Below are 288,358 nucleotides of genomic sequence, written 5' to 3'. Positions count from 1 at the left end.
AGATAAGTAAAACCATTCTAGCAGCTAAAAGAAGGGGGCAATGGACTCTCAATCTCTCAAATGGGACTGTTAAAATCTTGTGGTGCACTTTACTTTTTCACTCGAAGACCTTACCTTAAGGACCATGTGTGTGGCCATGGCCTTTATGTCAAAAACTAAGACTGTACTCCTTTGTGATATCAGCTAGGATGGAGTCCAGGGCCTGACTCCCTTGTTTCTTTAACATCTCCAGTAAGACACATTTTGCTTTAATAACCAAGCACTGAAATATCACAAAGGAGATGTAGCACCTACTTCATGAAGGTAATTCCTACCGATCTTTAGAAATGAGATCCATTTTATGATCCATTTTATGAGACAAATACACAGAAGTTACCACAAGTTGCTCTGTTTTTATATAAGCTCTAAAAGGAACGACATGAAATTAATTGCTGTGCTGGGATTTGGAAGCCGAGATCCCACCCAACCACAGGCCTATACTTAGTGCCAGCCTAGTATGTTGCCATCTGGCTCATGGAAGGTCGGTGTCTTTTCTTTCTCTTTTTTTTTTTTGTGATGGCCTCTAATTGCCTTGAGCAACATTTTGTGGCTTTACCTTCTTCTGCCAACGTACATTTTCATTAGGGATTTCTGTTTGATTTGAATCCAGTCTGCTGACAACAGCAACAAGTTTTCCACCCTTGATGTCTTCATTTTGTTGTGGTGCCAAATTCTATTTGTTTCTTTGTTCCGACTTTACGACGTTACTAATCGCCCCGTGATTATGTCTTCTTATGTGCGATCATCCCAGTTTGCAGCTGTGTGTACCTTAAACCTTGGAGGAGATGATGACAGTGCAGAATTCGCCACATCTCTCCGGCGCAAGGTGTTTGGTGCTTTGGTTTTATCATTTGGGAGATAAAAGGCAGTTTTTAAAGGACCAACCTAAAAAGGGTAATATAATATAATTTTCTGCTACTCTGCCATTGTTGTTCTTCTGAAAAAAACCCTAAGATTCCTTCAGAGGTTGCTATGGGTTTCTTGAGCTGTGGCTGATTGGTGTCTGCATTGTTCTGGGGTCAACACCCCTAGGGAGAACCAACAGTGTAACATGAATGATCTCTGTTTTTAAAAGGTGACATTCTTCCTCCTGACAACCAATGTAAGGGGCATTTCCCATTTCATTACCAATGAACTAAAGTTAATAAGGGTTCCCCATGATCTGAAAATTATTTTAGGGTTTCCTCTGGGATGAAAAGGTTAATAAAGGCTGAATTAGTTTTTTTTAAAAGGAACCTAAGTTCCCCTATTTCTTACTGAATTCTGTGGCCTCTTAACACGCTGGGACCCAGGTCATCTTTCTTCTGCACTACAGAGTAAGAGGGTCTTTCATTGAGCACCCACACCCATCCCTGATGATATGAATTCTTCCTATTGGCTGAAGGTTGACTCTATCAGTGAGGTCCTCATGTGATGACCCAATCATGTCAATTGATGATGAAACTCATAGGGTGGAGCTATGGGTAGAGCTATGGCATGTGACATCATCACGCTGGGTATCGCGGCCATCTTCTTGGTTTGAAACTTCAAAACCTTGTGACATGCTGGATTTGCTTTGATACATGTGTATAGAGTTAATAAATAATAATTGTGAGTGATCATTTTTACTACATCATGAGCCAGCTCTCTTTTTGATTTATATGTCTTCAGGAATTGATCCTTTGTCCTGGTGGAGTGATGTTCTAACCTGGAAATGTGCCGATAACATTCAAAAGCTTGGGACTAAGGTGATTGACTGTATGGATTTTTTGCATGAGCACTTTTGACCGCTTAATTATTTGGTGGTCAACATCTGGTGGTAAGTGGATGTGGGGCTCATTTACTATAGCGCTGCAGCGCTAATTAGTGCGAATTAGCGCTAATCGCGCTAATTAATGCTAAAACGGTATTCACTATAGCGCTGGTAAAAAAATACTCCCAAAATAAAATTTACTATAGTTCCCTGAAACCAAATAGCGCCCAAACCCTTACTCTGCTAAAACCTGGAGTAGTTCACATGGAAATAATATTTAGAGCATGATATAATTGCCTAAATGGTACTGAAATATGCGGTATATTATATGAAGATAATCTGTTTTTAAACTGTGTGAAAAAGTGATTTCTACACTGAAATATCGTTAAAAGTCTGAGAAGAGATAAATTCCCCGTTTTTGTACAACTAGGTGTCAACACAACTGAGCATGCTCAGACCTGCAAATAGCTCTCATTTTAGCTCCAGTGTCTTTTTTACAGGGTGCTATAGTAAATACCAGAATGAACGCTGTGTTAAAGAGCATTTTTTTGGGAGTGAAGATCTGCGCTATTATATTCCAATGCAAGTTTTAGCCATTGATTCTAATGATACAATTGTAACTTCCCCAAATAAATCCTTTTAATGTTGAGGTGAAATGTATCTTTCTCTGGAATAAATTTTCCTTTGCAGAATTGTTGCTTCTACTTAATCTATTTTGTTTTTAAGAATGCTACAATGTGGAATGTATCAAATATATTTTTCTCTGTCACTTTCACTTGTTACTCTCCATCGCAACAATCTTTACCCAAACTCACACAGGTGTCTTTAAAAACCACAAACAATACCATTGCTGATGTAAATTTAAAACGAGTTACAATTTTTTGTGCTTTTTATTATTTCCAAATAATCATAATTTGAGCCCAAATAATGTGATATGTGTACCAACATCAGAAATCAAAATGTAATTCCCAAACATGTGAGGGTAATATCACTATTCTACACTCACCCACAAAGAACCACCAAATATCACAGAATAAATCAAGAAGAATAACTCTTGAGTAATGTAATTCCATCACCTGTATATCAAAAGAAATGCAGTATTTATGTGTATTTATGTGTAGGAGGTTTTCACATGTGGCAGCTCTGTGGCTTAAAGATTAGAACTTCTGCTTAGCATCCCTGAGCATCTGGGTTCAAATCCCAAACATGCTGCTTCATGTAGAGAAGTTGTCTCATCTCCCAGGTCCTAAAACTATGTCTAAATGTAGTATTTATGTGTAGGAGGGTACCACCACCATTGTAAATCTTGCCAGATACACTATCTAGCCAAAAGTATTGGGACGCCTGCCTTTACACAAACATGAACTTTAATGGCAGCCCAGTCTTAGTTCGTAGGGTTGAAAATGTATTTGGCCCACCCTTTGCAGCTAGAACGGCTTCTGGGAAGGCTAAGAAGGCTGTCCACAATGTTTAGTGTGCCTATGGGAATGTTTGACCATTCTTTAAGAAGTGCATTTGTGAGGCCAGGCACTGATGTTGGATGACAAGGCCTGGCTTGCAGTCTCTGCTCTAATTCAGCCAATAGGTGTTCTATCGGGTTGAGGTCAGGACTTTGTGTAGGCCAGTCAAGTTCCTCCACCCCAAACTCACTCATCCGTGTCTTTATGGACCTTGCTTTGTGCACTGGTGTGCAGTCATGTTGGAACAGGAAGGGGCCATCCCCAAACTGTTCTCACAGTTGGGAGCATGAAATTGTCCAAAATATCTTGGTATGCTGATGCCTTAAGAGTTCCCTTCACTGGAACTAAGAGGCCAAGCCCAACCCCTGAAAAACAACCCCACAACATAATCCCCCCTCCAGCAAATGATTTGGACCAGTGCACAAAGCAAGGTCTATAAAGGTCTATAGAACACCTTTTGACTGAATTAGAGTCCTGACCTCAACACAACAGAACACCTTGGGGATGAATTAGAGTGGAGACTGTAAGCCAGGCCTTCTCGTCAAACATCAGTGTCTGACCTCACAAATGCACTTATGGAAGAATGGTCAAACATTCCCATAGACAGACTCCTAAACCTTGTGGACAGCATTCCTAGACAAGTTGAAGCTGTTATAGCTGCAAAGGGTGGGCCAAATGAATTTTGAACCCTACGGACTAAGACTGGGATGCCATTAAAGTTCATGTGCGTATAAGGGCAGGCGCTCCAATACTTCAGACAATATATTGTATATTGCTTGTGACACTGAGCATGGCTATGGACTTAGGACTGGTTCACACCGCAGAGATGCAGACAACATGTGTGAGGCCGCCTGCTGGCTAAATGGGTAGCACTTCTGTCTAGCAGCACTGGGTTTGCTGGTTCAATTCCCTAACTTCCTAATTCTTGTGTTGAAGTTTATATGTTCTCCCTGTGTGTGTTTCTCACCACAATCCAAAGACATGCTGGCATTTTATTTGTCCCCTGCGACAAAATTTGAAAAAAAAATGGCGTGGGGTCCCCTCCAAAATCCTTACCAGACTCTTATCCGAGCACACAACCTGGCAGGCCGCAGGAAAAGAGGGGGGCGAGAGAGCACCCCCCTCCTGAACCGTACCAGGCCACATGCCCTCAACATGGGGCTTTCCCATGAGACATGGCTCGGGGGAGAAGACCACTCAGAGCTACAGTATTTTACAATAAGGGAATTGTCAAAAACCGGTTAGTTTTTTGTCACATTTCACTGCTTTTTTTTTTTCGGTGAATGGGTAGGGGTACAATGTATCCGATACCCATTCACATAGGGGGCAGGATCTGGGGGCCCCCTTGTTAAAGGGGGCTTCCAAATTCCGATAAGCCCCCCACCCGCAGACCCCCTCAACCACCGGGCAAGGGTTGTGGGGATGAGGCCCTTGTCCCCATTAACACGAGGACAAGGTGTTTTGGGGAGCCCAAAAGCACCCTTCCCATGTTGAGGGCATGTGGCCTGGTTCGGTTCAGGAGGGGGGGCTCTCTCTCGCCCCCCCCCCCTTTTCCTGCGGCTTGCCAGGTTGCGTGCTTGGATAAGGGTCTGGTAAGGATTTGGGGGGGGCCTACGCCATATTTTTTTTTCAAATTTTGGTGCAGGGTTCCCCTTAATTTTTATACCAGACCTGAAGGGCCTGGTATGGATTTTGGGGGGACCCCAAGCAATTTTATTTTTCATGCGGGGTTCCCTTTAGTTTTCATACCAGACCCAAAGGGCCTGGTAATGGACTGAGGGGGGAGGCTCGTTTTTTTCAATGATTTTTATCTATATTGCCTGCATCCAACAATACATTTAAAAGACATTTTTTTCCTTTAGAAATGTCATTTTGCTGCGGTACTGTGCTAAACATGGGAAAGATGCGCTACTTTACAGGCATACTAAGGACACCCCCCAGGCACGATATTTAAAGGAATATTTAATTTTTTTTGTTTTACTTTAAGCATTATTAAAATCCCTGCTTGAAAAAACAGCCATTTTTAAATCTTTTTATTGCACTGATACATGTCCCTGGGGCAGGACCCAGGTCCCCATACAGTTTTTATAACAATAACTTGCATATAAGCCTTTAAAATTAGCACTTTTGATTTTTCATGTTCGTGTCCCATAGATTTAAACAGTGTTCACACACATTTTTTGACTGTTCGCAAGTTTCATATAAAAATCTATGGGGCGTGGCCACCGGATGACATCAGCAGGAGACCCCACCCCCTTGTGACATCACTGACCCATCATGCCCCGGGCGGTGAAGTCACAAGGGGAGGGGTCTCGGAGTGACGTCATGCGCCCCCATCGTAGCATCGGAGGAGGTTCGTTTTTTGAATGTTCAGCGGGAACGGTGGAGGAGAAAGACCGGAGGACGTAACGGGGAAAAAGAAGCCAGAGGAAGATAGAGAAGACCGGAGGAAGATGGAGGAAGAAGTGGAGGAAGAAGCAGCTGGACGAAGAAGGAGAAAACCGAAGGAAGACCGGGGAAGATGGAGGAAGAAGCGGGGAAAAGAAGAAGACATTCTTAATAAAGGATTTGTGAAAAACCGGCTATTGTCTTTTGTCACATTTCACTACTTTTTTTTTGGGGGGGGGGGTGGGATCTGGAGGTCCTCTTGTTAGGTCTCTTGGCTTTGTGCTGTGTGTGGTGAATAGATGAGCTTGGGCGTGTTATTTAGATATACCGTATTTATCGGCTTATAACACGCACCTTAACTTTCAAAAAGGAAGTTTCAGGAAAAAAATCTTAAATTTTAAATAAAGAACTATGAAGCAAAATAAGGGTCAGTGCCCATCAATGCAGCCTAATCAGTGCCCATCTGCAGCCTCACAAGTGCCATGAATGCAGCACCCACTGTATTGCCATGAATGCAGCACCTACCATATTGCCATGGATGCAGCACCTACTCCATTGCCATGAATTCAGCACCCACTCCATTGCCATGAATGCAGCACCCACTCCATTGCCATGAATGCAGCACCCACTCCATTGCCATGAATGCAGCACCCACTCCATTGCCATGAATGCAGCACCCACTCAATTGCTATGAATGCAGCACCCACTCCATTGCCATTAATGCAGCACCCACATTGACATGAATGCAGACTCACCATTGCCATCAGTGCAGCCTGATTCATGCCCATCTGCAGCCTTGGAGGAGACAGGGAGGGGGCGGGACGTGCACCAACAGACATACTGGAGAAACTCCTGTTTTTATCGGCTGCCTCTTCAGTTGAAAGTCCCGCCTCCTATGATGGACAAAACAGTTGTCCAATGGCAGTGCAGGAGACGGGACTTCCTTTTACACAGGATGCCGTGTAAACAGGAAATACTCCTCTCCTGTATGAATGGCACTCGTCCCGCCTCCTCCAAGGCAGCCAGCATATCTATCTTTTGTGGCCCCCAGGCGCTCAGGGATTCATTGTGGGCCACAAAAGATATATGTGTCAAAATTTCCAGGCGGGCCATTCAAAACCGGAACGTGGGCCGCGAATTGGCCCGCGGGCCGCGATTGGCCCGCGGGCCAGACTTTGGACATGCCTGTTCTAGGGCATAGAGAGGAGCAGAGACCATCATTTCCTTCGCTCATCTCTGTGCCCAGCCACCGACGGCGCCGGATCAATTTTTAGGCTTCCCGACTTGCCTTACTAGCCTGAAAACCACCGGGACTACCCGTCCCGCTGCTTCTAAAAGTGACCCAGCGGTGAATCCACCTCTCAGAGCACTTTTATGAGAAAGGCCGACGCCTGAAGGAAAAAATGATACAGGGTTATGGCATCTAGCTGCAGTCATAACCCCAGTATTTAATGTTAAAGTAATGATGTATTTTCCCAGTTAGGCGGTTGGTAAGTGATTATAAATCAAACTATAGACTTGACGCAGGTATTTCGCCTTAGCAAAATAAGTCAGCTCTTCTTCTGATGTAACTTTGTACTTACATCCCAAAATCGTCAAGATTCTTGCCCTCGGCTCACACTCCATTTAGCCTCTTACAGCTTACAGATATGATCATTAAAATTCAACCATGTAATTATAATTCTTAGACAGCATTAAAAGATGAGATACTGTGTTGTTTTCCATCTTCGCCTTTCAAAAATAACACGGCAAAAACATCTAAATTATCGGATGGAAGGACAACCTTTGTGGCTTTGGTAAGTCTGGTGGAACTTTCCTGACCTTATGAACAGGGCCGCTGGTGATCTCACCTTGTGTGGGCAGTGAATGTTTAGAAGAAAGGATTAAATGAGAGACTGACACTTAAGATGCGGTGAGACGTGAAGATACGGGGTGTAAAAGTGGTTTTAAGTGGCATCATTTTCTCAGAATGCCGGGTTTCTTACATTTCTGAGACTTTGAAATAAACAAAAAAACACAATCTGCAGTACACAAGACATTTATCAACTGTATTAAAGTACAGTATCTCACAAAAGTGAGTACACCCCTCATATTTTGTAAATATTTTCTTCTATCTTTTCATGTGACAACACTGAAGAAATGACACTTTGCTACAATGTAAAGTAGTGAGTGTACAGCTTGTATAACAGTGTAAATTTGCTGTCCCATTAAGATAACGCAACACACAGCCATTAATGTCTAAATCGCTGGCAACAAAAGTGAGTACACCCCTAAGTGAAAATGTACAAATTGGGCCCAAAGTGCCAATATTTTGTGTGACCACCATTATTTTCCAGCACTGCCTTAACCCTCTTGGGCATGGAGGTCACCAGAGCTTCACAGGTTGTCACTGGAGTCCTCTTCCACTCCTCCATGACAACATCACGGAGCTGGTGGATGTTAGAGACCTTGCGCTCCTCCACCTTCCTTTTGAGGATGTCCCACAGATGCTCAATAGGGTTTAGGTCTGGAGACATGCTTGGCCAGTCCATCACCTTTACCCTCAGCTTCTTTAGCAAGTCAGTGGTCATCTTGGAGGTGTGTTTGGGGTAATTATCATGTAGGAATACTGCCCTGCGGTCCAGTCTCTGAAGGGAGGGGATCATGCTCTGCTTCAGTATGTCACAGTACATGTTGGCATTCATGGTTCCCTCAATGAACTGTAGCTCCCCAGTGCCGGCAGCACTCATGCAGCCCCAGACCATGACACTCCCACCACCATGCTTGACTGTAGGCAAGACCCACTTGTCTTTGTACTCCTCACCTGGTTGCCCCCACACACGCTTGTCACCATCTGAACCAAATAAGTTTATCTTGGTCTCATCAGATCACAGGACATGGTTCCAGTAATCCATGTCCTTAGTCTGCTTGTCTTCAGCAAACTGTTTGCGGGCAAGTTGGACCCACGGGAGGGGTTGGTGGTGGACGGATTGCCGCCCCACCAAAAAAAATATACCACCAGCCGCCACTGGAACCTAAGGGGTTAATCCTCCTCATTGTTTAAAAAGGCTGTTTGATCCTGTCTCCTCTGTTCATCCGCTTCTTAAATTGTCCCCAATATATCTGCTGATAGAACAGAGGCTGGGGGTCAGGCTGCACATGCTCAGATTAGTATGTATTGCTAGAGAGTTTTTTTTTTTTTAGGGAGAGTGCATGTGATCAGCACAGGGCCAATCAGCACTGTCCAGACAAAGGGTCAGGGGCCCTGCAGCCTCATAGGGCAGTCAGAGCAGAATGAAAACTCCTCCTACAAGCTTTAACCAGACACTGATAGAAGTCACAAGACTGCTAAATACTGCTGATGAGAAAAGGTGTTTAGCAGTTTATATTTACTAAAATAATTGCATTTCCGTGTTCTGTGTGCCGTGGGAGATCAGATATAGAGAATGCAGGGTCCTGGGGAGACCAGATATAGTGAATGCAGAGTCCTGGGGAGATCAGATATAGTGAATGCAGAGTCCTGGGGAGACCAGATATAGTGAATGCAGAGTCCTGGGGAGACCAGATATAGTGAATGCAGAGTCCTGGGGAGACCAGATATAGTGAATACAGGCTCCTGGGGAGACAGATATAGTGAATGCAGGCTCCTGGGAGACAGATATAGTGAATGCAGGCTCCTGGGAGACAGATATAGTGAATGCAGGCTCCTGGGGAGACCAGATATAGTGAATGCAGGCTCCTGGGGAGACCAGATATAGTGACTGCAGGGTCCTGGGGAGACCAGATATAGTGAATGCAGGCTCCTGGGAGACAGATATAGTGACTGCAGGCTCCTGGGGAGACCAGATATAGTGAATGCAGGCTCCTAGGAGACAGATATAGTGAATGCAGGCTCCTGGGGAGACCAGATATAGTGAATGCAGGCTCCTGGGGAGACCAGATATAGTGAATGCAGGCTCCTGGGTAACACTTTAAAGTCAGGGAACATGTTCTTATTTGCTGTTATAAATGATCTTCTACAATTGTTGTGCACAAGCCTCTACGCATACTTCCCCTACTATCTTCTCTCTCTTGTTCTTTTTACAAAATGTTTTTCACAGTGTTGCCAACAGGGCCGCTATTAGAAATCATGGGGCCCCATACAGCCCTCCTGACGGGCCCCTCCAACCCCGCCTACATCCCACCTAGCGGGGTGCAGCGGAAAAGCAGCACTGACTTTACTCCCACTTCCTGTGCCCATCTGTTAACCTGATTGGGCCCAGAGAAATGTAATTTAAGCCCTGGTCAGCAAGTAGGAGTAGGGGTGTGGCCTAGTAAAATCCCCCCCCCGTTTAGCTGATGGGGCCTGGGCTCGGTACAACAGGACTGGTTGTACTGCCTTATAAGAGGCCCTGGTTGCCAACCCCCCGCTGCATTTTTTACTGATAAAACATGGAAAATATACTGGCGGAGCACATTTTTTACTGCCAACCTGAAAAATTACAGAAACTCTTAATAAAAACTAAGACAATCGATATTTTACCACTTGCCGACCAGCCGCCGTCCCGGCAGCCATTGTAGCTGTACGTCGGCTCCTTTAAGCGGCATAGCAGGGGCGTGCGCCACTGCACTGCAGAGGTGCCAATGCTCGTGGCCGACGGTCACGATGACCGCCGGCCACGAGCGATTGTGGGCACGACAGGCAGAACAGGGAAGTGTGTGTGTAAACACACAAATCCCTGTTCTGTTCAGTGAGGAGAGACAGATCGTGAGTTCCTAATAGCTAAGAACCACGATCCGTCATTTCCTCTAGGTCAGTCCCCTCCCCCTACAGTTAGAACACACACAGGGAACATAGTTTACCTCTTGATCGCCCGCTAGTGTTAACCCCTTCCCTGCCAGTGACATTTATACAGTAATCAGTGCATTTTTATAGTACTGATCGGTGTATAAATGACAATGGTCCCAAAATGTGTCAAAAGTGTCCAATATGTCCGCCATAATGTCGCAGTCCCGATAAAAATCGCAGATCGCCGCCATTACTAGTAAAAAAAATAAATAATAATAAAAATGCTATAAATCTATCCCCTATTTTGTAGACGCTATAACTTTTGCGCAAAGCAACCAATCAACGCTTATTGCGATTTTTTTTTACCAAAAATATGTAGAAGAATACATATCAACCTAAACTGAGAAAAAATTTGCTTTTTAAAAAAAAAAATGTGGATACTTATTATAGCAAAATGTACAAATGATTGTGTTTTTCTCAAAATTGTCTCTCTTATTTTTGTTTATAGTGCAAAAAATAAAAACCGCAGAGGTGATCAAATACCACCAAAAGAAAGCTCTATTTGTGGGAAAAAAAGGAAGTCAATTTTGTTTGGGTACAACGTCGCACGACTGCGCAATTGTCAGTTAAAGCGACGCAGTGCTGAATCACAAAAAATGGCCCGGTCATTCAGCAGCCAAATCTTCCGGGGCTGAAGTGGTTAAAGGAACAATTTTTTTAAAAGACTTTTTTTCTTTTGCATCTTAGTGTTAAATGTGAGATCCGAGGTCTTTTTGACCCCAGATCTCAAATTAAGGAGGTCCTGTCATGCTCTTTTCTATTACAAGGGATGTTTACATTCTTTGTAATAGGAATAAATGTGATCCAATTTTTTTTTTTTTTTTAACGGGACAGTGTAAAAATAAAAAATAAAAAGTAAAATAAATAATAATAAAGAACTTTAAAGCGCCTCATCCCTCCGTGCGAACGCATATGTAAGTCGTGCCTGCAGATTAAAACGGTGTTCAAACCACACATGTGAGGTATCGCCGCGATCTTTAGAGCGAGACCAATAATTCTAGCGCTAGACCTCCTCTGTAACTCAAAACTGGTAACCTGTAGAGATTTTTAAACGTCGCCTAAGGAGATTTTTAAGTGCCAAAGTTTGCTGCCATTCCACGAGCGGGCGCAATTTTGAAGCTTGACATGTTGGGTATCAATTTACTCGGCGTAACATTATCTTTCACAATATAGAAAAACAATTGGGCTAACTTTACTGTTTACTTATTTTTTTAATTGAAAAAAAGTGTATTTTTTCCAAAAAAATTGCGTTCGCAAGGCCGCTACGCAAATACGGTGTAAGATAAAGTATTGCAACGATCTCCATTTTATTCTCTAGGGCAGAATTTCTCAACCTTTTCAACATGGAGGAACCCTTGAAATAACCTTTCGGTCTCAGGGAACCCCTGTTAAAAATGGCTACATCTACAACTCAAGATAAATTTGTGGGATGGTCAATGGAAGAGTGCTCCTTACATCTGTGGTCTTGAGGAAGAATTCCCACCCCCACCCCTACAGATAGCTAAAAAGATCAATGGTGTCACTGGAAACTTATCTGAGAGTCAAAAATCGGTCATTGCTAAAGGAACCCCTAGCAACCAATGGAGGAACCCTGGTTGAGAAACCCTGCTCAAGGGTGTCTGAAAAAATATATATATAATGTTTGGAGGTTCTAAGTAAAAAAAAAAACTGGTTTTAATTCATAAATAACAAGTGTGAAAAATAGGCTCGGTCCTTAAGTGGTTAAACCTCAATCAAGTCTTTATAGAACTAAATGATTGGCCTATCAAGTGCATCAGTACCCTTGGTGGACAATCCATAGACCATTGTTGGACATCATCACCTCCATGATTGGTCCTTTGTAATCAGTTCTGAGCCTGTTTTTTTGCTTTTGCAGATCATTGGTGTCACTGGGAACTTATCTGAGAGTCAAAAATCGGTAATTGCTAAAGGAACCCCTAGCAACCAATGGAGGAACCCTGGTTGAGAAACCCTGCTCTAGGGTGTCTGAAAAAAATATATATAATGTTTGGGGGTTCTAAGTAATTTTCTAGCAAAAAAAAAAAAAATGTGAAAAACAGGCTCGGTCCTTAAGTGGTTAAACCTCAATCAAGTCTTTATAAAACTAAATGATTGGCCTATCAAGTGCATCAGTATCCTTGGTGGACAATCCATAGACCATTGTTGGATATCATCACCTCCATGATTGGTCCTTTGTAACCAATTCTGAGCCTGTTTTTTTTTGCTTTTGCAGATACATGCGATGCTCAATGCATGGACACCTTTGTCTTGCATGATCTGAACTGGAAAGAAAATCTGAAAGGTTTCCTTGTACAATCACAATTACTGGACAGGAACTCAAGGGTCTTATTCTTCCTTTGAGGGAAAAAAAAAAAAAGAGACGTCCTGCATTTTTTTTTTTTGTAGGGACTATCCTTTGCAAATGATGGCTCATAACCTTATGCAAAGAGGTCACCAACGCTTTAATTCAAATGATTAAAAAACAAAACAAGAGGAAAAACAACGGCTGCTTGTTCTTGTTCCCTAATTGAGTTGTTTTTATGAAGTTACTTATTGAGAGTTAGCAGTAAAATAACCTGCTATTTCATTGTGGGAGCCTACGTGATCTGCACACCCCACAACGCTAATGATAGGATTGTGAGCCATTACATCAGATCAGACAGTCTGTGATTAAACGCAGGTAATGGAGCAGGGCACACAGAGAGAGATCCTCTGTGTCTCGTATCCCACCGCACAGCATGGGGGCAGCTCATGCATTTTTTACTTCAATGAATAATTTCCTTTGACTTAAAGTCAACTTCGAAGAAAAACTAATCAGGCCGGCCAATCTTTTGAAATTCATATGAGCTGCGAGGGATTTGGCCAGGGAAATGAGACTTTGGCTACGTCTTCTGGAAATCTATTTTTTTTTTTTCTTTAACGATGGAAGATTCGTAATTGTATTTCTTCATTAATGGAAATGTTCAGTTCTCAAACAATGTAATATATACAGTTTATACTGTATATCTGTTTGATAAATAATGTTATCAATTTATTTCCAATATTTCTTAAAGTGGATGTAAACCCACAAACAAAACAAGCAAACAAACAAACAAAAAACCTGCAAGACAAAGGCATAATGAGCTAGTATGCATAAACATTCTAGCTCATGATGCATTACTTACCTACTTACTAACTTACTTACTTACCTAAATTACTTACCTTAGATTGAAGCCACCCGCAGCGGTCCTCGTTCACCGCTCCGGCCGGCCACTAGACATGTGCGATTCGGTTCCGTAACGGATAGATTTTCATACGAATTTGTTAGTATTCATACATTTGGATAATTTCGAACATCCGAATAGCTGAAAGAACCATAATACAAAAAAAATTACGAAATTACGAATAAGCAAAATGACAAACACGCGAAAACACGAACTTACGAATGGACAAACTTACGAAAATATGAAACTCGGAAACAGTAATGCCGCGTACACACGAGCGGACTTTTCGACTGGACTGGTCCGACGGTCTATCCGATGGACTTTCGGCGGACTTCCGACGGACTTTCCTAACGAACGGACTTGCCTACACACGATCACACCAAAGTCCGACGGATTCGTACGTGATGACGTACGACTGGACTAAAATAAGGAAGTTGATAGCCAGTAGCCAATAGCTGCCCTAGCGTCGGTTTTAGTCCGTCGGACTAGCGTACAGACCAGCGGATTTTTCGACCGGACTCGGTCAGTCAGAAAGATTTGAAACAAGTTTTATTTCTAGGTCCGTCTGACTTTTGGGGAAAAAAAAGTCCGCTGGAGCCCACACACGATCGAATTGGCGCGACGGAGTCCGGTCCGCCGGACCAAGTCTGCCGGAAAGTCCGCTCGTGTGTACGCGGCATAAAAGAAAGAAAATGACATCTATAACGAATGATTTACATTTCGTATTTTCAATCCTTTGTCTGTTCATAATTTCATATGTTCGTATTTTCATTCGTGTGTTCGTAATCTCGTTTCTTCGTCTGTTCGTAATTTTGTTTGTTCGTGTTCTCGCATCGTTCTTTTGAATGGACAGCGTAAGTGTATCTTAATACGTATGTTCGTAATTTCGTATGTTCGTAATTTCGTGTTCTCGAATCATTCTTTCGAATGGGCAGTGTATTAGTGAGTGATGTATCTTACTTAATATCTTTAGCCAATCAGTTTATCCCTTTTGTGTCGGAGTCACACTGCATTCCTGAATCTTTTTAGATTCAGTTGAGGAAGAGACGGAGTCAGGTCTGGTGACTGAGGGAGTGGACTGGAGTAAGTACAGGAGGACTTATTAGAAAAGCGAGAATAGGATTATTATTCTTTATTTCCTACGAAAGTACGAATCAACGAAAAAGGCAATCTCACAAAAGTAACAATTACTAAATTACGAGTAGTGTACCGAATAAACGAAAATTATCTAACAAAATTACGCATTTCGAATCAAAGAAAATTACGAATCATTTTGTATCAAAGAAAATATAACCGTTACGAAAATATGAACGAGTCCGAATATGAAACCTTGCGTCTTACGAAATTACGAATCGTTAGACTAACGCAATTATGAATCATTTCATATCAAAGAAAATATATCTGTTAAGAAAATACAAACGAGTCCGAAAAAGAAACCTTGCGCCTTACGAAATTACGAATCGTTACAAATCAACGAAAACGTAAAGAAATGAAATGAAACGAAAAAAAATTTTTGTTGTGCACATGTCTACTGACGACATCGCTCCCAGAGTTACTTCCGGGTATCGCGGGCTCCGACGCTGTGATTGGCAGGAGCCGCGATGATGTCACTCCCGCGCATGTGCATGGGAGCCGCCGGTAACGGCAAGTCTAACTGAACCAACGGCACTACGTGCCATTGCTTCAGTGCGCATGTGCCGATGACGTCGGCACATGCAGATACAGGGGATATCTCCTAAACCGTGCAGGTTTAGGAGATATCCAGGGTAGCTACAGGTAAGCCTTATTATAGGCTTACCTGTCACAAAAAGTGGTTGTAAAGGGTTTACAACCACTTTATAAAAGGTGTTCCTTTGTATAATGGGTAGGCATTATATACCCGGGTTTTGCTATGATTTGTGGTGCCTTTTAAGTAGGAGTAGTTGAGTAAAGGAGAGTTTTTAACCAGTGGTGGCCCATCCATACGTGGCGCATGGGCGACTGCCTCCCTAATCCATGCGCCTGGCCCCTAATCTACATGCAGGACGCTGGACGCATGTATTCCAATGGTTTTTTTTTTTTTTTCAAAGCACATGATTACAGCCGAAAGCTCTAATATTCGCTGTTGTCGTCCTGATTCTCCTCCCGGCCAATCAGGAAGCGGGTTCTGAGACCAGACTGGCCAAGCACGGGCTTCCATTCTCCTTCCTCCCACCTGGCTTGGTGCTGCACATCATTAAGGTGCGCCTAACACTACGGCTCAGAACCCCTGGTCTTCCGTCCCGCCTCCCAGTTGGCTTCCCTTCGTGATCGGCTTGGCTCGTTCTGGCAGGCACACCAGACCCTTCGCATGGGTGCTGCCCCCCCTAATTCATGCGCCTGGTCCCTAATCTTCATACAGGGCGCCAGACGCATGGATTCCAATGGGGATTTTTTTTTTCGAAGCATGTGGTTAGAGTCGGAGGCTCTAATATTTGCTATTGTCTTCCTGATTCTCTTTCCGGCCAATCAGGAAGCGGGTCCTGAGACCAGATTGGCTGAGAGGAGAAGCACAGGCTTCCATTCTCCTTCCTCCCACCTGGCTTGGTGCTGCACGTCATCAAGGCACGCCTAACATGGCTCGGCTCAGCTCCCCTGGTCTTCGGTCCCACCTCCCAGTGGGCTTCCCTTCATGATCGGCGTGGCTCATTCTGGCAGGCACACCGGACCCTTTGACTTGGTCCACATCTTCCTGCATTCCAGGGCATCACATCTCCCCGGATACAAGCGCGTCCCTTACTTCATGGGTAAGTGCAGGGCTGGTGAGCGGACAGACGAGCAACGGGGGGGGGGGTTGGTGGGGGGACTTTGGTGGGGAGGGGGTTAGCGGGTGGTTTGTTTGCCACCCCCTCCTCTAAATAGAGCACCAGCCACCACTGGTTATAACCCCTGTCAGATTGTTTTAGCCATCTGTGTCCCATCGGGGAGATTTCCCTTCACTTCCTATTCCATAGCCCAAACAGTAAATGAGAGCAAATTCTTCCAAATTGAGGGAATCCATGGTTGTCACCAGAACTAGTGTCTCCATTGGTAGATTTCCCCTCCAGAGAAAAAGAGAACTTCTAGATAAGGTGTCAAGCACGGGACCTGAAATCTGGACCTCTGCTGTGTCTGGCAGTAACTCATGTCGCTAAGCCACCTGAAATGCTGGACAGCAGCCTGAACAATTCCTTGAACAATCTTGCCTTGAACCCAACAAAGGGGCTGGCATGACATTGTTGACCTAATATGGCCACATGCCCATAGTTGGCTGATGACATTGTCCAAATATGGTGATGTGGCCATATTAGGTCACTGATGTCACCTGTATTCCTTCCCATAAGTTACATGCAGTTGCAGGATAGGGAATTCCATGGCCACAGCCGATTGGGATGACAGCCTGCAGTTATGTGACAGTTTTGGATTTAGGCCGAAACAAGTTCTGCTTCAACCTTAGCTCATTTCTACTGGTGGTCATTCAAAATTTCAGATTTCCTTTCACTTTTACTGATAACTGTCTTGTCATGTCCCAATGGTCATGTGACAGTTTCCCACAGGTTTGAGCCTGAACCATAGCTCCTCCGTAGTCACCAGGACAGAAATAAAAATCTTCAGGAACCTTAGCTCCTCCTTAGTCACCAAGACAGGAATAAAAATCTTCCGAATCTTAGCTACTCCTTAGTCACCAGGACAGGAGTAGAAATCTTTTGAACGTTAGCTCCTCCTTAGTCAACAGGGCAGGAATAAAAGTTTACCAAACGTTAGCTCATCCTTAGTAACCAGGACAGAAATTGAAATCTTCCAATGGGGACGCTGGTTGCCACAATCTGGAGTCAGGCTCTTTGACCAGTAGCTAGCAGTAGCGAGGCACCCACCAACCAGCTGGATAAGTTCAGAAACAGGTCACCCCTGGCAAATGACACAAGTTCTCCTGAGATCTAGAGTCTAAGTACTGACCAGCGTTCACCAGAGCTCCTGATGTTAGAGATGGGTTTTGCTGCATGTCAGCACCAGGTTGCAGTCCTCTGGATTGCCCCACCAGTAGCTAGCAGTAGCGAGGCACCCACCGACCAGCTGGATACGTTCAGAAACAGGTCACCCCTGGCAAATGACACAAGTTCTCCTGAGATCTAGAGTCTAAGTACTGACCAGCGTTCACCAGAGCTCCTGTTGGTAGAGATGGGTTTTGTTGCATGTCAGCACCAGGCTGCAGTTCTCTGGATTGCCCCACCAGGAATTGAGCAAGCCGTGGTCCTGCAGCAGATAAAGCAGGCAGGGATAAACAGAAGCATAGTCAGTAAACTAGTCGAAGGTAGCTAACGAAAGGTTGCAGGTTGGGATTAAGCAGAAGCGTGGCCAAGGAACAAGCAAGGGTCAGTAATGAATGGTAGCTAAGATACTGTCACGTACCTGGTAGGTTGTGAGCCTGAAGTGCAGGAAAAGACCTCCCTTACAGCTCCCACTCCCGTTCCCCTGGAATGGAGACAGAGGGCCAGGAGTGAAGAGTGGTATGGGTGCCTGGCAGGATCAACAGTTGCTGAAAGTCCAGTAGTGGTGGCACCCTCTGGAGTCAGTAGTCTGAGGTGTAGACTGAGGACAGAGACTGGAATGCAGGACTGGAACCAGGAACAACAGCAGGTAATAGCAGACTGGAAGCTGAACTGGAACCAGGAACAACAGCAGGTAATAGCAGACTGGAAGCTGAACTGGAACCAGGAACAACAGCAGGTAATAGCCTGGAACGCTGGACTGGAACAACAGCAGAAGATAGCCTGGAACGCTGGACTGGAACACAGCAGAAGATAGCCTGGAACACTGGGCTGGAACACAGCAGAAGGTAGCCTGGAACGCTGGACTGGAACCAGGAACAACAGCAGGTAATAGCAGACTGGAAGCTGGACTGGAACCAGGAACAACAGCAGGTAATAGCCTGGAACGCTGGACTGGAACCAGGAACAACAGCAGGTAATAGCAGACTGGAAGCTGGACTGAAACCAGGAACAACAGCAGGTAATAGCAGACTGGAAGCTGATGAACACAGCGGAGGGTCAACAAGCCGGTGGTCAGTAACGTTCGGACAGCAGAGGTACCAGGGGTAATGCAGAGGGATGGTCAGGCAAGCCAAGAGGGTCTGGTGCAGGCAGATAGCAGGATCGTCAAACAGGAAGCCGGGTCAGATAACAGGATACACAGATCAGATCAGGTAACACTCACAGAACGCTGTAGAGCAGACAGCGGGGATGGAGTGTGACAGGCAGGTTTAAATAGCCCGCCTGACACCAGCGGGAGTGCGCGCGCACGTGCCCGTGCGTGACCGCACCCCTGAACGCGCGCGCATGCGCAATGGGACCCGTGGCCGGGTTCCCGTGCACCTGGGATGCCGGTTACTGGCAGGATCTTCATGACATTGCCCCCCCCCCCAAGGGGCAGCCTCCGGATGCCCCTTTGAAAAAATCTCTCTGGATGAGCTGTTTTAAAGGCTTGTAACAGGTCTTCAGCATGAATATTATCCTCTGGTTCCCAAGAATTCTCCTCTGGGCCAAACCCCTTCCACTTTATTAAGAATTGATTTTGGTTACCTCTTTTCCTGTGGTCCATGATAGCCTCCACCTCGAATTCCTCTTCCCCATCTACCAGGATTGGATCAGGAGGATCCGTACTTCGACCTGGAAATGGGTTGGTAATAGATGGTTTAAGCAAGGACACGTGAAAAACTGGATGTACCTTTAGTGAATCCGGGAGTTCAAGTTCATATGCAACTTCATTAATTCTCCGTTTAACAGGGAATGGTCCAAGAAATTTGGGACCCAATTTCTTGGAAGGGCAGGCCAACCTGAGGTTTATGGTGGACAACCGTACCTGATCCCCAGGTGCAAGTAAGAGCTCACCTCGCCTCGGAGTTTGCTTGATAGCAGAATGAATAGAATTGTTATAAGCGAATTCGGCCAATGGTAAAACAGCAGTCCAATTATCTTGGGCAAAGGAAGAAAAACAGCGCAAATATTGTTCAAGGGTCTGGTTTGTTCTTTCTGTTTGCCCATTAGTCTGGGGGTGATAAGCCGATGAAAATGAGAGTTCAATGTCCAAGGTTTTACACAAAGCCCTCCAGAATCGAGAGGTAAATTGTACCCCTCGATCTGAAAAGATATTAATTGGTACCCCATGGAGCCTGACGATCTCTTTAATGAATGCTTGTGCTGTTTCTGTAGCTGAAGGGGTACCCTTCATTGGGACAAAGTGCGCCATCTTCGACAACCTGTCCACTATGACAAAGATTGAAGTGAAGCCCCCGGCCGGGGGTAGTTCTACAATAAAATCTATAGAGAGCATTTTCCAGGGTCTATCTGGGACAGGCAAGGGTTTTAGTAGACCCCATGCCTTTGTTTTGTGCCCTTTGTTCCTAAGGCAGGTGGTACAGGACTCTACAAACTCTTTACAATCTTTGCGCAGCTGAGGCCACCAGAAGGTGCGCTGAACCAAATCAGTGGTCTTAGCCACACCGAAATGCCCAGCCAGCACATGATCGTGACAAAGCTCTAGTACTGTAACTCGTAGTGTTTCAGGTATAAAGATCCTACTCTCATGCCACAATAACCCATCCTTAACCTGGAGCTCTGTCCTAATGGAAGATTCTATTCCTGCGGAGGACTGTTTAATCTGGGAAAGCAGGTTTCCCTGAAGTAGAAGAAAGTTCCCCGGAGACAAAATGGTGTCTGGAGGGGAAATCTCTTGAGGTTTGTGAAACATCCTAGACAGGGCGTCAGGTTTGGTATTCTTGGAGCCAGGACGGTAAGTGACATGGAAGGAGAACCTGGAGAAAAAGAGAGCCCACCTGGCCTGACGTGGTTTCAACCTCTTTGCAGACCTCAAATACTCCAGGTTCTTATGATCTGTAAAGATTAAAACTGGATGAGCGGCACCCTCCAACAGATAGCGCCACTCCTCCAATGCTGACTTGATTGCCAACAACTCTCTGTCACCTACATCATAATTTCTCTCTGCCGTGGATAATTTACGAGAAAAGAAGGCCACAGGATGCAGCAGGGCCTTGGTTCCCTGTCTTTGGGATAATACTGCTCCTACAGCAATTTCAGATGCATCCACTTCTAGAATAAATGGCAGAGAGGAATCTGGATGCTTTAGTACAGAGGCGGAGGTGAAAAGGCCCTTGAGAGTCTCAAAAGCCTCTTGAGCCTCGGCCGACCAATGGAAGCGTGTACCCTGTTTGGTAAGTTGTGTGATGGGTGCAATGATGGCTGAGAACCCCTTAATAAATTTGCGGTAAAAATTAGCGAATCCAACGAATCGCTGGTTTCCTTTCTTATCAGTCGGGACTGGCCAATCTAGAACAGCCGTGACCTTCTGGGGGTCCATTTTAATGCCCTTACTGGAAATGACTAACCCTAAAAATGGAATACTTTTCTGTTCGAATTCACATTTTTCAGCCTTTGCATATAGACCGTGTTGTCGAAGTCGGCCCAATACACTTCTGACGTGCCTGCGATGGGATTCAAGGGAACAAGAGAAAATCAATATGTCGTCTAAATAGACGATGACAAACAGGTCTAGAAAGTCACGTAACACATCATTAATAAAGTATTGAAATGTGGCAGGGGCATTACACAGGCCGAAAGGCATCACGAGGTACTCAAAATGTCCATAATGGGTACGAAAAGCGGTCTTCCATTCGTCTCCATCCCTAATACGAACTAAATTGTAGGCCCCACGGAGATCAAGTTTGGTGAATATGGTAGCCGTCCCCAGTCTCTGAAACAACTCTGGTACTAAGGGGAGAGGGTACCGATTCTTCACAGTAATTTTGTTTAGTTCGCGGTAATCCACACACGGCCTGAGGGTTTTATCTTTTTTCTGCACGAAGAAGATGCCAGCACCTGCGGGGGACATGGATGGACGAATGAAGCCTCTTTTGAGGTTTTCGTCAATGTATTCCTTCAATGCCCCTTGCTCCACCTCAGTCAGGGGAAATATTCTTCCAAAAGGAATTTCAGCACCAGGAAGTAACTCAATGGGACAGTCATAGGCCCGGTGAGGGGGTAACACCTCTGCCCTCTGTTTACTAAATAAGTCTAGGAAATCATGATAGGCGGAAGGAATGGATTGATGTAGACTAGGATCTGTATCTAGGCATAACAGAGTAGAGTTCTCCTGGATGTTCTGGGTTCTGCAAAACTGTTGGCAGTAAGGAGAGGGAAAGGTCACCTCACCCGTGATCCAATTTATGTCCGGATTATGGGCCTGTAACCATGGCATGCCGAGTATTATGGGGAACAGGGGTGAAGCGATAATGTCCAGGCGCAGCTGTTCCTGATGGACGTTGGAAACGAAAACGGGTATTGGCATAGTCTCTTGGGTGACAGGTCCAGACTTGATAGCGGTCCCATCAGCTAGATGGATAGAGAGTCCATGGGCTTTAGGTGACAAAGGTATTTGGTGTTGGATGGATTTTTAACCAGAGATGTCACATAGTCAGTAGTAGGGATAAACACTTACGGAGTTTAAGGGGACAGTTCCTGACATAGTGCCTGGGTTCCCCACAATACAGGCACAAGTTATTTGCTCGACGACGTTGTCGTTCCTCTGGGGTGAGTGAAGGCCGCAGGACTCCTAATTGCATTGGCTCAGGTAAGTTAAGCGTGGAGGTAGGTGGTGTTGATGATGGGTGATGGGGAACCTTAGGGGTAACCCAAGTTGGACGAGAAGACCCCATAGCTCTCTCAGACCTGCGCTCTCGTAGGCGTCGATCGATCTGGATAGCTAGATCGATTAAAGCATTTAAAGTCTGTGGTGTACCCACCCTGGCCAGTTCATCCTTCAGAGGATCAGAAAGTCCCAACCGAAATTGATAACGGAGAGCCCCATCGTTCCAGTTAGTATCCGCACTCCATTTCCTGAATTCAGCCACATAATCCTCTGCTGCTCTGCGACCTTGTTGAAGGGTGTGTAGAGCCGCCTCTGCAGTTACAGATAGCTGGGGGTCATCATATAACTGGCCTAGTGCGTCAAAGAAAGTGGAGAGGTTGGTCAGAGATATGTCCTTTTGCTCTAAGAGGCGATGGGCCCAGGTTTGGGGGTCACCAGAGAGTAGAGAGATTACGTAGCCCACCTTTGTAGCCTCCAGGGAAAAGGTACGTGGCTGAAGAGAAAAAAATAGTTCGCAGGAGTTGCGGAAGGCTCTGAACTTATGGCGATTTCCGAAGAAACGTTCAGGTGTGGGAACCTTAGGTTCCGGAGGGAGCATCACCACCGTTGAGGAAGGCCCAACCGAAGGAGCAGGAGCAGAGGAAGCTCCCTGGGCCCCAATGGGGTTAGACAGGGTTAACACTCGTTTCTCCAGTCTGGTGTATCCTTGCTGCAGATTTTTGACTGCTTCAGTCAATCCTGCCAGGTGTGCACAGAGTTCCTCCATGGGAGACGTTCCCTGCTCAGGCTCAGACATGGCTGTCTGCTACTGTCACGTACCTGGTAGGTTGTGAGCCTGAAGTGCAGGAAAAGACCTCCCTTACAGCTCCCACTCCCGTTCCCCTGGAATGGAGACAGAGGGCCAGGAGTGAAGAGTGGTATGGGTGCCTGGCAGGATCAACAGTTGCTGAAAGTCCAGTAGTGGTGGCACCCTCTGGAGTCAGTAGTCTGAGGTGTAGACTGAGGACAGAGACTGGAATGCAGGACTGGAACCAGGAACAACAGCAGGTAATAGCAGACTGGAAGCTGGACTGGAACCAGGAACAACAGCAGGTAATAGCAGACTGGAAGCTGGACTGGAACCAGGAACAACAGCAGGTAATAGCAGACTGGAAGCTGAACTGGAACCAGGAACAACAGCAGGTAATAGCCTGGAACGCTGGACTGGAACAACAGCAGAAGATAGCCTGGAACACTAGGCTGGAACACAGCAGAAGGTAGCCTGGAACGCTGGACTGGAACCAGGAACAACAGCAGGTAATAGCAGACTGGAAGCTGAACTGGAACCAGGAACAACAGCGGGTAATAGCCTGGAACGCTGGACTGGAACAACAGCAGAAGATAGCCTGGAACACTGGGCTGGAACACAGCAGAAGGTAGCCTGGAACGCTGGACTGGAACCAGGAACAACAGCAGGTAATAGCAGACTGGAAGCTGAACTGGAACCAGGAACAACAGCGGGTAATAGCCTGGAACGCTGGACTGGAACAACAGCAGAAGATAGCCTGGAACACTGGGCTGGAACACAGCAGAAGGTAGCCTGGAACGCTGGACTGGAACCAGGAACAACAGCAGGTAATAGCAGACTGGAAGCTGGACTGGAACCAGGAACAACAGCAGGTAATAGCAGACTGGAAGCTGATGAACACAGCGGAGGGTCAACAAGCCGGTGGTCAGTAACGTTCGGACAGCAGAGGTACCAGGGGTAATGCAGAGGGATGGTCAGGCAAGCCAAGAGGGTCTGGTGCAGGCAGATAGCAGGATCGTCAAACAGGAAGCTGGGTCAGATAACAGGATACACAGATCAGATCAGGTAACACTCACAGAACGCTGTAGAGCAGACAGCGGGGATGGAGTGTGACAGGCAGGTTTAAATAGCCCGCCTGACACCAGCGGGAGTGCGCGCGCGCGTGCCCGTGCGTGACCGCACCCGTAAACGCGCGCGCATGCGCAATGGGACCCGTGGCCGGGTTCCCGTGCGCCTGGGACGCCGGTTACTGGCAGGATCTTCATCACAGATACGAATGGCAGCAAGAGTGACAAGAGCGAGATAATGGCTGACGAGAGCACAATAATCTGGCAAACAGGAAGTGCAGAGACATGGCCTAAATCAGGAAGTTCATGGGAGGAGCAAAGAGTTCAAGGTTCCAGATCAACAAGGTTCAAGGCAGAATCATTCAAGGAATTGTCCAAGTGGCTCAGCATAGGTGTGCGCAGCCTATTGGATTAGGGTGTGCACCCTAAAGCTCAACACACCCGCGTGTCTACATACATATGGCACAAGCAGGGAGATCAGTCTCTCTGCTGGCACTTCTCTTATCACTTCTGTTATCAGTCTCCCTGCCTGCACTTCTCGTACGGCAGAGCCGGTAAGATGGAGATCTTTCCCATCTTCCTGCTGGCACAAAGAGCAATAATGCTAATGTGCATAGGGTGATTAGGGTGTGCCCAGGCACATCCGGCACACCATGTGCGCACGCCTATGTGGCTCAGCAAGAACAGCTACTGCCAGACACAGCAGAGGTCTCGGGTTCAAAATAAAAAAATTAAAAAATGTTGCGTTCAAGTTCTACTTTGAGTCTAAATAAAAATAGACGATGGGTACTTCCTAATTTGTTGTCTGGAACCCACAGAACTGAAACATATTCCCATTTAATTTACTAAAACTGGCCCAGAACTTTATTATATACATTTTTGTTCCTTTAAATCGAGGCAAATCCAAATTAAAAAAAAAAAAAAAAAAGAAGCAACATGGAATAAAAAAAAAAAATTGCCATTGTAAAACCTTGTCTGGAAGTTCTCCTGGTCTCCGGAGGAGACATTGTTATATTAATCTAGTTCTTCTTTTATTTATTTATTTATTTGTTTGATAATAGCGTAGTTTAGTGTGTAGGCCCGGGCTCTGGTGGTGATATTGTACTGCGATGAATGAAGCGGGAGACTGCAGGCTGGGACTGTGCGCTAGGCCCTGCCTGAATCTATTCAGGCCAAACCTAATCGGCTTCAGCACATCTCTGCGCCAAAGCTTCTCGCTGAGTTGTGGATTTCTCTCTGGGTTTTTGTTACTGTTCTTAAAAAGCTCAGCTGGCTCCTGGGTCTGAAAAGAATCAAATTATTAAAGATTTTGTGGAAAATCCAGTGAGAAAGGGGCCGTGTAATAATGATAGCATTGTCCCGCAGTGGAGCCTTCCCAGCGACCGGTGGGGTGAAATTGTCAACATGCTCTTTGTTTTCTTAACCCTTTCAATAGAAACAAAATAATATTTAGCTTACCACTAAATAGCTTTTTTATGTCCCCTAATCCGGTAGATTTTCTTCCACGTTCTGATTTTGGCTCGTCTCCAAAATAGGTTTATACCGCGCATATTGTGTCACATCATGGAGAGAGCTCCTCGGCTACTACAACGTTACTGATGGTGACGGCGGACATTTGCAACTGCGTTGGCTTTGCGTAAAGTTGTAGTCTTCGGGTAATAAACAAGTTTTATCGTTTTTTTTATTTTAATGGGCCTTTAATCGTTTAAGTCTGAAAGACCTTTAATTTCAATTTAAGTATGAAAAAAAAAAGACTCAAGTCCAATTTGTTCAAACAATACACATAATACATATCAAAATGTACAGTGGGGGAAAATAATTATCTGATCCCCTGCAGATTTTGTAAGATTGCCCACTTACAAAGAAATGAAGGGTCTATCATTTTTGTCATAGGTGTATTTCTAAATGATAGAGACAGAATATCAACCAAACATCCAGAAAAAACACATAAAACAAATGCTATAAATTAAGTTGCAAAACATGACTTAGTACTTGGTGGAGAAACCCTTGTTGGCAAGCACAGAGGTCAAACGTTTCTTGTAGTTGGTGACCAGGTTTGCACACATCTCAGGAGGGATTTTGGTCCACTCTTCTTCTCCAAATCCTTAAGGTTTCTTGGCTGATGCTTGGCAACCCAAAGTTTCAGCTCCCTCCATACATTTTTTTATAGGATTAAGGTGTGGAGGAGACTGGCTAGGCCACTCCATGACCTTAATGTGCTTTTTCTTGAGCCACTCCTTTGTTGCCGTGGCGGTATGTTTTGGGTCATTGTCATGCTAGAAGACCCATCCACCACGCATCTATAGTGTTCTGGCTGAGGGAAGAAGGTTCTCATCCAAGATTTCACAATACATGTCCGTTGGCCCCTCAGTGCTGCAAAGTCGGTCTGTACCTTAAGCAGAGAAACTGTCAGAACACTGAAGATGTGTCATGGATGGGACTTTCAGCATGACAATGACCCAAAACATACCACTGAGGCAACAAAGGAGTTCAAGAAGAAGCACATTAAGGTCATGGAGTGGCCTAGCCAGTCTCCTCCACACCTTAATCCTATAAACAAATGTATGGAGGGAGCTGAAACTTTGGGTTGCCAAGAGACCTTAAGGATTTAGAGAAGAAGAGAGGACCAAAATCCCTCCTGAGATGTGTGCAAACCTGGTCACCAACTACAAGAAACATCTTACCTCTGTGCTTGCCAATAGGAATGCAGGGGGAATGACAGGGTCACCAGGTATTTCACACAAAGGAAGCAAAACAAAGAGAACAGGTTACATTTTAACACAAGTAAAATGTACAACAGACACATATCAGGAATATGAAATGTTGGGATAACATATTCTTTAAACACAGCTAGAAACTGAAAAGGCACCAGGATTTACATGATTGTGACATCTCTGTGGAGGCATCTCAGTCCAGGAAGTAGATGGTGCCCCTGGATGATGAATGAACAAAGATGGCTCCATCCTTCTGAAGAGAAAAGTAAATTAAGACATTGTTGGGGGAGAGGGGGGAGCACTGCAATCTCTGTAATGCCCCGTACACAAGATCGGACATTGATCAGACATTCCGACAACAAAATCCATGGATGTTTTCCGACGGATGTTGGGTCAAACTTGTCTTGCATACACACGGTCGCACAAAGTTGTCGGAATTTCCGATCGCCAAGAACGCGGTGACGTACACCACGTAAGACGAGACTAGAAAAGGGCAGTTCTGAACCAAGCGCGGCACCCTATGGGCTCCTTTTGCTAATCTTGTGTTAGTAAAAGTTTGTTGAGAGACGATTCGCGCTTTTTCAGACTCGTGGTTTTCAGATCGTTTTCTGCTGTTCAGTTTGTGCTTGTGGGTTTGTATCTGCTCTTCAGTGCGTGCAGCGAGTTGGTATTGGATTATTCAGTGCATTCTTGTGTCCGCTCGTTGCTATTTTTCAGGTCGTTCTTCACAGGCCTTGCTGTTCTTCGGTGCATTCTGTTACTTCGTTCTGAGCAGCCGACCGTTTTCTAGCCATGTTGCGTATACGTACTCCTCGTAGAGTTCGTGCTGTGCGAGGGCTTGGTGTTGGGGTCCTGACCTTGGAGTTCATGGACCAAGAATTGGTTGCTCCAGCGTGACCAGTTCTGTCATATGCCTTTGCTCCGTGACATCCGTGAGAAAAATCCTGACGATTTCAGGAACTTTCTCAGGATGACGGACCCCGTATTTCACCGTTTGTTGGCTTTGCTGACACCCTATATCAGCAGGCAGGATACCTGCATGAGGCAAGTCATCACTCCGGAGCAGAGGCTCGTCACCACCCTGCGGTACTTGGCGACGGGGAGAAGTCTGCAGGACTTGAAGTTCTCGACAGGCATCTCCCCCCAGGCTCTGGGGATCATTATCCCAGAGACCTGTTCTGCCATCATCCAGGTCCTGCAGAAGGAGTATATTAAGGTAAGATTTATCCTTTAACATCACATTTTATTGTATATAATGTTTGTTAATATATTGTATTTCTTTTCTCATTCCCTAATTACCATGATTGTAATATGCTGTGAATGTCCCCTTTGTCCTCATGCATGCTGGATTTTTATGTAATTATTTTTTTTGTCCTTCATACATATTTGCCTTCACTTACCTTCCCAGCATGGTCTCCTGGCCCTATATTCACCTCATGTAGTCATTGTCAGCTCCATAGTAGTGCTTTACCCTAAATACCCCCTAAAATGTGTAAAAATGTGATTTGTGCTTTAAATTCTGGCAGAGTGCTAGAGGCTTTTTTTGGGTCCCCAAATCACTTGAAACCCTCCCTCCCGCCAACTGCTAAGTCAGCTGATATCAATTCTCTATCTATCCTCAATCATCTCTCCGCTGACTTTGCCAAACCCATACACACCATACCCATCTCTTTTGTGGTCAGATTTATGGATGAATTCCCCAAAGCATGTAGTGTAAGGGCCTGCCTGTATACTTTCAAATGGTACTGTTTAAAGTTTTTGTTTACTATTATTATCTTGATAGGTAATAGCAGAATGTCTAAATGTGTACAATGTGTATTTATATCTTTGTATTATGACACTTCTTACCTGTCCAGTGGGCTGTCAATAGTGTAATAAGGAGGGGCTGGCCAAAGTAATACACATTATTTAGGCATTCATCTCTCAATGAAGTGGAGAGGGTTACCTGTCCAAGAGCTCCCCCCCTAAAATGTTAGAAATGGCCCATGAGAGGGGGGGGATCTGATAGGTGGACCTTATACCTTGGTCTTTCAAAACTCACTAAAATAAATGTTATACTGATGTTGGGCAAGAATGTTTGTGTCTAATCTGCTTTCCCTGTTTAGGTGCAAAATGATTAATTTTTTTTTCTTGTTTGACTCCACAGTTTCCTTCCACGCCACAGGAATGGCAGACTGTGGCCTCCCACTTTGCCCAGCGGTGGGACTTTCCTAACTGCGGAGGGGCAATTGGAGGCAAACACGTCCACATCGTCCCACCACCCAACTCGGGGTCATACTATTACAACTACAAGGGGTTCAATAGTATTGTGATGTTGGTGTTGGCTACTTATGAGTTCCTGTTTGTGGACGTGGGGAAGAATGGCCGGATGTCCGATGGTGGAGTCATCGCCCAGACGGAGTTCTACAGGCGTCTCCAGAATGGCAGCTTGGACTTGCCACCTCCAGAAGACAATGTGGAAGGACTCCCATTCCTCTTCTTGCGGATGAAGCGTTTGCACTGGGGGACCATCTTATGCGGCCATTCCCTATGAGGACCCTCACCCCGGACCAGAGGGTTTTTAATTACAGGCTGGCCAGAGCCAGAAGAGTGGTGGAGAACACATTTGGAATCATGGCCAGCCGGTTCCGCCTATTTCTTACACCCATACACATGGCAGAGTACAAACTAAATCATATCATACTGGCGTGCTGTGTTCTACACAACTTTTTAAGGCAAAATTCTGCCAACTATGCTGCCTCAGTTGGGCCTGAGGCCAGACTTTATAATAAACCAACCCTGACGGCGCTTGAAAGTGGCCGTCCTGGCTTGCCCCCCCTGAGTGTCCGTGAGGTCCGTCTTAGATACCTTGATTACTTTACGGGTAGGAGGGCCATCAATATGCCAGACAATGTCTGAAACATTTTTAAAATAAAAAAAATCATTTTAACTTCTAAAATCTTTGGTGACATTTACTGCTTGTGTTTCTTTTAACTGACCCTGACAGAAATGTGGTGAGTCCTGAAAATGGCGTGATTGTGTAACATTACAAAGCACTGTTGGGTGTTATTTACTAAAGGCAAAGACACTCTGCATTACAAGTGCACTTGAAACTGTACTGAAACTGCACTTGTAGTGCAAAGTGGATTTTCCCTTAGGAAATAACCCCCATTGTCATAGAAAATACCAATTTGAGCACAACAAAAGTTTTGGAGCGTTGAAACAATAATCCACACATTCTTGATTATCAATCTTTTTAATACCAGCACAATCACATGTGCATTTATAAAAGGTTTTTAAAACAAACCAACATGTTTGTTGTATAACAATTTTTTGGGTCACATTACTAAAAGTAGAAATGTCCATTTAAGGTAAAACAGGCATGTTTAAAACCAACAAGAAAGACACAAATCTGGAACTTACAAAGTTCAACTTTTCAAGAAATTGAAGGCAATATCAGACATGAGTATTTCTAAACTGTGTTTGATATTGCGTTCAGATGGGGTGAAGTCACCCCTGATAAAGCCAAATTTTGAAGATGCACACAAATTGCCGAATGTCAACATGTGCTAGCTGCCATCACGGGGGATCAAGGGACGTGTTTTTGGGGTGCAACCCCTTCCTCCCAGCTACTTTATTATTGAGGAAGGGGTTGCACCCACAAAACGCATACATTGATCTCCCGAGATGGCAGATAGCACATGTTGACACACTGTGTGCATCTTCAAAATTTGGCTTTTCTTGAATATGTCAAAAAATGTTTGAAATTTTTAGATCCCAAAAAGCACAAAAAAGGGAAGGGATTTGGAGGAGTTTTAAACTCTCCCTAAAACATCAATGATGTTCTTCATTTTTTTTTAACATCATTAATGTTTTTCTGGATGTTTTCCAAGTCCCTATTACACCCCATGATCTCCGATCAGGATCTGTGCACTTTCAGAGGTGAAATTACCTGGATCCACAACATTACGATCACCTAAAAAGATAGAAACAAAAACACACCATGTATTATAAATATGCCGGCATCCATCTCTTACCTGAGTCTGTGGACGGAGACACTCACCTGTTGTGGTGACAATTTCCACCACATCTCCTTCCTCCTCCTCCTCATGTTGTCTTTGGTGGGTCTCCACTTCTTCCTGAGGTGGGGGGTTTGTGGTCTCCTCGGATGAGGGGTGTCCTCCGAGTCTTTTCTCCCCTATGTAAAAAAAAAAGTATACTGAATCTGAAACATTGCTTGGAAGTTGGGTACAATTGTCTTATTTGGCAGAGTTCCAAGATGAAGAAAATTTTTTGTCCTTTGTCAAGCTTGAATACTTACCTGTTTTGTACAAGCTTCACAGATGGAGACACCCCTATAGTATACACTGGAGCACCTGTGTGGGCCCCCTAATAAAAAGGGTGTTCTTGTGTCCCACACTAGTGCGCCAGCGTCCAGATGTGAAAACTGTTGCTGAGTGTCCTCTCCTTACACAGAATCTAGTTTGCATTTCATTCTAGTTACAAACCCATCTACACCACAAAATTATTTTAAGAGAAGTAGGCCATAAAAAATGTATTCAAATACATATGGCCAAAACAATGGTGTTTTCTAGGCCGAACGAACAATGTTTCATACGAACAAACAATGTGCCCATGCACATGAAAGTTGCCATTTTAAACTGTACAACAGTAAAGAAAAGTACATGGAGCAGCACGAATGTAATAAAAAGAAAGAATAGGAACACAGCACAACTACTTACTTTTTTTGCAGCACTCTCGGGATCTTTCTGTACTGCTTGTGCTCCCTGATTTTGAGGTCCGACCACCGCTTCCTGAGCTGATCCTTGGATCGTCGTACCTCGAAATTCCGGTGCAGACTCTTGACAACTTTCGCCATGATCTTGGCCTTTCTGACATTGGGGTTGGGGTAAGGTCCATACTTCCCGTCATAGGCGGCCTTCTTCAGGATGTCGACCATCTCCACCATCTCCACAAAGGGCATATTTGATGCCTTAAATTGACTCCTCTGGGATCGGGACGTTTCAGGCTTCGGGCTTTCCTCCTCCTCGTTGGTGTAACTATCAGACACCTGCTCTGTCTCCGCCATGTGCTCTTCCCCACTGCGACAAACAAGAAGGGGCGGGGAATAGATTAGAAAGAAAGTCAGGGGCGGGCAGAGTTTCACGCATGCGCAGTGTCTATAAAGCGTAACACGCGTGCGTAGTACGTACGATCTGTGAGTGGAGGAAGGAGTAACAGAGGCGCCAATCGTGATAATGAAGGTAAGATTTAAAATTGGGCCTATACTGCTTCTAGATTGAGGCCTGTATTTGGACAAGTTTAGAAGACTTTAGGCTGACATTAGGGTTTGTCTTGTGTTGTGTCTTGCAGTTAAAATGGATACCTTGAAGGATCATGACTTTATGCCAATCTTCATAGATATGTTCAAGGAACTTCCCTGTCTGTGGCAGATAAACCACCCTGATTATAAGAACCAAACAAAGAGGAAGGCAGCGCTGGATAATTTGCTGCAATTTGTAAAGTCGGTGATCCCCACGGCAGACATCACCTATTTGAAGATCCTAATTGGTGGCCTGAGGAGCACTTATCTAAGGGAGCACAAGAAGGTTCAGGATTCCCAGAGATCAGGGGCTGCAGATGACATTTATGTCCCCAGGCTGTGGTACTATGACAGACTGCATTTTCTGGCAGGTCAGACTGAACCCAGGCCAGCACTCTCCAATCTTCCTTCCATGCTTCCTTCCCCCCCAGCTGAGGCTTCAGACGCCCAACCTGGGCCTTCCAGGCAGCAACATGTGGAGGAGCCCAGCTTGAGCCAGGTATAGCATTCTTCTAAATATTTCTGGTTGTCCAATCAATGATGTTAAATAGATGTTAGTTTTGAGTACTAATTTATGATTGTGATTGATGAAGCAAAAACTAAAACCATGTCCCTTTTTCATACACAGGGAAGTCTCAGCCAGGAGGTGGCTGGGCCAAGCAGGCTGCCCAATACCCAGGTCCCTACCCTTCAAAGACAAAGTGGCAGGAAGAGGAGCAACCTGGAGGAGGCTGCCATAGGCCTATTTTGGAAGGCTACTCAGGCCCTCAGAACACCCCACAGTGTGGAGGAGGACTTTGCTGCCATAACTGCATGCAAAATTATGCAGATGGAGGAGGGCCAACGACTCCTATGTGAGTTTTTAATTTTGGAAGCTCTAAATAAGGGGTTGAGAGGCCAAATCACATGTGCAACCCACATTTGTCACCTCACCCATAGTCCTCCTCCTCCTCCTCCTCCAGGTCCTCCTCCTCCTCCAGGTCCTCCTCCTCCTCCTGCCACACCTCCAACACCAGAGCCACAGCCGAGAAGGAAGCGTGGAAGGAAGACCAGTGAGTGATGGCCCTGGGTTCAGTCTGGTCTGGCAAAATATGCAGCCTCTTGTAGTACTAAAGCCTGGGGACACAGATGTCATCTTCTGCTTTCATGATCTCTGGGACTTCTGGACCAGACTGCACTCCCTTACATATGGACTCCTCATGCCACCAATTTTGATGTAAAATAATTGATGTCTGCCCTGGGGGTCAAAGGCTTCGCCAATTTATGATGTTTCTCCAGCGTTGCCTCCCTCTTTGTTTGGTTCTGAGCCCTTAATAAAGGAATTTTTGTTTCAATTATACTCGCCTATGTGTGTTTTCCTTCAAAAAGGACAATTTGTTTGGGAGGATTCAGGTACATTTCAAAAATACAATGTGAAATTAACAAGGGACACCAACACCAAGCAATCTCCTTGAGATTAAATAATACAAGATAACAATGGTGTTGTGGTAACTTGACACACAAAACACACACCAAAATATTCTGGAGTAAAAAAAAAAAATAAAAACAAAAAAAGGTCAGCCTTGAAAAAAATACAAACCAAAAAAATAATAATATATATATTTTTTGTCAGATGTGACAAATCAAAATATATTGAGGGAATCACGATAAATAATAAAGAAAGAAGTTTGTGAGAAGTCTGTGTGAATATGAGCAGCAAAACTATTTCATTCTTCTAGCATTATAAAGAAGAAGAGAGTGCGCTGTATTAAACTATTTTAAACATTGCAGCCTGATGAAAGTGCTGTATCCATTCTGAATGCTAATTTTACCAGACCGAGCTGTTCCGTCTCGGGAATTTCTTCTGAGCATGCGTGGCACTTTGTGCGTCGGAATTGGCCACACACGGTCGGAATTGACGCAATCGGATTTTGTTGTCGGAAAATTTTATAGCCTGCTCTCAAACTTTGTGTCGGAAAATCCGATGGAAAAAGTCGATGGAGCCTACACACGGTCGGAATTTCCGACAACATGCTCCGATCGCACATTTTCTGTCGGAAAGTCCGACCGTGTGTACAGGGCATAAGAGGTAATAAATACCTGGAAGGGTTACACCAACACATTACTGACCATGCATGAACTTAAATATATCGATTTCCAGATTTTGAAGTTTATCAATATTCTAGAATCTAGATGGTGGTGCTAGTTACAGATTCCCATAGATGGGTAGAATTCTTGCTGGATTGGCTGAAATTCAAGCCGTGGATGGCCCTGTAATCACCACCCCACTCATCAATAGTCGATATTAAAATCGGGGGCCAGGTGGAAAATAATTGTCCTGCTCAGCCCTGGCTGCTTAATTACGATAGATGGCAGTGGAGATTCCTTCATCCATGCTTTTACATAGAAATTACATTACATGCTACATAGAAAGGTTGAAAAAAGAAACATGCCCATATCCACCGTTGGACAGTCAGTTCAGAGGAAGGCCAAAAAAAAAAAACCCGATAAAGCACGATGTAGTGGGTGAAAAAATTCTTGATCCTCCAAAGGCAATTGGATATTCCTTGGATCAATAGTCTCTGATAGCGTGGATGGTTGTTTGAAATGAAACTGTATATGGCCAAGTTAAGAGGGAAGACACTAATGCCGCGTACACACGACCGGACTTTACGGCATACTTGGTCCGGCGAACCTGAGTCTGTCAGACAATTCGATTGTGTGTGGGCTCCAGCTGACTTTTTTTTCTCAAAAGTTTGACGGACCTTGAAATAAAACATGTTTCAAATCTGTCCGACGGACTCGAGTCCGGTCGAAAAATCCCCTCGTCTGTATGCTAGTCCAATGGACAAAAACCGACGCTAGGGCAGCTATTGGCTACTGGCTATGAACTTCCTTGTTTTAGTCCAGGCGTACGTCATCATGTACGAATCTGTCGGACTTTGGTTGATCGTGTGTAGGCAAGTCCATTCATTTGGAAAGTCCGTCGTAAAATCCGTTGAAATGTCCGCAGGACAAAGTCTACCGTAAAGTCCGCTCGTGTGTACGCGGCATTAGATCTCCTCAATCTGAGACATAGAGGACAAAGTCCACTGGTGGACAATTTTTTTTCACCAAGGGCACTAACAAAAATAAAATTTGAAGTCAGGATTATAAATATAACAAAATCATAATGTGGATATTGTGGTCTTCTACTACTTGAGTTACAGGACAAAGTTATGCTTTATGCAGATGACACCCTTCTCCTCCTAGGTGACACTACTTCTTTCCTACAGGCCCCATCCACACATCAGGGATTTGTAGCTTGAAGCTCGAAAACGCTGGAGGAGAAAAAAAAAGTAAATTATTCTCAATGGAGTTGGTTCACATCTCCACTCCAAGTCATCTGAAGCCAAACACCTGAAGCTCAAATAAGTTCTGGAGCGTTTCTTGTAGCTTGAATCGGGCAGGTTGAGGCGTTTTTTAAACATTTTTTGTTCCATAGAAACTCTTGTTTTGAGCGTTGTACTCTGTTAAGTTGCGTGTTTTTGAGCGGTTTTCTGCTCAAGTGCAATAATTATATAATGATAATAATAATAATAATGAATAAATATAAAAAAATAAAATAAAATAAATAATAATAAATAAAGTAACTATAACCTCAACCCCTAACCATAATATTTTACCCTAGCCCTAATTCTAAATCCTAACCCCTAACCCTAATCCCAAATCCTAACCCCTAATCCGAATATTGACCCCTAACCTTATCCTAATCCTAAATCCTAACCCCTAACCCTAATCCCAAATCCTAACCCCTAATCCGAATATTGACCCTTAACCTTATCCTAACCCCTAATCCTAAATCTTAACCCCTAACCCTAATCCCAAATCCTAACCCCTAATCCGAATATTGACCCTCTAACCTTATCCTAACCCCTAATCCCTAATCCTAACCCCTAACCCTAATATTAACCCCTAACCTTATCCTAACCCCTAACCCTAATCTTAAATCCTAACCCCTAATCCCAGATCCTAACCCCTAATCCTAACCCCTAACCCTAATTTTAACCCATGACCTTATTCAAACCAGGGGTCTCCAAACTTTCTACACAAAGGGCCGGTTTACTGTCCTTCAGAATTGATGGGGGCCAGACTGTGGCCAGTGGGAGTAAACAATGCCCCATCATTGGTTTTAGTGGAAGGAATAGTACCCTATTAATATCATTGGGAGGGATAGAAACCCATCCTTGGTGTCAGTTGTGGATGGAATAGTGCCCCATGGGCCGGATAGAGGCAAGCAAAGGGCCACATCTGGCCACATCTGGCCCCAGTGCCGCAGTTTGGAGATCACTGTTCTAAACCCTAACCCTAAACCTAACCCTAACCCCTAACCTAACAAATAAGTAAATAAATAAATAAGTAATAAGTAAATAAATAAAAATAAATAATAATAAATAAATTAACCCCTAACCCTTTACCTCTTACAAAGTAAAAATAAATAAATAAATAAATAATAAGTAAGTGGATGAAAAAGCTGAAAAACAGCAACAAATGATGAAACAGGCAATATTTCTCTCTATTGGCTAATTCAAAAATGCCAAAGTGAAAAAACGCTTTTAAAAAAAGCTGTACAAAAACGTTCAAAAACACGCATACAAGCGCTCAAAAATACACCAGAAAAATAGTCAGAAACGCGACGCTCAGGTGTGAATGCAGCCTTACGGTATTTGGCCATCGGTATTTGGCCATCACCATAAGCCTCGTAATAAGCTGGTAAGAGTTGGCCTTGCTCCTCCTAGATGGTGACTTATCTCCATCTGTAACTAAAGCAAGATATACTTATATTATAATCAGCAGGAATCAGCCAAATTTTGATGTGTTTGTTCCCTTCTGTTCAACAGAAGCCAGTCTAACGACCAGCTTCTGTCGAAAACGTCATACTGGAAAACCAGCATTCGATCAGCTGCTGCAGCCAATGGCTGCAGAGCTGATCTGTGTATTCTGGCAGGGGGAGTCCCCGCTGTCACAATATAATTGTGCAGCACGGGAAAGCCCTGCATCCACCTCACTTGCATGGATGCAGGGATCTGTTTTTTTTTTTTTTTTGTTCAGCCCTCTGCTTGAAAAAAACTCTGCATATATACAGTTTGTTTTGCACTCCTGGGACCCGTTTCCAGCAGACAGCGGGCTTCAGATGTCACAGAGCCAGTCCAGGCTCGGGCAAGATCGCGACAATGAAGTTGGGAATCCACCCACATGCCTGGACCAGCACCTGGCTCAGCCTCTCAGCGAGCTGCTGAGACCCTGAGCCGGCCTCTCCTGCCCCCTCCACAGCCCAGCTCTCCAATGAGCGAGGAGGGGGCAGAGCAGAGAGCTGGTGATTGACAGTCAGCAGCTCTCTGCTCACGGAGCTCTGAGAACCGAGAGATCTGCTGTGTTTGATTGCTCAGTTCTGTGTGTTAGAGGCGACGGGGGACCAATGCAGCATCCACCTAGGTACAGTAAGTATGAATTTGCAAAAAAAAAAAAAAAAAAAGAGGTCCATACTTTTCCATAAAATTCATCAGTTATTATTCCATTAGGAAATTTTTAGAGCCCTCTACACGTTATTCAGGGAACTATTCTGGAAGTGGCAACAACCTTGGATAAACGGAGCAGTTACAACACCCAAAAGAAGCAGATGTCATTTCTTAGGGAGGCTTCACCTCTCTTTTTATTCTAAGACACAGGCTGGAGGGGCATGACACAGCCTGTGACTGGCAGAAATATGCCCACACCATGTTATTTCCACAAAATAATAAAGATTTGATTCCAAATATGTATTTGTGTGACAATCTACTATCAAACAGTTTATTGATATTTAGTATTTTTTTTACTCTGTATCCCAAAGGCTGTTTTGAGTTTTTCTTTTATGTTGAACATGTGACCAGCAGCAGAGGATTGGAAGCTCCTCCTGCTTATGTTTCCCTGCAGACAGGTTGGGAGAGAGCTGGGTCATGTGACAGCTGGATATTGATTAGGAAAAGGGTACTTAGATGTTTTTTTTCTATTTAAATAATTACAGGGGAACAAAATGAACTCACAGTGGCGTCACTAGGGTTGGTGTCACCTGGTGCGGTAAAACATGGTGTCACACACACACACACACACACCCCCCCCCCCGGGGGAACTGAGCACTGAGCGTGCTTCGGCGCGGCTCTCCCCCTTGAACCTGCCACAATGGATGGAGCTGGCATGGGATTGGGGGGATGGATGGAGCCGAAATGGGATCAGGGAAATGAATGGAGCCGGAATAGGATTAAAGTGGTAGATGGAGTTAGGATGGGATTGGGGTGATGGATGGGATTGGGGTGGTGGATGGAGATGGGATCGGGGGGATGGATGGAGCTGGGATGGGATTGGGGTGGTGGATGGAGCTGGGATGGGATCGGGGTGGTGGATGGAGCTGGGATGGGATTGGGGTGGTGGATGGAGCTGGGTTGGGATTGGGGGATGGATGGAGCCGGGATGGTGGATGGAGCTGGGGTGGGATCGGGGGGATGGATGGAGCCAGGATGGGATCGGGGTGGTGGATGGAGCCGAGATGGGTTTGGGGGATGGATAAAGTCAGGATGGGTTCGGGGTGGCGGATGGAGCTGGGGTGGGATCAGAGTGGTGGATGGAACTGGGATGGGATCGGGGTGGTGGATGGAGCTGGGATGGGATCAGAGTGGTGGATGGAGCTGGGATGGGATCGGGGTGGTGGATGGAGCTGGGATGGGATCGGGGTGGTGGATGGAGCTGGGATGGGATCGGGGTGGTGGATGGAGTTGGGATGGGATCGGGGTGGTGGATGGAGCTGGGATGGGATCAGAGTGGTGGATGGAGCTGGGATGGGATCAGAGTGGTGGATGGAGCCGGGGTGGGATCAGAGTGATGGGAGGAGCTGGGATGGGATCGGAGTGGTGGATGGAGCCAGGGTGGGATCGGATGGATGGATGAGCAATGAACAATGTGAACTCACAGTGGCGTCACTAGGGTTGGTGTCACCTGGTGCGGTAAAACATGGTGCCACACCCATGGCCCTAGGCCACAACACCTCTTGATTTTTTCTGTACATTGCCTCATGGACTAGGCCTTTTGGCAATTTTTGTTTACCAGGCAGCAAGGCCTAGCCATAGTACACACATTGGCAAATCATACTTACCTGCTCTGTGTAATGGTTTTTGCGCAGAGCAGCCCAAATCCTCCTCTTCTGGGGTCCCCCGCCGGTGCTCCTGGCCCCTCCTCTTCTGTGAGTGCCACCATAGCAAGCTAATACATTTTTCGTCTCTTTTTCAACATAGAAAAACCTGGACTGAGAGTTAGAGGCCTGACTCTTCCCAAGGCTCTTTGAAGTCTCTGAATTCCAGAACATATTCCAAGTCAAAAATCCCAGAGAAAACTGGAAGGCCAATTTTCTCTGCTTAAAACCAACATTCTGGAGCCCCTCAGTCTGCATCCATGGGAACCCAGTGTGATGTTTAACCTCATATATATGTGGCCCCACTGCACTGGGCTTTTTTCCATGGGGCTGCATATATGTGTATCTCTCTTTGTGCTGGGAGGGCGCTCCCAGCACAGAGACCGGGGTCTCACCGAGAAACCTGGGTCTCGTACTAATGATCTGGACCCAGAACTCCCAATTCCGGGTCACCTGATCGCTGTGGTAGCCTCTGTTTAGTCAATGTGAAGCCCACCTCTGTGTTGCTCCCTCTGTGAATAGAGAGGAAAGATACAATGTATCCTTTCATTGCAGAGAGAAAAAAAAGTGTGTGCAAAAAAAAAAAAAAAAAAACATAAAAATAATAAAAAATAAACTAAAAAAAAAAACGAAAAAAAATAGTTTAAAGGAGTTGTAAACCCTTGTGTTTTTTCCCCTTAATGCATTTTATGCATTAAGGGGAAAAAACTTCTGACACTGACTCCCAGCCCCCCGTTTAGCTCACCTGAGCCCATTTGTTCCCTCGGCAGAGACGCGCTGTACCTCTCTGCCCAGGGTACTCTGCTCTTGATTGGATAGATTGATGGCAGCGCAGCCATTGGCTCCTGGATTCAGGGTTAGTGGCTTCATCACTCCCAAGACTGTGGACACCTGACCACACAGCATGCTGGTCCCCAGTAAAACCTGGACCCAGGGTTTAGAGGCTTCATCTCTCCCAAGACTCTTTGAGGCCTCTGGACTCCAGAACCCAATCTGGTACTTGATTAAGGCCCTTGAATAAAAAGACTGTGGACATCTGCAGACACAGCATGCTGGTCCCCAGTAAAACCTGGACCCAGGGTTTAGAGGCTTCATCTCTCCCAAGACTCTTTGAAGTCTCTGGACTCCAGAACCCAATCTGGGAGTTACAAATCCCTTCGAAAAACTGAAAAGTGAATTTTCTTTGCTCAGAACCAACATTCTGGAGCCCCTCTGCATCCATGAGAACCCTGTGTGAGGTTTAAACCTACTAACACTTGCTCATCCATGTCTTTATGGACCTTGCTTTGTGCACTGGTCCAAATCATTTGGTGGAGTGGGGTTTATAGTGTGGGGTTGTTTTTCAGGGATTGGGCTTGGCCTCTTAGTTCCAGTGAAGGGAACTCTTAAGGCGTCGGCATACCAAGACATTTTTGGACAATGTCATGCTCCCAACTTTGTGGGAACAGTTTGGGGACGGCCCCTTCCTGTTCCAACATGACTGCACACCAGTGCCCAAAACAAAGTCCATAAAGACATGGTTGAGCGAGTTTGGAGTGGAGGAACTTGACTGGCCTGTACTGTGTCCTGACCTCAACCCAATAGAACACCTTTGGGATGAATTAGAGCAGAGACTGCAAGCCAGGCCTTCTCGTCCAACATCAATGCCTGACCTCACAAATGCTCTTCTGGAAGAATGGTCAAACATTCCCATAGACACACTCCTAAACCTTGTGGACGGCTTTCCCAGAAGAGTTGAAGCTGTTGTAGCTGCAAAGGGTGGGCCAGCGCAATATTGAACCCTACGGACTAAGACCGGGATGCCAATAAAGTTCATGTGTGTGTAAAGGCAGGCGTCCCATTGATATTGATAATATAGTGTAGATACTTCAACTTATGATTTTACTAGTTTCCAGCTGGTAGTTGTTCCAGCACCCGCATTCTTCTTGCCATTTCCATGAACGTGGGCAATGGAAATATCATACATGGTGCTTTGCGGCCTGTCACATGAGCTTCCTCTGAGACCAGGAGTGTCCGTTTTACCACTTATTACATAGAGATGATCCACTGTTGTCACCATAAGGACACCTACCCTGGAGTACATGTAGACAGTAATGGCTGTGAAGAGGCCACAGGAGATCAGCAGCACTAAGATGCAGCAAAGGATGAAAAAAAGCTATTTTTCTTATTAAAGTATTTCTTATCCTTATTTCTTATCCTTCCATGTACCGAGTACAGTCCAGATTTTATAAAGCTTGTCTGAGAGTTCAGAAAAAAGAGGCTGAATTTACACTCTGCAGCGCTCGGTGAACAGAGGTCTAAGAGCTGGTTGGAGGTAAGGGAACCCCCCCTCTTCAAACAGCACACAGGAACAGAGCTGAGGCTGTCAATCACAGGCTGTGTGCTGGAGCTCCCTCCCCTGTCATCTTTTTTCTCTCTTGGCGTCAGGATTTACCCATGCAGATAGCAGAGGAAGGTGGCAGCAGACAGAAATGAGACGTATTGCTCTGGACTGAGACAAGTACACACTACAGAGGGATATGCTTTCTTCATATTTCATGTGTGAGGTGTACCACTTTAACTTAATTTCATTTACAAAATTAATTTTGTTATTAAATAAAATAATACACTTTTCTCATTTTAATTTAATTTTGATATTCCTTATATTACCATTAAATTAAAATGAGAAAAATATTTAAGAACAAAATTATTTTTTTTTTCTGCTACATTACAGTTCGCTAAAGTAATCCAGTCATATTTTAATGGCAGTAAAAAAAAAAAAAGGAATAATCAACATCTCATGCCAAAATCAAACAATCTACATTCCCATTACATTGTCCTTATTTACCATGCATTGTGTATTTGATTGTAGAAAGAGTTATATTACTTTCGATTTTTTTTATATTATTTTTTTTTACTTTTTTAATTAAATTCAATTATATTAAATTTAGTTTAATTTTTTATTTTTTTATTTTTTTCAAATGAGACACAGAAGGCCCCTAGAGAACAACAATATCGTCTCCTTACAGCACATCCCAGCCTTGTCTTTCCCATACTCCTCCCCTTAATATGTGCAAAGTCCTTTTTAATGAATCGCCCCAATAGTGAAGATTTCAGACTTATCACCGCAGTCTACCTAACACGAGCACAATGGAGGGGACCTAGGTGCTGAATCGCTATTCACTCTGTTAATTTTAACAATAATAACAAACACAAAACAGGAAAACGTGTTGTTTTTCAAACCTCGCTGCAAGAAATCCTTCTACGGGTGTCTCATTTAATCCTTTCAGGAAGATTATCCCATGTGATGGATAGAAAGGGGTAATAAAGAAGTTTTTTTTTCTAAGCTGAAACTACTATAATGTCCATAGATTACTTTTCCATGTGACCACTTTATGCAGTTTTTTTTTTAATCAAATATTTTAAGAGATCTGTTTCTTTCATGACAATTTTCACACATTAAAAAAAAAAAAATTATATATATATATATATATATATATATATATATATATATATATATATATATATATATATTTAAAGAAATTGTAACAGAAAATAAATAAAATACAAAACAATAAAAATAAAAATACAAAAAAAATAAAATGAAATAAATAGGGAGCTCTGTTTAAATGCATTATAACCAGTCGCTCTGGGTGTTTTTTGTTCTGTTGAAAATATGTTTTAAATATTGAACTTACATTGCACCATGGTAACATTTCTTTAACAGTTTTGTAAATATCCAGAACCTGACAGGTGGTTAGGTTACATGAAACCGATTCAAACATCAGTACTTGTGTGGCAACTTATAATTTCTTTAAAATATAATATAATAATATAATACGGAGGCAAAAAGAAAAAAAAAGTGGTGGATAGAATTTGGGGTGTTGAAACATACAGAAAGTTATTTTATTAAAGTATTTTTTATCTTAATGGTCCTCCTGCGTGCTGCTGTACTAGTGAGCGGTGCTTGCCAGCACAGCTGCCCACTATGTTTCTTCCCCCACCTTCATATCAACCAGGGAGGAAACAGAATAGAAAAAGGAGCAGAGAAGAGGATTGTGGGACATATAGTCCCGAGAACTGGCAGCCCCACTGTAACACGGAAATTGCAGCCCACACAGCATGCTCAGCTGAATGGGAAAGAGAGAGAGAGAGCCAGGAGCCTGGGAAAGTTTTCAGGGAAGTACACCCAGGACTCCAGAGGGAGAGGACAGTGCTGAGAGAACACCATCAGAGAGAGAACCCTGCTGCCCTGCGCCACCAGAGGGAAAGCCACACAGCCTAGCGCCATCCCTGGCATTGAAAGGAATGAAGTCATTGCAGGAATACAGCGGAGTCACCATGGGCAATTCAGAGTGAGCTGACTCCTGATCAGAGGAACCGTTGCTGTATCGCTGGGTCAGGTGAGAGGGCCGATCGGCCAATATGTACTATGTCTGCAGTCTCTGACCATCTCCTGTATTATGTCTGCAATCTCTGAGCATCTCCTGTACTATGTCTGCAGTCTCTGACCATCTCTTGTACTATGTCTGCAGTCTCTGACCATCTCCTGTATTATGTCTGCAATCTCTGAGCATCTCCTGTACTATGTCTGCAGTCTCTGACCATCTCTTGTAATATGTCTGCAGTCTCTGATCATCTCCTGTACTATGTCTGCAGTCTCTGACCATCTCTTGTAATATGTCTGCAGTCTCTGATCATCTCCTGTATCATGTCTGCAGTCTCTGACCATCTCCTGTACTATGTCTGCAGTCTCTGATCATCTCCTGTAGTATTTCTGCAGTCTCTGATCATCTCCTGTACTATGTCTGCAGTCTCTGACCATCTCCTGTAGTATTTCTGCAGTCTCTGATCATCTCCTGTACTATGTCTGCAGTCTCTGACCATCTCCTGTACTATGTCTGCGGTCTCTGATCATCTCCTGTATTATGTCTGCAGTCTCTGACCGTCTCCTGTATCATGTCTGCAGTCTCTGACCATCTCCTGTACTATGTCTGCAGTCTCTGATCATCACCTGTACTATGTGTGCAGTCTCTGACCATCTCCTGTATTATGTCTGCAGTCTCTGATCATCACCTGTACTATGTCTGCAGTCTCTGACCATCTCCTGTACTATGTCTGCAGTCTCTGATCATCTCCTGTACTATGTCTGCAGTCTCTGATCATCACCTGTACTATGTCTGCAGTCTCTGACCATCTCCTGTACTATGTCTGCAGTCTCTGATCATCTCCTGTATTATGTCTGCAGTCTCTGATCATCTCCTGTATTATGTCTGCAGTCTCTGACCATCTCCTGTATCATGTCTGCAGTCTCTGATCATCTCCTGTATCATGTCTGCAGTCTCTGACCATCTCCTGTACTATGTCTGCAGTCTCTGATCATCACCTGTACTATGTCTGCAGTCTCTGACCATCTCCTGTACTATATCTGCAGTCTCTGATCATCACCTGTACTATGTCTGCAGTCTCTGATCATCTCCTGTATTATGTCTGCAGTCTCTGACCATCTCCTGTACTATGTCTGCAGTCTCTGATCATCTCCTGTACTATGTCTGCAGTCTCTGATCATCTCCTGTACTATGTCTGCAGTCTCTGATCATCTCCTGTACTATGTCTGCAGTCTCTGATCATCTCCTGTACCATGTCTGCAGTCTCTGATCATCTCCTGTACTATGTCTGCAGTCTCTGATCATCTCCTGTACTATGTCTGGGGGTTCTTTCTAACAGACTCTCTAACAGAAGCCCTCTTTGTGTGCATCAGAGAGACTCCCCTTCAGGTCTCATTAGTGTACGCTCTTCCTGTATTTTTTTTTATTGTTAAAAGATCACAGGAGGATCCTAGGGTAACAAAGACTTCTTAGGGGAGCATCTCTGTGTTTGAGTCATTACCATAGAAACATTTGTAAGGGGGAGGAGTTGGTAAGATGACCACGCCCATGTGGGGGCGCCAGAAATTTTTCTGCACCCAGGCGCCGGTGACCCTAGGATCAGCCCTGCCGCTGTATGGTCTTGGCCACCATGCTGCAGCTCAGTTTCAGGGTCTTGGCAATCTTCTTATAGCCTAGGCCAGTGATGGCGAACCTTGGCACCCCAGATGTTTTGGAACTACATTTCCCATGATGCTCAACTACACTGCAGAGTGCCAGAGCATCATGGGAAATGTAGTTCCAAAACATCTGGGGTGCCAAGGTTCACCATCACTGGCCTAGGCCATGTTTATGTAGAGCAACAATTCTTTTTTTCAGATCCTCAGAGAGTTCTTTGCCATGAGGTGCCATGTTGAATTTCAGTGACCAGTATGAGAGAGTGAGAGCGATAACACCACATTTAACACACCTGCTCCCCATTCACACCTGAGACCTTGTAAGACTAACGAGTCACATGACACCGGGGAGGGAAAATGGCTAATTGGGCCCAGTTTGGACATTTTCACTTAGGGGTGTACTGACTTTTGTTGCCAGCGGTTTAGACATTAATGGCTGTGTGTTGAGTTATTTTGAGGGGACAGCAAATTTACACTGTTATACAAGCTGTACACTCACTACTTTACATTGTAGCAAAGTGTCATTTCTTCAGTGTTGTCACATGAAACGATACAAGAAAATATTTTAAAAAATGTGAGGGGTGTACTCACTTTTGTGAGCTACTATATATATAACATTTGTTTTTATCTTTTTTGTTTTTTTGTTTTCTGCTTGCCTGGTACTGGGATTTTTTGCCTTCCCCTGGATCAACTGTAGGTATAAGATTGTGTATATGGGATTGTATGTTTTGTTTTGTTTTTTCCCTTGGTTGAACTAGGTAGACTTTTTTTTTTTCAACCTGACTATCTATGTAACTATGTTACCAATCAGTGGACCATTTGTTTATTTTTTATTTTTATTTATTATTTTTTATTTATTTATTTTTTTGTAGAGAATTTCTCCTTATTACCTTGTGTCTTTTAGGTTTAAAAATACCGAAATGAGACCCATGAAATGCTATATTGGTGACTTTTAATTTACTAAAAAGAAACACAAAAAAAAAAAAACAGTAAACCTGCAGGCTCGGTTCACACTGCCGCGACTTGGGATCCGACTTGTGGGACCCCCAAGTCGCATGACATGTAAAATCCCATGTAAGTCAATGAGAGCCGTCTTATCTAGTACTACTGAAGTCGCTCCAACTTCAGAAAAAGGTTCCTGTACTACTTGAAGGTGACTTATATCCGACTTCTATTCTATACTTCTATCAAAGAGGTACTCAATTCGCTAGGAAGTTCACTGGCAAAGTCGCACAATTTTCAGGTCGCGGCAGTGTGAACTGAGCCTAACAGGACGACTTTTTGTTTACCAAAGTATTTTATTGATTGAGTTTAGATATACTTTAAAAATATTGCATAAAATAAATAAATAATTTATAAATAAATAAAAATATATGAGATTTTAAATATTGAGTTTAGATCCACTTTAAAATATATCATAAAATTAATAAATAATATATAAATAGATAATTATATATACGATTTTATTGATTAGATATACTTTAAAAATATTGCATAAAATAAATAAATAATATATAAATAAATAAATAAATAAAGGTTAGATCTACTTAAAAAAATATTGCATAAAATAAATAAATAATATATAAATAAATAAATATGTAATGAGATTTTATTGATTGAGTTTAGATCTACTTTTAAAATATTAAATAAAATAAATAAATAATATATAAATAAATAAAAATATATGAGATTTTATTGATTGAGTTTAGATCTACTTTATTTATTTATTTATTTATTTATTTATTTATTTTATGGAATATTTTTAAAGTATATCTAAATTTAATCAATAAAATTTCACATATTTTTATTTATATATTATTTTTTATTTTACGCAATATTTTTAATGTAGATGTACTTTTAAAATATTGCATAAAATAAATAAATAATATATAAATAAATAAATAAATATTTATGAGATTTTATTGATTGCATTTAGATCTACTTTAAAATTGTACATACAATCAATAAATAATATATAAATAAATAAAAATTAGATTTTATTGATTGAGTTTAGATCTACTTTATTTATTTATTTATTATTTATTTTATGGAATATTTTTAAAGTATATCTAAACTTAATCAATAAAATCTCATATATTTTTATTTATATATTATTTTTTAATTTTACGCAATATTTTTAATGTAGATGTACTTTAAAAATATTGCATACAATAAATAATATATAAATAAATAAATATTTATGAGATTTTATTGATTGCATTTAGATCTACTTTAAAATTTTACATACAATCAATAAATAATATGTAAATAAATATATATGAGATTTTATTGATTGAGTTTAAATCTTCTTTAAAAATATTAAATAAAAATAAATAAATAATATTGAAATAAATAAATAAAAATATAAAAATATTTGTTAAAAGTTAAGAGAAAGATAAATTCATAAAAAAAAATTTTTTTCTATTTTTGTTTCTCTCCCCGTTGCTCTCGTTGCCTTTTTTGACAGATGTTCCCCAGTCGGCCTAGTCAAGCTGTCTAACATGGTGGCGTAAAGATCAGGTTGAGTAGGTGTATGGAATGGACATGAGTGAACTGCAAGGAATGCGCGAGAATCAGACTTCTGTCGTATACTGTGAGCTTCTCATTTTCTCCCACTGGGCCTCAATCTCCCACTTGAATGTGCTATCCAGCTGATGCATCTAAAAAGGTACTAATCCCTTCATGGAAACTATGAGGTCCATGCCACGCTGTACAAAACACACAAGCAGAATCGCACAGGAGGCAAACAATGGGAGCCTCGATTGCAAGCAGCAATAGTATTAATTAAGCTCCCACAATGTATATAGCGGATGGGCCAAAAGACAATGGCGGAGAAATCTCTGGGTTAATGTAAGACAGAGGTTCTTAGGAGATTTCAGCCCCGTATTGTGAAGAGTGAATGAAAAGAGCATCTCACTTCTGTTCAACAAATAATCCCTCGCCAAATTTCTGGTGAAATAATTAGCTGAGCCTCTTAATTCATCACAGATTTCCTCATTTGACACAGAGGGAACCTTACACGCTGAATAAGCTCTTTCTGTACGGAAGCCAGTTGGCAGAGAGGTGGCTCCATTTCCAACCATGGGCTCAGGCAGGAACCTTCTTTTTGTTCAGAGGGGAAAATAATCAGCAGTAATTCTTCTTGTTCAGCTGTGGGCTGTTGGCTGGAAATAAAGACAGAAATACTGTTTGTGTCACTCAAGTAAACTTGCTTTAGAAAGCCCGTGGGTATGGAGGAAATTTGCCCCATACTCCGGGATGACCCAGTTCTTCAGAAAAAAGGGGGGGGGGGGACTGACATTTGGGAACTGTTATTCATGTAAGCTCCATGTTTTGGAGAGGTCCATTTTAAGAGAGAAGAATTAACTTTGGGCCTCCAGGAAAAGATTGACAACCACGAGAAATAAGATGTCAAAACTCATAAAATAATAGCCCTACCCCTAACCTAAATTTAGATATATCCAAAGAATCAGGTACCACCAGTGCCACCCAAGGCATAAGACTTACTTATGGTCTTGATGGGACTGTTTTTATATTATGTTTCTATGGAACATAGCTGGAGTGCTCCCAAATTATTCAGGACAATTAGATTGCTTGTATAAAATAGTCATCGGCAGAGCAAAGTTATGGATTTTGCCAAAGCGGACACTTTCAATTTCACTCAACTTGTTTAAAAAATTAACCTTTTTTTTCCGAGGTTGGGGGTTTAGGTTTATTTGGGGTGTAGAACTAGATGACCCAGTTCTTTAGTAAAAGAAAAGGGGGGAAAAATGGACATTAGGGACCTGTTGTTGGTCTGATACCCATGGAAGCTCTGTGTTTTGGATAGGTCCATTTTAAGAGAGAAGAATTAACTTCGGGCCTCCAGGAAGACACTGACAACCAGGAGAAATAGGGTGGCAAAGCCCATAACATAATAGACCTACCCCTAACCTAAATTTAGATATATCCAACCAATCAGGTGCCACCAGTGCCACCCAAGACTTGCGACTTACTTCTGGTCTTGATGGGACTGTTTCTATATTATGTTTCTATGGAACATAGCTGGAGTGCTCCCAAATTATTCAGGACAATTAGATTGCTTGTATAAAATAGTCATCGGCAAAGAAAAATTGCGGATTTTGCCAAAGCGGACACTTTCAATTTCAACTGGTTTGAAAAATTAACCTTTTTTTTTTTTCAACTGTAGGTTTTTTTTTAGGGATGTAGAACTGGGTGAGCCAGTTCTTCAGTAAGAAAAGGGGGGAAAATGGACATTAGGGAACTGTTGTTGGTCTGTTACTCATGAAAGCTCCATGTTTTGGATGGGTCCATTTTAAAAGAGAAGAATAAACATCGGGCCTCCAGGAAGAGAGGTCAGAAATGGGATGGCAAAGCCCATAACATAATAGTGTTACCCCTAACCTAAATGTAGATAATAGATATATCCAACCGATCAGGTGCCACCAGTGCCACCCAATACATACGACTTACTTCTGGTCTTGATGGGACTGTTTCTATATTATTTTTCTATGGAACATAGCTGGAGTGCTCCCAAATTGTTTAGAATCAGGACATTTAAATTGCTTGTGAAAAATAGGCATCGGCAAAGAAAAATTACATATTTTGCCAAAGCGGACACTTTCAATTTCACTCAACTGGTTTGAAAAATGAACCTCTTTTTTTTTTTTCAAGGGTGGGGGTTTTTGTTTATTAGGGTTGTAGAACTGGATGACCCAGTACTTCAGTTAAAAAAGGGGGGAAAATGGACATTAGGGAACTGCTCTTGGTCTGATACTCATGGAAGCTCCACGTTTTGGATGGGTCCATTTTAAAAGAGAAGAATAAACTTCGGGTCTCCAGAAAGAGACTGACAACCAGGAGAAATTGGATGGCAAAGCCCATAACATAATTGTCTTACCCCTAACCTAAATGTAGATATATCCAACCGATCAGGTGCCACCAATGTCACCCAAGACATATGACTTAGTACTTCTGGTCTTGATGGGACTGTTTCTATAATATGTTTCTATGGAACATAGCTGAAGTGCTCCCAAATTATTCAGGACATTTAGATTGCTTATGAAAAATAGGCATCGGCAAAGCAAAATTACGGATTTTGCCAAAGTGGACACTTTCAATTTCACTCAACTGGTTTGAAAAATTGACCCTTTTTTTCGAGAGTGTGGGGCTTTTGGTGTACTTAGGGCAGTTTCTTTCATTTTAAGTTCTTTGTAGTTGTGTGTTTGTTTTTAATCGATTTTTGTGTGCTGCTGCTTTATTTTTTATTGTATATTTTTTCACTGCCTCTTTTTTTTACTTAATCGGTCACTAAGGGTATGGGTATGTTGAGGGTGTGTCAACATACCTACCCTCACACTTCTACTACCCCTATATCCACCTCTCCTCTCCACATACCCTTCATACTGCCCCTATACCCACCTCTCCTCATACCCCTCCTACTACCCACCTCTTCTCTCCACATACCCCTTCTACTACCCCTTTACCCACGTCTCCTCTCACAGGCACCCTTCACAATCTCCCATTGCACAGGTAGTCCCCTTATTTCTCCATTACTCTGTTCTTCTTTCCATATTTATCCACTTTAATTCCTCACACTCTATTTCCTCCCTCTCATTCATTGCTGCCAGTCCGATGCTTTCACCCCTTACATGTTATGGTCACCCGCCCTCTCATATCACATCTGGCGTTATGGTGTCTCCTCAGCTCCTCCATTCACATACGACACCCTAGGACTCTTCCTTCTGACACAACCCTCTGCTCTCCCTTCCCCTCTCGCATTCTTTCTCTCACTTTCTCTCCCGCCGCCTCCATCACTGCACAGTGCACAGCACTTTGGTCAGACCACTGTCCTCACTATCATCTCCCTCCCCACCAGATTGGACGGGGAGCCTTTAAGTGTTTGGGCTGACTACAACAATGCTTCCTGCATCCCTATTGGCTCTAAGGTGGCCGTGTAGGTTTCACGCCGCCCTTTTTGTAAACATTTGTGTTTCAAGAATCATGTTGGTCGGTAAATGATGCGGTCGGAGCAGTGGGCTGACACCAGAGGGGTGACACCATCTCAGTCAGATTTCACTTCCTACTTGATGGTGTCACCCGGGAGCAGGTTCGCACCCCCATAGCGTCGCCACTGCCATTACCCCATCTGTAGAGGTGTGTCTCTTAAGCCTGGAGGATCCCACGAAAACTATTCGCGCTTTGCCCATACTTCTGTTGTTTTATGCTAGGAAACTGATTATCCTTTCCTGGAAGCGAACTTCTGGACCAACCATGTCGGACTGGAAGACCCTGGCAAATAAGGTCCTACCATTCTATAAAACTGCCAATGCTCACAGGGGGGGCACCCTCTAAATTTGATAAGGTGTGGGGTGGGTGGGTAACTCCACATCCACTGTGCGCTGTTTCAGATTGATGGCCCCATAGGTGTGCGCACAGGGTGTGACGGATGTGCTTAATCACCCCATGCACATTAGCATTATTGCTCTGTGTTTCCTGGTGGGAAGATGGGAAAGATCTCCCTCCTACTGGCTCTGCCAGAAGAGAAGTGTTTACGCACTTCTCTTTCAATGTGCCAACAGGGGGATCAGTGTGCCAGAGTCATATATATGTATACATACATGTGTGTACTTGATCTTAAGGCTGCACACACTTATGGATGGCCCCATGGCACTTAGGTTTGAGTTTTGTCTCTATTACCTCCTGTAAGCTTCTCCTGTGATGTAATTATTTATTTTTGTATTGGTTCATTTTTTTATCGGTCTTGCTTATCGTTATTGGTCACCAGGTGTGCATTTGTTCTCACGTAGGTATTCCCGCCTCCTATTTATATGGTGTTCTATGTAACCTTTTTCATGTATGTTATTTACAGTTGTCAGGGTTGGGCTCAGCCCTTCATTCTCTGAGCTGGCCACTCAGCTGTCGGCTAATTGCCAGCTCCTATCTCTCCACAGTTGCTCAGCTGTTGATGATATCCTGCTCGTCAGTCCTGCCTACTTAAGCCGTCCAGTGCAGAGGATCTCTGCCTTCGCCTTGGTCAACATCACAGAGACGATCTCCTGCGATCCTGTTCAAGACTTGCTTTGCTGACATCCCCTCTGGCTCCAGATCCTGCTTGCTGTTCCACTTCATTGATCCCTGACTTCTGGTTTGGCTGACTATCCGTTCCGGTTACTGAACTTACTTTACTGAAATGTTATGACTACGTTTGTTCTTTTTACTTTTATTATTAAACAAATGTGATTTAACTGTACTTCTGTCTCGGCGTGATTTCATGGTTTCTGACAACAGTCTGATCTGCACTTGTTGCTTATGTGGCAAATCACTAGTGATGCTATTGTAGCCACTGGTGCTATTGTGTTTTTTGTTCTTTGGTTTACTGTTATATGTGTGTTGTGATACTTGTATTTACATCACAAATTGAAAGAGCAAAAAAAAAAAAAAAAGAATAAAAAAAAAATGTATAATGAGGCAAATGAAGGATCACTGTCGACCCCTAAATAAGTCATGGATGGATGAAAGGAAATTCTGTAACCCGTGGTAGTCATTTAACCTCCCCACGTACATTTACTGTGAGGGTGACGGCTCTTGTGCGCAGCATCACGTACTTGTACGCTATACTGCTTTCCTGGGTCTGGGGAGCTTGCACTCGCTGCCAGCGACCTGCTCCCACTGTGATCGGACACAGCGGGAGCCAATCAGCAGGTCCAGAGGACTCCATGTCCACCAGCACCTGGCGATCATTCGGGACACCTACAGAACGGCCACCTGCCTATGTAAACAAGGCAGATCACCGTTCTGTGACAAGGGAAGGCTGTGATCCTGTGTTCCTACAAAGCAGAAACAAGGATCTCTGCCTTCCCACAGTACAAGCACCTCACACAGTTAGCAAACACTCTCTAGGAGCACATTTAATCCTTTGATCACCCCTGATGTTAACCCCCTCCCTGCCAGTGTCATTAGCACAGTGACAGTGCATATTTTTAGCATTGATCACTGTAATAATGTCACTGGTCCCCAAAAAGTGTCAGTAATGCCCCGTACACATGATCAGAAATTCTTTCAGAAAAAACTTGGATTGTTTTTCCAACAGAATTCCGCTTAAGCTTGCCTTGCATACACACGGTCACACAAAAGTTCTCTGAACTTTCGACCGTCAAGAACGCGGTGACGTACAACACTACGACGAGCCGAGAAAATGAAGTTCAATGCTTCTGAGCATGCGTCGAATTGTTTCCGAGCATGCGTGTTTTTTTGCGCGTCGAAATTGCATACAGTTGATCGCATTTTCGGATAGGAACTTTTCCCGTCCGAAAATTAGAAAACATGACCTCAATCTTTTGCTGGCTGGAATTCTGGCAGCAAAAGACTGATGGAGCATACACAAGGTCGCATTTTCCGACCGAAAGCTCTCATCAGAGTTTTGCTGACGGCATTTCTGATCGTGTGTACGCGGCATTAGTGTCCGATTTGTCCGCCGCAATAAGTCGCTGATCACTGCCATTACTAGTAAAAAAGATTTTTTTAAAAATTCCTTTAAATCTATCCCATAGTTTGTAGACTCTATAATTTTTGCGCAAACCAATCAATATACGCTTATTGGGATTTTTTTTTACCAAAAATATGTAGCAGAATACATATTTGCCTAAATTGATGAAGAAATTCGATTTTTTAAATTTTTTTTATTGGATATGTTTTATAGCAGAAAGAAAAAAATATTGTTTTTTTTTTTTAATTGTCGTTTTTTTTTTTTTTTTTTTTTATTGCGCAACAAATAAAAAACACAGAGGTGATCAAATAACACCAAAAGAAAGCTCTATTTGTGGGGGAAAAAAAGGACATCAGTTTTATTTGGGTGCAGTGTCGCAGTACCGCGTAATTGTCAGTTAAAAAAACACAGTGCCGTATCGCAAAAAATGGCCTGGTCACGAAGGGGGGTAAATCTTTCGGGGGTGAAGTGGTCTATCCTTAGAAGACACCAACTGGAGGAGCCCAGTAGTGGTCCAGACGGTGATGAAGCAGAAACTAATATGGATTATGAGTAACGAAAAGATGGTTAGAATTTTGCGAGATACTTCTTTGTGGTTCAAGAGAGTTTGGAAACCTTGGATATGATATTTTCAATCTACTTAATTACGGACGAATGGCGGCTGGGGAGAACATTCGGATTGGGTTGTAGCTTCTTCTCTCCCTTCTTTTCCTTTCTCTCTTTCCTTCTTTTTCCTCTTTACTGATGATGTCTTCTTTGACCTTCCAATGGATAAAAGCCATCTTCTGTAAGGGCATCATCACAGAAGATGGCTTTGATCCATTGGAAGGTCAAAGAAGACATCAAAAATAAAGACAATGTAATGTTGATTGGTTGTGCCTTGGCAGATATATTACATTACACGTTTGGGACTTGTCCCTACCTGATTGAGAATGCCTGTACTTTACACCTATCCTAACCACTTGCTTACTGGGCACTTAAACCCCCCTCCTGCCCAGACCAATTTTCAGATTTCAGCGCTGACGCACTTTTTAATAACAATTGCGCGGTCATACAACACTGTACCCAAATGAAATTTTACTCATTTTTTTCACACAAATGGAGCTTTCTTTTGGTGGTATTTAATCACAGCTGGGATTTTTATTTTTTGCTAAACAAACAAAAAAGATGGAAAATTTTGAAAAAAAAAATCATGTTTCATGGTTTGTTAGAAAATTTTGCAAACAGGATATTTTTCTCCTTCATTGATATGCGCTGATGAGGCGGCACTGGTGGACACTGATAGGCTGCACTGATGGGCACTGATAGGCACAGATAAGGCGGCACTGATGGGGACAGATAAGGCGGTACTGGTGGGCACTGATGGGTGGCACTGATGGGCACTGATAGGTACCACTGATGGATGGCACTGATGGGCACTGATAGATGGCACTGATGGGCGGCACTGATGGGCACTGATAGGTGGCACTGATGTGCAGCACTGTTGATGAGGCACTGATTGTGGGAACTGATAGGTGGCACTGTGGAAACTGATAGGTGGCACTGTGGGCACTGATAGGTGGCACTGTGGGCACTGATGGGTGGCGCTGGTGGGCACTGGTAGGCAGCTGCTAGGTGGCACTGGCAGGTGGCACAGGTGGGCACTGAGGAGCTGGTGGCAGCTCTCCGTGATCGGGACTGATGTCCCTCTCACGGCCGCCGGTGATTGGCTTTTTTTTTTCTCCTCACGCTGTCAGCCAGCTCTGTTTACATCATGTGATCAGTTGTCATTGGCTGACAGCTGATTACGTGGTAAGGGGTCGGGATCGACCCCTTACTCCGATCTGTGATCAGCCGAGTCTCATAGACTCGCTGATCACAGACCGCTAACGGCACGGGAAGACATCAATAGACACCCTCCCGGCAAGGCAGGTCCACGCTGTAGCCGCCACTCGGTAATTATGGTAAGTATTTGATATAATCTTTTGGTTTCACATTGTTTTAGGGAAATTTACATTTTCAGTTTCGCTCATCCATGGTCAAAAATTAATCAAGTGGGATTTCTTGGAATGTATGCAGTCCAGTGGGATGATTTATAATTTATAGGAAAGTGCGAGTGTTTCTGAAATATGTAAAGTGTGGGGGTATCAGTAAACTATGGAAGGCCAAATATATATCTAAACCAGTGGTCGCCAACCTTTTGGACCTCATGGACCACTAAACTCACACTTTTGAAATACGCGGACTACTAACATGAATTTGACATGCCTTATACACCCAATGCCCCTCTCCCCCTGGATCACACTACTGCCTTATACACACAATGGCCTAGCTATCTGCCCTCCCCCCCCGATCACGCTGCTGCCTTATACACAATGTTGCTGCTCTTTGTCCTCCTCCCCATGGATAACACTGCTGCTTTATACACACAATGCTCCCGCTTCCCCCTCCCCCCCCGATCACACTTCTGTCTTTTACATGCAATGCTCTGGCTCTCAGCCCCCTTCCCCTGGATAACACTGCTGCTTTATACACACATTGTTCTGGCTCTCTGCCCCCTTCCCCTGGATCACACTGCTGCCTTATACACACAATGCTCCGGCTCTCTGCCCTCCACCTCCTGGATCACACTTCTGCCTTTTACATGCAATGCTCCCACTCCCCCCCCCCCCCCCCCCGATCACACTGCTGCCTTTTACATGCAATGCTCCCACTCCCCCCCCCCCGATCACACTGCTGCCTTTTACATGCAATGCTCTGGCTCTCTGCCCGCCTCCCCCTGGATCACACTGCTGCCTTATACACAGAATGCTCCAGCTCTCTGCCCCCCCCCCCCTCCCGGGAACACACTGCAGCCTTACACACACAATGCTCCGGCTCTCTGCCCCCCTCCCCCTGGATCACACTGCTGCCTTATACACACAATGCTCTGGCTCTCTGCCCCTTCCCCCTGAATCACACTGCTGATTTATACAATGATCTGGCTCTCTGCCCCCCCCCCAGATCACACTGAAGCCTTATACACACAATGCTCCGGCTCTCTGCCCCCCTTCCCCTGAATCACACTGCTGCCTTATACACACAATGCTTCAGTACTCTGTTCCTTCCTCCCCCTTGTAATCTGTATCACACTGCTGCCTTACACAGACTCATCATTGGATCCCACCTCCCTATCCAGCCATGTGCTCAAGCTCTGTGCGCCCTCCCACAGTCTGTGATCAGTGCTGCCATTGGAAGCCTACTCCTTTGTCACCTCCCACTCTCTGCACTACTCCCGATGCCTCCCTCTGAGTTCACAGGAGCCGGAATTTCAGAGGAGGCATTGAGTATCAATGCATGCTGACAGTATTGACTATGCATTGAGGATACAACTGGAAACAACATTGGGTGGTATAAATCCCCACAATGTTAATTTGCAGCAGAACCCCTGGGGATTGGGGACCACCAAAATTTTCTCATGGACCATTGCTTGGCGACCGCTGATCTAAACTATGTGGAAGGAGTATGCTTTTACATAGTTACATAGTCAGGTTGAAAAAAGACACAAGTCCAGCTAGTTCAACCAAAAAATAATAATAATAATAATACAATGCCATATACACAATCCTTTAACCACAGTTGATCCAGAGGAAGGCAAAAAAAAAAAAAAAAAAAACAGCAAAGCATGCTCCAATTTGCTACAGCAGGGGAAAATATTCCTTCCTGATCCCCCGAAAGGCAATCAGATATTCCCTGGATAAACTTTACCTATAAATGTTAGTACCCAGTTATATTATGTACATTTAGGAAAGAATCCAGGTCTTTTTTAAAGCAATCTACAGAGCTGGCCAAAACCACTTTTGGAGGGAGTCTGTTCCACATTTTCACAGATCTTACTGTGAAGAAACCTTTCCATATTTGGAGATTAAATCTTTTTTCCTCTAGATGTAAAGAGATGTAGATGTAAACAGTGCCCCCTTGTCCTCTGTGATGACCTTTAAGTGAATAAATCAACACCAAGATCACTATGTGGACCCCTTATATCTTTGAACATGTTGATCATATCCCCCCTTAATCTCCTCTTCTCAAGAGAGAATAAATTCAGTTCCTCTCATTTTTCCTCGTAGCTGATCTCCTCCATGCCTCTTATCAGTTTGGTTGCTTTTCTCTGCACTTTCTCCAGTTCCCCCGATATCCTTTTTTGAGAACTGGTGCCCAAAACTGAACTGCATATTCCAGATGAGGTCTTACTAATGATTTGTACAGGGGGGCAAAATGATATATCTCTCTCTGGAGTCCATTCCTCTCCTAATACAAGAAAGGACTTTGCTCGCTTTGGAAACCGCAGCTTGGCATTGCATGTTATTATTGAGCTTATAATCTACCAAAACCTCTCCCCCCAGATCCTTCTCCACTATGGATTCCCCCAGTTGTACTCCCCCCTAGTATGTATGATGCATATTCCTAGCAACCAAGTGCATAACTTTACATTTATCAAGATTAAACCTCATTTGCCACGTAGACACCCAATTAGACAGAGCACTGAGGTCGGCTTGTAAATTGGAGACATCCTGTAAGGACGTTATTCCACTGCATAGCTTGGTGTTATCTGCAAAGACAGAAATGTTACTTTTAATCCCAGACCCAATATCATTTTTAAAGATATTAAAAAGTAAGGGTCCCAGCACGGAACTTTGGGGTACACCACTGATAACCTCAGACCATTCAGAGTAAGAATCATTACCCACTACTCTCTTAATTCTGTCTTTTAGCCAGTTTTCTATCCATTTACAAACTGATCTTTCCAAACCTGTAGACTTTACCTTACACATGAGCCGCATGTGGGGAACTGTGTCAAACGCTTTTGCAAAATCCAAGTATACCACGTCCACAGCCACCCCTCTGTCCAAGTATACCACGTCCACATCCACCCCTCTGTCCAAGGTTTTACTTACCTCCTCATAAAAAGAAATCAGCTTTGGTTTTTTTTTGTTTTTTTTATTATTTCTTTATCAATATTTTCTGTATCAAAACATAGTACAAATATCGAAATGTCTTCTCGTCTCCACATTACATAATACCAACAATGAAAACCCTTCATAGTGATTTCCCAATACCCCCCCCCCATTCCCCTCCTCCTACCCCAACACCCTACCCATCTCAAATCTCATTCCTGATCCCTCTTACGCTTCCTCAGTCTGCTCTCTCCACCTGTCTAACTACCTAATTCCTGTTCTGTTTTAAACTTTATACTTATTACTTTATACATTATACTCCCATTACTTCAGCAAATCTCATTGAGTACTTGTATTCTGACCATTTCTTCCATTCCTCTTCAAACTCCGCTAGGCCCTCCTCATCACTGAACCTAAGATACTCTAAGTCTTGCATATCAGTTATTTTATTACACCATTCCTTCAGTGTTGGCCTTTCCAAATCTTGCCAATGTCTAGGTTTTAGGCATTTAGCAGCATCTAGGAGCTGTGGGAGCAATGTTCTCTTATATTGCTTAGATGGCATTCTAATCCCGTGGAATAAGCACCCCCATGGGTCATCCAGGACCTCAATGTCAGTAATCTCAGTTATTAATTGCCTGATCTAATCCCAATATATTTTAATTTTGGGGCATAACCACCATATGTGGGCCATAGTCCCAATTTCTTTACACCCCCGCCAACAAAGCTGTGATGTTTCCCTTTGGCATTTATGTGCCTTGTCGGGGGTGATATACCATCTGGACAGGCACTTGTAGTTTAGCTCTATCATGTTGCTGTTTACTGACGTAGAGTGAACCCACTTCAACAGTTCTCGAATCTCTACCCCTTTCACCTGTGTTCCCAGTTCTTTTCCCCATTTCTCAATATATGGCGGTATCTCCGGTCCTTTAGAATCATGCAATATTTTATAGATCCTAGAGATCACCCTCTTCTTGTTTTTATCTACACACATCTTCTCCAGCGGGTGTAGGTTCTCTACTGATCTTTTAGGTTGGGGTAGAGTCTCGAGAAAATGTTTCAGTTGGGTCAAACAAAGCTAAATCAGCTTTGTTTGACAATTTCTGTCTTTCATGAATCCATGCAGTCTGTTGCTTAAAATATTTTTTTTCCAGCAAAAACTCATCTATGTGGTCTTTTATTAAACTCTCCAGTATCTTCACGACTATAGAAGTTAAACTAACAGGTCTATAGTTATAGTGGGGCAAAAAAGTATTTAGTCAGCCACCAATTGTGCACGTTCTCCCACTTAAAAAGATGAGAGAGGCCTGTAATTGTCATCATAGGTATACCTCATCTATGAGAGACAAAATGTGAAAACAAATCCAGACAATCACATTGTCTGATTTTTGAAAGAATTTATTTGCAAATTATGGAGGAAAATAAGTATTTGGTAACCTACAAACAAGCAAGATTTCTGGCTCTCACAGACCTATATCTTCTTCTTTAAAAGGCTCCTCTGTCCTCCACTCATTACCTGTATTAATGGCACCTGTTTGAACTTGTTATCAGTATAAAAGACACCTGTCCACAACCTCAAAACAGTCACACTCCAAAACTCCACTATGGTGAAGACCAAAGAGCTGTCGAAGGACACCAGAAACAAAATTGTAGACCTGCACCAGGCTGGGAAGACTGAATCAGCAATAGGCAAGCAGCTTGGCGTGAAGAAATCAACTGTGGGAGCAATAATTAGAAAATGGAAGACATACAAGACCACTGATAATCTCCCTCGATCTGGGGCTCCATGCAAGATCTCACCCTGTGGGGTCAAAATGATCACAAGAACGGTGAGCAAAAATCCCAGAACCACACGGGGGGGGGGCCTAGTGAATGACCTGCAGAGAGCTGGGACCAACATAACAAAGGCTACCATCAGTAACACACTACGCTGCCAGGGACTCAGATCCTGCAGTGCCAGACGTGTCCCCCTGCTTAATCCAGTACATGTCCGGGTCCATCTGAGGTTTGCTAGAGAGCATTTGGATGATCCAGAAGAGGATTGGGAGAATGTCATATGGTCAGATGAAACCAAAGTAGAACTGTTTGGTAGAAACACAACTCGTCCTGTTTGGAGGAGAGAGAATGCTGAGTTGCAACCAAAGAACACCATACCTACTGTGAAGCATGGAGGTGGAAACATCATGCTTTGGGGCTGTTTCTCTGCAAAGGGAACAGGACGACTGATCCGTGTACATGAAAGAATGAATGAGGCCATGTATCGTGAGATTTTGAGTGCAAACCTCCTCCCATCAGCAAGGGAATTGAAAATGAAACGTGGCTGGGTCTTTCAGCATGACAATGATCCCAAACACACCGCCCAGGCAACGAAGGAGTGGCTTCGCAAGAAGCATTTTAAGGTCCTGGAGTGGCCTAGCCAGTCTCCAGATCTCAACCCCATAGAAAATCTTTGGAGGGTGTTGAAAGTCCATGTTGCCCAGCGACAGCCCCAAAACATTCCTGCTCTAGAGGAGATCTGCATGGAGGAATGGGCCAACATACCAGCAGCAGTGTGTGACAACCTTGTGAAGACTTACAGAAAACGTTTGACTTCTGTCATTGCCAACAAAGGATATATAACAAAGTATTGAGATGAACTTTTGATATTGACCAAATACTTATTTTCCACCATGATTTGCAAATAAATTCTTTCAAAAATCAGACAATGTGATTGTCTGGATTTGTTTCTACATTTTGGCTGACTAAATACTTTTTTGCCCCACTGTACTTGGTAAAGACTTTGATCCCTTTTTACATATAGGCTCCACATTGGCCCTACGCCAATCCAGTGGTATCATTCCAGTCATTAATGAGTCCCTAAATACTAGAAACAATGGCCTTGAAATGACAGAGCTCAATTCTTTTAGGATCCCTGGGTGGATGCCATCTGGCCAAGGTGCTTTATCCACCTTTATTCTGTCTAAATATTTCTGGACCATATCACTTTTGAGCCATTGTGGATCATTTGGGGCTGTGTCAATACCATGTCCATTATGGACATGAGCTCCCCCATGCTCTTTTGTATATACAGAGCTGAAGAATGTATTTAATCAATGTGCCTTCTCTTTGTCCCCAGTCACCCACACTAGATTATTTTGTAAAGGGCCTACATGCTCAGACCTGACCTTTTTACTATTGATATATTTGAAGAACTTTTTGGGGTTTGTCCTACTAACTTTTGCAATCTGTCATTCGTTTTGAATTTTTGCATCCTTGATCTCCTTTTTACATATTCTGTTATATTCTTTGTAACATTTAAACGATGATAGTGTTCCTTCATTTTTATATTTTTTAAAAGCTCTTTTTTTTATTATTTATAGCCATTTTAACTTTTGATTGTGGGATATGGGGCTCACTTGTAAAATATGCCCATAGTTCCTTAATATGAAGGGTAGAGTGGTAATTCTGCAGTTTGTACAATAACAGAATTACTGGAAGTATTTTAAAATATTCTGGGCAATAACAGTACATCTGAAGTAAGAAGATGCTCAAAGTATCCAAGAAGACAAAAAAAAGGACACTATGGTTTTTCATTGAACACAACAGCCCGCACTTTAAAATTAATACATATTTAATTATCATTATAGAGTTAACACATCTAGATCTTTACAGGTAACACAACAGTTATTAACAGAGCGCCATGTCTAATGTGCTGTCATTAAAAACCAGAGTAAGACTTTGAGGTCACGACAACAGTAGCAAAGCGATAACAACACTGTCCCAACAAGTTATCTCTGAAAATATATACTCTCACTAATATATACATTTATTCATAAAATAAATAGTCATTAAAAAAAAAAATCAGCGAACTTAAGAAATACAAAAAAAAAAAAAAAAAAGTGATGACTTAATTTTTTTACATAGCTTTGGATTCTTAATATTACACCTTACACGTGCGTTTTGTAAGAGGGAGGAAGTGAGGATCAGAGTGAAAGGTATCAAAGTGAAAGGTATCTGATCAACAGGTATCTCATTGACATTGATAACAAAACAGAATCGATGGTCAGGTCATGATGGCCTTGATGACTTTATTTATATCATCTTCCATGTTTTTGCCTTTTTATACTTATTTCTGTATATTGCATATAATATACTATATGGCCAAAGGTTTGTTGGACATTCCATTTCAAAACCATAAAGAGTTGCCCTCTCTTGTGGTTTTACCAGCCTGCGCTCTCCTGGGAAGGCTTAAAGTGGTTGTAAACCCTTACATATACCCACTTGTCTCTTAACTGAGACAAGTACACACTATAGAGGGATATGCTTTGTTCATATTTCATATCTGAGGTCTACAACCACTTTGACTTAAAAAAAAAAAAATCTGTAGGAATTTGTGAAATTTCGGCCACAAAAAGCATTTGTGAGGTCAAGTACTGATGTTGGATTAAGAGATCTGGCTCACAATTGATGTTCTGACGAATTCCAAAGGAGATCATTGGGGTTGAGGTCAGGACCCATTAGGGTTGAGGTCAGGACCCTGTACAGGCCACTCAAGTACTTTTACAATAACCCATGTCTTTATGGACCTTCAATGTTTTGGAGGGGTGTCCACAAACTCTTGACCATATAGTATGCATACACACAGTGACCAGAAAAATCAGAAACCTGCCTTTACAGCAGATTTGGGCCCATCCTATCACTGTATCATAACATGACGATATATGTAACAGCAATCATCTGTTATCACATTTACTACCTATATTTATGGGAAGGCTTCACATTTTTGGAGCCTATTATTTTTTCTGAATTTTGTAGTAATTCTCATTCTTTTTTTGTTTTGGTATACTTCTCATATTGGTATCAGAGCTTTAATATCTGGGTCTATTGGACTATTCTCAAGGTTCTCTAAAGCCTCTTCTGTTTTCTAATATTGGGCATATCAGTAATCTAGTCATGATGGCATTTGGGGATTTGGAGGTATGTTTTCAGAGGTTCTCTGAGGCCTCTTCTGTTTTTTAATATTGGACATATCAGGGATCTAGTAATGTTGGCATTTGGAGGTATGTTTTCTAAGGGTTCTCTGTTCTCGTCTGTTTTCTAATATTGGGCATATCAGGGATCTAGTAATGATGGCATTTGGAGATTTGGAGATATGTTTTCTAAAGGTTCTCTGAAGCCTCTTCTGTTTTCTAATATAGGGCATATCAGGGATCTAGGATGATGGCATTTGGAGATTTGGAGGTATGTTTTCTGAGGGTTCTCTGAGGGCTTTTATGTTTTCTAATATTGGGCATACCAGGGATCTAGTGATGATGGCATTTGGAGGTACGTTTTAAGATTTTTCACGGTTTTTACCACTTTGTTACAGAGAGTTTGTTTTGGTGGGGTGTGGTACTTTTTGTTCTCCGATCTGCACACTCAGTGGTGCTGGTTTGAATTTTTTGAGGAAGTCATTTCTATATTTAATTTGTGTGGGCCAAAAATGTGACTAAAATGTGGCAAATCATGAATGCAACTGCTATTAAGGATTGGAATCACCGAACGTTATCAAGATCAGAGATTTATTTTGTAGGGTGAAGGAGCCAAGGGAGCATACCCCTTGGTGGATAGTTGTGTGCGATATCTGGTGGCTTGCACCGTAATGATATATGGCCACTCCACAGTACAAAATTTAAGTCCATGATCAATACAAATGTCTTGTCTATATATAGTAGAACTGAAAAGGAACACACAGACCTTTCCCATCTATGGTAACCCATCAAAGCATATAAAGAGGACCAAAGAAATTAGCACTTGGAACGCAATGTTTGAAAGTTGCAACTACAGTACTATAATCAGTGGAGGAACTACCAGGGTCCCAAAGTCAGGCCCTAGAGTTCCCCCACCGCAGACCCCAAAATTTCAGGAGGGGAGCCCACTGCAGGACCATAATAAAGGGTGCCATTACAGGGGTAAAGGGCCCCAGGATCAGTGGGAAGGACCCTAGGCCCGGAGAGAAGGGTCCTGGCTGGGAGTCAAAGGTGCCCTTCATGGGTTCTTGCACCATGGCCCGAAGGTTCTAGTTACGCCTCTGACTATAATGTTACATAGCACCTTTGGGATGAACTTATGGCTCAAGTAGTAGGGTCCCTACCACTATGAAGACATGGTTCTCAACAAGAGTTTCTGTTTTTCTGGTCTCTGAGGGTACATATAACTTTATCTACTGTCTCTAATTTTTTTCCTGTTCTCAGTTATTCAAACATTATCCTCAAGACATGAAATGACCTTCCCAATCAAGTCGTCTCTGTCTCTGGGCACAACAATTCTATGTACAGGTATTTTTAAGACTTCCGTGGTTCTTGGTCCCTATGTGGCCCATCACCTCTCACTCCCTGTTTTGTAATAAGATTAAGACTGCAAAAATTATCAGAAGAATTATTAGTACAAAACTTCACATCTTTTTTCTTTAAAAAAAAAAAAACGAAAAAAAACTAGCATCTCAACAATTTCTTTCATAGAAAGAAAACATTTATAGTTGTATAGTTCTACTGGTGGATAGCAGCATTTTGAAGGAAGAAGAATTGATTTTTGATTAGTGCTTTCTGCATTCCAGCCAAATGTTCGACTAGGGATTTTTTAATTCCCTTGAGTTACGGCCAAGGCAACAAAGTATCTCTCCTTGAGCTGTTGAACTTTTTGTCTTTGCAAAAAGATAAAATTTGGGTAAAATTTTAAAGCAGGACGAACTGGCTTATTCAAATGATTCACAAGTAAGGAAAGATGAAACTGTTAACTATACCTATGCAGAAAGCAACAGTAAGTAGCCAGAGACTGTCAAGTAGAGCACAATAAGTAGTTGGGCACAAACACAAAAAAATACATAGCATACAGTATATATTAAGATGATTTTCAGTAGTCAAGACACATGTTTTTTAAATAATGGCTTATTCTGGTTTAAACCTTTGTTCCAGTTTTATGAAAGTTGGGCAAAAATGTTAAGTGCACTGTCCCCGTATAAGACTGCTATGTTGTCTTTCTCAGAAAACATTCCCATTGTTGGCTAGTCCCACTCATACCCCAACCTGTCGCACCATATTTAGCTATGACCGTTTATGTTAACCAGGCTACGTACACTATATTGTCAAAAGTATTGGGACACCTGCCTTTACACGCACATGAAGTTTAATGGCATCCCAGTCTTTGTAGGGTCCAATATTGAGTAGGCCCACGCTTTGCAGCTATAACAGCTTCAACTCTTCTGGGAAGGCCGTCCACAAGGTTTAGGAGTGTGTCTATGGGAATGTTTGACCATTCTTCTAGAAGCGCATTTGTGAGGTCAGGCACTGATGTTGGACATGAAGGCCTGGCTCGCAGTCTCCGCTGGAATTCATCCCAAAGTTGTTTTATCTGATAGAGGTCAAGGACTCTATGCAGGCCAGTCAAGTTCCTCCATTCCAAACTCGCTCATCCATGTCTTTATGGACCTTGCTTTGTGTCATGTTGGAACAGGAAGGGGCCATCCCCAAACTGTTCCCACAAAGTTGGGAGCATGAAACTGTCCAAAATGTCTTGGTATGCTGACCCCTTAAGAGTTCCCTTCACTGGAACTAAGGGGCCAAGAACAATCACCGAAAAACAACCCCACACCATAATCCCCCCTCCACCAAATGATTTGGACCAGCGCACAAAGCAAGGTCCATAAAGACATAGAGTGGTGGAGGAATTTGACTGGCCTGCACAGAGTCCTAACCCAAACCCAATAGAACACCTTTGGAATGAACTAGAGCGGAGACTGCGAGCCAGGCCTTCTCGTTCAACATCAGTGCCTGACCTCACAAATGCGATTCGGGAAGAATGGTCAAACATTCCCATAGACACACTCCTAAACCTTGTAGAAGGCTTCCCAGAAGAGTTAAAGCTGTTATAGCTCAATATTGGAAGGGTGGGCCAACTCAATATTGAACCCGATGGACTAAGACTGGGATGCTTTTAAAGTTCACGTGCGTGTAAAGGCAGGCGTCCCAATACTTTTGACAATATAGTGTACTTGAAGAATGAAACTTAGTATGGTGCTAAAAAAAAATATGAGGAACTGGTGGTCCGTTTGCGTAAAATTTTTGCCATATTAAGTCATGACATGACTATATTTTGTTACAGACGTGTTAAAATGACTGGCTAATTCTCTACCAACCATACAAGAAAGACATGGAAGTTTTTCGTCAATTCGAAAAAAAATTGACTTGGAATGTTGTATCAATTGGTTACTTTTGAGAGGTGACACAATATTAAACAATTTCAGACATCAGCAGTGGAACCTTAACAGCGAACATGAATAGTTGGTCTTTTTTTTTTTTTGCAGAATCACATTTGACTACAAAAATTGGCCATCAAACCAATAATACGGAAACAGCGGGGTGCTTCAAGAAATTTCCGACTAAGTAGTAGGCTACTTTCAAGGAGAATCTTGGGGGTTTCCAAGATGCTGTTAGACTTTTACTAGTCAAGCAGTCTCAAGTTTTTTTTTTTTTGTTTTTTTTTGTAATATCGAAAAGGACTCACTGAGCCAAGCCTGGAAAAACAGACTTAAGTTTGTGTTTTTTTGGAAGAAAGTCTTGCCACGAAAATGGCTGCTTATTTGCATGTATGGACATCATACACCCTTACGCACTCTTGGCAGCTGACGTAGCAGCACCAGTGGAAGATGCAGTGACATTTTTCTTTCCTTTTCTCAGTCCTCGTGTTGTGCCCTCGTCCACAGCACAACAGGTCACACCCGTCAATTCCGTGAGAGCTCACGTTGCATATCCTATCTCGAGTTCCAAACGATCCAGTCTCTGGGTTGGGTTCGCAAAAGTTGGGCGAACTCTCATAGTAGATGAGGTCCCTCTCTGTAGGCGGCTTGAAGAAAGTGTATTTTGGTCTCAGAGTTTCCACCCAACCGCGAGACTCTCTGTGCTTCTCCACCACCATTTCGGAAGCACTGTCGTACTTGTCCTTTAGATAGTCGCCGATCATTCTAAAGTCTGGCTGCGACCACCAGCACGTCTTCACCTCGCAACTTCCAGAGAGTCCGTGACACTTACATTTCAGGTGTCTGTGGTCCATGATAGACTATGGAAAACAGAAAAGAACAAACTGATGTATAACCTTGAGCTTTGCCAGTTAAAAAAGCATCAACAACATTTGGTTACAGTATATCGAAAGCCAAAACTTTTTAATGATCTTATTAATAGGAATGGGGGCCCATTGTTGGTATCACTGGAGGGAATAGTGCCCCATCATTGGTGTCAGTAGGAGGAATAGTATTCCATTATTGGTGTCAATGGAAGGAATAGTGCCCCATCGTTGGTGTCAATGGAAGGAATAATGCCCCATCATTGGTGTGAGTAGGATCTTCCATCATACTTGATTTGATTGTAGCCGTATTAGTGCAATTGTGACAGAGAAAATTGAGTACTGTCCGTGATACTTTTTTTATTTGCACTAACATACAATTTTTCAGGACAAGCTTTCGGGGTATGTCCCCTTCTTCAAGGTCCAAGCAGTACTGATTCACACATTTTTAAGCAGAATATTAAAGAAGAAGAAAAAAAAAAAAAAAAAAAAAAGAGAAAACCAAACACATACAAATCAATGGTAATAAAGATAGCAGCAGAGTTAGTGAGATAAGACAGAGGGAGAGCTAGGGGGGAATGCAGGGGGGGATACTAATCACAGAGCGGTCATAAAACTTTAGCATAATGTGTAAGGAAACCAATATCTAAATTCAGGCCATTATTCTTCATGTCAAAAAGAATTATCATTCTTAGTTTTTCTCTTTTTTTTTTTCTTCTTCTTTAACATTCTGCTTAAAAATTTGTGAATCAGTACTGCTTGGACCTTGAAGAGGGGGACATACCCCGAAAGCTTGTCCTGAAAAATTGTATGTTAGTGCAAATAAAAAAAGTATCACGGACAGTACTCAATTTTTTCTGTGTGAGTAGGAGAAATAGTACCCCATTATTGGTGTCAATGAAAGGAATAGTGCCTCATCATTGGTGTCAATGGAAGGAATAGTGCCCCATCATTGGTGTCAGTGAGAGGAATAGTACCCCATTATTGGTGTCAATGGAAGGAATAGTGCCCCATCATTGGCATCAATGGAAGGAATAGAGCCCCATCATTGGCATCAATGGAAGGAATAGTGCCCCATCATTGGCATCAATGGAAGGAATAGTGCCCCATCATTGGTGTCAGTGGGAAGAATAGTGCCCCATCATTGGTGTAAGTGGGGGGAATAATTCCCCATCATAGGTATTAGTGGGAGGAATAGTGCCCCATCATTGGTGTCAGTGGGAGGAATTATACCCCATAATTGGTGTCAGTGGGGGGGATAGTACCCCAACATTTTTGTCAGTGGGAGGAATAGTGCCCCATCATTGGTGTCAGTGGGAGGAATAGTGCCCCATCATTGGCATCAGTAGGAGGAATAGTGCCCCATCATTGGTGTCAGTGGGGGGGGGGGGAATAGTACCCCATCATTTGTGTCAGTGAGAGGAATAGTGCCCTATCATTGGTGTCAGTGGGAGGAATAGCACCCTATCATTGGTGTCAGTGGGGGGGAATAGTATCCCATCATTGGTGTCAGTGGGGTACTTTACTTTAAGTTTTGAATAGACTGGAGAGGGATTAGAATGTCTGTCAGGTTTTTATTGATGTCTATGCCCCCTATTTGTTCTATGTACCTTTATCATTGAACGTGAAAGTGAAAGAATAACCTGAATTTTGGATTGTCCCCAGAAAAGAAATAAAGGTGAAATCTTCCAATGGGGACGCTAGACCTAGTCATAACCAGGGATTCCCCACTTTGATGGGATTTCCTCTCACTTCCTGTTTTGGCTATGAGACAGGAAGTGAATGGAAATCTCCCCAATGAGACACAGATGGCAAACCCCCCTCCCCCTAAAACGGTTTATAACCCTCCCGCTTGTCCCCACCCAGTGTCACTGCTGCTGCCCAGGGCAGAGTGGCTGTGGCCGGGAGGCAGAGTGGGCCCAGTGAGAAAATCAACCGTTTATCACCCCCTCGCCATGCAGTGACCGAGGAAGAGTAATGCACCCAGTTTTCTCCTTTCTCACTCTTGGCTGTGCTGTGAGCTGGATATTAACTCACCCCTGCCCCCCCCCTTCCTTCTGGTGGCAGTGAAAAACCAATCAGGGAGCAGGAGAGCTTCTAACCAATCATAGGCGGGGAGAGGACTTGCTATGCAGGCATTGAGGAATCTGGGAAATGCAGTCCTTAACACAACACTGCCTAATACAAGTCATTGGGTATTGGACTTCTCTTCCCACAATCCCCTGTATATAGAGGAAGAGGGACCAGAACTTTTCCTAGGCAAAATCTGCAATGATTGGGGGACCAGCGCTGGGAAGGGAACAGGGGTCTGTGCACTGTGTGAGTCGAGAGACTGAGCCTGAGAGACTGAAATATAAGGGGTCATTGTGAATTTGGGCTAGAGCTGGGAGACCTGTTTTTCCTTTTGGGTTCACAGCCAGGGAGGACCTGATCTCCAGGAGCCGATCACAAGGACTGAGACTGCTGGGGCGATTGACCGCCAAGCATGTGGAACCAGACCTGTTGCATGCTCAGATCGGTGAGAGGAGCTACAGATTTTAACTCCCTTCCCACCCACAGTTACTGCTTACTGAGACTGCCCCTATTAACCAGCCCATCGGCCATTCCTTATGTAGGTCTTCAAGAGACAGTTACATGTGCACCACCAACAAAAGGGCCCCAACGAAAGCCAGCCAACACTGATATTTAGGCACCAGATACTTCACAGTCACCTCCGGGGTATACCCCTTTTGCCAGTAAAGCACACACCCACCCACTATTGGGGCTGTATGCATAGAGTGCACTCAAGGAAACTTTTTGGGAAGTTATTACTGAAAGTTAAGTTGCTTGTGGTCTATTTCTGGTGCGCTAGTATAGAGTGATAGAATATTAATGCTTCAGCTACACAGGTTTGAATAACCAGGTGTGTTGGTGGGGACCGAGTGGGTTAAAGAGTTGTAGCAACAAACAGGGGGTCCATCATACTAATCGGCTCTTGCGGTGGTAGGGCTACACCTTCATGATTGAAAGAACTGAAATCGAATAAATCCAATAAGTGAAAGGGACAGGCCAGGGACAGTCAGACTAACTTCTTTCCTGCACAGGTGCTTTTTTTTTCTCTAGTGCAGGGGTCTCTAAACTTTCTAAGCAAAGGGCCAGTTTACTGTCGCTCAGGCTTTAGGGGGGCCGAACTTTGCCCAGTGAGAGTAGAAAATTCCCCGGCATCAGTGCCCCATCATTGGTTTTAATTAGAAAAATAGTGACCCATTGTTGATATCAATGAGGAGAATACTACTCCATTGATGGTGTCAGTAGCAGTAGGGGGAATGGTGCCCCATCATTGGTGTCAGTTGGTCGAATATTGCCCCAAGGGCCATATAAAGTCAAGCAAAGGGCCACATCTGGCCCCTGGGCCGCAGTTTGGAGACCACTGTTCTAGTGTATTGAGATGAGGGCCCACCTAATATAGGTGGACCCGGCAATTTTAGTGCAGGGTCTACTTTAAGGACAACAACAATATATTAATTATATTATTATATTATGTGTTAATATAATTTATATTTTATATATGTGTTATATATAATTTATATATGTGTTATATACTTTATATTATTATTATTTCATTATTATAATTATATTATACATTATAATACAATATAACAAGGCCGAGGACTAAGTCATTTACCGTTCTTCCGGCCTCATTGTTGTGCCTGTTCATGGCGGATCTGGCGTCCGGTCTGTTCTCGCGGGCGTCGGCGAACTCCCGAGACACCATGCTGCCGAAATCCATGTCTTCGCTGCAGCCCCCCCACTTCCAGCCTTCCCCTGGGGGGCCCTTGTGATGGTTGTCGCAGCCGCAGATGGTGGCCGAGCCCTCCGCGCAGGCCCGGGTTACGGCGAACGCCACTCCGGCCGAGGCGATGGCGTGAACGAAGGCCGACTCCCTGGTGGCTGCGGAGATACAAAATGATATGGGTTAGATTCTTGGGCAACCATTTCTGTGAAAGTTACATGCTTATGGGTGCGCCCGGTCTGGAACTGTGAAACCTCCGCTAATGACTGTGTTCGGTATCATTATTAGATTACATAATCGTCGCTCTCATTACCATACCTTAAAACATCACAATCTAGACATTTGCATCATCTGTCCTGATGACTGATTGTATATCACTTAAAGTTCCACCCACTTTTACAACTCTTCAGCATCCCTCACTAAACTGTGCACTGTAAACGAATTGAATATTTTTTTTCTCAGCACTTACTGTATATCTGCTGTATTCATTTTTCACTTCCTCCTCCCTGGCCACGGCCCATTGCATCATTTCCTGTTTGCAATGCCTTCTGGGAAGGGGCGGCAACTTCCTCTGACACTGCCGTTGCTATGGAAACCTGACCTGAAACCTTTTACACTGCTTGTGCTGCACTGAGCATGTGCGAGATCTGCAAGGATGAGATCCAGGAAGAAATACAGTCTGGCTTCAGATGCCCACACTTAAGATGGCCACGGCCTGCTGTAAGTTTATAAAATAAGAAACTACTGCTATAAACTAACAAAACAGACCTTAGTTTACAGACTAACTTTACTAGAATACATTAAGCTTGTGTATTATAGGGGTATTTTTATTTAAAAAGTATAATTTCGGCCGGAACACCACATTAAAGTGTATTTAGTATCAGATATAGTTTTTACTTCTAGAGAATGCCTGACAATCTGCTTTTCTTTCCAGAAGAATGGAGCCATCTTTGATCAGGCATCATCCAAGGCCACCATCTACTTCCTGGACAGAAGTGAAACAGTCATATAAATCTTGGTGCCTGTGCAGTTCTTGGCTGTGTTCTCCTGACTTGTTACAAAGTTACAATCATAGGTGTGCGCAGCTTATTGCATTAGGGTGTCCACCCCCAAAGCTCAGACACATATGCGTGCATGTATGTATACAGTTGAAGGGTGGGGTTGCCATTGAGACCCCTGCAACCCCTGAAGCTGCACTATTGGTGCAAGCAGGGCTGTGTTTTGGCCTAGGCCAACAAGGCCTAGGCCTAGGGCGGCACTTTGCGGGGGGCGGCAAAATAGGCCGCCCCCCCCCCCGCATGAGAGAAAGCCCCCCCCACCCGTCTGACTGATTCCCGGCTCCCGCTGCCGCCTCCCGCACACTTGCAGCCCACGGCGGCCGGCTTTCTGTAGGGGCGCCGCTGTGTATGGGCGTGCTTGGCAGAGGGTGGGGGCGTGTATCTCACGCCCCCTACTCTCTGACAAGCACGCCCATACACAGCGGCGCCGCTACAGAAAGCCGGCCGCCGTGGGCTGCAAGTGTGCGGGAGGCGGCAGCGGGAGCCGGGAATCAGTCAGACGGGTGGGGGGGCTTTCTCTCATGCGGGGGGGGCGGCGTGTGTCACTCGCGCCCCCCATAAGCAACAGGTGACAGGTGGAGCCTTAGGCTCCAACCTACCCTCCCCTGCACTGCTTTCCTGCAGTGAATCGTCTCCTCGGCCCTGGGGCTGTGACGTCAGGAGGAGAGAGAGGAGCACAAGGGAAACCCCCAGGACAGCAGGTACAATGATTTAATAAAGTATATCAGTATTATGGGCACTGGCAGCATTTGATGGGCACTGACAGAATTTGATGGGCACAGTGGCTGCGTTTGATGGGCACAGTGGCCGCGTTTGATGGGCACAGTGGCTGCGTTTGATGGGCACAGTGGCTGCGTTTGAGGGCACAGTGGCTGCGTTTGATGGGCACAGTGGCTGCGTTTGATGGCACAGTGGCTGCGTTTGAGGGCACAGTGGCTGCGTTTGATGGGGCACAGTGGCTGCAATTGATGGGCACAGTGGCTGCGTTTGATGGGCACAGTGGCTGCAATTGATGGGCACAGTGGCAGCATTTGATGGGCACAGTGGCAACATTTGATGGGCACAGTGGCAGCGTTTGATGGGCACAGTGGCTGCGTTTGAGGGCACAGTGAGACACCCCCCCCCGTGATAGCATTAAAACTCAGCAGCTAAAAATACTGTAGTGTCTCCCGGAAGTGGGGAAGGGTACCTGTCAGAAACAGGTACCCATTCCCCCCTGAAAGGTGCCAAATGAGCCTAAAGAGGAAGGGGTGTTGTTTACAGATGATAGGGTGGGTCTTAAACAGGAAGGGGTGTGGCCTCGGCAGGATGGGGTGGGTCGTATTTAAATTAGGGGGGTGCATGCATTTAGTCAGGCCTAGGGCAGCACAAAACCTAAATACACCACTGGGTGCAAGGGGTAACCCTACCCTCCCAGGCACATCTGGCACACCTTGTGCGCACACCTATGGTTACAATGTTGCAGTCCAATCCAGGGATTTTTTTTCTTATTGAATAGGTGCAGGAACGCCTCCCTTCTGAGTCACCCCTTGACTCCGCCCACTACCCACCTCCGAGCACCATTCCTTGGTTCCACCCCTTACCCACCTTTCCAGTATTGCCCCTTTTTAGAGAATACAGAAGCAAGTATAATTTTGTGGTGCAAAGTATTTTGTATGGAATTTGTTAATGATAACAAAGAAAGTACAGTTGAGCAAAAAGTTCAAGCCGAGCAAAAGTTTGGCCCAAACATTGCCTGTTCACCCTTTTGGCAAACACTCGAGTTTGAGGGGAGCGCTCAGCAGGATATTCGCCTGCCAGTCACCCCGAAATGCACTGCCAGCTGCATAGTGCATAGATGGTTGTTAAGGACCGTGCCGGGAAGCCAGCCGCTGCATCCTTAACAACGGATGAGTCATCAGCCGTCAATGGGCTTCCCCGCTGTCAGCTGAATTTTAAAAAATGAAAAAAAAAACCAGCGTGGTGGTCCCCCCCCCATCCATTCCAGGCCCATGCATAAAAAGATAAAAAACACGTGTGGGCCCCCCCCCAAGTCCATAACAGCCCCCTATCTGATCATGCAGCCCGGCAGGTCAGGAAAGGGGGAGGACGAGCGAGGAGTCCCCCCCCTAAATCATACCAGGCCAAATGCCCTCAACATGGGGGGGTGCTTTGGGGCAGGGGGGTTCTGCCTGCTCAGCCGTTTGACAGTTCTTAAATAGGTAAGGGGTAGAGCCACCTGGTGACATCAACTGGTGGCACCGCCCCCTTGTAACATCACGCATGCACTTTGGATTTTTCCAGTTTGGGTCCCATAGACTCTTTAATAGGGTTTGCGGTTCGTGTCCAAAATTTTGCAATGTTTAAGAGTTCAGGCGCGAACCGAACCAAACCGAACCAGGGGGTGCTCGGCCCAACTCTGCAAGAAAGGTAAAAATAGATCTAGCAACAATGGACCCCCCCAACGACAATAGATCCCCCACCAGCAGCAATAGACCTCCCCAGCAACAATAGAAACCCCCTGCAAAAATAGATCCCCTCCCACAACAATGGACTCCCCACAGCCATTATCAATAGACCCTCCAGCAGCCAGCAACATTAGACCCCCTCCCCCAACAGTAGATCCCTCCCAGCAACGATTGACCCCCTGCAACATAAGACCCACCCCAGCAACAATAGATCCCCCACCAGCAGCAACAATAGACCTCCCCAGCAACAATAGACCCCCCCCATAAAAAAAAATAGATCCCCTCCAGCAACAATAGATTCCCCAGCAGCCAGCGTCACTAGACCCTTCAGCAATAAAGACCCCTCCCCTCAACAGTAAATCCCTCCCAGAAGCAACTGAAAAAAAACCCTTGTCTGATCACTGGGGGAGGGGAGACTGAGGAAATGCTTCCTTCTGCCTGCAGCAGACTGATCACATCATCTCAGCCTAGGCAAAGTCTCTGTAGCTCAAGGATGGGTTTTTTTTTTTAGATAAAATGTGGAGCTTTTGGGAAAACTTGCTGCATATTGTGACGTGTCAAGAATGTATTCAAGTCAACGAAAGGTCCACTTTAAGGCTCCATTCTCACCTAAATGTAGCCGAAACGCGTGTTTCCACTTGTGTTCTTTTTAGGCGTTTCTCACGGGTTAACGTGCGCCGCACCTGAGACAGCCTATTCACTTGTATGGTCTGCCCTATGCAAAGTAGCTCTAGAACCTTTTCAGTCGCAGAGCATTGGGTGGTTTTTGGTTTTGCGCTTGGGGAGCCATTAACAATTTATTCCATCGTAAGCGCAACCAGTGAATGCAGCACGTTTCCGAAAAAGCGCGGCAAAATTGTACAGGTGTGAAGGCAGCCTAAAGCTGAACTCCAGGATTTATATTTTTTTGTATCTGTAGATTGACCCAGCTTGACTTGATGCCACAAGTTTCCGGGGTCTGTGTGAGTGGCCTCAGCTCTAACCACGGGGGGGTCACCTGCTTGGCACAGAACACCTTAATATTTTCCAATAAATGTATGGCACTCTTTGATTGGATGAGGCAGAGTTTTTTTGTGACATCACTGCCCCTCCTCTTTACCCCCATCCAATCAGAGAACCACTTGCAGCCTCTTTCAGCCACTTTCCTGTCTGCATGCACTTGCTCCAACATCAGCGGCACATTTTTGTTCTGGAGCGGTTTCCTGATTCATGACAACGATGGACCATGTCAAATGTCAATGCGTGTTGACACAGCCGCTTGTTGTCTTAACCTCTTCAGCACTGGAAGATTTTACCCCCTTCCTGACCAGAGCACTTTTTGCGATTCGGCACTGCGTCAGTTTAACTGACAATTGCGCGGTCGTGGGACGTTGTACCTAAACAAAATTGGCGTCCTTTTTTTCCCCACAAATAGAGCTTTCTTTTGGTGGTATTTGATCACCTCTGCGGTTTTTATTTTTTGCCCTATAAACAAAAAAAGAGCGTCAATTTTGAAAAAAAGCATTATTTTTTACTTTTTGCTATAATAAATATCCCCAAAAATATATAAAAAAACAATTTTTCCTCAGTTTAGGCCGATATGTATTCTTCTACATATTTTTGGTAAAAAAAAAATCACAATAAGCGTATATTTATTGATTTTCGCAAAAGTTATAGCGTCTACAAAATAGGGGATAGATTTATGCCATTTTTATTATTATTTTTTTTTTATTAGTAATGGCGGCGATCTGCGATTTTTATCAGGACTGCGACATTATGGCGGACACATCGGACACTTTTGACACTATTTTTGGGCCATTGTCATTTATACAGCGATCAGTGATATAAAAATCCACTGATTACTGTGTAAATGACACTGGCAGGGAAGAGGTTAAACACTAGGGGGCGATCAAGGGGTTAAGTGTGTCCTAGGGAGTGATTCTAACTGTGGGGGGGGATGGGCTACCACTGACATGACAGTGATCACTGCTCCCGATGACAGGGAGGAGTGATCTCAGTCATGTCACAAGGCAGAATGGGGAAATGCCCTGTTTACATAGGCACTTCCCCGTTCTGCAGCTCCGTGAAACGATCGCTGGGACACCGGCGGACATCGAGTCCGCAGCTGCCACGGGCACGGTCACTTTGTAAGCGGCGCGCCGCGCACGTGCCCGCTAGCCCCGCCAATTAAAGGGGACGTACAGGTACGCCCATTTGCCCACCGCTGCCATTGTGCTGACGTATATCGGCGTGCAGCGGTCGGCAAGCGGTTAATTGGGGGGAGCATGTGACACGGTGACAACGCAGGGGCACAATTTTGAGGTTTTGTGCTAGAAGGGAATGGGGGGGTAAAGATTTGCGCTATAAAAGTAACACGGTAGAGGGGAAATATTTTTTTTCTTTTTTTGTGGGGGGGGGGTTGTGCTAGTAGGGATGATTGGGGGGGGAGATTTGTGTGTTTGTGTGTGTGTGTGGGGGGGGAATTATTGCTACGTCGGGGGATTGGGGGAGGGGGAATTCATGCTGGAAGAGGGGGAATTTGGAGTGGGGGGGATCCGTGATTGGAGGGAAAATTAAATTTGGAGGGGGGGGGGGGATTATTGCTAGGTTGGGGGAGGGGAATTTATGCTGGAAGGGGAGAATTTGGAGTGCGGGGGAGGATTTGTGCTTGGGGGGAAATTTAATTTGTGGGGGGGGGGTTATTGCTAGGTTGGGGGAAGGGGAATTGATGCTAGAAGAGGGAGATTTCGAGTGGGGGGGGGGGGGATTTGTGCTAGTAGGGATTCTTGGGTTGTATTTGTGTGGGGGGGATTATTGCGACGTTGGGGGATTGGGGGATTTATGCTGGAAGAGGTGGATTTGGAGTGGGGGGGGAGTTGTGCATGGAGGGGACATTTGAGGGGTAGAGTTTTTTACTAGAAGGGAATGGGGGGGGGGTAAAGATTTGTGCTGGGAGGGGTGACTTCAGCAGGGGGGAGCATCTTTGTACTGGGAGGAGGGGGTGATTTTTGCTTAGGGGGCAGGCATGCAGAATAGTGCTCCATTTTTTTTTTTTTAGGGGGGGGGTATTTTTGCCGACACATAATTTGCCTTGTCCGCCATGAGCTCTGGGCACTGGTGGTCAATCTTCTTCAGAGCTGCACTGCAGGATGGAGGGAGTTCTGGTTGGAGGAAGCCTTGTTGCCCCCCCGACTGACCCAATAGGGTCTTGGCCCAGTACAGAAGGGCTGCCTATACCCCCCGGATCATGTCAGTATTGATACTTTTACAATGTAATATCTGGGTTTGCAAATATTGGATTTATATCTTTTGTGGCTCTTGAGGTACAATGAAATCTTCCATCTCGCCCCGGAGTTCAAAGATAGCGCTTAGATAATTGTGCTAAATATATACAGCAAATCCACCGGGGCGGCTGCCGCTAATGAACTTATCAGACCGGAGTCCCTTGCCAGGAATCTCAAACCCCCTTTTCACAGCGGCGGAGAAAAGCTCTGACAGCCGGTATGAGGGTACGCCGAGGAGGAGGAGGACAGATCGGAACTTGCAGGCCATCAAAGGGAGAAGATGCTCACGTTTACCCCCCTCCTGCCCTGCGCCCAGGCCCTCCGGCACAGAAAGGGTGTGTGCCGCATTTCGGCTGCAGCCAAGTAGAACATAACTGTGTAATACACTTAATCCCGGGCACAGATCCACCGATAACAACTGCTGGAAAGAAGGAAAAAAAAAGAAAAGAAACGCCGACTCCCGAAGAGGCATGCGGCCAATGGGCTTAGGGAGAGCTTAGGGTGAAACGGGCTAAAGGGGCACTCCGGGGCGATCAACTGGGATTGGATCCGATGGGCAGAGTGGACAGAGCCTATCCTCTCGGGGGGGGGGGGGGGTTATCTTTTAATTATTTTTTTTATCAAACTCCATCTGTGTCAAATCCTCTGGTTGCATAACCCGGTGTTTTGGGAACACCTAATCCAGAGCTTCCAATTCCGTAACTCCACCCATGGAAGTCTCTAGGCGGCCTAATTCCCCCCCCCTCCTTGCTGCAGCCTAACCATGCACCCCCCCCCTAATCATTCCAACAAGTGGACCCTTCTATTTTACTGTAGGTCTTTAAAAGAGGAGCTGCAGTCTGCTCACATGATCTGTAATAAAAACATCTTTTGCCATTCTGGAGCTTCCCTCCAACCACTTTGCGTATTATTTTATATATACTGTGATTCTGTACTTGCCAAATATGCTGCAGAAATCTCCCTCCACTGAGTCTGGCTGCAGCCATTTTAACTGTGGGCAGCTGAAGCTGCTGCCTGTTCACTTCCTGGATTTACACAGAGGCACACCTCCAGCTCTGCAGCTCTCATTGGCCCTCTTATGACTCACACCCCCTTCACTTCCTGCAGGGGCGTTGCTAGGTCTACAAAAGATATGGGGCTAGAGCCCATAGCAGCGAAGTGAAGAAAGTCATACGCTTGGGTGGGCATACATATGTATATAATATACATGTGTATATATATATTATATATATACCGGTATATATATATATATATATATATATATATATATATATATATATATATATATATTTATTTATACATATATTATACATATTTATATGTATTATATATATATATATATATATATATATATATATATATATATATCATATATATACAGCACAAGGATTACTCCGCCTGAGCCTGAAAATCAAATAGTCCCGGCGGAGTAATCCTTGTGCTGCGGTTCCCGACAATTACATTGCCCGGCAGACCAGTATAGAAGTGGACCTCGGGACAATGATTAAATTGTCGAAACTGCTGAATATAGATAAGAACATGTGCCTGATAACATTAATTAGTCATGTTCCTCCCCCGGCCACCAGCTGAGCAGATGGAGCCCAGAGCCAACCCTAGGTAAGAGACTCGGGGCTATGGGCCCCAGTAGCCACCCCCTAGCGACACCACTGCCTTCCTGGCAAACTCTCAGGAGAGTGAGAGAGAGAGCTGTATATGATGTCATAAGCCTAGGATAATGATCAGACGGGAACCAGGAAGTAGGCTGTATAAGGGATTTACTGGCAGAAAAAAAATGTTTTACTATCCAAAGTTAAAACAACAACAAGGGCAGAAGATTTAATAGATAGAAAGATGAAAAAATGACTGAAGTTCCGCTTTAAAACTGAACTCCAGGCAAACAGCCAAATATACAAATAGAATACGTATAGAGGAAAATGTTTTATGTTTTTTCTGCCCATCCCGTTCCAAAACTACACAGCTCTGCCACACAGCACAGCCCTGTCTGGCAGGCCAGGAAACATGCTTTTTCCTCTGCTACATTTCACTAACACCTTCTGGTCCCCCCAGCCTGTGACTGGACAGTGAAAAAAAAAAAAAAAGAATCAGCTCATCTCACTGTCACTCTGCTCTCTCCTCCTATCTGTGTGAATAGTCTCAACATTGTAGCACAATAGATTGGCTCTTTTTCCTGGTTCTTTCTCTCCCAGTCTGAGCGCTGCTGCACAAGAGGCTCATACACTATGTTGTCAAAACTATTGGGACGCCTGCCTTTACACGCACATGAACTTTCCCCCCTCCCTCCTGATCTATGCACCCGGCCCCTAATCTACATGCAGGGCGCCGGATGCATGGATTCCAATTTTTTTAATTTTTTTTGAAGCACATGATTAAAGCCTGAGGCTCTAATTGGCTTCAGAAAAGGGTGGGCCCCGGGCACAGAGCACTTCACCCTGAGCCCACCCACTTGTGTGGCAGTGGTTGGAGCGGAGAGGAGGAGTAGAGGAGCGAAGGAGGAGGCGGGGGAAGCTGGTGGGAGCCAATGAGCGTGCAGTCTATGGCGGTGGCGTGCAGAGGCAGAGTTGCCATGCAGCCTGAGCTGGGAGAAGAAAGATGGCGATTTCTGTCCCCCCCCCTCCACGAGAATGCCGTAGTCTGGCTCTGTCCACCTGGCTGCTCTCCTACTGCTTTGTTCATCTGCTGTGCATGGACTTCACGATGGCCAAGAAGGAGGGGAAGCCACGATTGTGGGTGGGGTAACTGCGGCTTCCCCTCCTTCTCGGCCACCGTGAAGTCCATGCACAGCAGATGGACGAGCAGTAGGAGAGTAGTCAGGTGGACAGAGCCAGGCTGCGGCAGGCTCATGGGGGGGGGTTGTTTGCCGCTCCCCAAAAAATGGAGCACCAGCCACCACGTCCCACACCATAATTCCCCCCCCCCCCCCACCAAATGATTTGGACCAGTGCACAAAGCAAGGTCCATAAAGACTTGGAGGAGTGAGTTTGGGGTAGAGGAACTCCTGACCTCAACCCGACAGAACACCTTTGGGATGAATTCCCCAATTCCCAACAGAGGGCCTGAACAACTGTAGGGGTGAATGGATCACTACAGATCCATATTGGTTGGAAAACACCAACCCCATCAAGTATTATTTTAATTTAGGATTTTCCTACATGCCTTCCAATGGAAGAAGTTCACTTGAAACAGCCTTTCCCAAACTTTTCAAAGCAGAGGAACCCTTGAAATAACTTTCCAGTCTCAGGGAACCCTCTGCTAAAAAATACTATATCTACATCTTATGATCTCATGATACATTCATGTGATGGTCAGTGGGAAGAATGCTCCTTACACTTGTGGTCATTTGGAAGAATTTCCCTCTTACAGAAGATAGCTAAAAAGATGAAAGGTGTCAGTGGGAACTTATTTGAGCTTATTTGAGAGGCAGAAATTGCTCATTGCTCAAGGAACTCCTGGGAACCTCTGGAGGAACCCAATGGTTCCATGGAACCCTGGTTGAGAAACCCTGACTTGAAACCTATTTTGGAGGGTACAACTAACAAACCAAATTTCTTGGTTCGCTCCATTCAGAGATTAATTAGTTGTGAGCACTGGGCGTACTACGCACGTCCAAAGACACTTCAGTGGGTGTATGTAGTACGCTTCATCCTTTCGCCCCATTGACGCTCCTCCACACTTGCGGGCGACTCCTGGACGCCGGAAGCTATTTTATTTTAAGATTTTCCTACATGCCTTCCAATGGAAGAAGTTCACTTGAAACCTATATTTGGAGGGTACAACTAACAAACCAAAATTTCTTGGCTCGCCCCACTCAAAGATGAATCAGTTGTGAGCACTGGGCGTACTACGCACGTCCAAAGACACTTCAGCGGGTGTGTGTAGTACGCTCCATCCTTCCGCCCCATTGACTCTCCTCCACACTTGCAGGCGACTCCCGACTGTCAAAATGACAGCCGGGAGCTGCTATGTAAATACAGGAGCTGTAGAAACTGCTGCTGTCAAAAAAAAAGGAAACATCTGACACAGTGTTTATAAATACTGATCAGAACAAGATAGAGAGGTGAATGAAACAGAATAGATACAAATGTTTCATTTGTATCTATTCTGTTTCATTCACCTGCAGATCAAAAGGATGAACTTCCATCAGCATAGGACATCAGTTAAAGCAACCTGTTATGTAAAAAAAAAACTGTTTTTCTTTAAAAAAAATTGTTTCTGTTTAACCCCTTTATTAACCCTTACTTTACCCCAATTGGCCCTAATTAATGCGGAACTAAACTCTGCCAATCAACATTAACAATTTTTTAATCCTGATGCGGCTAGCTTTAGTAAATAAATAGGAAAGTATATTATATTTGCTTGTTTTAATCTTTAGGTTTTATATTTCTTCACTCGCTTCCTTGTTTCTGGCCTAGGTCAAAATGATTTTAAGTTTTGTTAGGTTTACAATCTATGGATTGCATAAAAAAAAAAAATCTTGCAATTTGCAATAAATATTACAAAACAATATTATCTATTAATGCAATTAACATAATTATTATTACTGTAACATAATTATTTTTTAACGCTGATCAAAGTAGGAAAAAAAAGTGCATTGTTTTGTAGTTTTATGTTTTTGGACTATGGATTGCATAAAAAAAAATTAAATTTTGCAGTTGCAATTAATATTGCAAAACAATATCACCAATTATTATTACAGTAACAAAATTCGTTTTTTAACGCTGATCAAAGTAGAAAAAAGTGATTTTTTTTTTGTTATGTTATGTTTTTGGAGTGCATAAAAAATAAAATCTTGCAATTTTCAATAAATACTGCAAAACAATATCATCAATTAACCTAATTAAAGTAATTATTATAACAGTAACATAATTATTTTTTAACTCTGATCAAAGTAGGAAAAGTGCATTTTTTTTAGTTTTGTTATGTTTTTGAATTGCATAAAAAATAAAGTCTTGCCATTTGCAATACATATTGAAAGACAATATTATTAATTAATTAAATTAAAGTATTTATTATTACAGTAAAATAATTCTTTTTTTAATGCTGATCAAAGTAGTAAAAGTGCATTTTTTTAGTTTTGTTATGTTTTTGAATTGCATAAAAAAATAAAATCTTGCAATTTGCAATAAATATTGCAAAACAATAACAAATGAATATACTGGTAATTAAGGTAATTATTAGTACAGTAACATATTTATTTTTTAACACTGATGAAAGTAAGAAAAGTGATTTTTTTTTGTGTTGTTATGTTTTTGAATTGTGTAAAAAATAAAATCTTGAAATTTTCAATAAATATTGCAAAACAATATAATCAATTAACCTAATTAAAGTAATTATTATTATAGTAACATAATTATTTTTTCAACGCTGATCAAAGTAGGAAAAGTGAATTTTTTTTAGTTTTATTATGTTTTTGATTTGCGCAAAAAATAAAATCTTAAAATTTTCAATAAATATTACAAATCAATATCATCAAATAACCTAATTAAAGTAATTAATAGGTTGTCCTGAAACATCCTAAATTAAAAATCCAGGTGCGAGAGCTGAACTGGTTGAACATACAAATTTTGTAACAATTTTAAAAATTACACGACACAAATTGAGTTGGGAATTCTTTTTTTTTTTTTTTTTTTTTTTTTAAATAGGTTGCATGGCATCCTGTCCTGAAACATCCTAAATTAAAATTCCAGGTGTGAGAGCTGAACTGGTTGAACATACAAATTTTGTAACAATTTAAAAAATTACACGACACAAATTGAGTTGGAAATTCTTTTTTTTTTTTTTAATATAAACGCAACTGTTAAAAAAAAAAAAAATCCAATAACTCAAGGAGAGGATTAGGGGGGGTACAAGGGGTCTGAAAAAAACCGAGGACAAGTGAAAATTGGGAGGAAAAAAAAATAAATTTGGTGACAATGGGGCCGGCCGAGCCCACCTGAGGATGGAATGCGCGGCTGTATTGGAGTGGTCTGATCGCAAGTGACAATCCTCGTCCCCGGTAAAGCAAAATGGTTCTTATTACCTGCTGGGTAATAGAATCTCCCTTTGTCTCGCCACTGTCACGCCGCATTAAACCCACAATAGGCCCAAATATTTTATATGAAATTCGCCCTCGCCGCTGATTAGCCAGGACCTACTAAGTCATAGCAACGTAGAACTATGCATTGGAGGGCCCTCGGAGACGGGCAAAAGGGAAATCCCTATTGAAATGGTTTAATAAAACAATCTAAAGAGCGTGTGAATCGTGCAGGGCATTTTCACTTTTCTCTGGGGCTTAATCTCATGGTCTGCCAGATATTGTGCTCGGAGCATACCCCAGCGGGGTGCGGGCTAAGGTCTCCCGTCATCTCCTTTTACAGAGCCTTTCGCGGCGAGTTAATGATATACTGGTGTGATTGCCTCCCGCGGAAAAAGGAGAAACACGCATTTTATCAAAAGGAGAGACCCCCTAACACATCCTAAACGGCAACAATTCCTCTTCCTCAGGTCGGGGGTCGTGACCTGGATTCGGGGGGCACCTCCCAGAATTTTCAGCCCCCCCCCACCGTCCCCGAGTTCACCGTGAACCTTTAAAAAAAAAAAAAAAAAGTCTCGCCAACGGGGGCAATTCAAGTCGATGCAAACTTGAGGAGAGGTTCGCCAACTCGGGAACGCGTGAAAATTGGCGCAGCACACAGAAACGCGCTGGCCTTTTGTTCATGGCATGAATCGAATGGCGTCTCCACGCATCTGCAAACACGTGCGTTTTTTTGCATGCGCCAAACCTGCATGGTGCTGCAGCACTTTGGAAAGATTTCAGGGACTTCTCCGCTTTTCTTCACGTGTAGGGTACTCCACTGAAATGAATGGGCTGCTCAACGCGCGGGAGCGCGCCACGCCCCAGTTGCGCCTCTGTGGCATGAACTGAGCCCTAATATGTTAATGATACTTTAAAAAAAGATGCAGCTTTCATCATTTCAGGAACTTCTTCTCTGCATTTCTCCTGGATAGGGCAGTCTTTTAGAAATAAATAGGCTGCGAGACGCATGACGCACGGGAGCGTGCCGCGCCCAGTTGCGCCTCTATGACGTGAACTGAGCCTTAATATATTAACAATACTTTAAAAAAAAAAAAAAAGATGCAGCTTTCATCATTTCAGGAACTTCTTCTCTGCATTTCTCCTGGATAGGGCAGTCTTTTAGAAATAAATAGGCTGCGAGACGCATGACGCACGGGAGCGTGCCGCGCCCAGTTGCACCTCTATGACGTGAACTGAGCCTTAATATATTAACAATACTTTAAAAAAAAAAAAAAAGATGCAGCTTTCATCATTTCAGGAACTTCTTCTCTGTATTTCTCATGGATAGGTCAGTTCTTTAGAAATAAATGGGCTGCCAGCCGCGTGACGCAAGGGAGCGCGCCACACCCAGTTGCGCCTCTGTGGTGTGAACTGAGCCTTAATATGTTAATGATACTTTAAAAAAAAGATGCAGCTTTCATATTCTCAGGAACTTCTTCTCCGCATTTCTCCTGCGTAAGGCAGTCCTTTTGAAATAAATGGGCTGCCAGACGCGTGACGCGCAGGAGCGTGCCGAGCTCAGTTGCGCCTCTATGGTGTGATAATATACTATAAATAATTTTTAAAAAAGATGCAGCTTTCATCATTTCAAGAACTTCTTCTCCGCAATTCTAATGCGTAGGGCAGACCTTTAGGAATAAATTGGCTGCGGGACACGTGATGCATGGGAGTGCGCCGTGCCCAGTTGCGCCTCTATGGCGTGAACTGAGCCTTAATATATTAACAATACTTTAAAAAAAAAAAAAAAAAGATGCAGCTTTCATCATTTCAGGAATTTCTCCGCATTTCTCACGCATAGGTCAGCGCTTAAGAAATAAATGGGCAGCAAGATGCGTGATGCGCTGGAGCACGCCGTGCTCAGTTTCGCCTCTATGGTGTGACCTGAGCCTTGATACATTAACGATACTTTTAAAAAAAGATGCAGCTTTCATCATTTCAGGGACTTCTTCTCTGCAATTCTCATGTATAAGACAGCCCTATTGAAATAAATGGGCTGCCAGATGCGTGACGTGTGCGGGAGCACGCCGCGCTCAGCTGCGCCTCAATGGTGTGAACTGAGCCATAATATATTATAAATAATTTTTAAAAAAAGATGCAGCTTTCATCATTTCAGGAACTTTTTCTCCGCATTTCTCATACGTAGGGCAGACCTTTAGGAATCAATGGGCTGCGGGACACGTGACGCGCGGGAGCGCGCTGCTCTCAGTTGCGCCTCTATGGCATGAACTGAGCCTTAACATATTAATAATACTTTAAAAAAAGATGCAGCTTTCATCATTTTAGGAACTTCTTCTCTGCATTTCTCATGCATAGGGCAGCCGTTTAGTAATAAATGGGCTGCGGGACGCGTGACGCACGGGAGCGCGCCACGCCCAGTTGCGCCTCTATGGCGTGAACTGAGCCTAAATATTTTAACAATACTTTAAAAAAAAAGATGCAGCTTTCATCATTTCAGGAACTTCTTCCCCTGCATTTCTCATGCGCAGGGCAGAACTTTAGAAATAAATGGGCTGCAGGACGTGTGACGCACGGGAGCACGCTGCACTCAGTTGCGCCTCTATGGTGTGAACTGAGCCTTAATATGTTAATGATACTTTTAAAAAAAAGATCCATCTTTCATTAAAGGAATCTCTGAAGATCCTATGTCCTTTTTCAGGCACTTCCTGTTATAGAGTGACAACGCTCTGTCCCCGTCCCCCAGTTCTGCTCCTGCGTTGTCACCCTGTCACACAGCACAAATGCCCATTTCAGCACACTGTGCTGCAGCACTTTGGAAGGTTTCAGGCACGTCTTTTCCACATTTCTAATGCATAGGGAAGCCCTTTGGGTCGCACCTATATGATGTGAACTCAGCTTTAATATGTTAACAATCCTTTAAAAAAGATGCAGCTTTCATTAAAGGAAACCCTGGAGATCCCGCGTCCTTCTTCAGGCTGTTCCTGTTATAAGGTGACAACACAACATGTCTCCCAATTCTGCTCCTGTGTTGTCACCCTGTCACATAGTACAAATGGCCATTTCAGTACATATTACGCAGGCATGGTCCAATATATATATATATATATATATATGTATATATATATATCACAGTGCCTTGAAAAAAATATTCTTACCCCTTGAAATTTTTCTACATTTTGTCATGTTACAACCAAAAACACATAATTGTGAAGTGGAAGGGAAATGATAAATGATCTTCAACATTTTTTACAAACAAATATGTGAAAAGTGTGACATGCATTTGTATTCAGCCCCCTTTACTCTGATACCCCTAACTAAAATCTAGAGGAACCAATTGCCTTCAGAAGTCACCTAATTAATAGAGTCCCACCCTGGTGTCATGTGACTCGTTAGTGTTACAAGGTCTCAGGTGTGAATGGGGAGCAGGTGTGTTAAATTTGGTGTTATCGCTCTCACTCTCTCATACGGGTCACTGGAAGGTCAACATGGCACCTCATGGCAAAGAACTCTCTGAGGATCTGAAAAAAAGAATTGTTGCTCTACATAAAGATGGCCTAGGCTATAAGAAACTGAGATGCAGCACGGTGGCCAAGACCATACAGCAGTATAACAGGACAGGTTCCACTCAGAACAGGCCTCGCCATGGTCCACCAAAGAAGTTGAGTGCACGCGTGCTCAGCATCATATCCAGAGGTTGTCTTTGGGAAATAGATGTATGAGTGCTGCCAGCATTGCTGCAGAGGTTGAAGGGGTGGGGGGGGGGGTGTCAGCCTGTCTGTCATCCCAGAAGGAAGCCTCTTCTAAAGATGATGCACAAGAAAGCCCGCAAACAGTTTGCAGAAGACAAGCAGACTAAGGACATGGATTACTGGAACCATGTCCTGTGGTCTGATGAGACCAAGATAAACTTATTTGGTTCAGATGGTGACAAGCGTGTGTGGGGGCAACCAGGTGAGGAGTACAAAGACAAGTGTGTCTTGTCTACAGTCAAGCATGGTGGTGGGAGTGTCATGGTCTGGGGCTGCATGAGTGCTGCCGGCACTGGGGAGCTACAGTTCATTGAGGGAACCATGAATGTCAACATGTACTGTGACATACTGAAGCAGAGCATGATCCCCTCCCTTCAGAGACTGGGCCACAGGGCAGTATTCCAACATGATAACGACCCCAAACACACCTCCAAGATGACCACTGCCTTGCTAAAGAAGCTGAGGGTAAAGGTGATGAACTGGCCAAGCATGTCTCCAGACCTAAACCCTATTGATCATCTGTGGGGCATCCTCAAACAGAAGCTGGAGGAGCGCAAGGTCTCTAACATCCACCAGCTCCGTGATGTCATCATGGATGAGGGGCAGAGGACTCCAGTGGCAACCTGTGAAGCTCTGGTGACCTCCATGCCCAAGAGGGTTAAGGCAGTGCTGGAAAATAATGGTGGCCAAACAAAATATTGACACTTTGAGTCCAATTTGGACATTTTCACTTAGGGGTGTACTCACTTTTGTTGCCAGCGGTTTAGACATGAATGGCTGTATGTTGAGTTATTTTGAGGGGGCGGCAAATTTACACTGTTATACAAGCTGTACACTCACTACTTTACATTGTAGCAAAGTGTAATTTCTTCAGTGTTGTCACATGAAAAGATAGAATAAAATATTTACAAGAATGTGAGGGGTGTACTCACTTTTGTGAGATACTGTATATATAGAATAGTGGGGTGGGGAGGAGCCAGGTGCACACACACATTGTCTGTCGCTTCCTCTTTCTGTCTTCATATCTTCTGCTCCTTTCTCAGGGTTCCGTTTTTATGGCGGACAAGTTCAGGCATCAGCTCGCCATTAAATTATAGGAGAAGGTGTTTCCGGCTCATGCCTGGAATGTTCCAGGAAGGGATGAGACGGTTCCTGTGCGATATTCAGGCGTATAAAGACGCACGCCGGTCACCCATACATTGTATACTGACCTACCTGTCTGCCTTAAAGGGGACCTGTACTCAGAGAAATATATTGGTTACCACTGCTGACCTCTCTGTAATAAATGCCATTCTAGTGGCTTTATTAGGCAAATAAGGAGTTCCGACAACACTTGTTACATGCTTACTCAGCGACTATGCGACTCAGAAAGTATTAAAGCCAAAGATAACCGGGGAGTGAACAATTCTATAAGAAGGTTTTCAATTTGTACCAGTGGTGGCCCGTCCATTGAACAGATTGAATAGAAGCTAAATGGCTACCAAGCATAGTTGCACCAGATTCTGAGTGCATCTGTTTTAGTAAATCTACCCCTTTATCTATCTCCCCCCGCATGAGCAATGTTTATAAACAATGTTCCTTTGTACCTCTTTATCTCTTGTATGAACAATGTTTATAAACAATGCTACTTTGTATCTTTCTATCTCCATCTAAAAAATATCTATAAAAATCGTTACTTTATATCTCACTATCACCAGTCTGAATAATGTTTCTTAACAATGATACTTTGTATTTTTCTATCTCCTGTATGAACAATGTTTATAATCAATGTTACTTTGTATCTCTCTAGCACTAAACCATATTTAAAAACAACGTGTCAGACAGTTTTTGTTAGCAGCCATTTCTACAACTGTTTTATTAATATGGCAACTCCCGGCTGTCATTTTGACAGCTGGAAAATTATAGCAAGTGTGAGAAGAGAAGTACAGGGCATACTACAATCATCCTGTGTAGTTTGATAAAGTTTTGTTGAGTGTGTGTAGCATGTCCAACCAAGGTCCACTACTTGTTAAAATATTTTACCAGCAATTACACTTTTCAATTTCACATTGATCATTTTCCCTTGCTTGCTGTATTGTCATATTTTCACAAATATGTTTCATGTAGTGATTTATGACCACTAGAGGGGACCCTTGTCTTTATGCCAGATACCCCGATGGGGTTCCCTGATGTCCAGCTATTTCATAACAAGCCAGATGGAGGGTGCACATTACTCCTGGCTAGGTTTCCGCTCAGTGACACAAATCCACCTCCAATGAAAGTCTACCACAATCACCGCCCCAAAGGCTTGCAGTGGGCGGAGTCAGATGCTCCTGTTTGTTATATTTCGTATATTTATTTGATTGTATTATTATACATGCAAAAAATATAGAAAGAAAAAAGCTACAATTTGTCATGCAGAGCTGCACGATGTTCACATGTAAACAAGCAGCCTGACCTCTGACACAGCCGCCTCAACCCAATCAGACCGGTTCTTCCTGTTATGTCTTCAATCAAAAAAATCATTAAATGAATTGTGCTGCTTGTATAATTACCCCAAATCTGTCTTCTTATTAACTTTCCATAATCCTCGGCACATCAAAATCAGAGCGAGCGAGAGAGGCAACCAACACTGAGCAAACAGTCTCCACTGATATGTTTCAGGCATTGGGGGTGTAGGAGAAGGGGTTCACACAACCTAATGCATGTTATCAGGGATGGTGCAAGGATTTTTGACACCCTTGGCGAAACCTAATTTTGCCGCCCCTCCCCCCTTGGCTCCACCCCTGACTCTGCCCCCTTTGCCTTGCCCATGTGACCTACCTGACCCCTACACAGGCCTACCTACACTTACCTACCTTACCCCTACACTGACCTACCTTACCCCTACACTAACCTAACTGATCCCCTACACTGACCTACTTTACCCCCTACACTGACCTACCTTACCCCTACACTGATCTACCTGACCCCTACACTCACCTACTCACCTACCTACACTCACCTACCTGACCCCTACACTAACTTAACTGACCATTACACTGACCTACCTTACCCCCTACACTGACCTACCTACACTGACCTACCTTACCCCTACACTGACCTACCTACACTGACCTACTTTACCCCCTACGCTGACCTACCTTACCCCCTACACTGACCTACCTACACTGAACTACTTTACCCCCTACACTGATCTACCTGATCCCTACACTGACCTACCTACACTCCCCTATCTACATGGACCTACCTGACTCCTACACTAACTTAACTGACCATTACACTGACCTACCTTACCCCCTACACTGACCTACCTGCACTGACATACCTTACCCCCTACACTGACCTACCTTACCCTCTACACTGACCTACCAACACTACCTGACCCCTACACTAACTTAACTGACCATTACACTGACCTACCTACACTGACCTACCTGACACGTACACTAACCTACCTGACCCCTACACTGACCCACCAGACACCTACACTGACCCCTACACTAACCTACCTACACTGACTTACCTTACCCCTACACTGACCTACCTGACCCCTACATTGACCTACCTACACTGACCTACCTGACCCCTATACTGACCTACCCGATGACTACACTGACCTACTTAACTCCTACACTGACCTACCTGACCCCTAAACTAACTTAACTGATCATTACACTGACCTACCTACACTGACCTACCTGACCCCTATACTGACCTACCTGACCCCTATAATGACCTACTTGACACCTACACTGACCTACCTGGCTACTAAACTGACCTACCTAACCCCTACACTGACCTACCTGACCATTACACTGACTTACTCGATTCCTAATACAGTGTCAGTGTTTTTCACTCCCCGGGGCTCTACATGCATCTGACGACCTTGCCAGTGCCAGGAACAAACCCTTCCTCGATGCCCCCAGGCTCCAGCTGTCACCAGCCATGGAGCACCCACTACTCCAATCTGATTAATCTATAGCACACGCTGCCGCTGTACAGGACAGGCCGGGAGGGTGAGCGGCCTCTACAAATGGCAGTGACACAGAAGGGGGGCGGGGTCAGGAGGTCACATGACTCGATATAGGAATCACGTATGGGCAGAGGCAGAGACTCAGAGAGTCAGACTCAGACAGGTCACTGATCATATGGGAAGTGTGCTTCGGTTCCTTCGGGACACGGTCCTCCGGTGCTGCACTTCAGCTCTGACACTACTTACTTACGGACGGGGTGGCTGGCGCCTGAGTTAGTTACATGCTGCAGACAGAGGCATCCCCTGCATACAGTCACCACCGCACCGAAAAACCTACACCGGCGGGAGACAGAGATTAGGGAAACCAGCTGCCGGTGGTAGCACTGGCCCTGCATGCTATGCTCCTCATAGCTTTAATGAAGCTCATACCTTTAGAGCTTATACCTAATAATACAGAATACAGAATAGAGCTCATACCCTGAATAGTGCTCACAACTCATAGACTGAATGGAGCTCATACCCTGATTCAGGGGCGGACTGACCATTCGGGCCCTCGGGCACTGCCCGAGGGCCCCATGCCACTAAGGGGCCCCATCAGGGTTGCCAGCCTCAATAAAACCAGGGACAGTATGTAAAAATATGTGTTTTTTAAAAATCCCAAGATTATAGCTGCCCCGCCTCTCCAGTGCCTTTCCAGTGTGTGTATGTGTATTCTGTGTGTGTATACTGTGTGTGTATACTGTGTGTGTATATTGTGTAGCCCCATAATCTATTGCCAGGGGGCCCCATAATCTCCTATTGCCTGGGGGCCCCATACTCTTCTATTGCCCGGGGGCCCATAATTTTCTCCTATTGCCTGGGTGCCCCATAATCTCCTATTGCCCGGGGGCCCCATGAGTTGTCAGTCTGCCCCTGCTCTGATTACAGCTTTTACCTCATTGTTTGAGCAGAGCTCATACTTCATATAAAGAATACATCTTATACCTCACAACCTTTATAAAGCTGACATTTCTAGAGCTCATATCTCATACCCTGAATACATATCTTACCTCATTGGCTGAACAGAGCTCATACTGTGAAAAGTGCTCATAGAAATCATGGGGCCCCCTTCAGCCCCACCCCTGGTCCCGCCCCCTGGTCCCTCCTTCAGCCCCACCCAGACCCCGCCTTAAAACAAAGTGCAGGTTTGTCTTCAAGTGATATTTATCTTTCCCAAGCCAGTGATAAGTTGGAGGAAGACTTTTTTTAATTTTTTTTTTATTAATTTTTTTTTTTTATTAATTTTTTTATTCTGCATTCTTTCATTCTCTGTCCAGATTGCCCGGGCCCCCCCCCTGCTGGCCGGGCTCGGTACAACAGGGCCAGTTGTACTGGATTAAAAGCGGCCCTGCTCATACTTCATATAATGAATACAGCATATACATCCATACCTCCCAACTTTTTGAGATGGGAGCGAGGGACACCTATTAGCAAATGTATGTAGGCATAGGACACACCCCCTGCCACACCCCCTTAAAGGAGCATTATACAAAAAAAAATTATTAGTTAAACCCCAAAGTGCTTTATTTTTACCACTACTATTCCTTTATATTGGCTTTTGAGGTTTACAAATGCAGCAATTTAGAATTTGGATGAAAGGTTTAGCTCTGGGAAACACTTTTTGAAAGATAAAAAGAGCATTTTATATACAACTCTATAGATCAGACCAAAATGAGGGACAAATGAGGAGGAAAGAGGGACAGAGGGACATTGCTCCAAATCAGGGACAGTTGGGAGCTATGTATACATCATATGCTTATTAGAGCTCATATCTCATATAATGAATAGAGCGTATACCCCCATAACCATTTTAAAACTCACATTTCTAGAGCCCATTCCTCATAGACTGAATAAAGCTCATACCCTGAACAGAGCCCATTCCTCATAGCTTGAATTCAGCTCAGATATCTAGACCTCATTGCCTGATTGCGGCTTATACACCATATCCTAATTACCTCCTCTAGAGCCCATAACTCACTATCGAAATACAGATCATATCCTGAAAAGTGTACAAACCTCATACCCCGAATAGAGCTCATACCTCATAGACTGAATAGAGCTCATACCTCATACCCCGAATAGGGCTCATACCTCATACCCCGAATAGAGCTCATACCTCATACCCCGAATAGAGCTCATACCTCATACCCCGAATAGAGCTCATACCCCAAATAGAGCTCATACCTCATACCCCGAATAGAGCTCATACCTCATACCCCGAATAAAGCTCAGACCTCATACCCCGAATAGAGCTCATACCTCATACCCCGAATAGGGCTCATACCTCATACCCCGAATAGAGCTCATACCTCATAGACTGAATAGAGCTCATACCTCATACCCCGAATAGAGCTCATACCTCATACCCCGAATAGAGCTCATACCTCATACTTAAAATAGAGCTCATACCTCATACCCCGAATAGAGCTCATACCTCATACCCCGAATAGGGCTCATACCTCATACCCTGAATAAGGCTCATACCCCAAATAGAGCTCATACCTCATACCCCGAATAGAGCTCATACCTCATACCCCAAATAGAGCTCATACCTCATACTTAAAATAGAGCTCATCCCTCATACCCCGAATAGAGCTCATACCCCAAATAGAGCTCATACCTCATACTTAAAATAGAGCTCATACCTCATACCCCAAATAGAGTTCATACCTCATACCCTGAATCATGGGCATCCGCAGAACTTTTTTCGGGGGGGGGGCATCATTTTAAGGTCACCCATGCAATATAAAAAGATGTACAATCTCTAGGCTATAATTATATGGGCATGGTATGCCTGGCCTGAGTAATTTGCAATACAATGTGACGCTGAATTATCTCTTATATAACACATAAGTGGAAAGATATATGTGTTATATAAGAGATAATTCAGCTTCAATTTGTATTGGAAGTTACTCAGGCCAGGCGTACCCCCAGTCCATGTCCATATACATATAGAATAGAGAATGTACATCTTTTTATATTGCAATACATCTGTTGTGGTCAAATTTTGATCTTGATGAAAACAGCCTATACAAAGTGAAGAAGATGAATTATCTCTTAACATACACAGACATATCTGTCCAACTTTCCAGCAATATATAAATCAAAATGCTCCTCCTAACTGCTGTCACCTGTGGTTCTTCTTTTGTTGCTTGCAACTGTATGTGCCGCTCACTTCAGGTTAGGATTTCCTGTGATGTGATGATGAGGAGGCACTGGCAGCGCATCACTCAGCGGCTCGGCCACTGACTACACTGAGTGGGCGGCGCCAATCACTGAAGAGGAGCGGCGGAACGGCCGAGCCATCTCATCCGATGATCAGGCCGGGGGTGAGGGAGGGAGATCAGATGTGTCAGGACAGAGAGCAGCCGGCTGACTCAGAAAAAGTCAGCGGCGGCAACGGTGGACACTGCAGCTGGCAACTTCAACATCTTCTTGACAATTCTGTGGGGGGGGGCAATAGCCCCCCCTTGCCCCTACCTGCAGGAGCCCATGCCTCGAATAGAGCTCATCCCTCATACCCCGAATAGAGCTCATACCCCAAATAGAGCTCATACCTCATAGCCTGAATAGAGCTCATACACAGAATAGAGCTCATACCTCTAGAACTCATATGCCAGAATAGAGTTCATGCTCTAAACAGAGCTCATACCTTACACCAGGAGTCTACAAACTTTCTAAAAAAAGGGACAGTTTACTGTCTTTCAGGCTTTAGTGGGGCCTGACCATTGCCAATTGGGAGTAGAAAATGCCCCAGGATTAGTGGGAGTAAGCAAGGCCCCGTTCTTGTTGTCAGTGTGAGGATAAGTGCCCCATCATTGGTGTCAGTGGGAGGAATAGTGCACCATCATTGGTGTCAGTGGGAGGAATAGTGGCCCATCACTGGCATTAGTTGGAGGAATAGAGGCCCATCATTGGTGACAGTTGAAGGAATAGTGCCCATCACTGGTATCATTGGGAGGAATAGTGCTCCATCTTTGGTGTTGGTGGGAGGAATTGTACCCCATCATTGGTATCAGTTGGAGGAATAGTGCCCTACCATTGGTGTCAGTGGGAGGAATAGTGCCCCATCACTGGTGTCAGTGGGATCATTAGTGGCCAATCATTGGTATCAGTTGGAGGAATAGTGCCCCATTCATGGTGTCAGTGGGAAGAATGGTGCCCCATCATTGGTGTCAGTGGGAGGAATAGTGCCCCATTCATGGTGTCAGTGGGAAGAATAGTGCCCCATCATTGGTGTCAGTGGGAGGAATAGTGCCCCATTCATGGTGTCAGTGGGAGGAATAGTGCCCCATCATTGGTGTCAGTGAGAAGAATAATGACCCATCATTGGTGTCAGTGGGGGAATAGTGCCCCATCATTGGTGTCAGTGGGAAGAATAGTGCCCCATCATTGGTGTCAGTGGGGGGAATAATGCCCCAAGGGCTGGAAAAAGTCCACATTCAGCCCTCGGGCCGCACTTTGGAGACTATTGCCTTACACTATGAATAGAGCTTATACCTCAAGCATTGTAAAACAATTTCTCTTTGTCAACTTTTCACTATGAGTCCCAAATGGACACCGACCTTTATCTAAGACGGGTCCAAAGATGGCCAGGTTGTCGTTCACCGTCGTACAATTCCACCTCCTGCCGCGGAACTGGTGCTGGCATTCCTGTATGCCAATCTTCACCCCCTCCGCCACGCTGGGCATTATCTCCATGTAATTCCGACAAAAGCGCATCTGCTTCGCTACCAGCCCCGGGATGGTGCCACACGGGATCGGCTGCGTCCCCAGAGAAGAGTATTGCGGGCCAACGGCTAACGACCTGGAAGAGAGGATTGGATAATTAATCACCTATAGCCTCAGTGGCGATCCAGTCAGGAAGAAGAACAATTTACTAGTCTCTATCTTTCCAACATTCTGGTTGGTTTACAGAGAATTACACAGCTCAGAAATTCACCAATCCTAATCTATGAACTGTTTGATTCTCAACAAGTAAGAAAATATACATGGCTCAACTGCAGGGTGTTACTGTCCCCCAACCGCTAGTGTGAACAAGACCTAATGCTTATATATAAAGGATGACAGCGCTACAAATCACAGCTAATTCCAGTAAGCATTTATTATCCACAACGAGGGGTCAAAAGGTATAGTCAATGCGTTTTGGGGACCCTGTTGAAGTGGGATTTGTGATCCCCGAAGTGTGTTGGAGATACCTTCTGACTTGTGGATAATAAGCTTCTATGTGTTAACGATCAGCACGTATTGGGCAGCCCATTCACCTGAATGTGCTGCTCCACTACTTTTTCTGGAGCGAAGTGTGGCATGTTCTCCTGGGTCTGTACACCTGCTGTGCGCAATACGAGGGGATCCCACCATCCCTGTGCTGAGTTCCCAGGTCTGTACACCCGCTGTGCCCATTATGAGGAGTTCCCACCATCCCTGTGCTGAGTTCCCAGGTCTGTACACCCGCTGTGCCCATTATGAGGAGTTCCCACCATCCCTGTGCTGAGTTCCCAGGTCTGTACACCCGCTGTGCCCATTATGAGGAGTTCCCACCATCCCTGTGCTGAGTTCCCAGGTCTGTACACCCGCTGTGCCCATTATGAGGGGTTCCCACCATCCCTGTGCTGAGTTCCCGGGTCTGTACACCTGCTGTGCTCATTATGAGGGGTTAATTTTGTTTATTGAAAAATCTTACAAACAGCAACTTATATACAATAAAACCATAATAAATAAATAAAACATATTTACAAAATAATTGAATATGATAATACAAAACAAGAACATTATAAATGGTACAAACCAAAATGCGCACAACACAATCCCTACGGGAGAGCCAGACTAAGGAACATCACCGTCACCATGCATGTAGCCTTTTATCAAAAATAGATTTGATCTTGAAAATCTGAGGGAGTGAATCAAGAATACAAAGAAAAGCCGCACACTCCGAGATCAACAGGCAGCAGCTACAGAGTCCTGATATTCCTCCACGCCCTTATCCAGGCCTCCTCCTGCCACCTACCTTTCTCAAGACCCCGAATCTTCCCAACCTCACCCAGAATGTCCTGCACCACCACTTCGACAGGGAGGATTTTACTCCGTAAGGATACCTGACACCGTGCACTGACACCGTGCACTCCACGTGAAATAACGGACTACTAGACTAACTAAAAAAAGTGTTTCCAAATCATAATCCCGACGAGTCTGGAATGCCCCATACACCCACTCTGCATAACTCATATGGGGGAGGAAGGGTATACTCAGAGACCTCCCAACCCTCTTGTACACCTCTATATTAAAAGGGCATTGAAGTAGAAAGTGATTCATGGACTCCACCACTCCTCCACACTACACTCTCGGGCAGCCCCGATCACTCATGGAAAGAAACTTCAAGTTGCCCTTCACATATAGTTTTCCATGAAAGGCAAGCCAAGCCTGATCCCTAAACTTCATTGGGATTCTCTCCAAATTAATCAATCGCAAACCCACCCCCAAAACCAGGCTTGGGCAATCCCTCAAGGCCAGTGGCTCGCAAAAAGCAGAGCTCATGATCCGCTTCTCAAGAAGTTTCCTTGGAAGAGATCTGACTTCTCCTGCTGTTACTTGCCACTGCCGAAGCATTTTCAAACACGGGGCAACATAAGTCGGGAGCTGTTCATGCTTGACCCTCAGGCTTTTCACTGGCCCACCATCCTCCCAGTCTCGCAGAAAGGTCCTAAACCAGGACTGGAAAATACCAACCCACCCAGGCGGTCTCTCTGCCAACATGTTACCAAGATTGTACTTCACAAACATCAGAGAGAAAAAGACTACAGGGTTGACCATCCCTAGACCACCCTCCCTCCTAGGAAGGTAAGTCACATTCTTTATGATGAGGTTGATTTTGTTCCCCCATAACAGCTGGAAGAAACAACTATAGACCCTGGTATAGAGAGAAACTGGCAAAATGCAAACAAAACTGACATACAGAAAAATCGGAATCAGGTAAGTCTCGGTCAGATCAACCTTTTCCCTCAAGGAACCTTTCCAGCTTGACACCTTGGCATCGGCATTCTCCAGCCTGTTCACCCAATTTGCATGACTATAGTCACCTGGGCCGAATTCAATGCCTAGAACTCGAATTTTTTGTTGGGGCTCCGGGAAGTCATCCGGGAGAACAAAGCTCTCACCTTCCACACCCATCCAGAAAGCTTCACACTTGTCCTGGTTGACCTTTGAACCTGATGCCTCTGCATACTGCCCTATCACTGAGACCACCTCCTGTGCCTCCCCAGTCCCAGAGATAAAAACAGAAACATCATCAGCATAGGCCACAACCTTCAAAGGAGGCTCACCAACGATGCCCAAAGGTACCCCACACAACGGTCCACTCTCTAGGCCTTCTAATGAAGGGGTCAATTGCAAACACATATAGCAGAGGACTCAATGGACACCCCTGACGCACACCCGAGCCGACGGCAAAGGGCTGCCCGACCCAACCATTAACCAGAGGAAAGCTTTCAGCCTCTTTGTACAAAATCTTGAGCCAATCAATGAAACCCCCCTCCAGGCCATATTTGTCAAGAAGGAGCCACAAATACTCATGATTAACCCGATCAAAGGCCTTAGCCTGATCCAATTTCAGCAAAAATTTACCCCAACCAGAAGCCCTACAACGCTCCAAGGCCTCCCGGACAGCTAACACCGCTGAGAAAGTGCTTCTACCTTGGACCAAACAGTGCTGGTGGCGGGATAACAAACTGCCTGCAACTGGTGATAATCGCCAGAAGAAAATCTTTGCCAGTATCTTTCTATCGACATTAAGAAGGCTAATGGGGTGCCAATTCCCAATCATCGAAGGATCTTTACCCTTTGACAGAAGGATCACTGCAGATTGCCTCATGGAGGGAGGGAGAGAACCCTCATTCAAACAGCCATTAAAAACCTCCGCAAGGTAGGGAGCCAGGATCATCTTAAAACATTTATAGAACTCGGCTGTCAGACCATCTGGCCCTGGCGTTTTCTTGATGGCTAGTTTATCAATAGCCTGGATTACCTCATCTGCAGTGATTTCATCTGTCAAATTCATCAAAGGAACATTACTTTCCAGTCCTGGTGTAGAGTAAAAAAAAAACAACATCCTTGTCCGATCAAGGTTCCTTCCTCCCAGGATATCAGCATAGTATGACCTGACAACCTCCAGGATCCCTGACCTAGACTTCGTCAGAGAGCCCGTACTGTCCCTCAGGCCATTGACCGTCTTAATTGCTACGCTCTGTTTACAGTTCTGGTAAGGGTCAGGCGAATGGTATTTCCCGTAATCCCTCTCCTGAACAAAAGAGGTCATATTGATGTCTCCTAAGGAGGAGCTTCACCTCAGAGATCACCCCAGAATCTCCTCCATTCGAAACAAGGCGGTCAAGTTTCCTCCGCAAACGTTGGTAGGTGATATACTTATCTTGCTGCTTCTTTCTTCCTATGGCCTTGAAAAGCCCAACAGTCCGCTGTTTAACAAGCTCCCACCATTCTGACTTGCTGTTGCAAAAGTCTAGGATCGTTACCTGTGCTTGAAAAAAATCCTCAAAGGATTGTCTTACTCTCTCATCTTCCAGGAGGGCCTAATTCAATCTTCAGATACCCCTCCCCCTAGGTGGCATGTCTGGGGCATTCAGAGTCACAGATAGAATACAGTGATCAGAAAGGGGTTCCCACCATCCCTGTGCTGAGTTCCCGGGTCTGTACACCCGCTGTGCCCATTATGAGGGGGTCCCACCATCCCTGTGCTGAGTTCCCGGGTCTGTACACCTGTTGTGCCCATTATGAGGGGTTCCCACCATCCCTGTGCTGAGTTCCTGGGTCTGTACACCCGCTGTGCCCATTATGAGGGGTTCCCACCATGCCTGTACTGAGTTCCTGGGTCTGTACACCTGCTGTGCCCATTATGAAGGGTTCCCACCATCCTTGTACTGAGTTCCTGGGTCTGTACACCTGCTGTGCCCATTATGAGGGGTTCCCACCATTCCTTTTGGAGCTTTACTTTATTTTTTATTATGAAGATTGTAAGAGAGGGATCTGAAACACATCATGGTGGTCACAGACACAAATATGAGGGCAAGAATAGACCAAGGTGGTCAAGGACACACATAGGAGGGCAGCCAAAACAGGTGTGCAGGAGCAGAGCCGGGAATTCCAGGAGAATGGCTGACATGACTGATGAGTCACATTTATGAACAAATCTCTGCGATTCTGCAGAGTGGAGTTTCAGTCATGAAGAGAACAAATTGATTTGATTGTACAGGCCGCAGCTTGCTGTATAATTGAAGACATTTCCATGCTTCTCCAGACTGCTCTGACCCGACCTGACTTGCTGCTTCCAGCTGTTCATAGCCCGGTCCTCCCATCCCCCGCTCTCAGCTCCTTGTTATGGCAGGAGAGCCAGCATGGACTCCATCCTGGCCAATGACATTTAGGTGTAGGGCACGTTCACTGTGACACCCCCATATATAATCCATAATACAATATACAGTATATATATATTCTCATCATTCATTATTCCAAGTTTAAAAAAAAACATTATGAGCAAACCCCTCATAATGGGCCCAGCAGGTGTACAGACCCGGGAACTCAGCACAGGGATGGTGGGAACCACTCATAATGGGCACAGCGGGTGTACAGACCCAGGAACTCAACACAGGGATGGTGGGAACCCCTCATAATGGGCTTATCAGGTGTACAGACCCGAGAACTCAGCACAGGGATGGTGGGAACCCCTCATAATGGGCACAGCAGGTGTACAGACCCGGGAAATCAACACAGGGATGGTGGGAACCCCTCATAATGGGCATAGCAGGTGTACAGACCTGGGAACTCAGCACAGGGATGGTGGGAACCCCTCATAATGGGCATAGCAGGTGTACAGACCCGGGAACTCATCACAGGGATGGTTGGAACCACTCATAATGGGCCCAGCAGGTGTACAGACCCGGGAACTCAACACAGGGATGGTGGGAACCCCTCATAATGGGCACAGCAGGTGTACAGACCCGGGAACTCAGCACAGGGATGGTGGGAACCCCTCATAATGGGCATAGCAGGTGTACAGACCCGGGAACTCAGCACAGGGATGGTGGGAACCCCTCATAACCACTCATTGGGGGTGGGTTTGCGATTGATTAATTTGGAGAGAATCCCAATGAAGTTTAGGGATCAGGCTTGGCTTGCCTTTCATGGAAAACTATATGTGAAGGGCAACTTGAAGTTTCTTTCCATGAGTGATCGGGGCTGCCTGAGAGTGGAGTGTGGAGGAGTGGTGGAGTCCATGGATCACTTTCTACTTCAGTGCCCTTTTAATATAGAGGTGTACAAGAGGGTGGGGAGGGCTCTGAGTATACCCTTCCTCCCCCATATGAGTTATGCAGAGTGGGTGTATGGGGCATTCCAGACTCATCGGGATTATGATTTGGAAACACTTTTTTTAGTTAGTCTAGTAGTCCGTTATTTCACGTGGAGTGCACGGTGTCAGGTATCCTTACAGTGTAAAATCCTCCCTGTCGAAGTGGTGGTGCAGGACACTCTGGGACATTCTGGGTGAGGTTGGGAAGATTCGGGGTCTTGAGAAAGGCAGGTGGCAGCAGGAGGCCTGGATAAGGGCGTGGAGGAATATCAGGACTCTGTAGCTGCTGCCTGTTGATCTCGGGGTGTGCGGCTTTTCTTTGTATTCTTGATTCACTCCCCTAGATTTTCAAGATCAAATATATTTTTGACAAAAGACTACATACATGGTGACGGTGATGTTCCTTAGTCTGGCTCTCCCATAGGGATTGTGTTGTGCGCAATTTGGTTTGTACCATTTATAATGTTCTTTCTTGTTTTGTATTATCATATTCAATTATTTTGTAAATATGTTTTATTTATTTATTTATTATGTTTTTATTGTATATAAGTTGTTGTTTGTAAGATTTTTCATTAAACAAAATTAACCCCTCATAATAGGCCCAGCAGATGTACAGACCCGGGAACTCAGCACAGGGATGGTGGGAACCCCTCATAATGGGCACAGCGCATGTGCAGATTCAGGAATTATGTAAACCCCAACCTCTTTTTTTTTTCAAAGTTCACTGCCATTTTTAAAGGACTTCGTCTTATTGTTCTGTAATGCCATGCAGCTTTAAGGCATTCCCTGAGGATGTTATCTAAATGGTTTGTGTTTTTAATGTTGCTCTTTTAGCCGTGTGAAAAGACCCTCCCCAATGCACGGTATTCTGCATTGGTACATGTACCCCATGGCAGTGCCCAGCTCCTCATGCTCTCTTTTCAACAATAGCTGGCTTATTAGCCTTGAAAATTGCCAACAAAAAAAAGATTTGGCCCATCTAGACAATAATCTAATGGGGTCCAGCGGTAAGTTGGAGGTTGGTTGGCTCAAACCGAACACGGTCCAGTTCTCTCCCTATCCCCAATGACAACCGTCTAAAAGGATTTCTCCATTCTTTGTAGAGATTCAGGACAGGAAGTGAAGGGAAATTTCCCAAACTGGACACAGGCAACAAATAACCCTTCCCTACTCCACCCGAACCAAAAAAGAAAAGTTTTGTCTTTAGAATGATGATCCTTGAAATCCATGTTTACTTCCTCCTCACCAAAATGAGATGACCCCTTTGTGTCAGGACCAACGCCAAAACCAACTAAACTCTGTGCCAAAAAAAAGCAGTCCCGGTGTTGGTCAGGGCCATAGGCATGTGCACGGGGTATGTGTGTGCTGTGCCTGGACACACCCTAATCAACCCATGCAGTGCAGATTGTGCCCCACCCCCCCTCCCCCTGCTGACTTCCCTTTTCCCCTGCCAGCTGCTGCGGGGGAAGTTTCAGGATGGGGAGCAAGGTAGGGGCCAGTAAATATGTAATTTACTGGTCCCTTCCTTTTCTGAATGAACATAGCTAAGGGTCAGTATCGAACACTCACTGTGTCCATTCATAACTGAAGAACAGTAAACTATGTTTCCTATGCTTCAGTTTGTGAATGAACAGGTAGCGGCTCAGCACAGAGCACTTCCCATTCATTCCCTGTCCAGTGCAGCTGAGACTGCAGAGAAAGGGACTGGGGAATCTGTATCCTCATTCCATTTCTCTGTCTCAAAAGTGAGACATCAAGGAGTCTGTTTAGATCCCTGATATTTCACCAAACCCCCCCTAAAAAAAATTTAGAAAGTAAAAAAAAAAATATATATATATATATATATATATATATATATATATATATATATATATATATATATATATATATATATAAAATGAAATTGTAAAAAAAATAAAATAAAATAAAAATAATAAATAAAAAAAAATACTGACACCGTCCACTGCCCTGATGACAGAGTCCACTACTCTACTGACACCATCCACTGCCCTACTGACACCGTCCACTGCCCACTGACACCGATCTCTGCCCTACTGACACCGATCTCTGCCCTACTGACACCATCCACTGCTCTACTGACACCATCCACTGCCCTACTGACACCATCCACTGCCCTACTGACACCGTCCATTGCCCTACTGACACCGTCCACTGCCCTACTGACACCGTCCACTGCCCTACTGACATCGTCCACTGCCCTACCGACACCGTCCACTGCCCTACCGACACCGTCCACTGCCCTACCGACACCGTCCACTGCTCTACTGACACCGTCCACTGCCCTACTGACACCGTCCACTGCCCTACTGACACCATCCACTGCCCTACTGACACTGTCCACTGCTCTACTGACGTTGTCCACTGCTCTACTGACACCATCCACTGCTCTACTGACACCATCCACTGCTCTACTGACACCAACCACTGCTCTACTGACACCATCCACTGCTCTACTGACACTGTCCACTGCTCTACTGACACCATCCACTGCCCTACTGACACCATCCACTGCTCTACTGACAAAGAAATATATTGTAAAAAAAAAATTGTGAAAAATAAAAAAATAATAAAAATAAAAAACTACTGACACCATCCACTATCATACTAACACCAACGTCTGCCCTTCTGTCTGTGTTTTAATACATTTTAAAAAAAATTTTACATTTTTTTTTATAAGAGTGTGAGTGTACACACAGTATATATAGGTGGTGAGGTGGATGTCGGTCAAAGTAACAAGTGCAAGCAATCAAGCCCTCCCAAAGGCTTATATTATAGGAAACAACAAAAAGGGATTGCTGCACAAAAATGTTTTAATGAAAAATGTAATCAAAACATCCAAAATATATAGGTCATCATGGTAACGACACCTATAATTATTGCCAAAAGCAGAAAATGCAAAATGCACCTGAAACATGCAAACTGCAACCTGCATAGGTGTGAATCAGGCCTTAAAGCCCAAATCCAGTCAAAAACATTTACTTTGAACCTAAACGTCCACTACCGAATGAATGAAATCTTCAGGGAATGAAAGGCTCATTACTGATCCAGTTGTTCTCTGGAAGTGACAAAGGGACTCGTCACCAGCAAACATAAACTCCAGAAAGGAGCACAAGCAGACCCAGCAGTCACAAGTGACCACAAATAACACCATGCATGGTCACAACCCCATACCTGCAGCTGGTCCAGGAGAAGACAAGGGCCCTTAGGCTGGATTCACATCTATGGCATTTTTAGTGCTTTTTGCATTTTGCAGATTTGCACTACAGTCCATTTAACATGGTTTCCCATGGAACACGTTCTGTAGTGCAAATCTGCAAAATGCAAAAAGCACTAAAAATGCCATAGGTGTGAATCCAGCCCTACATAGCCCCATCCAGGCCCACACATGGCAAACCAACAGCTTCACATAAAGCTGAGCTCTGGGCATGAAAACTTTCTTTGAAATATATTCCATAAAGGATTTGATTTGTGTGCACCACATGCCTTGGCAAACCCAGATATTACCTTGTAAAATTAGCAGTGACATCACTGCTGTGCATAGCCTGTGCAAAGTTGTGGGAGGGGCCCAGCAGGCTCTGCCCACAAGAGGGCAGCAACAAGACCAGTCACCCTGCACAAGAAGAGAGAGCAGCAGTGAGCGGTCTTTATTAGAGAAAGTCCCACACTGGTTTACTGCACAGAACTGGACCAAGAATCAGTCGCAATACACACACCGGCTTGGACTCAACTTTCATCTGTGGAAGTGAAATCTCCGGTACTTCCCGGAATGCGGGATCATGTGACTCCTCCCTCTTCTACCAAAAATGCAGTGCTGGGTGTTTGATTGGCCAATCACCACCAATAATTATATTATCCACTGGAATTGTGTATCAAACACCATATAATAATAATAATAATAATAATAATAATATGAATAATATTAATAAATATATAAAACAACACTTATGATTGTGCTAAGTGCTCCTTTCCACCCATATAAGTTACCAGCTCTAAAGTAAAAAATCAAATGTCACAAAACAGATAAGTGTTCACTTAATGACACAAAGTGCAAAAATCTTCAATGGTGACAAAATAATTGGTCATGTGACAATGATGAGGCACTATTCTTCCCACTGACACCAACAGTAGGGCATCATTTTTCCAACAGATACCAATGATGGGGCATTATTCCTGCCACTGATACAGATGATGGGGCACTATTCCTCCCACGGATACCAATGATGGGGCACTATTCCTCCCACTGATACCAATTATGGGGCACTATTCCTCCCACGGATACCAATGATGGGGCACTATTCCTCCCACTGATACCAATTATGGGGCACTATTCCTCCCACTGATACAGATTATGGGACACTATTTCTCCCACTGATACCAATGATGGGGCACTATTCCTCACACTGACACCAATGATAGGGCACCATTTTTTCCACTGATACTAACAATGGGGCATAATTTGTCCCACTGACACTAATGATCAGTCACTACTTATCCCACCGATACACATGATGGGGTACTATTCCTCCCACTGATACCAACTATGGGGCTCTATTCCTCCTACTGATACCATTGATGGGGCACTATTACCCCCACTGATACTAACAATGGGAACTATTCTTCCCACTGACACCAATGATGGGGAACAAATTCCTTCCACTGATACCAATGATGGGGCACTATTCCTTCCACTGATACCAAACACTATTCCTCCTGTTATTGGCAATAGGTCCTATGTAATTGTTTTACTCCCACTGGTTACACTCTGGCCCCTCTAAGGTCTTAAGGACAGTAAACTGGCCCTTTGTTTAGAAAGTTTGGAGATCCCTACCTTAGAAAATCACACTGCAGAACAGTGATACCACCAAATGTAATGCCAAATCTGGTAAGACTAGACATCAGAGGCAGCAGTGCCTTAGATGATCTCACACTGCAGGTATACAGCTATGAGGCTACAGGACAGGACTGCCTAGGCACCATTACAAATCAGGAATTCCAGACAGAAGGTGTAATTTTCAGAGAACTGCTTAGGCACAATTAGGGTTGCCACCTTTTCTTCAAGCCAAACCCGAACACTTTACTGGCCTGGGACACCTTTGGGAGCCCCCCCCCCCCCCCCCAGGGAGAGTAGTAATGCGGTGGTGTAATGGGTGTGGCCAAATTGCTTTTGCTGACATTATCGCCTTGCCCCCCCTCCCTCCAGTGATGCTGAACCTGCCCCCAGACAGCCGCCTACAGCACCCGGATGGAAACAGATTTGTGTGTGACTATCCTGGTTACTTGGGGAGCCACAGCCCGGCCTGAATAATGTGTCCGGGTTTCAGTCCACCTAAAACCCGGACACATGATTCAAAACCCGGACTTGTCCAGGGTGAATCCCGGACAGGTAGGCACGATCCGCGTTTCTAAATGCTCCCTATAGCAAAGCAAATCTTCATTTTCGGAGGTCCACTTTAAGCGTGGAATACCATAATGTATCTCAATGGAAGGGTACAGTGTGAAGGGGGGCCTCAAAGGCCGAAATAAAGGCAGAAATCCCCCTAATTCATCATCTAGCGTTGCAACATTGTTCTTTAAATTTGCACTCAGATAAACCTAACAGTACACCGTACCGTATCTATATATATATATATAATGATTAAACTATGAAGCGTCAGCTGATCCTTCACTAAGCTCCATGCAACAAAAGACGTAACAGGCACCGCCGGTAAACAGTATGAAGAAAAGTTGAAGTTTATGGTCGGTGTCATCTACAATCACTTTGTCTTACAAATCCCTTTTCAATCTCCAGGCAATGAACTTTTTTTTTTTTTGTAACAGATGTGAATAGTGTGAAGTGTAAGTGGAGAGTCATTGGGGCCTTTGTGGGGAGGATTAGCGAATAAGTCAACAGCAAGCCGACAGAGAGGCTCGTAAACTCACCAAAGTCACTTTATATACTCCAATATAATGGATGGCGGTGATTTATCTTCTATGAGTCGGTGTCATAATAGTTTGTGTGCAGTAATAAGACGTGTGTTGTGTGTATAGTGCATTGCAGGAATGTAGAGACCCAGTTATGTATCGAAACAATGAAACAATGTGATACAATGTAATAAAAATCGAGTACAATGTAGCGATGTTACCAGCATCAGGCTCAGGGACAGACTATTTTATTATTATTAATTTATTATAATGTTTTTTCGTTAGGGTAACGGGTTTGAGTTCAGTTTAGGTTAGAGATAGAATTAGGAGTTGGGGTTAGGGTTATTTATTATTATTTTATTTATTTTTAATTTTATTTTATTTATTATTATACAAATAACAATAAATGGAAAATAAATACACAAATAAATAAAAATCATAAATTAAAAAAAATTCAATAAATGAATACTAAGAAATGTAGAGACCCAGTTATGTATCGATTCAATGAAACAATGTGATACAATGTAATAAAAATCTAGTACAATGTAGCGACATTACCAGCATCAGGCACAGGGACAGACTAATGCCCCGTACACACGGTCGGACTTTGTTCGGATATTCCGACAACAAAATCCTAGGATTTTTTCCGACGGATGTTGGCTCAAACTTGTCTTGCATACACACGGTCACACAAAGTTGTCGGAAAATCTGATCGTTCTGAACGCGGTGACGTAAAACACGTACGTCGGGACTATAAACGGGGCAGTGGCCAATAGCTTTCATCTCTTTATTTATTCTGAGCATGAGTGGCACTTTGTCCGTCGGATTTGTGTACACATGATCGGAATTTCCCACAACGGATTTTGTTGTCGGAAAATTTTATATCCTGCTCTCAAACTTTGTGTGTCGGAAAATCCGATGGAAAATGTGTGATGGAGCTCACACACGGTCGGAATTTCCGACAACAAGGTCCTATCACACATTTTCCATTGGAAAATCTGACCGTGTGTACGGGGCATAAGACTGCATTCACACCTGAGCGTAGCGTCTTTGAACGCTTTTCCGGAGTGTTTTTTTTTCTGTGTGTTTTTATGTGCGATTTTGGCACGTTTTTTGCGCGAATTTGCTTGTTTGCATGCAGCGTTTTTGGGCTTTGGTGTTTTTTTTATAGCCAATAGAGAAAACTGTTATCTGTTGCATCATTTGTTGTTAGGTAGTTCTGCTTTTTTAGCTTTTCTATTAGCTTTTATTTCTTCCTTTTTTATTATTAATTTATTATAATGTTTTCTCGTTGGGGTAACGGGTTCGAGTTCAGTTTAGGTTAGGATTAGGAGTTGGGGTTAGGGTTATTTATTATTATTTTATTTGTTTTTAATTTAATTTTATTCATTATTATACAAATAATAATAAATGAATAAATAAATGGAAAATAAATACACAAATAAATAAATGAATAAATAAAAAAAAAAAATAATGAATTAATTAATACTAAGTAACAATAAATAAAAAAATAACCCTTAACTTTAACCCTTATCCCTTAAAAAAAAAGAAAATAATAATAAATAGCTAAACATCCTATCCTCCATTATTATTATTATTATTATTATATAATAGTTTGTGTGCAGTAATAAGACATGTGTTGTTAGTATAGTGCATTGCAGGAATGTAGAGACCCAGTTATGTATCGAAACAATGAAACAATGTGATACAATGTAATAAAAATCGAGTACAATGTAGCGATGTTACCAGCATCAGGCTCAGGGACAGGTATTCATTTAGAGGCTGGGTGACATGAGGTCAGAATTAGGTACCACATCCCATATACACAGAGAGAAAGAGGCGAGTGGGACTTTAACCACTTCAGCCCCGGAAGATTTTACCCCCTTCCCGACCAGAGCACTTTTTGCGATTCAGCACTGCATCACTTTAACTGACAATTGCGCGGTCGTGCGATGTTGCACCCAAACAAAATTGACGTCCTTTTTTTCCCCACAAATAGAGCTTTCTTTTGGAGTTATTTGATCACATCTGCGGTTTTTATTTTTTGAGCTATAAACAAAAAAGGGCAACAATTTTGAAAAAAAAAAAAAACGCATTTTTTTTTTACTTTTTGCTATAATAAATATCCCTCAAAAATATATGAAAAAAAATATTTTTTTCCTCAGTTTTAGGCCGATATGTATTCTTCTTCATATTTTTGGTAACAAAAAATTGCAATAAGCGTATATATTGATTGGTTTGCGCAAAAGTTATAGCGTCTACAAAATAGGGGATAGTTTTATGGCTTTTATATTATTATATTTTTTTTTTACTAGTAATGGTGGCGATCTGCGATTTTTATTGGGACTGCAACATTATGACGGACACGTCGGACAATTTTGACACATATTTTGGGACCATTGGCATTTTTACAGCAATCAGAGCTATAAAATGCATTGATTACTGTAAAAATGTCACTGGCAGTGAAGGGGTTAACACTAGGGGGCGATCAAGGGGTTAATGTGTTCCCTAGTGTGTGTTCTAACTGAAGGGGGGAGATGACAGATCGCTGTTTATACTCTGTATGAACAGACGATCTGTCTGTTCTCCCCTCAGAGAACCGGAAACTGTGTGTTTACACACACAGATCACGGTTTTCGTGTGCCCCGAGCAATTGCGGGAGCCCGGCGGTGATCGCGACCGCCAGGCACTCGCATCAGCTCCGTGGGCGAGCAGGGGGCGTGCACGCGCCCCCTAGTGGCCGAATATGTTACCGATGTAACATGACGGCAATTTGCGCAGCCAAGCCATGTTGCCGCAGTATAACTGTGCCGGCTGGTCAGCAATCGGTTAAAGGTACCAAAGATTTGAAAATAAACAATACATTTTAGAAAAATAGAAATTTTATTATAAACAACTCTTAAAATTACAATAAGCATTTACAAGGATCCCATATCAATTTTTACATGTACAACCACTTCCTTTTCTACATGTTTCGCTCAGGTGAGCTTCCTCAGGAGATTTTTTTTGAAGTGTCACATGAAGTAAAGTATACTATAAGAGAAACAATATTTATAAATGATTATGCTTGAAAAATTGTTGAAAGATAAAATCACAAGGAATGTCAAAAGGAGGCATGCTAATATCCATTGTTATAATGTAATAATCAAATATTGTATAAAATTATACTTTATATAACATGATGATAGACTGAAAAGGAATGCCTACCGGATGCTTGTATTTAGGGAAATATCAATTGTAATTCACCCAATGAAGCCAGGATTTTTTAAAAAAGACTCAGGGACAGACTAAGGCTGCATTCACACCTGAGTGCGTCTTTGAATGTTTTTCCAGCGTTTGTTTTTTTTTGCGTGTTTTTTATGTGCAATTTTGCTATGTTTTTGTGCGACTTTGCTCATTTGCATGCAGCTTTTTTGGGCTTTGGCATTTTTTTAATAGCCAATAGAGAAAACTGTTATCTGTTGCATCATTTGTTGTTAGGTATTTCAGCTTTTTTTAGCTTTTTCATTAGCTTTTATTTCTTCTTTTATTATTATTCATTTATTATAATGTTTTTTCATTAGGGTAAGGGGTTCCAGTTCAGTTTAGGTTAGGGTTAGGATTAAGAGTTGGGGTTATTTATTATTATTTTATTCATTTTTTATTTTATTTTATTTATTATTATATGAATAATAATAAATGAATGAATAAATAAATGGAAAATAAATACACAAATAAATACAAATCATAAATTAAAAAAAAATTCAAAAAATTAATACTAAGAAATGTAGAGACCCAGTTATGTATCGAAACAATGAAACAATGTGATACAATGTAATACAATGTAATAAAAATATAGTACAATGTAGCGATGTTACCAGTATCAGGCTCAGGGACAGACTAAGGCTGCATTCACACCTGAGCGTAGCATCTTTGAACGCTTTTCCGGCTTTTTTTTTTTGCACGTTTTTATGTGCGATTTTGGCACATTTTTGCACGACTTTGCTCGTTTGCAGTCAGCGTTTTTGGGCTTTGGTGGTTTTTTCATAGCCAATAAAGAAAACTGTTGCATTATTTGTTGTTAGCTATTTCAGCTCTTTTAGCTTTTCCATTAGCTTTTATTAAGATTAGGAGTTGGGGTTAGGGTTATTTATTATTATTTCATTTATTTTTAATTTAATTTTATTTATTATTATACAAATAAATAAATGGAAAATAAATACACAAATAAAAAAAAATCATAAATAAAAAAAAATCAATAAATTATTACTAAGTAACAATAAATAAAAAATGAACCTTTAACTTTAACCCTTATCCCTTAAAAAAAAAATAATAATAATAATAAATAAATAAACATCCTATCCTCCATTATTGTTATTATTATTATTATTGTTATTAATAATAATAATAATAATAATAATAATAATAATGTCTTTTTTTCTTCAAGTCTGGGTGTTTAATGTTATTTTATTATTATTATTATTATTATTATTATTATTAATAATAATAGTAATGTATTTATTATTTTTTAAGGTTAGAGGTTAATTATTATTTATTAATGTATTATTACATATTATTCATTTATTTTACTTATTTATGATGATTTTTAGTTATTTGTGTATCCATATTCATATTCATTGTACATTAATTTATTCCTATATTTTTACAATTTTATTTTTTCCTTTTTGTAATTTGAGAAAATTGTGCAAAAACGCGAGCAAAAACGTGCGACTGGCGCATTTCCATTCATTTATATTTGGGAATACAAACATGACAAAAATGCCCAAATCTACCCAATTCTAGCAACAAAAAAAGCTCCAGAATTTGTTTGAGCTTTAGGCGTTTGGCTTCAGGTGACTTGGAGTGGAGATGTGAACCGTCACCATAGAGAATCATTGATTTTTTTCTCCTCCAGCGTTTTTGAGCTTCAAGATATCCGCTCAGGTGTGAATGGGGCCTAAACACACCACAGCTCAACAAAAAAAGCTGCTTTAACAGGCATTTGAGCTTTTATTTCAGCTTGAAGCTTGTGCGTTTTTGTGCTCTTGTACACGTTTTTATTGAGCTTCTTCAAGCTCATTTGAGCTTTTAAACTTTTTTGAGCATAAGCGTTTTTTTTCTCACAAACCCTCCTAGATAGTATTTTCTTAACCACTGTATAAACAAAACAAAAAGCTGGAACAAATGTTTTTGCGCGTTTTTGAGCTTCTTTTAAGCTTTTGATCTTTTTTGAGCTCTTTGGGGCACTAGCTCCTCTCAAAAACGTGAGATTGGTGGGAGGTTTTTTCTGCCTGTAGGAGCATATGCCTGGAAAAGCCATAGGGCTCATGCACACTACAGCTTAAAGGAACTCAAAGAAGCGGCTCCTACAGGCTTTTGAGCTCCTTTTTTCTGCCTAGAAATCCCCCCCCCCCCCCCATGTTAGCCAATGTGTTCATGCACACTAGGGCTTTTTTAGGCTTTTTCAGGCATATGCCCCTTCATGAAAAAAAAAAAACACCCAACTCACATTTTTGAGAGGAGCTACTGCCCCAAAGAGCTCAAAAGAGCTCAAAAAGCTCAAAAACACATAAAAAAGTGCAAAAACGTTTGTTCCAGCTTATTGTTTTGTTTATACAGTGGTTAAGAAAATACTATCTCAGATGGTTTGTGAAAAAAAAAACACTTATGCTCAAAAAAGCTTGAGAGAGCTTGAAAGAGCTCAATAAAAAACACGAGAAAGAGCCCAAAAAAGAACACCCTTCTTCAAGCTTTTATAGGCAGAAATAAAAGCTCAGAAGCTTGTGCATGGACACATTGGGTAACATGGAGGGGAGTCTCCAGGCAGAAAAAAATAACAGTTCAAAAGCCTGTAGGAGCCGCTCCTTTGAGCTGCAGTGTGCATGAGCCCTAAGGCCCCCATCACACCTGAGCGTACTGGGATTGTGGGCAGGATCGAGCGATTCTGTCCACAATCATAAACGGGATTTTTAAGTGCCCAAAAAAATCAAATATCCTATAAAGCAATATACATAAAAAGTCAAACATTTTATTTATACAAAAGTTAAAAACATATATGATATCATAGATATATAGTACAACAATAATAACAAAATATGACCATTCTGTGGGCAACAATGAATGCTGAAAAGTTTGTGGATCATGGATCAACGCGTTTCGTTCAAGTAGGAGACTTCTTCAGGATCCAGTTAGCAAAATTGGTAAATGTAATAACTCATAAGATGATCATGAAGTAAATAAGCAACACGCCTGGAATGAGGGTATCCGGCACAGAATTATGTGTCCCAAGTCATATCAGTGTTCATTAAAAGAAAGTAGCGAGATAGAAAACGGGAGGTCATCCACATTTATACGCCATCAGCTTGATCCCACTTAGAAAGAGTGAAACTCAAATTAATAAAGGAAAAATGATAGGCTGAGGGATCTAGCTGATGGTGTATACATGTGTATGATCTCCCGTTTTCTATTTTGCTACTTTTCTTTTAATGATCACTGCTGGATACCCTCATGCCAGGTATGTTGATTATATACTTCATGACCATCTTATGAGTTATTAGACTTACCAATGTTGCTAGCTGGATCCTGAAGAAGCCTCCCTACTTGGGCGAAATGCGTTGATCCACAGAACGGTCATATTTTGTTAATATTGTTGTATAATGTATAAATACAAATTATGACTTTTTATGTATATTACTATATGTGATATTTGATTATTTATTTATTTATTTATTGGCACTTAAAAATACACCCCCTGCCCCCTCTTTCCCACATCTCCTCAGGAGAGATGTGGGGATTTTTTCTCAATATATTCTACTTGCTGCAGGAATGACCGGGTTATGCGATTAAAACCATTAAAGTAAATTAAACCCTTTACACTAGTGGCGGCGGGCTGACAGGGGCCACTGCTGATCGCACATAGCCGCACACAGAGTGATTATCTGCGATTCAGGGACAGATGTCTGAGCCTGGACGCAGCTGACAAATCAGCCATGTGAAAGTGGTCTAATATTATTACCAAGATTATTTTTCTACTTATTATTATTATTATATAATAGCGATTGGGTTTACCACTTGACTTACGGAAGATTTTACCCTCTTATTCAGCACTGCCCTACTTTAACTGGGATTTGCGCAGTCATGCAACATTGTACCCAAATTTACACAATTTTTACACAAATAGAGCTTTCTTTTGGTGGTATTTGATCAACACTGGGTTTTTTATTTTTTTTTATGTAAACAAAAAAAGACTGAAAATATTTCCTTCTTTCTGTTATAAAACATATCCAAAAAATAAATTCTTCATACATTTAGGCCAAAATGTATTCTGCTACATGTCTTTGGTAAAAAAAAAATCCCAATAGTTGTATATTAATTGGTTTGTGGGAATGCCACAAACTACGGTATATATACTGGAATGTACGCAGCTATAGACGCTATACTGTAATGGTGTTGATCAGCGATTTATAGTGGGACTGTGATAGGGTGACGGGCAATCTGGCGCTAACAGACCCTCGCTGGGAGGGTCACTAAATGACACTGACATCGCTAGTGACACTAATACAGTGATCAGTGATAAAACTGTACACTGACACTGTGCTAATAACACTGGCTGGAAAGAGTTAACATCTAGGGGCAATCAAGGGGTTAACTATGTGCCTAACGATGTGTAATGTGTGATGCTTTTACTTTACTAATCTGGCTGTTTCTTCTCCCTGCTTTGCAGGGAGAAGAAACAGCCAGATCGCTGTTCCCAGTACACAGAGTTCTTGTTTTTGTAAACACAGAACTATGTGTGTGATTGGACACAGCCGATCAGCTGATCTCATCTGAAATCATTGGCTGAAATCAGCTGCCCGAACTTATGCTGTGTCCAATCACAGCAGTGGCGACCCATCCATAAGGGGCGCAGGGGCGCCGCCCCCCTAATCCATGGTCCCGGTCCCATAATCTAAATGCAGTGCGCCGGACGCATGGATTCTTTTTTTTTTTTTTTTTTTTAGAAGCTAGTGATTAGAGCCTGAGGCTCTAATTGGCTTAAAAAAAGGGTGGGCTCAGGGCGCAGTGAGCCCACCCAGTTGTGTGACATTAGCAAATTAATATTCGCTAATGTCTTCCTGTTTCTCCTCCTGGCCAATCAGAAAGCAGGTTCTGAGACCTGATTGGCCAGGGAGTCTTGGGACCCATTTCCTGTTTGGCTGGGAGGAGAAGCAATGGCCTCAGCTCTTCCCTCGGCAAGCTGGAGCGAGGAGCAGCGGGCAGAGGGGCAGCAACAGCCCTCCCCTGGATCCAGCACCACCTCTTCATTGGAAGGTAAGGCCATGGATCGCAGCCTTCCAGTCCGACCCGGACGTTTTAGCACCCCAAAAAAAAATATTGAGCACCAGTCACCACTGAATTACAGCATTGGTCAGCTGGGGTTTGCGCGCATGCGCACCCCAAACCCAGAAGACAACCACGTACATGTATGTGATCGTGCATGTACCAGCCAACCACCTGCGTGCGTGTTCATGTGCATTTGTGCACGTTCAGGTGTCTGGTGTTAATACATTCTATTGGCCACAATTTTGGCTATTAGAATGCATTAATGTAGGAACACGGGAACACTCCTAAACGCGCCTAGTGTTAATGCGCATTTATACGCTAAATGCACAGGTTTCTAAACTCCAGAGAAACTACAGAGAAATCCTGCAGATAACGACACTACAAAGTGAATAAAATGAAAACTTCTTTATCGAATGTATCCAAATAATAATAACAGGAAACACGCACTATCCCAGGACAGCCAGTAAACGCGTTTCACACATAAGTACTTATTCATTACTGATGTGTGAAACGCGTTTACTGGCTGTCCTGGGGTAGTGCGTGTTTCCTGTTATTATTATTTGGATACATTCGATAAAGAAGTTTTCATTTTATTCACTTTGGAGTGCCGCCATCTTCAGGAATTCCCTATATTGACCACGGCTACATACTGGGCTGGCACCCTTGCGATTCCCGACTCATGTGGATATCGCCACGGGTTGTTTGGAGCAGTGCACACTTGGTAAGTTCCTCTAAACTCCATTGGGAACACCCGTTCCATTGGGAGCTGTCTAATCGCCATCATGATTGGAGAACCGTAGTTCTATGAATAAAAGGGGCGGGCCGGGAACAGTCAGGCTGGGAATGAAAGGGTTAAATTGTGCTGTACAGATACTAGACCAGGGGTCTCCAAACTGCGGCCGGGGGCCAGATGTGGCCCTTTGCTTTGCTTTTTTCTGTCCCTTGGGGAACTATTTCATCCACTGATACCAACAATGGGGCATAGTTTCCCCCCAATGACACTGATAGGGCACAATTCCTCTCAATTACACCAACGATAGGGCATAATTCCTCTCAATGACACCGATAGGGCAGAATTCCTCTCAATGACACCAACGATGGGGCGCAAATCCTCTCAATGACACCAACGATGGGGCACAATTCCTCTCAATGACACCGATAGGGCAGAATTCCTCTCAATGACACCAACGATGGGGCGCAAATCCTCTCAATGACACCAACGATGGGGCACAATTCCTCTCAATTACACAAACAATAGGGCACAAATCCTCCCACTGACTCCAACGATAGGGTGCAAATCCTCTCAATGACACCAACGATGGGGCACAATTCCTCTCAATTACACAAACAATAGGGCACAAATCCTCCCACTGACTCCAACGATAGGGTGCAAATCCTCTCAATGACACCAACGATGGGGCACAATTCCTCTCAATTACACCAACGATAGGGCACAATTCCTTTCAATGACACCAACCATAGGGCACAACTCCTCTCAATGACACCAGCGATGGGGCACAATTCCTCCCACTGACTCCAAAGATGAGGCTTTGTTTTTTCCCACTGACATCGGGACCTTTACTACTTCCAATGGCCATAGTCTGGCCCCCCCCAAATGTCTGGAGGACAATAAACTGACCCTTTGTTTAGAAAGTTTGGAGATCCCTGTACTAGACTGTGTTTTGTTATGTGTGTACCGCTGATTTTATTATTAATATCATACAGGATTAATATGGTGCCAACTGTTTACGCAGCGCTTTACAACTTGAGGGTAGACAGTACAAATACAATACACTTTAATACAGTAGGAAACAGAGGGCCCTGCTCGTTAGAGCTTACAATCTAAGAGTTAGGGTCAAGACATACAAGAGGTAATAACTGTGGGGGGTGTGCTGATGGAGAAAAAATAAATGTACAGTTGTTAGGTGGGGACCAGATAGGCTTCTCTGAAGAGATGAATTTTCAGGGATTGTCTGAAAGTAGACAAAGTAGGAGATAGTCAAACAGATTGAGGTAGAACATTATAGAGGATGGGAGAGGCTCTGGAGAAGTCCTAGAGGCAAGCATGGGAGGAGGTGACAAGGGAGTTAGAGAGCAGGAGGTCCTGGGAGGAGCGAAGAGGACGATTTGGTTAGTATTTTGAGACCAGGTTAGAGATGTAGCTGGGAGCCAGGTTGTGGCTGGCTTTGTAAGTTACTGTTAGTATCTTGAATTTAATTTGTTGGTTGAGTGGCAGCCATTGGAGGGATTGGCAGAGAGGGGTAGCAGACGCAGAGCGGTTTGTAAGGTGGATGAGCCTGGTAGCAGAGTTCATGATGGACTGAAGTGGGGGTAAGCCAATGAGGAAGGAGTTGCAGTAGTCGAGGAGAGAGATGACCAGGGAGTGGATTAGAACCTTTGTGGTGACATTGGTTAGGAAGGGACGTATCTTGGAGATGTTGCGGAGGTTGAGGCGGCAAGCTTTGGACAGCGATTGAATGTAGGGCCGAAAGGAAAGTTCAGAGTTCAGGATTACACGAGGACCTTGGCATGGGGGGACGGGATGATAGTTCAGCCGTTGATTTTGAAAGAGAAATCAGGGCAAGTGGCACGTGAGGAAGGACATATCATGAGCTCAGTTTTGGATAGGTTGAGTTTGAAAAAGTGGTGTGACATCCAGGCTGATATATCTGTTAGTAAGTTGGTGATGCGTGAGGAGACAGATGGAGTGAGTTGGGGGGGTGGAAAGGTAAATTTGGGTGTCGTCCACATATGATATTGAAAGCCATGGGAGGCAATCAAGTGACCCATGGAGGAGGTGTAGATTGAGCAAAGGAGAGGTCCAAGAACAGAACTTTGGGGGACCCCGACGGACAAAGGAGGAGGAGAGGAGGAAGTAGAGTTGTAAGTGACACTAAAGGAGTGGCGGATATGCACCTCTTAGTTATAGCTAAACAGATCATCGTTGTCATGCCCCCTACTTTGCCAAATGATGTTGGCCCTGGAACTATGCTCTATGCAGGAGGCCAATCAGCAACAGCTTGAGGAACCGCAAGCAACCTCTGGAGGAATGCTGGAGCTCTAAGGATCACTGGCTAAAAATGGCTGATATAAACTGTCCAACCACACATCATTCCTGCCGGTTATCATTGCTTCCTATGACTAGGAACCCTCGGCAATCATCCAAATGCTGATCAATTACCTTCTGGCGGCTCACTAATCGGCATATACCAGCTTTGACATGCCAAGCAGCACCATCCTGCATGTAGAAGTCTAAGCCAGGATCGCAGAGCCATGCCAAAGTACATAATGAGTTCAGTTAGGTAAGCAGGAGGAGACAATGCCAATAAATCCAGCTAAGTCACAAAGCTCCCATCCGTTCGCCATGGATTGAGCGCGCGTGCCTCGGGTTTGTTTTACTGCCGCGGAGCGTGTTTGTGGTGTGCCCAGCGTGTCACCTGAGGATCAAAAGTATGTTTTTTTTTCAGCAGCCAAAGACAGCAACACTAAATCTATATCATATTTTCCAAGCCAGCCACAGAGAGACTGGCAGATCCTCCACCATCCAAAGTAAATTTTATTTGCAAGCATACGAAAAATATTTTGTCATAAGGCCTCATGCGCACTGGGGCTCTTCTAAGCGCTCTTCTCCTTGCAGGACAAAAGCAGCTTCAAAAAACACGTTTTTGCCAATACAATTAGGCACATTAAGCACTTGGGTGTTTTTTTTACTTTCATTGGACAGAATATCAATTTATTTTGGCCATTGAAATGAATAAACGCTCAAGCGCTAAGTGCACCTAGTGCTTAGGCGTGTTTACATGGGTTTAGGTGCATTTTGGCGTTTTTCAGCCAAAATGTTCCTCTCTTGAATGCACAAGTTCTCTTTTCTGCCTCTAAACTCCTATAAATGCCTGGACATGGACACATACCCTCACCGGACACTTTATTAGGTACACCTTGCTAGTACCGGGTTGGACCACCTTTTGCCCTCAGAACTGCCTCTATTCCCATCCGTCTCCCATGGGGGAGGGGGGGGATCGCTGCCTTCCCGTCCGTCTCCTGTGGAGGGGGGGGGGCTGGGGGTGGCGTTGGTTTGCCACACCCCCAAAATATTGAACACCAGCCGCCACTGTTTAACATGTTAAAGGTTCTTTGGGATGTTAGTGATTGCACTAGTTTTAGGTGAAGTGACACTATAAGCAAATGGCTATGATCACAAAGTATCCGTCCTTCTTTTTTTTTTTTTAATTTTTTATTTATAACAGGCAAGGGGGCCCACATGGACCGACATAATATACAGTAAGACATCATCAAACATAGCGCATAACACAATCATATGATACAATAAGCATTGTTATTGAAAGGTAATTGTATGCATCTTAGTGGGCTCAATTGCAGTATTGGTCAACAAACATTCTTACTCATTGTGCGGCGCTACTAAGGTGTCACTGTGGGATGTGCCCGTTAATATCGGGCACCACTCCACTTTGGATAAGACTTTACGTATTTCCTATAGTATAGTGGGTTAGGCTAGTACGATCCCCTGGACTCCCTTCCTTCTTTTTCCTTTTTTCTCGAGAGTCCTAAGATTAGGAAGAGAGAAAGATTGAAAGTAGGAAGAGAAAGGTAGGGGGGGTGTGGGGGGGGGGGGAATGTTCCCCGCGATCATGGAGTAGTTGGAGGAGTCGCTTAGGTATAGCTATAATCTCATCTATCTTGTATCTAGAGTTCAGATTTCAGTAATTTAATTTACTTTGTGGTTGTTTAGTGAGCTATTGAAATTTCTCGCAGAGCCTGGCCTTCACTAGAGTATATGAACATATTCCATAACTGCCACGTATTGGAGAACTTTTCATGTCTGTTTTGAGCGGTATGGATAAGGTCTTCCATTTTTTTGATTTCTTCTACTTTTTTGATCCACAGGTCTATGGTTGGTGGCTTTGGGGATTTCCAATGAGTATCCGTCCTTCTAATTTCTCCTTAATGAACTCTCTCCTCCTCATTCAGGCAATGTGAACTCTTGTTTCTCTCTATGAGTTACATAATACAGTTTACATAATATCACATTTGGCTTGTGTCGAGTCTCATTATCTGGGTGGCAATTAAGGAAAAGGTAAAGCGATACTGTCAGGGTCAGAGCAGGGGGTGACCTGTGTCCAGGCAGGTGGTCAGAGGTAACATAGAGAGGTCAGGGCTTTGTTGCAGCAACTGAGGCCCCGGGTGGGAGGGGGGGCTGACGACCTGTTGTCACGGGCCATGATGAGTTGAATCGTCTGTCTACAAGGGACTTTCTTTTGGGAAGCAAAGGATTAAACACAGACACAGCAGACCATGTGACTTCTATGGGGCCCGGAAAACCCTACACATTGGTTTAAGGAGGTAGCAATGGAAATCTCATTTGGATGAACTGAACGTACAGTATTTATAGTTTAGGATTTTTTATATGATTGGTATGAAAGCAATGAGTATTCTGTAGAAAATGGAGATTAAACAGTAAAGGAGGCTCTTATTTATGGTGCCCAAACATATATAGTGACAGCCATCCAGTGAGGCAAAGAACAAAGCCAAAAAAAAACAGTTCAGCTAATCAATAGCTGATTCAATGATCTAACACAGCCTTACGCAACCTTTTTACCTTAGTGGAACCCTTGAAATAATTTTCAGGTCTCACGTAACCCTTGCTAAAAACCAATTCATTGGTCATCAGTGGGAACATTGTCCTTACATTGCTGGCCAATGGGAGGAGTGTCCTTTACATGGTGGTCAGTGAGAAGAATGTTCCTTACATTGGTGGTCAGTGGGAAGAATGTTCCTTACATTGGTGGTCAGTGGGAAGAATGTTCCTTACATTGGTGATCAGTTGGAAGAATGTTCCTTACATTGGTGATCAGTGGGAAGAATGTTCCTTACATTGGTGATCAGTGAGAAGAATGTTCCTTACATTGGTGGTCAGTGGGAAGAATGTTCCTTACATTGGTGACCAGTGGGAAGAATGTTCCTTACATTGGTGATCAGTGGGAAGAATGTCCCTTACATTGGGGGTCAGTGGGAAGAATGTTCCTTACATTGGTGGTCAGTGGGAAGAATGTTCCTTACATTGGTGATCAGTGAGAAGAATGTTCCTTACATTGGTGATCAGTGGGAAGAATGTTCCTTATATTGGTGGTCAGTGGGAAGAATGTTCCTTACATTGGTGATCAGTAAGAAGAATGTTCCTTACATTGGTGGTCAGTGGGAAGAATGTTCCTTACATTGGTGATCAGTGGGAAGAATGTTCCTTACATTGGTGATCAGTGAGAAGAATGTTCCTTACATTGGTGATCAGTGGGAAGAATGTTCCTTACATTGGTGATCAGTGGGAAGAATGTCCCTTACATTGGTGGCAAGTGGGAAGAATGTTCCTTACATTGCTGGTCAGTAGGAGGAGTGTCCTTTACACTGGTGGTCAGTTGTAAGAATGTTCCTTACATCGGTGGTCAGTGGGAAGAATGCTCCTTACATTGTTGATCAGTGGAAAGAATGCCCTTTACATTGGTGGTCAGTGGTAAGAATGTTCCTTACATTGGAGGCCAGTGGGAAGTATGCTCCTTACATTGGTGGTCAGTGGGAAGAATGCTCCTTACATTGGTGGTCAGTGGGAAAATGCTCCTTACATTGGTGGTCAGTGGTAAGAATGCTCCTTACATTGGTGGTCAGTGGTAAGAATGCTCCCTCCATTGGTGGCCAGTGGTAAGAATGCTCCTTACATTATTGGCCAATAGTAACATTGCCCCTTAAATTGGGGGCCAGTGGTAAAAATGCTCTCTACATCAGTGGCCAGTGATAAGAATGCTCCTTACATTGCTCGTCAGTGGGAGAAATGCCCTTTACATTGGTGGCCAGTGGTAAGAATGCACTTTACATTTGTGATCAGTGGGAAGAATGCCCCTTACATTGGTGGTCAGTGGTCAGAATGCCCAATTTACAGTAGTGGTCAGATTGTAACCCCTACAGATAGCTAAAAATATGACTGGCTTCATGCAGGTGGCTCTTCTTGGTGGCACTGACCCCAAAGCTTTGCAGGCACCATAAGATGGAAGTCAAACAGTCAAAGCTCAAGGAACCTCTAGGAACCTCTGAAGGAACCCTAGCTGAGAATAGCCAATCCAACAGAAAGAGCTGGGCAAAGGCATTCACCCGTCTTTTTTTGGAATGCTGATTGTGAGTTTGGTCTTCTCATCCAAATTCTGTACCTTACCTCAAGCCCACTGAGCACCGTAGAAAGAATTGTAATGTAGATTGTGAGCCAGGCACAGCTATTTCTCTGTATGACTTGCTACAGAGTTAAAATGCCTGCAGCAGACTAATGGCATCATCTCAGCCTAGGCAAAGTCACTGAACTGGAGCTCAAGACTGGCTTTTGAGGGATAAAATGTGGAGCTTTCCTGAAAAATAAATTGGTTGAATTTACCACATTATATACAGTATCCACCACGAGGATGCACCAAGCTACTTTGTGTTGGAAAATAAAAGACCAAGCACTTCGTTTGCTTAGACAGGATATATTTTCAACCAACATAATGGAAAACCAAACAACTCGGCAACTGTTATAACCTTTGCAGTTCACAGATGAACTTTGAGCATCCAACAAAAGACTAATGCCCATCTAACCATAAAGGTCCAGACAGGCCGGCAACTACCCAAAAAAGGACAACAATCGGGGACTGTGTGGCCTCTGGTACTAAAAAAGCAGTAAACATCAGGAAGGGTTCATTTGGACTTGTCAGGTGGATGAAGCAACTTTAGGCCAGCAGTCTACCCACCAGCACCTACTAAGCAGTTCCCATTACTCTTTCAGCAGAAACAGCCAATAGTTTATAACATATCTGTATATTTATCCATGGACTGAAGAAGTCTGGTCAGGTTACAAAGCATCTTCATTATTACAGAACACATCCAGTTTAATGTGACTAGTACTAGATATACTATGACCTGGATAAATGAGAACATTTACAGACATATCAATGTTCAAAGTTCAGGTTCCCTTTTCAAGAGGTCCTTCACTGTCAAAGTACATCTTGTAAATCGTCTTAAAAAGAATATTAACAAAAAAATGGGGGGAGGGCATGCTATATGGCCAAATGTTTGCAAAAATCTGATCATCATACCTATATGAGCTTGTTGGACATCCCATTCCAATATCAAGAACATAGCCAAGCAATCATTATAACAAATTGAATGCTTCCAGTCTTGTGGTAACAGTTTGGTGAAGACAATTTTCTGTCCTAGCTTGACTGTGCCCCTGTGTACGAAGCCAGCTCCATAAAGAACTTGGTTTGATAAGTTTGGTGTTGAGGAACTCAAGTGGTCTTTACAGAGCTTTGACCTCAACCCTACTGAACAAATTGTAATGTAGATTGTGAGCCAGTTCTTCTCATCCAGCACCAGTACTTGACCTCAACTGTACTGAACACCTTTGGAAGGAATTGGAATGCAGATTGTGAGCCAGGTCTTCTCACCCAACGTCAGTACCTATTCTCAACACTACTGACCATCTTAAAATGAATTGAAATGTATACTGTGAGCCAAGTCTTCTCATCCAACATCAATACCTGACCTCATGCCCACTGATCACCTTTGGAATTAATTGGAATGTAGATTGTGAGCCAGATCTTCTCATCCAACATCAATACCTGACCTCAACCCTACAGAACAAGTTTGGAGTGAATTGGAATGCTGATTGTGAGTCTGGTCTTTTCATCCAACATCAGTACCTGATCTCAACCCGACTGACCATCTTCTTGTCCAACATCAGTACATGACCTACTGGAGATCTTAGAATGAATTGGAATGTAGATTGAGAGTCAGGTCATCTCAAACAACATCAATACCTGACCTCAACACTACTGAACACCTTAGAATGAATTGGAATGCAAATTGTGAGTCTGGTCTTCTCATCCAACATTAGTACCTAACCTCAACCCTACTGAACACCTTTGGAATTAATTGGAATGCAGACTGTGAGCCAGGTTTTCTCATCCGTACAAATAATAGGCTGCGCTGCTAATAAATGAACGTGATCATGATGAATACAACCACCTTAGTGACAATTAAACGTAAGCAAAATATTTAGTGACAATTAAACATAAGCAAAATATTAAAAAATATTCAATAACTGAAAAATATAAATCACATGCATGATGGTGAATAAAAATTCAGTGATTAAAACAATTAAGTTGAGTCCATATAATCAAAAAATTAAAGTCCTTGTGGGTGCAGAAACTTAATGGATAGAGTGAGAAAGACACCCTTTCTTCAAGCGATGTATAGCGTGCAAGAAAAAAACTGTCTCCCTAGGGAGCGTGGTATTATAGGGAGTTCCTCCACCTCAAGTAAGTAAGCCCCTTACCAGATCCAAAGATCTCCTGTCAAAGAGATCATACACGCAAGTGGCTGTGTCCCCCAGCCACTGGGTCTCTGTCAGGATGTATGTCACAAGCCACCTCTCCGGGAAATCAGCCTAATGATGATGTTTCCACTCCCAATCCATGGATAAACATAAAGAAAAATGTTCCATAGCGTAATACAGTTAAAAGCTACTTTATTAGATAAAAGAAAGGCACTTACAAAGTGTGCAGTATAAATTCGCCTCTAAAATCACAAATGCGCCGGCCGGCTTCAGCTGCTGCCCGTTCCTTCCGGGTTCAGCGTGGTGTGGTGGTGACGTCATCACGCCGCTCCTCCCTCAACTTAATTGTTTTAATCACTGAATTTTTATTCACCATCATGCATGTGATTTATATTTTTCAGTTATTGAATATTTTTTAATATTTTGCTTACGTTTAATTGTCACTAAATATTTTACTTACGTTTAATTGTCACTAAGGTGGTTGTATTCATCATGATCACGTTCATTTATTAGCAGCGCAGCCTATTATTTGTACAGTTAGGAAGGTGGGGGTTGTCTCACATTTAAGCTTGCAGCAGCATTTTGTTGTTATTTTTGGTCTTTTTTTTGCTTTGTTCTTTCACTGAACACATGTGTGGAATATTTTCACTCAAGGGATAGCGCAGTATTTTTCTTGATGGTTTTACAGCTTTTCTCATCCAACAATAGTACCCGACCTCACAAATATTCTTTTGAATGAATGAACACAACTTCCTAGAGACACAATCCAAAATCTTGTGGAAAGCCTTCCCAGAAGAGTAAAGGTTGTTGTAACACCAACAAGGGACCAATTCCATATTTTTGCCCATGGCTTTAGAATGTCCAACAACCTCATAAATGTGATCTTCTGGTAGCCACAACCTTTGGACCATATGGTAGATATTATTTTGGGTGAATGGACACAAATCCCTACAGGCACTCCCAAATCTTGTGATAAGCCTTCCTAGAAAAGTGGAGGCTGTTATAACCTCAACAAGGGACTAGCTCCATATTGATGCCCATGGGTTTGGAACAGTGGTGGCTGGTGCTCCATCGGTCGGGGGAGGGGGCAAACAAACCTGAGACATCTACCCCCCCCGATTGCTCCAGCCCACCACCCCACACCAACCCCCCCACTTGACGACTCACTTGCCGTTTGATTGGCACTTACCCCATCCAGGTCACAGCTGTGGCTCCCCCCCTCCATCTCCTTTGTGTCCTGGCGGTCACTGCTTCTCCTCCCAGCCAATTGGATCTTAGGACTCCCGGCCAATCGGATCCCAGGACCCGCTTCCTGATTGGCTGGGAGGAGAAACAGGAAGACATTAGCGAATATTAATTCCCTGAGGTCACACAAGTGGGTGGGCTCAGGGCGCAGTGCTCTGCACCCCAAGGCCACCCTTTTTGAAGCCAATTAGAGCCTCAGGCTCTAATCATGTGCTTAAAAAAAAACACCCCCATTGAAATCCATGCGTTCGGCGCCCTGCATGTAGCATAGAAGCTGGGGGCATGGATTAGGGGGGCCGCTCCCCTACGGCCCTTATGGAGCAGCCGCCGCTGGTTTGGAATGAGATGCCCAACAACCTCATAAATGTGATCTTCAGGTAGCCACAATCTTTGGACCATATGGTAAATATTCTTTTGGTTGATTGGACACAAATCCCTACAGGCACACTCCAAAATCTTGTAGGACACAAATCCCTACAGGCACACTCCAAAATCTTGTGGTAAGCCTTCCTAGAAAAGTGGAGGCTGTTATAACCCCAACAAGGGACCAACTCCATATTGATACCCATGGGTTTGGAATGAGATGCCCAACAACCTCATATAGATGTGATGATCAGGTAGCCACAATCTTAGGACCATATGGTAAATATTCGTTTGGCTGATTGGACACAAATCCCTACAGACACACTCCAAAATCTTGCGGTAAGCCTTCCTAGAAAAGTGGAGGCTGTTATAACCCCAACAAGGGACCAACTCCATATTGATACCCATGGGTTTGGAATGAGATGCCCAACAACCTCATATAGATGTGATGATCAGGTAGGCACAATCTTTGGACCGTATGGTAAAACAACCCAGTGGAGTGTTCTAAGTATATAAAATCTCGTTATCGTGACGACAAACACCAATATATTGATTGTCACCCTTTATCAAGACCCATTTACCTGTTATAGTATAACATATGAGGCTGGCTGCTCAAGTGAGGTTGCTCTAAGGTTGGCCTATAATAAGTTCTGACTTCACGTAACAATTCCGGGGAAAAGAAAAAAGTATCAAATTTATACATTTTTCATTGACATGTTTACTGTATCTATAAATCAAGAAAAGTTCATAAGGAATTTGTTTCGAGCTAGGAAAAAACCTTACGTGGCCTTCCATAGGCTGCAGAACTGACAATCTTTCCCGGATTTGTGCGAGGAAGAAAAACAATAGTTTTGTGTTAGAAAGGGCTGTAAATTATGACAAATGTCTCTGCAGAAAAGATTCATTAGACCCCATAATTATCAATCAGAATTTGACTGTCTGGAGGGGATACATCTTCCCCCCCCGTCTCTGCATTCTTTTGGCACAGCTATATCATTATATAGCCACCTATCAAAAAACTTTCTTGTCTCCGGGCAAATTAGATGTAATGTTACTATAGCAGAGCTTTTTCCAACAGCCGTCGCCGGTGTTGTAACATGCCAAGCCTGCATATGCTGCTCAGATTATAAACTCCTATATGAACTATAAACATACAGGCTCAAAGAGAACCTGTCACCGGTGGGCTTATGCAAGTGGTTGAAATTTCAAGGCCAATACGTGATTCATTTTCTTTCTCCATCCTGACGTTTGAGGTGGATGGAGGAATCCCTCCTCTGGGACTATTGTATTCTGACAGCAGGGAAGACTCTTCCGTCATCAGAAAACACTCGTCAGCACCACCGGCTACAACCGGCGACACCGATCGGGCAAATATTTTCCAACAGGCTGGTTGGACAGAAGTCGATTGAGAGATTGACTTCTGTGCAACCAGTCTGCCCATAGATGGACCAAAATTTGGCAGGTCCCGGCTGATCCATCTGTAGCCGGGCCGGATCTAGACTGATCTAGGGGTGCAGTAACAAAAAGTCAGGGGGGGGGCATACTGTCAACACATGTTAGAGACCGCCCGATCACATCTGAGTCCCACATCACAACAGAGACATCTGCCCCCCTTCACAAATAGTCCTACCTTCAGATCTTCACCGTGGATACCTATGTAAACATTGCTCACTGATGAGATAGATACAAAGTAACGTTGATTATAAACATTGGTCATAGGTGAGCTAGAGAGATACAAAGTAACAATGTTTATAAACAGTGTTCATAGGTGAGAAAGAGTTGCAAAGTAGCATTGTTTATAAACATTGTTTATAGGTGAAATAGAGAGATACAAAGTAACAATATTTACAAACATTGCTTGTAGATGAAATAGAGAGTTCCAAAGTAGCAGGGTTTATAAGCAATGTTCAGAAGGGAGATAGAGAGATACAAAGCAATATTGTTTATAAACATTGTTCATAGGTGAGATAAGGAGATACAAAGTAACGCTGTTTATAAACATTGTTCATAGGTGAGATAGAAAGATACAAGGTAACATTATAGGTGACATAGAGAGATAGAAAGTAACATTGTTTGTAAACATTGTTCATAGGTGAGATAGAAAGATACAAGGTACTTTTGTATCTACTCTGTTCTATTCACCTACAGATCAAAGTGATGAGCTTCAATCTCCCCCCCTACACATTAAAGTCCCCTCATCACATCAGGATCCCCCCCCCCCTACACATCAGAGTGCCCCCTTTAAACCAGGGCCCCTCCCTTCTCATCAGAGTCATCTTTTCACATCAGGGTCACTCTTCACACCAGAGTCTCCCCCATCAAATAGAAACAAATGATGTGGTGCAGCAGATGGGGGCCGGGCACTGTGCAGCCATGCTGACTCTTCAATACCAAAACTGAGCAGTGCTCTCCAGCCCCTCACCAATGTCACTGGTCCTGGGGGGGGGGGAGGGGGCATGAATAAAAATTGGGGATGTGCTCAGTCCACCCCAGCACCCCCTTCGATCCGGCCCTGATCTTTAGCCAGCTTACAGTGTCTTGAAAAAGTATTCATACCCCTTGAAATGTATCACATTGTCAGGTTACAACCAAAAATGTAAATGTATTTTATTGGGATTTTATGTGATGGACCAACACAAAGGGGCACATAATTGTGAAGTGAAAGGAGAATGATAAATGGTTTTCAAAATTTTATACAAATAAATATGTGAAAAGTGTGGGGGGTACATTTGTATGGCGCCCCCCGGAGTCAATACTTTGTAGAACCCCCTTTCTCTGCAATTACAGCTGCAAGTCTTTTTGGGGATGTCTCTACCAGCTTTGCATATCTTTTTTGCAGAATATCTCAAGCTCTGTCAGATTGGATGGAGAGCGTCTGTGAACAGCAATTTTCAAGTCTTGCCACAGATTCTCAATGTGATTTAGGTCTGGACTGTGACTGGGCCATTCTAACACATGAATATGCTTTGATCTAAACCATTCCATTGTAGCTCTGGCTGTATGTTTAGGGTCGTTGTCCTGCTGGAAGGTGAATCTCCACCCCAGTCTCAAGTCTTTTGCAGACTCTAATGGGGCATACACACGGTCGGACTTTTCAGCTACAAAAGTCCGACAGCCTGTCCGACAGACTTTCGACGGACTTTCGACGGACTTGCGGCGGACTTTCTAACGAACAGACTTGCCTACACACGATCACACAAAAGTCCGTCGAATTCTTACGTGATGACGTACACCTTACTAAAATAAGGAAGTTGATAGCCAGTAGCCAATAGCTGCCCTAGCGTGGGTTTTTGTCCGTCAGACTAGCATACAGACGAGCGGATTTTTCGACCGGACTCGAGTCCGTCGGAAAGATTTGAAGCATGTTTCAAATCTAAAGTCCGTCGGATTTGAGGCTGAAAAAGTCCGTTGAAAGTCCGGAGAAGCCCACACACGATCGGATTACCAGCCAGCTTTAGTCCGTCAGCGTCCGTTGGACTTTTGTAGACGAAAAGTCCGACCGTGTGTACGCGGCATAACAGGTTTTCTTCTAAGATTTCCCTGTATTTGTCTCCACCCATCTTCCCATCAACTCTGACCAGCTTCCCTGTCCCTGCTGAAGAAAATCATCCCCACAACATGATGCTGCCACCACCATGTTTCACGGTGGGGATGGTGTGTTCAGGGTGATGTGCAGTGTTAGTTTTCCGCCACACAGTGTTTTGCTTTTAGGCCAAAAAGTTGAATTTTGGTCTCATCTGACCAGAGCACCTTCTTCCACATGTTTGCTGTGTCCTCCACAGGGCTTCTCGCAAACTGCAAACAGGACTTCTTATGACTTTCTTTCACCAATGTCTTTCTTCTTGTCACTCTTCCATAAAGGTCAGATTTGTGGAGAACACGACTAATAGTTGTCCTGTGGACAGATTCTCCCACCTGAGCTGTGGATCTCTGCAGCTCCTCCAGAGTTACCATGGACCTCTTGGCTCTTCTCTGATGAATGCTCTCCTTGCCCGGCCGGTCAGTTTAGGTGGACGGCCATGTCTTGGTAGGTTTGCAGTTGTGCCATACTCTTTCCATTTTCGGATGATGGATTGAACAGAGTTACGTGAGATGTTCAAAGCTTGGGATATTTTTTTTATAACCTAACCCTGCTTTACACTTCTCCACAACTTTATCCCTGACCTGTCTGGTGTGTTCCTTGGCCTTCATGATGCTGTTTGTTCACTAAGGTTCTCTAACAAACCTCTGAGGGCTTCACAGAACACCAAAATTAAATTACACACTACTGGTACTAATTAAGTGACTTCTGAAGGCAATTGATTCCACTAGATTTTAGTTAGGGGTATCAGAGTAAAGGGGGCTGAATACAAATGCCCCCCCACACACACACACTTTTCAGATATTTATTTGTAAACAATTTTAAAACCATTTATAATTTTTCTTCCACTTCACAATTATGTGCCACTTTGTGTTGGTCTATCACATAAAATCCTAATAAAATACATTTATTTTTTTTGGTTGTAACATGACAAAATGTGGAGAATTTCATAAGGGACATAATTTATAGTCAGCAGGATGTGTCCCTTGTGCTGCTTCCTCTTCTGTTTGTGAAAATCCTTCTCCATCCTGTCCCCCCACCCACACCCCCACCCCCACCCCCACCACCATAATCTTCCAGTGCGGCGGGGGTTAATACAACGAATGGGCTGTCACTGGAGAGTCTGACTATGCCCACCTATCTCCACCATTCATAGAAGCTGTACTACGACTTCTACGAATGAAAAACAATCTATGAATGGAGGTGGTGTCAAAGGCCTTGAGTGGCCTCCCAGCTACTTAAGTCAAGCCATAGATTGATCAAAATTCAGCTTGTTCAGCGGGAAATGGTTGAATTTCGATCCATTTATGGGTAGGCAGGTTGTACAGAAGTTTTTCTCGATCGATTCCTGTTTAACCAGCCTGTTAGAAATCTTTCCCTTCACCAGTCCTGCTGTCTATGGTTGGTGGTGCTGATGGGTGGATTCTGATGGCGGGGAAGTTTCTCTGCTGTCAGAATACATTATCTCCATGGGTGGGATGTCCATATCCACCTCGAATGTGTGGATGAGGGAATTGATTAGTTTTCTTTTATTCATAGGCGGGTGGATGGGGGCATCCCGCCCATGGAGCCGCCCGGGCATAGTCATGTATGGACTGTCTTAGTTTGCCAGACACAAAATCTTTACAAACTTTAACTATGAGGAGCTGCTATGCACACTCAGGAGCTCAGAAACAGCATGTATTATCAGCAAGGGGTCAGCTAACTGCAGCAGTAATGGTCAGACCACAAGGGGGGCCTCTCATCGCTGACTCCCAGCTCTGGAGTCACCTGCAGACACGAGGCGCATTGAATTCACTGAGCTATAATAAGGGTCATTGTTTATTGTAAATTGCCATTTTCAGCAATAACAATAACCGTTACATGGCTGATAATTACATGCCACACGGCTGAAAATAACAGTCACTTGGTCTAAAAATACCTGCTACATGGTTGAAAATAACTGCCACGTGGCTGAAAATAACAGTCATTCGGCTGACACTAACTGCCACATAGCTGAAAATAAAAGTCACTTGCCTGAAAATAACAATCGCATGGCTGAAAATAACTGTCACATGGCTAAAAAAAACAGTCACTTGGCTGAAAATAACAGTTGCATGGCTGAAAATAACAGTCACTTGGCTGAAAATAACAGCCACTTGGCTGAAAATAACTGTCCCATGGCTAAAGATAACAGTTACAAGGCTGAAAATAACAGCCACTTGGCTGAAAATAACTGTCCCATGGCTAAAAAAAAACAAAAAAAACAGTTGCATGGCTGAAGGGGTAAAGGGAAAAAGGAAAAGGAGAAAATTCTTGAACATCTCTGTGACGAAATAGTATGGCCTATAGATGCTTTTGAATTGATGTATAAACAAGGTAATTAGAAGGATGGCATAGATGTTGGCTATGTCAGCCTTTGCTTGTGTGTTTTTAATGAAATTTTCTCAATAAAAAAGGATTTGAACTAAAAAAGAAAATAACAGTCACATGGCGGAAAAAAAAACTGTCACTTGGCTGAAAGTAACAATCGCATGGCTGAAAATAACTGTCACTTGGAGGACAATAACTGCCACATGGCTGAAAATAAAAGTCACTTGGCTGAAAATAACAATCGCTTGGCTGAAATTAACAGACGCGTGGCTGAAAATTAAAGTCACTTGGCTGAAAATAACTGTCACTTGGCTAAAAAAAAACAGTTGCATGGCTGAAAATAACAGTCACTTGGCTGAAAATAACTGTCACATGGCTAAAAAAAACTGTTGCATAGCTAAAAATAACTGTCACTTGGCTGAAAATAACTGTCACTTGACTGATAATAACAGTTGCATGGTTGAAAATAACTGTCACTTGGCTGACAATAACTGCCACATGGCCGACAATACCAATCGCATGGCTGAAAATAAAGCCTAGTACACACTTATTTTTTTTTTGTTCAGCCCTATATGCTATATGAAAGTAATCAGTTTCCATGCTTTGTGAGGACCCGTGTATCACATCAACAGATACGATCGAATCTATGTAATAAAGGGAGATCTTGTTCCCTGAAGTGAGATTGCGTTCCGTGGAACAAAGGAGAGGAACGAGGAAGAGATCTCGGGAAGTTTTGTTTGTTAAGTTTTAAGACTAAAGCCAGGTACACACGCAAGAAAATCCGTATTTGGAACGATCGTTGGATTTTCTGCTCCTTAGTACATTGTTTTCCAGAGCTGATATGGACAGTTCCGAATTTTTTTTTTCCAAAGGAGCATGTTGGAAAAAAAACGTTGTTAGTTATCATAACATCCAATTTTTGTTCACTTGGTACAGAATTCATCCTAAAAAAAAAAAAATCGAATGAGCAAGTCTGCGCACGATTGGAAACAAAAGTAGACTAGACATAGACCGCGGGAAGTTCTCCTCTGTCGATCGAGAATTTTCGTACAATTTTAGGCATTCTCATTGGAGGAGGACATGGAAAACACCACGGCCTACCTGAGTATTGTTGCTGACCATGTCCATCCCTTTATGACTACAGTGTCCCCATCTTCTGATGGCTCCTTCCAGCAGGATAATGCACCATGTCACAAAGCTCCAATCATCTCATCACTGGACAATGAGGTCCCTGTCCTCCAATGGCCTCCTCACTCACCACTGGACAAGAACGTTCTTATCATATACAGTCCTTGTTATTACATACAGTGGGGGAAAATAATTATTTGAGACCCTGCAGATTGTGTAAGTTTGACCACTTACAAAGAAATGAAGGGTCTATCATTTTTATCATAGGTGTATTTTAAACGATAGAGATAGAATATCAACCAAAAATCCAGAAAAAACACATGATACAAATGTTATAAATAAGTTGCAGTTCTGTGAATAAAATAAGTATTTGATCCCCAAGCAAAACATGACTTAGTACTCGGTGGAGAAACCCTTGTTGGCGATCACAGAGGTCAGAAGTTTCTTGTAGTTGGTGACCAGGTTTGCACACATCTCAGGAGGGATTTTGGTCCACTCTTCTTTACAGATCTTCTCTAAATCCTTAAGGTTTTTTGGCTGTCTCTTGGCAACTCGAAGTTTCAGCTTCCTCCATAAATGTTCTATAGGATTAAGGTCTGGAGACTGGCTAGGCCACTACATGATCTTAATGTGCTTCTTTCATGAGCCACTCCTTTGTGGCCTTGGCGGTATGTTTTGGGTCATTGTCATGCTGGAAGACCCATCCATGACCCATCTTCAGTGTTCTTGCTGAGGGAAGAAGGTTCTCCTTCAAGATTTTACAATACATGGCCCCATCCATTGGCCCCTCAATGTGGCAAAGTCGGCCTGTACCTTTGGCAGAGAAACAGCCCCAAAGCATCATGTTTCCACCTCCGTGCTTGACTGTAGAAATGGTGTTCTTTAGGGTCATGGCATTCCTCAAGAAGGCGCTTGTACAGTCATGCCAATGAACATCTAAATGATTCAGAGAAGGATTGGGAGAAAATGCTGTGGTCAGATGAGACCAAAATTGAGCTCTTTGGCATTAACTTGGCTTGCGGTTTTTGGAGGAAGCAAAATGCTGACTATGACCCTAAGAACACCATCCCTACAGTCATGCACAGAGATGGAAACATTATGCTTTGGGACTGTTTCTCTGCTAAAGATACAGGCCAACTTTGCCGCATTGAGGGACCAATGGCCATGTATTGTAAAATCTTGGATAAGAACATTCTTCCCTCAGCCAGAACACTGAAGATGGGTCGTGGATGGGTCTTCCAGCATGAAAATGACCCAAAACATACCAACAAGGCAACAAAGAAGTGACTTAAGAAGAAGCACCTTAAGGTCATGGAGTGGCCTAGTCAGTCTCAAGACCTTAATCCTATAGAAAATTTATGGAGGGAGCTGAAACGTGCCAAGAGACAGCCAAGAAACCTTAAGGATTTAGAGAAGATCTGTAAAGAAGAGAGGACCAAAATCCCTCCTGAGATGTGTGCAAACCTGATCACCAACTACAAGAAACGTCTGACCTCTGTGCTTGCCAACAAGGGTTTCTCCACCAAGTACTAAGTCATGTTCTGCTTGGGGATCAAATACTAATTTTACTCACTGAACTTCAACTCAATTTATAGCGTCTGTTTTATGAGTTTTTTTCTGGATTTTCGGTTGATATTCTGTCTCTGGTTCTCCGCCTGTTCTGTTATCCGCCCAGCCTTTAGTACTCGGCAGAGAACCTCAGCACATCTACGCATGCGCAGTATGTGAACATGGCGTGATCAGAAAGCTACAGGACATTCTGTTCGTTCTGTGCGTACACCAAACAAGACCAAACAGAAACTCCCGTACCTTTTTAATCACGCCACGTTCACGTACCATGCATGCGCAGATCGGGCAAAGCACTTCGGTCATTACAGATGACACCACCAGTAAGGGGGGGGAGTGTCAGTAAAGGGGCTGAAGTTCCCCTTTAATTTTTTGAGTGAAGTCCTGCTTTAAGATTTAAATATTAAAAATATAGTGACTTTTGAAATTACATGAAAGCAGTATTAAACCCAAATGCAAAACAATTATTATATTGCAGCTTACCAATTCTTAGATGTGATGGCTGCATTCCTTTTCTGTTTTTAGGCTTTCTTTCCTTTACTCTTGTCCTGGAGGTCCTCCTATGTCCATCATGGACCATTCCCTAAAGCTGCCCATTGAAATGAATGGCCTACACGCAAATGTGCACCCATAGATGTGCAACAAGGGTTACTCTTTTCCTGCAGGTCCTCCTATGTTCATCATGGACCATTCCCTATAGCTGCCCATTGAAATAAAGGGCCTACACACAACCAGTATGCACACATGCGCATGCATAGATGTGCTACGAGGACTACTCTTGTCATGGAGGTCCTCCTATGTCCATCATGGACCATTCCCTAAAGCTACCCATTGAAATGAATGGCCTACACACAAATGCTCACCCAAAGGTGTGCAACAAGGGTTACTCTTTTCCTGCAGGTCCTCCTATGTTCATCATGGACCATTCCCTATAGCTGCTCATTGAAATAAAGGGCCTACACACAACCAGTACGAACACATGCGTATGCATAGATGTGCAACAAGGGTTACTCTTGTCCTGGAGGTCCTCCTATGTCCATCATGGACCATTCCCTATAGCTGCCTATTGAAATAAAGGGCCTACACACAACCAGTAGGAACACATACGTATGCATAGATGTGCAACAAGGGTTACTCTTGTCCTGGATGTTCTCCTATGCCCATCATGGATCATTCCTTATAGCTGCCTATTAAAATGAATGGCCTACACTCAACCAGCCACGCACAGATGTGCTACAAGGGTTACTCTTGTCCTGGAGGTCCTCCTATGTCCATCATGGACCATTCGCTGCACATTGAAATGATTGGCCTACACACAACCAGCACACGCACATGCGCACCCATAGGTGTGCTACAAGGGTTACTCTTGTCCTGGATGTCCTCCTATGCCCATCATGGATCATTCCTTATAGCTGCCTATTAAAATGAATGGCCTACACTCAACCAGCCATGTATAGATGTGCTACAAGGGTTACTCTTGTCCTGGAGGTCCTCCTATGTCCATCATGGACCATTCGCTGCCCATTGAAATGAATGGCCTACACACAACCAGCACACGCACATGCGCACCCATAAGTGTGCTACAAGGGTTACTCTTGTCCTGGATGTCCTCCTATGCCCATCATGGATCATTCCTTACAGCTGCCTATTAAAATGAATGGCCTACACACTACCAGCCACGCATAGATGTGTTATTTTTGTCCTGCAGGTCCTAATATGGCCATCATGGACCTATCTCTATAGTCCTATGCTATAATATATGGGGTACGTTGGCGCTTGTTATCATTACCCTGCGCCGGGTGCAGCGTCCACTTCTGCACTGACCTTTGGGTATCCTCGGTGGGATTTCACTTTATTACAGCTTGACTTTTTTTAAGCTGTTTTTCTCTTTCTGCTTTTCTTGTCCTTAACCTAATTTCGCCTCTCCAGGAGAAGCTGCTATTATGGATGCATATTTCAAACGTGTCTGAGCACGGAGTCCGAGACATTTCACTCGGAGCCCGGGGCCACACATTCGCCTCCAACAGAACCTCTTTTTTTTTTTTTTTTTGTGTATTCTAAAGAATGTATAGGAGTTTCCCTGCAGCAATGTGTACGGGAGAAGAGGGAAGGAGGGCCGGAGTCACGCTGGATGTCAGGGCGTCCTGTTTATCTATGGCGGGAGACCGCCGAATGCATGGCTCGGGTCAAAACGCGGGACGATCTGATTGGACGATCAGACTCCGATCCATAGTTTTTGGTGCAATGATCTGGTAATAAGCAGGATACGTTGTAACAGTTCCATTTTGTCCCAAGATAATCATGTCTGCCGAGATAACGATGAGGGTTAGGTTAGGGGTTAAGTTCAGGGTAAGGGGAAAGGTTAAAGATGAAGTCTAATCTGCTTCTATTTTGCCTTACTTGTCTCCTCCCCCATTAACTTTTTAAAGAAAAACTTTTCCATTTTTATGACATACAGTGGGGAAAACAATTATTTGATCCCCTACAGATTCTGTAAGTTTGCCCACTTACAAAGAAATGAAGGGTCTATAATTTTTATCATAGGTGTATCTTAAATGATAAAGACAGAATATCAACCAAAAATCCAGAAAACACATATGATACAAATGTTATAAATGGAGTTGCAGTTCAGTGAGTAAAATGAGTAAAAAGTATTTGATCCCCAGGCAGAACATGACTTATTACTTGGTGGAGAAACCCTTGTTGGCAAGCACAGAGGTCAGACGTTTCTTGTAGTTGGTGACCAGGTTTGCACACATCTCAGGAGGGATTTTGGTCCACTCTTCTCTACAGATCTTCTCTAAATCCTTAAGGTTTCTTGGCTGTCGCTTGACAACTCGAAGTCTCAGCTCCCTCCATACATTTTCTATAGGATTAAGGTCTGGAGACTGGCTAGGCCACTCCATGACCTTAATGTGCTTTTACTTGAGCCACTTCTTTGTTGCCTTGGCAGTATGTTTTGGGTCATTGTCATGCTGGAAGACTCATCCACGACCCATCTTCAGTGTTCTGGCTGAGGGAAGAAGGTTCTCATCCAAGATTTTACCACACATGGCCCCATCCATTGGCCCCTTAATGCAGAAGGTAGGTCTGTACCTTTAGTAGAAGTCTTTGAGGACGAAACGCGTCAGATTCACTATGTTTGCGCCCCACAATTCTCTTTTTTTTTTTTAAATACATTTTGTGATCACCAGTCCCTGTACTCATTGATTTGATGTACTGTTCCTCTTATAGTAAATGCCTTCCCATTTTTTTTTGGCGTACACCATATGGAGTCTTTCCATTTGCTTTTGCTTTTATCCCGGTCCGATTGAGTCCTTTTTGTGTGCAACAATAATCTCCAGACGGGCCCCCCCATGGGTGGAAGTTTTTTACCACGTTGGAGAACCATAAGGAACCAGGATTCTCTGGCCTGACCAACACAGATGAGGAGTAGAACTATCCCTCATAGAGTGACCGTCTTCTAACCAACTGTAACCCTGTGTCACTTGGTCCACATAAACCTGATTGACCCACTACCAAACGGTAGGTGGGTCCACCATATCTGGTAAGAGTACCCACCTAATTCTTCTTGCAGCGGATTTCTTCACAACTGCACAGTTATTTTTTGCACATTGTTTGCGTTTGTTTGTGTCCAATTAAAGATTTACTATCAAGCATGTGATGGACATATCTTTGAACTATTTTTTTAGTCCCCTTCAATGAACATTGGACTTTTTTGTCTATTTATCACTTTTCCACAGGACATCACAGTTCATGTGTCTTTGTTTATAGCACTACACTGTATATTTTTATATACCTTCAGTAGAGAAACAGCCCCAAAGCATCTTGTTTACACCTACGTGCTTGACTGTAGGGATGGTGTTCTTAGGGTCATAGTCAGCATTTTTCTTCCTTCCAACACGGCGAGTCGAGTTAATGCCAAAGAGCTGAATTTTGGTCTCATCTGACCTCAACACTTTCTCCCAATCCTTCTCTGAATCATTTAGATGTTTATTGGCAAACTTCAGATGGGCCTGTACATGTGCCTTCTTGAGGAGGGGGACCTTGCGGCATTGCAGCATTGTAATCCATGTCGGCGTATTGTGATACCAATGGTTTGTTTGGTGACTGTGGTCCCAACTGCCTTGGAATCATTCACAAGCTCCTCTGGTGTAGTTCTGGGCTGTTCCCTCACTTTTCTCATGATCATCCTCACCCCATGATGCGAAATCTTGCATGGAGCTCCAGACCGAGGGCGATTGATGGTTTTTTTGTATTTCTTCCTTTTGCAATTAATCACTCCAACAGTTGTCTCCTTCTTACCAAGCTTCTTGCTGATGGTCTTGTAGCCCATTCCAGCCTTGCGCAGGTCCACAGTCTTGTCCCTGACATCATTGGACAGCTCTTTGGTCTTGCCCATGATGGTGAGCTTTGAATGGAAGGAAGAGATTCTGTGGACGGGTGTCTTTTATACACATAACGAGTTGACGTTAGGAGCGCCTTCTTACATTGACAGGACTAATCTGTGTACCACATGAGCACCTACTGTAGCCAGTCTGTGGGAGCCAGAATTATTGTTGGTTGGTATGGGACCAGTTACTTATTTTACTCACTGAACGCTAGATGATGCTGGATGTCCTCCAGCCAGAAAATGAGGCAGGTTCTACCTGACTTGCTCAAAGGGAAGATCACAATGTGTGCTAAGAAGTACGGAAGGCAAGAGAGTGTGCCCTACCAGATAGTGGAGGAGGAAGCAGTGCTGGATCAGTAAGTCGTAAAAAGGGTGACAGTACAAGGAGCCAATCAGCTCTGTGTGCGGAGAGGAAGGGGGCGGAGCCTTGCGGCACGCCAAACGCCAAGGGGAGGAGACGAGGGTGGGTAAGAAACAGAAAGAGCATCTTAAAGCAGAAGTAAACTCCCCCTCCCTACCGGCAGAATGCTTGCTTGTGCCTTTTATTGTATAAGGGTCAAAAAGTCGACACGTTACAGAGGATGAACCTCCTTCCTCAGGGCTAATTAGGATCACAAATTAAATCATCAATAGTGCGATGGAAATAGTATAAGGACTGGTTCACCATGGGGGGGAGGGGGAGGGTTCTACCTCCCCAAAAGGGGTCATTTCGGGGATGTTTGTACTGTCAGGGCATTTTTATTTGATATGTTTAATGAAACTGTTTTTTTTTTTACTTTTTGTTTGTATATGTATTAAGGTTACTTTAGTTTGTTTAGTTGAGTGTTCTTTGTATTTGTGAATTTTCTCTTTTTTGTGCATTTAATTATTTGTGCGCGGCCACTTTAAATCTTAATGGCGTCTCCATGCCTCAAATTGCTACAAATGCACATAGGGCAACCCGTTCAAGTGAATGGGCTTCCCCATGTGAAATACGCATTTTCACGTACATCTCGCGCACACAAAATTGCAAGCGAGAACACTCGTTCACACTACGTGATATGTGCAACAGGGCCTTAGGGACGCTCTTTTAAGAGTTTCCCATGCATACAGTGCCTTAAAAAAGTATTCATACCCCTGGAAGTTTTCCACATGTTGTCATGTTACAACCAAAAACGTAAATGTATTTTATTGGGATTTTATGTGATAGACCAACATAAAGTGGCACATAATTGTGAAGTGGAAGGAAAATGATAAATGATTTTCACATTTTATACAAATAAATATGTGAAAAGTGTGGGGGGGGGGCATTTGTATGGCGCCCCCCGGAGTCAATACTTTGTAGAGTCGTCTTTCTCTGCAATTACAGCTGCAAGTCTTTTTGGGGATGTCTCTACCAGCTTTGCACATCTAGTGTAGCCTATCCAAATGAAAGGGCTGCCCTACACGGGGTGTGTGGACATGCATGTAAAAATGGGTGTGAATGGAGCCCAGCAGCTGACGCATTTTGCCAATATTACCTCGCCCAATTCACTACAGGAATGCTGCGGTGAGGCCTCCCTGTGTGCTTTGCAAGGTTTATTATCAACATTATTACTGTACTGGAGGTTCAACCTTCAGTTGAAGATCTCCTCCTCCTTTCTTACCAATGGTTGTAACTAATTAACGAGGAAACGATTAATATAAAAAAATATAAAAATATTTCATTTCCTTGAGTTTGTCTTAAAAGATAATTTTTTTTCTTTTTGTAAATTCCACCATTGTTCTGCCAACGATCGTCAGCTTTTTATTGCTTCAATATCATGTTAATTGCAGCTTTAAGTAAGTGCCTCTAATTACACGGTGCAACGCATAACCCTGGCGTGGGAACTCTTCTCACCCTGCGAAGAGGGACACCTGGATTAGGAGCACCTGAGGGCCCCCCCCCCCCCCCCCGCTGGCCCCCCAGCCTCTGTCATGAGCTGAGAGCATCTTTTTTTTCAGGATGCCATTCATTGGGGACAACCCGACTCATAGGGGCGGCCATCTTGTCGGAAATAAAAAAAAAAAAAAAAGAGCTGAATAATTCACAAAAAATTTGTGACACTAAAAAAAATTCTAAGAGGTTCTAAGAAAACAAATTAATTAAAAAAAAATACATTATAGGGCCATTGAGTAGTGAAAGTGTATGGATTATTTTTGGAGAATAAGAATATAGTTTAGTGTCACTTTAACTATTGTTGGTGCGGAGAGACTGCAGTCATTCCATACAGCCTCACTATGACTCAAACCTGAAGCCCAAGAAAATATATATTTTTTTTTATCCCGGAGGGGGGCTTTAATAGGAAGAATAAAAAATGAGATGGACTTAAAGGTTAAGTCTGCCTTTTGCAAAAAAAATTAAAAAATAAAATAATAGAAATAATGTGTAAATAAAATAATAATAATAATGATGATAAAATAATAATAATGATTATTATTATAAAATAATAATAATAATAAAAAATGACTAATAATAATAATAAATAATGATAATATCTGCACAAATATTTGCAGAGAAAAAAAATGGGCATTTATTATTTTTTGCATTTGAGCCCACAAAGCACTGAAACTGTGATCAGTGGATGGCGGGGGGGGGGCAGACCCTTCTTCTGGCTCTTTGTTCAAACCGTTATGGACTTTCAGTTTGAGAGCTGGAGGAAGTGTCAATGGACTAACAGAGTGGTGATCCATTGAGAACTACAAGTTCATATGCCGCAGTGGAAGATGGGACTTGTAGTCAATTATTTTTTTTTTTTAGGCTTTTTTCCCTCTATTTTCACCTGGTGATCTGGCCAGTAACACACCTCCTGTAATAGAGCGTCCCCATTCTGGATGAAGGAGCAAACCGGGTACAGCAGACAGCAGCATTGCCAGTCCGGGGGGGGAGGGGAGTGTTAGATGTACTAACAGTTTTGAAACAAATTGAAACCAATCTCCGGCTCTGCCACACAGTTATACAAACAGTTACAGCAACAGTTGTTTTTGTTTTGTGATAAAGGTTTTACATAAATATATAAAAGCTGATCATTTCATCAGAGTCCCCCCTTACATTGAGGTCCCCTATCAGAGTTCCCCTTTACATCAGAGCCCCCCCCCCCTTAAATTGGCATCCCCATCAGGGCCCCCCTTACATTGGTGTCCCCATTAGAGTCCCCTTGTACATAGGGTTCCCCTATCAGAGTACCCTCTTACATCAGAGCCCCCGCTTACATTGGCGTCCCCATCAGAGTTCCCCCTTACATCAGAGTCCCCATCAGAATCCCCCTTACATCTGGGTCCCTATCAGAATCCTCACAAACAAACAAAAGATTTCCCAGCACACTTACCAGCCAGCCTGCAAAACAACCAAACTGATCCTATCTGACAGTGTACATTAATAACAGAGGGTTTTTCTTTTGCTCACTAATGCAAATATATGCGTAAGCCGCAGTGCCCACACCAAGCCTCTTCTGTATACTGTGGTCCTAACTTTACAGTTTTCAGAGTCTCCAAGTTGGAGCACATACTGTATATAGCAGCGGATAGATTAAGGGCAGGTGTTTGCAGCAGACAGATGGGCAGATGGGATCGTCTTAACCCAGACAAAGTCACTGACTCGAGTTCAAGGATGGATTTATAGAAAATCGATACAATTGCAATCAATTATCTTTTTATAAAGTTACTCCTAGGTCTTTTTTTAAAAGAGGTTCCTATTTCTGCGCTGTTCTGGAGACTCGTAAACAATAAAACGCAGCCGTGTTTTTACCGCTGTCCATTTAGCGGACCGTCGGGGGCCGAATACTGGTGACGGACTTAAAAAGCGAGAAAGTCGACCCTTGTCAAATAAAAGATGGGAATTGTATCGCGGTGACAAACTTTGTAACCCAATCCTTCTCCTCCTCGGCTGGTGACTTTGCACGCTGTAGAAAAAAAAAAAGAAAACTCCCCGCGGCTTTGATCTACAGTAAGGCGCAATTCTCCCGGATAATTCTGTAATTGCCTCTCCTGCAGGAGGGTGAAATTGATTAATACACACCGGCAGCTCTCCGGCTTAAGTCACTCATCAGTCATTTTCCTAAAAAAGCTTCTGCAAAAATGCTACACGTATTAAATGCTTAACAAATCATATTCTCCTGATGGCTCCTGGACGGGTGAACGTGTCCTTACAACGATTGGCCGTTTGGAGGAAGCCAACCGACCCTCTTCATCCTTGGTTGTGACGAGCCAATCAGAAGATGGAAAATTGTGATTTTTAGAAGACGGCCAGAGGCAATGTAGCATTATAATATATACAGTCATGTCAAAAAGTAAGTGCACCCCATGGAAATTGTTGACTTTTTCATCATATTTGAACCAGAAAACATTGAATCTTAACCGCTTCCTGCCGCTGCCCCCTGACCCTTTAAGAGGTTCTAAATGCCAGGAGGCGAAGGTGGGCATTATGATCACGTGACTGCTGTGGTTGGCTGTCACAGCAGTCACATGATCAGAAAGCTCTCAATCGCAAGTGGGCATCAGGAGCTTTTCAGTACCCGCTGGTAACTGTGCTGGGCTTGAAGTACATAGTTACATAGTTAAATAGTTACATAGTCAGGATGAAAAAAAGACACAAGTCCATCTAGTTCATGTAGTTTAAAACAAGCTCATGGCTGCAGCTTGTTCGGTCTCCCCTGGCAAAGTACCATGTCCCCATGTTGATGAGGACAAGGGCCTCTTCCCCACTACCCTGGCCGGTATTTGTGGGCAAGGGGATTATGAGAATCTGGAAGCCCCCAGAACCATACCAGGCCACATGCCTTCAACGTGGAAGGGTTACCTAGCCAGGGAAGAATCCCTGGCAAAGCAGCTTGTTTCTATGTTAATAAAGGACAAGGGCCTCTTTCCCACAATGCTGGCCGGTGGTTGTGGGGGTCCATGGGCAGGGGGCTCATCAGAATCTGGAAGCCCTCAGAGCCATACCAGGCCACATGCCTTCAACATGGAAGGGTTACCTTACCAGGGAAGACCCACTGGCAAAGCACCTTGTCACCCTGATGATGACACAAGGGCATTTTTCCCACAACCCTGGCCAGTGGTTGTGAGGGTCCGTGTGCCAAGGGCTTATCAAAATCTGGAAGCCCCCAGAACCATACCAGGCCACATGGCTTCAACATGGAAGGGTTACCTTGCCAGGAAAGACCCCCTGGCAAAGCATCTTGCCTCTATGATGATGAGGACAAGGGCCTCTTTCCCACAACACTGACTGGTGGTTGTGGGGGTCCGTGGGCAAGGTGTTTATCAGAATCTGGAAGCCCCCCAGAACCATACCAGGCCACATGCCTTCAACATGGAAGGGTTACCTTGTCAGGGAAGACCCCCGGGCAAAGCACCTTATCTCTATGTTGAAGACAAGGACCTCATTTACACAACCCTGGGCCGGTGGTTGTTGGGGTCCATGAGCAGGGAGTTCATGAGAATTTGGAGACCCTCTTTAAAAATAAGGGGACACCAAGTGTGACATCATTGTCCGTATATGATCAATGACGTCACAGGGATACCCGTCCCTTGTATATAACAACTGTCATACGCCGGACTTGTCATTCAGCGGGTGACAAGCAAACGCACGGTGACAAGCAAACGCACGGACCTGAAGTTTGTTGGGTCCCCCCTTGCAAAGCATGTTTGTGGGTAAGAGGCCCTTGTCCTCATCAGCATGGGAACAGCAGAGGGAAGCATGAAGTGCTCTAGAATTTCCTGCTAGAGGGCTACACTGACTTTGGACTTGATAAAACACAGAGGACCAACACCAGCAGATGACACGGCTCCCCAAATCAACACTGACTGTGGAAACTTCACACTGGACCTCATGCAACTTGGATTCTGTGCCTCTCTACTCTTCCTCCAGACTCCGGGACCGCGATTTCCAAATGAAATGCAAAATTTTCCACAGTCAGTGATGTTTTGGGGAGCCGTGTCATCTGCTGGTGTTGGTCCGTTGTGTTTTATCAAGTCCAAAGTCAGCGCAGCCCTCTACCAGAAAATTCTAGAGCACTTCATGCTTCCCTCTGCTGACCAGCTTTATGAAGATGCCGATTTCATTTTCCAGCAGGACTTGGCACCTCCCACACTGCCAAAACTACCAATACCTGGTCACATGATCATGGTATCACTGTGCTTGATTGGCCAGCAAACTCGCCTGACCTAAACCCCATAGAGAATCTGTGGGGTATTGTGAAGAGGAAGATGAGAGACACCAGACCCAACAATGCAGATGACCTGAAGGCCGCTATCAGAGCAACCTGGGCTTCCATAACACCTCAGCAGTGCCACAGGCTGATCACCTCCATGCCACGCAGCATTGATGCCGTAATTCATGCAAAAGGAGCCCCGACCAAGTATTGAGTGCATACTACACTGTACATGGACAGACTTCTCACTAAGCCAACATTTCTGTATTAAAAATCCTCTTTTTTTATTATGTAATATTCTAATTTTTTGAGATACCTGAATTTTGGGGTGTCACTCGCTGTAAGCCATAATTACAAAAATTAAAAGAAAGAAATGCTTGAAATATATCACTCTGTGTGTAACGCATCTATATATAATATATGAGTTTCACTTTTTGAATTGAATTACTGAAATAAATAAACTTTTTGATAAAATTCTAATTTTATGAGATGCACCTGTATAACCAGAATAGGCTACACTGACACAATACATTGCATGCATGGACTTAATGATGACAGGTCCACTTTAAGCTGGAATGAGCAGTCATGTACAGACTGCGTGTTCACATGTGAATGATATCCTGTGCAGGTCTGTGTTGGAATCTATGGAAGGTCAAGTTCAAACATAATGATTTTTTTTTATAGCGTTCTAAGATGTCAGCACTCCAATCCTAGCACAGCCATGTGGGCCCCTGAGTGGCCCTGTGCCTGGGGCTCCAGCGTTGTTCTCAAACCCCAACGGGATCACAGGGGAAGGGATTCATAGCTGGGAGCGGAGTGCTGCCACACACGTCCCGGGTCTCACTGTCACCGGGAGATTCGGCAACATCAATCACTGGTCGATAATTTGTATCTGTGCAAGCCGGAACATGATGAGGAGATATGTGAAACCACTCACATGAACACTCCATACACTCCATACACTCCATGTCCTGAGAAAAAAGATTTAGCAAACAGTTGAAACGAAAAAAGACGTTTACTTCAACCCTGGAATGAGGAGGAGTGCAGACATTGCTATAGTGACAGACACTAGAGAGCGGTGACATCACTGAGAATGCAGCCTATCCATTCACTAGAGACCGGTGACATCACTGAGAATGCAGCCTATCCATTCACTAGAGACCGGTGACATCACTGAGAATGCAGCCTATCCATTCACTAGAGACTGGTGACATTACTGAGAATGCAGCCTATCCATTCACTAGAGACCGGTGACATCACTGAGAATGCAGCCTATCCATTCACTAGAGACCGGTGACATCACTGAGAATGTAGCCTATCCATTCACTAGAGACCGGTGACATCACTGAGAATGCAGCCTATCCATTCACTAGAGACTGGTGACATCACTGAGAACGCAGCCTATCCATACTCAAAAAAAACATAGGGATACTTTATTAGAGTACCAATAAGATAACTTGAAAACAGTCCAAAAGGTGCATAGAACCAAATTAAAAAGTCCTCTACGTAAGGCTAACCCATAGCCCCCTTAAAACATTAATAACACTATCTGCCCCCATACCATTAAATGTCTATATCACCAGCCTCTGATAAAGAAACCAAAAAAATTACTAATAATAATATGATAAGGTATAAGCCATGCCACTGCTGAATTGCAAAAGACACTGTATAGACCTGCTGCCCTCTAGTGCCTGTATTTGTAAATGTCTGTGCTGTGAGTTTTTTTTATGTATATCACTTCCTGTCTCTGTGGGGCTGGGTTAAAAAACCCAGAAAGAGGAAGTGGAGTGGAGAAAGAGAAATTCTGAGACCACATGTTCTGTTCACGGAAAAGCCGCTGCTAAATCCAGACCAGAAGGGAATAATAGGCAAGTGCTCCTATGTTTAATAGTTTACTATTGTTGCCCAAAGCTTCTGGGTGTATACAGTATATATAGACTGGTGACAGAAGTATATCTGTCCTTGTGTTATTATCTCACCTGCACAGTACCAGATAGCTAGGTTTGTGTGTGTGAGGAGCTCTGTTCCAGGCTGGTTGGACAACAACTAGCTGGTGCCTCCACATTGCATGAAGGAACACAGGGGCATCTTTGGGCAGCAGCATTGTTAAAGTAGTTCTAAAGGCTGGAGGTTTTTTGCCTTCATGCATTCTATGCATGAAGGTAAAAAACCTTCAGTATTCAGCTTCCCCCACTGCCCCCCTAATACTTACCTAAACCTGATCATGATCCATCAATGGTGCTTGGTGCTGCTCTCCCAGGTCTCTGCCTCCTGATTGGCTGAGAGACACCAGTGGGAGCCACTGGCTCCCGCTGCTGTCAATCACAGCTCACAGCCAGTGAGGAGGGGGCGGGGGAGGGCAGGGCTGAGTTCTGTTCTGTGTGTCATATGGGGGCATTTGGAGCAGGAGAAGGAGAGACCAGGGGGATGGGGGCCAAGAGCGCTGGCGTTGGACCGGGAAGAGGAGAATCGGCGCTGCTCTGTAGAAAACACTGGCACAAGGCAGGTAAGTATAACATATTTTAAAAATTCCTTTAATACCACTTTAACCTAAGGTGAAGCGGGTGTTAGATGTACTACCAGATTTAGATACACTAACACATTGAAGCTGAACAGCTCACACTGAAGTTACACAAGGAGTTACAGCAACAGTGTTTTTCCTTTTTGGAATAAAGGTTTTACATGAATAATAAAAGCTGATGATTTTAAGCACCCCTGCCAGTGGCAAATGGTTTGTCTCATCCCTGTAACTGATACATCTTGAAGGCAGCTTGTTCTGTTGACAAACAACAGACTTACTGGCCGGATCACCAGATGAAAAAAAAAAGGAAAGGAAACGAATGCAGCCATTACATCTAAGAATCGGAAACGTGCAATATAATAAATGTTTGCTTTTTGGGTTTAATCCCGCTTTAATTTCACCTTCGTCATCAACTCCAGAAAAGGTCGGAAGAATTTTCAGTGAAAATGTCAAAGAAACGACAACTCTGAGCCGCGCTCTTCCCTAAAGTTCTCCTCTCCAGGAATCGGAGCCGAGTCATCCTCCTGCATTATAAGATCACTTCTCCGGCATGTCCCCGCACGCTACGCATGGTAATACTCGGATATCGGGAAGAACCGAAAACAGATCAGCTCGGGTTCATTTAGGGCAAGACTCACTTCATACAGATCACTCCTAACCAATCAGAGAGCTCAGAGTCACAGAACGTAAAAGAAAGATAAATAGATAGATAGATAGATAGATAGATAGATAGATAGATAGATAGATAGATAGATAGATAGATAGAGATATAGATAGATAGATAGATAGATGATAGATAGATAGATAGATAGATAGATAGATAGATAGATAGATAGATAGATAGATAGATAGATAGATAGATAGATAGATAGAGATAGAGAGATAGATAGATAGAGAGAGAGAGAGAGAGAGAGAGAGAGAGAGAGAGAGAGATAATTGATAGATGCATAGATCAATATATTTTGGGGTGCCAAAATGCCAGTTATTGTCTTTTTTGATGCATAAATGAGAAATAGATAAATTGATAGATAGATAGATCTTAGCACAGGGATGGTGGGAACCCCTCATAATGGGCACAGCAGGTGCCAGAGAATCACTGTAGAAAGTGCTTTTGGAAAGCGTAGGATGATGGCAAGAAAGGAGATATCCGATAAACCTATCATTATGTTATGTGACTATAAAACACCTCCTAGGTAACCCATAAACATAACATCACTGTTATAAAATGTATAGTATAGACTCCGTGCTTCTTTCATCGTATCGCATTTTATGGAGTTTTTACCGCTGCGGTTGAGACAACACACTGACGTGACTTAACAAAATCAGACTCGGCTTTCATCATATAGAGTTTTTACCTTGTGACTGTGGATCGATCTTTTCCCCTGCCTGCTGGACTACAGAACTCAGTCCATCCCCCCCCCCCCCCCCCCAACTACATCACCGGGGGGCTCCGGACTGCCTGAACCTGGGAAGAGGCAGGCGGCTGACATGGTGATGCTGGACACAGGGCACAGACACCTGATCAGAGCATCACTGCAGAACAACGCTGGGTGTGCTGGGCAGGTGAGTGTGTTTTGTATTGAATCCAGCAGCATACCAGGTAAGTAGGGGTGGAGGCAGTGGCAGCCGCTCATGCAGGGCACACAGGCCCTAATCTACACACAGGCCCTAATCTACACACAGGCCCTAATCTACACACAGGCCCTAATCTACACGCAGGGCGCTAGACACATGGATTCCAATGGGGGTTATTTTTTTTCTTTTTCGAAGCACATGATTAGAGCCTGAGGCTCTAATTGGCTTCAAAAAGGGTGGGCTCCGGGTGCAGGGCACCCAGTTGTGCGACAGGTTAATATTTGTTTCTCCTTCCGGCCAATCAGGAAGTGGGTCCAATCAGGAAGCGGGTCCTGAGACCCAATTGGCCTCGATGTTCCACCCAGTTGTGTGACGAACTTATATTAATTTCTCCTTCCAGCCAATCAGGAAGTGGGTCCAATCAGGAAGCGTGTCCTGAGACCCGATTGGCCAGGGGTCCTAAGACCTAATTGGCCTCGATGTTCCACCCAGTTGTGTGACGAACTTATATTAATTTCTCCTTCCGGCCAATCAGGAAGTGGGTCCAATCAGGAAGCGTGTCCTAAGACCCGATTGGCCTCGATGTTCCACCCAGTTGTGTGACAAACTAATATTAGTTTATCCTTCCAGCCAATCAGGATGCAGGTCCTAAGACCTAATTGGACGGGGGGTCCTAAGACCCAATTGGCCCCGAGACCTAAGTCCTGATTGGCCGGGAGAAGAAGCGACCGCCGGTATTCGGGAGGAGATGCAGGGGGGGGGGGGAGCCGCCAAAGCTGCGACCTTGATTGGGTAAGTGCGGGGCTTGCGGGGGGGGCCTGGCCGGCAATGGGCAAGCGATGTGGCTATTGAGCGACGGGGGGGAGGAGTGGCGATCAGTCGAGGGGGGGTGGTGGGTGGTTGGTTGGCTGGCTGTGGGGGTCGCCCCCCCCCCCAAGAAAATTGAGCACCGGCTGCCACTGGGTGTAGGGGGGGGTGGTAAAGTTCCACTTTAAGGCTCCATTCACACTTGATGCAACTTTGACGCAACTTTGGATGGGTGTGACATTGGCTTTGACCATGGATAATGGACAACTGTTGCACAACTGTCGCATGTAGGGCAGCCGTTCATTCTAATAAGGAGCCCTACGCATGAGAAAGGCAGAAAAGAAGTCCCCGACTCTTTTCCGAAAATGCGTCGCACCGAACCGCACGGTGCTGTGTGCAGATGGGCGGGGGGGACGTCATTAACAATTGATGGCACTGTCGAGTGCATGATAAACAGCAGCGCGCTTTTCTGATTTTGCGTGTTTTCCCAAACATGCAGTAATGTGACCCACGCCTAGAAAGGATGGCATGACTGGCAAGAGCGAACGTTTCATTTTTTTCTTGTGATAACATTTCTTACGACACAATATTTTTAAATGATTTCATTGGGTGAATTTTGGGGGGGGGGGGGCACAGACCCCAATGTTTCCGCAATGACGTCATGTGCGACCGAGGAATCTTTGGCAAGACTAACGATCGCTCTCCGATGTTTAGATTGCTGAGTAGCGCCAGACAGATCGTGTGCGTACAGAGCAGACAGAACGTGCAGCCAGGGTGCCGCCGTCAGCGGAGACAGATTAAATAAAATCAGCCTCACACCTAAAACAAGGAAACGTTTAGCGAGTGTCAGTCTGTCGTTACCTTATAGAAGAGATAACAGCTGCCTGTTAATACCGTTACAAATTACCGGCGAGGTTTGTATGGGAGAAGCAATTGAAGTCAGTCAGTAACTGTCACACACTGACACCGGAATTCGAGTCTTAAAGGGGAACTCCATTAAACGGCGCCATTTCTGTGAAGCGTCGTGTCTCGGTAAATGCAGAACGCAATGCTCATCGCTGTTTCTTTTACAAGCTTTTGATGTTGGCCAAAAGAGAAAAGGGGAATGGAAGTTTTGATTCCTATAAGTGCCATGATATTGTAGGAACTGAATTGTGTCGTTGTATCAATATACTGTATATAACATGACACCAAAGATAGCTGATCCAGGGAATAACTCATTGTCTAATGACACCAATGATGGGGCACTATTTCTCCCACTGACACCAATGATGGAGCACTATTTCTCCCACTGACACCAATGATGGGGCACTATTTCTCCCACTGACACCAATGATGGGGCACTATTCCTTCCACTGACACCAATAATGGGGCACTATTCCTCCCACTAATACCAATGATGGGAAACTATTTCTCCCACTGACACCAATGATGGGGCACTATTCCTCCCACTAATACCAATGATGGGAAACTATTTCTCCCACTGACACCAATGATGGAGCACTATTTCTCCCACTGACACAAATGATGGGAAACTATTCCTCCCACTGATACCAATGATGGGGCACTATTCCTCCCACTGACACCAATGATGGAGCACTATTTCTCCCACTGACACCAATGATGGGGCACTATTTCTCCCACTGACACCAATGATGGGGCACTATTCCTCCAACTGACACCAATGATGGGACACTATTCCTTCCACTGACACCAATGATGGGGCACTATTCCTCCCACTGACACCAATGATGGGGCACTATTATTCCCACTGATACCAATGATAGGGCACTTTTCCTCCCACTCACACCAATAATGGGGCACTATTCCTCCCACTAATACCAATGATGGGGCAATATTCCTCCCACTGATACCAATGATAGGGCACAATCTCTCCCAATGACACCAACAATGAGGCACTAGTCATCTCCATGACACCAATTATGGGCCACAATTCCTCCAACTGACACCACTGGTGGGGCACTATTCCTCCCAATGACACCAACAATGGGGCACTAGTCCTACCAAAGATGGGCATTGTTTACACTCATTGATGGCAGAACTTCTTATGCCTCGTACACACTATCGGAAATTCCGACAACAAAATCCCATGGTTTTTTTTCCGACAGATGTTGGCTCAAACTTGTCTTGTATACACACGGTCGCACAAAATTGGTCGGAAATTGCAAACGCCAAGAACGCAGTGACGTACAACACGTACGACGAGCCGAGAAAAGTGAAGTTCAATAGCCAGCGCGGCTCCTCTGCTTGAGTCCGAGCATGCGTGGAACTTTGTAACTTTGTGCGTCGGAATTGTGTACACACGATCGCAATTTACGCGAACGGATTTTGTTGTCTGGAAAATTTGAGAACCAGATCTCAAATTTTGTGCGATGGAAATTCCGATGGAAAATGTCCGATGGAGCCTACACACGGTCGGAAATTTCCGACAACAAGCTCCGATCGCACATCTGCCATCGGAAAGTCCGAAGGTGTGAATCATTACAGTGATTCTGGGACATTTTCAACGCCCACTATCTGCCCCCCTAAAGTCTGAAGGGCAGTAGACTGGCCCTTTTGTTTAGAAAGTTTGGAGACCCCCGCTCTGGAGGGGTCCCAGAGATATGGTCCAAGCTGGAGAACACACAACAAAGATTCCCTTTAATGGATTCTTAGTGAGATTGCTGCAATAGATGTATAAATTGTCCCCCGCCGGGGGTCCTGATCCCCCACAGCCGATGTCATATCACCGCAGCAATTCAGACAATACAATGAAAGGAGTCCAGGAAGGTGTCATTGTCCCCCTAATGATCACCAGGAGTGACGGATTCACATCTCACCAACAAATGTAACAATTACCTCTCAACTTCACCAACACTGAGCCCGACACCTATCCAGTGACATCGCGCCAGACGCCCAATGGGGGGGACTCTGCTCCCTACTATGTAGAACATTACACCATCGTCCCTTTATTCTGAGAGATGTCAGAACACAACCACCAAAAAAACCAAAGAGGAACTCTGGGAAAAATAAATATCCTGCACACATTTATATATATATATTAATATCAGAGCTGCACGATTCTGGCCAAAATGAGAATCACATGTTTTTTGCTTAGAGTAAAAAGATCACGATTCTCGCGACGTAAAATCTTTCACATTATACAAAAAAATGGGCCAACTTTACTGGTTAATTTTTTTTTTTTTCTAATTCATTAAAGTAATGTTTTCACCAAAAAAAAACAACAAATGTCAGAAAAAGGTTTAGTGTTTAAGTGGTTAAACTTTTTTCACTTACACACAAAGTTTATTCCATTGACAAATTGTTACAATGTTTATACTTAAGTTCAACTGATAAAGAATGTTTCGATTCTTGGCAGACTGCCCAGTTTTTCTCCACCTTTCTTTTGATGACTGTCGGCTTCAGAAGAGCAGAGAGAATTCTTTGCATAGAAAGAACTGTGAAACACTTTAGTCAAGATCGCGATAACAATTCTTGACGATTAATTGTGCAGCTCTAAGATATATATATATATATATATATATATATATATATATATATATATATATATACCCCGTATTTATCGGCATATAACACGCACAGGCGTATAACACGCACATTCATTTTAAGAGGGAAGTTTCAGGAAAAAAACTTAAATTTTAAATAAGGAACTTTGAAGCAAAATAAGGGTCAGTGCCCATCTGCAGCCTCACCATTGCCATCAATGCAGCCTGATCAATGCCCATCTGCAGCCTCACAAGTGCCATCAATGCAGCCTCATTAGTCTACATCAATGCAGCCTCACCATTGCCATCAATGCAGCCTGATCAATGCCTGCCTGCAGCCTCACAAGTGGCATCAATAGAGCCTTATTAGTCCACGTCAATGCAGCCTCGCCATTGCCATCAATGCAGCAGCCTCGCCATTGCCATCAATGCAGCAGCCTCACCATTGCCATCTATTGACTTCCTATTACAGAGGCTGCCAAGTAAACAGGAGATTCTCACTGTATGTAATCTGACGACACTCGTCCCGCCCCCCCCTGTTGCCTCCGAGGCAGCCGAAATTGTAGTATTGGCGTATAACACGCACACGCTATTTGCACCCAATTTTCATGGTGAAAAAGTGAGTGTTATACGCCAATAAATACAGTATATATATTGCAGTTGGTCAGGAACGTTTTTTCCCAGTTCCCATAACATTTTTTTTACGTGTTAATCCTGCCAGCAGATCCTTTATATTTCCATTTCCTTTAACAGGGTGACAACGCTGATTGATCTGCAGTGAAATCGCCCACAGCGTTGTCACCCAGTGGACGGAGTAGCCTTAGATCGACGGAGAGTTTTAAAAAGACTATTGGTAAAAGACGAAGAAATAAAAGCCTAACTCCGGCTAGTGCTTTTTAAGCAGTTACAACAACAGTTTTTGTTTTTTTTTTTTGGGGGGGAATAGTTTACCGTATGAATAAAAGCTGGCCTTTGGAAGACCCCCCCCCCCCAACAGTATGATATCCTTTGGTCCAACTCCTGCAACCAGCTCTTTGGCTGGACAACTTGGCCTGTCACAGATGTACTGGCAGGAAGAACAGACAATAAAGCAATGATAGAGGGGCAGATCGTTTTCTGACAAAGAGGACCTGTGTGCCCCGAAAAAAAAGGTGCGTCAGTGATTGCAGTTTGTGGTAGAAGATCTCCATCTCACATGAAGTGCTGGTCTTCCTTCACATCTCTACTGACACCATTCCTGGGAGAGAAACTGTGGTACTTTGAAATGAGTGTTCTGTGTGAGCGAGATAGATCATTATTTTAATACTTGGAAGATGGAAGAAATAATATGAATTGTAATATAAGGGTTATGTCTGTGGGGATGGGGTACCAAAATGCCAGTTATTAGATACAAGATTTATGGATAGATAGTTGCAAGAAAGATCAATAAGGGACAGATAGATAGATAGATAGATAGATAGATAGATAGATAGATAGATAGATAGATAGATAGATAGATAGATAGATAGATAGATAGATATAGACAGATGTGAGATCAATACGAGACAGACAGATATAGATAGATTGATAGATAGATTGATAGATAATTGATAGATGCATAGATCAATATATATTTTGGGGTACCAAAATGCCAGTTATTGTCTTTTTTGATGCATAAATGAGAAATAGATAGATAGATAGATAGATAGATAGATAGATAGATAGATAGATAGATAGATAGATAGATAGATAGATAGATAGATAGATCAATAGATTTCGGGGGTACTAAAATGCAAGTTGAAAAATGAAAGATTATGAAAGATGATAGATAGAAGATTTATGGATAGATAGATGTTAGAAAGATCAATAAGGGACAGATATATAGATAGATTAGCTAGAGATAGATAGATAGATAGATAGATAGATAGATAGATAGATAGATAGATAGATAGATAGATAGATAGACAGATAGATAATTGATAGATGCATAGATCAATATATATTTTGGGGTACCAAAATGCCAGTTATTGTCTTTTTTGATGCATAAATGAGAAATAGATAGATAGATAGATAGATAGATAGATAGATAGATAGATAGATAGATAGATAGATAGATAGATAGATAGATAGATAGATAGATAGATCAATAGATTTCGGGGGTACTAAAATGCAAGTTGAAAAATGAAAGATTATGAAAGATGATAGATAGAAGATTTATGGATAGATAGATGTTAGAAAGATCAATAAGGGACAGATAGATAGATAGATTAGCTAGAGATAGATAGATAGATAGATAGATAGATAGATAGATAGATAGATAGATAGATAGATAGATAGATAGATAGATAATTGATAGATGCATAGATCAATATATTTTGGGGTACCAAAATGCCAGTTATTGTCTTTTTTGATGCATAAATGAGAAATGATAGATAGATAGATCAGATATTTTAATATTTGATACTATTTGATATTATTACCAGATTTAAAGGCATACAGTGAAAGAAAAAAAAAAACCCTTAAGTGCAGTAAAGTTAAATAAAAGATGCGCTGTCCCTTTAAATGCCAGGCGGTGTAATGAATAGTTTCCATAAACATATAGAAGTCTCCGCCAGGTCCCCCTATTAATAGGATTCCTTCCTCGCTCTGCTATCACTTAATTACCGTCCCGCTCATCACACTCTAATGATGGCGATGCAAATGGCAGTGAATGGCTTCCTCTGAGGATTGCGGTTCCTGTGGAAGTGGAATCCGTCGCTGTAGGAGGCGCCCTGCAGAACGCGCTGACCTAAATGCATAATGCGCCTTCTAAAAAGCTGCAGACAAATCCAGGGGTGCCGATTTAATGAGGCGCACTTACCCTCTGCCGCAAAGTCTACTCGCATTAGTTCAACTCCAATGTGGAATTCAGGCAAGGGAAGAAAAAGTGAGACGACTTTATTTTTTTTTTATTTCCTAAATGCACTTTAACAGACATTTTTTTTTTTTTTTTTAATGAAGTATAAAGTAGAACTCTTGGCGATGTGCACTTCCTTTCAGCTCAAATTTATACTTCCTAAAAGACCCGTTATACTGGTCTGTACATTTTTATTAAGGGCAAGTGTCTACAATTCCAATTCAGATTAAAGAACCATCATCATTTGCACACCAGCTGAAATTTAAAACTAGACTGGCTTTAAAGAGACCCTTTCACTTTGCCCATTTAGGGTGATGATGGTTGGCTTTTGGACCTCCAGTGTTGAGAGTTCTTTGGTACGTGAAAGTGCTAAGACACAACTTGGAGGTTATCAAGGACTTCCTCTCTTTGCTCTTGGCAGGAGGCAAAAGGAAAACAAGTATGTGAAGAGGGAAAGTAGCATGTAACAAAGGGGTGGGGATGCTTGTGACTTTATTGACCTAACATGACCACATGGCCAATGGAATCCCTGGCCTGCAGCTCATTTAGACAGCAGGGATTGGTCCAAAACCAGAAAGTAGCATGTAACAAAGGGACAGGTCACGGGAATGCTTGTGACCTCATTGACCTAATATGACCACATGGCCAATGGAATTCCCGACCTGCAGCTCATTGGGACAACAAGGGTGAGTTAGGTTTAGTTCAAACCCGAGAGAAAGCAGGTAACAAAGGGGTGGGGTTACTTGTGACATCATTGACCTAACATGACCACACGGCCAATGAAATCCCTGACCTGTAACTCGCTGTGACAAGGGTGAGTTGGGTTTAGTCCAAACCCGGTAAGAAGCATGTAACAAAGTGACGTAGATGCTCTTGACCTCATTGACCTAATATAACGACATGGCCAATGAAATCCCTGGCCTGCAGCTTTATTGGAACAGCAGGGATGAGTTTGGTTTGGTCCAAACCCGAAAGAAAGCAGGTAACAAAGGGGTGGGGTTGCTTGTGATATCATTGACCTAACATGACCACATGGCAAATTGAATCACCGACTTGTTGCTCATTGGGACAACAAGGATGAGTTGGGTTTGGTTCAAATCTGGAAAGTAGCACATAACAAAGGGACGGGGATGCTCATGACCTCATTGACCTAATATGACCACATGGCCAATGGAATCCGTGGCCTGCAGCTCATTGGAACGGCAGGGATGAGTTTGGTTTGTTCCAAACCCGGGAGATAGCAGGTAACAAAGGGTTGGAGATGCTTGTGACATTATAGAACTAATCTGACCACAGGGCCAATGGACTCCAAGGCCCACAGCTGATTGGACCAGTATGCAATCATGAAATATCTTCCCATGGGTTAGAACAAAATGGGTTTCGGATCTAAAGCCAACTTATCCCTACTGGACAGGGCAACAGTTACAAGTATGTACTAAGTTTTTAACTGTTGCCCTGTCCAGTAGGGATAAGTTGGGTTCGGTATAAACCTTGAAGGCAGCTGTATTGCTGGATCAATAAGCTGCAGGGAGAGATTCCATTGGCTATGTAGCCGTATTGATGTCACTAGCATCCCGGTGACAAACGTAACAAAGAGTTAGGGATGCTTGTGGCATCATTGACCTAATATGACCACTTGGCCAATGGAATCCCTGGCCTACTTGTTGATTGGGCCGGCAGGGATGTGATCATATGATAGCTTCCCACGGGTTTCAACAAACTTGGTTTAGGGGCGAATTCAGATCCAAACCCAGCTCACTGTTTCTGGACAGGGCAACAGTTAGAGGCGTGGACTAAGTCTTCAACTGTTGTCTTGTCCAGTGGGGATGAGTTGGGTTTGGTCAAAACCTGGAAATTAGCTTTATTACTGGGCCAATGAACTCTGGGGGGGAAATTCCACTGGCCATTTGGCCATATTAGGTCAGCAACGTCATGAGCATCCCCACCCAATTCAGGAAACAGCTCCAATGTGCTAAAGTCACAAAGTTCATTTTGGTCTACACCAGTTCAACTTCCAATAAAATGATGACAAAAGGTTTGGACACCCTCTTGTGGTCTGAACAGACTATAGTGGTGTGGACAGATCCTTGTGGAGTGGACAGACCCTTATACTTTGAACAGACCCTCAGTGGTGTGAACAGAGTCACGTGGTGTAAACAGACCCTTATCAGGTGAACATACCCTTGTGGTGTCAACAAACCCTCATGGTGTACACAAACCCTCACAGTATATATAAAAAAAAAAAACCTCTTCTGGTGTATATAGACCCTCTCTGGTAAGATTCCTAGCAGATCTCTTTCCTCAACAGACCTGGGACAATCATCCTCCTTCAATAAAACAGCCTCCGTTCTCAGCAAACAGAAGCGCCTGTTCGAGATACGTCCTTCATTTAAACATGTGTTTGTTCAAGTCACATCCTTTCAGAAGTGGGCTGCTCTGTGAAAACACGAAAAAGCCGCCCATAAAGAATTTTTAATCCAATTGTTATTCCAGTTAATGCCTTTATCTATGTTGCCTAAGACCTTTTTTATTTTTATTTTTGCAGCGCGAATGACAAGCTCCTCTGCCACCGCCGTGCCTCTCTGCTACTGTTACCAAGGAGCGCCATGTTTTGTGACGGTTGTATAAACATTCTTCAAGGTGTTTGTTTCATAAAAGCTGATTGATGTTGCTGCGCCTTTAAGGCAGATGTGTCTCTGGGATAATATTCCATGAGCGTGACCGACCTTCACCGCGCCGTGTCATCTTGGGGTTTCCCATGTTTTGCTTTACCCTGGGAAAGTTTTTAGTGCTCCGTCTTTTTTTTTTATCTGTTTGTTTCAATAAATTCTTTTTGAAATGGTTCTACACTCACCAGCCACTTTATTAGCTACACCTTGCTACTGCCGGGTTTGACCCCCTTTTGCCTTCAGAACTGCCTTCATTCTTTGTGGCGTAGATTCAACAAGGTGTTGGAAACCACATCCTAAAGGTGCTCTATTGGATGAGATGTGGTGAGTGTGGAGGCCATTGGAGGACAGGGACCTCATTGTCCAGTGGTGAGATGATTGGAGCTTTGTGACATGGTGCATTATCCTGCTGGAAGGAGCCATCAGAAGATGGGGACACTGTAGTCATAAAGGGATGGACATGGTCAGCAACAATACTCAGGTAGGCCGTGGTGTTTAAACGATGCTCAATTGGTACTAAGGGGCCCAAAGTCTGCCAAGAAAGCATCCCCCACACCATTTGACCCCCACCTCCAGCCTGAACCGGTGATACCCCATCCCCCACACCATTACACCACCAGCCTGAACCGTTGATACAAGGCAGGATGGATCCATGCTTTCATGTTGTTTACACCAAATTCGGACCCCACCATCTGAATGTCGCAGCTGAAATCGAGACTCATCAGGCCAGGCAACGTTTTTCCTCGGTGTGGTCTTCTGCTGCTACAGCAGCAGAAGACCACACCGGGTGGCACTCCTGTCAACTAAGAAGAGAAAACTGAGGATACAATTCGAACAGGCTCACCAAAATTGGACAATCTTCTTGTCCAATTTTGGTGAGCCTGTGCGAATTGTAGCCTCAGTTTTCTCTTCCTAGTTGACAGGAGTGGCACCCGGTGTGGTTCAAGGTTTGATGTGTTGTGTGTTCAGAGATGGTATTCTGCATACCTTGGGTGTAACGAGTGGTTATTTGAGTTACTGTTGCCTTTCTAGCATCTGGAACCAGTCTGCCCAATCTCCTCTGACCTCTGACATCAACAAGGCATTTTCCTCCACACAACTGCCGCTCACTGGATATTTTCTCTTTGTCTGACCTTTCTCTGTAAACCCTGAGAGATGGTTGTGCGTGAAAATCCCAGGAGATCAGCAGTTTTTGAAATACTCAGACCAGCCTGTCTGGCACCAACAACCATGCCACGTTCAAAGTCACCTAAATCCCCTTTCTTCCCCATTCTGATGCTCTGTTTGAACTTCAGCAAGTCGTCTTCACCACATCTAGATGTCTATATGCATTGAGTCGCTGCCATGTGATTGGCTGATTAGCAATTTGTGTTACCAAGCAATTGAACAGGTGTACCTAATAAAGTGGCGAGTGGTGAGTGTAAATCCCAGCTTCGCAACCTTCCCAATATATATAACAGCGGCAATTCCTTTTTGTTCTTCAGATTTTATTGTGCAACATAGTTGAAGGGAAATTTTGCAAAGAGAGCATGAAAACAGCAGGATACATAAATAAAGAAAACTATTTTCGTTACTTAACGCTGAAGTTTCTTTTGCTTATATGTTTGCACTTCCTGCAGGTCAGCCACCTTGGTGAACTACAGAACACCTCTCCCTATGCACAGAGTCCTGACCACAACTGATAGATAGAACACCTTTGAGATGAATTAGAGTGGAGACTGCAAGCCAAGTTCCTCCACCCCAAACTCACTCATCCACATTATATTGCCAAAAGTATTGGGCCACCCCTCCAAATCATTTGGTGGAGGGGGGATTATGGTGTGGGGGGTTGTTTTTCAGGGGTTGGGCTTGGCCCCTTAGTTCCAGTGAAGGGAACTCTTAAGGCATTTTGGACAATTTCATGCCCCCAACTTTGTGGGAACCGATGTTCATTTTGACTTCCAATTTCAATTTAGTTTTAGTCGTTTTCTTTAGACTAAAATGCCATTTTAATTTCAGTTGTATTTTTGTCATCAGAATTGTTTTAGTCGTATTTTAGTCGACTAAAATCTCCAGTCCATTTCAGTCGAATAAAATCGAATGGGTTTAGTCAAATTGTAATGCATTATCTAAGCATTTCTCTCGAATTTCCAAACTCATTTTACACACCTGGAGTAAAAAAAAATCTAAAAATATGTTATTATTTCTGGTATTAATGTTTGAAGATGCACTACAAACACAGGTTTAGGCCCCTTTCACACTTGTACGACTTTTCCTGCGACTTGGGACTGCAAAGTCGCATGTCAAGTTGTACCCCAGTTTTCAATGAGTACCGTTCATATCTGTGCGACTTCGAGTCGCAGCGTCTTCAAAGTAGCCCCTGCGCTACTTTGGTCTGACTTTGATGCGGCTTTAGGTATCCATAGACCTCGAGATTACACAGGCATTGCCTCAAGTCGCATCGAAGTCGCGTCAAAGTTGCACAGCAAAGTCGCGAAACTCTCAGGTTGTGTGAAAGGGGCCTTAGCCGTTGTGATATATAATGTCTTTATAAATAAAACCAAGTTTGATAACAGAGGTGCAACTTTAAAATATTAATATAAAAAAAAAAAAAAAACCTGTAAACTCTATTGGCTGTAATGCCATTGCACATATTACCTGAAAATATTACGAATATTAAATATTAAGAAAATACTTTTTTCAATTTTTTTTCTTTTAGCAGCTTAGTAGATGCCCCCTATTAATTCTTATGTGGTAGTGCAGTGTTAATTTTGATGTAAAATTTCGATTTAGTTTTAGTCCTTTGACTAAAATGGCATTTTAGTTTTAGTCATATTTTAGTCATCTGAATTGTTTTAGTTTTAGTCGTTTTTTTAATCGACTAAAATAGTGTTAATTTAGTCAACGAAAATATTTTAGCCCACCAAATTAACACTGGTGGGAACTCTTTTTCAATAAAAATTTGGACTAAACTTCTGAAGTGTCATGAACTTTTGCACTGGGCGCTCCTCGCCGCTCACCTCAAAGTTTGTTATCTACTGTACATCCTACTGTACAGAACACCTTTGGGATGAACAAGAGCTGAGAGTGTGAGCCAGGCCTTCTCGTCCAACATTAGTGCCTGACCTCAAACATTCCCATAGACACACTCCTAAACCTTGTGGACGGCCTTCCCAGAAGAGTTGAAGCTGTTATAACTGCAAAGGGCGGAGCCAATTCAATATTGAACCCTACGGACTAAGACTGGGATGTCATTAAAGTTCATGTGTGTGTAAAGGCAGGTGTCCCAATACTTTTGACAATATAGTGTATTTTATGGTTCTGAAAGCCAAATGAGGTCCTCAAAACCCAGTGAAAGCATTCAACCTGTAATCACAGAGGGCCTTGATGACCAGTTAACCTAGCAGGGATGCTATCATGGAGCCCCGTACAGCTTAGCTGGCAGGAACAGTGGACCAAGCCTAACAGATGGCTCCAGCTGCATGAACCTGGACTCATTCATGCAACCAGAATACCTCTGGGAATTAGTCCTTAATTACCCTTTTTATTGTTTTTTACAACTTTTTTTTTTGAACAGCCCTGTGGGGGTTGGTGAAATATCATGGGTCTAAACGCACACCCAACGTCTCACTTTTAGGACAGAAAAGGGGATTGAGGACATTGATTCTTCAATCCTTTCTCTGTACTGCCACCTGCAGACTAAATGAACAGGAAACACTCAATACAGAGGTTCCCTGTTCATTCATAAACTGAAGTATTTTTGTAAACACAAATTGAAGTCCACAGGGGGACTGGTTCCAGTAACTGTGCTCCCTCCTGCTGCTAAGGGCCCCCCTGTTGAACTTATGGGGCCTGGGCCCTGTACAGGAGGGCAAGTGCTACCCTGCTTATCAGCAGTCCTGTAATCTAGCAATATTTTTTAAGGTTCTGAAAGCCAATTGAGGTTCTCAAAACCCTGCAAACGTGTTCATTCTCCTAATGAAGGGGACCATGCTGGCCAGTTAACCTAGCAATAATGTTTAAAGGTTTTGAAAGCCAAAGGAGGTCCTCAAAACCCAGTGAAAGCGTACAGCCTCCATACATAGAGGGCCTTGCTGACCAGTTAACCTAGCAATATGTTTAAAGTTTCTGAAAGCCAAAGGAGGTCCTCGAAACCCGGTTAAAGCATACAGCCTCCAAATAAAGGGGACCTTGCTGGCCAATTAACCTAGCAATATGTTTTAAAGTTCTGAAAGCCAAACGAGGTCCTCAAAACCTGGTTAAAGTGTAGAGCCTCCATACAAAGAGGATTTTGATGGCCAGTTAACTTAGCAATATGTTTTAGGGTTCGAAAGCCAAATGAAATAATCAAAACCCAGTCAAAAGCGTACAACCTCCATACAAAGAGGGACTTGTTGGCCAATTAACCTAGCAATATGTTTTAAAGTTCTGAAAGCCAAATGGGGTCCTCAGAACCTGGTGATAGCTTACAGCCTACATATAAAGAGGGCCTTGCAGTTAAGCTAGCAATATGTTTAAAGGTTCTGAAAGCCAAAGGAGGTCCTCAGACCCCGATCAAAACGTACAGCCGCCATGCCAATCAATAAAATATTAAGAAGAAAGGTTACATACAATACACCCATAGAATAACAGGCGAGCATTAAAGATCTAACAAAAAACACCTGCATAAAGGAGCAAAAATACCACATATAAGCATTCAGCCAGGTAGGGGGGATATTTACATTACACCAACATTATAAAATCAAGTAGGGGAAAAAGAGGGATGAGAAGGATAAAAAAAGACAAAGGGAAAAGGGGTTGGGTGAAGAGAAAGCTTGGTCTCAGTCTTCGCATTTCACCGTAACATCATACAGTATATTTCCTGTATTACCAAAGTAGGAAATTAACAAAGGCAAGAATCATATCAATCAGCTTTAGACATAACCTCCGCATAAGTAGAGGTGTAGGCAAAAGTGAACCAACAGCCCCATATTTTGTGCGATTTGGTAGCCATATCGCGAGATTCTTAGGTAAAGTCTTTTATATGGTATATGTAGTCAGCTACACTAAGCCGTTGTTGCACCGTGGGGATGACAGATTGTTTTCAGTATAGTAGGATAAAGTGATTTTGCTGCATTTAAAAGGTGAGGTGTGATAAACCTTTTATATTGGCCTATTGGTTCACTCGTACAGTAAAAGAGTACAACCCATGGGTCATTAGGGACAGCGGACCCTTCAATGACTTCTATCCAATGTAGGATGTCAGCCCAGAAGGGGCGTATGTGTGGGCATTCCCACCATATGTGGGCATGCATGGCAGTGGCTCCACATCCCCTCCAACAAGTGTCAGACTCCTCAGGAAATATTGTGTGAAGGAGGCAGGCGTGCGGTGCCACTGTGAAAGAAGCTTGAAGCTGACTTCCGCTGCCTTCGATGAAATAGTATGGGTCAATTGCAGTATGGAGGAGCGATGGCCATCAGATAATGTACAAGGAAGGTCACGTTCCCAAGCTTCCAAGTAGTAGGGATATGTTGCAGACTCCTGAGAAAGAAGCAATTTGTAAAATTGTGAAACGGTTTTCTTGAGGGGTTTGCATAGCTGAAAATAAGTTCTCCACTGGCCTGAGATCAGAAGAGGTACGCAGAGGCTTGGGAAGAGCTTTGATGAACTATGACAGCTGGGTATATTGCCAATGATGCATAAAGGTAGGTGATGAAGATGCAAGAAAGGTAGATAATGGAACATCCCATGCTGATACACAACATGCTGAAGCAGTAGGGGATCATGTGGGAGCCAGGTGCAGAATTGGGGGTCTATATTTCCAGGTATAAAGTAGGAGTGACCTACTAAGGGCATTAGTGGGGAGTTATATGACCAGCCATATTTTCTATGAACAGAATCCCAGACCATGAGAGAGGAAATGGTAAGGGGTGAGGTGGACCCTGAGAGAAACCAGAACTGCTTAGAGAGAAGGTAAAGTAAATAAGGTGGAACCACCTAAGTCATGTTCCTACTGGACTACTGGATTCATAGTTTATAATGATAGGGATAATTCTATTCAATATCACAGCTAAGTACTTATTAAAATCAGGTAACTCTAGACCTTGATCCTTGATGGCCAATTAAGCTAGCAATATGTTTTAAGGTTCTGAAAGCCGAATGCGGTCCTCAAAACCCAGTGAAAGCATACAGCCTCCATATAAAGAGTGACTTGCTGGCCAGTTAACCTAGCAATATGTTTTAAGTTTCTGTAAGCCAAATGAGGGCCTCAAAACCCAGCGAAAGCTTACAGCTTCCACATAAAGAAGGCATCGCTGGCCAGTTAACTTAGCAATATGTTTTAAGGTTCTGAAAGCCAAACAAGGTAATCGAAACCCAGTAAAAGCATACAACATCCATATAAAGAGGGCCTTGCTGGCTTATTAACCTAACAATATGTTTTAAGGTTCTGAAAGCCAAAGGAGGTCTTCAAAACCCAGTGAAAGCATACAGTCTCTGTTCAAAGAGGAACTTGGCGGTCAGTTAACTTAGCAATGTTTTTTAAGATCCTGGAAGCCAAAGGAGATCCTCAAAAGTGAAAGTGTACTACCTCCAAATAAGAGGGGCCTTGCTGGCCAGGTAACTTAGCAACATGTTTTAAAGTTCTGAAATCCAAATGAGGTCCTCTAAATCCGGTTAAAGCATACAGCCTTCATACAAAGAGGACCTTGCTGGCCAGTTAACCTAGAAATATGTTTTAGGGTTATGAAAGGCAAATGAAGTTCTCAGAACCCGGTGAAAGCATACAACCTCTATTCAAAGAGGGCCTTGGTGGGAACTGAACTCATGACCTCCAAGCGTTACATAGACACCATGCTGTTGTGCAGAGTTACTGTCCTTCCTGTTCCGAAAACATTTTTATTGCCCTTTAAAATGGACATTTACCTAAGAAAAGGCTGTCAGAACGTCAATCCTTCCCGAAGCCTTCACAAGTTCAGGCCTCAGACGCTGGCTCAGTTTAGCCTCAGGCCGGGGCAAGCTGTGATTTGAAAGACTCTCAGATCAGGAGCTTGTGATGGTCCACGGGTGAAATCTCGAGACTCGCAGCTGTCACTGAACACAAGTGATGGGGATCATCACCGGGATTACGCTATTGTACGTGGACACATTACGTAAAGCTGCGAGCTAAGCCGAGATTTGGCTCCAGTTGTGCCAAAGCCGATGATGTTGAGCCCCTTCTATAGAAGGCTCTTAGAATATATATTCACTAAAAGAGAGCTCTCACAATTTTCTTTGATCTTCGGCAGTTTTCACTCCATTTTCAAGCCCCAGGTGAAGTCATTTAAAGGGTTTGTGATCCTGCAAATTGTGGTAATTGTTATACAAACTCTATGACATCACCATCCGGAAATTATTATGATCTTTGGTGAATTTTTTTTTCAGGCATTCAGAACCTTTGTATGGTATGTCACCCCCCGATTAATGACAATGCCGCCTTTAAATTCATTAAAGCAAACTTCTGCGGGAAGGGAATGTTCTAAACTTTAAGCATAAACTGTCATCTAAACACATTACCTTCCCTTTATTCATTGAGTGTCACCCAGAGCACCACTGAATGTGTGAAGAGACTTTTGGCCATTTACTGTATTTCAACAACAATCTTCTCGTAAGATTATGTGTGCATTTAACTTATTTTAAGCATGTTATTTATCTGTAAAAGCCTCCACAGTGTAGACATTCAAAGGGCCTAAGACTGCTGTTGGGTGCTGCCATCTTGGATGGAACCCTTAAAAAAATAGGTCTAGGGGAAATCCTACTAAAACCAATTCATATGGGGAAAAAATACCCCTTACATTGGTGATCAGTGGGAAGAATGTTCCTTACATTGGTGGTCAGTGGGAAGAATGTTCCTTACATTGGTGATCAGTGGGAAGAATGCTCCTTACATTGGTGATCAGTGAGAAGAATGTTCCTTACATTGGTGATCAGTGGGAAGAATGTTCCTTACATTGGTGATCAGTGAGAAGAATGCTCCTTACATTGGTGATCAGTGAGAAGAATGTTCCTTACATTGGTGATCAGTGGGAAGAATGTCCCTTACATTGGTGATCAGTGGGAAGAATGTTCCTTACATTGGTGATCAGTGAGAAGAATGTTCCTCACATTGGTGGTCAGTGGGAAGAATGTTCCTTACATTGGTGATCAGTGGGAAGAATGTTCCTTACATTGGTGGTCAGTGGGGAGAATGTTCCTCACATTGGTGGTCAGTGGGGAGAATGTTCCTTACATTGGTGGCCAACAAAAAGAATATCCCTTTCACTATTTATCAACGAAAAGAATGTCCTTTACATTGGTGGTCATTGTGGATAAAAAAAGCCCTAAAAAGAATTCAGGTCTAGGGGAAAAAACACCCCTTATATGGTGGTCACTGGGAAGAATGCCCCTTACATTGGTGGTCATATATCATATATCATGATAATATATATATATATATATATATATATATATATATATATATATATATATATATATATATATATTTATAGCTATAGATATAATATAGTATAATATAATAATATATAAATAGAGTAAATAATATTTGAAATAATATTGAAAAATAATATATATGGTATCTCACAAAAGTGAGTACACCCCTCACATTTTTGTAAATATTTTCTTCTATCTTTTCATGTGACAACACTGAAGAAATGACACTTTGCTACAATGTAAAGTAGTGAGTGTACAGCTTGTATAACAGTGTAAATTTGCTGTCCCCTCAAAATAACTCAACACACAGCCATTAATGTCTAAACTGCTGGCAACAAAAGTGAGTACACCCCTAAGTGAAAATGTCCAAATTGGGCCCAAAGTATCAATATTTTATGTGGCCACCATTATTTTCCAGCACTGCCTTAACCCTCTTGGGCATGGAGGTCAGCAGAGCTTCACAGGTTGCCACTGGAGTCCTCTTCTACTCCTCCATGAGGACATCACGGAGCTGGTGGATGTTAGAGACCTTGTGCTCCTCCACCTTCTGTTTGAGGATGCTGCAGCTCAGTTTCAGGGTCTTGGCAATCTTCTTATAGTCTAGACCAGGGATATGCAATTAGCGGACCTCCAGCTGTTGCAAAACTACAAGTCCCATCATGCCTCTGCCTCTGGGTGTCATGCTTGTGGCTGTCAGAGTCTTTCTATGCCTCATGGGAATTGTAGTTCTGCAACAGCTGGAGGTCCGCTAATTGCATATTCCTGGTCTAGACCATCTTTATGTAGAGCAGCAATTCTTTTTTTCAGATCCTCTGAGATTTCTTTGCCATGAGGTGCCATGTTGAACTTCCAGTGACCAGTATGAGAGAGTGAGAGCGATAACACCAAATGTAACACACCTGCTCCCCATTCACACCTGAGACCTTGTAACACTAACGAGTCACATGACATTGGTGAGGGAAAATGGCTAATTGGGCCCAATCTGGACATTTTCACTTAGGGGTGTACTCACTTTTGTTGCCAGTGGTTTAGACATTAATGGCTGTGTGTTGAGTTATTTTGAGGGGACAGCAAATTTACACTGTTATACAAGCTGTACACTCACTACTTTACATTGTAGCAAAGTGTCATTTCTTCAGTGTTGTCACATGAAAAGATAGAAGAAAATATTTACAAAAATGTGAGGGGTGTACTCACTTTTGTGAGATACTGTATATATAGAAATATCTATCTATCTATCTATCTATCTATCTATCTATCTATCTATCTATCTATCTATATATATATTTTTATAATAATGATATATAATATAGTATAATATAATAATATATAAAACGAATAAATAGTACATGAGATAATATTGAAAAATAATATATATATGTGATAATATAACATATGATTATAAAAAGAATAAATAATATAAGAGATAACCTTAGAGTGTGAGCTCCTTGAGGGTTAGGGACTGATGTGAATGTACAATGTAAATGTAAAGCGCTGCGTAAATTGACGGCGCTATATAATTACCTGAAATAATAATACAAATAATAATAGATATACAAATAATCTATAATCTAATATAGTCTAATGTATAAAAATATAATAATCTATAAAAATAGAATAATATATAATTGTATTTATATATATAATATTATATCATATAATAATAATATGATATATTATTTATATATATAAAGAACAAATAATGTATCTCGTTTACTCATTATAGGATTTTGCCTATGAAAAAATGTTGGTAAATTATTTCTGTAAATCCCTATAAAGTACAGATCTCCAAGTCGGTATTATTGTCCTCTAGAAGGACAAATCGGAGTATTCGGTTCCCCTACCGGAAAAGAATTTGCATATATGCATGGGCTGGTATTTGCATATAAGAAACAGAATTTCATTAAATACACTAATTATGCTTGAAGCGGGAGTGGCCTCCTGCTGAGAAGAGCTGCCAGCCAGTAACTACAAACCACCACATCAGGGAATGTGGGGTATCGGGGGACACCGGGGGAGGGGAAGGGGGCTGCCGCTCTCCCGCTTTCACAACTTGACTTTGACACGTACAAACACACAAACTTAAAAGCAGCAACTCTCTGGAAAGTCTTTATTAAACTATTATTAGGTTTGTTTAACCCCTTTTCTTTTATATTATTTTCACTTTTTGTGTGCAGCAAAAGAACGTCAAAGAATTCCTTATTTCTGGCCATGGATTCAGGAAACAACAGCCAGGCGGAAAGCATTTTTTTGGGGGAGCATAGGTCATTGGTTGCTGTCTCGGCTTTAAAGTTCACCAAAAAAATAATGAATGCACCGACAATAGAATAAAATAAAAATGTGCATCTCCTAAATAATTGCACTGAGCCCCTGAGAGCTCCCTCTAGTGGCTAATCTACAAGTCTCTATGTTTCATACAATATCACATGGTTGCGGCGCGTTTGTCGGCAAAAAATGGGTTAAAACGGGATTAAATTGAAGAAAGTGGGGGGGGGGATTGAGGGGGGGCTTCCATGTTAGGCTACATATACATTTCTGCGCTGCGGGAACCCCCAAGTTCCGCTGACCTGGATTGCGGCCATCTCCCATTCTGAGCCCTGATATAGCCACCTCAGGGACCCAAGGCTTAAAATCCCCGCAGCTGAATCTCCAAAATGTAACCCGTCAGGAGGGAGGTTTCGGAGCATTGCAATTGGTTGGCGGCGTCACATCAGAACCCACGTAGCCTGTCCTGTCAGCGGGGAAGAAGATGCGTGAATTTGTGAAATGCGTGAAGGGGATTTCCAAGCCCTGTACCCCTGAGGCGACTATACCGGGGCTCAGAACGGGGTGGGGGGGTGAGGAGGGGGTCCTGTATTAGTTCACCTTACAGATTTTTCTGTAAAGGTGAACTTACACTTTAAAAGTGAAGCAGTACCCTTTTTCACATCTCAATGCATGTACTGCACTGCAATAGTCATTAACAGGCATAACTGATTACCTAGGCAAGCTGACCAAGATCTCCCATAGACACCAATGTTAAGAACCTGGGAGCAGTGCCATGTCAAGCTGACCAAGATCTCCCATAGACACCAATGTTAAGAAGCGGGGAGCAGTGCCATGTCAAGCTGACCAAGATTTCCCATAGACGCCAATGTTTAAAAGAGGGGAGCAGTGCCATGTCAAGCTGACCAAGATTTCCCATAGACGCCAATGTTAAAAACCGGGGAGCAGTGCCATGTCAGGCTGACCAAGATTTCCCATTGACCCCAATGTTAAAAACCTGGGGAGCAGTGCCATGTCAAGCTGACCAGGATTTCCTATAGACGTCAATGTGAAAAACCAGGCAGTGCCATGTCAAGCTGACCAAGGCTTCCCATAGACGCCAATGTTAAAAACCGGGGAGCAGTGCCATGTCAAGCTGACCAAGATTTCCCATAGGGGCCAATGTTAAAAACTGGGGAGCAGTGCCATGTCAAGCTGACCAAGATTTCCCATAGACCCCAATGTTAAAAACCTGGGGAGCAGTGCCATGTCAAGCTGACCAAGGCTTCCCATAGACGCCAATGTTAAAAACCGGGGAGCAGTGCTATGTCAAGCTGACCAAGGCTTCCCATAGACGCCAATGTTAAAAACCGGGGAGCAGTGCCATGTCAAGCTGACCAAGATTTCCTATAGATGCCAATGTTAAAAACTGGGGAGCAGTGCCATGTCATGCTGGTCAAGATTTCCCATAGACACCAATGTTAAAAACTGGGGAGCAGTGCCATGTCAAGCTGACCAAGATTTCCCATAGACGCCAATGGTAAAAACTGGGAGCAGTGCCATGTAAAGCTGACCAAGATTTCCCATAGACGCCAATGTGTCCGCACGCAGGAGTGTACGTAAAGTTAGGGTAGGTATAGCGGGGTATGCCTGTATTGTGCATTATATTTAAAATGACCATATCCATGAAAAAAGTCTCGGCTTTTAGTACTACTTTAATATAAAAGGTTTATATTCCCCCTCCACCCTTCATATAGCTTCATGTCTGATTCCCGGTAAAACACCCGTATATCCTACTTCTGGGTGTATTTATTATGATATATATGAAATAAGTTATATATATTATTACTGTCTCACATAATAAATTAACCCCTTGTAGTAGTGATTAGGGATGAGCCCGATGTTCGAGTTGAACAGTCGATAAGCCCCCCACCCACAGACCCCCACAACCACCGGGCAAGGGATGTGGGGATGAGGCTCTTGTCCCCATCAACAAGGTGGGGACAAGGTGCTTTGGGCGTGACTCCAAAGCACCCCCCTCATGTTGAGGGCTTGTGGCTTGGTATGGTTTGGGGGGGCGCTCCCTTGTCCCCCCCTCTTTCCCTGCAGCCTGCCAGGTTGCGTGCTCGGATAAGGGTCCGGTATCTCACAGTCTTTACACTGAAATATCTCCCTTCCAGATTCACCAGCTCAGAGGTGGAGAATCTGGGAGAGAATCTGGTGTGATAAGAGGAAGAAGACTTCTTTCTTCATAATATCAGCACCAGTGGGTTAAAAGTGAATATATATATATATATATATACACACAAACACATGAATATATATATATTTCCTTAGTTACATGTCTGAAAACATGTAATTACACGCTCTTTCAAACTTTAGTTTCACTTTTTGAACTCGGCTGCACCGTAATCTCACAATATCTCACGAGATTACAGGCAGCCCACCCACTTTTACACTGATCTCAGCCGTCTTCAGAGAAAACACTTCTCCTCTGTTCTCCTCCGTTCTCCCCCGTTCTCCTCCGTTCTCCCCCGTTCTCCTCTGTTCTCCCACGTTCTCCCCCGTTCTCCCCCGTTCTCCCCCGTTCTCCCCCGTTCTCCTCCGTTCTCCTCCGTTCTCCCCCGTCCTCCCCCGTTCTCCCCCGTCCTCCCCCGTCCTCCCACGTTCTCCCACGTTCTCCCCCGTTCTCCCCCGTCCTCCCCCGTTCTCCCCCGTTCTCCCCCGTTCTCCTCCGTTCTCCCCCGTCCTCCCCCGTTCTCCCCCGTTCTCCCCCGTTCTCCCCCGTTCTCCTCCGTTCTCCTCCGTTCTCCCCCGTTCTCCTCCGTTCTCCCACGTTCTCCCACGTTCTCCTCCGTTCTCCCCCGTTCTCCCCCGTTCTCCTCCGTTCTCCCCCGTTCTCCCCCGTTTTCCCACGTTCTCCCCCGTTCTCCCCCGTTCTCCTCCGTTCTCCCCCGTTCTCCCCCGTTTTCCCACGTTCTCCCCCGTTCTCCCCCGTTCTCCTCCGTTCTCCCCCGTTCTCCTCCGTTCTCCCCCGTTCTCCTCCGTTCTCCTCCGTTCTCCCCCGTTCTCCTCCGTTCAGCCAACTAATCGATTATGAAAATAATTGTTAGTTGCAGCCTTAAACTATGTATCCATTATTCTGGGCTGAGGCCCCTGGAAGCTGAAAATCACTGCTACCACTCTGCTACTACACCACTACTACACCACTACTACACTGCTACTACACCACTACTACACCGCTACTACACTGCTACTACACCACTACTACACCGCTACTACACTGCTACTACACCACTACTACACCGCTACTACACTGCTACTACACCACTACTACACCGCTACTACACCACCACTACATGGCTACTACACCACTACTACACTGCTGCCACACTGCTACTACACCACTACTACACTGCTACTACACCGCTTCTACACCACTACCTCACTGCTACTGCACCCCTACTACACTGCTGCCACACCGCTACTATACCACTACTACACTGCTACCACACCACTACTACTCCACTGCTGCTACACCACTACTACGTCGCTACTACACTGCTACCACACCACTACTACTCCACTGCTACTACACTCCTGCTACACTGCTACTACACTACTACTACACTGCTGCCACACAGCTACTATACCACTACTACACTGCTGCTACACTGCGATTACATCACTACTACACTGCTGGTACTCCACTAGTACAATACTACTACACAGCTGCCACACCACTACTATACCACTACTACACTGGGACTACATCACTACTACACTGCTACCACCCCACTACATTTTTGCTACTACATTGCATAAATCACTTTTGACAAGTTTTCCCTGACACTAAGAGATAAATGGTGACAGAGGAGGGATCTCCAGCAGATTGACAGCCTCAGCTCTATTTCTGCGCAGTCATCCCGGCACAGAGAGACTGTGCCAGAATGTACACTGAGCTGCGCATGCACAGCTCTGTGTACATTCCACAGGGCATTGCAAAGGGCAGGTAAGTGTATTTTATTGCAGAAGAGACAGTGGGGGAGATTTACTAAAACTGAAGAGTGCAAAATCTGGTTGTTTTTTTTCAGCTTTCTCATGAAACCTTTCCGAGCGCCGCATGATCCACCGGGACGGTTTTCGAAGCCTCCCCTCCTGCAGCTCTCTGGTGTTTCCTGGGCTCACCGTTTCCACCAGTTCGCTCCAAGAATCGATCCGACGGTTCCGCCGGCTGCTCCCATAGGCGATCAAAGGGTAGACGCTCTTTGATCGCCTCTATGGCCTTGGAGGACCTGAGCGACACGATGACGTCACTTCCGGTCCAGACTGGAAGTAAGTCGATGATTTTTTTTTTTTTAAAGCTAAAGATCAAAAACATTTTTTAAAGAACAGATTTGGGGTCTTTTGGTCCCTCAGATCTCTCCATAAAGAGGACCTGTCATCCATTATTTCTATTACAAGGGAGGTTTACATTCTATGTAATAGCAATAAAATTGATGAAAAAAAAATAAAAAATTAAAGGGACAGTGTAAAGAAATAAAATAAAAAGTCAAATAAATAAGAAATAAAAAAAAGTAAAGCACCCCCGTCCCTCCATGCTCGTGCGCAGAAGTGAACGCACACGTAAGTCGCGCCCGCCTATGTAAACGGTATTCGCACCACACATGTGAGGTATCGTCGCGATCGTTAGAGCGAGAGTGATAATTCTAGCGCTAGACCTCCTCTGTTACTCTAAACTGGTAACCTGTAAAGTCATTTAAAGAGATTTTTGGGTACTGTAGTTTGTCGCCATTCCACGACGTGTGCATTTTTAAAGCGTGACATGTTAGGTATCTATTTACTCGGCGTAACATCATCTTTCACATTATACAAGAAAAAAGGTAAATATTGTGATTTTTTTTTTTTTCTTTAATTCATTAAAGTGTATTTTTTCCAAAAAAAATTGCGTTTTGCAAGCCCACTGCACAAATACTGTGTGACATAAAAAATTGCAACAGTCGCCATTTTATTCCCCAGGGTCTCTACTATAAAAAAAATGTATAATGTTTGGGGGTCCCAAGTCATTTTCTAGCAAAAAAAAAAATACTGATTTAACGCGCCAAAAAACAAAAAAGTGCCAGAAAAAGCGGGGTCTTCATATCACATTGTATATGGGAGGCTCGGTTCACATTTGCGGATGTGTGGGAGTGCCGTCACCAATGAATTACACCGCCGCTCCTCTGCTAAAGGGCAACGCGTTTCTGTGCGTGCCGGGAAAAAAAACGCACGATTTTGCACACATTCCCGGCAAGGACAGATGTGATCCCTCCCTCACTGAATGACATTTTATTTCTGTATATTATAAACAGTTGAATTTTTTAAAAACAAAAATACTTGTTTTCCTCCTTCCCTTGCATTTGCTGATCTCCTGCCGCCTATTTACAGCCACTTTCCGCCTCCATGCACTGCACTTCTAGACACGGCGGCATTGCTATTTCTCAGGACAGGTTTCCTGAGGGTGACAACAGTGGGACCAATTCCTGTGTACTGGGTGTCTAAAACTCTGCCTGTGAGACAACGTAAGAGTATAATCGAGAGACCGGGAAAAAAAATGTTGTCACACATAACAGGAAGTGACCCGAAAGAGGACCTTGAAGACCAGGCCTTTTTTTTTCTGGCACTTTTTGTTTACAAGTTTAAATTGGTATTTTTTGCTAGAAAATTACTTATAACCCCCAATCTTTGTATATTTATTTTAGAGACCTTAGGGAATAAAATGGGCGATCGTTGCAATTATTTATGTCGCACTGTATTTGTGCAGCGGTTTTGCAAACGCAATACACTTTAATGAATTTAAAAAAATGAAAAAACACAATATTTACCCCGATTTTTTTGTAAATAGATATATATATATATATATATATATATATATATATATATATATATATATATATATATATATATATATATATATATATATATATATATGTATATATATAGGTATATATATATATATTTTTTTTTTTTAGCAGAGTCCCTTGTGAATAAAATGGTGGTCGTTGCAACTTTTTATCTCACACGATATTTGCGCAGCAATTTTTTTAGACGCGTTTTTTTTTTTGGGGGGGGGGAACAGTTTCATGCATTATAAAAAAACAACACAGTAAGTAAGGTCAGCCCAATTTTTTTACAAAATGTGAAAGATGATGTTATGCTGAGTAAATAGATACCCAACATGTCACGCTATAAAATTGCGCATGCTCGTGAAATGGCGCCAAACTTTGGTACGTAAAAATCCCCATAGGCAACGCTTTAAAAATGTTTACAGGTTACATGTTTTGGGTTAGAGAGGAGGTCCAGGGCTAGAATTATTGCTCTCGCTCTACTGATCGTGACGATACCTCACATGTGCGGTGCGAACACCGTTTACATATGCGGGCGCTTACAAATGCGTTTGCTTTTTTTTTTTTTTACACAGGGATAGGGGGCGCTTTCTATTTATTTTTGTTTTAATTTTTTTATTGTTAATTTTACTTTTATTTTTCTAGTTTGATGCTTTCTTTTTACACTTTTTTTTATCACTTTTATTCCTATTACAAAGAATGTAAACCTCCCTTGTAATAGAGGTAAGGGGTGACAGGTTCTCTTTATGGAGAGATCTGATGTCAAAAAAGACCCAAAATCTCTTCTTTACCTTTAAAAGCAAAAGGGGGGGGGGGGAATGTTTGATCTTTTGCTTTAAAAAAAAAAAAAAAAAAAAAAAAAGATTTACATCAGGCCTGGACCGGAAGTGACGTCATGAGGTCCTGCAAGGCCACGGGGGGGGGGGGGGGGGGGGCTTTCCACTTATTATTGTTTTAATTTTTTTATTGTTCATTTTACTTTTATTTTTCTAGTTTGATGCTTTCTTTTTACATTTTTTTAAATTGCTTTTATTCCTATTACAAAGAATGTAAACCTCCCTTGTAATAGAAATAAGGGATGACAGGTCCTCTTTATGGAGAGATCTGGGGTCAAAAAAGACCCAACATCTCTTCTTTACCTTTAAAAGCAAAAGGGGAAAAAAAAATGTTTGATCTTTTGCTTTAAAAAAAAAAAAAAAAAAAAAAAGTTGCTCAGGTCCTCCAAGGCCACAGGGATGGGGGGCGCTTTCCATTTTTTTTTTTTTTGTTTTAATTTTTTTTATTGTTAAATTCACTTTTATTTTTGTAGTTTGCTTTCTTTTTACATTTTTTATATTTTTTTTAATCACTTTTATTCCTTTTATTTATGATCTTTTGCTTTAAAAAAAAAAAAAAATTTACTTCAAGCCAGGACCGGAAGTGACGTCATGACGTTGCTCAGGTCCTCCAAGGCCATAGAGACAATCAAAGAAAGTGTTTCCACCGCTCAGGCTGACACTGACCCAGGTGTAAGTGGAAGTTTCAGAGCAGAAGAGCTCCAGGTGCTGGCTGAATGCTAGACAAAGCAGGCTTGAATGGAGGAGAAGATTTGGATGCCGCACACCGGATGTAGTCAAAAAACTTCACTTTATTGAAAAAATGGGATCATCAAAATAACAAGACTGTCATGCAGAAAGTACAGGTAAGCTGACGCGTTTCGCACTCAGGAATTGAAATGAGTCCTGAGTGCGAAACGCGTCAGCTTACCTGTACTTTCTGCGTGACAGTCTTGTTATTTTGATGATCCCATTTTTTCAATAAAGTGAAGTTTTTTGACTACATCCGGTGTGCGGCATCCAAATCTTCTCCTCCATTCAAGCCATAGAGACAATCTAAGAGGATCTAGTCTTTGATCGCCTATGGGAGCAGCCGGCCGCATCGTTTCTTGTGTGAACCGCCAGAAATGGTATGCCCGAGAAACACTGGCGTGGGGGGGGGGGCGGTGTGCAGGGCGGCCCCTCCTGCTGCTTTGCTTCAGAAAGCGTTCCAGCAGCTCATGAGAAAGCCGGCTGCAGAAACAGTCCCCGGACTTTCAGCGGACTTTTGCAGCCTCAAATCTGACGGACTTTAGATTTGAAACATGCTTCAAATCTTTACGTCGTAACTACGCCGGACCCAGAAATCCGCTCGTCTGTGTGCTAGTCCGACGGACAAAAACCCACGCTAGGGCAGCTATTGGCTACTGGCTATCAACTTCCTTATTTTAGTCCGGTGTACGTCATCACGTACGAATCCGTCGGACTTTTGTGTGATCGTATGTAGGCAAGTCTGTTCGTAAGAAAGTCTGCCGCAAGTCCGCCAAAAGTCTGCCAAAAGTCCGTCGAAAGTCTGTCGGACAGGCCGTCGGACTTTTGTAGCCGAAAAGTCCGACCGTGTGTACGCGGCATTAGAGATTGTCATACAAATACTTCATCTATAAAGGCTGCCTTCACACTTTCACGTAGCGCCAACAAGCGTTCTCCCGCTAGCAATTTTGGTTGGGGCGATTTGCATGCGACTCTGCGTTTTGCTGAGCATTTTGAAGCTCACGTGAGATTTTATTGGATAGGTTTAGGAGATATTATAAAGTGGCCCCAAATTTTTTTTATTTTTTTATTTTTTTTGCATTTTTTTTACATGTCGTTTTGGCGTTCCTTAAGTGCTTTATAGCATGTGTCAAACGCTCAGTGAATCGGGACCATACAATTTTCCTGCAAATCTCCTAATGTAGCTTACACGAGGTAACTAAAGTGGCTCCAAAATTAATAATTTTTATTTTTTTATTTTTTTTGCAGGTTATTTTGGCATTCCTTAAGTTCTATACAGCATGCTTTAAGTGCTGAATGGATCGGGGCCATAAAATGTACTTGAAAATCTCCTCCCGCAGTTTATGGTGGATGAGGACACACCTTGTCAATAGGTTATAAATCGCCAATATTAATTTTATGATCCTGGCTGGTTATTGGTGGGAAGTGGTTCCCACGCCCCTCCCCCATACAGTATTGCCTCAATCCGTCTTTATTGCACCTTCCTGTACAGTGTGTGGTTAGCACCAAGCTTGTGAGACATCTGTTCATTGACAGCCAAAAATTCCCACATCAACCAGCTTCCTGAGACCCTGGGGGGGCGACGTGTTATTGTGGTTGTAGTGATTAGTGCTACAAATAATATCAACCTCACCAACGCAAACCGGCATATGTGATCCATTCCCGGCCCAGTGAGCGTTCGCCCACCGCCCAGAGAACATTTGCCCACCACCCAGAGAGAAGGTCCTCCCACTGCCCAGAGAAGGTCAGCCCACCACCCAGAGAACATTCACCCACCACCCAGAGAACGTTCACCCACCACCCAGAGAAGGTCAGCCCAGAGAACATTCATAACCCGCCCAGAGAAGGTCCGACCACCACCCAGACAACATTCACCCACCACCCAGAGAACGTAGACCCACCACCCAGAGAACGTTCACCCACCACCCAGAGAAGGTCAGCCCAGAGAACATTCATAACCCGCACAGAGAAGGTCAGCCCACCACCCAGAGAAGGTTTACTCACCGCCCACAGAAGGTCAGCCCACCACCCAGAGAACATTCACCCACTGCCCAGAGAACATTCACCCATCGCCCAGAGGACGTTCACTCCCCTTCCCAGAGAAGGTCAGCCCACCACCCAGAGAAGGTTCACTCACCGCCCAGAGAAGGTCCAACCACCACCCAGAGAGAAATTTCGCCCACTGCCCGGAGAAGGTCAGCCCATCGCCCAGAGAACATTCACCCACCGCCCAGAGAAGATCCGCCCTCCACCCAGAGAAGGCTCGCCCGCTGCCCAGAGAAGGTTCAATCACCGCCCAGAAAAGGTTCATTTGCTGCCCTGAGAAGTTTCACCCACCGCCCAGAGAAGGTTCACTCACCGCGCATAGAAGGTTCGCCCACCGCACAGAGAAGTTTCGCCCACCGCGCAGAGAAGGTTCGCCCACCGCCCAGAGAAGGTACACTCATCGCCTAGAGAAGGTTCGCCCACCACCCAGAGAAGGTTCACCCGCCGCCCAGAGAAGGTTCGCTCACCGCCCAGAGAAGGTTCACTTACCGCCCAGAGAAGGTTCATTCACCACCCAGAGAAGGTTCACTTACTGCCCAGAGAAGAATCGCCCACCGCCCAGAGAAGGTTCACTTACCGTCCAGAGAAGGTTCATTCACCGCCCAGAGAAGGTCCGCCCACCACCCAGAGAAGGTCCGCCCCCAACACCCAGAGAAGGTTCGCCCACCACCCAGAGAAGGTTCGCCCACTGCCCAGAGAAGGTCCACCCACCACCCAGAGAAGGTCCGCCCACCACCCAGAGAAGGTTCGCCCACCACCCAGAGAAGGTTCGCCCACTGCCCAGAGAAGGTCCACCCACCACCCAGAGAAGGTCCACCCACCACCCAGAGAAGGTTCACCCACTGCCCAGAGAAGGTCCACCCACCGCCCAGAGAAGGTCCACCCACCACCCAGAGAAGGTCCGCCCACCACCCAGAGAAGGTTCGCCCACCACCCAGAGAAGGTTCGCCCACTGCCCAGAGAAGGTCCACCCACCACCCAGAGAAGGTCCACCCACCACCCAGAGAAGGTTCACCCACTGCCCAGAGAAGGTCCACCCACCGCCCAGAGAAGGTCCGCCCACCACCCAGAGAAGGTCCGCCCACCACCCAGAGAAGGTTCGCCCACCACCCAGAGAAGGTTCGCCCACTGCCCAGAGAAGGTTCACTCACCGCCCAGAGAAGGTCCACCCACCACCCAGGGAAGGTCCACCCACCACCCAGAGAAGGTCCGCCCACTGCCCAAAGAACTTGTGCCCACAACCCAAAAATCTGTCCATAGCAAAGACCCCTCATGGGCTGACCCTCAGCTGGCTGGTCAGTGGCCTACAAACCTAACACTGTGACACTCCATCACTGAGAGCAAACACCTAGAAACACCGCCATTCCTTCCACAAGTAGATTGTTCTACACCGCCGATTCCATACTGTGACATCACCGGGGGGAAGGATGCAAATTGGGAGGTCGGCCTTCACTGGCTACATACTTGTTCCAGGTCACAGATTTAATATGTTATCCAAAGGAGCTGACAGCCAGGCAACAAGTATTCTCCGCTCACAGTATCTATTATGCCTATCTATCTATCTATCTATCTATCTATCTATCTATCTATCTATCTATCTATCTATCTATCTATCTATCTATCTCCCATTAGTCTGAGAAGTTTGCTCAGTATTCCTCTCTGTCCTGTACTGATTTGCAGGCTGTATTGGCGAGGTGATGCTCGGCGGGATTCCCTGTCACATAGACAATAGGTGGAGTAGAAGAATGCCATTGTCCTCTCAGAGACGTTCCACCCACAGAGGGTGTCAGGCCAGTGAATCCGCCTTTATTTCAGGGTGATAAATTGGGCTCCATCAGAAAGGCTGAACAAGCCCTGTGTGGGGTTATGTGGTGTGTGTGAGTGACACGGAGTGAGTAATGGAGTCACACATGGAGAGGGCGCAGGCCCTGTGACACTTGTAGAGGGGTCACCTGGAGAGGAACACAATGACCGCTCAACGGGATTCCCTTCTAGATATTTAGACATTGTATACCGACCACACAGCCACACTGCCAGTCCTCACACATCTACAATGAGAGCCAATAGGGGAGCAAACTTTCTTCACATCATGTTATGTAACTTAGTATTATTGCTTTCTTATAATAATTAAATGAATTTAAATTAATATTAAATAAAATCCCATTCACCTTTCAAACTTAAGCATAGGCAGGGGTCTCCAAACCGTGGCCCGGGGGTTGCTTGCTTTTATCTGGCCCTTGGGGCACTGTTTTGATCCACTGTTACCTAAAATGGAGCATAATTCCCACCACTGACACCAATGATGGGGCACAATTCCTCCCAATGATGGGGCACAATTCCTCCTAATGACACCAATGATGGGGCACTATTCCTCCTAATGACACCAATGATGGGGCACTATTCCTCCCAATGAGACCAAGGAAGGGGCACAATTCTTCCAACTGACACCAATGATGGGGCACAATTCCTCCCAATGATGGGGCACAATTCCTCCTAATGACAACAATTATGGGGCACTATTCCTCCTAATGACACCAATGATGGGGCACTATTCCTCCGAATGAGACCAAGGAAGGGGTACAATTCTTCCAAATGACACCAATGATGGGGCACAATTTCTCCCAATGACGCCAACGATGGGGCACTATTCTTCCCAATGACACCAATGAAGGGGGACAATTCCTCTCAATTAAACTAACAATGGGGCACAATTCCTCCCACTTACACCAATGATGAGGCACAATTACTCCCACTGAAAAAAAACAATAAGGGAATTTTTTTTCATCCACTGACATTGGGACCTTTTCTACCCCACTGGCCACAGTTCGCGCCCCCCCCAAGTCTGAAGGACAGTAAACTGGCCCCTTGTTTAGAAGGTTTGGAGACCCCTGACTTAGAGTGTTCCTTATTATAGCAAAGGCAGAACCTCCACTGAGCAACCATTTAGAAAGATTTCAGCAAGTGTATCCTAATGACTTGTATCAGGGCTGGATCTAGCCTGTCTGATCTGGGGCTGCAAACACTTTTATATTATCCTTGTGGCTATTTGCACCATGGTGGTTGGGCTTGGCTTCAGTACCGAATTATAGGGCCCATCCTGCCGATGCCACTGGTCCTGGGAAGGGGCAAGACCAAAATCTGGGGGGTACAGCCCACCCCAGCACCCCCCCTAGATCCGGTCCTGCCTTGAATCAGTACTGACAAAACAGAAGCAAGTAAGCACTTAAGTCACAGTCAACACAGCTTCACTTTACATGGCCAAAAGTATGTGAACCCTCCTCCAAATGATGGAGTTCAGGTGTCCCTAGTGAAGGGTACTTGTAATGCTACATCATACAAAGACATTGTGGACAATTGTGCTCTTCCAATCTTGTGGTGACAGTTTGTTGAAGACCCTTTTCTGTTCCAGCATGACCATGTGCACAAAGCCTGCACAGAGCCCTGACATCAAGTTTACTGCACACCTTTGAATTAGAACACCAACTGCAGGCCGGGTCTTCTCATCCAACATCAGCATCAAATCTTGTGGAACGTCTTCCCAGAAGAGTGGAAGTCAACTCAATTTTAATGACCATGGGGGGGCAACTTAATATTAAAGCCCATGGGGGGCCAACTCAATATTATTGATCGGGGGGGTCAACTCCATATTAATATCCATGGGGGAGGGGTAATTCCATATTAATGTCCGTGGAGGGGGGTAAACTCCATTTTAATGTCCACAGAGGTGGGTCACATCCATATTAATATCCATGAGGGCGCGGCAACTAAAGTAATGTCAATGGAAGGGGATCAACTCTCTAATAATGTCCATGAAAGGGGTCAACTTCATAGTAACCTCCATGGAGTGGTTCAATTCCATATTAATGTCTATGGAGGGGGTCAACTCCATATTAATGTCCATGGAGAGGGTCAACTCCATATTAATGTCCATGGAGGGTGGTCAACTCCATATTATTGTCCATGGAGACGGTAAATTCCATATTAATGTCCATGGAGGGGGTCAACTCCATATTAATGTCCATGGAGGGTGGTCAACTCCATGTTATTGTCCATGGAGGCGGTAAATTCCATATTAATGTCCATGGAGGGGGTCAACTCCATATTAATGTCCATGGAGGGGGTCAACTCCATATTAATGTCCATGGAGGGGGTCAATTCCATATTAATATCCATGGAGGGGGTCAACTCCATATTATTGTCCATGGAGGGGGTCAACTCCATATTAAAGTCCATGGAGGGGGTCATTTTTATATTAATGTCCATTGGGGAGTCAACTCCATAGTGTCAGGGGGGTAAACTCCATTTTAATGTCCACGGAGGTGGGTCACATCCATATTAATGTCCATGAGGGCACGGCAACTCCACATTAATGTCAATGGAGGGAGATCAATTCTCTAATAATGTCCATAGAGGGGGTCAACTCCACATTAATTTTAATGGGGCGGGGTCAACTTCATATTAATGTCCATGGAGGGGGTCAACTCCATATTAATGTCTATGGAGGGGGTCAACTCTATATTAATTTCCATGGAGGGGGTCAACTCCATATTAATGTCCATGGAGGGGGTTAATTCCATATTAATGTCCATGGAAGGGGGTCAAGTCCGTATTATTGTCCATAAGGGTGAGGCAACTCCACCTTAATGTCATTGGAGGGGGGTCAGCTCCATATTAACGTCCATGGAGGGGGATCAACTCCATATTATCATATGTTGAACTTCTGGACAAAAAGTTTGCAGGAATATGGAACAACTTATAATGCAATGCACCATAGCCTTTGCCCTTGGTCAGCTGAGTCCCAAAAGACAATTATTTGAAGACTGGATAACCCAGCCCCCTTTCTATAAAAGGGAGAAGGGAGGGCCCCCCTACATGGCGCATGCCCCCCCATGGCAATGCCCAGCCTCCCATGCCTTTTGTTTGACTATAGCTTGCTCACAAGCCAAACATATGAGCCAGAATTGAATGACAAGATTCACTTCTTTTCGAATATTCAGAATAGGACCCACCACGTTCCACATACCGCGATTCCATGCAATTTTCTGCTCTGGTGTTAAAAGCTGAAATGTAGACATAGCCACTGATTTTCCTCTGCTAGTTACTCAACAATGGAGGCACAAAAAAAATCTCTACGCTATTATGATCTGTTTTACTACCCGCCTGTGATCTAACCTTAAATGGCAAACGTCTGATATTGTTGCTTTCATGTTTGAGGTCGAGATCAGAATTTGACAAAAAAAAAAAAAAAAACACCAGTAGAAGTACATTTACATGCGTCAAAGTCTAAAAATCTCCTGACATCTGAGCAGAAGACAATGCCGCGGGCCGGAATGACATGAGTGTATTTAATGTCACTTAACAGGAATTGCACGAACCTCTCTGACAGTCATTAAATCAGCCTATTACACCACATGGGCCGTGTCTCCAAGCATTTCCTGCATGAAACTGTTGCCTAGGAATTATTTTATTCATTGATTTTTTTTTGTTTTACCCCTTTAATAAATTTAGTTTTGAATCCTTGTGGCGGAATTTGCATCCCCAGCTACCGAGAGCTGCACTTGCCATCAGTGACTAAAAAAGCGATTCAATTTGACTTCAAGGCACCAAATTAACAGGTTCTCTTTATTGTAGATGCAACACTTTTCTTGGGTTCCCCAGTTGCCCCCAACCAGCTGCAAGACTTTCCAAGTGGGGGGGGACGACACATGACCCATCTCTATCTTTTTTATTTCCCTAAAATGGGAGATTTGAGGGCTCATTTACTTATTTGCGCTACGTTAATGCATATGTCTTACCACATCTTTTGTCGCGTGTTAATGAGCGTTGTTTTAAGGCAGGGCGCAGAACATGAACATATCCTAAAGTGGTAAAAAAAATCATACATGAGCCCTTTTTGATGATACGCAATGCACAGCAGCACACTACCGCGCGCCGTGGTGCACTACAATGCAGGTGCATTGCCTTGGGCCTCGTTCACATGTGCAGCAAGGACTGATGATCTGAGCATGGGTCACTTTTACAGAGGTGTTTAAAAGCAATGAGGAGGAGATAAGTCGCCGCCTCCTCGCTGCCTGATTTAAACCTATAATTGCCGTAATACACATGCATTGCACACAGTTGCAGCGCGGCCCAATAGAACTAGTTGAGACATTAGAAAGCGACATGCTCTTTCAGCTTTGACGCAGCCGCAAAGCATAGCATTGTGCCCACTGCATGTGTACCGCCATGAGCGGGGCCATCTTAATAGCATCACGGGCCCCTGGGAAAAGTAATGCACTGGGGTCCCTACCAGCTGGACCCAATTTACGCACTTATTCTCAAAAATTAAAGTACAGTTAAACATATATTTTTTAGTGCTTTCAATAAAATCGATTTTAAACAATAGGAAAGCATTCTTAAATCAAAGGCTAAGCAACACAAAGGGCACAGTACAGGGGGGTTAGGAGAGCACAGTATAGGGGTGGAGGCAGAAGGGCACAGCACAGGGGTGGAGTAGAAGGGCACAGTACAGGGGTGGAGGCAGAAGGGCACAGTACAGGGGTGGAGGCAGAAAGGCACAGTACAGGGGTGGAGGCAAAAGGGCACAGTACAAGGGTGGAGCAGAAAGGCACAGTACAGGGGTGCAGGCAGAAGGGCACAGTACAAGGGTGGAGGCAGAAGGGCACAGTATAGGGGTGGAGGCAGAAAGGCACAGTACAGGGGTGGAGGCAGAAGGGCACAGTACAGGGGTGGAGGCAGAAGGACACAGTACTGGGGTGTAGGCAGAAGGGCACAGTACAGGGGTGGAGGCAGAAGGGCACAGTACAGGGGTGGAGGCAGAAGGGCACAGTATAGGGGTGGAGGCAGAAGGGCACAGTACAAGGGTAGAGCAGAAAGGCACAGTACAGGGGTGGAGGCAGAAGGGCACAGTACAGGGGTGGAGGCAGAAGGGCACAGTACAGGGGTGGAGGCAGAAGGGCACAGTACTGGGGTGTAGGCAGAAGGGCACAGTACAGGGGTGGAGGCAGAAGGGCACAGTACAGGGGTGGAGGCAGAAGGGCACAGTATAGGGGTGGAGGCAGAAGGGCACAGTACAGGAGTGGAGCAGAAGGGCACAGTACAGGGGTGGGGGCAGAAGGACACAGTACAGGGTGGAAGCAGAAGGACACAGTAAAGGGATGGAGCAGAAGGGCACAGTACTGGGCTGGAGCAGAAGGGCGCAGTACAGGGGTGGAAGCAGAAGGGCACAGTACAGGGGTGGAGGTAGAAGGGCACGGCACAGGGGTGTCAGGAGGGCACAATACTGGTATCAGGTGGGCACAGTACAGGGGTGGAGGAAGAAGGGCGCACTACAGGGGTGGAAGCAGAAGGGGGCAGTACAGGGGGGGAATCAGTAGGGCACAGTACAGGGGTGGAAGCAGAAGGGCACAGTACAAGGGGGAGCAGAGGGGCCCAGTACCAGGGTGGAGGCAGAAGGGCACAGTACAGGGGGGAGGCAGAAGGACACAGTACAGGGTGGAGGCAGAAGGGCACAGAACAGGGGGGAGGCAGAAGGGCACGGTACGGGGGGGAGGCAGAAGGGCACAGTACAGGGGGGAGGTAGAAGGGCACAGTACAGGGGCAGATGCAGAAGAGCACAGTATAGGGGTGAAGCAGGAGGGCACAATACCGGGGTCAGGTTCATTCATTTTGTTTTATTTTTTTAGCTTTTGTTTCCTCTATTTTTACCCGGTGAGCCTACCAGTAACAACATTCTTTTTTATTAGGTTCACAACGCTCACTTTCTGTACTATATCTATGGCAGAGCAGCTTTGTCACCCTAGGGCAGGACAACAGATCACCTATCTCTTCAATTTAATTCACTGTCAACAATGTAACTGATAAGAGTGCAGCCCAGGCCTAGAACACAGAAAGTTTCCAGCATACAAGATTTCTGTCAGGGCCAAAAGGTTTTTTTTTTTCCTGCATTACAACTCAGTCATCCTTCCCCTACGGCAGGGCTATTGTATTGGTAGAAGGAAGATGATTGTATGTGCCTTCATATACTGTAATCTGATTGGCCGCTGTGTTGGGTAGCAGGGACCTTTTGCAGGAGTTGGTCGGGAAAATATTTCAGCAGTGGCAGAAGAGAGGAATGTTCCCCCTTGTCAGGAATGCAGTCACGGCTTGTAATTATAAGCTGGATAATAACTGTGAATAAAACATTGCTTGTTATTGATTGCTGTCCAGGTGTTCTTCTGCCTGTCTTATCAAGAGCACATTTGCATTTTATTGCCTTCTAATTGAAATGAGCTTGTTCTCGCAGACATACCTGAGATGCCTCGTCACAACCTCACCCGGCACACACCAACACACTGCCACAGCTGTCCTGCACACCCTGCACCCAACACACCCAGGCCCTGCACCCAACACACCCAGGTCCTGCACCCAACACACCCAGGTCCTGCACCCAACACACCCAGGTCCTGCACCCAGAACACCTGGCTTGCTTCTACACTTAACACACTGGGGCCCTCCACACAACACACCCAGGCAGTGCACACAATACCTTCTCCCAGCACATCTGGACCCTGCATACAACACACATAACCTGCACCCAATGCACCTGAGACCTACACCTAACACACCTGGACCCTGCACAGTTGGATCCTGCATCCAACACACCGGAGCCCTGCAGCCAATACATGTGGATCCAACACACCTAGACCCTGCATACGGCACACAGAACCTGAACCCAACTCACCTGGGACCTACAATAAACACCAGTGGTGGCTGGTGGTATATTTTGGGGGGGGGGGGGGGCAAACAATCCCCCTCCCTGGTCAGTCGGTCACCAGCCCCGCACTTACCCCATCTAGGTCGCGAGCAGCGCTTCCCCTGGGCGACAGGCGGCTTCCCCTGTGTCTCCTTCTCCTTGGCATCACGGCAATGAAGGGGAAAGAAGTATATGAAGAAAAGGAAGGAAGGAATGGCAGCTGTAATTAATGGAAAGAAAGGAATAATTTAAGAAAGTAGGGAAGGATGGAAGAAAGGATTGGTATAAGGGTTGGAAGTTAAATATAATGTGAGGAAGGGAAGGAAGGAAGGAAGGAAGGAAGGAAAGAAAGAAAGAAAGAAAGAAAGAAAGAAAGAAAGAAAGAAAGAAAGAAAGAAAGAAAGAAAGAAAGAAAGAAAGAAAGAAAGAAAGAAAGAAAGAAAGAAAGAAAGAAAGAAAGAAAGAAAGAAAGTAAGAAAGAAAGAAAGAAAGAAAGTAGTATAAGAGTAGTATAAAAGTAGTATAAGAGTTTGAAGGTCAGTATAAAAAGAAGAGGGGCTAGAAGGAAATAAAAAGGCAAAGAGTAAAGAAATGAAGAGATAAAATGAAGGACAGGAGTAAGTGAAGGAGTAAGGAGTAAGAAAAGGAAGGAAAGAGGGTTGGAAGGAAATGAGTTAGCCCTCACACTGAGTGAGACTTCACTTGAATTGGCACAATTTCAAAGCCAAAGTCAGTACAATTTCAGGTGCGACTTGCCTGACATCTGTGTGACTTTGCACCTGAAATCGCAAAAAAAAAAAAAATAGTGCAGGAACCTTGTAGTATTTAGACTGAGCCAGCCATAGACAGAATGATACCCCCCCAGGAGGACAAGCCCTTCCTATGCCGCTAGGGGAAGCACTGTAGACTTTTTCCAGCAAGATGGAAAATCTTCATGAGTAAAAAGAGGGAACTTCCAATGGTGGGCCCCCCCTAGGCTAAATGTCTAAATGACACAATCATCATCCAACTTTCATATCTCCTTTCAGGTCAGCTTGGGGCTGTTTAGGGTCATCCTACAGCCCAGTCACTGTTCAGTACTGCCAAGGTGGAATAAAGTACATAGGATGGACCCTCCTATTACAAACTGTACATGGGGACAGGGCAATACTAAAGCTAGAGGCTCCTCATGCACAGTACTAGTGTAGTGGGGGGTTTTTTCGCAAAAAAAAAAATTGCAAAAAAAAAATAGTGCAGGAACCTTTTTATTAAATCGATGCAGCCTTGCAAAGTATGCGCTGCACCGATTGGAACAGTTCCACTGCAGACAGCACGTTGCCACTTGTCATGCAATTTGGCCCTGCACCAGTAATTAATGGAAAGAAAGGAATGAGGTAAGAAAGGAAGGAAGGGTGGAAGGTAGGAAGGAAGAGTGGAAGAAACGACTGGTATAAGGGTTGGAAGGTAAATGTAACGTGAGGAAGGAAGGAAGGCAGTAACTGATGGAAAGAAGGGTTGGGAAGGAAGGGGAAGGGAAAGGAAAGGAAAGGAAAGGAAAGGAAAGGAAAGGAAAGGAAAGGAAAGGAAAGGAAAGGAAAGGAAAGGAAAGGGAAATTAAAAGAAACAGAAAGGAAAGGAGAGGAGAGGAAAGGAAAGGAAAGGAGCAGAAAGGAAAGGAAAATAAAGGAAAGGAAAAGAAAAGAAAAAAAAAAGAAAAGAAGGGAAAGGAAAGGAAAAGAAAAGAAAAGAGAAGTAAAGAAAAGAAAAGAAAAGAAAAGAAAGGGAAATGAAAAGGAACAGAAAGGAAAGGAGAGGAGAGGAAAGGGAAGGGAAAGGAAAGGAACAGGAATGAAAGGAAAGGAAAGGAAAGGAAAGGAAAGGAAAGGAAAGGAAGAGAGGGGAAAGAAGGATGTTTGGAGATATGTAACAATTGAGCGGTGTGTGTATAAAGAGATAAAGGAGAATTTTCTTTTCTCAGTCAGTGAAAGTGATAGGAGTTGTATTTATATAACACTTCACTCCACATTAAACAAACATTGACACAAGCCTCCTTGTGCCTCTTCTCTGTGGACAGGGAGGGGGTAATTAGTGGAGTATTAGATTTGGCACCATGGCCTGTTAACTGCAACACTATCTTTATGTTGCTGATCTGTGGTCGCTGTGTGTTTTTCCCTCTGTATGAATTACAGCCTGTACAGACCCCCCCTCAGGTACTTGCCTTGTCAAGCTCCATTGAAGGTCTGATCTCTACGGTGAGTTTATAATTATTGAGATTTGGAGGTGAGCTTCACTGAATATCTTTTGTACAAACAAACTGCCAGAGCCGATCAAATAGCTGGGCTATCTCTCAGCACACAGCACATTGCTCCGCAGCTCCTCAGGCAAAGTGCTCAGTCAGGCAGAGACAGACTCTACACACCTGCTGCCTTACTGCCCACCGCCCCACATCTGCCTTCACTACATCATTCCAGGAGCCTGCCTATCCCATGGACTATCCCGCTTCTGACAGTGATCACCGTCCAGTCTTAAAGTAGAACTTGTTCCAAACTGGAAGACCTTTATTTTTTTATGAAGTATAAATAAGTGACAGTTGCCACCCCACAACAGGAACTGAATCAGAACATTTCCACATTTTATCATTAAAAGCTGCCCTTGAGCTCCAGGGAGAGACTTTGCCTAGGCTGTGATGATGCCATCTGTCTACTGCAGACAGGAGGAGACCTTTTCTCAGTCTCCTCTGATGGCAAAATTGTAATTTTATAGAAAGTCACAATGTGAGGAGTGTCAGCAGGGCCTGGTCTTTTCGTGAACACAGCCAAGGACTGCACAGGCCAATATGATTGTGTCATCTCTGAGCCGTCATCTCAGTCCAGGAAGTACATGGTGGCCCTGGATGATGGCTGAACAAAGATGGTGCCGTACTGTGATCTCTGTGAGGGGTAATAAATACCCGGAAGTGACACATTACTTTTTAATGCACTTAGCAGTAAAAAAAATAGACCCAATGCTAAGTATGCTACCTAATGCTTTGAACATATTAGTGCTATGTTTATTTTTTACTAGCACTCAAAAATAATAATCAATCAATAATAATCGGTAATCATTAGAATGTAGGCATGAACTAAACAGCAATATAAATATTTTTGACAACTAAGCAGTAGCCCACTTTAAACAGAGCTCTACAGAAGAGGATCGGCTATGGAAGTAAGAGGGTTTTAGGTTCCAAATGATGGACATTTGGGAGTTGTGTTATTGGATGGTGCATGAACAGGGATTAGTCTCTACCCTCTGACAACACAGAAATCACATTTTTGCATTTTATCGTAGTTCTTTTCCCACATACAGTATATGATGACTGTAACTAGTTATTCTTTATGGTCAACAGGATATGTATACCTGACCTACACACGTATATTGGACAGCCTGTTCCAAAACCATGGCCATTAATATGGAGTTGGGGTTCAGTACTGATGTTAAATGAGAAGATGGTCAGTAGGGTTGAGGTCAGGTACTGATGTTGGATGAGAAGATGGTCAGTAGGGTTGAGGTCAGGTAATGATGTTGGATGAGAAGATGGTCAGTAGGGTTGAGGTCAGGTACTGATGTTGGATGAGAAGATGGTCAGTAGGGTTGAGGTCAGGTAACATTGTTGGATGAGAAGATGGTCAGTGGGGTTGAGCTCAGGTACTGATGTTGGATGAGAAGATGGTCAGTAGGGTTGAGGTCAGGTACTGATGTTGAATGAGAAGATGGTCAGTGGGGTTGAAGTCAGGTAACAATGTTGGATGAGAAGACAGTCAGTGGGGTTGAGCTCAGGTACTGATGTTGGATGAGAGGACGGTCAGTGGGGTTGAGCTCAGGTACTGATGTTGGATGAGAAGATGGTCAGTAGGGTTGAGGTCAGGTACTGATGTTGGATGAGAAGATGGTCAGTAGGGTTGAGGTCAGGTACTGATGTTGGATGAGAAGATGGTCAGTAGGGTTGAGGTCAGGTACTGATGTTGGATGAGAAGATGGTCAGTGGGGTTGAAGTCAGGTAACAATGTTGGATTAAAAGACGGTCAGTGGGGTTGAGCTCAGGTACTGATGTTGGATGAGAAGACGGTCAGTGGGGTTGAGCTCAGGTACTGATGTTGGATGAGAAGATGGTCAGTAGGGTTGAGGTCAGGTACTGAGGTGGAATGAGAAGATGGTCAGTAGGGTTGAGGTCAGGTACTGATGTTGGATGAGAAGATGGTCAGTAAGGTTGAGGTCAGGTACTAATGTTGGATGAGAAGATGGTCAGTAGGGTTGAGGTCAGGTAACGATGTTGGATGAGAAGATGGTCAGTGGGGTTGAAGTCAGGTAACGATGTTGGATGAGAAGATGGTTAGTAGGGTTGAGGTCAAGTAATGATGTTCGATGAGAAGACCCGGCTCGCAATCAGTGTTCCAATTCATCCCAAATGGTTTTAGTAGAGTTCTGTGAAGGCCACTTGAGTTCCTCCAAACCAAACTGGACAAACCATGTCTTTATAGAGCTGGCTTTGTACCCAGGGGGCCAGTCATGCTGGAACAGAAAAGGACCTTCATCAAACTGTTACCACAAGATTGGACGTTTACAACTGTGTCTTTTTATGCTGGAGTATTATCAGTACCCTTCCCTGGAGACCCCTGAACTCCATCTTTTGGAAATGAGTCTTCATACCTTTGTCCGTAAAGGTAGGTGTGATGTGGTGTCCACAAATGTTTGGCCAAATAGGGGTTAGTTTACTAAAACTGGAGAATGCAAAATCTGTTGCAGCTGGTAGCCAATCAGCTTCTACCTTCAGCTTGTTCAATTAAACTTTGACAATTAATCCTGAAGGCTGATTTATACTATGCAGAATGGCCCCAGATTTTGCACTCCCTTGTTTTAGTAAATCAACCCAACAGTGTTTCCTGGCAATCACCGAACCTTTCCTTACAACAGAATCATGTAATGTATGTCCAGTGAGTGTCCTATTTTGAGTTTTTTTATTGCACTTTTAATGACGGTCACATTTTTAGATGCTTGCTGTTGTTATATCATCTTTATTTAGTTATTGCAGATTGGCCAATAGTCAAACACTGGGGGGGGGGGGGGGGGGGGTTACTAAGACTGGAGCACACATAATCTGGTGTGGTTGTGCATAGTTACCATTCAGCTTCTAAATTCCATCTTCAAACCCTGACTTCAGTGGGTCAGCTGACCCATTGACTTCCATTGTCGGAGCAGTAAAGCACAGCCATTGTATAGTACTGCAAGGCAGGGGGCATAGCCTGTCTGGCCCTATAGGCATAGATAGCTACAAGTTATACAAGGACGCATAGTTGTTTATAAAACATTAACGTGCATCCATAACATTTGAAGGGAAACCAGTGTGTATGCCCGTTACTCATTTGACCCTACTGATAGACCACATTTCACTCTGTATGCAGATTTGTAGATTCTCCTTATCTCTATCTTATGGAACATGATCAGCTACCCCTGCTCAGCAATGGCTGAGATAAAAACCAATTAGCCACAAAGAAAATTTGTTGTATTTAGACTGAGCCAGCCCATAGACAGAATGATACCCCCCCCCCCCCCCCCCCCCAAGGAGGACAAGCCCTTCCTATGCCGCTACGGGAAGCACTGTAGACTTTTTCCAGCAAGATGGAAAATCTTCATGAGTAAAAAGAGGGAACTTCCAATGGTGGGCCCCCCCCCTAGGCTAAATGTCTAAATGACACAATCATTATCCAACCTTCATATCTCCTTTCAGGTCAGCTTGGGGCTGTTTAGGGTCATCCTACACCCTAGTCACTGTTTAGTACTGCCAAGGTGGAATAAAGTACATAGGATGGACCCTCCTATTACAAACTGTACATGGGGACAGGGCAATACTAAAGCTAGAGGCTCCTCATGCACAGTACTAGTGTAGTGGGGGGGGGGGGTTCTTTTTTTAAAGACAATGTAGCTCAGACCACTGACCAGACATCCCCCTCCCGAACCACAAGCATAACGACACTGGATTACATTTAACAACAAATACCTTGGTCCAAATACCTCTTCAGGTCCTGCCATGCTAAAACACACTATAAAACCCACACATTGGGGTCGATTTACTAAAACAGGCGAGTGCAAAATCTGGTGCAGCTCTGCATAGAAACCAATCAGCTTCCAGGTTTTATTGTCAAAGCTTAATTAAACAAACCGAAGCTAGAAGCCGATTGGCTACCATGCACAGCTGCACCAGACTTTGCACTCTCCAGTTATAGTAAAAATCAACCCCAAAGCCTATATTTTTTTTCAACAGTACATATCAGTTCCCTGCATTTTGGGGCGCCACATCCTTTTAAAAACTTGCAGCGTTTTTTTTTCTTCTCTTCCTCGCGTTTCCCTATTCGCAGCTTCGACAGACTGGTGCATGTAAAACGCAGGCATTTTCACACACGTGGCTGCAAACCCAATGCAGGAAGTAGCATCCCCTCTGGAGACCGCAGAGGTAAAAAAAAAAAAAAAATGCACATGAAAGCATGTACAACGCAAAAAAAAAAAAAAAGAAAACCAAAAAAAATGTATGCTGTTTTTAAGGGCTAAAGTGTACACAGACCTTGTGGGGTTGATTTACTATAAAGGCAAAATAGACTGTGCATTTGTCAAAATGCAGTTGCACTCTGCAAGAGCAGTTGCTCCAGAGCTTAGTAAATAAGCAGAAGCTCTGCTGACTTTCATCATCCAATCATGTGCAAGCAAAAAATGCTGTTTTTTTTTTTTTTTTTTTTTAATTTTCCATGCACGTGATTGGGTATTCTTTGCAAAGTGAAGCTTGACCTCATTTACTGAGTCCTGGAGAAACTGCACTTTGCAAAGTGCACCGTCTATTTTCCTTTAGTAAATGAATCCCTCAGCCTCTGAAGATGTGTTGGCAAGAGTTGCACACTTATAGAAACTTTTTTAAGAATTATATATTATTATTATTATTATTAATAATATTATTATACAGAATTTATATAGCGCCAACAGTTTGCGCAGCGCTTTACAATTTAGATATCCTTTTGTTTTCAGATGAAGGACATATACAGGAAATATTTAAATTGAAAATCATTTTCTCGCCCTTAAATGTTTTTCAACAGTCAGATGCTACTTGTAGATCATTTCTTACACCATCAAAGTGAAAAAAAAAATAATCCCCCACCCCCCCCAAAAAAAAAAAAACTATGAATGTGATACGAGCTCTCACTTATACAGTCAATGATCAGAATTGTCCATATCTTGAAAAACAAAATTGTGCCATTGCATAGATACCCCAATAATCCAGACACACTAACATTCCTGATCACAGTGCGCATTATTCCACCGCAAACCAAAAAAAAAACAAAACAAACCAACACACAACATGTGGATCAATAACCAATAACACAGCAAGGAAATTGAACTTCTCTTAAAAAAAATGATGTTGTTTCTTTTTTTTTTTTTTCACAATCACAAGCGCAATCCATATCAAGAGATCAAATCAAACCAAAAGCACAGTATATAAAAAAAAAAAAACATGTTTGCATAACTACATTGTACATTTATTTATGTAAAACTGTAACAAAATGATTCCACAGTACATTTAAAATAATAATAATAATAATCAGTGTGATGTTTGAGATCCCTAAAAGTGGCAGATCCTTCCACCAGTAAATATTTGCAATTGTTTATTGTATGCTTCCAGTTTTGTTTAAATGACATATAAGAAAATTTAAATTAACCTAAAGCTCAGGAAAATGGTAACATTTTCAGATCTGGTTCTACAATAATGACAGATCATTTCAGATGAACAATGTCATTAGTAAAATACTGAGGGTCTCTATTTCAAGTCTATGTGTTGGAGGCTTTATATGCACAGAGATCAGATATAATCTAAAAATAAACAAACAAATCAACTCATCCATTTTGCAAATGTCCTGCAAAACTTTCTGCTGTGGCAACTGCAGACTATTCCATTGCTAAAATTTCTGGGCTGTCTACTGTCATCCTAAATTCCAGCTCAATATTAAAAACAATCTATACTTAAAACAAGCCTTTCTACATAATTATTTTGTTGTTTTTTTCTTTTATTTTTCTTTTATATTTTTTTTTTTACAATAAACGTTTATTGAAAAAGGTTGAATACATACATGGTATAAATTTGAATAATCAAAAGGACATAAAAGTAAAGTTGTTATTATTTGTCATTATTATTTTGTTATCAGAGCCCTCACCATACACAAAATCTATTCTTCAATTATGTTACAAAAAAAAAAGAATATCATCCTTTATACTAATACACTTGCTGGTTGTTGCCTGTTCTCATACTTTATGTTCAAAAACCCCAAAAAAATAAAAAAAAATCTTTGACAAGGGAAAAAAATAAATATGTTTCTATGAGATTTCCTTGTAAAAGAAAAAAAAAATAATTTTCAAATATCCATAACAAAAAGAACCCTTGCACCTACTGTGCAATGGGGGAGATAATTAGCAAAATATTTTGCCTTTCTGTTGAATGTCTAATCCCTATAGTCTAGTCCCAATAGTCTAGCTTTGTGTGTAATTATATATAGTAGCTACAAAACACAATATATATATGTATATATATATATATATAAATTAAATTATATATAAATTAAAATACAATTTCCATGTTCAGAAGGAATTTAAAAAAATAAATGAAAAAAAAAAAATAAGAAGAAAAATAATTTCTTGCAATGCACAAAATCTTTACTGTCATGTCTGATTATATTATAAGCAAAATGTTATTTTTGTATCGATGATGGGCAAGGATATATATTGCAGGTTTAGATACACAAAGGTAAAATGTATATAAAAATTCAACAGTCAAGGAACACAGGCAGACAAAAAAGTAGATATGGTATATCTGTACTGCAATATATATATATAAAGAGAGATATCTATCTATCTATCTATCTATCTATCTATCTATCTATCTATCTATATATATATATATATATCTATATAGATAGATATATATATATATATATATATATATATATATATATATATATATATATATCTATAGATAGATAGATAGATAGATATATATATATATATATAGATAGATATATCTATCTATATCTATAGATATAGATAGATATATCTATCTATGTAGATATATATAGATATATATATAAATATATCTATAGATATATAGATATATCTATAGATATAGATATATATCTATAGATATATCTATAGATATATATCTATAGATATCTATAGATATATATCTATATATCTATAGATATATTGTTTTGGGGTTTTTTTGTTTTTGTTTTTTTGCTTTTACAGAACACATATTGCCATACAGATACATATTTGCTTTAAAAAAAAAATGTGTGTGTGTATTAAAAAAATATGACCCTGAATTTTCCTAAAATCAGAAGCTTGTGGAATCTGTGAGCTGTAAGCAATCAGAACTTCCTTATCACATTGCAGGGCAATGCATGCCTCCCTGTACACAAATTTCATGCAGCTTCTGGTTACAATACTCAGTGCAAGTTGTCTAATCTTGTCTTACCTGCTTTCTTGTGTTTCCCTTAAAGCAAAAAAAAAAAAAAAGTACTTTTGTGAAGTCTTGTGTTCCCCACCTGACTGGCTGAAAAGAGCCTTGAAGTTTCCAAAAAAAGAAATCGTGTATCATTATCTGCTTAATACAATCAGCAGCAATTGTTGCAGCTTCGGATCAAAGAGCCCAAGAGCAACGTGATCCCCCAGTGCTGGTCCCCCCCCCCCCCCTCCTGCCACTGCCACCATCGCACCACCAAGTGCCATAACGTTGTACACACAGCAAAAAACAAAAGCCAACAAAAAAAAAAATACACATACAACAAAAGTATAAAACATGATAAAAACAAGATACACACAAAAAAGAAAGTAAAAAGACTCACCACCAAATTGGATATGTTGACATAACTTGGCTCAGCCCACAGAAAAAGAGCAAGTATCCAAAGCAGAACATTCTCCAAGGAAAACAACAAAAAAAATGGATCAGACAAGTTGTGAAAATTCCTCTTCTGCCAGGATGCGATGAAACAATGTATCAAAAATAAATTAGAAAACAAAACAAAACAAAAAAAAAAAAAAAAGGAGGAGGAGGCGGTGTATGGGAGCTATGTACAGGGATAGTGGCAGGTAGAAAAGCTTGGCTCTCCTTTTAAAGAATGAAGAGGGTGTTGACTGCTCGGAGCCCAGACACAGGAGAGGAGAGAGAGGAGCAAATATTACACACACAAAAAAAAAAAAAAAAAAGTTTGGAGCGGCTCCCTTTAAGGGCCCAATCAGCGGGGATCGCCAAGGGGGAATAATTGTGATGACACTGCTCCGCACTCCACAGCCACACACAGCTCATTGCCTTCCACTCATCTACACAGCATAGGGATCTACACATAGGGAGCTACACATAGGGATCTACACATAGGGAGCTACACATAGGGATCTACACATAGGGAGCTACATATAGGGATCTACACATAGGGAGCTACACATAGGGAGCTACACATAGGGATCTACACATAGGGAGCTACACATAAGGATCTACACATAGGGAGCTACACATAGGTATTTACACATAGGGATCTACACATAGGGAGCTACACATAGGGATTTACACATAGGGAGCTACACATAGGGAGCTACACATAGGGATCTACACATAGGGATCTACACATAGGGAGCTACACATAGGGAGCTACACATAGGGATCTACACATAGAGAGCTACACATAGGGATCTACACAGCACACAGCTCTACACATAGGGATCTGCACAGCACACAGCTCTAAACACATGGGGATCTACACAGCACACTACTGTACACACATAAGGATCTACACATAGGGATCTACACAGCACACTACTGTACACACATAGGGATCTACACATAGGGATCTACACAGCACACTACTGTACACACATAAGGATCTACACATAGGGATCTACACAGCACACTACTGTACACACATAGGGATCTACACAGCACACAGCTCTACACGCATAGGGATCTGCACAGCACACAGCTCTACACATAGGGATCTACACAGCACACAGCTCTACACACATAGGGATCTACACATAGCGATCTACACAGCACACTACTCTACACACATAGGGCGCTACACATAGGGATCTACACATAGGGATCTACACATAGGGAGCTACACAGCACACAGTTCTACACACATAGGGATCTATACAGCTTATTGCCCTACACTGATCTACACATAGGGAGCTACACATAGGGATCTACACATAGAGAGCTACACATAGGGATCTACACATAGAGAGCTACACATAGGGATCTACACAGCACACAGCTCTACACACATAGGGAGCTACACAAAGGGATCTACACAAAGGGATCTACACATAGAGAGCTACACATAGGGAGCTACATGTAGGGATCTACACATAGAGAGCTACACATAGGGATCTACACATAGGGAGCTACACATAGGGATCTACACATAGGGAGCTACACATAGGGATCTACACATAGGGAGCTACACATAGGGAGCTACAAATAGGGATCTACACATAGGGAGCTACACATAGGGATCTACACATAGGGAGCTACACATAGGTATTTACACATAGGGAGCTACACATAGGGAGCTACACATAGGGATCTACACATAGGGAGCTACACATAGGGATCTACACATAGGGAGCTACACATAGGGAGCTACACATAGGGATCTACACAGCACACAGCTCTAAACACATGGGGATCTACACATAGCGATCTACACAGCACACTACTGTACACACATAAGGATTTACACATAGGGATCTACACAGCACACTACTGTACACACATAGTGATCTACACATAGGGATCTACACAGCACACTACTGTACACACATATGGATCTACACAGCACACAGCTCTACACGCATAGGGATCTGCACAGCACACAGCTCTACACATAGGGATCTACACAGCACACAGCTCTACACACATAGGGATCTACACATAGCGATCTACACAGCACAATACTCTACACACATAGGGCGCTACACATAGGGATCTACACATAGGGATCTACACATAGGGAGCTACACAGCACACAGTTCTACACACATAGGGATCTATACAGCTTATTGCCCTACACTGATCTACACACAGGGAGCTACACATAGGGATCTACACATAGAGAGCTACACATAGGGATCTACACATAGAGAGCTACACATAGGAATCTACACAGCACACAGCTCTACACACATAGGAAGCTACATGTAGGGATCTACACATAGAGAGCTACACATAGGGAGCTACACATAGGGATCTACACATAGAGAGCTACACATAGGGATCTACACAGCACATAGCTCTACACACATATGGATCTACATAGGGATCGACATAGGGATCTACACAGCCTACTGCCACTACACTGATCTACACACATAGGGATTTACACAGGGCTATACATAGGGATCTACACATAGGGGTCTACACATAGGGAGCTACACATAGGGAACTACAAAGCACACAGCTCTACACACAGGGATCTACACAGCACACTACTGTACACACATAGGGATCTACACAGCACACAGCTCTACACATAGGGATCTACACATAGGGATCTACACAGCACACAGCTCTACACATAGGGATCTACACAGCACACAGCTCTACACATAGGGATCTACACATAGGGATCTACACAGCACACAGCTCTACACACAGGGATCTACACAGCACACTACTGTACACACACATAGGGATCTACACATAGGGATCTACACAGCACACTACTCTACACACATAGGGATCTACACATAGGGATCTACACAGCACACTACTCTACACACATAGGGATCTACACATAGGGATCTACACAGCACACAGCCCTACAAAGGGATCTACACAGCACACAGCTCTAAACGCATATGGATCTACACATAGGGATCTACACAGCACACAGCTCTACACATAGGGATCTACACAGCACACAGCTCTACACATAGGGATCTTCACAGCACACAGCTCTTCACACATAGGGATCTACACACAGGGATCCACACAGCTCACTGCCCTACATTGATCTATATAGGGATCTACATAGGGCTATACATAGGGCTCTACATATAGGGATCTACACATAGGGATCTACACAGCACACAGCTCTACACACATAGGGATCTACACATAGGGATCTACACAGCACACAGCTCTACAGAGGGCTATATATAGGGATCTACACATAGGGATCTACACAGCACACAGCTCTACAGAGGGCTATATATAGGGATCTACACATAGGGATCTACAATCTACACAGTACACTGCTCTACGCAGGGCTATACATAGGGCTGCACTTAGGGATCTACACACAGCTTTACATAGGACTACACAGGGCTATACATAGGGATCTACACAGCACACAGGCCTCTACACAGAGCTCTACACACAGCTTAACATAGGGCTAAACATAGGATTACACATAGCTTTACATAGGACTCTACCTAGAGCTATACATTGGGCTATACATACAGCTGTGCATAAGGCTTTACATAGGGCTATACATAGGACTCTACATAGAGCTTTATTAAGGGCACTACAGTGCCTTGAAAAAATATTAATACCCCTTGAAATTTCCACATTTTATCATGTTACAACCAAAAACGTAAATGTATTTTATTGGGATTTTATGTGATAGACCAACACAAAGTGGCTCATAATTGTGAAGTGGAAGGAAAATGATAAATGGTTTTCAAAATGTTTTACAAATAAATATGTGGAAAGTGTGGGGGGTACATTTGTATGGCGCCCCCCAGAGTCAATACAGTGGAACCTCGGATTACGAGCATAATCCATTCCAGGAGAATGCTTGTAATACAAAGCACTGGCATATCAAAGCGAGTTTCCCCATAGAAGTCAGTGGAAACGAAGATAATTCATTCCATATTGACTTCGATTGTATGCAGTACCGCATGTGGCCAGAGGTGGGGGGGGGGGGCGCTGGAGAGACTCAGAAATACTTGGAGACCGTTCGGAGGCGCTCAGGTGCAGGAGTGTTTCCGAGTATTTCCGAGTGCATCCGAGCTGCTCCGGACGGCTCAGAGTGTCACCGGCGCCCCGCACCTCTAGCCAAATGCGGTACTGCACACCGCAGAGGCTTGAATCCTGCTTGTGTTGCGAGACAACACTCGCAAACCGAGTCAGGGCTTTTTCTAAATAATAGCTCGTATTGCGAAATGCTCGTTAACCGCGTTACTCGCAATCCGAGGTATTACTGTACTTTGTAGAACCGCCTTTCGCTGCAAAAACAGCTGCAAGTATTTTTGGGGATGTCTCTACCAGCTTTGCACATCTAGAGAGGGACATTTTTGCCCATTCTTCTATTTACTAATTAGGTGAATTCTGAAGGCAATTGGTTCCACTAGATTTTAGTTAGGGGTATCAGAGTAAAGGGGGCTGAATACAAATGCACGCCACACTTTTCAGATATTTATTTGTAAAAAAATGTTGAAAACCATTTATCATTTTCCTTCCACTTCACAATTTTGTGCCACTTTGTGTTGGTCTATCACATAAAATCCCAATAAAATACATTTACGTTTTTGGTTGTAACATCACAAAATGTGGGACATTTCAAGGGGTATGAATACTTTTTCAAGGCACTGTATACAGGGCTTTACATAGGGCTAAAAATAGGGCTCTGAATGGGGTTTTACATAGGGCTACACATAGGGCTCGTCACAGAGCTTTACATATGGCACTAAATAGGGCTTTAAACAGGGCTATACGTAGGGTACTCCATAGGGTTATACATAAGGCTATACATAGGTGTTTACATAGGGCCAGGGCAGCCATCAGAAATTTTTGGGCCCCTTACACGGCTTTAGACCTGCCCCCCCCCCGCCCCCCCCAAGCCTGACTACCAACATTCCCCAGGGCTTGCCTATGGGCCATCCTACCGAATCCACACACTGGCCACCTCACCTGTACGCACTCAGCCCCCCCCCTCAATCCTGTATATATGTCAGCCCCCCTCCAAACCTGTATATTTGTCAGCCCCCCTCACACCTGTATATATGTCAGCCCCCCCTCACACCTGTATATATGTCAGCCACCCTCCAAACCTGTATATTTGTCAGCCCCCTCACACCTGTATATATGTCAGCCCCCCTCCAAACCAGTATATTTGTCAGCCCCCCCCCCAAGCCTGTATATTTGTCAGCCCCCCTCACACCTGTATATATGTCAGCCCCCCCTCACACCTGTATATACGTCAGCTCCCCCCCACACACCTGTATATATGTCAGCCCCCCCACACACCTGTATATATTTCAGCCCCCCCACACACACACACGCACTTGTGTATATAACAGCGCCCCCCCCACACACACACCTGTATATAGGTCTGCGCCCCCCCCCACACACACCTGTATATATGTCAGCCCCCCCCCACACACACCTGTATATATGTCAGCCACCCCCATACACACACAAACTTGTATATATGTCAGCCCCCCCACACACCTGTATATATTTCAGCCCCCCCCCCCACACACACACACACTTGTATATATATCAGCGCCCCCCTCCCCCCCACACACACACCTGTGTATATGTCAGCCCCCCACACACACCTGTATATATGTCAGTGCCCCCTCACACACACCTGTATATATGTCAGCCCCCCCCACACATACCTGTATATATGTCAGCCCCCCCCACACACCTGTATATATGTCAGCCCCCCACACACACACCTGTATATATGTCAGCCCCCCACACACACCTGTATATATGTCAGTGCCCCCTCACACACACCTGTATATATGTCAGCCCCCCCACACATACCTGTATATATGTCAGCCCCCCCCACACACTTGTATATATGTCAGCCCCCCCACACACACACCTGTATATATGTCAGCCCCCCACACACACCTGTATATATGTCAGCCCCCACACACACCTGTATATATGTCAGCCCCCCCCACACACACCTGTATATATGTCAGCCCCCCACACACTTGTATATATTTCAGCCCCCCCACACACACACACCTGTATATATGTCAGCCCCCCCCACACACCTGTATATATTTCAGCCCCCCCCACACACACACTTGTGGCCCCTCCCTGCACACAAACAGCCCCCTCCCTTTCCTTCACAGCCCCTACTTGTAACTTCCTACCTCCTCCCAGCTTGTTTTTACAAAGCTGACATGTTGCTGAGAAGCAAAGTACAGGCAGATCACTGTTACACGAGGGGTGCACATGCACATAGTATCCATAGGTGGCAGTAAAGAGCTCGATGTCTAAAATCAATGACAGCAGAACTGTGGAAACTGTGAGATCGTTTCTATACTACAGAGCATGGACCACTTCACCCGTCCTGCCTTCTTCTGGCCAAGGTGGGCCCCCCGGGCCCTAGGGCCCCTTACAGTTGTAACGGCTGTACCCCCCTGATGGCAGCCCTGCAATGGCTATACACAGAGCTCTACATAGAGCTATACATAGGTGTTTACGTAGGGGTCTACATAGAGCTATACATAGGTGTTTACGTAGGGGTCTACATAGAGCTATACATAGGTGTTTACGTAGGGGTCTACATAGAGCTATACATAGGTGTTTACTTAGGGGTCTACATAGAGCTATACATAGGTGTTTACGTAGGAGTCTACATAGAGCTATACATAGGTGTTTACGTAGGGGTCTACATAGAGCTATACATAGGTGTTTACATAGGTGTTTACTTAGGGGTCTACATAGAGCTATACATAGGTGTTTACATAGGTGTTTACGTAGGGGTCTACATAGAGCTATACATAGGTGTTTACATAGGGGTCTACATAGAGCTATACATAGGTGTTCACATAGGTGTTTACATAGGGGTCTACATAGGGCCCTATATAGAACTATACCTAGGCCTCTACACAGAGCTCTACATAGGGCTATACACAGGGCTATAAACAAGGCTCTACAGCAGGCTTTCTCAACCCTTTAACCTTAGAGGAACTCCAAAAATATTTTTCTTGTCTCGAGGAACCCTTACTAAAACCAAATCATCAGGGCTCAATAGTAACAATGCTCCTTAAATTGGTGGTCAATAGGAAGAATGTCCCCCATAAAGTGGTGCTCAGAATGCCCCCCTTAAAGACCAGCTAAAAAAAGATATTTGGTGTCATGCTGCTGGCTTTGATAAGTGGTGCTGAACCTTGAACTCTGTAGGCATCATCAAATAGGGGGTTCATCAGCCACAGCTCAAGGAACCCCTAGCAACCTCTGGAGGAACCCTGGCTGAGAATGGCTGCTCTACAGAGAGCATTACACAGGTTCATACATAGGACTCTACATAGGACTGTATATAGGACTCTACATAGCAATAACTGTGCACAGTCTATTTGCCTTTAGTCCTTTAGTAAATGAACCCCTATCTATCTATCTATCTATCTATCTATCTATCTATCTATCTATCTATCTATCTATCTATCTATCTATCTATCTATCTATCTATCTATCTCTAAAGTCATTTCAGAAGCTCTTGTGGGCTAAAAAGCCATAATGAGTATTAAAGAGTATTAGTGAGTATTAAAGTCATATGCAGAGCCCTATGTACTGTATAGCCCTGTATAGAGCCCTATGTAAGGCTCTATGTAGAGTTATTTGTAGAGCCCCTTGTAAAGCCCTGTGTAGAGCCCCTTGTAGAATCCTATGTAGAGCCCCTTGTAAAGCCCTGTGTAGAGCCCCTTGTAAAGTCCTGTGTAGAGCCCCTTGTAAAGCCCAGTGTAGAGCCCCTTGTAAAGTCCTGTGTAGAGCCCCTTGTAGAACCCTATGTAGAGCCCCTTGTAAAGTCCTGTGTAGAGCCCCTTGTAAAGCCCAGTGTAGAGCCCCTTGTAAAGTCCTGTGTAGAGCCCCTTGTAGAACCCTATGTAGAGCCCCTTGTAAAGTCCTGTGTAGAGCCCCTTGTAAAGCCCAGTGTAGAGCCCCTTGTAAAGTCCTGTGTAGAGCCCCTTGTAGAACCCTATGTAGAGCCCCTTGTAAAGCCCTGTGTAGAGCCCCTTGTAGAACCCTATGTAGAGCCCCTTGTAAATTTACAAGCCCCTTGTAATATATTTGATACTGGGGTGTAAGTTCTTATGCTGGAGGTGCAATTTGCCTTACAAGTAGTGAAGTGCTTCTCTTTGTATGAGGGGGGGTGGGGGGTGGGGGGGGTCAGTGATATGATCCAGTTAGACATGTGCATGACGACAAAAATTAGTTTTGTTTCGATTCGTTAATCTAGTTATTTAGCTTTGTTAAATTCGGTTGATTCGTTCAGTTCCTATTCAGGATTCCTATTCAAATTCGTATTTGGAATTTTTCGAATTTTCTTCGAATCTACCGGGTTTTTTTTTTTTTTTTTTTAATAAAAAATAAATAATAAATACATCATAAATCATGTTACTTTTATTTTGATTTTATTTTGATTTCATTTTTATTTTATTTTCATTTAATTTTGATTTTACACTATAGTATGGGACGTGATTAGTGCTAGCAGCTGTCAGTATATCACTAGAAGTTAGGGGAGATTTGATTAGGTAGCTCGCAGTCGCAAGATCTTTACATTTGCTTCGTTTTTTTAAACCTTAGATTTTTTTTTTTTCGATTCCAATGTAAACAAACAAAAGATAACTCTTCCTCAAATGATTACAATGACTCTTTAAATCACTTTGGGCTTCACTAAAACAGCATTATTTCCAAATGTTCCTCTAATAACACACAGCCTTTGATTTCAGCATTATGTGTACAGTTAGAATTCGACTGAAGTTCAAAGTAAAATTCGATCCGAATTTCTGAAATTCGGACGGATTTCGTTTCGTTATTTGGAGAATTCAGGAAAATTTTTGTTTGAGTAAGCACTCAGTTTCAAATGTGTGAAACGCGTCAGCTGATCCTGTACATCCTGCATGATTGTCTTGTACTTTTGATGGTCCTATCTCTACAATAAAGACAAGTTTTCTACTTTATCCAGTGTGCGGCATCCAGATCTTTCTATCCAATACCTTGCTCTATTGTAAATCGGGTGTTCGGATAAATCCAAGTCTCCGAATTCACCCGAATATTATTTCGGAAAGAAGCGATCCGCACATGTCTAGATCTAGTCGTGGTGAGGAGTGGAGGTGAGGGGGCCGGCAGTAATGGGGATTTGGGGGGATGATCTCCATTTATTGATCAGGAAAAAAAAGGGACCATTGCCTACTGATCCTAGTGCTGAGGATGATCAATAATAAATCCTCTTCAGTGTATTTTCACATTGTATCAGTTTTAAACAAATTTGGCGGCTCAAGTGAACCACACATGGGGGGGTGGGGGGGGAGGTTACTAAAGCTGGAAAGTGCAAAATTTGGTGCAGCTCTACAAACCAATCAGCTTCCAGGGTTTTTTTGTCAAAGCTTAATTGAACAAGCTGAAGTTAGCAGCTGATTGGCTACCATGCACAGCAGTGGGGGCTGGTGCTCAATTTTCTTGGGGGGGGAGGGCAGCCAGCCACTCCCCCCCCCCCCAGCCAGCCTACCAATCACATAATCCCCCCCCAGCCCCACACTTACCCCATCCAGGTGGTCGACTTTCCCCCCCCCCCATGCGTCTCCTCCCAAGTCCTGGCAGTCGATTCTCCTCCCAGCCAATCAGGAGTTGGGACTCGCGGCCAGACAGGTCTTAGGACTCCCGGCCACCCAGGTCTCAGGACCCGCTTCCTGATTGGCCGGAAGGAGAAACAGGAAGACTTTAGCAACTATTAATTCACTATTGTCACACAACTGGGTGGGCTCGGGGTGCGGTGCTCTGCGCCCTGATCCCACCCATTTTAAAGCTAATTAGAGCCTCAGGCTGTAATCATGTGCTTCCAAAAAAAAAAAAACCCCATTGGAATCCATGCGTCCGGCGCCCTGCATGTAGATTTGGGGGCAGGCGCATGGATTAGGGGGGCATTGCCTCTGCGCCCCTTGTGGACGGGTCGCCTCTGCTTACAATTGTGCTCCTGTGTTGTCACCTTGTCACATGGGCTCCCGATGGATACTACAAGTGGCTGTTTTAAAGATACACTACAGGCACAAATTAATGCAACTTTGCATTCCTTCATATGTCATTAAGTGTTTTTTTTTTATAAATGTGTAAGCACTAGCTGATGTCTGCTTTTTGCAGATTTTGTACAGCACAGCTCAGACTGGGAGCAGGAGAAGCAGTACAAGGAGCCAGTTAGTTCATGCTTCTGCTGACAAGAAGCATGTTGATAGGAGGAGAGAGCAGAGCTCATTACTGTGCTGCTTCTTGATTCACTATTCAGTTACAGGCTGGGGACAGGTTCAGGAGGACCACCTCATCAGTGGCCACCAGTACAGCCTACCAGTGTGCATCAGTGCCACTTTATCAGTGCCCATCAGTGCAGCTTATCAGTGCCCATCAGTGTCCATCAGTGCCACCTCATCAGTGCTCACCAGTGCAGCCTATCAGTGCCACCTCATCAGTGCCCACCAGTGCAGCCTATCAGTGCCACCTCATCAGTGTCCATCAGTGCCACCTCATAAGTGCCCACCAGTGCCATCTCATTGGTGCTCACCAGTGCAGCCTACCAGTGTCCCTCAGTGCCACCTCATCAGTGCAGCCTATCAGTGCCCATCAGTGACACCTCATCAGTGCCCACCAGCCCACCAGTGCAGCCTATTAGTGCCACCTCATCAGTGCCCACCAGTGCAGCCTGTCAGTGCTCATCAGTGCAGCCTATCAGTGCCCATCAGTGCCACCTCATCAGTGCCCACCAGTTCAACCTATCCGTGCCCATCAGTGCAACTTATCAGTGCCCATCAGTGCCACCTCATCAGTGCCCACCAGTGCAGCCTATCAGTGCCACCTCATCAGTGTCCATCAGTGCCGCCTCATAAGTGCCCACCAGTGCAATCTCATCGGCACTCACCAGTGCAGCCTACCAGTGCAGCCTACCAGTGTCCCTCAGTGTCACCTCATCATGCAGCCTATCAGTGCCACCTGATCAGTGCAGCTTAATAGTGCCCATCAGTGTCCATCAGTGCCACCTCATCAGTGCCCATCAGCCCACCAGTGCAGCCTATCAGTGCCACCTCATCAGTGCCCACCAGTGCAGCTTATCAGTGCCCACCAGTGCAGCTTATCAGTGCCCACCAGTGCAGCTTATCAGTGCCCATCATGGATTGAAGGTGGATATTATCAGGAAAAGCTGGTTTTGTATCTTTAAGGGGGAAATCATTTCTATCTTTGTATTTGTGATCCGGAGTTCTGCCGTGTGCAGGTATGGCCCACAAAAATGCATCGAAAACGCACCGGACCCAGTACAGGGAAAAATAAACAGGGAAAAAAAAGAAGAAAAAAAAAGCATCTGCAAACGCAACAAAAAACGCTTTAAAAATGCGTTAATGCGCATGGAGAACTGCATCCGGAACAGATCTGGAGGACAGTTTTGTGGTGTGAACTTTAATATGAAGTCTAAGCATATAAAAATGACACAAATGATGCCGCTTTGTATTCATTAATACATTAATATATTTATTTTTTAGTAATACAAGCAGTGTAAGTACCTGAATGTGATCCGGTATCGGTCCCTTCCAATCCCTATACAGCAGAGCTCAGGGTGAGAGAGGGTAAATCAGCACAAGCAGCCAATTGGTTCGTGTGCTGACAGGATAAGAAATCACGAGATGAGCTCATCGGTGTGCTGCTTCTCCTCCACTGTCCACGACAGCCTAAGTTTAACCACTTCAGCCCCGAAAAGTTTACCCCCCCCCCCACCTTGATGACCAGGCCCTTTTTTGCGATACAGCGCTGCGTTATTTTAACTGACACTTGCGCGGTCGTGCGACGTTGTACCCAAATAAAATTGATGTCCTTTTTTTCCCACAAATAGAGCTTTCTTTTGATGGTATTTGATCATCTCTGCGTTTTTTATTTTTTGCGCTATAAACAAAAAAAAAGAGCGACAATTTTGAAAAAAAACCCAAAACATAATTTTTTACTTTTCTGCTATAAAACATCCAATAAAAAACTGTAAAAATCTAATTCTTCATCAGTTTAGGCCAATCTGTATTCTGCTACATATTTGTGGTAAAAAAAATCCCAATAAGTGTATATTGATTGGTTTGCGCAAAAGGTTATCGCGTCCACAAACTATGCAATAGATTTATGGAATTTTTTTTTTTTTTTTACTAGTAATGGCGGCAATCAGCAATTTTTACCATGACTGTGACCTTGTAGTGGACAAATCGGACACTAAGTGACACTTTTTGGGGACCGGTAACACTAATACATTGACCAATGCTAAAAATATGCACTGTCACCTAAGTAGATCCAACGTCAATCACGCCCCTGGACCCGAAAAAATAAAACCTCCGGTCTCGTGGTAGGATCCCGCCGTCTGCCTGCTCCACCATCTGATTTTTCTTAAATAACCGAGGGGCGGAGTCACCCAATGACATAATCGGGTGACCCCCACCCCCTTGTGACGTCAGCATTCCCCGGACGATGACGTCACGAGGGGGCGAGGCCACCGGGTGACGCCGCCCCTTAGCTATTGAAGAAATGTCAGACGGCAGAGCAGGCATATGGCGGGAACCTTTCCGAATTCAAATCGTTCCGAAAATGTGGAATTCGTTACGAAGCGAAATTAAACGAATTTTATCTACATTTGTTACTGTTTCGTTCGGAGATTCGGATACATCCAAATCTCTCAATAACCCAAAAATCGCACATGTCCACATGCCGCCCTCCTCCTTGAAGCGGTATTAAACCCAAAAAGCGAACATTTATTACATCGCAGCTTACCAGTTCTTAGATGTGATGGCTGCATTTGTTTTCTTTTTTAGGCTTTCTTTTTTTTCTTTTTATCTGGTGATCCAGCCAATAAATCTGTTGTGTGTTTTTTTTTAAAAAAGCACAAGCTCTCTAGCAGAATGCATCACTATCATCAGGATGAAACAAACCATTTAACACTGACAGAGGTGCTTAGAATGATCAGCTTTCATTTTTTTTAAATGTAAAACCCCAAAAGAAAAACGAACTGTTTGCTGTTATGCTGTAATGCCGCGGCGAACCGAGCCAGAAGTTTGCCCCCCCCCCTCTTTTTTCCCCGCAGCCTTCTGGGACACATCACAGGTCCCAGAAGACTGCAGCCCATTCACGCATGCGCAGTAGGAAACCGGCTGGGAAGCCGCAAGGTTTACCTTAGTCAAGATGGCGGCACCAGCACCCGATTAAAAGTATTTGCAGCTGCTGACTTTTAATTGTTTTTTTGGGGGGTGGGGGTCGAGAGCGCTGCTTTAAAGTGGTGTTCTGGCCGAATCTATACTTTTTAAATAAAAATACCCCTATAATACACAAGCTTAATGTATTCTAGTAAAGTTAGTCTGTAAACTAAGGTCTGTTTTGTTAGTTTATAGCAGTAGTTTGTTATTTTATAAACTTACAGCAGGCCGTGGCCATCTTAAGTGTGGGCATCTGAAGCCAGACTGTATTTCTTCCTGGATCTCATCCTTGCAGATCTCGCACATGCTCAGTGCAGCACAAGCAGTGTAATAGGTTTCAGGTCAGGTTTCCATAGCAACGGCAGTGTCAGAGGAAGTTGCCGCCCCTTCCCAGAAGGCATTGCAAACAGGAAATGATGCGATGGGCCGCGGCCAGGGAGGAGGAAGTGAAAAATGAATACAGCAGATATACAGTAAGTGCTGAGAAAAAAAATTAAAAAAATATCCAATTCGTTTACAGTGCACAGTTTAGTGAGGGATGCTGAAGAGTTGTAAAAGTGGGTGGAACTCCACTTTCAGCTGGCCTTGCACTTGCAGGAAAGAAAAACTCTCGATTCCTCCATCAAAACAGTAAGTGTTGAAGGGGGGGGATCCCTCCCGAGAACACAGTGATTACTGCCAGCGGCTGTCACAATCGCATGTAAAATTCAACAGGCTGGTTGAACCCAAGTACATGGTTCGAATCTCGGCCGCTTCCTGCTGAACTGGCTGAGATTCAAACCTCCTACGGCCGGTTTTAGGCTCCATTCCCATCTGCGTGTTGCGTAAATGTGCGCAAAAGCAAGCGTTTTTGCGTATGTTCGTGGAACGTGTGAAAAATGAGCAACGCGCTCCGCGGCGCCGTTAATTGTTAATGATGCCGCAGCCAGCAGACGCGGGTTTTTCGTGCATGACCAAATGTGCATCTGCTGGCCGCGTTCATTAACCACCTGCTGATCGTATAACTTACGTATACGGCATCACGTAACCGGTACGCTGGTGGGGTTTTTTGGGGGGAGGGGCGGCAAACAACCATCCCCCCGCCCGGATCGGTCGGTCCCCCTCACTACCCATCTCCCCCCTACGGGCGGTGTCGGTCGGTCATCCAGCCCCTCACTTACCCCATCTAGGTTGCGGACAGGGCCTTCTTCCTCCTCTTCCTAGGCGTTCAATCCGATCGCCTGTCCTTTCAGCCAATCGGGTGATGGGTCTCAGGACCCACTTCCCCATTGGCCTGGGGAGGAGGATCAGCCTATTAGAGCCTAATCAGGTGCTTAAAAAAAAAAACACCCCTGCCATTGGAATCCATGCATCCGGCGTCCATAGGGGCCGGATGCATAGATAGGGGGAGGGCGACGGTCGTGCGTTCTTAATGGGCGGGCTGCCCCTGCCAGTACGTGATCTGACACTTGCGGGTAGGGGGCGCGCACGCGCACTGCCGGCCTCCCGCTCCCGCTGTGATTATACACAGTAAAAGCTGATCTGCGGGTAAGGTGGACTCGATGCCCGCCGGCATCCTCCAATCATTCGGTACAGAGGCAGAACGATGGTCTGAGTGTCTATGTAAACAAGGCAGATTGCTGTTCTGTCAGTAGGGAAGGCATGGATCCTGTGTCTCTGCAAAGCAGGAACATGTATCTTTGTCTTCCCCTAAGTAAAATCACCTCCCACTGTACTAAGACACAGGCTAGGTATACAGTTAACCCTTTGATCGCCCCTTATGTTAAACCCTTCCCAGTCAGTGTCATTAGTACAGTGACAGTGCATATTTTTTTTAGCACTGATCACTGTATGAGTGTCACTGGTCCCTAAAAAGCGTCAAAAGTGTCACTTAGTATCCGAACGTCCGCCGCAATTTTTTTTTTTTTTTTACTAAAAATATGTAGCAGTATACATATTGGCCTAAATTTATGAAGAAATTTGATTCTTTTCATTTTTTTTTTTTATTGGATATGTTTTATAGTAGAAAGTAAAAAATATTTTTTTTATTTTTGTTTTTTTATTTTTTTTTATTAAATTGTCGGTCTTTTTTTGTTTATAGTGCAAAAAATAAAAACCGCATCAAATACCACCAAAAGAAAACTGTTTATAGGGGAAAAAAAAAAGACATCAATTTTTTGGGGTACAGCACCGCTAAAAATACATGGTTATAGAATCGTATACTGCACATTTAAAGATATTTTACATTAATGTATTTTGGAAATGTATTCGAAATAACTAATTAATCCGATAGACACGTATCTATAAGATCAACATTGTATTATTTGTTCTTATACATATAAAGGTTATAATTTAATTGCGGATTTGACACACAATTATTTTTTCCTGAATTAACAATATATTTGTAAAACTTTACTGCATGTAATATCCTTGCTGTACTGTTTACCGGAATTCACTATTTGTACATTCTTTCTTAAGAAAAATCTTAAATAAAAATGATTGAAAAGGAAAATATCCCATTGCTTTTGCTCAAACCAATCAATATACGCTAATTGGGATTTTTTTTTTTTTTTTTTTTTACTAAAAATATGTAGTAGAATACATATTGGCCTAAATTTATGAAGAAATTTTATTTTTTCATAATAATCAGGAAAATCTTAAACAAAAATGAATGAAAAAGGAAAATATCCCATAGTTTTTGCGCAAACCAATCAATATATACGCTAATCGGGATATTTTGGGGGTTTATTTACTAAAAATATGTAGCAGAATACATATTGGCCTAAATTTATGAAGAAATTATATTTTTTTCTATTTTTTTTTATTGGATGTGTTTTATAGTAGAAACTAAAAAAAATTTGTTTTGTTTTTTGTCTTTTTTTAATTGTCGGTCTTTTTTGTTTATAATGCAAAAAATAAAAACCGCATCAAATACCACCAAAAGAAAGCTCTATTTGTAGGGGAAAAAAAAGGACATCAAATTTTTTTTTGGGGGGTACAGCGCCGCACGGCCGCACAATTGTCAGTTAAAATAACGCAGTGCCGTATCGCAAAAAATGGCCTGGTCATGAAGGGGGGGGGGGGGTAATTAGATTTTTTTTTCAGTTTTTTTTTTATATTGGATGTGTTTTATAGTAGAAAGTAAAAAAAAAATTTGTTTTGTTTTTTGTCTTTTTTTTAAGTGTCAGTCTTTTTTTGTTTATAACGCAAAAAATAAAAACCGCATCAAATACCACCAAAAGAAAGCTCTATTTGTAGGTGGGAAAAAAGATCAAAGATCATCAAATTTTTTTTTTTTGGGGTACTGCGCCGCACGGCCGCGCAATTGTCAGTTAAAATAACGCAGTGCCGTATCGCAAAAAATGGCCTGGTCATGAAGGGGGGGGGGTAAATGAAGGGGGGTCAACAATTAATGGTGCCACAAGCGTGTTGCTTGTTTTTTTCGCATGTTTCATGAACTGCGCAAAAAAAAAAGCACATTTTACGGGACTCCCAGATGTGAACGGAGCCTGGCTGTCTTTGGGCAGTTCCCTTGTTGCTGGTAGTCGGCGTTGAACGGCGTTGAACGGCGTGCTCCTTCTCGGTGTCAGGGGGCCCTCCCAGTCCCCATTGACCTGAATGAGCTTTTGGTGGAAGAAGACGGATTGATGGCCCCTCTGAATAGAAGCCTAAAGGAGATGTTTGAAGTGGCCTCTTGTGTGTGGAGTGGAGCCGGCCTCATTGTCGCCTCCCCCCCCCCTTTTTTTTTCATTATCAAGTAGCTGTTGATTGTACGGCCGTCCATTGAAGAGGGGGTGAAGGGCTCGGAGGGGGTGTCGAGGAAGGGTGGGATTGGTATTCATGGGGTCGTGTCAATGGCGGCTCTTGTAATTCCAGTGTAACGTGGAGGAAAAGAGTCTGTGTCCGCTGACAGCCAGGTTAAATGGCGATAAAAGAGGGGGGGGCGTGTCCTAATCCCTCGCCTGCCGCAGTCACACGTAACAAGCGCTTACAATGGGGCGACGATTTCGTGACGCCCCACAAAAGGCTGACACCAAAGAGAACAATCCCATGTTTGCTCTGAGGCTGGTCCGGGGCCTCGGGAGGTTAATGATCAGCTAAAACTCCCATCCTTTCATTTGTCACTTTATATACCAACAAAGGTTTGTTTGGAAAACCCCCCAAAGTTTGGGGGTGCAATTAAAGTTGAACCTTATTTTTTGCATCGCTGTTCCTCCCCCCAAACCCCCCCCCATCAACATTCTAAACCTTTCCATTTACATTACATACCTTATTTTATTATTATTATTATACAGGATTTATATGGTGCAGACAGTTTACGCAGAACTTACAGTGCCTTGATATGCTTTGATCTAAACCATTCCATTGTAGCTCTGGCTGTATGTTTAGGGTCGTTGTCCTACTGGAAGGTGAACCTCTGCCACAGTCTCAAGTCTTTTGCAGACTCTAACAGGTTTTCTTCTAAGATTGTCCTGTATTTGGCTCCATCCATCTTCCCATCAACTCTGACCAGCTTCCCTGTCCCTGCTAAAGAAAAGCATCCCCACCACATGATGCCACCACCATGTTTCACGGTTGGGATGGTGTGTTCAGGGTGATGTGCAGTGTTAGTTTTTCACCACACATAGGTGAGAAATCAGGAGTCTAATAGAGCAGGTGAGACATTGGGGGTCTAATAGAGCAGGTGAGACATCGGGGGTATAATAGAGCAGGTGAGATATCAGGGGTATAATAGAGCAGGTGAGATATCAGGGGTCTAATAGAGCAGGTGAGATATCAGGGGTCTAATAGAGCAGGTGAGATATCAGGGGTCTAATAGAGCAGGTGAGATATCAGGGGTATAATAGAGCAGGTGAGATATCAGGGGTATAATAGAGCAGGTGACATATCAGGGGTCTAATAGAGCAGGTGAGACATCAGGGGTCTAATAGAGTGATCAGGTAAGACATCAGGGGTCTCATAGAGCAGGTGGGACATCGGGTATAATAGAGCAGGTGAGATATCAGGGGTCTAATGGAGCAGGTGAGATATCAGGGGTCTAATAGAGCAGGTGAGATACCAGGGGTCTAATAGAGCAGGAAAGACTTCAGGGGTCTAATAGAGCAGGTGAGACATCAGGGGTCTAATAGAGCAGGTGAGGAATCAGGGGTCTAATAGAGCAGGTGAGATATCAGGGGTCTAATAGAGCAGATAGGACATTGGGTATAATAGAGCAGGTGGGATATCAGGGGTCTAAAAGAGCACGTAATACATCAGGGGTCTAATAGAGCAGGTGAGACATCAGGGGTATAATAGAGCAGGTGAGATATCAGGGGTCTAATAGAGCAGGTGAGATATCAGGGTCTAATAGAGCAGATGAGACATCAGGGGTCTAATAGTGCAGGTGAGACATCAGGGGTCTAATAGAGCAGATGAGATATCAGGAGTCTAATAGAGCAGGTGGGACATCGGGGTATAATAGAGCAGGTGAGATATCAGGGGTCTAGTAGAGCAGGTGAGGCATTGGGTCTAATAAAGCAGGTGAGATATCAGGGGTCTAATAGAGCAGATGAGATATCAGGAGTCTAATAGAGCAGGTGGGACATCGGTGTATAATAGAGCAGGTGAGATATCAGGGGTCAAATAGAGCAGGTGAGACATCAGGGGTCTAATAGAGCAAGTGAGACACCAGGGTCTAATAGAGCAGATGAGACATCAGGGGTCCAATAGAGCAGGTGAGACATCAGGGGTCTAATAGAGCAGGTGAGACATCGGGGGTATAATAGAGCAGGTGAGATATCAGCAGTCTAATAGAGCAGATGGGACATTGGGTATAATAGAGCAGGTGAGATATCAGGGGTCTAAAAGAGCACGTAATACATCAGGGGTCTAATAGAGCAGGTGAGACATCAGGGGTATAATAGAGCAGGTGAGATATCAGGGGTCTAATAGAGCAGGTGAGATATCAGGGTCTAATAGAGCAGATGAGACATCAGGGGTCTAATAGTGCAGGTGAGACATCAGGGGTATAATAGAGCAGGTGAGATATCAGCAGTCTAATAGAGCAGGTGGGACATCGGGTATAATAAAGCAGGTGAGATATCAGGGGTCTAAAAGAGCAGGTAATACATCAGGGGTCTAATAGAGCAGGTGAGACATCAGGGGTATAATAGAGCAGGTGAGATATCAGCAGTCTAATAGAGCAGGTGGGACATCGGGTATAATAGAGCAGGTGAGATATCAGGGGTCTAAAAGAGCAGGTAATGCATCAGGGGTCTAATAGAGCAGGTGAGACATCAGGGGTCTAATAGAGCAGGTGAGAAATCAGGTTTCTAATACAGCAGGTGAGATATCAGGGGTCTAAAGGAGCACGTTGGACATCAGGGTATAATAGAGCAGGTGAGATATCAGGGGTCTAAAAGAGCAGGTAATACATCAGGGGTCTAATAGAGCAGGTGAGACATCAGGGGTCTAATAAAGTGATCAGGTAAGACATCAGGGGTCTCATAGAGCAGGTGGGACATCGAGTATAATAGAGCAGGTGAGATATCAGGGGTCTAATAGAGCAGGTGAGATACCAAGGGTCTAATAGAGCAGGAAAGACTTCAGGGGTCTAATAGAGCAGGTGAGACATCAGGGGTCTAATAGAGCAGGTGAGGAATCAGGGGTCTAATAGAGCAGGTGAGATATCAGGGGTCTAATAGAGCAGGTGAGATATCAGGGGTCTAGTAGAGCAGGTGAGGCATTGGGTCTAATAAAGCAGGTGAGATATCAGGGGTCTAATAGAGCAGGTAAGATATCAGGAGTCTAATAGAGCAGGTGGGACATCGGGGGAAAATAGAGCAGGTGAGATATCAGGGGTCAAATAGAGCAGGTGAGACATCAGGGGTCTAATAGGGCAAGTGAGACATCAGGGTCTAATAGAGCAGATGAGACATCAGGGGTCTAATAGAGCAGGTGAGACATCAGGGGTCTAATAGAGCAGGTGAGACATCGGGGGTATAATAGAGCAGGTGATATATCAGCAGTCTAATAGAGCAGGTGGGACATTGGGTATAATAGAGCAGGTGAGATATCAGGGGTCTAAAAGAGCAGGTGAGACATCAGGGGTCTAATAGAGCAGGTGAGGAATCAGGGGTCTAATAGAGCAGGTGAGATATCAGGGGTCTAATAGAGCAGGTGAGATATCAGGGGTCTAGTACAGCAGGTGAGGCATTGGGTCTAATAAAGCAGGTGAGATATCAGGGGTCTAATAGAGCAGGTGAGATATCAGGAGTCTAATAGAGCAGGTGGGACATCGGGGTATAATAAAGCAGGTGAGATATCAGGGGTCAAATAGAGCAGGTGAGACATCAGGGGTCTAATAGAGCAAGTGAGACATCAGGGTCTAATAGAGCAGATGAGACATCAGGGGTCTAAAAGAGCAGGTGAGACATCAGGGGTCTAATAGAGCAGGTGAGACATCGGGAGTATAATAGAGCAGGTGAGATATCAGCAGTCTAATAGAGCAGGTGGGACATTGGGTATAATAGAGCAGGTGAGACATCAGGGGTATAATAGAGCAGGTGAGATATTAGGGGTCTAATAGAGCAGATGAGACATCAGAGGTCCAATAGAGCAGGTGAGACATCGGAGGTCTAATAGAGCAGGTGAGACATCAGGGGTATAATAGAGCAGGTGAGATATCAGCAGTCTAATAGAGCAGGTGGGACATCGGGTATAATAGAGCAGGTAAGATATCAGCAGTCTAATAGAGCAGGTGGGATATCGGGTATAATAGAGCAGGTGAGATATCAGGGGTCTAAAAGAGCAGGTAATACATCAGGGGTCTAATAGAGCAGGTGAGACATCAGGGGTCTAATAGAGCAGGTGAGAAATCAGGTTTCTAATAGAGCAGGTGAGATATCAGGGGTCTAAAGGAGCAGGTGGGACATCAGGGTATAATAGAGCAGGTGAGATATCAGGGGTCTAAAAGAGCAGGTAATACATCAGGGGTCCAATAAGAGCAGGTGAGACATCATGGGTCTAATAGAGCAGGTGAGAAATCAGGGTTCTAATAGAGCAGGTGAGGTATCAGGGGTCAAACAGAGCAGGTGAGACATTGGGGGTCTAATAGAGCAGGTGAGGTATCAGGGGTCTAATAGAGCAGATGAGACACCAGGTGTCTAATAGAGCAGGTGAGATATCAGGGGTCTAATAGAGCAGGTGAGATATCAGGGGTCAAATAGAGCAGGTGAGACATCAGGGGTCTAATAGAGCAGGTGAAGACATCAGGGGTGAAATAGAGCAGGTGAGACACCAGGGGTCTAATAGAGCAGGTTAGACATTAGAGGTCTAATAGAGCAGATGAGACACGAGGTGTCTAATAGAGCAGGTGAGACATCAGGGGTCTAATAGAGCAGGTGAGACATCAGGGGTCTAATAGAGCAGGTGAGAAATCAGGTTTCTAATAGAGCAGGTGAGATATCAGGGGTCTAAAGGAGCAGGTGGGACATCAGGGTCCAATAAGAGCAGGTGAGACATCATGGGTCTAATAGAGCAGGTGAGAAATCAGGGTTCTAATAGAGCAGGTGAGGTATCAGGGGTCAAATAGAGCAGGTGAGACATTGGGGGTCTAATAGAGCAGGTGAGGTATCAGGGGTCTAATAGAGCAGGTGAGACATCAGGGGTGAAATAGAGCAGGTGAGACACCAGGGGTCTAATAGAGCAGGTTAGACATTAGAGGTCTAATAGAGCAGATGAGACACCAGGTGTCTAATAGAGCAGGTGAGATATCAGGGGTCTAATAGAGCAGGTGAGATATCAGGGGTCTAATATAGTAGAGTAGGAAGCTGCCACATTAAACAAGCTATCACATAGGGAGCTATTAGTGCCCCTACATGATAGCAAGTGTAAAAAAAAGTGCAGAAAATTAAAGATCTAACCAAACATTTTATTCTCCTGGGCCCCTGCCTTCAGAAATTATTGTTAAATTGTAAATGTTTCCATCTTAAGGCCTAAAATGTGCATTTTAAAGCAGAACTTCACCCCTAAAGGGAAGTTTAACATTTTCTGCCCCCCACCCTCCTCTTTTTTTGGGGGGGGGGAGCGGGTACTTGGTTTGGACAAGTACCCTCTCCCACTACCGCCCGGATTGCCTGGGAAGTCAGTCGAAGTTTGGCCACCCCTTGCCCCCTAGGGGCACCCGAGGGAGGGACAGGTAATAACCATCCTTCACCAACATCTAATGCAGGGGTCCCCAAACTTTATTAACAAAGGGCCAGATTACTGTTCTTTAGACTTTAGGGAGGTCGGATTGTGGTCAGCGGCATGGTACCTGCCATGTGTACCTTCGTTGGTGTCAGTGGGAGAAATAGCACCCCATCATTGGTGTTAGTGTGAGGAATAGGGCCCCATTGTTGGTGTCAGTGGGAGGATTAGCGCCCCATCATTGGTGTCAGTGTGAGGAATAGTGCCCCATTGTTGGTGTCAGTTGGAGGAATAGTGCCCCATTGTTGGTGTCAGTTGGAGGAATAGTGCCCCATCATTGGTATCAGTGGAAGGCATAGTGCCCCATTGTTGGTGTCAGTGGGAGGAATAGTGCCCCATTGTTGATGTCAGTGCGAGAAATAGTACCCCATCATTGTTGTCAGTGGGAGGAATAGTGCCCCCTCATTGGTGTCAGTGGGAGGAATAGTGTCCCATTGTTGGTGTCAGTGGGAGGAATAGTGCCCCATCATTGGTATCAGTGGGTAGAATAGTGTCCCATCATTGGTATCAGCGGGAGGAATAGTGCCCCATCATTGGTATCAGTGGGAGGAATAGTGCCCTATTATTGGTGTCAGTTGGAAGAATCGTGCCCCATTATTGGTCTCAGTTGTAGGAATCGTGCCCCATCATTGATATTATTGGGATGAATAGTGCCCCATCATTGGTATCAGTGGGAGGAATAGTGCCCTATTATTGGTGTCAGTTGGAAGAATCGTGCCCCATTATTGGTCTCAGTTGTAGGAATCGTGCCCCATCGTTGGTATTATTGGGATGAATAGTGCCCCATCATTGGTATCAGTGGGAGGAATAGTGCCCTATTATTGATGTCAGTTGGAGGAATGGTACCCCAACATTGGTATCAGTGGGAGGAATAGTGCCCCATTCTTGGTATCAGTGGGAGGAATAGTGCCCCATCATTATTGTCAGTGGGAGGTATAGTGCCCCATCATTATTTTTTTGGGATGAATAGTGCCTCATTATTGGTGTCAGTGGGAGAAATAGTGTCCCATCACTGGCGTCTGTGGGAACGAATCATGCCTCATCATTGGTATCAGTGGGAGGAATAGTGCCCCATTGTTAGTGTCAGTGGGAGAAATGGTGCCCCATTGTTGGTGTCAGCGGGAGGAATAGTGCCCCATCACTGGTGTCTGTGGGAAGGAATGGTTCCTCATCATTGGTGTCAGTAGAAGGGGGCAAAATAAAGACAAGCAAAGGGTCACATCTGGCCCACAGGCCACAGTTTGGGCACCACTGATCACTGATCTAGTACAACACATAGGAAGGATTAATATGATCGCTTTGTGTCCCGTGATGTACCATAAAGAAATGGCCTTGGCTCTTCCGTCTTTCCTACTTTACTTTCTCTATGTAAAAGTTTAGCTAAATCAACAGTGTGAAGGTGAAAATGACAAAGGCAAGCATTACAACCAGCAAACAAGCCAAAGGAGTGGATAAAAAGTATGCACACTGGAGAAGTATGTAAAGTGACTAAAGTGGTCAGTTTAGCTAAAGAGGTGTGATTTCCGGAAGTCCTAAAATATTCAGTACTAACTAAGAGTCTAATAGATCAAGGAAAAGTGTTCCAGAGTAAGAGCCCATTCACACAGGGACGACTTGTCAGGTGACCTAGTCGCCTGACAAGTCGCCTCCCGTTCTGTGCTATGGAACCGTTCTAAGGGGAGCGACGCAAGTCGCTCCGACTTAGAAAAAGGTTCCTGTACGACTTCGGGGGCGACTTGGGGCGACTTGCATAGACTTCTATACAGAAGTCGTTTTGCAAGTCGCCCGGGCAGTCGTGTGCAGGTCGCCTCGCTGAGGCAACCTGCAAGTCGTGTTGCCCCTGTGTGAATGGGGTCTAAGGATGCAGCTCAGCAGATGTCTTGGGGGGAGAGATTGCTAAATAATGATGGCTAAGGGAGCAGATCATATTCTTGTGTCTTCCCCTTTGGCCTACAAAGAAGATAGGCATCTCCAAGGTATGACTTTACACCTCGTTGGTTGCTTATCACTTAATTTGTTACCACTGTGCATTGGATGATGATGATCAGTCTACTAAGTTGTTTCCCAGCTATCTGGTAATTATCCGATTGAAGTTCCCGTTGTTATTGGTTCTTTTACTGGATTTAACTTGTTTCCTGTTTTTCTGTTGTAAGAGGGATTGGGTCTCCAGGATCCCTTTACCAGGAAAATGATGAGGGCATTAAGACAGGTGGATTTATGGTATTCAAGGGTTCTAGAAGATCAGATCACTCTGGTCGGGAAAGTAAATTGTTAAAAGGTCACAGTCATACTGCCTCCAAATATGAGCAATGTCATCATTTAGACCAGGGGTAAACAATGGGCCAGTTTACTGTCCTTCAGACTTTGGGGGGGCCGAACTGTGGCCACTGTGTGAAGAAAAGGTCCCAATGTTAGCAGGGAAAAAATAATGTCCCATCATTTGTTTAGTGTCATTGGGCACCATTGTTGGTGTCATTACAAATTGTGTCCCGTCGTTAGTGTCTTTGGGAGGAATTGTGCCCCATAATTGGTGCCATTGGGAGGAATTGTGCCCCATAATCGGTGCCATTGGGAGGAATTGTGCCACATCATTAGTGTCACTGGGAGGAATTAGGCACCTTCGCTGGTGTCATTGGCAGGAATTGTTCCCCTTCATTGGTGTCATTGAGAGGAATAGTGCCCCATTATTGGAGTCATTGGGAGGAATTGTGCCACATCGTTAGTGTCACTGGGAAGAATTGTGCACCTTCATTGGTGTCACTGGGAGAAATTGTGCACCTTCGCTGGTATCATTGGTAGGAATTGTGCCCCTTCATTGGTGTCATTGAGAGGAATAGTGCTCCATTATTGGAGTCATTGGGAGGAATTGTGCCACATCGTTTGTGCCATTGGGAGGAATTGTACCCCTTCATTGTATCATTGGGAGGAATAGTGCCCCTTCATTGGTGTCATTGGGAGGAATTGTGCCCCTTCATTGGTGTCACTGGGAGGAATTGTGCCCCTTCATTGGTGTCACTGGGAGGAATTGTGCAACATTGTTTGTGTCATTGGGAGGAATTGTGCCCCTCCATTGGTGTCATAAGGAGGAATAGTGCCCCATCGTTGGAGTCATTGGGAGGAATTTTCCCCTTTCATTGGTGTCATTGGGAGGAATTGTGCCCCTTCATTAGTGTCAGTGGGGGGAATTATGCCCATTTTAGGTATCAGTGGATTAAATAGTGCACCAAGGGCAAGATAAAAGTAAGCAAACGCCGCAGTGGGATTCCAAGCCACAGTTTAGAGACCACTGATTTAGAATGAAGTGTACCTATAAGGGAGTGCGCCAAATCGTATGAATTAAAACAAAATGCCAACTTTGAGACACTCAAAGCAGAAAACCTACCAACAGGTTAGCCATTTGTTCATTTTTTTGTTAGTTCACAGAAATTTGGCTGTAAACAGGTCTGGGAAGATTCTAATTTATCCAGGTCATGACATGTCTTGTAGTAGTTGGTCACATTCAGCTGGACTTGTTTGTAATGTTGAATACACTCTGTAGCTTCTCCAAGTCACTTCTTTAGTTCTAATTAGAAATGGCTCAGACACTATGGACTTGTTCTGTAATGTTGAAGATATTTCAAAGCTTCTCCGAGCCACTTCTTCAGTTCTAATTGGAAGTGGCCTGGAGTCCAAGTTATTCCCAATTAGAACAGAAGAAAAAAATCTACGAAACGTCAACATTACGGAACAGGTCCAGTTGAATGTGTTCAAGCCTTGGACACATTCCACTGGACTTGCTCTTTAATGTTGAGGACATTTCATATATTCGCTGGGCCACTTCTAATAGAACTGAAGAAGTGGTTTGGAGAAGCTACAAAGAGCTTTCAACATTACGGAAGAAGGCCAGTTGAATGTGTCCAAGGCTTGGACACATTCAACTGGCCTTCTGAAATGTTGAAGACATTTCATATCTTCTCTGGGTCACTTCTAAATAGAACAGAAAAAGTGGTTGAGAGAAGCTACAAAGAGTCTTCAACATTACAGAACAAGTCAGGTTGAATGTGATTAACTACTACTATATATCAACTGTTAATGGTTTGCTCACCACTCCAAACCTGCCACCTAGTTATTAAATAACACTTAGTGACTTGTTTCCAACCTCATTAGCACTGCCCCCTCAATGCCATGAATAGCTAGAACCTTTTTTTCCTCTATAGGCCAACAAACATCGGCTGAGACCATCTGTTCCGGGACACTAAAACTCAACAAGATTTGAAAGAAATGAAAACCAGCTGATTTGTTACAGTCTGCCCTACAACATGAGGGCAGACAGTACAGATACAATACAATTCAATACAGGAGGAATCAGAGGGCCCTGCTCGTTTGTGTCCAAGCCTTGGACACATTCGACTGGCCTTGTTCTGTAATGTTGAAGACGTTTCATATCTTCTCTGGGCCACTTCTAAATAGAACTGAAGAAGTGGTTTGGAGAAGCTACGAGGAGCCTTCAACATTACAGAACCAGTCCAGTTGGATGTGTCCAAGCCTTGGACACATTCGACTTGCCTTGTTCTGGAATGTTGAAGACGTTTCATATCTTCTCTGGGCTACTTCTAAATAAAACTGAAGAAGTGGTTTGGAGAAGCTAAAAAGAGTCTTCAACATTACAGAACAAGTCAGGTTGAATGTGATTAACTACTACTAGATATCAACTGTTAATGGTTTGCTCACCACTCCAAACCTGCCACCTAGTTATTAAATAACATTTAGTGACTTGTTTCCAACCTCATTAGCACTGCCCCCTCAATGCCATGAATAGCTAGAACCTTTCTTTCCTCTATAGGCCAACAAACATCGGCTGAGACCATCTGTTCCGGGACACTAAAACTCAACAAGATTTGAAAGAAATGAAAACCAGCTGATTTGGTATTTACAAGAGCCAGATAAAGAGAGTTGAGTCAATACACAAACATTCAGGCCAGGACAAAAGAGCGACAAAGACCCAGGCAGGAAAATGAATGACAATGCCTTCTGTTTTGTTTTTCTTCCCTCCATTATAAAATGAAAAGAGTTAGTTTTTTAACACGGCAGTAGTCTGCTTTCTCTTTTTGTGGCAGGTCATGTCCCCAGGCTCTGCAAAGACTTCACAGTGCTGGGGCTGGATCTGCTCTTTCACACAGCTTGCAAATTAGCTGAAGTTATGATGTCTTAATGGCGAGGCAAAGCAGTCACTTGTCGTGTATCTTGGGGAGTTAAGTGACACTAACGGTTAGATGTAAGGAAAGGTTCTGACTTTCAAACAAGCCTTCTTCCACCCAGTCACATGCACGGGTAATGAGGTATTAGCAATATGGATTCCTGGCTTAAACTTTTAAAATCGGGTTGGCTTTATGGCATGTTTCTAGCATCTAGACAGGTTTGGGAACTGTAATTATAAAGATCATCCTTCCTTAGTAGTCCTCTGTAGGTTCACTTGAGGTTTAGACAAGGAAAGAAAACACACAAGGCAACCTAAGCAGGAGCTCAGGGTTCAATAGACGTCCAGGAGGCCCAGCTACATCTTTCATGCATCTGCAGTAAACCAGGTGGATGGTGCAATTGGTCAAAGCTGTGCACCTACCTGCCTGTCACTTGACAAGGCGAGTTGCCAGTACAGACAATTCAAATGTGGTGACTTCTTTTTGCCTACTGCAATTCTTATCCATTTCAAATAAACTGATGGATGGGGAGGCAAAGCTACTGCCTTGCCTTGAACCCCCCTTTTTGCCCTAATGCATCTCTAGGTTGAGGCCTAAGGTTTGACCAACCAGCTGGCCATACATGGATCGAAATTTGGCTGGTTTAGCAAGGACCAGACAAATTTTGATCCAAGTGTGGGCAAACTGGTTGTACAGAAGTTGATCTACTGGCTGCAAACAGTTTGTCAGGTTTTTCTTCATCGATCAGTGCTGCCAGCCACAGCCAGCACGACTGATCATTGTATTCTGACAGCCTCCTTGCCGCCAGAATACAATAACTCAGTGGGAAAAATTAAACGTGCAGATGGGGGAATCAAATCTTTTTTTTTCTTTTGTTGTTGTTCAACTGACTGCTTGAACGAAAAAAAAAAAATAATGAATGTATGGATGCCTTATGCCCCGTACACACAGTTGGATTTTCCGATGGAAAATGTTCGATGGGAGCTTGTTGTCGGACTTTCCGACCATGTGTAGGCTCCATCGGACATTTTCTATTGAAGTTTCCGTCACCTGGATCTCAAATTTTTCAACAACAAAATCCGTAAATTCCGATCGTGCGCACACAATTCCGACGCACAAAGTTCCACGCATGCTCGAAACCAAGCAGAAGAGCCGCACTGGCTATTGAACTGCATTTTTCTCGGCTCGTCGTACGTGTTGTACTTCACCGCGTTCTTGAGGTTCGGAAATTTCCGATAAGATTTGTGTGACCGCGTGTATGCAAGACAAGTTTGAGCCGACATCTGTCGGAGAAAAAAAAACATAGATTTTGTTGTCGGAGTGTCCGATCGTGTGTACGGGGCATAAGAGTGGTACTACAGAATGTGGAGTAGACCTTGTTGTGACTGGTGAGTAAATAATCTCTGACCAAGCTGATCACCCAGTTTGATTGCCCCAGGACCATCAGGAAATCATCTGTAACATGCCAGATGTTATTCGTGGTCAAAAGAATATATTGTCTGCGTTTTATGGAGTACATTTTGGACACAATAAAGTCGTATGGAGCAACAGCAAGTGTGCCATTGAAGTCACTCGTGCTCCTAACTTCATGCACAGTTTGATAGAGTTTGCGGCTCGTCTGACCCCAATCACTGGAGCTTATCCCTCTCGGAGTTCCAGTTCTTGGATATCTAGTTGTAGTTCTTGAAGTTAGAGGGGAACTTGGGAAGGGTACTGTAATAATTAGCCATTTGTGCCAAAATGTTGTAACAGGCCCATGCAATTGAAGAAAAGCTTGCAAAGACAAAACTTCATGGACACATTTTGGATACAGTGAAGGGTTCACCTATCATGTTTTGTTTGTTTGTTGTTGTTTATTTGTTTTTTATGCAGTCTGTGTCCCATTGGTGAGCATTTCCTCTCTTGTTGTCATCAAAACAAGTGTCCCCTTTTGAACATGTCCTCTTCTTTTTTTTGTAATAATGTTGGATTTCCCATCACTTTATGTTCCAGTGATAATGGTCACCAGGACAAACAGGGAGGAGGAATCATCCCCAGAGGGGACAAAGACATCAATAAAAACCTTGGTGGGGGGATCAAACCTTCCCTCACTCTATCCAAAATTAGAAGAAGTGGCCTCATATATATATATATATATATATACACACACACATATATACACACACACACATATATATATATATATATATATACACACATATATATATATATATATATATATATATATATATATATATATACACACATATATATATATATATATATATATATTATATATATATATATATATATATATATATATATACATATATACATATATACATATATATATATATATATATATATATATATATATATATATATATATACTTGAACTGAGCAATAATGAATGCTGTTAGACGTTGGTAAAGTACACACGCCAGCCACTTTATTAGGTACACCTGTTCAATTGCTTGTTAACACAAATTGCTAATCAGCCAATCACGTGGCAGCAACTCAATGCATTTAGGCATCTAGACGTGCACGAATATAGATGGTCCTATAGGTCCTGGAAGGGATGGGGTATTCCGTAGATGGGTCCCTCAAAGAGACATTCCATGGATCAGGTGATGATGTTGTTTAAGTGGAAAAGAAAGGAAGGGCCACATAGTGTAAATCCGAAAATGAAACTTTTTATTTAAAATAAAAGGATATACACTCACGTATAAATCCAAGGTTTAAAACAGCGCTGTGACAAAGTGGCAACAGTGGGGTCCTACCCGACGCGTTTCGTCCTCAAAAGACGTAATCTGGGGGGTCTTTTGACGTCTTTTGAGGACGAAACGCGTCGGGTAGGACCCCACTGTTGCCACTTTGTCACAGCGCTGTTTTAAACCTTGGATTTATACGTGAGTGTATATCCTTTTATTTTAAATAAAAAGTTCCATTTTCGGATTTACACTATGTGCCCCTTCCTTTCTTTTTCACTTAAACAACATCATCACCTGATCCATGGAATGTCTCTTTGAGGGACCCATCTATGGAATACCCCATCCCTTCCAGGACCTATAGGACCATCTATATTCGTGTGACTTCCCACACCTTTCTGGACCCGGGTGCCACCTGGAGGAATACAGCAATCCGTAGGATCACAGCCATCCACAGCCACTCACCACCCAAGCCTTATCTGACCCAATCCGGCGTATGCCCCTCTGGGTCCATCTTATCTGGTAAGCCTTTTCATATCTCGGTGGGAGTGGGCTGATCTGCATTTTGGGATGCCTGAATTATTTGTCCAAATATGTTAACATAAGGACTAACCACTTTCATTGTTTAGTCACAAAGTCCATATCAGGACTACCTATCTATGAAGTTTTATTTATAGGTGATCCCCTCCACTGTATATCGATTAATCCACTGTCGTTTACGATATTGTTTAGCGCTACATTTTTTTCATTTCTACCTGAGTATTGTTGCTGACCATGTCCATCCCTTTATGACTACAGTGTACCCATCTTCTGATGGTTCCTTCCAGCAGGATAATGCACCATGTCACAAAGCTCCAATCATCTCACCACTGGACAATGAGGTCCCTGTACTCCAATGGCCTCCACACTCACCACATCTCATCCAAAAGAGCACCTTTGGGGGTGTGGTGGAATGGGAGAGATTGGCATCATGGATGCACAGCTGACAAATCTGCAGCCACTGAGTGATGCCATCATGTCACTATGGACCAAAATCTCTGAGGAACACTTCCAACACCTTGTTGTATCTATGCCACCAAGAATGAAGGCGAAAGGGGGTCCAACCTGGGACTAGCAAGGTGTACCCAATAAAGTGGCTGGAGAGTGTATATAAAAAGCACTTTCCATGTTTAGCTTCATAGTAGCCACCTCTATATGCACTCCAGAAATTGATACATGACAATTCTCTATTTCCAGTTGTTGAGTGAAACATGTTTAGCCTCGTACACACGATCGGATTTTCCGACAGGAAATTGAGTGATGACAGGCTGTTCGCAGAAAATCTGACCGTTTGTTCGGATCCACCGGACAATTGTCGGATTTTCCGCATGCAAATGTTGGATGGCAGGCTTTAAAATCTTTCACAGAGAAATGTGTGTTGTTTTTCCCGAGCGTGTGTACACAAGTCCATTGGACAAATGTCCAAAGTACAAACACGCATGCTCCGAAGCAAGGACGAACCGGAAGCGGTCGGTCTTGTAAACTAGCGTTCGTAATGGAGAATTAACATTCGTGACGCGGCAAATTATGAAATCTGGAAATGCAGCGCACAATTCTCTTCTTCTTTAATAATGAAGCTGCTTTGCTGGTGATACTGATGGAGTTTATTGCAAACAAATTTTCAAAGGCTTTTTTTTCTAGTTATATCAAGAATAATATTATTATGCTTTTTTTTGTTTTTTTGGGGGGAAAGTTACCACAACACCATTATCCCGTAGTTTTTAAAATCAAAGATACAACTATGTTGGTGTCCCTTGTTAATTTTACATTGTATTTTTTTAAATGTAACTGCCGACTCCCAAACTGTCATTTGAAGTAAAACACACAGCCAAGTATTATTCTCCACAATTTATTTATTGTGCATTAAAAAAAGAAAACAAATAAAATTAGACATGATATCTACCAATAGAACTTAACCAAAAAAGTGCATTCTATCCATCCAAAAATATAGAAAATATAACAAATCATATCATTATTATTCAACCAAAAAATAAAATAAAAGCCTCATACATGTGTCCTGCTTCTTAATATAGGGGGGTCACCAATGCCAAGAGTTTGTGAAAGCAGGGGTCCGTCTTCAGGAGATAATTCCGAAAATCATCCGCATTATTCTCCTGGAGCTTCCGCAGCAAAGGCATATGACATAATTGGTCACGATTAATAAAGCAACCAATTTTTGGTCCAAGAAATCCTTCTCCTCCTGTTCCTGGACTTGGGTCAAAGCAATAACTCCAAGGCCAATAATAAATAACACGTTATCTCCTCCGATTCCGCAGCGTGGCTGGTTGACGAACGGCCGTACAGAAACGAACTGAAAAGCGCGAAATGAAAAGCGCAGAATGAAAAGCGCGAACTGAAAATCGCTAAATTAAAAGCGCAGAATGAAAAGCACGAATCAACACTCACCAAACTTCTACTAACACGAAATTAGCAGAAGGAGCCCAAAGGGTGGCGCTAAAGAGCTGAAAAACACGTAGTACGTCACTACATTCGTGTTTGTTGGCCGACGATTCCTTGCAGTTTGCATACAAGACAAAATCCAGGCACATGCCTTTGGACAAAAGTCCGAGGTTTTGTCTGCAGAAAATCCGATCGCGTGTACGAGGCTTTAGAATGTGAGGTTCGAGGTGGGATCAATGCGATGTCAAGAGCAAAAAGCTTGAATGTACGTGTTGGATCTCTTGGTTGTGCTGCCGTTTTGTTTCCCAGAGAGTGGGCAGCCTCTCCAACCGCTCTGATAGCACCAAAGGACAACTCCTAATTCGCTTTGAACAGTGCCAATGCTTTGTATCATTCCAAAGATGGTTGCCACCTGCTTAATATGTGTTAAGAAAGTCACTTGTAGTCTTCAGCTTCATATGACAGGGTGACAACACAGGAGCACAATTGGCAAACAAGGATGGAGCGTTGTCATTAGTTAACAGATAGTTCCTGCACATGGACCTTTAAGATCAATAGGTGTTATTTATTGAAAGCTGAAGACTTTAAAATATTTCAAATCAATTTTAAAATACATTACCGTGTCAATATTTATATGAGATTTTAATGCTCTGCTTGGGTTTGCTTCCACTTCAGGCTACAGCTCTCTTCCCAGTTAAGGGTCCTGTCAATATTCCCCTTTGTAGTTATTCACGTTGCTTTTTTCTTGTTACAAAGCAGCTTTTCTCTCTAATGACACAGAGAACAAAGTTAATTGGTTAATTGCTATGTTAATTAAAAGAATCCTAAAAAAAAAAAAAACATGGCCTGAAGCAGCTTGTTTGAATTCTGATGCCCCCACTGTCCCATATAGTTACATTGGTGGCATTTTATTGCATGAGGGAGGGGGGTCTTAGCACCTAAAGCTACATATGTACATTCGGGGGCATTCTGAAATTAGGAAACTATCACAACATTTTCTCCTAGAACTGTTGTACGCTTATACCTTATGACTTATACCCTTTATGGTCAAACATTTGTGGACACCTGACCATCACAGCTTCCTATATGGCCAAAGCTGTATAGACCTCCCTCCAAATAATAATTTAGCTAAGGTGTTTCTAGTAAAAAAGTGCTGTTAATACTTCCGTATATAAAGACATTGTAGACAATTGTGCTCTTCCAAGCTTGTGCTAACATTTTAGGGGAGATCTTTTCTATTCCGGCATGACTTTTTCTCTGTATACAAAACAAGCTCCATAAAGACATGGTGTGACCAGTCTGGTGTGGAGAAAATAGGATATATTTAATATAACATGTTGTAATGCATTCATGCAACATTTCTGTTTTTAATTGGAATGTATCTCATTTCAGACAGTGAGACTTGCTCTCTGTTTCCCTTTTGTTACGCCTTTGAACCTTGATCGTGTCCTGAAGAAGCCTCACGGCGAAACGCGTAGGTGCACAAGGGCTCACTGTACTGACTGTATTAGTTTTCATGTTTTTTTATCTCTTTGAACATTGTGTTTGTGTAATGTTTCTTTTCAAATAAATTATATATTTTTCTCCATTGTTTCCATGCCTAAAAAGTCCGATTTTTGGCTACTTGAGTAGTATCCTCCTCTTTGTCCAGTTTGTTGTGGAGGAACTCAAGTGTCCTGCACAGAGCCCTGACCTCAACCCTACTGAACAACTTTAGGATAGTTTGGAAGGCTAATTGCTTGCCAGGTCTTCTCATCCAACATCAGAACCTGACCTTACAATTGGGCAAAAATTCTTTCTGTTCCATAATATCCCTGTGTACAAAGCCAGCTCCATAAAAACATGGTTTGACCGGTTTTGTGTGGAGGAACTCGAGTGTCCTGCACATAGCCCTCAACCTACTGAACACCTTTGGGATGTCCGTCTTCTCAACCAACTACTGACCTGCAAGTCAGGTCTGCTCAACCAACTACTCGATGGTCTGATCAGTCTGGTGTGGAGGATCTTGAGTGTCTTGCACAGATCCCCGACCTCAACCCTACTGAATACCTTTGGAATGAGTTGGAATGCCGATCAACAGCCAGGTCTTCTCATCCAACATTAGTATCTAAACTCACAAATTCCTACAGATATCCTCTAATACTAAGGATGTAGTATTTTTATAAATTCTCTTTGCATTTATGTGATCTGGAAGTGAGCTTTAGTCAGCTTAGCTGTGAGCTGGCTAGCATTCTCTAAACATGGAGTGTATTATCTCCATGGTCTTCCCATTAGGGCTTTTGCATCTGTAACATTTGTCTTGTCCTAGACCTTAGGGCCTGATGATGTGGGAAGCTGCTAGGATCTTCCCTCCTGTAAGTAAAACTTGATGATACTGGCCACCATGGAGTGCTGTTTTAGACCTAGAGGTGGCAGATTGTGATTGTCCCACACATGAAGGTGGGAATGATCAACTGATTATGAAGGAACATGGGAAGCTTTCCATGCTGTCCTGACTTGAACTTAGACTCTGGGGTACCACTAGAACAGCCTTTCTCAACCTTTTCAATACAGTGGAGCCCTTCAAATAACTTTCTGGTCTCTGGGTGTCAAGAACCATGAAACGGACGGAGACAGAAAATGCAGTAAAAATCACACCTTTTAATAACATGGTAAAAAATGGTACAATTGGTAAACGTAGTCAAAACATAGCCAGGGTTCGGTAGCCATATTGGGTAGTCCGAACAAGCCGGGAAATCAGGAAGCCAGAGATCAGCGTAGTCAGAGGCAGCAGACAGGATCAGGAACCAGAAGGAACGTCAGCCAGGGAAGTCTTCAAAAGGGACACAGCAGAGAGTCTCTAGATATGTTGACCAAGGCGAAGCCATTGAAGATATGAACCAGGCAGTTTAAATAGCCAGAAGGGGCTGGCTGTGGGCTTGACTGATGAGCAGGAGATGATCAACAGGTGAACCAATGTGGAACGATGAGTAGATGAGTACTGGCAGTTAACCGACAGCTGAGCAACCTGAGCACAGAGTAGGAAGGGCTGAGACACAGAGAACCCCTGCTAAAAATGACTTGATCTACAACTCATGATATATTGGTGTGATGGTCAGTGGGAAGAATGCTCCTTACACTTGTGGTCATTGGGAAAAATTACCCCCTTACAGATGGTTAAAAGATCAATGGTATCAGTGGGAACTTATCTAAAAGGCTGAAATTGCTCATTACTCAGGGAACCCCTAGCAACCTCTGGCGGGACCCTTGGGCTCCATGGAACCCTGGCTAAGAAACTCTGCTCTAGAACCTCAGATGTCTAGGAGCCACTTTAAAGTTTAAGGGTCCAGCCAGTATATCGCTGTGAGAGCGGGACTCAGAAGCTTAAAAAGATATGCAGAAGACCAATGACTGAGTTTTAAGAAAAATCTACAGGTATCCTGTACTTCCTCCAGCCGCCCTTCTATTTCTGCAAGCACTAGAAGAACTTTTTCCAACCTTTTTACGCATGGGGAACTCCAGAACTATTCATCAGGTCTTGGAGAACACCTGGTAAAACCAATTGATGGAGATCAATGGAAAAAAAATGCCCCTTACATTTGTGGCCAGTAGGAAGAATGCCCCTTACATTGGTGGCCAGTAGGAATAATGCTCCTGACATTGGTGACCAGTAGGAAAAATGCCCCTTACATTGGTGGCCAGGAGGAAGAATGCTCCTTACATTGGTGGCCAGTAGGAAGAATGTTCCTGACATTGGTGGCCAGTAGCCAGTAGGAATAATGCCTGTATAGTGGTGATCAGAATTCCATTTTTACAACCAAAAAATCATTGGTGTCATGCAGCTGTCTCTAAGTGGAACTGGCTCTGGATCTTTACAAGCACTGAATTGGAGGTCAATCAGCCACAGCTGAAGAGACCACTAGCAAATTTGGAGGAACCCTGGTTGAGAATGTCTGCACTAGAGCAATAAAATCTCTAAAAACCTAAAGCAAAGTGACTTGCACCCATCATGTTGAACATCCAGAGACCAAACTGCACCATGAGATGAATTTGCCTGGGACAGGTTTTTTCTATGAAGGTGAGTCTGGGACATTCGTAATGTAGCTATTGGGTGGCTGAATAGCCATTCGTCTTGAAACTTTTGCTAAGGTGGATATAAATAGTGCTACACTATGCCGGAAAGTTGACTGCACTAAAACCTGCATAGGGAACACTAGGAATTCACTAAATTCCAAAAGGTCATGAAGAGTACAAGGTCATTAAAATTCTGACTCAACCAAAAAGGCAATCCAACAAGTCAAACGAGGAATGTAGATTATCAAAATTAGGAGTGGTTTGATCCTGACATGACCAAATTAGGGCACATTTGTGCAGCCTGGGTCAGGGCATAATATGTCCCAGTTTTTAATTTATTAGATACGTAGATATGTCTGTGCTTCATTCTTTATTTTATCTACAATGACCATCTTGAGATGCGGTGCCGGTGAGCAACCAGGATGCCCCGTAATCTGCTTATACATACAACAATCGGCTCATCCAGCTATTTTTAGCTGAATCAGGTGTATGTTTCAAGTCTAAAGGTCTCCAAATTGATGCTGGTCATCGGGGGGGGGGGGGAGTTGGTTGAACAGTTTAGAAAAATTGTACCAGTTGCATCTGCCATCAACGATTATCTTCATCCACCACCTGACCTGCATTAAAGTAGAACTCTAAATGAATGACATTTAATTTGCTAAAGCACTGTGTATCATAAACAGTGCTCTTTTTAATGAATAATGCTTTCATAATTTTGTGCTGCTGATGTCCTTCAGACTCTTTCGGCAACTTCCTATCTACATGCACTGGCTCCAGCACCAGCTTCACATCATTGCTCTAGGCCAAGGGTCTCCAAACTTACTAAACAAAGGGCCAGTTTACTGTCCTTCAGACCATAAGATGGCCAAAGCATGGCCAGTGTGAGTAAACAATGCCTCATCCTTGGTTTCATGGGAGGAATGGTGCCCCATCAATGGTATCAGTGGGAGGAATAGTATCCCAAAATAGGTATCAGTGGGAGGAATAGTGGGAGAAATAGTGCCCCATCGTTGGTGTCATTAGGAGGAATAATGCCCCATCACTGGTGTCAGTGGGAGGAATAGTGTCCCATCATTGATATTAGTGGGAGAAATAGAACCCTATCATTGGTGTCAATGGGGGGGAATAGTGCCCCATCATTGGTGTCAGTGGAAGAAATAGTGCCCCATCATTGGTGTCAATGGGAGAAATAGTGCCCCATTGTTGGTGTCATTGAGAGGAATAGTACCCCATCATTGGTATTAGTGGAAGGAATAGTATCCCATTATTGGTATCAGTGGGAGGAATATTGCCCCATCATTGGTATCAATGCGAGGAATAGTGCCCCATTGTTGGTGTAAACGAGAGGAATAGCGCCCCATCATTGGTATCAGTGGGAGGAATTGTGCTCAATCACTGATGTCAGTGGAAGGAATAATGTCCCTTCATTGGTATCAGTGGGAGGAATTGTTGCCCATTATTGGTGTCAATGGGAGGAATAGTGCCCCATTATGGGTATTAGTGGGAGGAATAGTGCCCCATCATTGGTGTCAATAGAGGAAATAGTGCCCCATTGTTGGTGTCATTGGGACGGATAGTGTCCCATCATTGGTATTAGTTGGAGGAATAGTGTTCCCTTATTGGTGTCAGTGGGAGGAATAGTGCCCCATCGTTGGTATCAGTCAGAGGAATAGTGTCCAGTCATTGGTATCAGTGGAAGGAATAGGGCCCCATTATTGGTATTAGTGGGAGAAATAGTGCCCCATCATTGGTGTCAATGGGAGAAATAGTGCCCCATTGTTGGTGTCATTAGGAGGAATACTGCCCCATCACTGGTGTAAGTGGGAGGAATAGTGTCCCATCATTGATATTAGTGGGAGGAATAGAACCCTATCATTGGTGTCAATGGGAGAAATAGTACCCCATTGTTGGTGTCATTGAGAGGGATAGTGTCCCATCATTGGTATCAGTGGGAGGAATAGTGTCCCATCATTGGTATCAGTAGGAAGAATAATGCCCCATCATTGGTGTCAGTGGGAGAAATAGTGTCCCATTGTTGGAGTCATTGAGAGGGATAGTGCCCCATTATCGGTATTAGTGGGAGGAATAGTGCTCCATCATTGGTGTCAATGGGAGAAATAGTGCCCCATTGTGGGTGTCATTGGGAGGGATAGTGCCCCATCATTGATGTTAGTGGGAGAAATAAAACCCTATCATTGGTGTCAATGGGAGAAATAGTACCCCATCTTTGGTGTCAGTGGGAAGAATCATGCCCTGTTGTTGGAGTCAGTGGATGGGGTGGTTCCCCAATGGCTGGATAAAGGCAATCAAAGGGCCACATCTGGCCCCTGGGTCACAGTTTGTAGACCACTACTCTAGGCCATGCTTTCCCAATGCATGCTAACATAGCTGTTTGTAGTCTCCACCAGAGGACCATGTGAAAGGTGACAATACAGGAGTGCGGTGGTGACTCTATAACAGGAAGTGCCTGAGAAAAGTCCTTCTTGATGGCATCACAAGGTATCAGTGTAATAAATTCAGAATTAAAACAAAAAACAAAAAAAAACTGAACACCACTTCAAAAAGTAAATGTAAAACAATCACTAAAATCTTTACCATGTTATTGTAATTTCAAAAGTTATTTTTCATTTTTTTTTTAAACTGTAGCTTTCATTAAAAAAAATCAGTGGTGATCCTGCCATAGAGGTCCTTGTTTGGGCTCTTCTTTCAATGGAGAGGGGTCCATGTCTCCCAATTGTGCTCCTGAGATGTAACCCTGTCACGGTGGCCCACCTGGTATCAGGGTGCAGCATGGTGTGTCGGTGAGCAGAGAACACATGGAGGAGATGAATGAGAACAATGTATTAGAAAAGTCCCAACAATGCACAATCAGGCCCAGTGGGTAGGCACAGCCGCCCGGAGCCACTTACGAAACTGTAAGTGTATCTTAAACTGATGCTTCTGCAATGAGGAGTGGGAATGCGGCCTGGCCGATCACACCCAGCTGAAGGGTTACCTAGAACCGAGGAAGGGAGATGTTGGGGGGGGGCATTGGGGGGGCCAATGTCTTAAATAGACACTGCCCTGACCCAAGATGGCCACTGAGGTCACGGATGCACCAGACTCCAATCAGACAGCTGTTCCCCTGTTGACCACAGGAAGTCATAGAGGAACTGAGTTCCCCACGGCTTCCTTCCCCTTCTGATTTCGTTGAGCTTCATCTGCAGTGGGGGGAGCACAACATGCGCCTGCAACCATCATTGGAGTGCATGTAGATAGGAAGGGGCTACAAAGAGACAGCATTGAGAACCAAAGGGTCAGAAAAAAAAAAAGGTTGAAACTTTCAGTTATGGTTTACATCTGCTTATATGAGATTTTAGTGATTGGGTGTAAATATACTTTAGGCTGGGTTCACACCATCGCCGCATCCGTCGCACAGCAGGGGTCCGATGCGTGCTGGTTCACCGTTTCAGGTCCGGTTTCAGCCCGCATTTTGGGCTGATTTCGGATCCTGAAACGGACCAAAAAAGGCACCCGTTTTCTCTGGAGATATGTGAACCGGCTCCATAGAGAGCCAGTCACATTCTCCTGCTATCCGAATTGGATATGGCATAGGTGTGAACCCAGCCTTAAAGATGAACTATACTCACCTGCTCTTACTTCCACCAACATCTTCACCTGGTCTTCTTCTGGGTTTGAAATGATCTTGGTTGGCCAGGCCAGGATGATGTAACTCCCGCGTATGGGTATATACATTGATTTACCCTGGCACCGAGGATTGCCGAGAAGTTCTAAAAAGATTGGGTAAGAGGATGGCGGGTACGAAGGTTTTATTTGCGGAAGAGACATAATAGAATATAGTATGTGTTCCGCTTTATGTTCCACTAAGTATAGTTCCGCTTTAAACAAGAACATCATTTACGCAAACAGACTGGAGTGCCTAAGGTCACTTGGATCATGACTGCAGGTCCCCCTGAAATCTAGGAGGACTTCCAATGCATATCAGCTGATGGGACATCCAAAAGTTGAAAGGCTTCTGGTGAATGGGGGGAAGATGGGACTTGCAGGAGATCAGAGCCGGTTTAGGTGGCCTCTCTGTTGCGCTCGCCTTTCAGAATGGGATTCTCAGGAGAAAAGGATTAAAGCAGCTAAACCTAATCAGCTCTATTGGAGGCAAATACCCTTCTCTGTTCCTCCAACCTCATCCAAAGAGATCACCCCCCCCTCCCGGATCACAGCAGGGGTTAAGGATCACCTAAGCAAATTAACTTCATCCAATTAGAGGAATCCAAAAAAATCCCGATCTTCAGTTGGGGATGACTGAATGCAAAAAAAACAAAGAAAAAAAAAAAACACACAGAACGTTGTTCACTTTTATTTGCTTTAAATCAACAGCCCCCCCAACCCCCAACATATACATTACATTGTTTAGGAACTATGGTACAATTTTGCAGAGGAACCAATCACATGAAATTCTCAATATAGCCAACCAGTTGTGGACACCTGACCATCACACCTACGAAGATGTATAGCCGGCAACTTATCATCCAGAAAGCAAATTACATTCATTTGCTTTATGGATAACGAGTTGCCAGATATTCATCTTTGACTTCATGTTGTACCTGGGTGATAGGAAAGACATCATCAGCTAGATCAGGGGTCTCCAAACTTTTTAAAACAAAGGGCCAGTTTACTGCCCCTTACATTTTAGGGGGTCCGGACAGTGACCAGTGCGAGTAGAAAATACTGTCAGTCCCTCATCTTTGGTGTCAGTGGAAAGAATAGTGCCTGTTTGTTGGTATCAGCTGGAGGAATTGTCCCTCATCACTGGTATCAGTGGGCGGAAAAGTGTCCCATCATTGGTATCAGTGGAAGGAATAGTGTCCCATCATTGGTATCAGTGGGAGGAATAGTGTCCCATCATTGGTATTAGTGGGAGGAATAGTGTCCCATCATTGGTATCAGTGGGAGGAATAGTGCCCCATCATTGGTATTAGTGGGAGGAATAGTGTCCCATCATTGGTATCAGTGGGAGGAATAGTGTCCCATCATTGGTATCAGTGGGAGGAATAGTGTCCCCATCATTGGTGTCAGTGGGAGGAATAGTTTCCCATCATTGGTATCAGTGGGAGGAATAGTGCCCCATCATTGGTATTAGTGGGAGGAATAGTGTCCCCATCATTGGTATCAGTGGGAGGAATAGTGCCCCATCATTGGTATTAGTGGGAGGAATAGTGTCCCCATCATTGGTGTCAGTGGGAGGAATAGTGCCCCATCATTGGTATCAGTGGAAGGAATAGTGTCCCATCATTGGTATCAGTGGGAGGAATAGTGTCCCATCATTGGTATCAGTGGAAGGAATAGTGTCCCATCATTGGTATCAGTGGGAGGAATAGTGTCCCATCATTGGTATCAGTGGGAGGAATAGTGCCCCATCATTGGTATTAGTGGGAGGAATAGTGTCCCCATCATTGGTGTCAGTGGGAGGAATAGTGCCCCATCATTGGTATCAGTGGAAGGAATAGTGTCCCATCATTGGTATCAGTGGGAGGAATAGTGTCCCATCATTGGTATCAGTGGAAGGAATAGTGTCCCATCATTGGTATCAGTGGGAGGAATAGTGTCCCATCATTGGTATCAGTGGGAGGAATAGTGCCCCATCATTGGTATCAGTGGAAGGAATAGTGTCCCATCATTGGTATCAGTGGGAGGAATAGTGTCCCATCATTGGTATCAGTGGGAGGAATAGTGTCCCATCATTGGTATTAGTGGGAGGAATAGTGTCCCATCATTGGTATCAGTGGGAGGAATAGTGCCCCATCATTGGTATTAGTGGGAGGAATAGTGTCCCATCATTGGTATCAGTGGGAGGAATAGTGTCCCATCATTGGTATCAGTGGGAGGAATAGTGTCCCCATCATTGGTGTCAGTGGGAGGAATAGTTTCCCATCATTGGTATCAGTGGGAGGAATAGTGTCCCATCATTGGTATCAGTGGGAGGAATAGTGTCCCATCATTGGTGTCAGTGGGAGGAATAGTGCCCCATTATTGGTGTCAGTGGAAGGAATAGTGCCCTATCATTGGTGTCAGTGGGAGGAATAGTGTCCCATCATTGGTGTCAGTGGGAGGAATAGTGCCCCATTATTGGTGTCAGTGGGAGGAATAGTGCCCCATTATTGGTGTCAGTGGGAGGAATAGTGCCCTATCATTGGTGTCAGTGGGAGGAATAGTGCCCCATTATTGGTATCAGTGGGAGGAATAGTGTCCCATCATTGGTGTCAGTGGGAGAAATAGTGTCCCATCATTGGTGTCAGTGAGAGTATTCTTCTCAATGACCACAAGTGTAAGGAGTATTCTTCTCAATGACCATCACACCAATGTATCATGAATTGTAGAATTATTATCAGGGGTTCCCTGAGAACAGAAAGTTTTTTCAAGGGTTCCTCTTTGTTGCAATGGTTTAGAAAGGCTGCCTTATGGACAATGCTTCAAACATTTTTTTGGTTATTTTGTCATTGACAATGGTGCACAGTCACCTGGAAGATGACGATCAGGCTTTTGGCATTGGACAGGCGTACGTTCAGACCCGCACTCTGCGGCTATCACCATCTTTTTCATGTCCCATTAGGGGGATCAAACGCGGGAGCAGCTGGGAACATGGCCGTCACCTGCACCTTCTGCTACTGTGTTTTGTTGATAACAATCAGAAGACTACAAATGAGCACATCAAACAGATGAAGTGACGGGACAGACGATGCGAGCTTCAGATAAAATGAAGTCACATGGATTTCCCGGGATTGCCTACTGTAAGGATCTCCATTGCTGACATTACGCCGGGTGCAAAGATACCTGACCGTGACCACCAATGCTGTTTGTCGTCATGAGTAAAACCTTAACTGGATAACATTTAGCTTATGTGTATCATAAACAACTGATTTTTTTTTTTTTAAAATACTTGTTTTCACCTTTTTCTATCCTTTGTTACATCTCAGGGCTTCCGCTCTCCCACAAGCTCTTTGCCTCCATTTCCCATCTACAAACACTTCAGCGATGGCTGCATGGCATTTCTCAGGGTGAGTCTCCTCGTGGTGACAACAGTAGACCTGCATAATGTGTGCCACCTGTAGTCTCCTTTGGAAGTCCATGTGACAGGGTGACAACGTTTGGAAGCACAACTAGGGGACGTGAACAAAGCGTTGTCACCCTATATCAGGAAGTGTTTTCATGGCAGGATCAGTAGAAAGGATTATTAATGGAAGCTGCAGATTTAAAAAAAAAGATTACAAATGACTTTTGAAATGACATTTCCTTGTAAAATGCAGTACATTAAACACACACACACCCCCATTCTGTCAGGAGAGGAGAGACAGATCGTCTGTTCCTACTATTTACTATCCTACTTTCAAAATCATCGCTCTTTTTTTGTTTATAGCGCAAACAATAAAACATGCAGAGTTGATCAAATACCTCCAAAAGAAAGCTCTATTTGTGGGGAAAAAATGATAAAAATTTAATTTGGGTAAAGTCAGATAACCCCCCTAGGAGAATCGCTCTCCCGAGGTGGTTAGCTCGTGGGCGCGCTCCCGAATCCAGCATGCGTTCATATCTGCCGAATGTATGACTCGGCCCCGCCCCCCCCCCCCCCGGAGCCCGCGTCATTGGATTTGTTTGACAGCAGCGGGAGCCAATGGCTGCGCTGCTATCAATCTATCCAATCAAGAGCCAGAGAGCCAGCGCGTCCCCGCCAGGTCAAGTTCCAGGGCTCAGGTGAATTACGGGGGGGGGAGGCTGGGGGGCAGTCACAGGTGTTTTTTCACCTTAATGCATAGGATGCATTAAGGTGAAAAGAACACGAAGGTTTACAACCCCTTTAAGAGCACGGATTGCTGGAGACCCCCACATTGCCACATTGTATGCTGAATCTGAAATATGTGAAAAAAATGTCCAAATCCATTCATCGTGTGTATTCTTCTTCAATCTTGGTGAGCTTTGTGTAATTCTTGCAGATCTGTGCAGTAATCCAATGTGAGACTTCCTGTAATAAAGACCGCTCAGCGCTGCTCTCTCTGATTGTGCAGAGTGACTGGTCTTGACTGTACCCAAATTAAATTTTTATCATTTTTTCTCCACAAATAGAGCTTTATTTTGGTGGTATTTGATCAACTCTGCATGTTTTATTGTTTGCGCTATAAACAAAAAAAGAGCGATGATTTTGAAAGTAGGATAGTAAATAGTAGGAACAGACAATCTGTCTCTCCTCTCCTGACAGAATGGGGGTGTGTGTGTGTTTAATGTACTGCGTTTTACAAGGAAATGTCATTTCAAAAGTCATTTGTAATCTTTTTTTTTAAATCTGCAGCTTCCATTAATAATCCTTTCTGCTGATCCTGCCATGAAAACACTTCCTGATATAGGGTGACAACGCTTTGTTCATGTCCCCTAGTTGTGCTTCCAAACGTTGTCACCCTGTCACATGGACTTCCAAAGGAGACTACAGGCGGCACACATTATGCAGGTCTACTGTTGTCACCACGAGGAGACTCACCCTGAGAAATGCCATGCAGCCATCGCTGAAGTGTTTCTAGATGGGAAATGGCGGCAAAGGATAGAAAAAGGTGAAAACAAGTATTTTGCAAAAAAAAAAAAAAATCAGTTGTTTATGATACACATAAGCTAAATGTTATCCAGCTAAGCTTTTACTCATGACGACAGACAGTATTGGTGGTCACGGTCAGGTATCTTTGCACCCGGCGTAAAAGGCGAACTCTGCGGATTCAGATGTAAAGGAGGGACTCTTGTGATTAACTTCATATGATTAGAAATGTTATTTAATAGCAAAATCTATGTATAGTTAATACTATAGAAAAAATTGCTGTGCGCCGCTAAAGTGTTGGGGTTTTCTTGTTAAAAAAAATGAATAACAAAGTGTTCGGGTTTGACTTGAAGAAAAGGTGGCAACCCTACTCAGCACTGTTGATCTCCTGCATGCTGGTTGCAGCCACTTCCTACATGCACTCCAGCAACGGCAGCGGGCCAATTCCCAGGATGGATTTCCAGATAGTGACAACAGTAGACCACGCCTGGTTAATGTATAAGGAAAAAGGCCATTTGTAGTCTCCACCAGAATCCCATGTGACAGGGGTGACAACGCAGGAGCACAATTGGGAGACAGGGACAGAGCGTTGTCACCCCTGTAACAGGAAGATGGATCACCAGGCTTTATTTGAATGAAAACTGCAGATTTAAAAATGATTTTAAAAATGACTTTTCAAATGGCACTTAAGTCACTCTGCACAATCAGAGAGAGCAGCGCTGAGCGGTCTTTATTACAGGAAGTCTCACATTGGATTACTGCACAGATCTGCAAGAAATACACAAGGAACACCGAGATTGAAGAAGAATACACACGATGAATGGATTTGGACATTTTTTCACATATTTCAGATTCAGCATACAATGTGGCAATGTGGGGGTCTCCAGCAATCCGTGCTCTTAAAGGGGTTGTAAACCTTCGTGTTCTTTTCACCTTAATGCATCGTATGCCTGGCGAGGACGCGCTGGCTCTCTGGCTCTTGATTGGATAGATTGATAGCAGCGCAGCCATTGGCTCCCGCTGCTGTCAAACAAATCCAATGACGTGGGCTCCGGGGGGGGGGGGGGGGCGGGGCCGAGTCATACATTCGGCGGCTATGAACGCCGAATGCTGGACTCGGGAGTGCGCCCGCAAGCTAACCCCCTTGGGAGAGCGCTTCTCCTAGGGGGGTTATCTGATGTGGGGAGGAGCCGCGAGAGCCGCCGGGGGACCCCAGAAATGGACGATCGGGGGCCACTCTGTGCAAAACGAGCTGCACAGTGGAGGTGAGTATGATATGTTTGTTATCTAAAAAAAAAAAAAAAAAAAAACGAACCCTTATGCCCCGTACACACGACCGGAAATTCGACCGATGAGAGCTTTTGGTTGGAAAATGCGACCGTGTGTACGCTCCATCGGACTTTTGCTGGAGGAATTCCGGCCAGCAAAAGATTGAGAGCATGCTCTCAATTTTTCGGACGGAAAAAGTTCCCGATCGGAAATTCCGACCATCTGCAGCAATTCCGACGCGCAAAATTCCTACGCATGCTCGGAAACAATTCGACGCATGCTCGGAAGCATTGGACTTCATTTTCTCGGCTTGTCGTAGTCTTTGTACGTCACACCGCGTTCTTGACGGTTGGAAGTTCAGCGAACTTTCGCGTGACCGTGTGTATGGCAAGGCAAGCTTGAGCGGAATTCCATCGGAAAAAACGTCCACGTTTTTTCTGACGGAAGCTCCGCTCGTGTGTACGGGGCATTACAATCACTTCAAGCAGGGGCGGACTGACAACTCATGGGGCCCCAGGACAATAGGAGATTATAGGGCCCCCGGGCAATAGGAGATTATAGGGCCCCCGGGCAATAGGAGATTATGGGGCCCCCAGGCAATAGATTATGGGGCCACACAGTATACACACACCACACATACAGTATACACACCACACATACAGTATACACACACATATACAGTATATACACACAGACACACAATATACACACACAGTATACACACACAGAATACACACACTGAAAAGGTACTGGAGAGGCGGGGCAGCTATAATCTTGGGATTTTTTAAAAAAACACAGATTTTTACATACTGTCCCTGGTTTTATTGAGGCTGGCAACCCTGATGGGGCCCCTTAGTGGCATGGGGCCCTCGGGCAGCGCCCGAGTGCCCGAATGGTCAGTCCGCCCCTGACTTTAAGGCATTCTCTGAATGGGGCCCGTGTTGAGCAAACAACCCCCTGTGTTCACTATGCAGCAGGGAATACTACAGTGATTCTCCACTTCCACAGCGGCCCCACAGGGATGGTGTATATATATACAGTATATAGACTTACTTGGAATTAAGCCAGACCAATGTAACTATGCAATAAAATCCATACCTGGAATTCAGGTTTAAAGCCCATTGCACCAACAAAAAGAAAAAACACCTTTTTTTGAACCTTCCCTCGTTGACTCCAATGGATGTCGCCGACTTGGCGATTTTTGCTGAAATTTCCAGGGAAAAGAAAACTCTTAAATTTTGGTCATCCTTTAAAAATGACCTCTTTTGTAAAAGGATTTTGCTCCGTGTTTCTCTTAAATGGGATAACCGGCCACTACCGAGAACAATGGCCAGTCCTCCATCCACTGACTGAAGATTGAGTTTATTGCGCCATCTAGTGTTCAACAATTCCCATCATTCCAACCGGGCCAGCTAAATCTCATTTCAAAATCTCATTTCTTCACCATGGCTGCCGAACTTCTATGAACTGTATATACCTTTATTATTCTTATATTATCCTATTATATTATTATAATAGTCCAATAATTATAATATTTAACCACTTAAGGACTAGCCTCGTTTTGGATTTTAGGTGTGTAGAGGTTTAAAACAGGTTTTTTTGCTAGAAAATTACTTAGAACCCCCAAACATTATATATTGTTTAGGGAGAGAGTAGAGAATAAAATGGTGGTCAATACAATACTTTTTTTTGCACCATATTTGCGCCGCGGCCTTGTAAGCGCACTTTTTTTGGAAAAAATTCACTTTTTTTAATAAAAAAATAAGACAGCAGTAAAGTTAGCCCAATTTTTTTTTATATTGTGAAATATAATGTTACGCCAAGTAAATTGATACCCAACATGTCACGTTTTAAAATTGCGCCCGCTCGTGGAATGGCGTCAAACTTTTACCCTTAAAAATTTCCATAGGCAACGTTTAAAAAATTTGATGAAAATGTATTGTTTAAATGTTTTTTTAATACACATGAAGATACACATGTTTTGAGTTACAGAGGAGGGCTAGGGCTAGAATTATTGCTCTCGCTCTACCGGTCGCGGCGATACCTCACATGTGTGGTTTGACCACCGTTTTCATATGTGGGCTCTACTTACGTATGCGTTTGCTTCTGCGCGCGAGCTCGTCGGGACGGGGCGCTTTAAACAAAAAAAATGTTTTTGTTTTCTTATTTATTTTACTTTATTTTATTTATTTTTTCACAGTTTAAAAAAAAAAAATGGATTACTTTGGATGTAAACATCCCTTGTAATAGAAAAAAGCATGACAGGTCCTCTTAAATATGAGATCTGGGGTCAAAAAATCCTCACATCTCATATTTGGACTTTGAAAAAAATGACAACAAAAAAATATGTCTTTAAGACGTATGGGCGGAGCTGACGTTATGACGTCGCTTCCGCCCTCCTATGGTATGGAGACGGGTGGGGGGGCCATCTTCCCCTCACTCGTCTACATACCACGGACGTGAAAGGTCCCGATCGCCTCCACCGCTACCGACAGCTTCCGGTAAGCGGCGGAGGGTGCGGGAGAGCGGCGGGAGGGGGGGTGGCACCTCTCCCGCACGCCGATAACGGTGATCTCGCGGCGAATCCGCCGCAGAGACCACCATTATCGTACACAGAACCGCCGGCCCTAAAGATGGATACCTCGGTTGTGGCTGCCGTTACCGAGATATCCACCTTCAAAGAAATGACGTATATATACAGTGGCCGGTCGGTAAGTGGTTAAAGGATTTCCTTATGTATGTTTTTTTTTATTATATATAGAAATGACATCAGTGATACTGTCTGACCCAGACCTGCCTTACTTGGGGGGGCCACAGTCCAATCTGAATAATGTGTCCTGCTGCTGCGTCTATTGACAGCCCCGCATCATTGGATTTGATTGACAGCAGCGGGAGCCAATGGCTGCGCTGCTATCAATCTATCCAATCAGGTCCCGAGACACCAGCTGGAGCTGCTGTGCTGGTCCCCGTCACTAGAAAGATCGGGTTCAGGTAAGTAAAAGGGGGGCTCGGGCTGCATTACAGGAGGTTTGCATGAAGGTGCAAACCTCATGCAACCCCTTTAAGTGCCATTTGAAAAGTCATTTTTAAAATCATTTTTAAATCTGCAGTTTTCATTAAAATAAAGCCTGGTGATCCATCTTCCTGTGACAGGAGTGACAACGCTCTGTCCCTGTCTCCCAATTGTGCTCCTGCGTTGTCACCCCTGTCACATGGGATTCTGGTGGAGACTACAAATGGCCTTTTTCCTTATACATTAACCAGGCGTGGTCTACTGTTGTCACCATCTGGAAATCCATCCTGGGAAAGGGCCCGTTGCCGTTGCTGGAGTGCATGTAGGAAGTGGCTGCAACCAGCATGCAGGAGATCAACAGTGCTGAGTAGGGTTGTCACCTTTTCTTCAAGTCAAACCCCAACACTTTTTTATTAATTTTTTTTTAACAAGAAAACCCCAATACTTTAGCGGCGCACAGCAATTTTTTCTATAGTATTAACTATACATAGATTTTGCTATTAAATAACATTTCTAATCATATGGAGTTAATCACAAGAGTCCCTCCTTAAATCAGTGGCCACAGATTTCCCCTTTTATACCTGAATCCACAGAGTCCCCCTTTTACATCTGAATCTGCATCGTTCCCCCCTTATATCTGAATCCGCTGTGTTCCCCTTTTACATCTGAATCCGCAGAGTTCCCCTTTTACATCTGAATCCGCAGAGTTCCCCTTTTACATCTGAATCCGCAGAGTTCCCCTTTTACATCTGAATCCGCAGAGTTCCCCTTTTACATCTGAATCCGCTGCGTTCCCCTTTTACATCTGAATCCACAGAGTTCCCCTTTTACATCTGAATCCACAGAGTTCCCCCTTACATCTGAATCCGTGGAGTTCCCCTTATACATCTGAATCCGCAGAGTTCCCCTTTTACATCTGAATCCACAGAGTTCCCCTTTTGCATCGTAATCCTCAGAGTTCCCCTTTTACACCTGAATCCGCAGAGTTCCCCTTTTACATCTGAATCCGCAGAGTTCCCCTTTTACATCTGAATCCACAGAGCTCCCCTTTTACGTCTGAATCCCCAGAGTTCCCCTTTTACATCTGAATCCCCAGAGTTCCCCTTTTACATCTGAATCCACAGTGTTCCCCTTTTACATCTGAATCCCCAGAGTCCCCCCTTTTACATCTGAATCCCCAGAGTTCCCCCTTTTACATCTGAATCCCCAGAGTTCCCCCTTACATCTGAATCCGCAGAGTTCCCCTTTTACATCTGAATCCGCAGAGTTCCCCCTTTACATCTGAATCCCCAGAGTTCCCCCTTACATCTGAATCCGCAGAGTTCCCCCTTACATCTGAATCCGCAGAGTTCCCCTTTTACATCTGAATCCACAGAGTTCCCCCTTTACATCTGAATCCCCAGAGTTCCCCCCTTACATCTGAATCCCCAGAGTTCCCCCTTACATCTGAATCCGCAGAGTTCCTCCTTACATCTGAATCCGCAGAGATCCCCTTTTACATCTGAATCCGCAGAGTTCCCCTTTTACATTGGAATCCTCAGAGTTCCCCTTTTACATCTGAATCCACAGAGTTCCCCCTTTACATCTGAATCCCCAGAGTTTCCCCCTTACATCTGAATCCCCAGAGTTCCCCCTTACATCTGAATCCCCAGAGTTCCCCCTTACATCTGAATCCGCAGAGTTCCCCCTTACATCTGAATCCGCAGAGTTCCCCCTTACATCTGAATCCGCAGAGTTCCCCCTTACATCTGAATCCGCAGAGTTCCCCCTTACATCTGAATCCTCAGAGTTCCCCTTTTACACCTGAATCCGCAGAGTTCCCCTTTTACATCTGAATCCGCAGAGTTCTCCTTTTACATCTGAATCCGCAGAGTTCCCCTTTTACATCTGAATCCGCAGAGTTCCCCTTTTACATCTGAATCCACAGAGTTCTCCTTTTACATCTGAATCCGCAGAGTTCCCCTTTTACATCTGAATCCCCAGAGTTCCCCCTTTACATCTGAATCCACAGAGTTCCCTTACACTGTAAGGGGGGACTCTGCAGACTCTGATGTAAGGGGGAACTCTGGGGACTCTGGGCAGCCCACTGAAATTATTGGACTGCCAAAAACGCATGGCACAGGGAACGTGCAAAAAAAAAAACGTGCACGCCGTGTCAGCGAGCCCTTGGTGTGAACGGGGTGCAAACCTTTGCCTATAAGAAACCGTTTTTGGAATTCGCTTTGCCAACATCCGCTGCCAACTTTCATCTACTGACAGGCCGAGGAAAGCCCCTGGTGAGTGAGCGCGCTCCGCCGTTACCCGAATTTCCTTCACCTCGGGACACACGGAAAAGTTAACCATTGTTCCGGAGGATTACCTTAATGCTTCCACAGCACCGAATCCGCCGAGAGCACTTGGCCGTAACCACAATAAACACGAGCGAGGGATGCGGAGATGGAACACTCGGATTAAACGTGCTGAAATCTTAAGACTTCGTCTCATTGATATGTTACTTATTTACACTCGTTTTTTTTTTTTTTTATACAGACTTTTTTTTCAACGTTCAGTTGGAGGATTCGGAACAGCGGGATGAGGTCACTTGTTTGATTTGGCTTCCGAGCCTTGGAAGTGCTAAGTGCAGCCTCTCTGTAACCACATCAAGGGGCAAAACAAAACCACATGCAGCTAATTCCCCATAAATCTCGTATTGTTTTACAGCCTCAGACACGCCGCAGCCCTGGACGGCACACAAAAACCTGCGCGCGGCTCTTGTAGGCAAACTCGGCTTCAAATTGTCCGTGAGAATACTTGTGGTGTGCAAAAAAAAAACGCACACGATGGGCCGGGGAGGTGAAGGGTGGGCTGTAGGAACGACAGCAGGGCTATAGGTGACACAATCGCATCCGATTCTTTTTTTTTGCGTTAACAAAATTTGTAATTATGGCGAAATTGATTTAACCACAACATTGTTCACATCGTGAAAAATTTCCATTTGACTACCTGAGCTGCCAAGGCAAAAGAAAAAACTTTTTTTTTACTTTTTCTGGGGTGTATTTAAAGTGGAACGTCAATGTGAAAAAAAAAAAAACTGTAAACAGGCATGAGCTTTGAGAAGAGTTCTGCTTTAAGGTAGTTCAGTTTATTCATTTACTGTTCTTTGTATTTGTGTTTTTCCCCTTTTTTGTGTGTATGTAAAATATTCAATTTAACAAGGGTCATTTTTTTATGGCACAACTACAGGTCCAGAGTTCAAAGAAGCCATTAAAAGTCATTTTTCTCTCCACTTCTCTCTTTTTCTCCTTCTTTATTTCTGCCTCCTTCTCTTTAATACTTTCTCTATCATTTCCCTTCTCTTTATCTCCTTCCTTTCTCTTTATCGCCCCTCGCTATCTCTGTCCTTCTCTTTATTTCCTTATATATCTCTCTTCCCTTCTCTTTATCTACTGCTCAATCTCTGTCCCCTTCTCTTTATCTCCTTCTCTATCTCTTTTCCTTTTCTTTATCTCCTTCTCTTTCTCTCTCCCCTTCCCTTTTTATCTCACTTTCTATCTCTATCCCTTCTCTTTATGGTCTTCTCTATCTCTCTCGTCTATATCGTTTTCTCTCTCTCGTCTTCTCTTTATATCCTTTTCTCTCTCTGTCCCTTCTTTTTATCTCATTCTCTATCTCTGTCCTCTTCTCTTTATCTCCTTCTCTATCTCTGTCCTCTTCTCTTTATCTCCTTCTCCCTCTTCTCTTTATCTCCTTCTCTATCTCTGTCCTCTTCTCTTTATCTCCTTCTCCCTCTTCTCTTTATCTCCTTCTCTATCTCTGTCCTCTTCTCTTTATCTTCTTCTCTATCTCTGTCCTCTTCTTTTTATCTCCTTCTCCCTCTTCTCTTTATCTCCTTCTCTATCTCTGTCCTCTTCTCTTTATCTCCTTCTCTATCTCTGTCCTCTTCTCTTTATCTCCTTCTCTATCTCTGTCCTCTTCTCTTTATCTCCTTCTCCCTCTTCTCTTTATCTCCTTCTCTATCTCTGTCCCTTCTCTTTATCTCATTCTCTATCTCTGTCCCTTCTCTTTATCTCATTCTCTATCTCTGTCCCTTCTCTTTATCTCATTCTCTATCTCTGTCCCTTCTCTAGTATCTCCTTCTCTATCTCTGTCCTCTTCTCTTTTATCTCCTTCTTTATCTCTGTCCTCTTCTCTTTTATCTCCTTCTTTATCTCTGTCCTCTTCTCTTTATCTCGTTCTCTATCTCTGTCCTCTTCTCTTTATCTCCTTCTCTCTCTTCTCTTTATCTCCTTCTCTATCTCTGTCCCTTCTCTTTATCTCCTTCTCTATCTCTGTCCTCTTCTCTTTATTTATTTCCTTCTCTTTCTTTTTCTTTTTTTCAAAGTGATCCCTGTTAAACATAACACTGGTAATCATCGAATGAGTGTTTTTAAAATGATAGGGCCCCCAGTGTAATATTCAAATTAAAGTTTATTCCAATAATAGGTAGTTTGTAAAACTAACGCGTTTCGGGGGGCTGTAACTCCACCCCCTGCATGAACCAAATACAGGAAAAGAACAGAACAAAAGTCTGGATGGCCGTACTCCAATGAAATATAAATCCTTTATTGATACCAATCCATACAGCAAGGATAAAAACCACTAACGCGTTTCACACCGTCAAGGCAGGTGCTTATTCATAGCTTTACCTGCATGAACCAAATGGATGCTGTGCTGATTCATATCACTCAAACAACATTCTACTACCTTGTAATCATTGAGTCCCTATACATTACATCATTATTTCATCCTCATAAGCCCTTGTGAAGGGGGAGGAGTTATGCCCCCTCGAAAACTCATTGGCTTTTGCAATAATCTCATTGACTTCTGTTGAAGAGACATGTTGGAAAATTTTTTATCAATCAGCGAATCAGGAATCAGGAGCTATAACTTCACCCTGACTTTTTTAACCACTTCCCATCCTATAGCAGATGACGGCTGGGCGGTGGTTCAGTTATCCTGACTGGGCGTCATATGTCGTCCTTCAGGATAACAGTCGCCGCGCGCCCGTGGGGGCGAGCATCGCGGCGATCGGTGGAGCGGTGTGTCAGTGGAGCAGTGTGTCAGTCTGACAACACCGCTCCACCGATCTTGGTTAAGAGCCTCCGGCGGAGGCTCTCTACCACATGATCAGCCGTGTCCAATCACGGCTGATCACGATGTCAATAGGAAAAGCCGCTGATCGGCTTTTCCTCACTCGCGTCTGACAGACGCGAGTAGAGGAGAGCCAATCGGCGGCTCTCCTGACAGGGGGGTCTGCGCTGATTGTTTATGTACCCCATGGCCATCCACATGTGCCCAATGTGCCCAGTCTGTGCCCAATCTGTGCCAATCAGTGCCCACAAATGGGCACTGACTGGCACCATTATAAATCAGTGATGCCCAGCAATGCCACCCAACAATGTCATCAGTGCCACCAATCAGTGTCAACAGTTTCACCCATCAGTGTCCATCTGTGCCACCTATCAGTGCCCATCCATGCCCATCTGTGCCCACCTATCACTGCCCATCAGTGCCCATTCGTGCCATCTATCAGTGCCACCCATAAGTACCCATCAGTGCCACCCATGGGTGCCCATCAATGCCGCCTATGAGTGCCCATCAGTGCCCATCAGTGCCGTATACCAGTGCCACCTATCAGTGTCCATCAGTGCCGCCTATCAGTGCCCATCATCAGTGCCTGTCAGTGCCACCTCATTAGTGCAGCCATATCAGTGCCCGTCATTGAAGAAGAAAACATACTTATTCACAAAAAATTTTAACAGAAACAAAAAAAAAACGCTTTTTTCAAAATTTTCGGTCTTTTTTTATTTGTTGTGCAAAAAATAAAAACCGCAGAAGTGATCAAATACCACCAAAAGAAAGCTCTATTTGTGGGGAACAAAATGATAAAAAATTTAGTTTGGGTACAGTGTTGTATGACCGCGCAATTGTAATTCAAATTGCGACAGCGCTGAAAGCTGAAAATTGGCCTGGGCAGGAAGGTGCCTAAGTGTTCCCCGGTATTGAAGGGGTTAATCTGCTTCTTTTGTATATACTGTACAGTAAATGTAAAAAGCACTGAAGCCAGAGGATGAATATGACAGCCAGGGAGGTAGGTGAGCCTCTTCTCTCAGTACAGATTTCCTTTTAGTTCTAATGATTCCGACCTTCCCGCGGCGGAGATGTGAGCGGACAGTCATTCTGCTATATGTAGTGTCTTGTTACAAGCGAAGACTGAAGACATGGCCGCCCCCGGGGGGCAAAAGGAGAGAGGTATGTGCAAATGATGGCGTAAAGATCCTGCGAGGGGGGGGGGGGAGGGGGATGATGGAACTGAACTGAAAGTCAGATTCATTTATAAGAAGTCTGAGAATGTATAAGGAGCTGACGACGGATCTATACCATGAATCACGTTAACCCTTTCCGGGTCCGACCCCTCCCCCCCCCCCCCCCCCCCCCCCCCACGCTCAGCTATTAGAAAGTGCATTCTTAAAAGATCAACTTTATTAAAAACAATTTTCTTTACTTTAAAAAAAAATAAAAACGTCACTGAAAAACACACACAAAAAAAAAAAAAAAACGTATTGCATCCCCTGGTGCCCCTGATGCGTGCGCACATGTTTGTATGTACGTATACACTATATTACCAAAAGTATTGGGACGCCTGACTTTACACACACATGGACTTTAATGGCATCCCAGTCTTAGTCCGTAGGGTTCAATATTGAGTTGGCTCCACCCTTTGCAGCTATAACAGCTTCATCTCTTCTGGGAAGGATGTCCACAAGGCTTAGGAGTGTGTCTATGGGAATGTTTGACCATTCTTCCAGAAGCGCATTTGTGAGGTCAGGCACTGATGTTGAACAAGAAGGCCTGGCTCGCAGTCTCCGCTCTAATTCATCCCAAAGGTGTTCTATTGGGTTGAGGTCAGGACTCTGTGCAGGCCAGTCAAGTTCCTCCACCTCAAACTCGCTCATCCATGTCTTTATGGACCTTGCTTTGTGCACTGATTTGGTGGAGGGGGGATTATGGTGTGGGGGGTTGTTTTTCAGGGGTTGGGTTTGGCCCCTTAGTTCCCAGTGAAGGGAACTCTTATGCCCCGCACACACGATCGGACTTTCCGACAACAAAACCGTGGAATTTTGTTCAAAGGTTGTTGGCTCAAACTTGTCTTGCATACACACGGTCACACAAATGTTGGCCAACAATTACAAACGTGGGAACATGGTGACATACAAGACGTACGGCGAATGGAAGTTCAATAGTCGTGTGATATCTCCATTACGAACGCTAGTTCTACAAGACCGAGTGCGTCTGGCTCGTACTTGATTCCAAGCATGCGTGGACTTTTGTGCGACGGACTTTTGTACACACGATCGGAAAGTCCAACAACAAAAATTTGTTGGCGGAAAATTTGCGAACCTGCTAGCCAACATTTGTTGGAGGAAAGTCCGCCAACAAATATCCAATGGAGTGTACACACGGTCGGACTTTCCGCCAACAAGCTCACATCCAACATTTGTTGTTGGAAAATCCGATCGTGTGTACGGGGCATTAAGGCGTCAGCATAACAAGACATTTTGGACAATTTCATGCTCCCAACTTTGTGGGAACAGTTGGGGGACGGCCCCTTCCTGTTCCAACATGACTGCGCACGAGAGCACAAAGCAAGGTCCATAAAGACATGGATGAGCGAGTTTGGGGTGGAGGAACTTGGCTGGCCTGCACAGAGTCCTGACCTCAACCCGACAGAACACCTTTGGGATGAATTTGAGTGGAGACTGCAAGCCAGGCCTTCTCATCCAACATCAGTGCCTGACCTCACAAATGTACTTCTGGAAGAATGGTCAAACATTCCCATAGACACACTCCTAAACCTTGTGGACGGCCTTCCCAGAAGAGTTGAAGCTGTTATAGCTGCAAAGGGCGGAGCCAACTCAATATTGAACCCTACGGACTAAGACTGGGATGCCAATAAAGGTCGTGTGTGTAAAGACAGTATAGTGTATGTGGTGGTGGTGGTGGTGGTGGCGGTGGTGGTGGGGGGGGGTTTTAAAAGAGGAGTATTGTTTTTTTTGTTTTTTTTTTAGCCCATTTATCGGTCCAATGCTGTGTCTTTCCCCCGGCGCCTCCGCACTGAGAACCGAGCGTTCGCCCATGGCTCGGTTCTCACGGCTCCCCGAGCGGAGAGCTGCTGACTGTCAATCATCTGCTCTCCTCTCTGCTCCTCCACGCTCACTGGAGCGCTGTGCTGTGGAGGGGGGTGGGGGGAGCGGCTCGCTGAGAGGCTGAGACGGGTGTCAGTCCAGGCACCTGGCGGATCCAGACTTCATTGTCGGGATGACGCGGTGCCTGGACTGATTCCTGCGACGTCAGCGGAGAGCGCACTTCAGCTAAAAACAGGTCACAGGACCGCAAAACAAAATTGCACTCCTGGGACCTATAGAAGAAGTCCAGCCAAACGAGCTCAGGCCAGACTTCTCCTTTAAAGTGTGTGAGTGTAATTATAATTTTTATAACCTTTTTTTTATTTCACTTGTCTTTATTGCCATCACATCGAGCATTGACAAGCCCCTATGTGATAGCATTTTGTCGTGACAGGTTCTCTTCACTGAGATTTCAGGGATCTGTTCTCACCTGTCCTCCACTAAAGCTAATGGAGTGCAGATTGTGGTCCATTTGCTTCTTCTCTGGCCACAGCAGCCATGAACGTCACACCTGAAATCCTTGTGACTTCTGGGCTCCTACTAGTTAGGGGAGATCAAGGAACGGACGTTCTTCGGTCTTCCTCCCCTCGTCCCAGTGTCAGTATTGGGTCCACAGGTGAGACAGTATAGTCCAAGAAACGTAGGGGAGAGGGGCTCTCGCTGAAGGGGGGAGGACGTCCGGAACAGGGGTCCAGGGATCCTTTTCATCTGAAAGCCAACAGTTGACTTGTGAGTTCTACACATGTCCATGTGTATGAACCCCCCCACCCCACCACCGCCGCTTCCAACACAAGCCTTACCTTGGTGGCAGTGAAAGGTTTGAATTAATTGTTTTCGGCGCAATAAGTCCACATAATTGGGGGCGTGGCAGGGGTGTGTCCTTTGCCTACATACTGTGTGCTAAAAAATGTCATCTCAGAAAGTTGGAAGATATGGGACTCCTAGGCAGAAATTGTTTCCTACCACCAATTCAATCCCCCCCTAAAAACATAAATTGCCATAAATGCCCTTTAAAGAGTGTAAAGTGTATCTAAACCCAAGAACAAATATGTAATATGTCGCAGTTTCCCACTGATACCAATGATGGGGCATTATTCCTCCCAGTGATACTAATGATAGGGCACTATCCCTTCCACTAATACCAATGATGGGGCACTATTCCTCTCACTGATACCAACAATGGGGCACTATTCCTCTCACTGATACCAACAATGGGGCACTATTCCTCCCACTGACACCAATGATGGGGCACTCTTCCTCCCAGTGATACCAATGATGGGGCACTATCCCTCCCATTGATACCAGTGATGAGGCACTGTTCCTCCCATCAATACCAATGATGGGGCACTATTCCTCCAATTGATACCAATGATGGGACACTATTCCTCCCACTGACACCAGTGATGGTGCACTATTCCTCGCACTGATGCCAACAATGGGGCACTATTCCTTCCACTGATACGAATGATGGGGTAGTATTCCTCCCACTGACACCAATGATTCCTCCAACAAATACAAATGATGCGGCACTATGCCTCCTCCTATTGACCATAGTGATTGTTTTCTCCCACTGACTACCAATCCTGAGGCATTGTTTACTTCCCCTGATACAGAGACATTTTCTGCTCCCACTGGCCACAATCCAGCATCCCCCCCCCAAAGTCGTATATGAACAATATACTTTTGAGCTACAACAATATACTTTTGATGTCACATCAAATAGCTCCCCATTTACTCTATTATCACCGCTGTTCGCTCATGTTTCCAAGTGTTAAGGTTGTCATATAGACATACAATGAATATTATTCTATTTTATCATGTAGTGGGAAAGAACCAGGCTCTCAACGCGTTTCGGCAATTAATGGTTCTTTAGGAATATGGGAAAGTGTCAAAAATACTACAAAAATGTTTGACTTTTTTGCAGTATTTTGAATATATGGAGGATGAGAGCACAACAAATAGAGAAGAAGTCAGGAGGTACACCATCGCATTTTGGGGTAGCATCATATCTACTGTATATACCCAAGATATGATGTAGAAGAAATTATTCGGATTTTCTTTCTACGGTTAGAGGTAACGGGGGTATCGAAAGCAAGTGGCTGTTTTGGTGAAAATTCACTTTTCAAAAAATATCTAATCAGGTGCCTGGAAAAAAAGAGCTTCACCTTATTCACACCAAAAAATCAGTTGTACATATGTATCAAGCGTCACGAATAATCGGAATGTATTTTGCCTAATACATTTATTTCCTATAATAGTCAGGTCCATCTAATGGCTATAATGTGCTATTTTCTTAATTGAAGTATTTCAGGAAAATACCACATTATGGCCACTAGATGGCACTCTCCCCCCTGTTTCCCCTAGCCCCATCCAGAAAATTCATCCCCTACAGATCCACCAAATCTGCTGCAGAGTTTCTTACAGAACCCCGTTCTCCCACTGTGACCTCCAGCCCCATCCAGATCCCTCCAGAAACCTCATCCCTACAGATCCATAAAGTCTGCTGCAGAGTCCCCTCCAGAACCCGTTCTCCCACTGTGACTTCCAGCCCCATCCAGATCCCTCCAGAAACCTCATCCCCTACAGCAGTGGTTTTCAAATCCTGTCCTCAGGACCCACTAACAGGCCAGGTTTGCAAGATAACTGAAATACATCACATGTGATATCATTTGCTGCTCAGTGATTGCAGTATTCTAGTCTGCATCTCCCCAAGGTAATACTTAAATTCGGCCTGTTAGTGGGTCCTGAGGACAGGAGTTGAGAACCACTACCCTACAGATCCATAAAGTCTGCTGCAGAGTCCCCTCCAGAACACTGTTCCACTGTGACCTCCAGCCCCATCCAGATCCCTCCAGAAACCTCATGCCCAAACAGATTCTTAAAGTCTGCCGCAGAGTCTCCTCCAGAATCCCGTTCTCCCACTGTGACCTCCAGCCCCATCCAGATCCCTCCAGAAACCTCATCCCCTACAGATCCATAACGTCTGCTGCAGAGTCCTCTCCAGAACCCTGTTCCACTGTGACCTCCAGCCCCATCTAGATCCCTCCAGAAACCACATCCCCAACAGATTCCTAAACGCTGCCGCAAAGTCCCCTCCAGAATCCCGTTCTCCCACTGTGACCTCCAGCCCCATCCAGATCCCTCCAGAAACCTCATCCCCTACAGATACAGTCTGCTGCAGAGTCCCCTCCAAAATCCCGTTCTTTCACTGTGACCTCCAGCCCCACCCAGATCCCTCCAGAAACCTCATCCCCTACAGTTCCATAAAGTCTGCTGCAGAGTCCCCTCCAGAAACCTGTTCTCCCACTGTGACCTCCAGCCCCATCCACATCCCTCCAGAATCCTGTTCTTCCACTGTGACCTCCAGCCCCATCCACATCCCTCCAGAAACCTCATCCTTTACAGATCCATAAAGTCTGCTGCTGCAGAGTCCCCTCCAGAACCCTGTTCTTCCACTGTGACCTTCAGCCCCATCCAGAGCCCTCTAGAAACCTCATCCTCTACAGATCCATAAAGTCTGCTGCAGAATCCCATCCAGAACCCCGTTATTCCACTGTGTCCCCCAGCCCCATCCAGATCCCCCCAGAATCCTGTTCTTCCTCTGTGACCTCCAGCTCCATCCAGATCCCTCCAGAAACCTCATCCCCTACAGTTCCATAAAGTCTGCTGCAGAGTCCCCTCCAGAACCCTGTTCTCCCACGCTGACCTCCAGCCCCATCCACATCCCTCCAGAAACCTCAACCCCTACAGTTCCATAAAGTCTGCTGCAGAGTCCCCTCCAGAAACCTGTTCTCCCACTGTGACCTCCAGCCCCATCCACATCCCTCCAGAAACCTCATCCTTTACAGATCCATAAAGTCTGCTGCTGTAGAGTCCCCTGCAGAACCCTGTTCTTCCACTGTGACCTTCAGCCCCATCCAGAGCCCTCTAGAAACCTCATCCTCTACAGATCCATAAAGTCTGCTGCAGAGTCCCCTCCAGAATCCCGTTCTCCCACTGTGACCTCCAGCCCCATCCAGATGCCTCCAAAAACCTCATCCCCTACAGATCCATAAAGTCTGCTGCTGCAGAGTCCCCTCCAGAACCCTGTTCTTCCACTGTGACCTTCAGCCCCATCCAGAGCCCTCTAGAAACCTCACCCCCTACAGTTAAATAAAGTCTGCTGCAGAGTCCCCTCCAGAAACCTGTTCTTCCACGCTAACTTCCAGCCCCATCCACATCCCTCCAGAAACCTCATCCTTTACAGATCCATAAAGTCTGCTGCTGCAGAGTCCCCTCCAGAACCCTGTTCTTCCACTGTGACCTTCAGCCCCATCCAGAGCCCTCTAGAAACCTCATCCCCTACAGATCCATAAAGTCTGCTGCAGAGTCCCCTCCAGAATCCCGTTCTCCCACTGTGACCTCCAGCCCCATCCAGATCCCTCCAGAATCCTGTTCTTCCACTGTGACCTCCAGCCTTCCAGAAATTTCATACATATTTTCTATTCCTATACATTTTTTTTTTTTTTTACTATTAGGGCATAGAAAGCTTTGAAAGAATTTGCCAGGCCCTGGTCTCCATAAGGTTGAGAATCACGGTTATATGGTCTTTATCTTGTAAGGCTTTTACAATATAATTTTATTTTTATTTCCCGGTAATTGTCTACAAAGTGTAAAGCGGACACAGCGAGACGCGGCCTCTGATGAGCTGACATCTCTGTTGTTTTAGAGATTTGAAAGGTTTATTTTTTTTTATTGAGATATTTTGAGCTGCAAGACAAATTGTTACATGATTCATTATATTCTTCGCAAACACATGAAAACACAATTACAGTTAATTACTGCTTGCAGTTTCAGACAGCCGTACATGACACTGGAGTAATTAGGGGACCTGTCAGAAAATGCTTCAATTGAGATTCCGCAGATGGAGATGGAATGCCTGATTTCCGGACCTACAGCGCATGCTAAAGTGCGGGAGCCTACAGAAACCAAGCAGCCTTTCACTCATTAGACTGGAGAAAAGCTAAATATGTTGGTCTCTAGTCACAACTAGCGACAGCAGAACTTCTGAAAAGCTCCACTGGTTGTGGTTTGGACATAAATATTAAATATTTGTGAACTGGAAGTCCTTATAGGGTCATGAATTTGAACTAAACTAAAAAAAAAAAAGTATACTACAAAGCAATAAGCGTTGCAAAATTGTGCACATTGGTTTGGGAAGCCACGGGCAGTCTGTCAGAGGATCAATACTCACACAGCTAATACAGTGGAACCTTGGATTACGAGCATAATCCGTTCCAGGAGAATTCTTGTAATCCAAAGCACTCTGCATATGAAAGCTAGTTTCCCCATAGAAGTCAATGGAAAGGAAGATAATTCATTCCGCATTGACATTATTACATGCAATACCGCATGTGGCCAGAGGTGGGGGGGGCACCGGAGAGACTTGGAAATACTCGGGACAGCTTGGCTGAACTCGGAAACCCTCGGAAACACTTGGGAATGGAGTATTTCCGAGTATTTCCGAGTCTTTCCGAGTATTTACGAACGGCTCCGAAGAGTTCCGAGTGTCCCCGCACCTCTGGGCCAAATGCTGTACTGCAGCGCCCATTAGCTTGAATTCTGCTCGTTTTGCGAGACAACACTTGCAAACCGAGTCAGAATTTTTAAAAAATAGTTGCTTGTCTTTCAAAACGCTCGTTAACCACGTTCCACTGTACTAATGCTACTACTACAGCCATGGGCATGTGCACAAGGTGTGCCGGGTGGGCCTGGGCACACCCTAATCATCCCATGCGGTGCTGATTCCCCCTGCAGTGCTGCCAGTTTGCCTCCTCTCAGGAACATTGAAGGGGCTGGCAAATATTTCATTAACTTGCCTTCCTTTTCTGAATAAACACTGTGAGTGATCTGTACCGATCGCTCCTGTCTCCATTCTTAACTGCAGCTTAGTAAACTATGTTTACTGCAGGCTGCAGGAAAAGGGATTTCTGTCCTTATTTTCTTTCTCTGTCTCAAAAGTGAGACACCAGGTTTCTGTTTAGACCCTTGATATTTCACCAAAGCCCCATAATGGGGCTCCTAAAAAAAAATTGTAAAAAATGAATAATATTGTAAACAAATAATAAAAATTTAAAAAATCTCCTGACACCGTCCACTGCCCTACTGACACCAATCTTTGCTCTACTGACACCGTCCACTGCCCTACTGACACCAATCTTTGCTCTACTGACACCGTCCACTGCCCTACTGACACCAATCTTTGCTCTACTGACACCGTCCACTGCTCTGCTGATATACACATGTGTGTTTTTGCTCTGTGGTGCACACCCAAATGTAATAAGCGGTACACACCTATGACTACAGCTGATGCTCATTCTTGTGCAGCTCATGCTAATTCCCGTGCAGCTAATGCTTGTGCACAATATCCAGTTTGCATGCCAATGTGCATAGGCACACACATGTACTGTACGTGCATAGGCGCCAAGCTGCCTATTTAAAAGAAACACTGGTGTGTGCTTATCACTGGATGTTCTTCAGCTTTTCCATGACCCATGTTCCTGTTTTCGCTGACTGATCTTCCTTTGCTGACCCGGCTCGTTCCTGACCTTTCTCTGTGGATTATGGATACTGACCTCAGCTTGCCTCTGACTATTCTCTACCTGATTCCCCGGTACTGACCTCAACTTGCTACTGACCTTGCTCTGCTTGATTCCTGTCCTCGCTGCTGCCTCACCGTGCATGGCCCTGGCTCGCCTCGACTATGTCTCTGGATGTTGCAATCACCTGCTACCAAGTTGCCGGGACCTGTGCTTCTTTGAGCCTTGTACCTCTGTCACCAAATTTAGGTATGCTCTGACCAGAGCCGCAAGGGAAGCCCTCTCATCAGCTCGGCTTCCAACCAAGGTACATGACACCGTCTGATGAGATGATGGGGCCTACTGACCTTGCTCTGCCTGCTTCCTGTCCGAGCTGCTGCCTCACCGTGCATGACCCTGGCTCACCTCAACTACGTCTCTGGCCGTGGCAATCACCTGCTACCTAGTTACCGGGACCTGTGCTTCTTTGAACCTTGTACCTCTGTCACCAAATTTAGGTGTGCTCTGACCAGAGCCGCAAGGTAGGCCCTCTCGTCAGCTCGGCCTCCAACCAAGGTACATGACACAGTCTGATGAGATGATGGGGCCAACAAACAGCCTGAAGAATTTCTTCTGAAAATTCTAAGATAGAAAACTAGGACCTGGTGGGACTGGTAGTCAAGCTATCGGTGATCAACATAGCTGGGGAACTTTTGGCAACAATATAAAAACCGTGTATTCTGAACTATGCCTGTGAACAGGGCCCAATATACATCTCTGGAGTCTATAGGCATATAATTCTGAAGCCCTTCTCCCCCTGACAGCGTTGCCAACCCCCCCAACTTTTTTTATACACTGAGAAAACATGTAAAATCTACTGACAGAATGCATTTTTTTCCTGAGAACCTGAAATATAACAGAAACTCCTATTAGAAACTAAGGGCCAATTCACGCAATATGTGGTGACATAACTGGCCTTTGCAGCAAGAAGCCCATGGAAGAGCAACGCACATCAAAAACAAACAAAATTTCCCAGCTCATTCACCAGCCATACTGAACCAAAACCAAATTAGCCCTGTCTAACAGTTCACGTTAAAAACAAGGGGTTTAGTCGCACACAATGTGTGCATATATATGTGTAAGACGCAGTGGCCACATCAAGGCACCCAGTGTACTGCGGTCCTAAATCTATAATTTTGAGTCTCCCAAATTGGAGCACATACTGTATATATCAGTGGATAGATTAAGGACAGGTGTGCCTGGAGGGAGCCCACCCCTCCTTTTTAATGTGTTGCCCTTCCATGTGCTCCTTTCTGCAAAGGCTAGTTATAGGTTGGGGTGGTTGCCATTTGTTTGTACAGTTTGTGAATTTGTGTTAGGACCACAGTACACTGGGGTGCCTTGATGTGGCCACTGCGACTTACTCAAATGTTTGCAAACGTGTGCAAATAAACCCCTTATTTTTACCGTGAACTGTTAGACAGGGTCAGTTTGGTTTTGTTGCAGGATGGCTGGTAAGTGCACTGGGAATTTTTGTTTGTTTTTGATGTGCATTGTCCTTCCATTTGCTCTTTGCTTCAAAGGCTAGTTATAGGTTAGGGTGGTTACCATTTGTTTGTACTGTTGGTGAATTGGTGCAGAAACACACGTGATACCTTCAGCTGCCATTGTGCCCTTGCTGGGTGTCCCGTGCATCCCTGTACCTTAAAGGAGGGGTGGTCTCCCTCCAGGCAAACCTGTCCTTAATCTATTAATTATTATATATGTGCTCCAAATTTAGATACTCTAAAAAATATACATAGTTAGGACTGCAGTAAACTGGGGTGCCTTCGAGGAGGCCACTGCGGCTAAATATAAGTTTGCAAATATGTGTCACTAAACCCCTTGTTTTTAACATGAATTGTTAGAGTTGGTCAATTTGGTTTTGTTGCAGGCTAGCTGGTGTAAGGAAAGGCTTGCCAATAGACGAGATGACACCTCTGGACATACTTCTGTGCACAGGCTAAAACATGTTCCCCTTTGTGCTCGCAAGAATTGGGCAGTGGCTAATATATGCACATACTCGCATGCACATGTCGTCACGCATTCTCGTGCACGCCGACACGCATTCTCGGGTGCACCAGCACACGTGTGCACCTGTGACAGATGTTGGCCCAATGGACTATTTAAACTCGGCCAGTGCTCAGGATCAGTGCTGCTTTGTATTTCAGCCTTCTCTGTATCCTGTGATCCTGTTATTCTGTAACCTGATTCCAGTTGCTGACCCGGCTTGTCTGACCACTCTCCGAACTCCGCCTGCACCGACCCAGGCTTGTCCTTGACCTCCGCTTCTGTCTGCTCCATTTGCTTCTCTTCCACCAATTGGCTCCTGACGCGGCATGTACCCAGGAGCACTCTGTACCTGATCTGTCCTGCCAGTATATGACCTGGCTTGCCTGACGCTGTTTCCTGACACATCTTGCTGTGCCTGATGTTCTAGTCTGCTACCAGTACGTGCCTCACCTGCCCCCTGTCACCAGTACCAGCCTGCTTCAGTCTGCCATCCACCAGCTGTCTACCAGCCCGTCTGCTTCACTGAAGACCTCTCCTGCCTGGCATGGATACCCGCTCTGCTACTAGCAAGACCTATAGGCACTCGTGCCACTCTGTCCTCCTGCGCCTTCTGTTCACACTACCAGGGGCCCCAAGTCAAAGGTGTAAGAGAGGCCTTCCTCGTCATTTCAGGCTCTGCTACCAGGTATGTGATAGCTGGTAAGTGAGCTGGCAATTTTTGTTTGTTTTTTAAAGTCTGGAGGGGAGCCTCAAGCATTCTGTAGTTGAGTGGATGAGTTCAGAACATGCATTTAGTAGAAGGTAATTGCATTCAACTGGACTTGTTTTGTAATGTTAAAGGCATTTTGTAGCTTCTCCAAGCTAAGAGCAGGCTGAGGAAATCCTGTAGATGAACCTCAAGCACTCTAGAGTTAAGTTGGTGGGTTGAGTACATACATCTACAGTAGTAGTAGGTGGTTACATTTGACTGGAGTGGTTCTGCAATGTTAAAGACATTTTGTAGCTTTGACAGCAAATGCCTGGAGAGAAGACTCAAGAACTCTAGAGTTGAGTTGATGAGTTCAGAACAAACATCTAGTACTAGTCACATTCTACTGGACTTGTTCTGCAAGTTGAAGGCTTTTCATAGCTTCCACAAACCAAGGGCAGGCCAGGGAAAGCCTGGTGAGGTGTCTCAAGCACTCTAGAGTTGAGTAAGTTTAAAACATTGATCTTGTATTAGTCAGTCACATTCAGCTGGATCTGTTCTGTAATGCTTACAATGTTTCATAGCTTCTCAAAGCCAAAGGCAGGCCAGGGAAAGCCTGGAGAGGAACCTCAACCGCTCCAGAGTTGAGTTGGTAAGTTCGGAACATACATCTAGTAATAGTCAGTCACATTCACCTGGACTTTTCTGTAATGTTAAAGGCTTTTAATAGCTTCCACAAACCAAGGGCATGCCAGGGAAAGCCTGGAGAGGAGCCTCAGGCACTCTAGAGTTGAGTTGGTAAGTTCAGAACATACATATAGTATTAATCAGTCACATTCAACTGGACTTGTTCTGTAATGTTGATGGTTTATTAGAGCTTCTACAAACCAAGAGCAGGCCAGGGAAAGCTTGGAAAAGAGTCTCAAGCACTCTAAAGTTGAGTTAGTAGGTTCAAAACATTGTACTTGTAGGAGTTGGTCACATTCAGCTGGATCTGTTTTTTAATGTTGAAGATGTTTCATAGATTAGCAAAGCCAAGGGTAGGACAGGGAAAACCTGGAGAGGAGCCTCAAGCACTTTAGAGGCGAGTCAGTGAGTTCAGAACACACATCTTGTAGTAGTTGGTCACATTCAACTGGACTTGTTCTATGACTGCTTGCCACCCGCCCACAGTACACTTACTGCGGGAGGGTGGCACAGGCAGGGTGGATGACGTACATGTACGTAATTCGACCTGTTTCGGGTTAGGGACGCGCATGAACGTGCCCCCTGCTAACCCATCATGCTGTTACTGGCCACAGCGGGATTTTGTCAGCAGGTCCCCACCAATGATTTATGGCCAAAACCTGCTGATAGCCAATCACAACACAGAGTCCTGTGTTTACATACACACAGGGCTATTGGATATGTTTTAGGTCAAGTGATTTTTGTTGAAGATGTTTTGTGGCTTCTACAATCCACATCTTCTCCCGACACTTTTTAGAACTAGAAAATTGTCCTGGATTAGCCATGAAACATATGCAGCGTTACAGAACAAGTCCAGTTGAATGCAACTAATTCTAAATGCGTGTTCTGAACTCACCGACTCAACTGTAGAGTTCACATACTAACTGTCATACGAGGTTCCATATACTGGTGCTTGGAATGGTGATTGCAACTATAAATAGTGTACAGCCATGGCCAAAAGTTTTGAGAATGACACAAATATTAATTTTCACAAAGTCTGCTGCCTCAGTGCTTTTAAACGTTTTGGTCAGATGTTACTATGGTATAGTGAAGTATAATTACAAGCATTTCATAAGTGTCAAAGGCTTTTATCGACAATTACATTAAGTTTATGCAAAGAGTCAATATTTGCAGTGTTTGGTCATTGTCTGACACGGCGGCGGCGATGTAAGGCGGCCAGTAACCACCATACTTAGATTTCCCTAGATGAGGTCTTTACTCACCATTGCAACTGTAGCTGAGTTAGCGCTTTTAGTACACTGGCTTCTCTTACTTGCTACTGGATATATTTTCTACATACCAATATTGGGATAATCCCCTCTTTTCCCTCCTCTCTCTTCCTGATCCTCTGGTCGCTGGGACCTTTGAGGTAGCGTTGTCCCCCTTTTGTGGTGATACATTGGGACCAGTGTGGAGAAGGTGGGGCCAGAGACACGCCTGTTTCCCTATTTGGTTTTCTGGCGTCTGATGCGTAGCTGCCCCTGAGAGTGTCTCCAACGGTTGGTCTCCTCTCCTGTTCATGCTTGGTGTAAAGTCTGCTTACCATTTTGCCCCTGATGAAGGGACTTCAACAGTCCCGAAATGCGTAGGCCCAGGTAGAAGACTATATGAATACACCGTTTGTTCATTCACCAGCAGAACATTGTTTTTACTGTCAAATTGATTTACATGTTTGTATTTGGATTAACTCTTGTCAATATGTATAATTTTATATAATTGTAATAATAAAACCCGTTTTTTATTTATATCCTTATTTCCGTTGCCTTCAAAGTCCCACCACTCTTTGAGGGGTCTTTTTCTTTTCTCGTATGCTAGGGATGGTGGCAACTCTTGTGACACTGTTGGATGGTACCCTTTTTCTCTTGCTAATATTTGCAGTGTTGACCCTTCGCTTCAAGACCTCAATGTTTTATTCCCCAAGTCAATTAGTTATCACTTTTGCCTTATGCAAGGTGTTCTATCATGATGGAAAAGACATTGTTCCTCACCAAACTGTTCTTGGATGGTTGGGAGAAGTTGCTCTCGGAGGATGTTTTTGTACCATTCTTTATTCATGGCTGTGTTCTTAAAGCGGAGTTCCACCCACATAAAAGTCAGGAGCTACAATAAGTGTAGCTGCTGACTTTTATTAATCGGACACTCACCTGTTCCACGGTCCAGCAATGGGGGCATACGAAGCCCCGCTCCTCTCCCCTTCCTCTCTGCGGCGCCGGCATTGTCACTGTGGGCGCCCGGCTGTGGTGTCACAGCCGGGCACGCACTGCGCATGTGCAAGTCACGCTGTGCACTGTGCCAAGCAATCATCTGGGACCTGTGACGTGTCCCAGGTGATTTCTGAAAGGGAGTGGGGATCGGTGAACTTCCTTCCGGCACCGCGGTGCCCCAGGATGAAGTGGGAGCTGGATCCCTCTAAAAAGAGTGTATCCGCTCCACCTCCAAAAAAATGCCATGCCAGATGTGGCATGTCAGGGGGTCACCTGCACTTAAAGCGGAAGTTCCATTTTTGGGTGGAACTCCGCTTTAAGTAAAATTGTGAGTGAGCCACTCCCTTGGCTGAGAAGCAACCCCACACATCAATGGTCTCAGGATGCTTTACTGTCGGCATAACACAGGACTGACACAGGACTAATTCTAGTGCTCACCTTTTCTTCTCCGGACAAGTTTTTTTCCGGATGCCCCAAGCAATTGGGAAGGGGATTCATCAGAGAAAATGATTTTTCCCCAATCCTCAGTAGTCCAATCCCTGTACCTTTTGCGGAACATCAGTCTGTCCCTGATATTTTTCCTGGAGAGAAGTGGCTTCTTTGCTGCCCTTCTTGACACCAGGCCATCCTCCAAAAGTCTTCTCCTCACTGTGCGTGCCGATGTCCTCACACCTGCCTGCTGCTATTCCTGAGAAAGCACTGCACTGGTGGTGCCCCGATCCCGACAGCTGAATCCACTGTAGGAGACGGTCCTGGCACTTGCTGGACTTTCTTGGGCGCCCTGAAGCCTTCTTCACAAATGCAGTGGAAATGTTTTTTTTTTTATGGGATTAGGTTCATTTTCATAGCAAAGAGGGACTTTGCAATTGATTGCAATTCATCTGAGCACTCTTCATAACATTCTGGAGTCTATGCAAATTGCCATCATAAAAACGGAGGCAGCAGACTTTGTGAAAATTAATATTTGTGTCATTTTCAAAACTTTTGGCTATGGCTGTATATACACTGACCTTTTTTTTGTCATAAACCGGATTGTTTTTTTTCAGACCTGCAGCTTGATGCACACGCATTTCATTGCTGAGCAAGCCTGAGTTTTATACAATTTCTTTGTCTGTGTTGTATTTACAGCCTTGGGATACGGGTTGTAGCTGCAGAGACTACAATGCACACTGTGGTGAAAAGGTGTGGGTGTGCTCTGCTCGGCATCACACCTGGGGTTTTATTCCGCATTAATAAGGCAGCAATTTCCTATTGGCCGCGGCCTGCAGTCAGGAAGGTTGTAATTAAGAGTCGATGGGTTATAGTACACAGGTCACAGGTGGGGAGGACTGTAGGCTCTTTGCAGCAATAACCAGCTATTAAGCCACAGCTGATCACTGTAAGCCTCCCATCTGATCTACGGGTCAGCATGATGGCGATATGGGGGGGGGATCCCTGATCCATGTCATAGATATAAGGCTGGCCATATATTATACAATTTTCCTGTACAAATGTCTTTTAGAGTTACCAAAATCATATAATATTAGGTCAAGCCTAAACACTTTCAATTTGTGTGCAATCAGGCAGACCCTTGCACTACATAGTTGAAGGTTACATAGTTACATAGTAGGTGAGGTTGAAAAAAGACACAAGTCCATCAAGTCCAACCTATGTGTGTGATTATGTGTCAGTATTACATTATATATCCCTGTATGTTGCGGTCATTCAGGTGATTATCTAATAGTTTCTTGAAGCTATCAATGCTCCCCGCTGAGACCACCGCCTGTGGAAGGGAATTCCACATCCTTGCCGCTCTTACAGTAAAGAACCCTCTACGTAGTTTAAGGTTAAACCTCTTTTCTTCTAATTGTAATGAGTGGCCACGAGTCTTATTAAACTCTCTTCTGCGAAAAAGTTTTATCCCTATTGTGGGGTCACCAGTACAGTATTTGTAAATTGAAATCATATCCCCTCTCAAGCGTCTCTTCTCCAGAGAGAATAAGTTCAGTGCTCGCAACCTTTCCTCATAACTAAGATCCTCCAGACCCTTTATTAGCTTTGTTGCCCTTCTTTGTACTCGCTCCATTTCCAGTACATCCCTCCTGAGGACTGGTGCCCAGAACTGGACGGCATACTCCAGGTGCGGCCGGACCAGAGTCTTGTAAAGCAGGAGAATTATCGTTTTATCTCTGCAGTTGATCCCTCTTTTAATGCCAATATTCTGTTTGCTTTATTAGCAGCAGCTTGGCATTGCATGCCATTGCTGAGCCTATCATCTACTAGGACCCCCAGGTCCTTTTCCATCCTAGATTCCCCCAGAGGTTCTCCCCCCAGTGTATAGATTGCATTCATATTTTTGCCACCCAAATGCATTATTTTACATTTTTCTACATTGAACCTCATTTGCCATGTAGTCGCCCACCCCATTAATTTGTTCAGGTCTTTTTGCAAGATTTCCACATCCTGCGGAGAAGTTATTGCCCTGCTTAGCTTAGTATCGTCTGCAAATACAGAGATTGAACTGTTTATCCCATCCTCCAGGTTGTTTATGAACAAATTAAATAGGATTGGTCCCAGCACAGAACCCTGGGGAACCCCACTACCCACCCCTGACCATTCTGAGTACTCCTCATTTATCACCACCCTCTGAACACGCCCTTGTATCCAGTTTTCAATCCATGTACTCACCCTATGGTCCATGCCAACGCACCTTATTTTGTACAGTAAACGTTTATGGGGAACTGTGTCAAATGCTTTTGCAAAATCCAGATACACCACGTCTACGGGCCTTCCTTTATCTAGATGGCAACTCACCTCCTCATAGAAGGTTAATAGATTGGTTTGGCAAGAACGATTCTTCATGAATCCATGCTGATTACTGCTAATGATATCATTCTTATTACTAAAATCTTGTATATAGTCCCTTATCATCCCCTCCAAGATTTTACATACTATTGATAGGTAAATCCAAAGGAAATGGAATAAGAAAATTGTATAATGCATGGCCAGCTTAAGTCAGTATTCACCAGACTTGTCAACGACCTTTCCCGTAAAACACCATGCAGAAAAAAATTGTATCCATTTTCATTACATACCTAATTTTAGATCCAGTTTCCACATCAATGCGTCCCTGTGCTTCTCTATGCAATGCAGGTAGAACATGGCTGGTGGAAGGGGCTGGCAGGGTGCTGTACACAGCTTCTTGATAACATCACAGCACCCTTTACAAGTCCCCTATGTGATAGCATTGGCCAGGTGAAAGGTACATTGAGGCATCAAGGAGTCTATTAGACCTCTAGTCTCCCCTGTCCTCTGCTCCACAGCTGATCGACCATAGGTTGAAGCTGGGATTTTGACAACTCCAAACCTGGAAGTGCTCAGAGCTCAGTGCAATCTGCAGAGTACATTGGAAAATGGATGTTCTTCAGTGTCCTTAGAGTGTCAAGGCTCAGTGCTTCAGGATTCACACTATGTGGAGGACATCAGTGAATGGATGTTCATCAATCTTGTATGCTCCTGCTTACCCTTCTGATGCTTTCCTCCCACAAGCAGCAAGATAGTCCAAGAACCACAGAGCCATGGGGCCACTGCTGCTGTGAGCTAGTTTTAGTACTTTCAAGGCCTGGGTGTACGGGACAAGGACCTCAGGTGGTTAAATACTGAAGTGTGCACAGGTCTAATGTCGAATGTCTTCCCTATCTTCTGCTCGATCAGCTGGTGACCTTGCTTTGAAGCTTTGACAGCTCTAAATGCGGAAGTGCTCAGAGTTGAATGCTTTGGGGTTCACACTCTGCAGAAGACATCAGGGAATGGATGCTCCTCAGACTTGATATACTCCTGCTTGCCCTTCTGATACTTTCCCCACAAGGCGTAGGATAGCTCAGGAGCTAGTTTTGATCCTTTCAAGGCCTGGCCATATGGGACATCTCCAAGGAGCTCAGGTGGTTAAATGTGCCCAGGTCTAATGTCGAATGTCTTCCCCGTCTTCGGCTCAAGCTTACCGAACACAGGACTGTGCTCAATTAGCTGGTTACCTGGCTTTGAAGCCGGGATTTTGACAGTTCTGAACCTAGAAGTGCTCAGCTCTTAGTTCACACTCTGAGGAGGACAACAGGGAATGGATGCTCCTCATTCTTGATATGCTCCTGTTTGCCCTTCTGATGCTTTACTCCCACAAGTAGTAGGATAGTCTGGGAACCACAGAGCCATGGGGCCACTGCTACTATGAGGTAGTTTAGATCCTTTCAAGGCCTGGCCATATGGGACATGTCCAAGGAGCTTAAGTGGATAAATACTGAAGTGTGCACAGGTCTAAAGTCTTCCCTGTATTCTGTCTCAATCCTGTCAAACACAGGACTTTGCTCGATCAGCTGATTACCTGGCTTTGATAGTTGTGGATTTTGACAGCTCTGAACCCAGAACTGATCAGAGTTGAACGCTCTGGGGTTCACACTCTGCAGAAGACATCAGGTAATGGATGATCCTCAATCTCAATGTCCTCATCTGTGCTCGATCAGGTGGTGATCTGGCTTTGAAGCTGGGATTTTGACAGCTTTGAAACTAGAAGTGCTCAGAGTTGAATGCTTCAGGGTTCACACTCTGCAGAAGACATCAGGGAATAGATGCTCCTCAATCTTGATATGCTCTTGCTTGCCCTATTGATTCTTTCCTCCCACAATGAGTACGATAGCCCATCTTCTGCTCTAATTTATCAAACACAGGACTGTGCTTGATCAGCTAGTTACTTGGCCTTGAAGCTGTGATTTTGACAGCTCTGAACCTGGAAGTGTTCAGAGCTCAGTGGTTCAGGGGTCCCACTGTGTGGAGGACATCAGATAATGGATGTTCCTTAATCTTGATATGCTCCTGTTTGCCCTTCTTTACTCCCACAAGAAGCAGGATAGCCTGGGAACCACAGAGCCATCTGGCTACTGCTGCTGTGAGCTAGTTTTGAGCCTGTCAAGGTCTGGGCATACGGGGCATGTCCAAGGAGCTCAAGTGGTTAAATAGTGAAGTGTACACAGGCCTAATATCAAATGTCTTCTCTGTCTTCTGCTTAGGCTTATCCTGCACAGGACTGTGCTTAATCAGCTGGTTACATGTCTTTAAAAACTGGATATTGACAGCTCTAAACCCAGAAGTGCTTAGTATTGAATGCTTTAGGGTTCACACTCTGCAGAAGACATCAGGGAATGGATGATCCTCAGTCTCAATGTTTTTCAACTTGCCATCCTGACACTGTTCTCCCAGCAGGAGCAGAAGAAAACCAGCTTGCCAAAGGGCCACTGCAGTCATGAGCTTGTTTGGACCCTTTCAAGGCTTGGATGTACGGGACACATACAAGAAGCTCGGGTGGTTAAATACCGATGTGTGCACATTTTATAGTGCAAGTTAAACGAACACTGGGCTTAAAAGGAGTATCATTAGGATGTTCAATGCTCACAATGTTTTTTGTTTTTTTTTTTTAACAAGAAGCTCACAATATTTTTACATTAGTATTCGATCGTGATCTGTTCTTGTTCATTTCTTTTAGTAAATCAGTCTCACCCTGTCCTGATTTCTCCATGGGCGCAGCAAAGGGATGGGAGTCATTGTAAATCCCAGACACCGTCTCTCACGGTAATGCATACAGGAAATGTGCTCAATTGTTCTAAAAAGAAATTATGAAGCATTTTCTGAGTATGATAAAAGTCATTATATTTCACCCAGATTAATCAGGCAGGAACCGGCCCCCCGAGGCACCCTCGTCAAGTGGATGAAGATGTTTGATCCGTGACAGAATCGTGCACCTATCCCTGAGCCGCTGTGTCTGATTAATAGCTGTTTTCCAAATCTGACACGTCGGAGTGATGTGTCGAAGCCACAGGGGAAATAATTAGCCGACGGGGAACCCGTCGCCCAAGATCTGAGTTCATGAAGTTTTCTGAAGTGAGTCAAAAGTTCAGTTCTCTGGGTGACCCAGGTCACCGGTCTGCACTTTATAACATTTCTTAAGATTTGTAGCCTCACGGATGGAAAAGTCGGCTAGAACTTTCTGAAACCTTCAAACTTGTGCAGGAAAATTGGGAATTAAATTGGGGAATTTTGTAGAAGATAATATAGAGTTCAGATAGCTTATCGCTTGTGTAGCACTACCCCCTTCAGGGCCCTTTATTAGGATGGGTTTTCTCCTGATCTTTGCCTCAACCTTCTCGAGAACCTCAGCCACTCTGACACACCAGGTTGGCTGTACAAACATGCAGGAATTCACTGAAAGTAATACTTAGTACCCAATAGCGCTATAAGAAAAGAGCCAACAAACCAGGTAGGAAAGGCAAAATCAATATATTGCCACCCAATATGGTTGCAGTGGTAATTTTGGCATCAAATTTTGATTTAGTTTTAGTTTTATGCCCCGTACACACGGTCGGATTTTCCAACGGAAAATGTTCGATGGGAGCTTGTTGGAAATTCCGACTGTGTGTAGGCTCCATCGGACATTTTCCATCGGAATTTCCGTCACACAAAATTTGAGATCTGGATCTCAAATTTTCTGACAACAAAATCCATTGTCGTAAATTCCGATCATGTGTAGACAATTCCGACGCACAAAGTCAATGCTCGTAATCAAGCAGAAGAGCCGCACTAGCTATTGAACTTCATTTTTTTTGGCTCATCATACGTAGTTACATAGTTACATAATAGGCGAGGTTGAAAAAAGACACAAGTCCATCAAGCCCAACCCATGTGTGTGATTATATGTCAGTATTACATTGTATATCCCTGTATGTTGCGGTCATTTAGGTGCTTATCTAATAGTTTCTTGAAGCTATCAATGCCCCCCGCTGAGACCACCGCCTGTGGAAGGGAATTCCACATCCTTGCCGCTCTTATGCCCTGTACACACGGTCGGACATTGATCGGACATTCCGACAACAAAATCCTAGGATTTTTTCCGACGGATGTTGGCTCAAACTTGTCTTGCATACACACGGTCACACAAAGTTGTTGGAAAATCCGATCGTTCTAAGTGCGGTGACGTAAAACACGTACGTCGGGACTATAAATGGGGCAGTAGCCAATAGCTTTCATCTCTTTATTTATTCTGAGCATGCGTGGCACTTTGTCCGTCGGATTTGTGTACTCGGAAAATTTTATAGCCTGCTCTCAAACTTTGTGTGTCGGAAAATCCGATGGAAAATGTGTGATGAAGCCCACACACGGTCGGAATTTCCGACAACAAGGTCCTATCACACATTTTCCGTCGGAAAATCCGACCGTGTGTACGGGGCATTACAGTAAAGAACCCTCTAAGTAGTTTAAGGTTAAACCTCTTTTCTTCTAATTTTAATGAGTGGCCATCTGTCTTGTTAAACTCTCTTCTGCGAAAAAGTTTTATTTCTATTGTAGGGTCACCAGTACGGTATTTGTATATTGAAATCATATCCCCTCTCAAGCGTCTCTTCTCCAGAGAGAATAAGTTCAGTGCTCGCAACCTTTCCTCATAACTAAGATCCTCCAGACCCTTTATTAGCTTTGTTGCCCTTCTTTGTACTCGCTCCATTTCCAGTACATCCTTCCTGAGGACTGGTGCCCAGAACTGGACAGCATACTCCAGGTGCGGCTGGACCAGAGTCTTGTAGAGTGGGAGAATTATCGTTTTATCTCTGGAGTTGATCCCCTTTTTAATGAATGCCAATATTCTGTTTGCTTTGTTAGCAGCAGCTTGGCATTGCATGCCATTGCTGAGCCTATCATCTACTAGGACCCCCAGGTGCTTTTCCATCCTAGATTCCCCCAGAGGTTCTCCCCCCAGTGTATAGATTGCATTCATATTTTTGCCACCCAAATGCATTATTTTACATTTTTCTACATTGAACCTCATTTGCCATGTAGTCGCCCACCCCATTAATTTGTTCAGATCTTTTTGCAAGGTTTCCACATCCTGCGTAGAAGTTATTGCCCTGCTTAGCTTAGTGTTGTCTGCAAATACAGAGATTGAACTGTTTATTTATTGTACATCACCGTGTTCTTGGCGAATTTCAGACAAGATTTGTATAATCGTGTGTATGCAAGACAAGTTTGAGCCAACATCCGTCAGAAAAAATCCATGGATTTTGTTGTCGGAATGTCCGATCGTGTGTACGGGACATTAGTCTTTTGACTAAAATGCCATTTTAGTTTTAGTCCAATTTTAGTCATCTGCAATTGTTTTAATTCTAATCATATTTTAGTCGACTAAAGTCTCCAGTACAGTTTAGTCTAATAAAATAATTTTAGTCAACTAAAACCTAATGGGTTTAGTTAAACTGTAATGCATTATTTAAGCATTTCTATAGAGTTTCCAAACTCGGTATATACTCCTGGAGTAAAAAAAAATTAATATCATGTTCTTATTTATCATAGTAGGGTTTGAACAAACTCACAGATACAGATTTAGCCATTCTCGATGGTCTGAGGAGACCTGTAATGCTTCAGAGTGCTCTGGACGGTGGTCAGAGGAGACGTGTTATGCTGCACAGTGCTCTGGACGGTGGTTTGAGGAGGCCTGTAATGCACACAGTGCTCTGGATGGTGGTCTGAGGAGGCGTGCAATGCTGCACAGTGCTCTGGACGGTGGTTTGAGGAGGCCTGTAATGCACACAGTGCTCTGGACAGTGGACTGAGGAGGCCTGTAATGCTGCACAGTGCTCTGGACGATGGTTTGAGGAGGCCTGTAATGCTGCACAGTGCTCTGGACAGTGGACTGAGGAGGCCTGTAATGCTGCACAGTGCTCTGGTTGGTGGTTTGAGGAGGCCTGTAATTAGGATACCACCTTTTCTTCAAGCCAAACCCGAACACTTTAGCAGCGGCATTTTTTTTAAGTATACGCTATAAGATTGTAAAAGACTTGGGACACTTGGTGGCCTGAAAGAGTAGTAATGCAGCACGCATAGAGCTCTGTAGTGAACTGTGCGTGTGCCCGAATTGTAAGTGTTCTGCACAGAATGCGGGGGTGAGAAATATTGAATATACAAAATGCAGGGGTCGGATGTGTGCTGGGGAGAGGGCTAGTGCTAGCAGGGGCATGAGGGGAGTTAGATATGTTCTGGGGGGGGCTCTTTGGGAGGGGAGATGGCTAGTGTTGGGGGAGAGTCAGATATGTGTGTGCTGGGAGGGGAGAGGGCTAGTGCTTGCAGGGGGAGTTTGATGTGTGCTGGGGGGATGCTTTGGGAGGGGAGAGGGCTAGTGCTGGAGGGGGGGTCAGATATGTGCTATGCGGTGCTTTGGGAGGGGAGAGAGCTAGAGCTAGCAAGGGGGGCACTTTGGGAGGGGAGAGAGCTAGAGCTAGCAGGGGGCTTGGATATGTGCTGGGGGTGCTTTTGGAGGGGAGAGGACTTGTGCTAGCAGGGGAGGTCAGATATGTGCTAGGGGGATGCTTTGGGAGGGGAGAAAGCTAGAGCTAGCAATGGAGGGTCGGATATGTGCTGGAGGACACTTTAAGAGGGGAGAGGGCTAGTCCCTGCGTCCCTGCTCCCCCTCCTCCTCCTGTGTGTGTGTACACAAAGCAGACAAGAAGGAGGAGGGGAAAGCTTTGATCCACTGACACTGTGCTGAAACAGACTGCTGTCCGGGAGGGGAGACACATCATATAGCGAGCAGACTCCTTACGCTCGGTCCAGTCCAGTGTGAATGATATATCCGGGTCTGGGGCAGATGAAAACCCGTACACATCACATCAGAAAACTGGACAGGTGGCAACCCTACCTGTAATGCTGCACCGTGCTCTGGACAATGGTTTGAGGAGGCCTGTAATGCTGCACACTGCTCTGGATGGTGGACTGAGGAGGCCTGTAATGCACGCAGTGCTCTGGACGGTAGTCTGAGGAGGCCTGTAATGCTGCACAGTGCTCTGGACGGTGGTCTGAGGAAGCCTGTAATGCTGCACAGTGCTCTGGACGGTGGTTTGAGGAGGCCTGTAAAGCTGCAAAGTGCTCTAGACAGTGGACTGAGGAGGCCTGTAATGCACACAGTGCTCTGGACGGTGGTCTGAGCATACCTCCCAACAGTCCCGGATTGGGCGGGACTTTCCCGCATCTTCACCTTTGTCCCACTGTGTAGGAAGTTTGTCCCACATCATTGTTTTGCAGTATGGGTCAGCCCTGTGCTCACAGCTCAGCACGTTTACTTTCAAGCACAGAAGCCCAGCCCGACAATGAGTGTGCACTTAGTGTACTGATAAGGAAGATTTTGCTGCAGTGGATGTAAGAAGACCGTAAAGGTGTGTGGAAGATGGTGGAGCTTTGGGGAGGGTGGTGGGGCTAAAGATTAGGAGAGAGGGGTTGAGCAGAGAGAGGGGGGGGTTGCAGAAGTTATTGCTGAGGAGGTGTGTAGTCAAAGGGATCTCACACCACAAGAAGAGGGTGTGGAGAAAAGACAACAGACACGAAGACACACAAGAACATACAAAAAAACAATAAAAACAAAAGTCCGGACGCCAAACATCATACACCTAGAGATTGTCTGCGGAAAGGCTTGGGGATGAAAAATGAATCAAGTAAGGTAAAGACAGTCTGTATGTGTATGGTCCCCAGGGAAGAAGGTGCACTTGATGGTTTTCCAATGCTGAAGTAGTACAGGTAAATGGCTGCCGGGTGTGTTTTTGAGTAAGGGTCAAAGTTTTTTTTAGGTTTTTTTTTCTAATATGGTAGCTTGGTCTGAGGAGGCCTGTAATTCTGCACAGTGCTCTGTATGGCGGTCTGAGGAGGCCTGTAATGCTGCGCAGTGCTCTGGATGGTGGTCTGAGGAGGCCTGTAATGCTGCACAGTGCTCTGGATGGTGGTCTGAGGAGGCCTGTAATGCTGCACAGGGCTCTGGATGGTGGTCTGAGGAGGCCTGTAATGCTGCACGGTGCTCTGGATGGTAGTCTGAGGAAGCCTGTAATGCTGCACAGTGCTCTGGAAGGTTGTCTGAGGAGGCCTCTAATGCACAGTACTCTGGATATGGACAGTCTGAAGAGGAGGCTTGTAATTCAATGCAAACAGGGCTCTGGATGGTGGAATGAGAGGCCTGTAATGCTGCACGGTGCTCTGGGTGGTGGTCAGAGGAGGCCTCTAATGCACAGTGCTCTGGATAAGGACAGTCTGAAGAGGAGGCTTGTAATGCAATGCACACAGGGCTCTGGATGGTGGTATGAGAGGCCTGTAATGCTGCACAGTGCTCTGGATGGTGGTCTGATGGGAGGTCTGTAATGCACAGTGCTCTGGACGGTGGTATTAGGGGAGGCCTGTAATTTACAGTGCACTAGGATGGTGGTCTTACTCTGAGAGGCCTGTAATGCTGACAGGGCTGGATGGTGGTATCAGGTCAGAGGGAAGTCCTGTAATGCACAGTGCTGTGGACGCCGGTGGTCAGAGGAGGCCTGTAATGCACACACAGTGCTCTAGACATGACGCACGGTGGTCTGAGGGGAGGCCTGTAATTGTAATGTACACACTCACAGTTAGGGTTAGACCAACTATCTTTGATCTTCCCTGGTTTAAAGGTATCACACTGATACCAAGTTAAGGAACATTGGTAAACTAAGAGAAGGAAGTGCTCAGGTAAGAACTGTTTGCCAAATCTATTGTAACATTCATGGGGATAAATTTTAGATCTACATGGAAAGTTACGTGTTTAATTATATTTTATAGATGGCACAGTCCCCTTGAAGTTTACTGTCAGCATATGAAGTTTGCGTCTTGGAAAGTATCAGTTGATCAATTCGTTAACTTTGTATTATAACAGGGTAGGTTTCAGTTTAATCGGTCTTAGTTGCAAACGATTGTTTTGCTTGACACCAATACTGATCGATTTCAACCATATGATTTTGCAGGTGTGGTTGCAGGGTTATTGTTCCCCCCTATTTTGTGGCACACAGACACCTCATTGGACCTCTTGGCGGGCCCTGAGGATTCTTCGGAACCGTGATCATTTTGAAGGGGTGAGAGTGTATCCATCAGACGATCTATAAGTTATGCTAATTATGTAAATATATGATTTGTTGAACCCGATAGAGACCTCTTAGAGGCCTTCATATGTATTAATGTTCTGTATTTACTGAAATGTAAAATTTATTTTATTGTCTTTTGTTTTAGTGTTACTGTATTAAGGTCCTACAAAATCTCCAGAAGAAGCCACGATTGTGTGAAACATGTAGAGGCAACCATTATTTTGTATTGTGACCGTAGGGCTTTATTTGCCCCCCTTTTTTATAACTATTTTCTTCCCTTTTTTTAATTATATTTATGTAATAAAATTTATATATTTTTGTAATATCAATTTTCATAGATTTGTTTGCACATTAAAACTCCAATTCTGCTCTTTTGGTATTTTTTTAAACTCATTTAAGGGAGGTGGTGCATATAGTGAAGTCTCCAACCCCTAATATTAAATTTAAATATGTTTTTACACACTCACGGTGCTCTCTGCTCTGGACGGTCGTCGTCATCGTGAGTCGGGAGTCCAGAAGAAGCCACGATTGTGGTGAAACATGTAGAGGCAACCATTCTTTTGTATTGTGACCGTAGGCCTCTATTTGTCCCCTTTTTTTATAACCATTTTTTTCCATTTTTTTAATTATCTTTATGTAATAAAATTGATATATTTTTGTAATATCGATTTTCATAAATTTTTTTTGCACCTTAAAACTCCAATTCTGCTTTTTTGGTATTCTTTTAAACTAATTTAAGTAAGGTCGTGCATATAGTGAAGTCGCCAACCCCGAATATTAAATTTAAATATGTTTTTTACACACTCACAGTGCTCTTTGCTCTGGACGGTCATCGTTATCGTGAATCGGGAGTCCAGAAGAAGCCACGATTGTGGTGAAACATGTAAAATTTATTTTATTGTCTTTTGTTTTAGTGTTACTGTATTAAGGTCCTACAAAATCTCCAAAAGAAGCCACGATTGTGGTGAAACATGTAGAGGCAACCATTCTTTTGTATTGTGACCGTAGGCCTCTCTTTGTCCCCTTTTTTATAACCATTTTCTTCCATTTTTTAAATTATCTTTATGTAATACAATTTATATATTTTTGTAATATCGATTTTCATAAATTTTTTTTTGCTCCTTAAAACTCCAATTCTGCTCTTTTGGTATTTTTTTAAAACTAATTTAAGGGAGGTGGTGCATATAGTGAAGTCTCCAACCCCTAATATTAAATTTAAATATGTTTTTTGCACACTCACAGTGCTCTCTGCTCTGGACGGTCGTCGTCATCGTGAGTCAGGAGTGGGACTCTAGTCAGGAGGCCTGTTGCACGGTGCTGCTCTGGACGGTCGTCTAAGAACTCGGAGGCCCGTGATAGACATGTGTATTGCCAAAAAATATGTTCGTTTTCGTTTCATTCGGGTTTTTTTTCGTTTTTCGGGTCATTCGTTATGATCACAATTCGTAAAATCGCACATTCGTAAATTTGTAAATTCATAAATTCGTACATTCATAAATTAGAAGATTCGAATATTTATAAATTTGTACATTCGCACATTTGTAAATTAGAAAATTCGTATATACGTAAATTCGTACATTCGTAAATTAGAAAATTCGGAAATTTGGAAATTCAAAATTCGAAAATCCAAAAACCCGAAAATTCGAAAATCTGAAATAGTAACTAACTATTAAATTATAGGCATTGTAATTTCCTTTCAAATTTGGCTGTTAGTGAACGTAAAGAATACGAATTTATTCGAAGTTACGAATTATCCAAAATAACAAATGCCGCATCTAAACAAATGGAACAGAACAAATTAATAAAAAATAATAATAATAAAACGTTTTTATTATTATTATTGTTATTTATTATTATTAATTCATTACGTTCCATTCGTTTACATACGGCATTCGTTATTTCGGACAATTTGTAACTTTGGATAAATTTGTATGTGTTACGTTCACTAACAGCCAAATTTGAAAGAAAATTACAATATCTATAATTTAATAGTTAGTATTAGTTAAGTTAATATTAGTTAATTATTATTTCAGATTTCCGAATTTACAAATTTACGAATTTACGAATGTACGAATTTACAAATTTTCAAACATTCAAATTTACGAATATTCGGAAAAATTCATTAAATGGGTTTTCATTAATTCGGATATTTCTGAATTAACGAATTTGCCGAAATTTGTTAAAAAACTAATTAGGAACAAAACAAATTGCACATGCCAAGCCTGTGATGCTCGCTGCACAGCCTGCTAACTGCTGCTAAGCGAAGCACGATATGGATTTGAGTCGCTTGCTTGCTGGGAGCGGAAGCAGGTGGAGCGCCGTGGAAACCAGAAGAAGTTAACGAGGGTAAACCTCCCTGCCTCACATTTTCCTTTTCCTTTTCATTCGTTAACGAAAACGGAATTGATTTTCGTCATAGTTTTCGTCAGTGGACGAATATGTGGTGTAAGTTTTCGTTTAGTTTTTCGTCACCGTAAAAAGGCCACTGATGAAAATTTTGATGAAAACCTTTTCGTTGACGAAATTAACACTGTATGGTTGGTAACTAGGCAAGCATAAACGTGATCAACCACATGCCGACCAGCGCCCAACGAGGTACGTCGGCACAATGGCAAGGCTGGGCAAATGGGTGTACAGGTACGTCCCCTTTAAATCGCGGCATTGTGGGTGCACGCAGCGTACTCCGTGACCGCGCGCGCGGGTCCCGCAGGCTCGATGTCTGCCAGGGGCCCGCGATTGTGTCACGGAGCGGAAGAACGGGGGAGATGCCTACGTAAACAAGGCATTTCCCTGTTCTGCCTAGCGACAAGACAGGGATCTACTGCTTCCTGTGATCGGGAGCAGTGATCGCTGTCATGTCAGTGGAAGCCCCTAGCCCCCCAAAGTTAGAATCACTCCCTAGGACACACTTAACCCCTTGATCGCCCCCTAGTGTTTAACCCCTTCCCTACCAGTGTCATTTACACAGTAATCAGTGGATTTTTATAGCACTCATCGCTGTATAAATGACAACGGTCCCAAAATGTTGTCAAAAGTGTCCGATGTGTCCGCCATAATGACACAATCATGATAAAAATCGCCGATCGATCGTCGCCATTACTAATAGAAAATAATAATAATAATAAAAATACCATAAAACCATCCCCTATTTTGTAGACGCTATAACTTTTGCGCAAACCAATCAATATACGCTTATTGCGATTTTTTTTTTTCCCCAAAAATATGTAGAATAATACATATCGGCCTAAACTGAGAAAGAAATTTATTTTTTTTATATATTTTTGGGGGATATTTATTATAGCTAAAAGTAAAAAAAAATAGCTTTTTTTTTTCAAAATTGACGCTCTTTTTTTTGTTTATAGCGCAAAAAATAAAAACCGCAGAGGTGATCAAATACCACCAAAAGAAAGCTCCATTTGTGGGAAAAAAAGAACGTCAATTTTGTTTGGGTACAGTGTCGCACGACCGCGCAATTGTCAGTTAAAGCCACGCAGTGCCGTATTGCAAAAAGTGCTCTGGTCAGGAAGGGGGGGGGGTAAATCCTTCCGGGGCTGAAATGGTTAACCAGAGTAAGGAGTAGGCATAGGATGAGGTTTGGCATCCAGATGAGCATAAACAGTAGCAGGTGAATATTCAAACAGAGGTGCGCTCTCAGCCATTAACAGTGAATGGCGCCGCAAGCGCAACACCTGTTTTTTTACATGTTTCATGATCGCAGTGTAAAAATGCACAAGGGCGCCCGCGATGTCCTCACGCGAAGCCGATCTGTCCCTCGGCTCCCGGGTGCAGGCGCCGCCATCTTCGGTGAGAGAATCAGGAAGTGAAGCCTTGCGGCTTCACAGTCTGGCTGTCTACTGTGCATGCACGCTGCTCGATCCCACTGGTCCCTGCTGACTTCTGGGACCTGTGTGTCTCCCAGAAGACAGAAGGGGGGGGCGGAGGAGGGGCCGGACATGGCGTACATCGCTGCGGATACTGCGGTGATCTACGCTTGGAAGTGGGAGCAAACACCTGGATTATATGGGTATCTGCCCCCCCCCCGAAGGGTGCCAAATGTGACACCGGAGGGGGGGAGGAATCCGAAAAGTGGAAGTTCTATTTTTGGGTAGAACTCCGCTTTAAGGTTTTTATTGGTGGCCGCTTATTATGGAAACTCCTCCTAGCTTTTTTTTTTCCAGTGACGTTAATATTAGACAGAAAATGAGAAAAACATCCAGCCAGAGCTACAATGGAATGGTTTAGATCAAAGCATATTCATGTGTTAGAATGGCCCAGTCACAGTCCAGACCTAAATCACATTGAGAATCTGTGGCAAGACTTGAAAATTGCTGTTCACAGACGCTCTCCATCCAATCTGACAGAGCTTGAGATCAGTGGCGTCTCCAGCTTTCAAATTTAGGGGGGGCACATGGGGGGACAGGGACAAAAGTAGGGGGGCAATTATAAAATGCATATATATATATATATACATATATATATATATATATCCTGGGTCCCTTTACTACGACCCCACAACGTGCCCTTTCACATGCTCTGCAGTGAGCTCCCTTCCTACTGTATTGGGGTCCCCCAGGGTGGCAGAAAACAAGAGATATATGTCACCAGCATACCAAGAAAATATAAGGGTCCAAAGCAGTGGGAGAACTATCAGGGTTGCAAAGGTTGTCTTGCCTCCGGGCCCTGGTGTTCTGCCACTGTGGGGTTCCCCAGCCTCCTCTTGCTGTCCTGCCCCTGCTATTGACTGCTCTGGTCTGGCATCTCTTGGAATTTACAGGCTGGTTCTCCTGTCCTAAGGATGGGAGAAATCAGTCTGTTTTTTCAGTAACTAAGAGTCCTGGTGGAGTCCTTCCTGCAACTCGCTCTACTCCCTGCCAATGAGGATGCAGGTGAAGGAGCAGATCAGGCGGCCGTGGTTGTGTGAACGCTCGCATTATGCAGTGTCAGCGAGCAGGGGAGGGGGGAAGAATCACCCGCAGGAGCTGACTGGGGACTCTCTCCCTCTTAGACATTGATTTTTTGTAAAAAAAAAAAAAAAAAAAATTTTTTTTTTTTTTTTGGGGGGGGGCACATGGTGGGGCACAGCATAATGTTGGGGGGGTCAGGGCCCCCTCTAGCCCCCCACTAGGGTCGCCATTGCTTGAGATATTCTGCAAAGAAGAATGGGGAAAAGTGTCCCTCTCTAGATGTGCAAAGCTGGTAGAGACATCCCCAAAAAGACTTGCAGCTGTAATTGCAGCGAAAGGCGGTTCTACAAAGTATTGACTCCGGGGGGCGTTACACTAATGTACCCCCAACACTTTTCACATATTTATTTGTAAAAAATGTTGAAAACCATTTAAAGCACTGCACAAACTGTTGGCGTTATATTAATCTGCAACGGGAATACTGATAAGATTAAAATAAAATAAAATGATTAAAATAATAAAATAAAGAAAAAATTAAATAAAAAAATTAAAATCTGCCATGGAAATACTGATAAGAAAAAGTTAAAATAATTTAATGAAAAGATTAAAATTAAATAAAATAAATAATAAAATAGAAATAAAATAAATAATAAAATAGAAATAAAATAATAATATAAATAAAAAAGTAAAATAAAATAAATAGAAATAAAATATAATAAAATAAAAATTAACATATATTTAAGTTTAATTAAATTTAGTTAAAAAAAAAAAAAAAAAAACCTTTTTATTGCTGTGTGTGTTTCCAAGGGAGTTTCCCTGTACTTCCTGTTCCTTTTTTTTTTTTTTTTTGCACCTGTACTTATGGACACATTCATGGTTTATATATGCACAGTGAATTTCACTCGCAGTCAATATTTATACTGGATTTTTACACTTGCTTGCATTTTACTCACTATCGCAATTGATTATATTTTATTGATCTAGTTGCCATGCTGTACATTTAGCATTTTATTTGATCACGTTAGCATTTGTATGTTTTTTGTGAGCGCAGCACCATATATTGGTTTACTCGTATTATTTTCTTGGGTTGTGTTTGACCCCTGTTGGTGTTTGCTGCAAGCAAATATACCTTCTATTGTACATTGTAGTTAGCGCGGGAATACCCTTCGTTTTATTGATATATATATATATATATATATATATATATATATATATATATAACCTTAGTTAGACTTACCGGTGACGGTATTTCTACGAGCCTTTCAGGACAGCACCTTGGAGAGAGCGTAGCTCCACCTCTTAGACAGGAAACACTGCGTGACAACGCCCCTTTAAAAAGCAGCTGCTTCCACCATGCCATCAGTTGTTACCGAGAAATCCTCCGACATGCTGGAAAATATAATCAGACAATTACCAGGTCCTATAATTATACTTTACATATGATAACCAAGGGAGGGAAGTAGGCTGCTGTCCTGAAAGGCTCGTAGAAATACCGTCACCGGTAAGTCTAACTAAGGTTTTCTCCCTTCGCCTTTCAGGACAGCACCTTGGAGAGGATAACCGAGAAACTTACTTCAGGGTGGGACTACTGCCTGCAAAACCTTCCTACCAAATGATTGGTCCGAGGCTGATAGTAGATCCAAGCGGTAGTGCCTTATGAAGGTCGAAAAACTGGACCATGTGGCAGCCTTGCAGATTTGCTCAGGAGATGCCCCAGCCCTTTCTGCCCATG

General features: G+C 43.9%; 1 protein-coding gene across 1 annotated transcript; it reads right to left on the bottom strand.

The window, feature by feature from the left end:
* Nucleotides 1–66,614: 66,614 nt before the first annotated feature.
* Nucleotides 66,615–199,931, bottom strand: WNT3A (Wnt family member 3A). The gene is made up of 4 exons (XM_073629450.1): nt 199,618–199,931; nt 96,715–96,956; nt 71,500–71,765; nt 66,615–67,832 (listed from the first exon to the last, which is right to left on the bottom strand). The coding sequence occupies exons 1-4, from the start codon at nt 199,686–199,688 to the stop codon at nt 67,353–67,355; spliced, it is 1,059 nt and encodes a 352-aa protein (XP_073485551.1). The 5' UTR covers nt 199,689–199,931; the 3' UTR covers nt 66,615–67,352.
* Nucleotides 199,932–288,358: the final 88,427 nt, after the last annotated feature.

Source organism: Aquarana catesbeiana, linkage group LG05 (genome assembly GCF_042186555.1).
Source record: "Aquarana catesbeiana isolate 2022-GZ linkage group LG05, ASM4218655v1, whole genome shotgun sequence".
NCBI classification, from domain to species: Eukaryota; Metazoa; Chordata; class Amphibia; order Anura; family Ranidae; genus Aquarana; species Aquarana catesbeiana.
This window is presented reverse-complemented; position numbering and strand designations above follow the sequence as displayed.

Excerpts from the sequence above, each read along its gene's own strand:
- WNT3A (XM_073629450.1), bottom strand. The coding sequence starts at position 199,688 with ATGTTCTGCTTTGGATACTTGCTCTTTTTCTGTGGGCTGAGCCAAGTT. Across the intron at positions 96,957-199,617 it reads TCAACATATCCAATTTGGTG|GTCGTTAGCCGTTGGCCCGC; the intron begins GTGAGTCTTTTT and ends CCTCTCTTCCAG. Across the intron at positions 67,833-71,499 it reads ACAATGAGGCCGGAAGAACG|TCTATCATGGACCACAGACA; the intron begins GTAAATGACTTA and ends TGTTTTCCATAG.